At 36.2% G+C, this 288,358-nt stretch overlaps 7 protein-coding genes and 1 long non-coding RNA gene across 19 annotated transcripts; 4 read left to right on the top strand and 4 right to left on the bottom strand.

Moving 5' to 3' along the window:
* Window positions 1–32,424: 32,424 nt before the first annotated feature.
* sox1b (SRY-box transcription factor 1b) lies at window positions 32,425–34,330 on the top strand. Its single transcript, XM_051909723.1, has one exon. It carries the CDS (start codon window positions 32,705–32,707, stop codon window positions 33,719–33,721), a length of 1,017 nt encoding a protein of 338 aa, XP_051765683.1. The 5' UTR covers window positions 32,425–32,704; the 3' UTR covers window positions 33,722–34,330.
* A 24,225-nt stretch (window positions 34,331–58,555) lies between these two features.
* LOC127514796 (uncharacterized) lies at window positions 58,556–65,062 on the bottom strand. Its single transcript, XR_007930703.1, has 3 exons — window positions 62,123–65,062; window positions 60,313–60,622; window positions 58,556–59,103 (listed from the first exon to the last, which is right to left on the bottom strand). It is a non-coding gene; the product is annotated as an uncharacterized LOC127514796 (long non-coding RNA).
* Window positions 65,063–69,088: 4,026 nt separating this feature from the next.
* On the bottom strand, window positions 69,089–144,601 carry atp11a (ATPase phospholipid transporting 11A). 6 transcript variants are annotated; one of them, XM_051892266.1, is made up of 31 exons: window positions 144,129–144,601; window positions 107,952–108,074; window positions 107,180–107,269; window positions 106,995–107,075; window positions 106,793–106,900; window positions 105,068–105,196; window positions 104,448–104,551; window positions 104,176–104,226; window positions 102,819–102,883; window positions 102,205–102,286; window positions 101,581–101,731; window positions 100,423–100,620; window positions 100,158–100,331; window positions 98,056–98,222; window positions 97,700–97,771; window positions 96,793–96,866; window positions 94,611–94,714; window positions 91,725–91,906; window positions 88,691–88,942; window positions 88,424–88,604; window positions 86,284–86,386; window positions 86,004–86,149; window positions 85,651–85,710; window positions 84,714–84,841; window positions 82,344–82,479; window positions 81,740–81,763; window positions 78,543–78,608; window positions 78,338–78,441; window positions 78,092–78,257; window positions 73,187–73,308; window positions 69,089–72,490 (listed from the first exon to the last, which is right to left on the bottom strand). In XM_051892266.1, exons 1-31 carry the CDS (start codon window positions 144,165–144,167, stop codon window positions 72,439–72,441), a joined length of 3,534 nt encoding a protein of 1,177 aa, XP_051748226.1. In that variant the 5' UTR covers window positions 144,168–144,601; the 3' UTR covers window positions 69,089–72,438. The 6 variants fall into 6 exon arrangements, with proteins under 6 accessions (XP_051748226.1, XP_051748213.1, XP_051748219.1 ...); XM_051892281.1 differs by lacking the exon at window positions 69,089–72,490 and adding an exon at window positions 75,575–75,664; XM_051892273.1 differs by lacking the exon at window positions 69,089–72,490 and adding an exon at window positions 75,075–75,174.
* A 1,193-nt stretch (window positions 144,602–145,794) lies between these two features.
* tubgcp3 (tubulin, gamma complex associated protein 3) lies at window positions 145,795–172,925 on the top strand. 2 transcript variants are annotated; one of them, XR_007930713.1, is made up of 23 exons: window positions 145,795–146,073; window positions 146,784–146,891; window positions 148,706–148,773; window positions 148,888–148,971; window positions 149,079–149,290; window positions 151,963–152,135; window positions 153,190–153,302; window positions 155,053–155,178; window positions 156,823–156,891; window positions 157,584–157,716; window positions 157,884–158,050; window positions 161,602–161,712; window positions 163,276–163,384; window positions 165,851–166,040; window positions 166,170–166,305; window positions 166,412–166,480; window positions 168,491–168,626; window positions 168,733–168,821; window positions 168,912–169,043; window positions 169,143–169,283; window positions 170,367–170,483; window positions 171,507–172,623; window positions 172,707–172,925. XR_007930713.1 is itself a non-coding variant. In XM_051898056.1 (22 exons), the coding sequence occupies exons 1-22, from the start codon at window positions 145,998–146,000 to the stop codon at window positions 171,666–171,668; spliced, it is 2,721 nt and encodes a 906-aa protein (XP_051754016.1). In that variant the 5' UTR covers window positions 145,795–145,997; the 3' UTR covers window positions 171,669–172,925. The 2 variants fall into 2 exon arrangements, 1 of the variants encoding a protein (XP_051754016.1); XM_051898056.1 differs by having other exon boundaries at window positions 171,507–172,925.
* Window positions 172,926–174,927: 2,002 nt separating this feature from the next.
* mcf2la (mcf.2 cell line derived transforming sequence-like a) lies at window positions 174,928–252,569 on the top strand. 4 transcript variants are annotated; one of them, XM_051893315.1, is made up of 32 exons: window positions 174,928–175,191; window positions 208,857–208,940; window positions 215,736–215,850; window positions 219,081–219,171; window positions 230,391–230,510; window positions 230,634–230,750; window positions 233,624–233,773; window positions 234,172–234,296; window positions 234,849–234,963; window positions 235,901–236,020; window positions 237,019–237,210; window positions 237,507–237,698; window positions 237,845–238,004; window positions 239,335–239,387; window positions 239,745–239,824; window positions 239,927–239,993; window positions 240,240–240,355; window positions 240,450–240,519; window positions 240,606–240,698; window positions 241,787–241,879; window positions 241,965–242,090; window positions 242,174–242,395; window positions 242,756–242,848; window positions 242,974–243,052; window positions 243,616–243,663; window positions 243,751–243,927; window positions 244,245–244,337; window positions 245,967–246,044; window positions 249,022–249,131; window positions 249,221–249,333; window positions 250,916–251,019; window positions 251,111–252,569. In XM_051893315.1, exons 1-32 carry the CDS (start codon window positions 175,113–175,115, stop codon window positions 251,188–251,190), a joined length of 3,555 nt encoding a protein of 1,184 aa, XP_051749275.1. In that variant the 5' UTR covers window positions 174,928–175,112; the 3' UTR covers window positions 251,191–252,569. The 4 variants fall into 4 exon arrangements, with proteins under 4 accessions (XP_051749275.1, XP_051749283.1, XP_051749296.1 ...); XM_051893336.1 differs by lacking the exons at window positions 174,928–175,191; window positions 243,616–243,663 and adding exons at window positions 181,292–181,694; window positions 246,312–246,386; XM_051893323.1 differs by lacking the exon at window positions 243,616–243,663 and having other exon boundaries at window positions 174,941–175,191.
* Window positions 252,570–254,845: 2,276 nt separating this feature from the next.
* cab39l (calcium binding protein 39-like) lies at window positions 254,846–264,588 on the top strand. The gene is made up of 9 exons (XM_051891981.1): window positions 254,846–255,175; window positions 258,228–258,360; window positions 260,038–260,202; window positions 260,973–261,091; window positions 261,354–261,522; window positions 262,291–262,350; window positions 262,446–262,511; window positions 262,585–262,728; window positions 263,025–264,588. Exons 2-9 carry the CDS (start codon window positions 258,259–258,261, stop codon window positions 263,202–263,204), a joined length of 1,005 nt encoding a protein of 334 aa, XP_051747941.1. The 5' UTR covers window positions 254,846–255,175; window positions 258,228–258,258; the 3' UTR covers window positions 263,205–264,588.
* Window positions 264,589–264,683: 95 nt separating this feature from the next.
* cdadc1 (cytidine and dCMP deaminase domain containing 1) lies at window positions 264,684–274,073 on the bottom strand. Of its 2 annotated transcripts, none has more exons than XM_051891962.1 (9): window positions 273,833–274,073; window positions 272,605–272,705; window positions 272,012–272,189; window positions 270,373–270,954; window positions 267,495–267,544; window positions 267,224–267,393; window positions 266,643–266,832; window positions 266,438–266,492; window positions 264,684–265,056 (listed from the first exon to the last, which is right to left on the bottom strand). In XM_051891962.1, exons 1-9 carry the CDS (start codon window positions 273,951–273,953, stop codon window positions 264,992–264,994), a joined length of 1,512 nt encoding a protein of 503 aa, XP_051747922.1. In that variant the 5' UTR covers window positions 273,954–274,073; the 3' UTR covers window positions 264,684–264,991. The 2 variants fall into 2 exon arrangements, with proteins under 2 accessions (XP_051747922.1, XP_051747929.1); XM_051891969.1 differs by having other exon boundaries at window positions 266,677–266,832.
* A 1,369-nt stretch (window positions 274,074–275,442) lies between these two features.
* rcbtb1 (regulator of chromosome condensation (RCC1) and BTB (POZ) domain containing protein 1) lies at window positions 275,443–286,512 on the bottom strand. 2 transcript variants are annotated; one of them, XM_051901987.1, is made up of 12 exons: window positions 286,364–286,512; window positions 284,961–285,173; window positions 284,659–284,809; window positions 283,819–283,985; window positions 281,933–282,091; window positions 281,666–281,773; window positions 280,879–281,021; window positions 278,791–278,981; window positions 278,478–278,604; window positions 278,238–278,389; window positions 276,992–277,122; window positions 275,443–276,785 (listed from the first exon to the last, which is right to left on the bottom strand). In XM_051901987.1, the coding sequence occupies exons 2-12, from the start codon at window positions 285,084–285,086 to the stop codon at window positions 276,645–276,647; spliced, it is 1,596 nt and encodes a 531-aa protein (XP_051757947.1). In that variant the 5' UTR covers window positions 285,087–285,173; window positions 286,364–286,512; the 3' UTR covers window positions 275,443–276,644. The 2 variants fall into 2 exon arrangements, with proteins under 2 accessions (XP_051757947.1, XP_051757937.1); XM_051901977.1 differs by having other exon boundaries at window positions 286,314–286,481.
* Window positions 286,513–288,358: the final 1,846 nt, after the last annotated feature.

Here is a 288,358-nt window from a genome sequence, read left to right as displayed (position 1 = left end):
CAGGTCCTTATTAATAACAATACAAGAGAAATGGCCTCTCATACAAAATCACTGTGGTTCCACTCTACCAATGTGAGAGTGCAGAGGAATAGAAGAAGAGAAAAACAAGGGAAGTGTCTCATAAATGTATCTTTTTTTCTCCTCGAACACTACAAGAATACTTTTTTTAATTATCGTAAATTTGCACATCACCATATGATGATTCATTTGCTATGCTGAATTATTTTCTGGTTTGTTCCTGCCTGTTTTTCTTGATGGACATTGATCACTTGTCAAACTGTTCTCATTTTATTTTAATTATACTTACTGTACCTGTGATGTCAAATTTGACCCACATGGAAAACCAAAGAATTTCATGGTTAGGGTACAATTTTCCCTAAAGGACTTTTTAAGTGTGTTGTAAATGTTGTATTACAATAGAAAGTTATATTTTCAATTGGAATTTTATTTTATTTTAGGTAACACTTTAAGGTGACAATATACTTTTAGTAATAACTACACTACATGTACTTATAGTAATAACAGTAAATTATGCATAATTACAAGTATCTAACCCTAAGCCTAATCCTAACCACAACTAGTAAGTACATGTAGTTAGTTAATATTATGCAGTACTTATTACAATGTAACTATGTCACCTTAAAATAAAGTGTAACCTTACTTTAATATTACTTAAATTGAATGCTGGTGCACAATTTGTGTTGTGTACAAGAAATGTTAAAGAAGGTGTGCTGTTTTGTTAATTTTGGTCACTTTGGGCATTTTGTAATATCTCACATATTTTACAACAACTTTTGTATTATTCTAATATTGATAAATGAATGGTGGACATGTTAGAGCTACAATTTTAGTTCATGTGTATTTCCCCATTATGGCTGCAGCAGTCAATATTATGGACTTACTTTGCACATCACAATAAATCTTTTTCTCCATACTTATGCAAAACTATTTTAATTTAATTACAAATAGGTGTTTAGGAAAGTGCTGTAACATGCTGAAAGGTCAAAGGGGAAAGACCATTACTGGTTCTTCAAACACAGGTCAAATTTGAGACCCAAAATGGAACCTTTTTTCTTAAATGTTATTTTTATGTAACAGTTTACAATGAGATTCCATTTGTTAACATTAGTTAACTAACTAACAATTAAAAATACTTATAAAGCATTTATTAATCTTAGTAAATTTTAACATTTACTAATACATTATTAAGTTGTATCTATTAATATTATTTAATGCACCTGAGCAAACATGAACTAACAATAAACAGTTGTGTTTTTATTAACTAATTTTAACAAAGATTACAAATGTATTTCTCATTGTTAGTTAGTATATTTACTTAGATCAACTAATCAGACCTTGTAATGTGTTGCCAACTTTGTGTTTGTCACAAAGCCTGGTTTCAAACACCAAGAAAGTGGTGAAACCACACGAAACCAACCTAAAGACAATAAAGGGGTTAAATAATCTCACCATGACCCCAAATACTGGCTGTCATCTTAAAAAAGCAAACAAGGCTCTTTTAATCACCCCCCGTGTGCCCTTTTAAAGGCAATCCTTTAGCTTCTCCATCCAAATCAGCATGTGAGTTCGGCCACAGTGGTGACATTTTAATGTGGGTGTCGTCGTCTTGCCACCCTCACCACCCCCCAACAACATGAGACATGCTGTCTGATTTCGTATTCATACCGCGCATATTAATCAAGTCGCCCTGGCGCTGGCCAGTTTCGTCCCTCCATTCTGTCTGCCAATCTGCATATCCGCATATTACAGACGGAGGGCCCCGTATTTAATTTCCTACAGGAGCAGATAATGATCGGCTTGTTCATGCAGAGGGGGGCCTTTGTCAGGAGAGGTCTGATATTTCACATGGAGTAGGAAAGCTCTGATTAATGCCGTGCTGAGCGGATTCCGCCGGCCCGTCGTTTCATTACAGGCGAGGTGATGAAACGACTCTTGGTGTCGGCAGGATCGAGGGTGGCCATTCGGCAGATTTACTGATGCTGTTTTAATATGTCTGAAAACATCTGTGGAGGAGAGTGAGCAACAGGGGGAAAGTGAGGAGAGACGCATTAGAGGGCCTGCTGACCCTGTCAGACACTAATACGAGTCATTTGTAATTAGGTTTTTTACATCAAACATGAGGCGGCTGTCTCATTGATTAACCCTCAGTCTGTTAGAACTGGCAGCAAAAGAGTTTTGACTGGCCCGTCTCTTCTGAAACAAAGAAACCTGCAATAAAGATTTCAGTTTATTTGCATTGGAAGGTTAGCATGACTTACACATTAAAAAAAAAAAAAAAAGGTTCTTTATTGACATCTAGATTTCACAAAGAACCTTTAACCTTTATGGAGCTTTCCATTGCACAAAAGGTTCTTTTTATAGTGGAAAAAGGTTCTTTAGATTATTAAAATGTTCTTCACGCTTACCCTCTTAAAAATAAAAAGGGTTTTCACAGTGATAACAAAGAAGAACCATTTTTGGCTCCCCAAAGAACCAACAGTTCTTTTGCGTAAAGAACATTTAAAAAAAAAATTCCACTATAAAGAACTTTTTGTAAAATGAAAAGGTTCCATTGATGTTTAATGTTGTTAATGGAACCTTCAATGCCAATAAAGAACCTTTATTTTTATTTTTAAGAGTGTAAGAAAAATATTATTATTATTACTAGAGATGCACTGATGTATTGGCCAATAATCGGTATTGGCTGATAAAAGCAAAATTTCACACTATCGGCTATCGACCGATAGTTTATAAAAAGCTGATAGTCAGGGCCGATATATCCTGTCAATCAAAAGAGGGCAGGAAAATGCACTGCATTTGGGCTTTGTGCAAAGAAAATACCAAGAAACCAGTTTGATGTTCAATATTAAATTTAAACTTAAGGCAAAAACACAAAGACTTTCACTCACTTTTTTTCGCACATTCTGAGGCAACAAGTTCCATAAATAAGGAGCTGCATGACTAAAGGCTCGTGACCCCATAGAAGTAGTGCAAGTTTGAGGGAAAACAAGAGAGAGTGCAAAACATGACCTTAAAGGTGCAATATGTAAGATTTTTGCAGTAAAATTTCCAAAAACCACTAGGCCAGTGTTATATATTTTGTTCACTTGAGTACTTACAATATCCCAAATGTTTCCAATTATTTGTAAAGGAGTCGCCTGTCAATTGCGTCATACCCGCGTTACCCTCGGTTTCCGGTTTTATTTTGTAAAAACCATGAAAACAACAAAGACGCTTTAATATATTACATGTTTTAATAGACAAGGGAACAACTGTTTGGTTACGTTTATAGACAGAAAACTAATTGTTGTTATATAGCTCAACACAAGTCTTATTGTTTAAATCTAATTTTCTTGATTTTTTGCGAGTACCATGCTTTACCACGCCTCAGAGAAAAAGACTATTTTGTCAAGTAGCTAACATAGCATAATCAGATGCAGCTTTATTTTTAGTAACAGTAATACAGAATTTTCTCCATCATACAATACGTTTTAAAATGAATTGCATGCCATTTATCAACACAAGCCATCCAGCATTTAATGATATTCTAAAATCGATCTATCTTACTGCAGTGTCTCAAACAAGTGTCTCACAGCAGCCGCTCACAGAGCGAACGCACAGAGTAATGTTATAACATCATTTTCAACACTCTCAAATGTATCTAATATAATAAACAGAGCTGCGTTACCTCATACTCATGACTAGAAAAGCGGAAGCGGCGCCGGCGACTGTGGCATAATAAAAGTTCCGCTGCTCGTGAGGCGTGTGTTGCGCAATTGCTCCAGTGGCCTCGTTCAGCTCCCACAACACTCGGTCCTGCTCTGCTTCATACTACAGTAACGTTAATAATCACATCCATGAACATGATTTCTTCCTGAGTCCTATCCTGATTGTTTCCACCAGCCGTTGAGGTGAAGACCACATGTCCCAAGATTCCGCGCTCAAACTTGGCGTCATCAAGCTACGCCTTTGTTTTGAATATGCCTCTAGCGACCTCTAGCGGACAGAATTTTTACATATTGCACCTTTAAAGTATGAGCAGGAGTGTTAATATGAAGAAGGTTAGTTAAGTATGAAGGGGCAAGATTATTGAGTGCCTTATAAGAAGAAGAATTTTAAAATCAGTATGATATTTAAGTGGGAGCCAATGCAAGTGTTGTAGTATGGGAGTAATGTGTTCAGTTAGATGAGTTCTGCAGATATTTCGAGCAGCTGAATTTTGTACTATCTGGAGTTTGTAGAGAAGCTTTGAAGACAGGCCATAAAAAAGAGTGTTACAGTAATCAATATGGGAAGTAACTAAAGCATGAAGAAGAATCACAGTGCTCTTTACTGAGAGAGCCGGATGAAGTCAGTTAATATTATTTATGTGGAAATATGCAGAGCGAATGACACTGTTAATATGTGCTTTGAATTATAAAGTACTGTCAAAGATGACACTCAAACTTTTAACCTGTTTAGAAACAGACACTGGAAAATTATCAATATTCACAGAGGAACATTTAGATTTGGCCAGATTGGTTTTTGAACCAACAAGATTTTCTATTTTACTGCTGTTAAGTTTAAGAAGATTTGATGTAAACCACTCTTTAATCTTTGCTAAACAATCTGAGAGGATAGATGGAGGAAAAGTAGAGGTAGGTTTGGAGGACAGGTAAAGTTGGGTGTCAACAGCATAGCAATGGAATTGAATACCAAATGCGCCCCTGCCCCTTTGATTGCGAAAGTGAAAGGGCCCTTTGCGGTCGCATCGCGGTGGCCCCGCGTTCCCATTTCTCCTCCCCCGGAACGCAATTTCTACTGAGGGAGACCCACAACACAACCACCACCCCCTCCACTCGACCCACCCCCCTCCCCCACTTTCGCCCCTGCCCTCGCGGAGGTCTGTGCACGCCACTACCAAGGGGTAAATGATATAAATGAAAGAGGGCCCAAAACCGAGCCCTGCAGAACACCAGTATTGACGTACGAAACTGTTCACTAAAAGGTTCTTTGGGGAACCAAAAATGGTTCTTCTATTGCATAACTGTGAAAACACCCTTTTTGGAACTTAATTTTTGTGCAAAACCAGAGCATGTAACATGAATCCTAGTAAACTGAATGACCTGTGACTCAGACAGTTCTAGAACTTTAGAAGGGCAATATTATAAAGTTACACTCATATTTAATGCACACTGTGAGGAGAGCAATTAATTTTCTGCACTTCAAGTTCAGATGCTTTAGGATTGAATGTGATTGCATTTGTCCTTCAGAGGCCTCGCTGTTTTTTGAGTCCTGCACAGTGGTGGATCACGCAAAACCTCAGAGGAGCGGCTGCTGTGCCACTGTTTGACAAAATTAAATTGATTTAACAGCATTGTAGTCATACTAGATTTACATAACTTTCTCTTTACATCCAGAGAGCCCTTGTCTAATTAAAATGTTCTGCTAAACGAGAGAGTTGTTGACAGTTGTTTGTCAGCAGATTGCACTCTGGGGAGGCAAAGTTGTTATGTTTCACGGGCAACCAAAATATTTGTTTCCCTGTGTTTTTTTTGTATGTGTGTGTGTTTTGTTGTTGTTTTTTTTCCAGCATCTAATGTACATCAGAGTTGGAGCTTGTCTTTTAGGACTGGGTGAAAGTGAGAAACCTGGGTTAGGTGCAAGCTTATATACTGTAGCCTACAGCATATAAAAGCCAATAAAATTGGAAAGCGATATACACAACATACACATCATTTTATGTTGTAGCTAAAAACTTTTAAATATAATAACTTAATGTACGCTATGTAACTTTTTTTGTTCAAAATGAACAAAATGTAAATAGTGAGTCAATATTTCATCAATCCTTTATCAAAAAGTGTTTTGTCTTACCCTGATTAACTATGGTAAGCCTATTATAAGTGTTTATATTTTAGACCTGACAGGATGGTTTTGGCGGGAAATTGCGTACTTGTGTCACTCACCTTTGCGTGTCTCGTCTTGGTTTGGTTTTGCTTTTTGGAGATGCGAGAACTGGGAGATTTGAATGGTTGTAAAAGTGACACGGAGAAGGTGTTTTTATTACTCAACAGGTGAGTAAGGTATTTTATTGAACAGATAAATTGCCATATGTAGCTCTATAACAGAGTTCATTGTAAAGCATTATCTGTTGTAAAGGGTCATTTCATTATGGTTGTTGAATCACTGTTCATGAATTTATTTTCAAGGAAGTACCGTGTCTATTACTGAGTAAAGCTACCATCTTTAGCTAGTCAGCTTGAAATCCTTTCCATCTAAACTGGTATTATCTGTTTAACCTAGTAGTGAATGTTTTATGAGCAATAGGATAACCATATTCATCTGCACAGTCACGCAGAGCCAAAGCACAACCAAAACAATGTTCTTCCGCAAAATGCAGTTTTTTTTAACCGCTAGAGGGCCATATGATATCAATATATAATATGCAATTATATTTTTTGTAAAAAAATAAATAAATAAAAAATTGTGCTGCATAACTACATATGTACACTAGTGGTTTAGGGTTATTAAGTTTTTTTTTTTTCATTTTGTTTTTCAGAAGAAAAAACTCTCTTATGCTCACCAAGGCTGCATTTATTTAAACAAAAACACTGTAAAACTGTAATATAGTGAAATATTATTACAATTTAAAATAACTTTCTATTTGAATATATTTTGTAATTTGAATTTGAATTTTCAGCATCATTACTCCAGTCTTCAGTGTCACATGAAATTAGAAGTCATTCTAATGCTGATTTGCTGCTCAAGAAACTTTTCTTTTTCAGGATTCTTTGATATAATAGAAATAGAAAGTTCACAAGAACAGCATTTATTTGAAATAGAAATCTTTTGAAACATTATAAATGTCTTTACTGTCAATTTAATGCATCTTTGTGGATTTAAAGTATAAAGTATGCAAAACATAATAGCAATATTAATATATAGTATTAAAAGTGAAGTACAATATAAAATATTAAAAGTAGAATACAGAACAAATGTTAGTTCATTGTTGCCTTGTTTTGTCTATCATGACATAGGAACAGCTGTTATTAGAGCAGCTCAGTAGAATTTGTGTGAATGTTAATTGGTTTACGTTATTGATCGTGCTGAGAGCTCTTGGTATGAAAAGGCTTTGTGGCCACAGCAGCTGAAGAAAATATTGTTAACAGCCTTTAAACAAACTGAAACTGAAAAATCATGATTTTCTGAATTCTGAAAAGCACTGAACCAAAACTCTGGTAAAGAGACATTAAATTCTGATAAATAATAGTTTAAAAGCCAAAATAAATAATTTTAAAGTGCCTTAATCCAACCAGACAGTAATAAATTACCACAAATATGAAGCACCCAACTAATTTAATTTCAAGATAATTGTGATGTATGGGAGAAACACTAGCCTGTTGTCAGATTTGTTGATTTTGAGCTAATGTCCAGCTGACGGAGGGTTAACTGAATCACTTTCAGAAACAGAGGGACCAAGACATAACTTGGTTTGCCCATCAATCCTCCATCTGTCATAGTTTAGGTCACAACTGTCATCCAGTTTGTAATGCCATTGTCAAAGCTGGTCCCATTTAGGAGTGTGATGCGTCGTGCGGTATCTCTCCTCACAAAAGGAAGTCCAATTTTTCCTTCTGTGTTGCTTATCTGATGGTCCCAGAAATTTCATTTGATTGTAATTTTGATATGTGGAGTGCTTTTTCATGGCTTTTTCAGAATTTGGAGACTGACTGGTGGGCCTCCAGTAATGGAGGTCTACGCTGGCATACTTGGCAAGCCTGCTTGTCCAGGTTACCAAATCCCTTTTACATCGAATCTCACACAAACCAAAGCTTATTAGCTTCAAATGGCTTGAATGGATAATATGAGATAATACACTGGCTCACAGGCAGTTTGCCGCAAGGCCGGGACTTTATTAAAGGTGAATGACATTCATGCTGCGACTAGCATTAGCGTGCTAATTGTGAAGACTGTAATTAGCCTTGTATAGCAAGGTTAGTGGCCTAGAGATGTGGCGCTCATTCTCTCGCACAATGTCAAACGCACATCGTGAAGAAAATGCTAATCTGTTGTTTGGCTATTGTGCATGCAGACCTTGGAAGAGATGAGAGTGAACCTGGAGGGGCAGATGAGCTAAGAGAGAAAGAATAATGGAGAGACAAAGCGTGAACTGAGCAAGACACAGCGGAGGAGAAGGTGAGCGTGGTCGATTAAAGGGAGGATGAGAGAAGAGATGGTTGAATACAGAGAATTACATGTCAAGGAAAAATTTCCAGGAAACCTTGACTGAGTACTGTAAAGGAAGTTCCAAGGAAAATGAAAATTCTGTCAGTATTTACTCACCCGCATACTGTTATTATTATTATTGAATACAAAAGGTTTTGTTTTATCAGAAATCTTTACACAGCTCTTCTCAAACAACAAGGTTTATGCACTGTAAAACTCAAGTTCAGAATACTCAAAACATTTGAGAAAACATATTACCTCAAAACATTTAAGTAAACTATCTTAAGTTAGTAGAACAAGACAAGTGGGGCGGGGCTGAGAGCCGTGGAAGTGGAGCAAGGCCAGTGTGGTGCACAGGTGTCTCCCATTAACAATCACGTCACCGGCATCCCTTTGCTCCCACAGTTCTCAGCCTCGCCCAACTCAACATAATGTTAATTACATACAGTTCATTTACATAAACATCACATTCAGATCTTGGTTAAGTGTTAGATAGCAAATAACACATGCTATTATAACTATCAAAGATACTGTCAATATATACTTGCATGTACATAATCAAACAACATGCATTATATATGGTCTTAAAAGTTTTGCAGCCCATCCTCAACCTAACCACAGGCTCTCTTCACCACAATGGTAACCCTGCAAAACTAACACAACAGAAACCCCTGTAAATCCCAGCATAGACACAAAATTGAACACTAACTTATGTCTCCCTATGTTAATCTTGTGCAAAAACACACAAAATAACGCTTAATTTCAACATTTATTTACAAAGTCTGATGCAAAGCATGCTGGGAATTAGAAATCTGCTGCAACTATTAAGTTCAGCTTACTATAATGACATTTTGAGTTCGCGCAACTTTTTTCTATTAAGTACAATGAACTTTCATTATTATTTGAGTGAAACTAACTCATTTAATTTAATGAATTTTTCTATTTGGTTTTACAGTGTGGTGACCAAAAAAAAAAACCATTAAAAGTATCATATAAGAAGTACAAATTGTGCACTATATTTCAAGTCTTCTGAAGATGTACGACAGCTTTGTGTTGCTGAACAGATTTTTATTATTTTCTCATAATCTCACCCTTTGTTTAAACTTGCATGTAGTCTATGTTCACATCCAGAACATTTTTTTTTTTTTTTATTTGGATGATTATCATTGAATAATGACTTATATTTTGGTCTGCTCCTGTTCCATGCAGCTGTTTCAAGAAGATTGTTCGAAGTGACCATGTCTTTCAAACTCCAAAATTAAAAAAAATAAATAAATACACACACACACACACACACACACACATATATATATATATATATATATATATATATATATATATATAAAATAAATCAATTAAATTTATGTAAATAAATAAAAATAATCAAATTAAATTAAATTGTGTGTTATAGCAGTTCTTCAAAAAGTTATACTTTTATGTTCCATGGAAAAAGTAACCAATATGAAACAACACAAAGGTGAGTAAATGACAGATTTTTTATTGTTGTGTAAACTATCAAGATCCTGAATTTAAAAAAAAACATGAAAAGCACACAAAATCTGACAGAAAGCTCAATGCCTTTCCTGAGCTTCCTTTCAGAGTCCCTCTTTCTTTGTGTATCTGCGTCCCTCAGAACTTCAGTTCAGAACAGTGTACGCGATTAAGCGCTGGACTCCGACTCGGCACAATAGAATACATCTTCCAATGTCATGGACTGTGAAAGAATGCTTTGTTTCCAGTGTTCTCTCTTTCCTTCAAAAGATGATAAAGGGGTTTGTGAAATATTATATTGTGAGGGATACTATTCCTTTTCCTCCATGCTTTTCTTGACAATACTGTAGATGAAATAAAATCTGAAACTGGACCCAGGGTTGGAAGAACAACATATGATACTGTATAACAACTAAATAGTTCTGCTATTAAATAAGGTGAAAAATGTAAATTGCAAGTTAAATAAAAAGGTGGATTAGACCTATTTGTCTGTATTAACAGTAAGTTATTAATTATTTGACTTGAAATTGAAATATTCATTCCAAAAATATGGATTTGCTGACTTTGTTACTTATTTTGAATTCATGGGATACATTCAGCAGAGCTCATGTGATCCAGTCATACATACATATGGCACAGAACCGCATCTCCATGAAAGCATGTCAGACTCAATCCACTTTAAACGTCATCTGTCATTTGCCCATCAAACTGTGCTTTCCCTTCAGATGCAATGAAATCTGCTAGAAATACCAACAGACTGAAGATCGATGCAGCTGTCTTCTCAAGTCACCACTGTCTGTGTGTTTTTAGATTGTAACAATAAGTCATCTGTGCAACGGTTTCTGCTTCATCTGAGGGTGAAAAAAAATGTAATATAAATATTATATTGAATATAAATATTGAATATTTATAAATAAATTATAGAGAGTTTACAAAATTTAGATGTCTTTCCAAAAAAGGATACCAAATAACCAAATGATATGATTTTATATAATTCATACATTTATGTAGGCTATGCCAAAGCACCCATAAAAAAAATCACAGCAGAAAAAACCTTTCAGAATTCACAGTGTATAGTATGTGCAACAGCAAAGAGCTTGTTTACATTTTAGACAAGTCAAGTTGCGATACTGAACAGGACCACATGGAGATGCCAAAACAACCTAAACCAACCACGTCAATTGCGACAAATTATTTTAACGTGTTAAGGATTTTGAATTAATCGCATGCGTTAACACATTAACGTTGACAGCCCTAATATATATTTATAATCAGTTAACACTGCCATCTTTTCCAAGATGGACAAAATTTGTCCGAAAAAAAGTGTCATTCGGTTTAACCAAAATTTCGGTTTTACCAAATGACACTTTTAGTTATAGCGAATGACGATATTGACGATAATGTTTGTATTGGCCTTTGGATGGTTAAACCGAATGACCTTTTGATACTTTAAAATCTTTAAAATACCTTTATATGTAGCAAAATATAATTAAAACCTTTTGGATTCAATAAAAGAGATCTAGTTGTACTGCCTTACTGCGTACTTTAGATGTCATATCTTTGTTTTTTATTATTATTAAGGCCTTTGGACAAAAAAATGACCCATCACGTCACTGACCCATATACTAAAGGGTAATTTTGGTCATAATTTAGTTTTGGTCAGGTTGATAAATTAGAGGCCTTAAAAATGTACATATCAAATATGATACAGTAGGCTTTATAGAGTTAAATAGCATCTAGCACTATGTATGTACATACTGTATTTTTTTAGGTCATTGGCATTGGCTGTCAGAGGGATGTTATTGTGTGGCAACTCTTTTTTTTTTAAGTCTTTGTTTCTTATATCAGTTCCCCATTATCAATTTCTGCTGGTCGCTTTAAGTGAGACAACCACTATTTTGCTAAACGCCAGTCTCACAAGATTTGAACTCATGAAACGGGCACCTTTTAGTTTAAAATTGTGTGTAAAGAGTATTTCAGAATGACAAGACAGAGAGAGTGAGTGAGTGAGTGACTGTATTTAAGTGAGAGCTGAGGAGTGCTGGTCTAGGTGAGAGCGGTTGGTAATTGTAGTGATTATAGCCTTTGCTTCCTCTTCACCCTCTGATGCTGTAACAGCATAGCATTGCCTTTAAAGACTGAGAATAGAGACCCCATTATGACCCTATTCTCTCAGCATTATCTCTCTTACACACAAACAGTCTCTGTCTCACACATACTCTATAGCCCTGCTCTGCATGTCGTATAAGAAGATCCATATCGTCTAATGAAAGTACTTGCAATTTATAAGACAGAAAAATGGTGGTCCAAAGAGGTTTGGACAAGGTTGTCCAATCCAGCCCACTGCCCTGTGGATTTTAGTTTTAACCCCATTAAACACACCTGAACCAGCTAATCAAGGATTCCTAAGCTGCATCCAAAATTGCAAGTAGGTACTTGTTCTGAATAAGTAATTACTTTTTGACCATTAAAAAGTATGTGCTATATAGTATGAATGTGTGTAGTATGATTGAATGTAATCCAGATGTACTGCATTTGTCATTTGCTGTGTTTACATTGCAAGTCTTAATGCACAGATCTGACCATATCCAATTTTTTTTTTTTTTTTTTTCCCACCTGCATTCACTTTAGACACGACTGGTATCCGGTATCTGTGTTTACATTAATCAATGCCCAAAATGATTCTGTTGGTGATCGCTTTACTACGTGACATGGTTGACCCTCGGGTTTTGAATGGCTGTACTAAAATTATTTTATAATTTACGTCGGGTGGCCATGATTATTTGCCAGCATGGATAAGTTAAAACTCATGCACTGCAAAATCTAGGTGAACAGATATAGACCGGAATATAACAGTAATTTTTGTTATTTTAGTAGCTTGGTAAGATTTCATTTACTTTAATGAATTCGAAGGAATTAACGAGAGAGAGAGAGAGAGAGAGAGAGAGAGAGAGATTGTGACACGATTGGGCTAGTTTTGGTTTAGTTTTAAGTAGCGATTGGGTGGGTTTTGTTGTCAAAACCAGTCAACTCTGTTCCGCGCTGTTGTCTCCACCGGTCTCAAAACATGTCTCTGTTATATCGTTTGCTATAAAGTGCTCGTCTGGCACTTTAGCAACAACACAACAACCTTGTTTCTGCAGCAACTTTCAGCATGTTTCCTATATAATGTTTGACATTTATGTTTTACGTGGTGTGAGAAAGTCACATAAACCACGCAGAATCTGATTAGAGCGTTCAGACTGAAACAGATTTCCAGAAATGCGATTTGAATAGGATTTCAAACCATCTATGAATAGCTTGAAACGAATGTGTAAAAATCGCATTTGTTTTTTGGCCGTTCACACATGCTAAATCTGACTGGATTTCAAATGGATATGCACAAAAATCAGATTTGGACTGACAGTCTGAATGTAGCCTTAGACATAGGTCAGATGTCTGATTTAAACCACATTTGGAAGTGGCTCAAAACGGATCCAAAAAAATCAGATCTCATGCAAATTCTTGTGCAGCAAAATTCCGATCTGTGTCAGACAGAAAATTGGATATTTTGTGCCACTATAAACGTAGCAATTGTCACGTGACCTACAGCGTCAGTTGCGTCCTTCCACTGTCATTCACAACTCCTCTTCTGTGGCATTATGGGATGGTAAAGTGTCCATCGGATGTGCACTTTAGAATCTCTCCTGAAGCAGTAAGTCATCCAGGTATTTTTGCCCACTGTTTTATGAATACTGTGAATTCAAGACATACTTCACTGCTTTTTACAAAGGGGAAGTGTGCCTATTCGGATGCATACAAATTAGCTACCCAACTTGCCAAAATAGTTACGAATCGCCATATTGCCATGAGAGTGTGTTGTCTAGACAGGTGTGTTGGGGCAAGTTGGAAATGTACGCTTTTTAGGAAAAAAAGTAAGCATGAAGGTCGACTCCTAAACATAACCGTCAATGGGGCATAATTAGGTTGTATGAAAACATATGAATAAGACAAATTCATATATGGGTCAATGACGTGACGGGTCATTTTATTGTCCAAAGGCGTTAATAATAATAAAAAACGAAGATACGACATCCAAAGTATGTAAGGTAGTACAACTAGATCTCTTTTATTGAATCCAAAAGGTTTTAATTATATTTTGCTACATATAAAGGTATTTTAAAGATTTTGAAGTGTCAAAGGTCATTCAGTTAACCGTCCAAAGGTCAATACATCCATTTCATTTGTGATTAAAATATCTTAAAATGTAATAAATGTATCATTTTTTTTTTATTCTGGCATGATTTTATAATACAATATATTAACATAGTGCAAAATGGTATTAAAATTATGTGTAGAAGTCGTTGCTTTGTTATGAGAAAAATGAATTTCATTGATGTCATTTGGAGTAACCAATACAAAGGGACCATTTTGGATCAAGTTATGCGGTCAGTATCATGTGACAGGATGTGACATCATTCAGACACCTGCAAAGGACCGCATGGTCATGAAGCAAAGTAACTAACGCTCTCTTAACTATTTGAAAAATTCATGTTTTTACTTGCTCATACACATGTCCCGAAACATCGGGTCATTCGGTACAACCGATATAAAACATGGAAAATTTAATATTTTAAAAACTTGTACTAAATATAAAATGGTTGATTGTCCTTTTGTTAGCTAGCTAGATATCAGCCTGTTAGCATTGTTTGAAAATATCGTCATTCGGTATAACCAAAAGTGTCATTCGGTAAAACCGAAATTTTTGATAAACTGAATGACTTTTTTGGTGACAAATTTTGTCCATCTTGTAAAAAAATGACACAAAAGCAGTGTTAATTTATTATAAAAAAAAAAAAAAAACACATAACCTCATTGTTAACACTTAATAAAACTTCAAAATTAATTATATCTCTACTATATTTTTTTACACTTTTAAAAACCTTTTTCGTCAATGACCCACATATTGGCCACCAATTTGGCAAAATGTAAAATAGTTATGAATTGCCATGAGAGTGTGTTGTCCAGACATTTGTGCTGGGGCAAGTTGGAGCTAAAATCTGCAGGACGTTGATGATCATGCAACATTATTGTGCAGTGTATTGTCGCAAATTCTGTGTTTATCCTCTATTAGATGGGTCTGATTCTATGGGTCTGCATGCAAGACTCGTGCGCTGCTCTCGCGAGGTGTTTAATAGGAGGGACAGTGCGTGAATCACTCAGCGTCTCCAGCTAATTACTCGCGCCTTCAAGTTAATTAACTGCGAGCAAGGAGCAGCAGGGAGGGAGGACTAATTAAGCAGTGCTTAAAAATCACAGGATGAAACAGCAATATTCTGTTCCGACTTTAAAAAAAAATGAGCTGAAATTGTTTTGTCGTAGACAAGGCACGAGACACTGAGAATTGTAGAAATTCAGTGGCGACTCAGACAATATTTGTGGTAGTCACCAGATATGGGATTCTGTTGGACAACATAAATACATTTTTGACAGTTGAATGTGTTTTGTGAAAAATTTAATTGAACTTTTCGCAGCAGTTTAACAATTTTATATGTCCATAATATGTTTTTTTGGCTTAGAAGAATCTATAAAACATAAAAAAAACATCTTTGGCATGACAGTTGTCCAGTATAATCCAGTGTGTGTTTGTTTGTATGAGAGAGCTTGACACATGGACATTTTCAACTCCCAGGTAAATACCAGTATCCCACTTTTTTTTTTTCCAATGCTGACTCTCTATTCTGATGAATGACAAAGAACTTTCTCTCTGTCTGTCTGTTTGTCTGCTGTGACAGCACTCTGACACACGCTCATGTTTTGTTCTCTTTATTGGAGAGCAGGCTCTGCTTCTAATGCCTGCTGGAAACCTGTATAGAACTGCCTGCCTAATCCATTCTGTAGGAGGAAAACATCCTGGCTATTCTCTGGCTCTGTGTAGCCCTTCTTCAGCAGAACGATCAACCTATTGTGTTAAGGCAATGCATAGAAACAAGATATTTGTTAACAAGCTCTCTGTTCAGATATGTTGTTCTTATTATTTTGGTGTATTTTTCAACTTCCTTCTAAAAGTTTGTAATCTTTAAGAATCTGTTTTGGTGATTTGCTGCTGAAGAAACATTTATTATTATTTTCAATGTTAAAATCTGTTTTTGCTGCTTAATATTTTTGTAGAAACGTGATACATTTTATTTCAGGATTCTTTGGTGAATATAGGGTTTAAAAGAACAGCATTTATTTGAAATAGAAATTTTCTGTAACATTATGAAAGTCTTTACTGTCACATTTACAATTGATCAATTCAATGTGTCATTGCTGAATAAAAGCAAAACAGGTCTTTTAAATTGTAAAAATATTTCATAATACTGTATTTTTGATCAAATAAATGCAGCCTTGGTAACAGACTTCTTTGAAAAACATTAAAAACGTACTGTATATCAGATAATTTGATCATTTATAAAAGGCAAGGTTGTAAAATATCACGTGGTGCAACTCTTCCAAAGCAATTATAAAAAATAAACTATTAATAAATAATAATGATATTTGTTGGGGAAAAAAAAACTTGAAATATATATTTCAAAACTTTTATGGAGATGATGGTTAAGATGTTTACACTCACATGTTTAATGTGTAAATATTACTTTGTAAGTAATTGTTTTAAATATTACTTTTTACTTGATGGTTACACCAAATAAGTCATCATGATCAGACTTTTATGGCATTTTCAAGAACCATATTTTTTCACAACCATTGAAAGTAATTTTCTTCCTTTTAAAATATTTAAATTTTCTTTATCATGTATATCTAAAACTATATATATATATATATATATATATATGGTCTGGTACTGATGAATGTGATGAATGTTGTTAGAAATTGTGTCCTGTTTAGTTCATTAAGGGTTTTAAATCTCTGTATAATGTTAGCCTAATAAATTACTTCTTAAAAAATAATTTGAACAATTTATATATAATAATTTTATAGATGAACATTTAAAAAATGCAACTTGAAGGGTTAGTTCACCTAAAAATGAAAATTCTGTCATCATTTACTCACCCTTGTGTCGTTCCACACCCGTAAGACCTTCATTCATCTTCAAAACACAAATGAAAATATTTTAATGAAATCTGAGAGCTTTCGGTCCCTCCATTGACAGCTACGCAACTACCAATTTGACGCTCCAAAAAGTTCATAAAGAAATCGTAAAATTAATCCATATGAATTGAGCAGTTTTGTCCAAATTTTCTGAGGAGACTTAATCACTTTATATGAAATTAGGCTTTTATTCACATATAAACATTAATCAGTGAACATAAACAGAAGCTCCACTGAACCTGCGAGAACAAACCTCTTGCAGAAGCTCAAAAGTGCTGCGTAACACGAGAATGAACCTTATTGGTTCTCACACGTCAAGCAAACATGCTTTAGCTTCCGTTTACCACAACTGATTTGTGCTCTGATGAATGTCTATATGTGAATAAAAGCCTAAATGTAATCTAGTTCGGAACAACATGAGGTGAGTAAATGATGACAGATTTTTTTGGTGAACTATCCCTTTAAGGAATAGGCCCTGTCTAAATACATCAGACCAAGATTCACTTGTAATTGAATCACTATAAACATTATGGCCCGGTTTCACAGGCAGGGCTTAGCCTAAGCCAGGATTAGGCCTTAGTTCAATTAGGGCATTTAAGTAGCTTTTATAAACATTCTCTAGAAGAAAAAAAAAACATTACTGATATGCATCTTGAGACAAAACAATGGCAGTGACATATGGTAAGATATAACAGTGCAAGTTACTTTCAGTTAAAACACCTCAAATATGCATTTTAGTCTAGGACTAGCTTAAGCCCTGTCTGTGAAACTGGGGGAATGAGCTTTATTTTATGAATTATTTTATTTTTTTGCACCCAATGCGGCAAAAATGCATCAGATATCCTTGTCAGATGTTTATTCCGCATAAAATCAGCATTTGAATCTTTTTTTTTTTTAAATTTAATAAAATGATCTCTGATCTCTCTATTTTCGCAGAATGCTATAGAGTGTATGTCAACATTCAGTTCTTGTGTAAGGAGTTTTGATTGACATTCCAGACAGACAGACTTCTGATATTCAAGGCCCGGCTCTATTATGTGGCATAATGATATGTCTGCTTCTCTATGTGCATAGGGGCTGTTTGTTTAGTGCTCGCATTGGCTGCCGTGTGCGTGTGTTTGTATATGTGTTGAGCATAGGGAATATAATCTTGTGTAAACACCGAGCACATCTCTCAGGTGGAGTCGTATGAATGAGACACACAGTCTCGGTGAGGTCTCGGAGAGCCGTGTGTGTCGGCCCATGTGAATGGGAGAGGAGTCTATCTGTGGAAACAGGCTGTAATCAGGCGCTCCAGCCTTTCAGGCTTCACAAAAAAGCAACAGTCTGACTGTTACAATTATGTATCTTCCTTTGACTTCCTTTGAACTTTAGTCATCCCTCTGCATTTGATTTAGGTTTTTTGGTAACACTTTTCAATTAGGTCTTATTAGTTAATTGTAATTAATGTGCTAACTAACATTAAAGTTGGCGTGAAACAGAAGTTATAGACAGAAGTTATAAACTATAGCGATAGTTTTTGTTCCCTATTGTGACGTATATCGGAGTGAAACAGCTTCTCGAATGAGAAAAGAAAATGAGGGCGGGACTTAATTTTATCCATTGTGAATTCATTGGGTCGTTGGATGGTTGTGGTTTGCTATTGATGTGATGTCATGTGAGTGACAGGTTGCCCCGCCCTCACACTAGTAAACACGTCTTCAGAGAAGAGAAGTTGCTAACTTACAGATATCACTGATTAATCACAGTACATTACAGGCCAGATTTACTAAACAGGGAAAATTAGCGTGAGAGCGCAATTCCACAAATGCGCCGATGGGAGTAGCAAGTTTTGCGCGTGATCTACTGCTGACGCGCAAATTAAAGAACACAGACGCAGTCAAATCATTTACATAATGACCAACACAATCTACCAAGAGCAGTGCAAATTAGCATTAAATCGCAAATAAGCAGAGATGATGCTCATCAGGTGCGGGTCGACATAGGCACAATTTGTTACATGTAATATACGGATAACGTCTTCCTCTGGCATTCCAAAGAAATAAATACGAGTGGAAAATATTTTCTCCCTTCTACCACGCGCTCTCTGTTCTCTGCGGTGTCTCCTCCTAGCAGCAACAATTGCAGCCATGTTGCAAAATGGGTTAAGACAAGCTTTTTTGGGGCATTAAATAATTGCACAAATACCACTAAATTGACTAGCGCAAACATTAGTAAATCGCGTTGCGTGATTCATTTAAATACTCTCCTCCCATAAATTTTGCGTCTGAAAGGGAAACTCCTACAAATGCATATGCAATAAGGTCAGCCGCAAAAACAGCTCAGTCCACACCTTTTCAGCGCTAAATTTGCACTGTGTTTCTTTAGTAAATCCTGACAGTAGTTTTTTAATGTCAAAAGGGGATTTGCGCTGACGCAAGCTGTTAGTAAATATGGCCCAAAAACAACTGTTTTGTATTACAAGTTTTCTGAAAACTTACTATGTTTAAATATACAAATGAGGAATTATGTAATTAAATATGAACTCATTTGCGTAAATTTCCAGCACAGAAATCTAAACATTGGATTAAGCCAGGTTCGAAATTATTGTTTCATTTTGTTGTCATATTAAAAGTTAAGGTTATTACAGAGGGGATTTTGAATATCTCTTTTTAACACTCATAAATCAGAAAATACTGTCAACAAGCAGGAAAATAAAAGTACCATGTTAAATCCAGCAAATGATGAACAGATATCATCTGTAAAAACCTTAAAAATATACACTCTCAGAAAAAAAGGTATAAAAGCTGGGGTGGTACTAATGTGTACCCTTTAGGTACTAATATATATACACAAAGTATATATACAATATGTACATTTTAGGGTACTAATATGCACCTTTTAGGTGAAAATAAGGTACAAAGGTGTACCTTTTGAAAAAGTACCACACCAGAGACAGCTTTTGTACATTTATACACATTTAGTGTACATTTAGTGTAGTTATAGTGTGGTGTAAGTGCTACTTAAGTGGAGATTTCTGGTTCAGTGCATGAGAGAAAAATACTTTTTCTTAGAAAATGGCATTAAAATATATATATTGTCAATAAAATTACAAGACACAAAAATGTAATGTAATAAACACATAAATGTCTATTTTGGATGTTTTCTTTTCCACTAATCTGAAAGAAATCCATGTTATTGAACAATGGAAGCAAAATAGTCAAAATCACAAAACTGACCAGTGTATGAAAAATCAATGGTTTTGCCTTAATAAATGTGCAAAACATAGTTCATGTTTGCTCAGGTCCATTATAGTCTAAACAATATTAACAGACACAACTTTTGATTTGAGTAATGTATTAGTAAATGTTTGGTTACAATTAATACATTTAAGTACTGAGTAATATTAAGTAACTACATGTACTTACTATAGGGTTAGGATTAAGGTTTGGTTTAGGGTTAGTTGCATGTAATTATGCATAATTTATAGTTATTACTATAGTAACTAATAACAACACTGTAAAATAAAGTGTTACCAAATGTTTAAATAAACTTAACCAAGAACTAATGGAACCTGTTACCAGGTTTTTTCCTAGTTTTCCTATACAAGTTTTGCATAAACCCTTATTTCCGTTCACATTTTGCCTTAGACTGACAGGAGTTTGTAGCCCAACCAAAAACCTGAAACGTTTCCCTTCCGTAACTCGCCTCCGTTTAAATACTCTTGCAGTCTGATGCCGCTGTGACTGCAAGGGGTCGGACCAACACCAGACAAAACCAACACGCTCTAACCCCATAATAATGCAGGACCTCTGGGGAATAAAGCTGCTCTCTTTTTCCCACATCCCACCGTGCTCTGGGGCGCCTTTTTGTTTACACTGCCCTCACAATGAGCGCTATAGTGGCCGCCGAACGAGCTTGTATGGGAGTGTTCTGGGCCTGAATGTACAGCCAGCCACCGGCCCTGCTCTGAATAAGCCCCTTTGAATATTGCCAAGACCCCCGCTTGCATTGTTCTGCATTATTCCCCGTACAATAGATATCACACTTTGGAAGTAATTTTTAAAAAAAGGGACGGGTGAATCAAAATAGTGGTAGCTTTTAGCTTTTGTTTTCTCTCTCTCTCTCTTTTCTTTCACTCCTCTAGCTCTCTTTCTTTCTTTTTTTCTTTTGCTTCGCGCCCGCCCCGCATTCTCTCTTCTCTCTCGCCGTTTTTTCCCCAGCGCCTCATTCAGAGTTCTCCATTATAGCGGCAAATTAAATAAACCACTCCATTGCCTAAAGAGGCTGCGGCCCGGACTGAACCAGCCTAGTTTGCGAGGACCAGGGAAGCGGGGCAGGCGAGCACGCTGGGAGAGAACGCACCTTGCTGGGCTTACTCCACCTCGCTCGTGGTTCTTCAGGCTGAACCAACGAAACACTTTGAGACGAAGCGGAGGATGAGGAGTGGATGGAGGGGGGAGTGAAGAGAGGGTCCCCACCCACCCCTCTGTCTCCAGTGGACAAAGGAGCTCTCTCCTTCCTCCAGCCCCCCTCCTCAAAAGGGCAGCAGGTACGGGGCATGGATTTTTTTTCCCCCGAGGTGGGTCGTGGGATGCTGGGGCAGTTGTAGGGGGGACAAAAGGGGTTTATCTGAAGACCTCTTCTGGGGAAAGGTTAATTGTGAACCGACTTCTCGGAAGGAAGGAGAAATGTCAGGAGGAAAGTGCATGGCAGCCATGACAGAGGAAGAGTTACTCAGACTCAGTTTTATGTAAATGCTGCTAAATACAGGAAGTGTTTGTGTGATGAGGGTGTCTTTAGTGAGAGATGTACTGGAAATTTCTTTGCTTTTTGTTGAGATTTTAGTCTCCAGGGTGTATGTGATCTTGTTTATAGGAGTTTTAATCATACAGTGTCTTTTGGAAGCCTCTTTTTAGATTTTTCGAAGATTATTGGAGTATGTTTTACAAGAAAGTACTATTTCAGTCTTTCTACTTCAAATTTTTTAATGTCTAATTCAATTGATTACTTGCCTTTTCTTTGAAATAATTTGTGAAGTCTACTAGCCATGTCTGAAGTAAATCTTACACCGTTTTTTTTCAGTGTATGTTAATGTTTTCATTTTTTGAATACAGATGATATAGAAGCAACAGGTGCAAGTGGAGCTTAAAAGCCACCATTTAAACCTGACCTTCATTTTTAGGAATATGAATAATAATTTGATCTGTACTGAGGTTTCATGTGGTTTTAGATGTGGCTGTGTTCAGCACTCATGTTCGCTTTTAAACCGATTATTTTCAGTGATTAAATTGGATTTGTATTAACAGTTTATTCAATTTTATGTGTTCGCATGTCAGTTTTTATAAATACAATCTCTTATTATTCAAATGCACGTGGGCTATTCAAGTTGGCAGATTGTTTTTGACATCTGATTTTCTTTATTTATTATCTCAGAACCTAGTTGTGGTCGCATAGGAAATCATTTATGAGGAGAGAGAGAGGTAGGGAGATAAAAGGACTAATGGACAGCCTCTGAGAGAGACAAAACAAAGGGAAGGAAAGGCCAGGTAGTGAGAGGTTGGCTTTGAGCACCATTGGGAATCGGCCTGGATGGAGCAGAAGAGATGACCTCATTTACAATGACTAAAAGAGGAAGAGGAAGAGGAGGGGAGTTTGAAGAGGGGCCGTCCCGCTGAGAAGCTCACACTTAGCCCCGCTCGGATCTGATCAGGGCCCAAACTAGCCTCAGACGGGGGGTCTGGTCGTCTCATCCCTGCCCTTTCTGCCAAAAGAGAAAAGAAAGAGGTCCACTGAAAGTTCCACTCCAAATGGTGGGGAAGAAAAGAGAGGGAGGGAGGCCAACTAATGTGGCCCATGGGGGGGACTGTGGGTGAAGTGCTTGAGATGTAGGGAGAGGTGGCAGGTAGGGGTTAGATTTCCAGCAAGGGAGCCTTTGGCAAATGTACAAAATGCTTGAAAGATTCAGAGAATGAGCTGAAGAGAAAAAGTATAAGAGAGAGAGAGAGAGACAGACAAGAGGTCAGGGGCTCCTCTGAGGTCTGACATTTGAGGCTAAGGATTGTTTTATGAGTGTTGTTAGCGTGTCAGGTCCAATTTGCAGGTCTTACAAGGCAGGGTTAAATAAGATTAGCAGCTTTACACACGTTCACCAGATTCCGCTGCCGCCCACGTTTCACCATAGTTTAATAGTCAGCTGTTTTTTTCTTCTCAGCAGGAGGTCTCTCAAAAAAACAAGCGTAGCTTTGATTTTTGCTTTGATTGCTTTGTAATGACTTTTATATGTCTTATGTTTGTCTTTAGATAGCGTTGAATTTATATGGCAGTTTTGTTTTATTTATTTAGTGTACTTTGGATGATGCAAATCTCTCAAAACCTGTCATTTCTGGGTCAAAAAGGCCAAAATCTAAATAAATAAGAATATATAAATATAGGGTTTTTTTTTTTTTTTTGCATTGTGATGGGGTTTTTTTAACACTTAAGCACAACAAATAATCAACCTGCTAAATTCCATAATAATAATAATACTGTAAAATGAAAAAAAAATTGATTCACTATCGTTCAAATGTTTGGGGTCAGTAAGATTTTTGTAATGTTTTTAAAAGAAGTCTTATGTTCAACAAGGCTGCATTTATTTGATCGGAAATACAGTAAAACCAGTAGTATCTTGAAATATTATTGCAATTTAAAATAACTTTTTTCTATTTTAATGTATTTTAAAATGTATTTCATTCCTGTGATGGTAAAGCTTAATTTTCAGCATCATTACTGTCACATGATCCTTCAGAAATCATTCTAATATGCTGATTTTTGAAGCATTTCTCTTTATTATCAATGTTGAAAACAGTTGTGCTGCTTAATGTTTTTGTGGAAAGTGTGATTTTTTTTTTTTCAGGAATCTTTGTTGAATAGAAAGTACAAAAAACAAACATTTATTTGAAATAGAAATCTTTTGTAACATTAGTAATGTCTTTACTGTCACTTACTCGATCCATTTAATGCATTCTTGCTGAATAAAATGATTAATTTAATTTAAAACAAAAATCTTACCTCAAACTTTTAAATGGTAGTTTTTTTATTAAACTGTAAAGTAAATTTGTTAAACTGCCAATAATTTACATGTATGCATTCATTTGTACTCTTTTATAGTAATGAAAATCTAATAGGAATAAACTCACAAGTAAACTGTCCAGAGACATTATCCCTATAGTGAGATGATGTGCTTTACATATGAAAACACCTATCTATGCCTCAGCACTTAAGTACTGTAAGTATCAGATGTGGAAATCACTGCAAGTGTCCAGTCTCCAGTACAATATCTCCCTCCTCCCTGCTCGGCTACAGTACTCATTATTGCTCTGGTTCATTTCTCTCTCACTGAGCAGCGCAGTGGCAGGGCAGCATCACATTTAATTTAATTAGTCCAGCTGCACTGGCACTTGCGCCATTGGCTGGTATTGTCAGCACGTTTCGTACCGTGGCACACACAATCACTGATTGCTTTCAGATAGGGAGAAATATAATTAGGGTTTTGGAATGGCACGGAGAGAAGGAGGGGGTGTGAGGGGTATATTAGAGCCTTATTAGTTTCATTTGAAATCTGTAGATAAATAGGAAAGTTTTATTTGAGGCGTAATGAGATTGTAGCTATTTGGACAAGGATGGGTGACCCTTGTACATGGATTACAGAGGGATTATGGGTAATAACACACTATGGCTGCGAGAAGTGGGGTATTGATCTGAGACGTCTTTGATGTTTGCTACTAAAGAAACACTGCTGCTACTCACCTCCAGATACATTTCAATTCAAATGTGACTATATTCCAAATGCACTCTAAGAAAAATCAATTTGAAAACGGAAAAGGTACCAGATAATTTTCAGTCAGGTCAGTATCTGTTTATGGACATTTAAAGAGATAGTTCACCCAAAAATGAAAATTACCTCATGTTTTACTCACCCTCAAGCCATCCTATGTGTATATGACTTTCTTCTGTCAGACGAACACAATCAGAGATATATTTAAAAATATCCTGGCACTTCCAAGCTTTATAATGGCAGTGAATGGGGGGCCCGATTTTGAAGGCGCCCAAATACATGCATCTATCCATTATAAAAGCACTCCACACAGCTCCAGGGGGTTAATAAGACCTTCTGAAGCAAAGCGATGGGTTTTTGTAAGAAAAATATCCATATTTAAAACTTTATTAACTATAATAACTAGCTTCCGGCAGATGATTGTACACCTTCAGCCAAAGTCAACTTGCGCCTCAAGAGTAACTTCTGACGCGATGTATGACGCAGGATGTAGGAGTAGCGTAAGCTTAGACGCCTCTTGCCTTTTAAACAAATAGGCTGTGCAACAAACTGAAGCTTCTCTTCTCTTATAACAAAATCCTCCAACATTTCTCTTTCAAATTTCTCATTTTAGACTTCTAATTTGTGACTGGTGTTTTGTTTCTAGTTATTATAGATAATAAAGTTTTAAATATGGATATTTTTCTTACAAAACCCCATCGCTTCACTTTTACGATGGATGGATGCATTTTTGGGGGGCTTCAAAATCTGAATCAAAATCAGTTCAGTTTCAGGGTCTTGGCAATCTTCTTATAGCCTACGCCATCTTTATGTAGAGCAACAATTCTTTTTTTACAGATCCTCAGAGAGTTCTTTGCCATGAGGTGCCATGTTGAACTTCCAGTGACCAGTATGAGAGTGAGAGCGATAACACCAAATTTAACACACCTGCTCCCCATTCACACCTGAGACCTTGTAACACTAACGAGTCACATGACACCGGGGAGAGAAAATGGGTAATTGGGCCCAATTTGGATATTTTCACTTAGGGGTGTACTCACTTTTGTGGCCAGCGGTTTAGACATTAATGGCTGTGTGTTGAGTTATTTTGAGGGGACAGCAAATTTACACTGTTATACAAGCTGTACACTCACTACTTTACATTATAGCAAAGTGTCATTTCTTCAGTGTTGTCAGATGAAAAGATATAATAAAATATTTACAAAAATGTGAGGGGTGTTCTTACTTATGTGAGATACTGTAATTCAAAATACGGGTAAACCACCTGTTAAATATCAAATGCACTCTTAAAAAAGGGGGTTTTCGCAGCGATGCCATAGAAGAACCATTTTGGGCTCCTCAAAGAACCTTTCAGTGAACAGTTGTTAAAACAACCATTTTTTTTCATAATTATTTTTTAGGAGTGTACAGATAATTCCTTCATATTAACACAGTACATTGGGCCCTGTTTAACCAGGCTTTTCTTAGAGCATAGCTGTTTTCGTTTCTGGTGTCATGCGACATGTGAATAATTTAAATCCAGCTCAGACCTTTATTCACTCACCTTCAAGTCCTTATTTCATTTGTAATCCACCTTTGGAGCCCCATCCAGTGGCAACAACATACAAAAGTACATCAGCTAACAAGGCCCAGCTGCAAAGTGGTTAACCAGAGATACCTTTCTTTCTCTTTACTGGTGCATAGCAACCACTGTGTAGAGCAGAAAGCCTTTTCTTTTCTTTATTTCACTACATGAGCCAGGAAACTCCTGTTTGAAGACACTTGTGCTTTGTCAAACCCCCATCAGAATGACACCATCATAACCCTCTAATGAACAACATGAGGCTTGAGCATAATTGGGTGCAAGCTGACATTGTTGAATACAGTAAGCACAGACATTAACACAGTAACCTGAGTGAAATCTGCTGACTGCTCATTATGCTTATTGGGTATCAATAAAAGTGGTGAATGAAGAAGAGTGGGAAATTGTCCACAAGTATTTAAAGTTTTAAAGGGATTTCTTGTTGAATTGTAGAATGATTTGCTGTGCTGGATTATTGTGGATATTTGGTCACAGAAAGTAAGCATCAGTACTTTTTTTTTGGTGTTATTTTTAGATTTATCCCAGAGAACCTTAAAGCCGCCATGAAATGGAAGTTGCGACGGTATTTTTTTCTTTATTGCGATGCATATCTGAGTGAAATGATATTCATTTTTCGAACAAGAAAAAATGTAGGGCGGGACTTTGTCCATTGGGAATTGATTAGATGGTTGTGGTTTGCTATTGGTGTGATGTCATGTGAGTGACAGGTTGCCCCGCCCTCACCCCAGTAAACACAGAGAAGAGATGTTGCTGCAAGAGGGAGAGGAAGCTATTTTGATAATTTGCTATTGAAATATATTTGACGTAACAAATGATGTAAACCTAACGCTCTCTATTTCAGATATATATTCCACTTCTTGTGGGTCTACTCTTCACCCTACAAACTACAAACACAATGTTTTTTAAGGTTATTGTAAGTTTTGCAGTTAGCATAACTATTAGGAGAAGTTATTTTAAATAATGGCGATATCTGTGTAGTGTTCTTGTATTCGTGTGCTTTACCTACAAGCATTTTTGCTCTTCTTACACATTTTACATATCTTATATTTGACTGGGTTAAAATTACCAGTCAATCATCATTTTTATTACCTTTCACCAAGTGTATATTTACAAAGTTGGCTAACTTTATTTCACCCAGAAATAGATCATTTTTTCACACTCATATCTTTCAAACCCTTGTGATATTCTGTCCTTGGTATTGAGCACAAAAGGAGTTATTTAGCAGAAAGTTCAAGCTGCTCGTTTCCGTACAGTGGAAGTAAATGGTGACTTTGACTGTTAGGAAAGATTTTCAGATTTCTTTATATTAACTTATATTTCTGTTTCACATTAAATGGCTTCAGAAGACTAATACATAAGCCATGAACTTCTTGTTGTCAAAAAGTATCCTTTTGTCCATCAAATGGGTTTGGAATGACATGAGGGTGGGTAAATGATGACAGAATTTTGATTTTCATTGTTTGTTAATATTAATATATCTATTTTTATATATTAATATTCGTAATATATATATAAGTTTGCTTATTTTCAACCAGCTTTGTATTGTTATGATTGTCAGTAGTATTTGTAATTCAACAGTGTATTAGCAAAAAGTTTTGTCAGCAAAAGACGACCATTTATCATTTTTAATGCTCCATTTATCACATTGAATATACTCAAGATGAATCCTGATCACTTTTACCTGATCAGTCTAAAAACTTTACTCAAACAACATATCCATATATCTTACAAGGATCCAAAGACGTGCTGCTACTGAATATTAACCCATTCTTTCCACATGTACACATTATATTCTCACAGAGGCCACTGACTGAACATCATCTTATGTTTTTCCTTTATGGTTTTCAAAGATCCTTAAAGCCTTCATGCAGCTATACCATATCCAACACCATGCGGTGAACAATTAACTGTAGTTGAGGCGTTGGGATTTTTACCTTCCGCCCATACAGTAGCTGTGACGGGTAGCTTAAGCAAGCCATCTGCTGTAAAAGGAATGCCTTTGATACCATTAGCCCCCGTGGCGCACTAACATGTTGTTTCTAGAAGCTTCAGCTGATCCTGTGAAGCCGGCTGTGGTGGGAGATGTGCGCATGCAGGCGGAAAACCATACAGTGATGTGATCATAGCCTGTGTGTGTCTGTGTGTGTGTGTGTGTGTGTGTGTGTGTGTGTGTGTGTGTGTGTGTGCGTGTGTCTTCATCTGCACAACCTTTGATCTTCTGATGAGCTGCTAATTTGGTCTCAAGGCCAGTCAGTAAGCAACACACTGTGTGAACATGTTTCCATCATTTCCCTTGATTTGTTTATCCTGTTGGACCCCCTTGAGAGTCATGTTCTGAAACACATTTCGCACATATCGCTTATGGCAACTAATTAATTAAACTCTTGAAGGAACATCATTTACTCACCCTTATGTTGTTGCAAACCTGTATGCATTTCTTTATTTTGTAGAACACAAAATAAGATATTTTGAAAAATATCTTTCTTTATTTTTTTTTCTCCTACAGTGGAAGTTAATTCATGGGTCCAGTGTTGTTTTGGACCCAGCTGATTTTCATTTTATCAACAAAAATGGTTAAAAGATTCTTCAAAATATCATCTTTTTTGTTCCACAGAATAAAGTGTAAGAAGTCATATGACATGGATGTGAGTAAATAATGAAAGAATTAAAATAATAGTCTGAAAAATCTAATTTGAAATGGAACCTTTTATTGAACATTTAGACTTTTTTTTTTTTTTTAAATTGAAGACAAAAAAAGTTTTTGTTGAGTATCAAATTTCATATAGCTTTTATGGCTCATATAGTATGATACACTGTAAAAAAAAAAAAAAAAAAAAAAAAAAAGTAATAACTTAAAAAAGTAACTTGGTTGCCTTAAAATTTTAAGTTCATTAAAGTTAAAAATTTAGTAAATACAATAAAGACGATTTAATCAACAGAAACTCAAAATATTATGTTATCTGAACCACATTAATTATTGAAGTTGATTTGACAAAAGAAAAAATGTTGTGATAAATCATGAAAATATTTTTTTAGAGTATACAGTAGAACATGGAGTAACACCTCAATTTTAGGCCCAGAGATCTTTTAGCAGTATAGTATGAAATGCATATAAATATCAGTCGCACTCTATACCTCCCAATAATATGACTTAGTAAGGTTATATTTAAATACTTAGTTTATGATTAAAGTCAGTAGTTTGTATTGTAGCGGGCAAAACATATAAAGCAATGCAGTACAATGATAATTAAGAGATGTACAAATAATCCTCAAAAGCCTCATGTATATCATATTTGACACTTACATTCGTGATTTTAAAAAATGATGTATGGATGATCGACTGAATCTAACCTCCTGACCCTGATCCTTATACATGGCATAACATTTATTTCAATGAAAATTATCACCATTGTGTTCTTGATACCCAAAATATCTCAGACCAGAGGTTTGTGATAAGCTCAGGGCTTATTTCATTCTTTCCTACACCTTCCCCTTCTTTTACTTGTATCATTAAAAGCATCCCAGCCTAGAGGAGCATTTCACAGCATATAAAAGTACAAAACTTGTCTGTCAAGACATTGATTCGGTGCATCTGAGTTTATGCACTATTGAAAACACATAATTAGCCATTATCACTGATGCGCTCCATTCTTATTAGGTGACTGTGGAAGAATCTGATAAATATGCAGTAACCCCTACATGTTTGTATATATATGTGTGTTTTTGTCTTCTGTTACTGCTGCTTTGAAATATACAACAGATTAATACACATTTCTCTATGCTTTATTATGGACTCCAGTAGATTTGTACTAGGAGAACCCCATGCATTTAGGAGATCTTATGGACAACCTGTATAATATAGAGGTTGTATTGAGATATTGTATAAAATGGATGTCACACACTTTGTATGATTGCTGATTCGGTGAGGGTCATAGGTGTGCGAACTCCCTTCTATTCCTGAGCACAACCCTATCATCCCCATCCCTTTATAGTCCTCTCAGAGTGTCAGTGTCAACGTGTAAATCATACGGAAATAAGTCTGAAAATTGAAAATGAAGCTGAAAACGTGTGTGAGACAGCCCCTTCTCCCCCCACGCAGCCCTTGCTCGAGTTCCCCCTCCTTTCCTGTCCAATTATGTTTAAAACGCGGTGGAGAGCGAGAACTGGCGCACCTGACAGATGTTGACCATTTTTAAACCCTGCTCGCTCTCACAAGTTCAAGAGACTCTCTAATTCACTTTGCAGTCGGGACATAACGGAGCGACGCCACTTACTGAGCTTTTGGAACACAGACCAACACACAAGGATTTTAGTGCTGTGAAGCTCAGATCATGGGAGAGGCAACTTGCAGTTCACTAGCTTATAGTGTGATGTTCTTTATTCTTTTTTGCTTTTCTGTGTGATCTTCCTAAATCACTGGTTCTCATTCATGATCCTAACAGGACCTCTCAGGTGCATTATCATTAAATCTAAATAAAATATTGTAAAATAAATAATAATAATGTATTCTATTGTGTCAAATTTTACTTTTTCAAATGGTCACATTAGAACATTTTATCTTTTTTTTTTTTTTTTTTAAATAAAACATATAAGCCTACCTATTGTTCTATATTGATTCTAGCATTTATATTTTTTGCATATGGACTACTGAAAAAAAAGCTCAATGTATGTATTCATTTTGGTCATTTTATCTGGACTGGAGTTTTATTCGATGGACACACAATTACTTCTTTCATTTATTTAAATATCTGTATCTTGACACCATTGTTAAACGAGTTGTGTAATCCAACAAATAACGCATAACTGACTAATGGCAACGCCTTTTCCACTTTCACTGATGGGTATGATGATTAACACATTAACCGACGCTATATTTATTTTCCGCCTCAGTTCACAATTAATGGAGAGATTCTGAGCAAGTCTTCTGTGAAATCTGAGCGATGCGCCTGAAACTCCCTCAACGCCTCCCTTCAATATCCTGCACCTTACATTTTCACGTTTAGAAACTCACAATATATTCCAAGGTTTGCTTTAGTTTTCCATAACTATTTTACATATTTTGTCGGGAAACTCGCACATACAAATTTGTGATTAAACAGTGACTATGGAAAAAAAGGAACTTGTTGCGGTGGTTGAAGTAAATGTCGCCTATACATAAAGCAGAGCTTCAGTAGTGACAGACAGTGATCCTCGTATGTTCTCGTCCAGTAGACGGCGATCACACTCTAGTCTAAATTATATAGAGCACGAGGTGACAAATTTTGCTTTTCTATTTATTTGCACATTTTGTTGACCAAAATTATTATAATTCAGACAAAACAAGCCCAGTGAACATGTGAGTGTGTATCAGGTTTATAAAATCGGTTTCGTAAATCTGTTTGATCTTGTTGTTACATCGAATCGGGGATTATTTTACATGTTTTAGTTATTATTCTTAATTCATTGGGAAGAATATATAGCTAGGCTACTTCTTGTGATATTGCATTATTTATGTCAACGTTTCCGATACCAATGAAAAAAGCGCAATAGGAAATTGAGATACTGCAGCGTTGGGGGAAAATAACATTGCAGGTTACACTTTTTTTTTTTGCACACTAACCATTTTTGAGCTGTTCCTCACTTTGCACTCGATGACAAAAGGGCTCACATGGCACATGCACTGGGCCTGAGTCACCTGTTTCTTAGCAACAGGAAAACACCTGTGGCATCAATTTATTCAAAGTGACTTTTGAGGATTGTGATAAATACTGGAAAACTGTGATAAATAATGGAAAAGATAGCCTATACCGGGAACCTACCTGAACCTGAACTTATACACAAACAGTCTGTTTGCAGAGAAGTTTATTTAATTCTTGTTTTGGACTTTTTTTGTGAATAAAAAATGGTTTTACGTATTGTTATGGTTAAAACTGTTGAAACAGTTTATCAATATAATTTTTACATAACAGGAACTGTTCTGATAGAAAACCTGCTTGACAATAAAATAATGTTTGAAGTTCAGGCTCCGGCGTTTCAAAAAGGGCATATGTTCAGTAAACATTAGAGCCAAAAATTGACTGATTTATGGTTTATTCCAGAGAAAAATATCATTTGGGGATCATTTACTCCAAATAACATTTGTCAACAGTGGTTGTAGCCAACTGTTTACCTTCCGCGTGCCGAAAAAAAAACCTTCGATCTCTCCCTTGCTCGTCACCTGACCGTGAGCCATATGCAAATCAGCCCCGTCCTCAAACGCCATTGGCTCTCTCTCACTCATTTATTCCCTGTCAAAGCGCATCATATGGCCGCTCTTCCACTAACTTTTCTAGCCCACGGCTGAAAGTAGCTCAAAGACAATTCTGCACTGGATGTGAAAATCACCGCGAGAGAAGTTAGAATAAAACAAAGGGAGACGAGCTGCCGCAAAGTTCCCATCCATCATCTGTTTGGATTGTACCTCTGTCTGCTGTTCGAGTGGCCTCTTTTGTTATTAGGAGGTTCTACGCGTGTGCGCCTGCCAGCGAACGGGGACGTGTGAATGTTTCTGTGTGTGAGCTGAGTAAGTTAAAGCCGGGTGAATGTATAGCATGATGATGGAAACGGACTTGCATTCTCCAGGAGCCCAGACTAACACAAACACGGGCCACACGGGACCCAACAGCAAAGTTAACCAAGACCGCGTCAAGAGACCCATGAACGCGTTTATGGTGTGGTCTCGGGGTCAGCGCAGAAAAATGGCTCAGGAGAATCCAAAGATGCACAACTCGGAGATCAGCAAGCGCCTCGGAGCGGAGTGGAAAGTCATGTCCGAGGCGGAAAAGCGACCCTTCATTGACGAGGCGAAAAGACTGCGCGCCATGCACATGAAGGAGCATCCGGATTACAAGTACCGACCCCGGAGGAAGACCAAGACTCTGCTCAAGAAGGACAAGTACTCTTTGGCGGGTGGCCTGCTCGCTGGATCAGGAGGCGGAGGCGGCGTGGGGCTGGGAATGGGTGCAGCGGGGGTCGGGCAGAGGTTAGAGAGTCCGGTGGGTCACGGCGGCAGCACCGCGGCGAGCTACGCGCACATGAACGGCTGGACCAACGGCGCGTACTCAGGCCAGGTGGCGGCTGCCGCGGCTGCAGCCGCAATGATGCAGGAGGCTCAGCTCGCCTACAGTCAGCACCCAGGCAGCGGAGCGCATCACCACCACGGGCACCACCACCATCCGCACAACCCCCAGCCTATGCACCGCTACGAAATGACGGCTCTCCAGTACAGCCCCATCTCAAACTCTCAGAGCTACATGAGCGCCTCTCCGTCAGGCTATGGGGGAATATCCTACACGCAACATCAAAACTCCAGCGTGGCTTCATCTGGGGCCATCGGCTCGCTGGGCTCGCTGGTGAAATCGGAGCCGAGCGTAAGCCCTCCCGTTACCGCTCACTCTCGAGCCCCTTGTCCCGGAGACTTGCGAGAGATGATAAGCATGTATTTACCGACGGCGGAGGCAGGGGACCCGTCCGTTCAGAGCAGACTTCACGCTGTACCGCAGCACTATCAAAGTTCCACGACGAGCGTAAACGGAACCGTTCCACTGACACACATATGAAAAGATTTGCAACTACGCATTCAGACTCAAATAACCAAATATGTACCTCTTTTAGAGAATAACTACCTTTTTTTTGTACAGAATGTCTGTTCTTGTAAATTTGAAGGTGATATTATTTAAATATAATACTTAAACTGAAGGGTGTCCTGGGGATGTTGTCTGAATAATTTGTCCGAAATGACACCATATGCGTGAGCTTTACACATTTGCGAGGGATTAAAATTCTTTGTGTGTGTGTGTGTGTGTGTGTGTGTGTGTGTGTGTGTGTGTGTGTGTGTGTGTGTGTGAGTGTGTTTGTGTGCGTGTGTGTATGAGAGAGATGGTACTATGTTTGCGACATGAAAAAGAGTGGGTGCTACAGTGTATAGTCAAAAAACAATGTTTTTAAAGTTTTCTAAGATTTTTCTCTATCCCACTTTGATTTGTCAACACGTGAGTTGCTGTATTTGCTCTATTCCTTATTTGTTTGTTGTATTTTTTCCCTTGTACATTGTGAATATATTACAGAGAAGATTGATACACAAATCTGTAAATATAATTCGGATTTGCCAGGAAAAAGAGGAAACGTTTTGCGTTGATGTGAGAAGAATAAATTTGCTTTTGCTCTGATTCTGGAAAGTTAGTTTGCTGTGTTTTGCTTTTTATCTCGCGATTAAGCAGCTGGAAATAGAGTTAATATTCCAATGTGATAATGTTTATATGTCTGTATAAGCCACGAATTTTAGTCACACGGTAGAACCTTTATTGTTTGAAAATATTGGGACAAAACAATGTGTAAGAACGAAATTTTAAATTGGAAATTTATTTTAATTATATAGGTGTAAATATAAACAAGTGTTTTAGCATTCAGATATAAAATCTAAAAATGAAACAAATATATTTGTATCTTATCAACTGAGGTAAAAAAAAAAAAAAAACGAATGAAAATTGTATATGACATTTTACGCATAATACCACGTGCAATTGTGTTTAATATTATAAATCACATTTTTATTTCCATTTAATTTTCCATTGCTATTACATTTACTCAGGCAAATTATTTCAAAAAAGACATTTAACGTTTCTTGGGAAATTTCAGTATGCGTGAACCTAAAAATATGTTACTCAATGTCAATGTATATCACTTGATTGAGTGTTTAATTTTTTAAGACACTTAAAAAAGCTCCACTTAGATTTGAATCTGTATGAATGAAACCTCTTCAGATCGTTTGATAATTACTATTTATTTGATGGCACTATTTTTGTTGAGCGTGATCAGCTTCTTTAATTGCGACCAAGCTGACAAAGCTATTTTACAGTAAGGAAACCTTCTGTATTTTGTTTCTTTCAATAAGCCTTCCGTGACGTTGTTGTTGTGTCTTGATGCATATGATGGAGGGCAAAGTTCAAGACCTCTCAAAATAAAGAGTGTCCAATGAAAAACGAAGAACAGCAAATAGAGAGCGAACCACATTATTCATTGTTCAAAGGACCAACCCCTGTTTTTTTCCTGTGAGCCCCGGATTGTGCAGACATATGCTTCAAATCCGCTCCACTTCAATTAAATCCGCCTGGGTACCCGCGAGCCACTCATGACTATATTTACCGGATATGGAATAATTGCGTTCTAAACCTCCTAATGGAATTAAAAATGTTACTGTTTATTTCCACTTTTGATACGCATTTTAAGAAGAATTCTATTTTTTTTTTTTCGCCTTGTGGCTTATTTTCTATTACTAAAATTGACAACCTAATTGAATCACTGGTGGGCCGTCAAGCAAATGTTGTTCGTATCCTCCGTGGGGTGTCAGTGGGATTAAGATGAATGTAGAGTGCGTGGCAGAGAGTGTTTTGTGTCAGGGAAAGAGGAGGATTAGACAGCCCTAAAAGCTGAACCCCCGGGTCAGCGACAAGTCACATTCTTATTACAATGACAGCTACCGGAAGAGTGACGTGACGCGGGAGATTTCCCGCAACAAGTAGGATTCATGGAGGTCTTTGAACCTCATTTCTTTTCTTTCTTTCTTTTTTTGAACTCCGCAGACGACCGTGAGAATGTCGACGAAGAAGTTTCACTTGAGTGTAAAGCAAATTAGAACAAATAACGAAACTCATTTACTCATTTAAAGAAGGATACAGATGAAAACTTTTGCTTGTTTTTCATTTAGCCGTTTAAGTGACAGTTGACAGGACACTAAAAATATTAGGTTATATAGACATTTTCCTTATTTAAAGATAACTATTAGCCTATTTAAAAAAAATCTATATTTTAAAATATTAAATACTCGCATGCACAATGATAGGGCAATACACAACATTGTTGTTCTTAGCAACGCGGATTTGCATCCAGAAACAAAAAGAGTGAGCCCAGCATGGCACCAGTCCAGCAGACTGGCAAACCTCATTCTGTTCACCTCCACCGTTTCCTGGCAGAAGTAAAGGAATACAACAGCAAATATCACCAATAAATCTGTAATAGCCAGACAGACATTTATCACCTTTACACCACCATGTTCTGAAGTGAAATTGTCAAAAATAGGCTTGTATTTTGTCATTTGTAAAACCGGCGATCCTTTGCACTCGCTGTCCTAAATGTTCCTAATTAGCATCGGGTTTATCATACCCCTGCATATTTTCTTGCCTCCTCAGAAAAAAAAGCTGGTTGCCGTTCTGCTACGGAAGATTACGGAGACAGATTGCAGAGGACGAATGTGCGGCGCCAGATTAGCGGGGAATAGAAACAGCAACTGGGCCAATAAATTCCTTGCACGGGCCTTATCGTGCAATTACACGTTGACATGTTTAACAATCTCGCGGTCTTTTTTCCTAATCCACAAACCCTCCAAGAGGCACGAGACGTTATGTGCTACAGTCGTTTCAGACGTGGTTAAATGTTTACCGAGTGGGCTAAAACCTAAAAACTGTGCTGACAAAATGTTCCACAAAATATATCTTATAGGGGCAGTTTTCTTTTCAACTTTCCTTCTCTTTTGTTTACCAGAAATTAAAAAAAAAAGTATACTATTGTTTTTCCTCTATCACTTTTGTGTTTGTCTACTAGCCTATTTAGTAAATGCGACGTTGCAAATCCCGCTTTTTAAGATCCGTAGGCTACTAAATGTGTCCAAACATTTGTCTTCCAAATGCATTTCATAAATCATCCGGCTTAACTATCCTCAAAAACATACTATAGCCAATGTGACTGGAGCAGATCTAAAACCGCCACTGGGGGAAAAAAAAAGATGTAGACATTTAACACACTCTCACTCAAATGTCATTTGTTATCTAATATATCTCAATTTCATATTAGCCTATTATATAATATAAAGTCGTTCTACATAACGCCTCCGTTTGTCATATAAAAACAGGTTTGTAAATGCTGTTTTTTTACCAACACTTTTGAAATAGCATACTCGCCTACTAGCCTAAATTGGCTTTGCAGTTTGCAATGACTTAGATGAATAATTTATTAAGTGTCCCTTTGTTTCTGACAAACTGAAAGCAAGGAGAAGGATCCCTTTAAGCAGGTAATGGGTTTACGAGTGGTCCGAATATACGAACGCTTTTACGTGCTACTTAAAGTAGGAAAGTGCCGTAGAGATTAGCCTATACAAGCGACTAAAGTTCTGCTCAGCGCTTCGGTAGTTAGCGAGTTATCTCTTTCTCTCGGTCTCTTTTTCCCCGCATACACTCACTCTTACTTTCCCCTGTTAGCAGTGTCCGCCTGTGCGGGGGCCTGCGGCGAAGTGATTGTGAGAGACTCTGTTGGAATTTGGCAGCGTGGCGGCTTTGGAACGGCGCCCCACGCTGACTGTCATTCAGCGGGCCTGCGCGACTCACTGTGCCGTTGGGAAGTGTCGCTCATCCGTGCACTCATTGGCCTTACAAAGCTGATTACAAGCATCAGCGAATTCCTGAAGGCAATGAGAGGCGATGCAGGTGCACGAGAGGGTAAGTTCCTGGTTGGAACATGCGCGGATGAAGCTGAAAGTTGTGAACATCCAAAACAGCCTCACCCAATCAGACTTTATCTGAGGCGCGGAAGGGCTAACTTTAACAAAACTGGAAAATGGAAACCTTCTTTGCGAAATATATACAATTTCTGAAATGAATTATCGTTTACTGATTGAGAGACTGCACTGTAAAAAAAGAATTGTTGATTTAACTTAAAAAAAGTAAGTTATCGGTTGCCTTAAAATTTTGAGTTCATTGAAATTAAAAATTTGAGTAAATACAATGAAGGCGATTGGTTTAATCAACAGAAACTCAAAATATGTTATCTGAACCACATTTGATTTGACAAAATAAAAATGTTCTAATTACAAATCATGAAAATATTTTTTTTTCAGATCATTTAACAGTCCTTCGAGGAGCTTTATCTTAACATTAGGATGTTTGATTAATTTAGGAAAGTTTTGTTTCTCGATTTGGAAATCATTTTAATACACATATGAATTAAAAATAGTTAAAAATGAATTCGTTTTGATTACATTTTTTGTGACATGTAGCTATTTTATATAATTCGATTTTAAAATATTTATCTTTTTATTAGGCTATCTCAGACATCCAAGGAATGAGACAGCTTTTACACCATAAGCCACAAGGTCTAAGCAGCCTCACGTCTATAGTAAGCTAATTATTTTGCATCTAACCCACTTTTCGAAGGGCTGACAGCAGTCTTGTGCTGCTATCCTCAAGAATGCGACTTATGTCCAGAATGATGTGCGTGTGGGTTTAAATAACAGATTGATTTCAGAACAATTTATATAGTCACATCATGCCAAGTGTCCATTCAAACCAAGAGGAGCGCCAGAGCGATCACTATATGATTGGAATCTCTCGATGTCTCTTCTTCCTCACGTTCCTCAAAGGGAGATCCGTCACCTGAGAGTTGTCACCCCGCTGTCACTTGCTGATTAACGGACAAAAGAGGTCTCCCGGACGGTCTGTGGCAGCCAGTCAACCAGAACGGACTATGCAAATAGCCTGGAGAAGGCGAGAAGATGGCGAACAGTGCTCTCAATTGTTCTTTGGATTTCACAGCTTTCCGTGCGCAGCTGCATCGCTGTAGTTACCCAGGACACTGTTTTGCATTCGCGAGCAGAAGCCTAAAAGGTCTCAACTAAACAGGCTTCTGAAACAAGTGGAAAGATTTAGCCTAAACATCACTGTTATACATAGCCGAAATAAGAAAATGTGAAGAATGAAAGAGATGAAAACAAAAGGAAACTTTAAAGTGTCATACCGACCAACCGTCAGTAAGTGTGCGCGCGGAGCTGTCCAGGTGCTGAAATCCAACATGTTGAAAGGTGTGGCTTACAAATGTTTCAAACAAACAATTTCTTACACCAGGTAGGTTTTAATTTACAGCCAATCTAGAGCACTGGCCAGCTAGTAATATGTTTTCAGTAGGCTAGCAGAAAATACACAGTAACTAGAACAAACGTGTGTTAAATGTCAGCTCAAGTGGCGATTCTGGCTTGTCTCAAATCATTTCCACCTATTAGTATAGAGTGCTACAGTAATTACTTCTTTTTTTTTAGGCCAAAACCCAGAAACGAATTAGCATTTGAGCACTTCCGGTTCCATCGTCCTTAAGTCAATGGGTGTTTTAAATGGGTTTTTGGTTAAGTGTCTGAAAAACGTTCTGTGGTAAACAAGCTCAGGATATTTACAATTTTTTATTTTACTACATAAAATATATCGGTAATACCTCCTGTGTGTTTTTTTAAAAACTTTTACTTGTCTTGAGGCGGTTGCTAAACATGGGACTATACAGACTTTGACGGGGACATTAAACATCAGGCCAAACAGATAAAATCATCTACTCACTAGTCTGCTTTTACAGCCTCATTGTATTTATATAATAGTGTTTTTGCAAACTGTACAAACTCAAGCTTTCAGATGTTCAAAATGTTTTGAAATAATGACTGATATTATTATTAATTAGCCTGTTAAATGATTAATAACTTTAGAATAATGACACTGACATATAGCCTGACCACATCATATCTGATCGCAGATACTGAATCAGGACAACGCATTTTTCTCAGTTACTTAAACTGCGTCTGACAGAAGAGTCAACAGCTTTTTCAAAATAAAAGTCTTGCACCAGGAGAAAAAAAACAAACATTTATAATTATGTTTTTTTGTTGTTTTATGTTTGACTGCACACTCCAGGACCCACTCAAAACGTCTTGCGACCACTGATCTACATAAATGACATGTAATTTATAAAAATCCGTGCTAGCGACCCACTTTTTAGCACTTTGGTTCCATCGTCCCAAAGTCAATGGGGTTTTTTCAAATGGGTTTTTGGTTAAATCCCTGAAAAAAGCTCTGTGGTAAACACAAGCTCAAGATATTTTCAAGTTTTATTCTACTATGTAAAAATACATTAGTAATCCCCCTTTGAGGTTTTTTTTTTTTTTTTAAGCATTTACTTGTCTTGAAAAAGTCAGTATCTAATATGTGACTAGAGGTTGACCGGGACATTAAAGGTAGGGTAGGCAATTTCGGAGCGGCTAGCAATAGCAAGCTAGCTTTGAAAGCATGAGATCCCACCCTCCCTTCAGGTCGCTCTCCAAAACCATGCCTCCTTCAAAACATAACGCACACAGCAGAGTTTGCAAAGCATCGTGAGACAAGAGACGGCATTATATTACCTCTTGTCTCAAAGCACATAACATTACAATAATAATTATTATTATGAATGTAAACAACTTACAGAGCTCCTATTTGTACCACCTGACTGCTGCAGATTTATTGATAGTGTTGACATAGAAACGCATAAATCCGAGTCTGAGGACGTGAACAGCTCTGAGTAGAACGTCACGGGTTGCCATCTCATAATTATGGTTACGACATGGCATGAAGGCAGCATAAGCTCTTGTTTTGGTTCAGGAGGAACTGTAAAAGATGACTGCTGTTTGTTTACAGTGCTCGATAACTGTCTACAACGCACTGATGATGTGTAACGTCTGTGCGAGCAGGGAGCGTGGAGGTACGGAAATACATATGTTGACACAGGCAGGTAGGACATTTTATCATTACATTCGGACCAAATGCAATGATTGGATGATCATTTTTTTGGTCCTGAGACTTCCACAGAAGATATATATATATACATGTTATAATATTTAGACCACTTCTATTATTGATTTCTATCAGGAGTTTCAACCAGTATAACAAAAAGTGTTTATAAAACAAATTGCCTACCCTACCTTTAAACATCATCAAGCCAGATAAACAGATAAAATCATCTACTCCGCTTTTACAGCCTCGTTGTGTTTATATAATCATGCTTTTGTAAACTATAGTAACTGAAAGAGTTGTCGGAAACTTAATGGTGGTAAAGTTGAAGTGATGCAACCATGTATAGTTAGTTTATAGCCTATGTTTAGCTTTTTATTTCTGGCAATTGAATTTAGGCTTCAAAATTAATAAAAGCTCTGTTTATTTGTGAAGATTATCATGATGAACAAAACGTGTAATAGCCTAATCATAAACCTTTGTTGAGTCACAGGTTATTTTCTGTAACAATCCAAAAGGCAATGGAAAAATCCTATCGGTTTTTGTCGAGTGAACCAGGACAAACTTTCAGCTTGGCCTACAGAAATATGTCATCACTGCAGCACAGCATTTTTTATGGCTGCAGGAGGATAGTCTAAAAAAAGTCAACACATGCATCTAAATGTGTGAACTTATGGCACAAGATCAAGTAATTCTGTTCTATGTTACATTGAGAATTCCTTTAGCCTTCTTTCAGTGCTGATCAAAGGGCAACCTACAGTTATATTTCTAGATTTTCTATTAACCGATGACTCTCTCTCTCTCTCTCTCTCTCTCTCTCTCTCTCTCAAACTTCCACCATTTGCAATTGACTGCAATTTGCAGTTGGCTGGTGGGTAAAACCTCACCTCACCTCTGGCTCTTGGCTTTGGATGGTCAGAGCTGCCAAAAAATAAAAGGCTGTAAATTAGCCCAATTTATGATGCCTACTGTGTAATTCAGTGATGCTTCCAACGAAGTGCCAGTGGGTGAGGGTACAAAAAAACAGACGGAACATTTTGTTGCCCCATGGGGCAGTTCATTAGCACATAATAACCACTTAATCATGAGATGAAGTCAAAGTCTTCCTCTCGTGTAGCGCCATTTGGTGCTTTTTTGGTTGGGATGGAGTTTAGGGTGGCACATAACCAACTGTGGCCAATGGGCTTGAAGCCCATGAATATTTGTGTGGGTGTAGTTGTGTGCATGTTTCTTGAATCTCTCAGTATATGTAAATCCTCAGCTTGGATTTACTTAACTACATGCATGTTATTGAGATTCTCCCTAATAAGACACACAACGCACATCATACTGTGCAAAGTGAAATGAATCTAAACTGGCCTATTGGTTAAAGTTCTGAGCTGCTAATTAAAGAGGTTCAAACCCACAAGGGTTGATCCATGATCTGTTACCATTGTGCACTAATTAAAGTCACCATTATTTCAAAATGGACAATTCTCATTTTTTTTATGGAATAATGCAGTATTTATTATAAATGATTTATCCGTGCACATTTTGTATGTGCTGGAGTAGACTTTACAGAGTGTTTGACTCTTGCATTGTCAATACAAGATCTTGACCAAAAACTGATGCACCTCTTGATGGAAATAAATGTTATTTCCATCAAGAGGTGCATAAATTTTTGGTCAAGATCTTGTATTGACAATGCAAGAGGTGAGCACTCTGTAAAGTCTACTCCAGCACATCCCAAAGACTTTCAATGAATTTAAGGTCTGGACTCTTCATTCTTCATGCTCCCTCACAACCATTCTTTCACAGTTTTAACCCTGATGAATCTTGACATTGTCATCCTGGAATATGGCCATGATGTGTCTTCCTACATGGTTGTTTAAGAAATGAAAAGCTACACACTCCATCAGTTAGGGTTAAAAGAACTGTTAACAAACATATAACATGCTAATAATCACAGCAGTAATGATCAAGTCATAGACTGTTTAAGTATTTGCCTATTTAAATCCAAATTTTTGTTTGGTCGGGCAGTGTATATGTTGTTTTTGCATGAGTGCAAATTGTCAGCATTGCTAAAATGGTTTGGGAGGGGATTAAGCAGAACTGGAACAGATGAGGGAAGCTTGACAATTTTCATATGAGTTAAAAAAAAAAAAAAAAAAAAAGAGTGGAAAAAGCAGACAACAAAGGCAAAGGGAGGAAACTAAAAGGGAAGAGTGTTAGAAGAGTGTGCATGACCTAAGAACAATAAATAGCAGTTATCCCTGAGGTCCATCTTCAACATGTCCAACCTTGAGAGAGTCATCTTTTGTTTTCACAATGACAACTGCAGTGTGAATGTAAAATATGTATACTTAGTTGGTAGTACTGTAAATCCTTTCATTTATGCTCTCTTTTTAAATAAGTTTGATGAATTACAAACTGAAACTCAAAAGTAAAATGCAGTCAACTGTCATAAAAAATAACGCCAATGTCAACAATCCTAATGGCATAAATAGACTTTATTATATATATATATATATATATATATATATATATGAACAATGTAAATTACATTCTGCATGACACTGACTGACTGACCCTCATACACAAACACAGGGATTTGAAATCATGACGCTTTAAAAGGATGTTCAGGTCACACACACAGTTTATCCCTGATCATGGGGTCAAGTCTCAATCTGGAAGCTCTTTGATTCTTTAAACCCCAAACCCAGGGTCTTGTTTCAGAGTAGTGGAACCATATCTGTGCTGCTTGACACAATGAACTTGACAGACAACCAGATTTTCCTGCAGAGAGTCTGGTTAGGGTTACTCTGCTCTTATTATGCTGTCTGAAAGAGAACAGGTAATAGAGTCTGAGGCGAGGTGGAGGAACGCAGACTGTGCCCTTTATTCAGCTCTACCTTGATTACCTGAAACTCAGGTAATTGTAGCGGCTCTATTTCAGACACTGTTTACCCCTTCAGAAATAATCATCTGATCAGTCTGCCCTCACCTGGGGCAAAAAAGAGCACTGAGCTGGCACAACCTAGCTCCTCTATCATTGTCACCACTCCATTGACTTACTGTTATCTCAGAAGTTGCCACACCAAAAACTACTGCAATACCAACATACTTAAGTATTAATAGTAGGCTTATTGTTAAAGTGTCCATCTTGTTGCTACACTGTAATGGATTAGAAGATAATAAACAGGTAAGATTTTAAAACAGCTTAAATTGTTCATTGTTTTCTTCTTCGTTCGTTCATCTAGGCTCAAAGCTGCTTGCTACACTCTCAGAAGAAGGTACAAAAGCTGTCACTAGGGAAGTACCTCTTTAAAAGGTTCACATTTGTAAATTATTTACCCCTAAAGTGTACATGAGTACATATTAGTGCTTAAATGGTATACAGGCCTACTGTATTACAGTGGTTCTCTGAACTGGTTTGGCCACGGGACCCACGTTTTCCCATGGTGATTAAGCTGCAACCCACCTTTTTTTTATTTAGGAATTTTATATATATATAAAACCACTGTAATACAGTAGGCCTATACACCATTTAAGCACTAATATGTAATAGGTTGTTTGCAATCACGTGGTTCTGTTGACGCGCGAAATTAATGTGGAGGGCAAGCTGTGAAAATTAGAATGGAAGAGAAGGAGAAAAGTCCGTACTGTGCTGGTTTAGAAAGGTATAAACAGAAAATCACAACATATTTTGGACGTGAACCTTATGTTATGAAGAGGTTTTTCTACTGAATTGAAAGACTTGTTTGACAACGAGGAGGTAGATATAGAGAATGTGAAGCTGCCGTCACGAGTTGTAGTCTGGTTTGTTTATATCGCGCTGCCTTTCTGCTAGTGACGTTAAGGGCAGTATTCTGATTTTCTGTCGTGATTGTGAAAAATGTCGCCATTTTAGGTCATTTATGCTGAATCGAGAATTGCAACAGGAGCTCACATCATCTTTCAGGGAAAAAAACTAGACGGTGTAATACAATTTTCGCCTTTTCTACGTGTAAAAACACCGAGGGAAGCAGGTTGAGGTGGTGACGGGGAGACGCCGTATATCAAATCTAATAATGTCACTGATTGAACCCGCCTATCACTCAATAAAATAATCACATAGCTGAGTGTTTTTGAAAGTGTTGTATTTTGTTTGGTTTAATAATTAACATTTGCGAGTATGACCCTCACTCGGCTTGTGAATGAGCTTAACTTGCACGCAGCCACTTCAAAACTGTTCACAAGCTTCTATGGGTTTGATTTTGGTTGTCATTTGTTGAAATAAATACAAAAATAAATAAATAAAAAAGTAAAAAAATAAAAAAATACAGTGTTCTACAAAACTGAAGTGAAAACACCAAATGATCATTCAATGGGATAAAATAGCTTCTCTTCTCTGCAAACGATACCATGAAGAATGTGAATATTTAACCAAGTCAAAAACAAAAAAGGTAAGCAGGTATCCATATTCATTTCAGTATCGGCAGACGCAAAACGCTATAAAAGGTGACAACTTTTAAAGTTAAAAAACGATAAGTTACGTAAACGATAAAAGCTCATTGTGGTTTCTCGGTTTGATAGATTTGAGCAAGCATAAACGACGCAAAACATAGGAATTTTGAGTTTGTGATAGGATTCCTATATAGAAAAATCACTCCTTGCCCTCCAGCCGCATTTCGCATGCAGCAATAACGTCATGTGCAAACAACCTATTATAAAACACAGATACAGCTGTACCGCTTCTTTCCGAAAACAGTCAAGCTCCTGGAGGCGTGCCGTGGGTGGAGCTAAAGATTCACGAGCATGGTTTCAGAATAAACAAATGGACACTTATGGTGGTCAGCTAAACAAATGTAGGCTATTTAAACAAACACAATACATCATCCCATTAGCCCTGGATAACATTTGATTCACAATATGTTCATGTTGTTTACATTATATGCACTTGCGCACCGACTGCCAACAAAACAGACATTTGATGCCGTTTTACTCACCGCCTGCGGTCCTGAATCATGACTCTTTTATCGATGGGACTGCTCTATCTTTCAGTTTCAAACGATCTTCAAATCCAGCGTCGAACTGGGCCTTGTTTATAGAATATTCTTCACCGAAATGCCGGAAACAAACACACTTGCACAACTCAGTTGCTGCCCTGTGAAAACAAACTGCATCTACTGTTCCCTTAATGCTGGGTTCTTTGGGAAGCTGAAGTTATCTTTCCCTCACAACCAAAAACACACTTCTTTGATGACGTTGTTGATTTCATGGTCTAAAAACAAAATGACAAATCTTTGTTGAGCAAGTTCTGTGCAGCGCTGCCAACAACGTCCGTAACCCGAACGAAGCGTGTTGATGGGCGTGCTCTTGCTCTGGCTCATGTTGATGTGCGCTCTTCCGGGAGAAGTGCCCATACAAGGAATTCTGCACTTTATGATGTCATAGAGGGCCATACTCGAAAAAAACTTTCCAAAACTTATAGGAACCCTGTAGGAGTGTATTTGGCACAGAAATACTGTCATACGCCCAACTCATTTTTTTAAATTTTGGCCAAGTTTAGCATGAGAATCCAACTCTATAACAAATAAATGAATGAAATAGCATTAGACATCCCCTTTAATATGTAGTGAAGTGATATATGGCGCATGCACTTGAAGAGCGCGCACTACGAGCACGGTATAATGTCTGACAGGACAGGAAAGTTCATTTTTCTGAGGTGAGAATCTTTTTATTTCGTAACAAGTTGACACTGACAACATCTTATCTGACCGCAGATGAATCAGGACAACACGTTTTTCTCAGCACTCTTTACGAATGCTGCCTTCACGTTCACGAGTTTCCTAGGTTAAAAATGCACAGGTACGCCCTCCCATTTCGAAACTTGAATGCATTGAGCTTGTAATCATGACTTTAGAAGTGGGAGTTATCAAATTTCCGATAGCACGTGAAGGCAGCATTAAACTATGTCTGACAGAAGTGTCAACAGCTTTCACCCTCGTCTTTCAAAATAAAAGTCTCACATAAGAAAAACATTTGGATGATTTTGTTGTTGATGTTGTTGTTTTTTTGACTGCCCACTCCGCGACCCACTATTGAAGGAATTGTTTTCCTCCATGGAAGCTTTGTGTTTAGTTATCTAATAAAATGTTTCAACTCAAATCAATATTTTGTGTCTATTTATGTTGCAAGTAATCATCATCTGTGATCATGATCTTTGCCGTGGGGTCCTGATCAGCCTGTCGGGGTTTATTTTGCGATAACAACCTGCTGTACATTATCCCTTACACAGTATAATGGCAAGCTTTAGCCTCAATACAATGACTGACATCTCTAAAATTTGTGACAATCTGCAATTTGCCAAACACTAAGTGCTGTTACAGTATGTTTTATCTGATCAGGGGGCCAGGAGAGAGAGGGAGGGATGGGGAAAGCAAAAGAAAACCATCCTCTAGCCCATGTGGATAACAGACCTCTTGTATTCTTGATCAGTATATGCCTCTATTTGACTGTAACTATTTCCAGACCTCCTGCCTGCTTGGTTTGCCTATAGTGCAGGCCAAGGCACAATAGTGTCCCGCCGCGCTGCTCTAGCTGCCTCCATGCTTTCAGGCAGAGCAGAGCCTCGCTGCCGTGGTGATTCATTATTCCGTTGCCCCCGGTGACCGGGAGCAGGCCAAACCCCCTCCTGCCAAACAGACCACTAAGTGGTGAGAGACGAAATGAGTGACATTTCCTAAAAGTTCTGACCTTTGTTTTTCCATTGAGTCGGCTGCCATGTTGGAGGAAATGTAGTACACACTGAAAATAGTGTGTGCAATCACGTTTTAAATGTATTTTGGCACTATTTGTTTTTAGTTAAAAACAGTGTGGATAATGAAGGGGTGGATCTTATCTTAAAAAGATTATTTATTGGCATTTATGGTTCCACGAAGAACCTTTAACATCCATGGAATTTAAATTCAATTACACAAAAGATTCTTTACAGCTCAGATTATTAAAATGTTCTTCACACTAGAAACATAAATGGTTCTTTTAAGAGTTGTTCACTTACACGTTCTTTAGGGAACAAAAACGGTTCTTCATCACTGCAGAAACCTATATTTTTAAGAGTGTTTATTAGTTGTGAAACGTGACCTGGACGTGTTTCTGTAAGGTCCACCCTAGAGATTTTATTCACTTACAGAAATAACATAACTCGATGAATTTGTGAGAGATCACTAATCCACTTTAAAAGGGACTAGATGACGTGAATCAAATTTAAATGCACCTTTTGATGCGTGCTTTTGTTCTTAGAACTCACGCGGCAGTGAACCCACACCTGCGTGCGCTCGAGTCCAGATTTCCCGCCTATTGGCGTTGATCTCGCGCGCACCGCACAGGACCGCTGCGCTGCGTGCGTCTCGAATCTAAACCACGGCCGCCACTTTAAGCCGCGGACTCCAGACCTCGATAATAACATCCTGACTGCCCACCAAAGCCCCAGAAATCAGGCTTGCTACGGACGCTATAGGGCTGTAACGGCTGCTCGGCGAGACCTGTCGGTCACACAGAGCCGCGCACCCGCCGCGCTCGGACCAGCGCTAATTGATTGACTAATTGAACTCTGCGTGCGGCTGCCCTCCGTTCTCAGTAATCAACATGTGTTTCAGCCGGTGGAAGATTTCTGAAACATTAGCTATTATTTTTATATGGCTATTTTCATTCTACCCCTTCCTCTCCACGTTTAATGAAAAGCTAAAAAGCTATAACTCGCACGATATAAAAATGTCAATAAAATTGAAAGACTTTGACAGCTTGTTGTGTGTTCTTCCCTTGCTTAGTTATTTACTGGTCAGCTCTAATGGCAACCTACATCAAAACAAACCTTATCAACTACTGCAAATCTATCAGTTTTTAACCTTTACGGACCCCAGGACCCCCCATCCAGTCTTTCAGTTATCCCAGGGACCACAGTAGCCTATATAAAAAAAGATTTTCTCAGTAACAGTCTATACCAACTTTCATTATGAAAGTTAGAAATGAATAAGAGTGTGCATGTTTTATTGATAATCTTCTTCACAGACCCCCTGGAGAAACTTAAGGGACCAGACCAAAATATTAAGCATATGATTTTCTTTGTAAGAACTGATATGTCAGTTCTTTTATTGTCTGTTTTTGTCTTTCTTCCTCACACTGGTTTTGTGTTGATAATGTGGTGCAGCACAGAATGGCCATAAGACAGAAAAATCCCAAATGAGATCATTTGGTAACACTTTACTTGAAGGGGTGTGCATAAGACTGACATGACCCCTTCATAATCATGACATGACACATGTCATGAATATAAAGGAGGTTTTATGCATGTTTATGACAACTGTCAAACATGACATAGCAGATTAATTATCAAACTTAAGAAACTACTTAGCTTTATGGGTTAACATTGCATTACATTATTTTGGTAACACTTTAGGGAACACATAACTATTAACTATGACTTTTCCCTCAATAAATTCCCAATTTACTGCTTATTAATAGTTAATTGTTAAGTTTAGGTATTGGGTAGGATTAAGAAAGTAGAATAAGGTCATGCAGAATACAGCATTAATATGTGCTTAATAAGTACTAATAAATAGCCAATATTTTAGTAATATGCATGCTAATAGTAATAAGCAATTAGTTAAAAGATCCTAAAATAAAGTGTTACCATTATTTTATAACAGTGTCATCTTTTTTTTAAAGAAATTTGATATTGTCTATTATCTGACCTTCTGTTGGAGGAAACTTTAAAAAAAAAAAAAAAAAAAAAAACATTATTAAATGAAAACTATTCATGATGCTGTTATAAAATTATTTGACAGAGTATTAACACTTAATGACATTTTAATGACAAATTCATTGTAGTTGAGGTCAAGAAAAATATTCATGACACTATTACAATGGCCTCATGACAGCCAATGTCAAAACCAACCACATGACAGTTTAATGTAATGTTAACTTATAAAGCTAAATAATGTCAAGTTGTCATAACACAGACATCTCAAACAATGTCATCTTTGCATTAAAAATGACATAATTGAGCGAATGACATTTAATGACAGTTGTCATAAACATGCATAAAACCTTCATATTCGTGACATGTGTCATGTCATGATTATGAAAGGGTCATGTCAGTCTTATGCACACCCCTTCAAGTAAAGTGTTACCGATCATTTTAATATCTATATTATTTCACTTATACAGCAATTAGCCCTACAGTATAAAGCATATGTATTATATTTTATTTTCATTCATTTCTAAGGCCTCTAAATAATCAACATGATCAAAACTTTGCTCAACAACCTGTTGTACACAAGTTACTATACATGCCTTCTGTCGTCTGATTGGCAGTTTATACTTAAGTAAAAGGCCTTTTAGTGTAATTGTAAAAATGTTCACCTTCAGGTAATAGTACGTGTCTGCTTGCTGTGAAATCTTTTTTACTTTTTATAAAGTAAACGTAAGAATGACTTTTATGTTGTGAGTTAAATGAGTACGTGTTCATTTTAAAATTAACACATACTCGATTGTCCATACATAATTTTTGAGGGAAAATGTGAGTATTATATGATACATTAGGTGTTTGAGGAAGATAAAACAATAAAAACTACAGAGCTTTGATCATAAAACTAATTTAAATATCATTCTACTAAGACATTATTGGGAGATATAGAGTGATGACTTATATTTGTGAGTTTTATGTAAGTAGTCTGTTATACCAAAGTATCTTTCAGGCAAGTCATTTCAGTTGGTGGCCATCTTTGAAACGCCTCTCGGGCAGCTATTTCACCCATCCAAGTTTCTATGTCCTGGAATGGGGAAACATCAAATTCTGATGTGATATTTTAAATCACCAATGAAATCTGACATCTGTCTCAGTTTAGAAATTTTGTGCATTTTTAAGGCTAAACCAGAGTTAGCCACCTCATAAAATACGTATGAATTGGTCGTGAGATAGTGCTGGACTTGTTGCCTCGCTGCCCTATCAGGCAATGACTTTACAGGCAGCGTTTGCGCATAAAGGTATCTTATGAAAGTGATTTCGGACAGACTTCTGAGGCAGTGTAACAGTTTAATAATCTACAGCAAAGTAGCGCGAGCTTCTGTGATAACTAAGCGAATATTGAATAACTACAATAGTAATTGAAATGACATTAAAAGTGAAAAACAATGGTCAAAATTTTACATTTTACAAATTTTACAAACTGACCACCACCGCAACTTTCAGATGCCATCTTTATTTTTTTAGCTCAACTGTCACAGAATGGAATGCACAGGATGTGGGGATATCAAAGGCAGCAAAGGATACATCTGTTCTGCCTTCAAAAATCGATCAGATGAAGGTATCCCAGGAAATTAACCTAACATTGGATTCGGACATGCCTTGATGCCTTCCTATCTTGGAATGCGTCCTCTGAAGGCAGCATTTTAAGCTTTTGGACGCAGCCTATAGCAAACTATATGAGCCATAAAAGCCTGATGTATATCAAATATGATACTCAACAAAAGCATGCAAACATTAAAAAAAATGTTGCCTATAATTTTATGTCAGGCTTTACAGGGTTAGATTATACAGAGCATAATGGAGACTTGCACCATCTGTCTTTCAGCAATCCCACTTTTACTTAAGTATTGTATGTAGAATATTTAGACAAAATTCTTATCTAAAAAAAAGTATAACTGAGAACTCTATTAAGCCTCTTGAGCTTTGAAAGTGCAACCTCAGAATAATATAATGTAGAGACCTCAAACACACACAGTCTGTGTCTCTCTCTTCACTCCTCACCTGTCTCTATCGCTCTCTTTCAGCTCTCTCTCTCCCTTCTCCTTGGCTTCCCTTTATTCTCTCTTCTGTGGTTTGGCATCTCTCCACAGAAGAGGATTCAGGGAGTTTGGCTGGCTGTGAAACCATTTCACATGCCTGTTTTACAGGGGAAGCAGTAGTTGTCTTTGTGTGAGATACAGTCACCTCCATCTCCTCCGCACACATTCCTCTATCTCCAGCCGCCCCTGACCTCTCTGTCACCCGTATGATTCACCAGATGCTGTACTGCATGAGCTGGAGGAATCTAATGTAGTTAGGCAATCATCAACACTTCTATTGCTCGACTATGTTTAGAGATTTTAACAACTTCACCATGTAACTCGTCCTGTACCGTCTGTGGTATGAAAATGAATGACACCTCATGGTGTGTGGCTTGTTGAGGAGAGGTGCGCTATTACTGTTCTAAGTGACTGGACAATTTTCACCTGGCAATGCCTGAAATGAGTGTAAAACAGTCCATAGATTTGCTATGAAGGAAGGATACATGTCATTTTTATGGGACCAAAGTATAAAAGAAGTCTCTACTCCCAAACAACCACACAGAAACAAACAAAAACAATTTAGATACCACAGCAACTCCATACAAACACAAACCACTTCACAGTTCCTGTAGCTCAGATAGTACAGCGTGCACAAACTGATACACGAACACAGTGTAAGTCACTTGCGATCTACAAATTGCATAAATGTTAAAACCTACAATCTTCTCCAATAAACATAGAAGCAAAAAATAAGGCTATAATTTTTTGTTTCAGTGATGATTGCCATTATAACTGAATGTTTACAAACTTGAATTCAATTTTATTATGCATGACATACCATTCAAAAGTTTGAGGCAATTTTTTTTAACCCTTATGTGCTGTTCGGGGTCTTTTTGACCCCAAATGATGTTTGCTGAAATAAAAAAAAAACTTTTTCCCTTCATCTAATTGGCAAACTTGCTAGCTCTACAAAAATAATAATAATAATAATAAAATAAATTATTTGTTTGTATGTTAGTGTGAAAAAATAGTCCCTCTCAGGAAGTTCGGGATCTCCCAAGACCCCACATTGAAATGAATGGGGAAACAAAAAAATCAATCCTTTGCATTTTTGAAAAGTACAAACGTCAATGTTGTCAAAACGATCCCCATTCACACAGATCCGTGAAAATGACTAAAATCTCTGTATTATGCTGCCAGGCCAGTAGTTGGTGATGCCACTTTGTAAAGAAACACTACGCGCCTATTTTTGTAATTTATACGGAGGCGGTAACAGTATCGTTTTCAAAAATGCACTTTGAATCCTGAAAATGGTGTCAGAAAACACCCCCTCATTAGCCTTGAGTATATGTATATACTTAAAAACATTTTTTGGTCTTTATTATGTTAAAATGAAATTGCAATTGTTTGTTGAAAATGTTGAGAAGGATCATCCTTTAACTTTGTACCAAAAAAAAATCTGTGGGACGATCACGTCTCTTGATAGAGAAGAACTGAGCGGATCTTAATCTGCATACAAACACAAATTCATTTCATGAATTGTCAGCACAAACTCACAGGACATCAGTGCACATGCAAATCAACATTATCTCATTTCAGGATTTCTTAAATGCCCTTTTATAGAGTGAATGTCCATTAGTCTAATAAAGAAAACAGCACTTCAAATTTTCCTTTATTTTTCTCTTTCTCACACACACACACTGGTTTCCATGTTGTATGGGGACTTCCCATAGACGTAATGATTTTTATACTTTACAAACCGTATAGTCTATCCTCTAACCCTAAGCCTACCCATCGCAGAAAACTTACCCATCAAAAAACATCACTTAGTATGATTTATAAGCTGTTTTCCTCATTGGGACAAAAAAACATCCAAACAAGACAAGGATTTCAGATATTGCCATCTTTGTGGGGACATTTTGTCCCCATAACGTAGGGTATACCTGAACCACACACACAAATCCAGGTTTTAGACATTGATGGGCTTTTTTTCTTTACTTACAAGCAGTCAGTTACACTGTAGGAAGCTAATTACCTCCATAACAATAGGAAACATCTAAATGGACTCATAATGACTTACATTCAAAGTAAAGACAATGACCTGAACCTCATCATCCAGTCCAACCATATACTATACAGTGAGATGAGAGATACCTCAATTCAACAACCTGCCCAATCAGATCAGAGCAATCAGCTTCCTAAATCACCTGCTCTTTACGGCTGAGGCTCATTTCGGACCTTTTAACCTCTCCTTGCTCCCCAGGCTTGGCTTTTAGTATGACAGACAAAGTATGTAGGGAGTATCTAATGGAGTGAACCCAGCAGGGTGCAGGCAGCTTTTGGGACTGAGCCGGGGCCAAATGTCAGGTGAACAGGAATATGCAGTAAGGCAGGGAAGGTACTGATATGCAGGGTGCAGCTACCCAGGGGAAGAAACATCAGGAGACAAAAAAATGTGCTACAAAGCCGCTTTCTTGGCAGCTTTATTCTCTTTCTTATCCTGTTGTTATACATCGTCATTCATTTCTTCTTTCTGCTCTCTCTCTCTCTAAATATATATATATACACAGTATATACAATTCAAACATTTGGGGTCTGTAAGATTTTTCATTGTTTTTGAAAGAAGTCTCTAATGCTGTTTCCTATTGTAAAATATTTTTTTATGTGTGATGCAAAGCTGAATGTTCAGCATCATTACTCCAGTCTTCAGTGTCACATGATACTTCAGAAATCAATCTAATATGATGATTTGCTGCTCAAGAAGCATTTCGACATTGAAAACTGTTCTGATACATGAAAACAAGATACATGTTTTCAGGATTGTTTAATGAATAGAAAGTTACCAAAAACAGCATTTATTTGAAATAGAAATCTTCTGTAACATTATAAATGTCTTTACTGTCAATTTTGATCAATTTAATGTGTCCTTGCTGAATATAAGTAAGAATTTATTTCCAAATAGTCACAGGAATTAAAAAAATGTTTAATAAATTAAATCTGGTCCAACTCATCAATTTAAAGGGAAAAAAAAAAAAAAAATCAGTTCTCCTAAGGAAAACATGCGATTTTAAGAATTTTCAAGTAATAAAAAAAAGAAAACTCTAAGCAGTACCATATATTTTAAAGCCAACTTTCACTGTACACTTTTCATTCGTGTTTTCAGCACTATCTGATCTTCCAGGCTGAAAATGGAGCTGAACATTGAACTAAAGCATTTAAATGTTTTTTGTTTTGTTTTTTTCTTGGTCTTTTTGTACACTAGCATAGTGCACAGCCTTTACCTGAGAGGAGCTAAATGAAATATTACTCTCTTCACTTTTTAAAACTGGGAGGATTGGAGCAGCAGTCCTAATGGCTAATGTAGAATCATATTTCAATGGCTAAAGTGATTGGCCTGGTATTAAAAAAGAAATTTATTACATGAACGTGTATAGCAGTGCTGTTAATCTGTAATTCAGAACTCTCCCTGATAATACTGTGGAACCTGTAATGCAGTAACAGTGCCCCCTTTTGAGTGGAGAGGCCCTTGATCTGTAACCTAGAAATACACCATGAGTCTCTCTCTCTCTGTGTGTGTGTGCTCCTATATTTTCTGTAAGGCTTTTTATGAATATCAACAAATTCAGAAATACTTATTTTCTTGTTTATTTCTAGTAACATAATTTGTATATATATAATATTACATTTTATAAATGAATTTCCTTTTCCTTTCTCATCTGAAACATCCGCCATTTCCACTACATAAAAAAAAAAAAAATCATGCTCTGGTAAGTCATAATGACATAAAAAGTTGAAATTATGACATAGTATGTCACAATTCAACTTTTTATCCCATAATTATGACTAAGTCAAAATGATGACAAAAAGTTGAAATTATGACTTTAAATGTCAAATTATGAGTCAGAAATATGAGATAAAAAGTCAAATTGCCTTTTAATCTCATAATGGACTTGTCATAATTGACTTTTTAGCTCATAATGAGTTTTGTCATAATTTTTACTTTTGATCTCATTTTTCTGACTGCCATAATTTTGACTTTTCATTTCATAATTACATAGTATGTCATAATTTTGACTTATGTCATGACTTACCAGAGCATGATTTTGTTCTTATATGGCAGAAATGAGCTTCCATATATATGAACACATTCAAAATCATTCAAAAGTAGTATTGTATAACAGATTTATTGTCTTATTGTATAGAAAACCAAACAGGGTTTGTTGACAATATTATTTCAAGTTAATTTCATCTTCAAATTCAAATCCTATAACTCATCTGTACTGTAGTACAGTGCACATTAAAAGCTACTTTGCAAAACCAGTCAGTCTACTTCCTCTTATAATCTATTGTGTTCAGTAAAGCAGCTGAGCGGACAGCAGCTCCACAGTGACAGGTGATACTGACTGTTGGTACGAACAAATAAAAACATCACATATACCTGGGATGTGCGATAAGTCACCAGCCAAAGCATCCCAGAATTCCTCTTGGGAGCCTGCCAAAAGATGTCAATCATCTGTAAACCAATCCAACATGAGAGCAGGAGGGTTCCAGAGATCATGTTCTGGTTGGTTTAGGATCTATGGATCTGCACGGCACCAAGCGGCCTTCAGCGATTACTGAAGTCAAACATCAGCCGTCTCACGTTAACCTGCCTTCTGATGAAACTGATAAAACCTTTCAGGAGGCAATAATGAGAAAATGCAACCAAGAGAGCCACTGTTTTACAATTCACTGTGTTGATGGGTTGACAAATTTAAAACGCTGGATTATCCTTATGGAGTCTCTAAATGTGTATTTGTTTGTAAAAATGTAATGATTTCAAACATCTTACAATGCCACCGATGTCCTGCAATACTCCGTAAATCACAATCACCCATTTCAATTACGACAGCAATGGGAATGTTCTGTCTGCAGGTTACCTGATTGAAGTCTCTTGAGTCGATGTGTATCTGATGTGATACGATGTACCTCAGGGAGGGTACTTGACGAGAGAGAGTGTCTCACAGATCAGAGATATCACTGATCCCATAATAATCCCATGATAATCCTACTGTGAGACAGCACTTAATCATCCTGTTTGTAATGTGATATGGATTAGGCCATTAGCAATCAGCATGAGCCCTAGACTGACACACCATAGGCACTAATGCAACCCAAAAAGCCAGGAATTGAGCCATTGACAAAAAACTGGGCCCAGTCAAACCACCTCATCTCAGATCACTGTTAACATGCCTCTCTAAAAACAATTCTCCAAATGACAATACAAATCAAGTAAACAAAAATACTCAACACTAGTGGTGAAATCAAAAGAGGAAGCTGATTACCAATATACTGCTGTTACTGCCACCAAAGCTTCATTTATTAGAGTAAAACTATAATATTGTGAAATATTTGTACTACTGTAACTGTTTTTTATTTTAATATATTTTAAAATTATTCTTGTAATGCAAAGCTGAATTTTCAGCATCATTACTCCAGTCTTCGGTGTCACATGATCCTTCAGAAATCATTCTAATATGATGATTGCTGTTTGAGAAACATGTCGGTAACACTTTAGTTTGGGGACCAATTCTCACAATTAACTTGCTTATTAGCTTGCATTTTACTATCATATTGGCTATGTATAAAGCACATATTAATGCCTTATTCTGCTTGACCATATTCTACATTCCTTAATCCTACCTTAAACTACCTTACTAACTATTAATAAGTAGTAAATTAGGAGATTGAGGCAAAAGTGAATATGTGTCCCACAAACTAAAGAGTGACCAACATTTCTTATCATTATCAATGTTGAAAACAGTTGTGCTGCTTAATATTTTTGCAGAAGCTGTGATACATTTTTTAAGGATTCTTGGTAACACTTTATTTTAAGGTGACATAGTTACATGTTACTACTAGGGGTGTAACGATACCCTCATGTCATGATTCTATACGTATCACAATACTGAACTCACGATATGATATTATTGTGATTCTCCATGACATATGGTAAAAGAATAACAAAAAAAATGTACTGTTGATTAAAATGCTAAATTTGGTATTACATTGGGGGTAGAAATGAATAGGCTTGGACTTGGTGCTGGTAACCCAATGACATGGTGACACCAGAATAAAAATATTCATGATTCTAACGCTGAAACACAGATTTACTTTAGATGAATATGTTTTCACTCTGTCACTGACTAGATATATTTAAAATAATGTAGGCCACTTTTTACTGGTAACATACAGTAAGACATTTGGCATTATCAGGACCCACAAATATTCCCCCATTGCATTATTATACATTATATTCAACATTATATATAGTAGTTTATTGTAGTACTGACGCTAAAACTCTGTAAACTTGGATTTTTTTACTTACACAGTAATTTTCATATTGTCACTATCCACGATACAATATTGTTGCATTTTTGTATTGCGATATATTTTGACACAATATATTGTTACACCCCTAGTTACTACATGAACTTTCGTAATAACAGTAAATTCTGCATAATTACAAGTAACTAACCCTAAACCTAACCCTATGGTAAGTACATAAAACCAGTCATAAGTCACACGGGTATATTTGTAGCAATAGCCAACAATACATTGTATGGGTCAAAATTTTCTTTTATGCCAAAAATCATCAGGATATTAAGTAAAGATCATGTTCCATGAAGACATTTTGTACATTTCCTACCATAAATATATCAAAAATGTATTTTTGTGAGTGGATATGCATTGCTAAGGACTTCATTTGGACAACTTTAAAGGCGATTTTTTCAATATTTTGATTTTTTTTGCACTCCTTTAGATTTCAGATTTTCAAATAGTTGTATCTCGACCAAACCATTAATCAATTTAAAGCTTATTTATTCAGCTTTCAGAAGATGTATAAATCTTAATCTTAAAAAATTGCCCCCTATGACTGGTTTTGTGGTCCAGGGTCACAAATGTCACTTTTGATGTATTTAATGCATCCTTGCTCAATAAAAGTATTAATTTCTTTAAAAAAATCTTATTGACCCCCAAACATTTATACAGTAGTGTACATAATACAATTTAATCACAGTAAATTAATCTCAAAAAATCTTAATTATTCCTTATTTTACACATTAACTCAAAATTCAACACAAAAGGCAATCATGCATTGACAAGAATGCCAGTCAGTTACAATAATTTATCTTTAATTTAATAATTTCTACCAGATCTGTTAATCAAGTGGGCAGTAATCTCAAAATGTCTGAATAATCGGTCTTTCCAATATATCAGTCCATCATTATTGCTATATGAGGTAGAAGAAATGCATGCATGCCTTTCCCTGCATGTAAACTGATGCACTGCCCATGAATCTACACACTCCAGATATCCCTAACCAGGTTTGTGTGCGTGTGTATCAGTGACTCCATGCAGTAAAAGCCTTTAATTTGACCTGTATTGTTCAGTTAATTCACTATACCATCAGACTAGCGTGAGTGTCCCTTTCTTCCTGTCTGTCACACAGCCAAAGGGCAACTTTCATCCCGGATCAGGTGACTGAGTAAAGCTTCATCACGTATGATCGCTGCAGCAGAGGGACTCACGAGATGATCCTGCACACACAAACACACAGTTAAACTCAATGAAACATGAGCTATTCTTTACATATAGAGAAAAAAATCCTATTTAAGAAAAAAAAAGCATGGTACAATCACAATTTAATGCAAGGACACTGGTTTCCAAGAAAATCCTCCTATGTTCCTCTTAAATTCTTACACTGTATTCACTGGACTGCGATACACAAGACTCCTTTCTCAGGTCCTTCAGAACGGTTCTTATTATGTGGGACAGTGAGATCAGAGAGACCTCGGTGAGAAAAGGAGAGTTTGTGCCCTAATGCCCTATAAGTGATCTCTGGCAGCAGAGCTCAAATGCATGAGTTCTGCATATTGTGTTGATGAATTGAGTTTGTCTTTGATGAGCAAACCTGGTCGATAGTGTACCATACCTCGGTCTGAATGCTGCTCAAGGCTATGTTCCCGCTCTAAATGAGAAGTTGATAGGGTCAATACTCGCGCACACACACATATTTCTTTATGCATGTCGTATTAGATACACTTGTGTCGGTGTGAGACGGTACTTCTTTTCACTTAAAGAGGCACCTCAGCCTTGTGCACTCTTCGCTCTTTTGATTCAAAAGCAAGATATTCCTGAACAAAGAACTGTCACCCATTTTCTCCATTAGAAACTTGCTGTGAAAACAAGCCTTTTACTGAGAAGACATCCTTGTGACATTCAAACAAAAAACAAATGGCAGAATTTGCAAGGTTAACAGACCTGGAAAGAAGCGAGCCGCTTTAAAGCTAAATCCCAATTTCCTGGGATTGTGCTCATGACTGTTTCTTTTTCTGAAAAGTGTGCAAGCACCAGTTTGCTTTCAATGCGATGACACTAACAACAAGCTCTAGGACAGCAGACAAAATTTGAATGAACATAAAGGTTCATAGCCTGAAGAAATGTAACTTTACAGTCCCTATAAATGGGAATATGTTCCTTAAGTGAACACACACACACACACACACACACACACAGCAAGGGACGGTCATGTGGGATGTTCAAGGAGCTGTGAGTGCTATCCTGTTTACACTCTCTCAGATGGGACCCCGAGCACCTGGTAATTAAAATTGCTAATCATGCACAATTACCCATCCAAGCTTCCCACTCTGAAAGTGGCCTCTCACACTCTCTGGAAGTGTGGGGTAAAAGGGGGAAGAATGTTAGTCATCTTTTGATTAGCGTTCTGTGGCAGGAGCACCTCTCACCGCAGTTTTGTCTTGCGGAGCAGCCACCGCGAAGTCAGTGACAAAAGAGAGATGAACATCTGCTAGAGGTTGTCCGATGTTGCCAAGACCACCAGGCCAGGTGCGGATTTTACTGAGAGAGCTCGTTCCAGGGGAAAGGAGCACGCGGAGGCACCCTCGCAGGGCAAACATCCCTACGCCGTCACCTGTTTCTTTGTGCGGCACCAGCTGAGCGTGCAGGATCCACAGCTGCCTCTAACCCAAATCCCCCTCTTGTGTTTGTTTTCCTTTCCAAAACGAGTCACCTGTTTTAAGTTGGTCACCTCAGGGCCTGTTTGCAATGGAAACCATTGTTTGATCAGAAAACATAAGTAAACATCATATTTTAGTTGATAAAATCAGTCAATACATTTTAAATGGGAAAAAAACAGCAAATAAAATTAACTAAGTATTTGATAAGAGACAAATAATGACAGTACATAAATAATATAGGCATAGGGCCTATATATTATATATACAGTACTGTGCAGAAGTCTTAGGCACGTTAGTATTTTCACCCCAAAAAATGGATTTAAGCCAGTTATTTATATCTTTTGCTGTAGTGTGTCAGTAGGAAATATCAGTTTACATTTCCAAACATTCCTTTTGCCATTAATTGTAATAATCCAGTGAGATTTTTGTACGCACAAGGAGTCTGACAACAGATCTGATCTCACCATCATCAAGTCCATATGGGATTACATGAAGAAACAGAAAAAACTGAGACAGACTAAATCCAGAAGAACTGCGGCAATGTCTCCAATACACTTGAAGAAACCTTAATGCAAAGCTACCTGAAAAACTATGTACAAGTGTACAAAAGCTATTTTAAACGCACTTTTAACAGTACTGTAACGTTGGATGTAGGTTTCTTCAAGCGTATTGGAGACGTTTCTGCAGCTTTTCTGGATTTAGTCTGTCTCCGTTTTTTCTGTTTCTTCATGTAATCCCAGAATGACTCGATGATGGTGAGATCAGATCTCTGTGTGGCGCACCGGCTGTTGTCAGACTGCTTGTGCATACAAAAATCTCACTGTATTATTACAATTAATGGCAAAATGAATGTTTGAAAATGTAAACTGATATTTCCTACTGACACACTACAGCAAAAGATATAGTGAAAATACTGAGACTAATACTAAGACTTTTGCACAGAAGTATATATATATAGTTATAAATTACTAGTTATAAATACTATAACCTTACCCTAAAACAGAAAGCTTTTTGCATTTTACAGCTATACATATATATATATTTTTACAATTATATATAATCTATATCTCACTTCTGGGTACAAATTTGTCCCTAAAATATGGTTAAGCAGGTATACACACACACACACACACACACACACACACACACACACATTAGGTTTACATGTTTAAAGGGGACTTTCCTCAGACATGTTTTTATACTGTACAAACTGTATATTCTATCCTGTAACCCTAAACACAACCCTCACAGAAAATTTTCTGCATTTTTACATATTCAAAAACATAATTTAGTGTGATTTATAAGATGTTTTCCTCATGAGGACCAAAATAAAAGCTAAAATTAATATTTATTATTTAATAATATTATTTATTAGTATTATGTATAGTATTATGGTAGTATTATTTTTTATACTGGTATTATTTGTGGGGACATTTGGTCCCCATAACGTAGGGTTTACCACGACCACACACATACACACACACACACACACACACACACAAAAGATTTATAGCCTACATCTATGTATAGGCCTAATTGTAATGTAAAAACAAATACATATTTGTAAGACGCCACCAACCTTTCGTTTTAACTTCTTTTAGGGAGGTTCAAGTTTTAATTAGGGGGTCAGACCCCTCCTGCATCCTGGCTAGGTGCAGTCCACGGAGTAATTAGCAAGGCTAGTTGGGGAGGGCTGCGGAAAACAATCGCCCCTGCTGTTTGCTCAAGTTCGAGCCCGCTGAACTGACTTAATTGGCCGTGTAATAATGTCGACCTGAGGAGGGCTTGCGTGAAAGGGCTGTCCCGGTTCCCACAAACCCCGGGGCCAGCGCCAATCTAGCCCCTCGCTGAAAGACTGACGGGAAGAAAAGCGACACCGTACAATGCCTCGCTCCGCTCGCTCGGGCGGGTGAAGGATTTCACCGTCTAATTAGGCGCGCCCTGTTTCCATAGCCACACACGGCCCAGCAGGCCTGCTGCGCGCGGACCATGCGGAGCACTGTGGGTAGTCAAATTCAGACCGGTCGCTGATTAGGGTATTGTTCCCGTGTTTATCATCGGGGATGTTAATTACTTCGACGAATGATCGTTATTAATGAATTTCAATTGGACGTTGTTTCACTCATATTAGGCTTAAATGCGTAAAATCGAAAGTGCAACATTTCGGAAGACCTTTCCTATTATAGCCTATCAGTAATTAGAGGACTGGTTACTCACAACAAACACGACTGTTAATTTTGATGACTCGCAGGATAAAATTACAGGCATAGCTATTATGACTTTTTTTGTATTTATTTTTATCACAAGGAATATTTCCTCTATTCAAGAAAAATGTGTCCACCATCATCATCTATCATGGATAGGTCATCAACTCAAAAACACTATATTCAGACGTGATGACAGATAAAAGATTAAAGAAAAAAATTATAGGCCTAATATTAGTTTCAACAGCTGTCCCTGCGTGCTTGCATTATAAAAGTGGCAAGCAATATTGTAAGCAATCAACATTTCATTTAATTGTAAAATCATTTTAAAATCGTTTTTCTGTTCCTATCTAACACATGACATGTCTCTCACGCTGGTTGTCAGTAGCAGAGCGTCCTCCACTGGCAATGCTTGAAAAGAAATGCTTTGACTAAAAGAGAACCAGCCTGTTCAATCATTTGTAAGATCAATAATAGGTAATTATGTGTTGTATAATGCACACTGTAGCTCATAGGCATATATGTCTCTCACGGGTGCATATAGAGACTGTCAACACAGATTGTTATTGACAAAACCAGCAGCTTTAAATAATACCGTATGTCAAAAATAAATCTATTTTATTAGGACTTTGAAAGAATACAAATTCGATCATAGTCTGAAAATCTCATATAGCATCTGTGTCAATTAAAAGAGCCAGAACAATCTGTTTTAGCACAGAGACTTGTTCTTTTATTTGTAATATTCCTCTGCTGGATTTCATTTTCTGTATTGGTCTTTAAAAACACTTATGTGTTTTTGGCCTTTTAATATGATCAATATAATAAGGCATATTCTTCTTTTGATATTCAATCCTCTAAAGTCTGCTTAGGCAAATAGTGGCTTTCAAATCAAGTTTGCTTTCAACTTGATCCAGCCTTGCTTTTAAAAGTGATGTCTGTAATCCTCTGATATAATTTATTGCTAAACCTGCACGTCTCTCTTCATCAGAGGAGAACCTCACGGACACTCTTTAGACCTGGGCACTATAGAGGCCAAGACACACCAACTTAGACAAAATAAGGTCTTTGATAAAGCAGTTTAAAGGTAATAAACTGGCCTCTGGTTAAAAAAAAAAAAAAAACACTTTGCATAAATGAATATTGCATATGAATTTGTCATGTCTTTATATGACCAAGGTGCAGTTCTAACTGCTGTATTTATCAACATTAAAAAATATGTGAAAGCTTGTGATATTGTTCCAGTATATATCTTTTATAACTTTTATAAATCACCATGTTTTTACTCTCAAAACTGAGGGAATAAACAATGGCTATTTTACTGAGCACTAATACAGCACCTCATACACTTAAAACTCAAGAGCATAAATATTTATGAAATTTAGATGTAGGTCAGCAGCAGTGTTGGGGAAAGTTACAATATTGTGTTACTCCCTAAAAATGCATGTTCGCATTTAGTCTAGAACTACAATAACCATCATGTTTACGCAGCGCACACAACACCTCTGCACTTATTGGTATTTAACCATTTTTTTTGCAAAAACCTCTAAGTCCACTTCTTTGGTGGACAAGACATACACTCTAAAATTGAAAAAAACAAACAAAAAAAAAAACAAACAAATTTACACAGTAAAATACCGTTTTCCATTGAAACAGTAATATTCCATAAAAAAACAATGCATTCTGGGTAATATTTGTCATTTTAAGAAAAGAGGCCTATAGGCTACTTTCTCGAAAATGACAAATAATATTACCCAGAATGTATTTTAATGTACAGAATGCATTAGCTGCATCCTCCGGAGGTTGCATTTGAAGGCTGCATATGTCATCTGTAACCGTAATAAAATTGACTGTTGTTCCTTGTGAGGTGTAAAATACTGTCATTTCTTTCTTACTTTGCAATCTAACCATTATTTTTCTTAAATGAGACCACCTCGATGATGTATGCAACTTTCAAATGCCACCTCTGGAGGATGTAGTCTTTGAAATGAGACAGTAATTATAATATACAAAAGTAATATACTGTAAAAACAATGCATTATGGGTAATATTTGTCATTTTCGAGAAAGCAGCCTATAGGTTACTTTCTCAAAAATTACTAATAATATTACCCAGAATGCATTGTTTTACAGTATATTACCGTTTCAATGGAAAACGGTATTTTACTGTGTAAATTTTTTCTTTTTTAAGAAATGCTATAGTGAGCATTAAGTTTGAGCCGCGGTATCAAGGCCCCGCCCACACTCTCGCAGAATCGGTTAGTACAGTTTACTGCAGAACAACTCATTATGTTGGTGTGAAATAAACAAATGTAGACATTAAAGTTGAAGCTTCAATCTCCTACCAAAAATCCTGAAAAAAGTCTGCTGGTCACTCAGAGAAGCTGTCAATCTCAGCTGTCAATCATGAAGTCAAACCCCCATTTTTATAGCATCAAATAACTAAACCAAACTTTTTTTTAACTCTCAACTCTTATTTGAAGTGTAATTTAGATGTTTAGTTTGTCTCACGTCCCATTAAATTACATTTAGGTTTATGACCTATACTGGGACCACCTGGGGGTGATCGAGACGCTTTGGCTTTACTTTTCAGGAATTGTGTGGCACGTTTGGACAAAACATGATAAAAACTTGCAGCTCGGCAATTGAAAGCCAGCTCATATGCACACCGTCAGTCATCCTGAAATCATATATTTCGATTCGCCTCTTCTGATTGGTTCTTCTGTGAACTTAGAGGCTTTTGCTGACAAAGGGAAGTGGCATTTAGTAGTTTCTGCCAACCGTGGAGTATGTTTTGCTTTGGATGGATGCATTTTCTTCAGTTTCATACTCGTCGGTCCCATTCACTGCCATTATAAAGCTTAGATGCGGGATATTTATTTATTATAACTAGGATATTTATTAATATAACTCAGATTGTGTTCATCTGAAAGAAGAAAGTCATATACACCTAGGATGGCTTGAGGGTGAGTAAATCTTGGAATAATTTTCATTTTTAAGTGAACCAATCCATTAATTGCGATTAATCGCATCCAAAATAAAAGTTTGTGTGTACATAATATACGTGTATGTACTGTGTATATTTGTTATGTATATATAAATACACACACACACATATTTATTTAAGAAATATTTACATGTGTACATGCATGTTTATATTTAATTTATATTATAAATTATATATATATAAATATATTTCTGTTAAATATATACATGCATGTGTGTATATACACAGTACACAAGCTTTTATTTTGGATGCAATTCATCGCGATTAATCTTTTGACAGCACTTATATTACTTACAGCACCTTCAACATTATTATCAGTTGTGGTTCAAGCTATGATTTATCTTGTCTGCTTTAAAGGTGTATCTCAGTGAACTTGTTCAGCATCTCCATCAGCGCACTTCAGATCTAATGAGAGAAGTGTAGGAACACTATCAAATGAAATTTCAGTACAGTTTGTTCTTTTACAATAAGAGGTTAAGAGGCGACAGTTTGACGACTCACTCGCTTTTTCTCTTATTTTTTCTCTCTTTCGCTTTGCTCTCTGCTGCATTCATTGCTCAAGGTCAGTGCTGGAGGCAACCGTGAGGTTACGACTGTGACGGCAAGGTCAGAATCTTCACTGTCGTCTGACATGCGTTCTGCCATGGAGAGGTAGAGGTGAAGATGGGGCGAGTGGAATTGCCCTGTTGCATGTAACCAGACATTTTTTAATAGGCATGAAGAATGCTTTCGCAATCCTTGACTTCCTTTGCATTTAAAGCATTCTTAGTGTGTAAATTATAATAGCCTTATTCCGTACCATATATGCTACATATTTACACTATATGAGGGTGGTTTCGTCCAAAGAACAGGGATTGTAAATCAGTTGAGAAAGAGTTTTGTTTAAAATCCATTCACCAATAAAATGGATGAAAGACTGTAAACATGTACCATAATTCCCTTCCAGGAGGCATGGTGATCCCCACACAAATCAACAGAAGTGTCTGTCATCACATCATAGACATCCAACTCAAATCAAGTAAGAGGTCTTCAGCAGCACCTCTATGTGCTCTGGACCATTGAAAAGACATTTTAAATCAATAATGAACCAAACCACTGCCAGAGAGAGCGCAAAAGTTAAATGACTCATAAATAATCTTAGCAAATAACAGCAATTTCAGATCTAATAGAACGATTTCACAAGTCAGTGAGCATGGCCACACACACACATTTAAGAACACATAATCGTACACTCCATTAAACATTTTAAATGAAGACTTAGTCAGAGGATTACAACTTCAAGACACCTCCAGCAGTGCATGTGGGCCACAGTCCTTATTTATCCTGATTCATTTTAATTTAATGAAGTGGTCAATTGTGATATTTTAACACTGACCTGTTGAGTGTGTTGACTGGACACATCAACATGATATACAACAGTTAACAACAATCGTATTATCATAACCTGGTCTTCAGCAAAGCTTTCCAAAATAATTACATCCTTTGGGTTTATATTTAAACAGTATTACATGACTCTTTCGTAGGCACAAGGCTGCCTGCAGTAAGCTACTGTGATTGCAAATGTGATTTTACTTTTACACAGTTAATATGGATCTAAATAGTACCAAATTAGAGTTCTTTGGCTTGAAAGCAGAACTCTTTTTGGGTGCTAAATAGAACCCTTTTTATAAAGTTCCATGCCTTGAAAGTGCTGTATAGGACCTTAATGGTGTTATAAATAAACTTTTTAATCTTTATTAATATCAGTATCTTACAATGTGTCTCTTCTATTTGTTTATGTAAAAACAATTATGTTTATGAAGGCCAAAATTAGCAAAAATGGAGAGTATGTGAGTGAAAAAGTGATATATAAAGTCATGGGATAGCTTTAATGTTTTTTTGTGACTGGGTATGTTTATGCATAAAATAATAATTTTTAAAATCTAACAATATGGATCATAAATTCAATATCTCTGTTACTTTGTGGAAGAAGATAAGTATCAGTAACTGAATAGAGCTGCTCACACTTAGCCTACATGTTCTGTTAAACTAAAAAGAGAAAAAGACATGACAGGTAGGAAACCAGTAACAACTTGAAAGTTAAAATTTATAGACATTTTAAGAAATAAATAATTTACCTGCTGAGAGTGTGTTGATAACTGGATGGCTGCTGAGCTCCAGAAAATCAGTAATGAGGTGGCTTTGACAGTTACCGATTTCAAAAACAAAAAGGCGGGAAGAAAGAACCCTAAACCCTAACACAAATAAGTTTTTATGACGATACGGTTATAAATAGAACTGTTACTACGTGTAAAGAACCATCTTTATTTAAAGTGTACTATTATAACTTCCATAAAAGTAATTAATATAAATTTACTTACATTTATGACAAACACTGTTCATAGACTTAACGCATTACCGCTATAGTCTCATTTAGACTTAACGTTTCAATATCATTGAATTATGAAACGACAGAACTATAACCCAGTCGTTATGATCTTACAAAGTTCATAGTAAAATGGGCTTAATGCAAAATGTCTGTAGCTATTTGTTAGAGTATTACTGTTGCCAAGGTAATATTCTAACAAATCATGTGAAGACAGACCTATTTCCATATCCACAAGTTTATCGTGAATATTTGCATTCTGCACACTTAATGCATGAGAGGTTATAACCATTTTGGAATAGCTATAGCCTCTTTATGTTTACTTATATTTAAGTTATGTCTGTGACTCGGAGCGCCAAAGTCACGTGATTTCAGCAGTTTAGCCGTTTGATAGGAGATCCGAGTCACTGATTCGATTCGTAAAGCTCCGAAGCAGTGTTTTGAAATCGGCCCATCACTATATTGTTTTAAAGTCGTTATTTTGTTTTTTTTGGCGCACAAAAAGTTCTCGTCGCTTTATAATATAAAGGTAGAACTACTGAACTCGCATGAGCTGTTTTAAATATGTTTTTAGTACCTTTATGGATCTTGAGAGAGGAAATGTCATTGCTTTGAATGCAGGCCTCACTGAGCCATCGGATTTAATAAAAAATATCTTAATTCGTGTTCCGAAGATGAATGAAGGTCTTAAGGGTGTAGAACGACATGAGGGTGAGTAATAAATGACATTATTTTCATTTTTGGGTGAACTAACTCTTTAATAATAATGATCAGTAAGTTCCTGATTGTATTGAGTAGTAGAGGTGAATTGTTGAAGCAGCCTCAATATGTTACAATTTGCTGCCACCTAGGGGTCATAATATATAACTACACCTGTTGTGCCATGGGGTTTCACCAGAAGAAATTGCCTCTTAATGTGAGGTACAAAAAAAACAATCCCTTCTGTCTTAAGAAAAAATAAAAGGCACAAGGCTTTCAAACATTTAAATCTCTTTCTTTATTACAAGCAAATGTACATTTTCTTGCTGTTAATAGCTACAGAAAAAACTGGCAAAAATCCACATATCTACAGATATCAATCTTTTAAAAACTTTTATACAAAATGAGCCCAAACTGTACATGAATATTACTACATATATGCTGTAAAGTGTACAGTAGTATACATATATATAATAAATTTATGAGCAACATCACGCTTTGTGCAGATAAAACAACAAAAAAAGCAATAGATATTTAGTTATTCTGAATAGGCTGGCACAGATTAAGCCCCACTACAGGCAATAACGCCTTTAGTTATAGCAGTAGACATCTAATCAAATATTTGGTCACACCTGCTTTAAAAACAGTGAGTGTATTTCATATTCCTACTGTGAGTGTGAGCAATGACCATGCACGTCATATTAAAAACTACCTCAAACATATTTAAAATCATCTAGGAAAAAAAACAACAACAACAGACTGTTAAAGCTATTTTTTTTTTTTTCAAACTTTCATCTTTACTGAAGTTGATTCCTCCCATGATCTTACATTTGGTTTCTTTTATTTTTAACTGAACAGTAACATTCTAACTCTTAGAACATTCTAAGGAGTTCTCTTCATCCTCTAAATACAAAAGTAGCAAAAAGACATTTTTTTTCCCCACAAGATATACAAAATACCTATTCCATATAGCCTTTTTTAGACAGACAGAATACAGTGTTCGCCAGTGCCTGAACGCACCCCTGAGGCAGACAGCGTTCAGTGATCAAATTATTCTTATATTACATGAAATAGTTCTGATTCAAAACAATAGTTTGTCAGAAACAAGAAGGAAACACATTTATGAAGGGACATTTGTTCTGAAACCACCTTATTTTAGGTATGGTAGTTTGTAGTTGTCATTCGTGGCTATCCAATTAACGCTATGCAATTTTTGCTTAGTGCACAATAGTGGCTTTTTTCTTTTTTGTTACATTCAGGAAGCCAGAGATAGCGTAATAGTGAACACAATAGGAAATACAGTGAAATGCAAAACAAAAATAAAAACAACGGTAAAAAAAAACATTAAATGAATTACTTTACCCCGATCTTATTAGTCTTGGCTACTTAAAATCATAAGTTGAGAATCTGTGGATAAACACATTCTTGTTTTGTTTCAGATTTACCAGCATTGATTAGTACTTGGTATCATAGATGTGCATCACTTAGACTGGAAGTTTGAATCGAAGTTATAAAAGTGGTTTATATAAATAAGAATATGACTCATAAATGCTTGATAAAGCTCAGTGGTTGGTCCATCACTACGGCATGCAAAGTTCAGACTTCGATAATCAATAAAATAGACAGTGTTTGACTTTAGACAGATTTTACATTCATACAAATTAAATACACTTTTGGAGCAGAAGTTATTCAGTTGACATGTTAGAACATTATGTTATTTATTCATTCATTCATCCACTCAGCCTTTGTAAACCTTGACATCAATATACTCATCAATATATAGTCTATATTTAGATATAATGTGTGCATGAAAAGAGACATTCTTTTGTAACTATTCTGTGAATTTTCATCAACATTAACCCAAAGATGTTGTTCAAAAACGACCCCTACACCCTTTAACAAACTAGCTATACCCATAATCTGACATTCTCTGTTGCAGGCCAACTGACGGGCAATGAAAACACATGTATGTGCACACTGGAGTTTCCCAGATTGCAACGCTTCACTGAATTGAACGCATGAACATACATTGAGGTTAAAAAGCACCAGAAGGCACCTACTCACAAGAAGCTCGGAGTAACCATCAAAACCGTGATCTTGATGGTCTTTGACATCACTACTTTTTCTCTCTTTAATGGATGATGGTTAAAATGGTGAAATGGGCGACTGGCCTCATCATGAGAACTGAACGACAGGGTGACAGAAGGAAACTCATGCGAGGAAAGAAGTCGAGATGAAGAGATGATGCTCCGGGAAAGCAAAACTACATTCAAGAATCAATGTAAGAAAAAACAAAACAAGAAAACAAGCATGGAATGTGAAGGACAGCAGGGAAAGAGGCTTGCAGACAAACATCTGTGGTTTTGATGATCAAATACGCTGATTTTTAGTTTGCTTCAGTTCCACATCCATTTCATTTGTGTTATAATGTAACTGGAATTTAATCTGAATTGCAATTCACATTCAACTCAAATCTGAATTCACTGACTTGACGGAGATGGAACTGAACGTACTTCATAATATTTTCATGAGAATGCTATATTAAACAGGTAAGTCGTCAGGTGTGAGGCACATTTCCTGGGATTCATTTTAAACGGCTCATTTTCTGTGTCCTGGACACTAGAAAGGAGCCATTTCTCTGAACACAGTGCCCAAGATAGGCCATCTTTGATGCTGACCTTGATTGGGCTGTTAGATTAATGAGTTGTTTATGAACACTAGCACATGCTAATTACATCTGACTTATTTATATCAGACAATCATAAATCAGTAATGTGCAACAAATAAATTATAGCAACCCAGCACAGGGCTCCAACAGTTCCATTAATACAGAGGCTTTGGGAAAAATAATAAATATATGCTGACAAAAAAAAGAAGTTTGTTTGTACTTTTTGTAAATGCACAAACATGTCTATACCATAACAACAGAAATGTTACATTTCATTTGTTTCTCCTCAGGAGCCCTGGGCTGTGTTGGTGGCACTGGAAGATGTCGAATACTACTTTTATCATTCTCCATCCTCAGCTGGTGCAATGTCAACTTAAGGCAGTGTGGTGGGATTCTTGGGAATGCCATCAAACACTTTCCCTCTTTTTCTCTTTAAGCATAAGGCAACTAACACACACTTATATACTCCGTATTTCACTTGGTTTACAACCTTTGGTTCCAAACTGAGGTGTAAAAGATGGGAAACATTAGCATTAAGGCAGAACAGTTAAGCTAAGATGGCTAGCGTAGCCTTTAGCATCTTGTATCTGGTTCTACTCTAAAAATAAAAAACTAAAGGACTGATTATAGGGAACTAGAGAATTTTAAAGCAAATCGTCGAGCAGCTAGGACAGAGTAACTGGTTGTCATGATGACACAACGTCAATGGTTTTAAAAACTTTGGAACAGTAGAATGTGAGTAGATTTCTACCTTTTTGAAAGTTAAAGGGTGAAACGATGACAGTCCAGTTACAATTTGTCTTCTCATAGTTGTTCTAACAAAGGCCTACACGCACACACACACACACACACACACACACACACACACACATACCTAGTTCACACTAGTACAGTGCAGCAACACAGATGGCCAAATTTAGCCACTTACAATGCAATCGGACAAAGACAATCGCAGCCTATGGAGTGTTCCTCGTTAACAGGTTTGCACAAAGGCAACACCAGTTTGTTCTATAAAAAAAGTAGGACAAGAAAAGAGAAGGAGCACGGGATAAAAAAGGGAAGGGGAGACGACAGAGAACAAAGAAAAGAAGAAAAAAACAGGACTGTCAGTTTTAAGAGCATCCAAGGCCATTTTAACTGTCATCCACATTAATATTCAGTGGTAGAGGTTGCGTTTGAGATGGAAAGATTTGTGCTACTGCTGCCCAGTGTTGTTTTCAAGTAATTTTTCACATGAAGGATTACAAGGGTAGGTGAGCGAACACGTAAACCCACAGTGTAAAGGGAACACGCTCTCACGTACACGCACAGAAAACAAGGTAAATAGGTCCCAAGGCCACTTAGCGCAGTACGCAACACTTGCAGATGGTGCAGCCAATTCTGTCTGGCCTTCCTCCAGCTCCTAAATTAGCACACAGAATCACTACCGTATACCACAACAACCAATTTCAGTGCTTTTGTTTCAGATAAAGGGGGGACAAGTCAAAATTGGTCTCCCAATAGTGGGATTTGATTGGATAAGTAGACTATTTGTTTTAGAGAGACTATCATACAGACGTCTCAGGACCCGGTGTGCTGTAGGCGTAAGCTGCCCCAGAGAATCTTGGGTTTTCTCCTATTCGGAGAAAGGAGCTGAAGGTGCAATAGTCAGGCTTGCCGCCCCAGTAGGTACACATGAGTTTTTTGGGAGGGGAGGAGTCAGACCTGCGGTGGGTGTGGTTTTGGCTTTCGTTGCCACGTCTGTCATGTTTCCGCGCAGGTGGAGCATGGAGGGAGGACAGGGGGGTGAACTCAGACAGGTGGCCCTTATACAACTTATCAGCATCCTAGAGAAAAGAACGAGGGAACAGAGAGAAAGAGAGTGAGTTAGAGGTTTGCATCACATACAGGCGTGTAAATGCAGGCATTGGTCACATCACAAGCTGAAACAACACAAACCCAAAGCCCCAGCAAGAAGCAATGCAAAAAAACAGAACAAAATATTACATCACAAATCACATATCCAATGTTCACCACATGCAAAAGCCCAGTCCCAGAAGATGCCATACTGATCGATTGAGGGGATGTTAAAAGATAAACTGCTGAAAAAAGCAAGCTAAGGCCAGTGAAAAATAAGTTTTTTTTTCTTTCTTTAATGGAGGGTGAAAGGTTACAATTCACCCCAAAAATCAATGGAAAAAGTAAGTTATATTTTGAAATTAAATATATTTACTGTAACGTTCAAAAGTTTGGGGTCAGTAAAATGTTTTTGAAAGAAGTCTCTTTTGCTCACCAAGGCATTTATTTGATCAAAACAGTAATTTTGTGAAATACTATTACAATTTAAAATAATTGTTTTCTATATTAATATATTTTAACATACAGTTTATTCCTGTGATAGTAGAGCTGAATTTTCACCATTTTGTTTTTTCAACATTATATGTTTTTTGCATTATTTTCATAATGAAAAAGCATATTCCACCCCCAAAATTATTAACATAATGCATCATAACAGTTCACTTCTGATTTTTTTCACATTTTTGTTTACAAAGGTGATCCATTAAAATTCTTATCACTGTAATACTGTGAAAAGCGTACTGTAAAATTATTGTAATATAGATTTACTTTATTACATTATTCATTTATTTATTATTTATTTTTTTGCAAAATGACAGAATGCAAAAAATGCAAAAAAAAAAAAAACCTTAATCCTAAAACAGACTTAATTTTCTTTAAGCAAAATATTATTGTTTCTTTGTTTTGAGTTTGCGGTTCTACAAAAAAAAAAAAAAAAAAAAAAAAACACAGTAATACAGTATTACAGTAATTTTTACAGTACATTTTTCACAGTATTACAGAAATGAGAATGAATCACCTTTGTAAAAACGTGAAAAAAATAAAAAGTGAACTTTTATAATGCATTATTGTAATTAATAATTATGGTGGTAGAATATGCTTTTTCATTGAAAAACAAAAACAAAAAAACATGTAATGGTAAAAAACAAAATGGTGAAAATTCAGCTCTACCATCATAGGAATAAATTTTATGATAAAACATATTAATAAAGAAAACTATTTTAAATTCTAATAGGATTTCTGAGATTCTCTGAGATTCACCCAGTAACAGAAATGATCATAAGCATGTTCTAGGAATGGACATTTAGAAATATATCAAAATAATATTTTCACTGATGACAGAAAGATCCAAGAAAAGTAAAAATACTCATGCCAGTGTGTTAGATGTTAAACTGTATGTCAGTCTGCTGTGTGTATTTGTGTATGTGTCAGAGCCCACAGTCCCCATGTCCTGTTAGCTACATATACACAGTACTGCACACCACAAACCACAACCCAATACCTTCATTCTGAAGCTTTAAATCAAACCAAATCAAACCAGTCTGTAGGATTCACACCAAACAACAGACCCACACAGGTGCAGCAAAGGTTTTTTAATCCAGCGTGCTTTCACTGGAGGGAGCCAGTTAGCAGGATTCTAGAATTCTCAGACTGGTTCTAGAACTGCACACTTCATCTGAGAACTCTAGAGCTCCACCGGAGTCGAGTGTGGATTAGTTCTTTCTGGCTTTAGTCTTCAACTTCACATTCTCTTTACCATAGAGTTGCTAGGCCTCAGTGGTGTTCTGAACCCCATCTAGCAGTGAATCATGAATGTTTGTCTCAACCCTTTGAAAGATCCTGTCAGCCCTCATTCTCTGTGAAACATCACACACACAAACAGTCTCAAATGTGGCATAACAGACCCATGTGCAGAATATTTTCTAGAATTTGTTTTGACACTGAAGTATCTTGCCGGAACTGAAAGTACAGCAGCAGAAAATGCATTTCCATTAAACAACTTCAGATCTGCAACATAAAATACACATATGCAAACATAAACATGCACGTGTCATGCATGCAAACATGAAGATTGATGGAATATAAGGCTTAGAACATAAACAGAGACACCACAGGGTACTTCGACGGATGCTATTGGCATGTTGGGTAGTTTGTGATCCTCAGAGATGTTCAGTAAGTCCTGTGATACTTGTGACCCTGTTGTGTCTTCACTCACTGATACACACACGCACATGCAGAGAGAATGTGTAGGTTCACCTCCGTCTCAGTTCAGAAACTGACACTGCTGGAGGTCTGGGAGAGCATAAAGATGGTGGACTGCTCAGCAGTGAGACACTGCCGCTTTGTCTGCCGTTACCACAGGTCACAGGCCAAGGGTTAAACACACAGGGGAGGGGGAAGGTCAAGCATCAGAGAAAAAGAGAGATGGAAGAGGAATATAAGAAAGAAAGGGTTTAGAGAGGTTAACAACCTGACCAATCCTCAGAGATTAATAAAGGAATTTCAGCAGTGCATGTTTAACTTTGTTTTTCTTGCAGAATTATTAGTAAAACTTTACAATAAGGTTCAACTCATTAACCCGTTTTGTTATAGTTAACTAAAATTAAAACTATTAAAAATCATTTTTGTGAACTGAAATTAAAATATAAACATTAGATGAAAAACTTGCACATTTTAAAAACTTAAACAAAACTTGGCAACTAAAATAAAATAAAATATACAATAAAATAAAAGAAATTTAAGTTGAAGTTCTAAAATTACTAAAACCAAAACTCAAATTTAAAATAAAGTTAAATATAAAAACTAATAAAAATGGCAAATGCACAAAACAAAATGACTAAAACAAATTAAAATTAGAATGAAAACAAAAATAAAAGCTAATTAAAAATATTAATAAATACTATAATAATATTTAAATAATATCATTGAATTAATGCATTATGAAATAACTAATCTACTTTAATGTTCATTTTAAATTAATTTATTATTTATTCATGTTCTTTCATAATACATTCTTTTGCATTTTATCATTTATAAAACTTAAGAGTATAATTAAAGCAATAGAAAAATATTTAAAATATATACAGTACAGCATATATTTACCTTAACCAAGATTGATAAAAGTGTTCATTGTTAGTCTATGATATCTAAGACATTAACTAATGTAAACAAACTGAACCTTATGTAAAGTGTTACTGAAGTATCATATTGTACAGTTAGATCCTAAAGTCAACATGAAATCAAAACTGACCCTATTTACTTTCTTAATACACATTCTTATACATGCTTGTTTTCACTCCTCTTATTTTTCAACCCTTCCCCTCCCATCCAGGTTTGTAGCACCTACCGCTCCTGATCATTTCCCCAAAGATTAAATCTTGTCTATGTATTAGATTACATATTATTTATTTTGTTGAATATGCTGTTGAACTCAGAAATGTATCACATTATGGATGTTTCATGTTGACATTAATGTGGCAGTAAAATTAGCGCACTGGAAAATTCTAGAATTTAATAGGGAAGGTGAGTGAGAGGAAAAAACATCACATGGGTTAAACCAGTGGTAAGGTAAGTTTATCACACACACACACACACACACACACATTAAATTTCCTTCTGAAATTTCTCATCATAGTATGGTGACATACTATGTGTGCCAACACAGTAAAATACACAGTATACGTTGTCAAAATACTGTTTCACAAGTCGACAGATTGAATAAGACCACTGAATGGCTCAAAGAGTCATCCAACGAAAAGAAGCATCCACAGCTGAAGAGAATCGTGAACTGCACTCAGAATTCACTTACATCCATCACACTGGAAACCAATGCCCCGCAAGTGTAAATCTGAAGACCAGTTAGTAGCCATTATCACAAACTATAGCACTATTGAGCTGGTTCAGATCAACAGTTATTTGGTTGAAAATAACAAACATTTCTCTTAAATAGCCATATTATTTCACAATTTTTGGTAGATTTTGAAGTTGATGTGAGTTAAAACAAAGCTGTTATGGATAGTGCAATCAGTTCAATACACTTTATCTAAAAAAAAAAAATAAACTACAAACTACAAAATGCTATAACTTACGATCTTTACAGTGGAACTGAATCAACACTGAACTGACTTCAGCTGAACAATGACGCTATTTTCTTTTAGAGCTGCTGAACTGTTTGCATCATTGAATCATTTTCCTGTTATCACTGTAAAGCTGCTTTGAAACAATCTGTATTGTATAAAGCGCTATATAAATAAGGGTGACTTGACTTGACAGAAAACATGGGTTGTGAAAATTACATGACTTAGGGCTTTAATCAATAATAAAAAAATGTAGGTAACACATATATAATATATAGGGAACTCATATTCACTATTAACTACAACTTTTGCCTCAATAAACTCCTAATTTACTGCTTATTAATAGTTACTAAGATAGTTATGTTTAGGTATTGGGTAGATTAAGAACGTAGAATATGGTCATGTAGAATAAGGCATTAATATGTGCTTAATAAGTACTATAAAACAGCCAATATTCTAGTAATATGCAAGCTAATAAATAACTAGCTAAAAGATCGTAATATAAAGTGTTACCAAAATGTATTTCTATCCCTCACAACTTTGTTATAATTTGCATCAAAATAAATGTGGCATCTACCCCAACTAATAATCATGGTATATACGTAACATTATTTATTTTTTAAAATATAGACACATTTATATACGTTTGACATGTGATTCTTGCATCTCTATGCACATTTAGATACTGGCGTCGTACCTGTATTCTCTCTGTGGTGGTGGGCCATAGAGCTCGACACAACACTTTCTTCACCACATCGGGCAGCAGACTGACTATAATCAGCAGAATTATACTGAGCCATGCGGGACCGCTGGACAACATCTGCATGAACACATAGTACATCCTCTGATAGTTCAGGAAAGGCCTATAAAGAACAGAAAGACGTTATTAACATGTATTTGATTTGGTGATAGTAAGTGTACAGTATATTGGGGCAGGCCGTACCAAATGATGCCTCCCCACAGGAGGGAGAAGATGACATAGAAAAGCAGTGACCCCCATATGACAAAGTGATTGATCCACGTCCAGTAATGTGTGTCCAGGGCGAGCTAAAGCATGCAGACACAATGAAAAATGGGAAGATAGAGATGGTTGAGTTGACGCCAATTGGCAACAGTCAGCATCGTAACACATGTGTCAGATGTATCACCTTTAGCGTGACCGTGAACACGAGGATAGTGAATACAAGTGTTCCGAAGGTCCAGTTTCCAAACATCTGGAACAGAGAAATATTGAAAAAGGCAAAAAGAGATTGACACTGATGTACAAACAGCCACTTGAGAATCGGTGTTAGTGCGCAACTCACCCTCTCATCACCATAAAAACATGGTTATGCATGTCAAAAGCTTATGTGCCTTTAATTAAACAATTCAGCAAAAGAATATATAAACAATACACAACACATTAGTTTTTAGTATCAAAACTAGTATCTTTAATATGCTAATGGATGACCTAACCTATTGGTGCATCTATAGTTGTATCAGTTGCGCTCAACTAAACTTCTGCATCAACACCGCATTCACAGAAGCGTAAAATATATACATAAAAAAAAAAATACATTTAAAAAAAATCTTCTGTGAATAATTTGCAAGAAATAGTAGCATTGTATCATTATATTTTAATGGCACTGCAAATGAAAGCACTTCGGTGTCATCATATATTGTTTTACAAAGATTATTAATGATGCCTGGAGCTCGCTGATGTCAAATGAATTTTATATTTCATCTATAAAAGCATCATAAATAAATAGTGAGATTAGAAAGCCCCTTAAAATGTTATAATGGATTCAGCATTAGTGTTTGGGCTCAATAAACCTCTGCTCGGGTGCGGAAAGCTTTTCTGTGTTATTGTTTTTCCTCTTTTGGGGGGGGATTTGTTCCCTCATTGTTTACAGTCTTGGCAAATGGTTGAATTTAGACACAATGGACATCTCTTCTAGAACTTTCCCCTGTTTGCGGACCGGCCACACTGTTGATGACACTATGCAAAACAACATCGACACTATAATGAGAGCTCTTTATAAAATCACTTGATGTTTATCTTTAAAAAAATAATAATCACAATCAAAGTCAACAAGCCATAGCAAAACACAAGCAGGTCAAAGATTGTATGGCACCAAATGGTTTTAGTGAACAATACAATGTTGATGAGTAACCAGTTTAAATAAAAACAAGTACAAGGACACACAATAGATGTCAACAAGTTTGAAGAAAATGTATTAACTTACCTCGATGAGCAATCAAAATTAGTGTTAAAAAACTTGTCAAGGGCAAATGATATTTAAGGATGTTGTGAGGTTTTTCAAAATGATGAATTTGATATTTCAATTGAAAAAAAAAAAAAAGAGAAAAGTGCAAAGTTTTCTGTTTAATCTGATAACAGTTAATCTAATAATGTTAGAGTATCTGCCACTTTCCACAAACAGGGTAAAAAATAGGGCCTGAAGTTCTTTTATTTCTTTCTTATTCAACAAATTGTCAGTGAAAAGAGGTGCTTAAACAACTTTCGGAGGTTATGGAAGCTTGTTTCCACCTCTGAATAAAAAATGAAGTCAGAATTGCATGATATAAACTATTTCTCGGAATTTGGAGAAAAAAAAGTCAATCTTTTTTTTCCTCAGAACTGGAATTTATAACTCGCAATTGCGAATTTATCTCACAATTCTGAGAAAATAAACTCACAATTGCGAGAAAAAAGTCAGAAGTGCAAAAATAGTCCGAATTGTGAGATATAAACTCACAATTGCGAGAAATAACATCAGAATTGCGAGAAATAACATCAGAATTGCGAGATATAACGTCACAATTGCAAGTTATAAAGTCAGATTTGCGTGATATAAACTCGCAAATTCTGAGAAAAAAAGTCAGTTTTTTTCCCCTCAGAACTGGACTTTATAATTTGCAATTGCTAGGTTATGTCTCACAATTCTGAGAAAATAAGTCAAATTGTGAGATTTAAATGCGCAAATCCGAGAAAAAGTCAGAAGTGCGAAAAAGTCAGAATTGTGAAAAATAAACTTGCAACTGCCAGAAATAAAGCCAGAATTGTGAGATATAAACTCGTAATTCTGCTTTTTTCCCCCTCACAATTCTGAGAAAAAAAGTTAGAATTGTGAGATAAAAAGTCACATTTATCTTTTAAATTGTTTTATTCCATGGAAACAGGCTTTCATAGGAGGTAGAACTAAATGCTATAGATGAGCTATTTTATTTTCTGTTCATTTTATACAAGGTTTGCAATTTTTACAGCCCTATAACCAAAATTTGGGACAGATTTTAATTATGTGACGTTTGGTGCAATTTTGCAATTTTTCTAGCAATATTAAAACTAAATTGATTTTAAATGTATAATAATAATTTATATAAAATATAAAAAGGTTGGTTAATGCATTAACTATATTAACTAATTATGAGTAACACACTTGTTACAGTATTTATTAATCTCTGTTAACGTTAGTTAATAAAAATATAACTTCAGTGTTAGTTCATGTTAGCTCAGGTCAGTTAAATAATATTAACAGATAAAGCTTTTGATTTTAATAATGTATTAGTAAATGTAATTAACACAGACTAAGATTATTAAATGCTTCAGAAGTATTTTTTTATAATTAGTTTATGTTAATTAATATAGTTATCGAATGTTAATTGGAACCTCAAAGTATTACCATTTTTTCTTACAATAAATTACAACAAAGACATTATTAAATGTTAAATGCTTTAAATCTAATACATTATCTTATAAAGATAATGTATCTTAAAAAATATCTTTAAAAGATATTTGAACCTCCAATGGTTTAAAAAAAAAAGCTAACGAGACACCAAAGTGTAACCTACTTGTGGAAAAAGCCTCCAGAATTCCTTCTAATTAAAAGTTTCTGAATAGCTTCTCTTCCATTCAACATGTACCAAATGAAACAAAATGCTTAATCCACATTTCCTCTTGTTCATTCATTTGCCCTTGCAGTGAGGCATGAGAGGATGGACGTGTATCCTACGGGCCGATGAGGATGAGTATGACAACACCCCTCCAACCCGGGTGTTTGCAAAAAAACACAGTCGCAACGTGACACACGGGACGACACACAAACTCCTACTCGATCACAAGATGATAGACAGAGGAAGATGGACAGGGGGGCTCGCTACTCTATACCTACAGTGGCTGGTCCTCGGTACAGGGGACACTGGGATGTTGTACGGTACTGTTTGAAAGCTACGATGGCAGTGAACGATTAGTGTTAGTAGACACTATGTGAGTGAGGGTGGCTTTAGGATGAGGGGAGGGGCTGAGGAGGGAAACAGTCAAACTAAAACTAAAAATAGGATGAGAAACAGATAGGGACAGGCTTACCATCTGTGTGTTGGTGGCCATTAGCTGAGGAAAGGAAGAGAAGCAGAAAAGAAAAGAAAGGCAAAAAGGGGGTAGGTAAAAGGAGGAAAGAGAGAGGGAGAGATATAGAAAGAGAGATAAAGAAGAAAATGAAAGAAAAGAAGGAGAGGGAGGGGACAGGGAGCAAGAAAGTAAAGAAAAATTAGGATGTTATAACTTAAAGTAAATCAAACAGGTAAAAAAGCAATCCAAAAAGGTTACTATGATTTAACTTAATGGCACAGAGAAAGATGTCTGATCTGACTGATTAACCAGCATGCTTTGTGTCGCATAAATGAATGGAGAAGCACCTGTAATGACTTCAAACATACGCAAAGGAGGACAGACAAAAGTCTGCAAGCTGGATCAAGACGTCAGTTAAACCACAAATGTGTACATTATAAGCACTTTAACCACAAAATAACTCACTCAACAAGCATCGGTCACCCATTCAATCTGTATGCGACTTTTATTTGACTGAGAAAAAAATGAACTAAAGGAAAAAACAGCTGGTTAAGTTGAGTAAACAAAACACACACAGAAAAATGCTGAAACAAAATCATGGTTTAGACGGTGGCTGCATTACCTGTCCATTGCTGGTGAAGGTTGTGTTGTCAAAAAGGAAGAAAGCACCAAAGAAGAAGACCATGGCATCAAAAAGCCCCAGAAATGTCCAGTAGATGAAGGTGGGCCATCTAAGGAGGGAATTCTTGGCAATATCTCTGTAAAAAGAAATTCATTAAAAATAAAAATATTCAAAACAATATAATGTGCAAAATTAGAATATCACATAAAACATTTGCGAATAAAGCACCGTTTCCATCCCATGTGTTCAAGAGTAGAAAAAGGTCACTTCCTGGGAAATAGGCGCAAAACATCTGTAATCAAAATGGAAGTTGTTGCAATCAGGGAAACCTTTGTAGGTCTTTTTCTCCCCCATCATAAATGACTTGCATCCGCGCAGACAAACGCAATAAATGCGGTCATGTTATCTTACGTTCAGATGCCTGGCATTTGGGAACACAATCGTGTGAAACGCTTCTGGAAGGTCATTATACCAAATCATTCATTTGGCTCAGGCATTTCAGAATGATCAAACCAACATTTGAGATGCTGTGCAATGAAACTGATCCACTGGTTAGTTCAGTTATCCAATCACATCCACTTTTGAAGTCAAGCGAGTTTTTTGTTGCGCATCGAGTGATTTATTCAGTAAATGTGCTTCCATCCTAGTTTATGCGCATGTCTTCTTTAGAATTTATGCAATATCCCAAAATATGCATACAAATTGGTGGATGGAAACATAGCTAATGTCTCAAACTGTGCTCAGATTTTCCAATAAACTGAAGTCAAAGATCTGAACTCCAACTCCAAGATCAAATGATCTGAGCTATGCTATCTGTTCATTTTATACTGTATGTCCACAATTGTCTTAATAGTACATAAGAAATTTATACTAAATGAAGAGCAATTGATTCCAAAATGAAGAGCAATTGAGCAATCTAACATTTCATTACAAGATCACATGGTTATTTGTAAGCACTCTATGAAACATTAGTTTAGTCTTCAACCATACTTGAGACTGGATGGAACATTTCAAATGAAAGTGCATCATCACCTCACCACAATATTCAAAAATGAATATTAGATCAGCTTTTTCTAATGAAAATGTCCTTGAAGTGCTGCACTGTGTGTCAGTAGCAAACACTGTGTATAATGTATATACTGAATAAGCAATGCAGAGGAATAAGAGGAAAAAAATTGCAGCGTCAGGACATTTGTTGAAAAAACGTAGAGTGGTTCTAACAGTATTTCTGCCCAGTGCTGTGTGTAAATTGAGTTTAGTGCAAGAGTCTATGCAAATATGTTTGCCAAAGGCTGATTGAACTGTACAATTATTGCAGGCTTGTATTTGTTGGCAGTGTGTTCATGTGATTAAGTGAGAATACCTGGAGGCTCACAATCAGGAAAAACATTTTATTAAAGAGGAAAATACAGAGAGCGAGATTGGGCTACATCAGGCGGTGTGTTAGATACAAAAATGATGCAAGGAAAACAAAAGGTTTTTAAAAATATTGATTTTTTTTATTTAAATTGCATCAGTATGTTTAATAGTTAAAGCATCCGAATTGACTAGTGCTGTGCTGTCACTATGACTTGCATTATTTGATCATGTACATGTGTTTTTATGTCTTGCAAATAAAGTTTGCTGATTAAATATCTTACCTTGGGTAACATTAAAAAAAACTAGATGTTTATGATTCTTTATTAAATATAGTTCTAAAAATAAAATTCTGAACTACTGATCCAACTGGGTCAGCCAGAAAAGCATAATAATAATAATAAAAGTCCCATACTTCCATCATTTATTTTTGCTATTTCAAATGCTCTTTACCATGTATATTTTTCGTTCTTTTATGATTTTATTATTTTTTACACTTGTCCCAGAAGCAGGCTTTCAAATAATTTAAAAGCAATAATAATACTAATAATAATAATAAAAATCCTGTAAACATACACAATCACATAACTATTTCAAAAGTATAGGTTTGTCTCTGGGAAAAAAAGGTGTAACAACAAATGTCAGGTTATGAAACAATGCGTGTTATGAGTCTCAGCAAGCCAACAGTCATGCAAAAAGGAGGCCAAGGTTGGTATAAATAGCCTGCGTGTAGACAGGGATTTATCAGTAGGTCTCAAAGAGGGAACCAGAAATAGATGATAGTGAACATGCTGCTCCAAAATACCTCCCCTGTACACGTGATGAGATGTATCACATCACGTATCATCCATGTATCAGACTAAAAACAACTCAAAACTGACCATATAATTCTTGTTTTTGGGTGAACTATTATTTTATGATTCTTCTCATTGTTTAGGCCTGAGTTTTAAAGTTTAAATCATAATCACAGGAGTGGGTAATGCGAGTTGTTGGTGCAACCAGAACATTCCTCACCTGTATAGAGAGGGGTCCCGTTTGAGGATGTCCATGTTGATGTGCTGCTCCATCAGACTGTAGAGGAGGATGGGTAACGAGGTGAAGCTGATATTGTACAGGGTCAGATATGCCGTGTCGTACAGTGGCTGCAGAGGGAAAAAAAAATTATTCATCCATTTTGCCATTGTTAGAGTAAATCAACAGTAAATGAAAAAGAGAAATTTGTTTTACTTTTAACTACGTGGACTTTCATGTGGCAGGTGTTGATTTACTAACAGACTGATATTTTTCTCTTTTTGTTATATCAGTCATTAATTTTTTCCCATGCTTCCATCATTTATTTTTGCTACATCAAATGCTTTTTACAATGTATATATTTGTTATTTTACAATTTTATTTTTTTTACTCTTGTCCCAGAACCAATTTTAAAATATCTTAAAATGATCATCACTTAAAAAAAAACAAAAAAACACTTCTCTTCAAAAGTTTGGGGTCAGTAAGATTTTGTAATGTTTTTGAAAGTCTTTTATGTTTATATTTAGCAAGGCTGTATTTATTTTAATATATTTTAAAATGTAATTTATTCCGGTTTATTTGCAGTGTTATAAAAGTCTTTACTGTTACTTTTTATCAAATTATTGAATCCTTGCTGAATAAAAGTACTAATTAATAATATTAACAATAAAAATAGCAGTAAATATAAGTTGTAATTGTCAAATGATAAAAAAAATTTAAGAAATGATACCTATGAAATTACCCTAAGCAAAACAAAAGATTCTGAAATGTTATTTCCATAAATGTTTAAAATGTCATTCCCATCACCAACATTTCCACCAAAGAACGAAAAGTTTAATTTCTAAAGGCGCATTATTGAAGAAACTCAAAATATATAAAGACAGAATGTTCTATTTCAAATGTCGTCTAATAGTGATAGACCTTTGAGATACGTGTTTACCTGCTGAGAGAAGCCACAGAAGAACTGATAGAGAAACTGAGGGAAGATGAAGCACACATTCTGTGGAGAGAAAACAGACCCTGATGAACTAAACACTTTAGGGGGTTTATGTGTGTGTGAATTCTGTTTGCTATAAATAGTGCGGCATTACAAAATTGTTTAGTGGGTTATTCAAAACTCCTGGGAATAAAGTAGCATCCACACACATTAAGCAACTTTTTTTCTGTGTTTACAACTGCAGTCAACGTGGTTTGTGTTGTGTTGTGTCAGCTAGTGATCAGCTATTTTGCTTGGGATTATCTTACTTTTTTTTTTGTTTTGTGTGTCTACACATTTTGTTTGTTTGGGTTCACCTTGTAGAAGAAGTACTGGACCAGCTCAGCGATTCTGATGTAGTAGTAGTGCCCGTGAACCAGCAGCATCTTCTTCAGGTGTTTGAACTTGGTAATTGCATAGTCGCTGTTACGGGCTGCCTGACGCCCCTCTTTACCCATGATCCCTAGAAGCAGAGTAACCAGTCAATAGGCATGTAACATGCTGTTGACATAGCTGTTGAACAGAAGTCTATCAGAGAAGGCTGGAGAAGTAATAACATCTAAAACGACTTGATTTTGTATGCGAGCATGAAATCACCTATGCCCACGTGAGCTTCCAGAATCATGCTGACATCGTTGGCTCCGTCCCCGATGGCCAGTGTAATGGGGTGTTCTTTTGATGCTTTTATCAGTTTAACAATCTGAAAGAACAGTTTTATTTCCACAGGTTAAATCCAGAACAACTGAGAGATTAGATTATTAATCAGGGTTTTTGGCTGAGGCGATGGGATAATATTATACTCATCAGCCATCTATCTTTTCTCATATGAAGCGACTAAAATATCAGTTTGACTTTTAGTACAGATGATTTATACAGGATTTTATTGTGTATTTGAGGCCAGTAATTGTCTTGTAATACTGTGAGTTCTCTCACTTCTTGACTTTACAGTCTCTGGCTTTCCCAGCAGCTCCAGAGAGTGACTGACAGGTTTAGCGTGCAGTAAATTAGAAAGAGAAATAGACCAGAGTCTCTTTTGATTGCATCGTGTAACTCACAGACTGAGAGATTACAATAAGTGAACAAGGACAACCTTTCTCTGGCAGGTGGCTGTGTGTTTGTGTGTGTGTGTGTATGGGTCAAGTTTTATCATCATTGTGGGGACAAAATGTCCCCAAATAGATACCAAGACCTTAAATCACCCATAGTCACTGGAACCCACAAGGAGAATGGCTTAATAAACAAAATAAATAACATTTAATGAAACTGTCTTTATGACTGAGTCATTGAGTTATTCACTTAATCGATTTGTTCAAAACCAATGATTCATTCAGGATTAAATAAGTCAGGGGTTCTCAACCCTGGCCCTCGAGGTTTGCACTTTCTTGCAGATTTCAACTCCAACCCTAATCAAACACACCTTATTAAGCTAATCAAGGTCTTCAGGATTAATAGAAAGTTGTAAGTAGGCGAGTTTAATCTTGGTTGGAGGTAAACTCTGCAGGAAAGTGGATCTCAAGAGCACCTGAAATAGTCATTGAATCATTCGCTAAACCGATTCATTCAAAAACATTGATTCATTAAAGAACGACACTACGATTTCTTGTAAATGCACAATCGTTAATTCTTTGCATGGACCCGTTTCCATCTGTGGAGCAAAATAGATAAAATAACTGCCAATATGTATTGTGTCTAAAATGTAAGTTACTTAATATGAACTTTTATTGAACTGTTGTACTGTTCATTAATATACTCTTACAACAGAAAGACACATAAAAACAGTTATTATGATTACAGTAATATTACACATTTTTGAGAAAGAAAAAAATATGACAAACATTAAAAAAGTTAAGGGAAACTGCAAAATGGAAACATATAAATGACATATATGATGAGGAGTTTCCTGTGCTCCTTTACTTAAATGATACTTTGTGACAGGAAATGATGTTATAAAATGATCTGATACCTATACTACCATTTAAATGTTTAGGGTTAGTAAGATTCTGGTTTCTTTTAAAAGACATTAGTTTATTCAGCAAGAAAGCATTAAATTGATAAAAAGTGACAGTAAAGACATTTATAATGTTACAAAAGTTTTCCATTTCAAATACATGCGGAAGTTTCATTTGAACTTTCTATTCATCAAACAATACGGAAGCTTGTTTCTGCCACTAAATAAAAAATGAAAAAGGTAATTGCAACTTTATTTCACAATTCTGACTTTTTTCCTTGCAATTGTGAGTTTATATCTCACAATTCTGACTTTATAACACGCAATTGCGAATTATAAAGTCAGGATTGCGAGATAATAACTCGCAATAGTTTTTGAATTTATTCAGTGGCAGAAACAAGCTTCCATAGAATACTGTATCCCAGTTTCCACAAAAATATTAAGCAGCACAACTGTTTTCAACATTGATAATAATAAGAAATGTTTCTTGAGCAGCAAATCAGCATATTAGAATGATTTCTGAAAGATCATGTGACACCGAAGCCTGGAGTAATGATGCTGAAAATTCAGCTTTGCCATCACAGGAATGAGTTACATTTTAAAATATATTAAAATAGAAAAAAGGTATTTTAAATTGTAATATTTTTCAATATTATTGTTTTTATTGTATTTTTGATCAAATAAATGCAGCCTTGGTGAGACTTTCCTGAAACATTTTTTAAAAAATTGTACCGACCTCAAACTGTTGAACAGTATTGTACAGTCTTAGTGAGTGAAGTGCTGCATTACCTGTGCTTTCTGTAAGGGTGCCATGCGGCAGCAGAGAACAGCACTGCAGTTCCTGCAGATTTCCAGGAAAATTTCTTTGTAGTTCCCTCCGTTGCTGTTTCCATCCTGTGGTGGCTTCAGTACAGCTGACAGTGTTGCCCCATCGATTATCAGACCATAGTCTTGGAAATCACCTGAGAGCCTGTGGGGACCGACACATATGTGTGAAGGTGTCTGTGAGAGCCTGTGTATACGTAAGTACATGTACACGTATTCCATTGTACCCACCCTGAGAAAGTATCCCTGGTCATGCTGCCATGATGTCTCAGGACAGTCCTGCTCAGATCGAACAGAACGTCATGAAGACTCTGCTCTTCTGTCCGCTTGGTTGTCAGTTCCAGGATCTGTGTATTGCGATGGAACAACTTGCTAGCATAGCATGTGGCTGCTGCAGTCTCCATTTTGTCTCCTGTAAGGACCCAAACCTTCATACCAGCCTTGTGCAGGGACTCGATGGTGTCGGCTGCTTTATCCTGCAGCCTGAAACATAAAATGGCATCCAAGAACATTTTATAAGCATTTCATGTACATGACTAACACAATGCAGGTATAATGAGCAAGTAGGGGTGCCTGTTTAAACGAACCGTTGCTAGCTCTGCCTTAAACATGCTAATCCACTTCAGAATAAAATCACCAATTTAGTTAAATCAGACAAATTCTGTAAAACTTGGGGGCGGAGCTTGATAAAGGGTCAATTTCATAGAAGTTCACTCCTTACAAACAAATCTAGTGACACTGTCACACTTCGACGTAAATAGTTTCCAAAGTACTACATAAAATATCCAAAGCATTTGTTGCTTTGACAGCAGCAAGATTTGGCACAGTATGTAGCGATCCTGTGTGCTTTATTCTTTGCGCAGTGCTGGAGTGAAAGTTAATGGACAGTGCTCTGCATGGCTCGGTGGTGGGGAGGTCTTATACGGCAGTGTGATGTCTCAGCCCACTTCACTCAAGTAATTAAGCAGCCCAGCAGTCAGGATTCACAGTGCCACACTGCTGCCAGATAATTAAGACTCCACCCCCCACTGCACCTCACTCACAGCCCAGCCATGCAGGAAGTGACATTCTCACAAAGACTCCCGGGAAGAAACGACAAGACATTCTATTACACTCCTTATTAAACATTCTAATAACATGAATTGCTTTTCACTCAACAACATTCTATTGAAGTTAAACAAATTCTAACATTCTAATTAAGTCATAACATTCCTTCTTTCATTCCCAACATTCTATTTGGCTCCATAACATTCGAAGATTATAAAACCTTGGCTTAAAGGCTGCATTAAAGTCAGAGGTCACCCTTCCGATGGAACTCGACTCTCTTGTGAACGTGCATACGGCTGTTGCCCGGAAGCCAGTGATTATAGTTTATGAAGTTTTAAATATGGATATTTTTAAAACCCTCGCTTCGCTCCAGAAGGCCTCAACTTTGACCACAACTTTACAGAAGAAAAATGATTTGCATTTGCCATTTCATGTTGTGTACGAATGTTTTTGGCTTTTTTTTTCTTTTTTCAAACCTGTTACAAACAGTCAACAATGACTCTTAACAAATTAGCTCCCTGTATATTTGACAATAACACATGATCTTGAGTGACCTCTTGAAAACACAAACAGGCTGGTGCCTACAGGGCACTGATTGCATCAAATTAACATAGCCTGACAAAATAAGTTCCCGTCCAGTAATCACTATTTGTTTGCTCTGTCATATTCATTAAGGCGGTCGACATGGATTGATGTGTTTATTTATAATGTTGGGTTGGACGGCCTCCATAAGTGCATAAGCCCAAACAGTAGTTCATCAGAACCGCGTCTGCCGGCCCCCGATTGATTCAAGAAGGGGTCTAATTACGTTAGCTGCTCATTATCAGGACACTGGAGCCTAATGGATGGACTCTATTGATTGCCTGTGCAATTAACGTTAACTCACACTGGTTCTGTCAGGGCCGCGGGTGCTCACGTGTGCTTCAGTTGGACGCTGGACCTGTAACTTCCACCCAGTTGGGCCAATCCTTGGCATTCGGCCAGTTAAAAATCTAATACTGCTAATGCACATCTATGCTCAATTTCAGTTCAGGAAAATGTACAACGTATCTTGTTTACTGAGGCAAATGCATGACGCACTTTATTGAAAACATGAGGTTATTTTTAACATGCTGATGTTTTTACTTGACAACATATACACTGGAAAGCAATATCGGACTTACTCAGAAATGCATCGGACGTCATGGTTCCATATATCCCGACACTATGGATTTTTTGATGGTGTAGTGCAGGCATCCTCAAATAGTGGACCAACCAGACAGCGAGACAAAATGACAACTGTAGCACTATTTTACAGTTTACGGTTTAAAATGAGCAGCGCGTCAAAACAACAGAGCTGTTCACACCACAAGCGCTCCGGGCCGTTTATGGTATGGATCGTTCAGGGCTATATCTTCTAATATTTTTATCTAGAGCCAAACGTGCTTCATTCAATCCCACAAATTTCTTCTCTCTCCCGATAAAGATGTAGATGGCAAGGAAAAACAATTAAAACTTACAATTGAAATGACTAGTTAAAGGGTTAGTTCACACAAAAATGAAAATTATCCCATAATTTACTCACCCTCAAGCCATCCTAGGTGTATATGACCTATATGATCTTATTTCAGTCAAACACAATCAGAGTTATATTAAAAAATATTCTGGCTCTTCTAAGCTTTACAATGGGAGTGAATAGCAACCAATATTTTGAAGCCCAAAAAAAGCGCATCCATCCATCATAAAAGTAATCCATCTGCCTCCAGTTGCTAATAAAGGCCTTCTGAAGTGAAGCGATGCATTTTTGTAAGAAAAATATCCATATTTATAACTTTATAAACTAGAATCACTATTTAAATTTACTATTCACTATTTACTACCAAAAATGACATCACAATTTTTGCTTTCACTGAAGCACAAGATGCTCTTTAGATCATTCTAATAAGATAAGATTTTCTTTCAAATTTAACTCGAATTATTATGTACACATGATAATTTGTTAAAAACTTTAATCTATTAAACTACAAAAATGCAGACGTTTGAATCCCACTGTATTCTTTTCTTATTTGTATTCTGGATTTGACAAAGGAATACTGAACATGAAATAGTTTGGATTCCAGTCAGTCAGTTTCTGTTAATTTCTGAACTTTGAAATCGAAAGTTTGATTCACTTCAGTACAAGTCAATCAAACTTCGATGGTATTTGGTAAATGTTAATCAGGTTGACTGAGTGATTCACCTATCTTCCACAGCCGTGGCTCCCAGCAGGATGAAATCCTTTTCGATGACATCATAAGCTTCAGACAGTTTCTTGTCGCGCTCCTGCAGAGCTAGTTTAGCGCTGTTGAGGAGACGGCACGTTTCTTCATACTCCTCATGAGTCAGCTTCTTATAAGCCACACAAAGAGTCCGCAAACCCTCCTACAAGGGAAAGATTTGAAACAAGTTGTCAGCTTAGCCTTCCAGGATTTGAAACAAGTTGTCAGCTTAGCCTGCCAGGTCCATTCATTTACAAAATTCAACACCAGAATTCATTCTTTGTCCTAAAACTGTATTAATCTTAGATATAACTAAATATAGGTTAGCTCAGAATAAAATAATATAAAAGGAAAGAACCATACCAATGCTAAGAGAAATGAAACGATGACATTATTTATTCACTCTTGTATTGTCTTCTGTGGTACAACAAAGACGTTGTGCTCACACTGCTCTTTTCCATAGAATCAATCATGTGTTGACCACAAGCTGTCAAGATCCAAAAAGGCCAAAAAAGCAAAACAAAAATAGCCCATATGACTTATGTGCAATATTTAAAGTCAAATGTTACCTTTTGTGTCTTTTTTGAAATTTGACTTGCTTTTGTTGTATGCAAAAGAGCAGCGTGAACATTCTGAAAAATATCTAATTCTATGTAAGAAAGAAAGACATAAGGGCTTTTCACACTATGTTAACCCCGGGTTATCGTTGTTCTAAACCCCACTTTTAACCCCGGGTAAAGGAATGTTTCACGCTTGTAATTTAGAAGTGGGGTTAGCACCACTTTTTACCCAGGGTTATGAAAACAAACACCACATTGCGGTGCCAAACATGTACAGTGTGAAACAATGCGGTGTTAGAATGTTAGAATGTGCATGTTGTATAAACAGTCGTTTCAGCATTTGATGAGGAAAAATGTCAAATGGTGATGGAAAGCATGAAGATGATACCGTTTAATTCTTACCTTTATAGTCCGAAAAGTCCATTCAGGACAAACTTGATTGTACAGTCGGCAAAGTATAATGTGAGGACGTGCAATGCTAGAGCTTTTATATAAACAGGTCGCATGCTGCATTTGTCCAATCAGTGACACTGACATCGCAAAACATGCAAATAACGACGTTAACCCAGGGTTTAGGAATGTACAGTGTGAAACGGCATCTTATGAATATCCAGGATTACAGTTTTTTTACAATCGCTAAGACCCATTTCTTAATACTTGGGTCACTTTTTCAAAACTCTTCACACAGTGAGCACAACAGAAGTCTATGTGGGCTAAACTGTGGATCATTTATCATTGCTTTGGCACAAAATGCATTCAATGACTACATCTTTTAAATTACATTAATTCTTTTCTCACTTCAACAACAAACGCCAAAACTACAGGCCAATTTGCACATGCTTACATACTGTTTTCAAAACTGTTAAACTTAAGTTCAAAACAATAACATAATACAAAACTGAATAAGACAACATGCTGCATTTCCAAAGTAATATTGTAATGAAATATACTCTGAATCTAAAAAATCAAATACTATCAAAACAATTAGATGAAACAAAACACCTACACAAGCATTAGTCTTTTAATTTCATTAACATCAATTCAAAGGGGAAAACTTGGGAATAATTTTGTACTGTAATGTAAACATGGACCATGTAACATAAACTGCAGTGAATTATAAGCAGTAGACAGTGTCATTCTTGTTTTGTTAATTAATTTTACAAAAGAAAACATTGTATAATGCTAACTGATGTTAGTGTTTTTTAGGTCGATGTTTTATGACTGACAAAGTGAAAACCTTTGCTAGTGTTCTGGAAGAATGAGTTGATTTGAGACATGTTTGAAGTGTTTTGGTAGATTTAGTGCATTTTGAATGTGAAATTAACTGCTGTGCTAAGATGAAAGTTGGTTAGGAGAACTGTGTGAAGAGTTTTGAAAAATGTGCCCTAACGATTGTAAAAAACTGTAATTGTTAACCTCTGGTAAAGTATGAGCAGTGTGAAATGGTAAGATAATTCAGGATAACCCAGGATTCTGTTTACCCAGGGTTTAGAATAATCAAGGGTTGACTATTTCAAGTGTGAAAAGCCCTACACAGGTTTAAAACTACATGAAGGTAAATAAATGACAATTTTCAGTTGATGGTGAACAAGCCCTTTGAAATGCAGATTACTGAATGATAAAAAGCTTTAGTTGAATGACAACTACTGACAGAACTGTCATTTTGAGCTTCTTCACAGTGTCTTTAGAACAAAGATTCTGTTTTGTCTGCCTCTACAGAAACCTTTTCACTACAGCTACCAAAGTCATGAATCAGCACGATGCCAGTGCAACCAAACCCTTTCTAAAGTGATGTAATTCCTGACCCAGATCTGTGAGTAACACAATGAAGTAACATAGAGATGTGTCAATCTATGACATTAGATCCGTTCCTTATGCCTGGGACAATAATTATAGAATATTTCTATATACATGATTTTATATATTTGGCATGTTAAGGATAATTATATTTATTAAAGTACAAATGACTTCTGGTGCTACAGGTACATAGAGATATTAAACTAATAACAGTTGTTTATAATACTTATCCCTCTAAGGAACGCTAATGAGAACAGAGTTGGGCTGCAGTGCGAAAATACATAAATAGACGTTCTTTAAACTTTCTGTTTTCTTTCTCATTTTCAGTGATGCTTATACTGTAGGTTCTTTTCTCTTTCAGCTCTCTTTGAGGGTGACGCAAAAGTTGCAGAAGCAAACACATCTGAGAGGAGCTTTTTTACATCAAGATCTAGAAAGGTGCTTTTGTGGCCTATTAATAGCTCTGCTAAAATAAGAAAGAAGATGAAGATGTTTCCGATTTCTGCTCACCACAGCGTTGTGCTCCACTCGTGCTCTGACCTGCTCCACCTTCCCAGAAACCACCCGTGGGAAAACAGAGGAATCTGCACCTTTACAGAATAAGTAGTACTCTCCTAGAACAAACAAACAATTACCAACACAGAAAAGTGTTAAAAACTATAAAGAAGAAACTGTATAACCACCGGTATTGCATGCTTTCAATAAATTCATAATAGGTATTAAAGGGATAGTTCACCCAAAATTGAAAATTCTCTCATCATTTACTCACTCTCATGCCATCGCTGATATACAGCACTGAGCAAAAGTCTTAGGCCACCACCAGCTTTGTTGTTTTAGCAATGTTTTAATGACCATCTATATTTATTTTTTGGTCTTTATTACGATACAAACAGAAAATACAGGAACTATGTAAACAAAATGTAAAAAAAAAAAAAAAAATCAGAACAAAATGGCTTCTTTAAGCAAAAATCAGTATTTAGTGTGATCTCCTGGACTTTTTCCAGTTTCTCAAAGAAGAAAATCTGAGAAACTTCTCTTTTTTTCCTCTTTTTCCAGTCCTTTTCCCTTCCATTTAGGTTTAAGAGAGCCGGTTCCTGCTATTGCTTAAGTGTAAGGGAAGGACACTAAACACTTTCCACTTTACAAATTTCCTGTATTTTCTGGTAATATTCTAATAAAGAGACTGAGAAATAATTATATATGGTCATTATACCATTGCTAAAACAACATAATGGCTAATGGTGGCCTAAGACTTATGCACAGTACTGTACAAAGATTTTTAGGAAAATAATCCATCTCTGTGAGTCCATATAATGCCACTGAATGAGTGCCGCTCAGCTGATGCTTGAAAAACCACACAAAGCATTCGTGATGGTAATCCATCCCCAGTGGATGAATTAATATTCTCTGAAGTGAAACGATTGGTGTGTGGAAGAAAAATACTAATACTATAAATCATTGCTTCCGTTCTACTGTCATATGAGCGTTCATGAGAGGCATGTTGTGACACGTGACAAATGTGCATTGTGAAATTAGCACGAGAAGTGGCAGTCCTCTGTGCTTATGCATTACTTATTGTGTGAACTTCACAACGCGCTTACATTTGTGTCAAGTTGAACTTGTAAACGCTCCTAGGACAGTTGGCTGGAAGTGATAGTTTATAGTTAAAAGAGTGTAATAAATTAGTATTTTTCTTACACCTATCATTTTGCTTCAGCTTTGTGCGGTTTTCCAAGGGTCATTCAAATGGCATTATATGGACTCACTATTTTCCTAAAATTTTTGTTTGTGTTTATCTGAAGAAAGAAAGTCATTTACATTGGGGATGGCGTGAAGGAAAGTAAGCGATAAGAGAATTTTCAATTTTGGGTGAACCATCTCTTCAATTAATAATTGTAGCCAAAAAAAAATGTAATTCATGCTTGAAGTTAACATGAAGTAAATATTGACCCTATTTTATATCCAGTTTCAATTACACATTAGTTATACTGTCAGGTTCTTAATGTATTCAAGAATATCTTATTTGCCTTTTTAAATTAGAAGAGTAGTAATCAGGTCAATTGTATGTGACTGAATGGATTCAGGAATCATACACATGTCTAAATCTAGCTCTCGTTTGTATGCTAGTAGCACATTGACCCACTTGCATTAACTGGCCCCTCAATTTGGGCACACATGGTGACTCAGACACTTTCACTGGAATGTGTAACAGTCACTTGCAGTTCTAGTATGAGTGTGTGTGTGTTTGTGCGTGCACATGTGTGTGTGTGTGTGTGTGTGCGCGCGTGCGCATGTGTGTGTCTGTGAGTGCGCATGTGCATGTGTGCTTGTGTGTGTGTGTGTGCATGTGTTTACTCAGCTATGATTTGAGGACAAAATTATCCGTCAGCTAAATCCCTTTGGGGATGTTCTCAGATGGGAAAATCATTCATAAATAAAGTGAATAATTAGGGCTGCCAATCTCTAAAAATTGTAATCAAATCAATTACATTATTTGCAGATTAATTATTCAAATGAATCAAACTTTAGGGACAAATTTGGACCTAGAAGTGACCTTAATCAAAAATACCCTTTTGTGAACATCCTTATATGTAAAAAGCGGTATAAAAATAGTAGTAGTAAATAAAGTACATTTATGTAATGTGATCAGGTGTGTGTGTGTGTGTGTGTGTGTGTGTGTGTTTCATCATACCTGAGCTTGATCTTACGATTACACTCATTCTCCTCCTCACTGAATCAAAGTTCAACACCTCCAGCAGCTCAAATCTGTGAATGCATAAACACAAACAGACAACGTAGGAAGTCTTTAGATTTAAAATGAGAACTATGTACAGATAAATCAAAGGCATAGGTGGCTCTGACTGGGTCCTTTGGGATATATCTTTATCACAGACAGATTTTATGTGAGTGCGCTCTGTGCTGACCCTCATGTTCTCAGCTGTAGGACAGTGTGTATCTGCACTAATTATGGCTGATCCTTGTCCTTCAAGGACACGCACAAATACACACACACACACACACACACACAAACTCTCCATCTCACACACTCATAAATACTGGTCCCTTCACAACACTCCCTGAACAGGGAAACTTCACTGCCTCCCACAACATACTGTTTAACAGTGTTATTTTAATAAACACAAAACTACATTAATATGACAACCTGCTGAGTAAATACACAGATGATTACAGATTAGGCTGAGCAAACTGTTCCTTTGCTGAGGTTTCTTTCTCACACCACATGTGGGAAAAATACATAGTATGACAAGAAAATTAAAGCTGCGGTCACCACAGGGGGTCTTTGCAGCCCTGCTAGTGCTAGTGGTATGAAGCTAAACGCTTGTTTGTAAATTAATAAGTATACTTAATTTTACTATTATTTAAAAAAACACAATTCAAAACTATTAAAAACTATTATTTTACTAATTTTACTTTTATTAATTAATACAGACATGATTTTTTTGATTGTGTAGTACAGTAGGATTGGGGGTAAGACCACTTTCTCAGACTGACAGACCAGGCTAACTGTCCAAAAGACATCCAAGTGCTGCTAGTTTCCTGTCGGTCATTGCGCTCATGCTGTTGTCCAGATGGCTCACCTCTCCATTTCATCTTCTCTGTTAAGGATCTCCATGTGACTGTCCTTCAGACGGAGATAGGTGAAGCCCAGCCTGAGCAGGTGAGAGAAAGAGAAAGTAAGCTTTGTTTGTTATTGTGATGAAGGGGTTGTGTCATAATAAATCAACTTTTCTTTGAAAATCTGGTAAAGAGGACATTTACAAATATGAGCATGCACAGCAAATGTATGGGCAGGGAAAGGATACAAAATGGTCAAAATTGGCACAAAAAATGAAATATAATTGGTAACACTTTACAATAAGGTGAACAATACAATACAAGCAGGTAATGTGAGTGCATGTTTATGAGTGAGAGTGTATGAATGCATGTGTCTTGCCTTTTCATGCCCTCTACCAGCGCAACCTCATCTGGAGAGGAGGAGATGTAGAAGGAGGTGGATTTGCCCTGATGGATTCCTCTCTTAATGCCGTCCACCGTCTCCTCTTCCTTCACCTGGACTGTGTGACACAGGCACAACGCACGGAAAAACAGCTCCTCTCGCTCCTGATGAGACACACACATGCACACGCGCACCAAGAGTCAGAAATGACACCATGCTATGAAAGATTAAAAAGACAATTGCTTAAAATTCCTGATTAATTCAAGAAGACATGCTGTGCTGTGCACAAAACTGCTCGAAATGTGAATTTGCTACAATGAGTTTCTGATTCCTTAAGCAAATAGAATAATATAACAGTAATATACTGTATTGGAAAAAAAGAAGTCTCTTCTGCTCAACAAGGCTACATGTATTTGATCAAAAACACAGTAAAATTGTGAAATATTATTACAATTTAAAAAGAACTGTCTTCTATTTAAATATATTTTAAAATGTAATTTATTCCTCTGATCAAAGCTGAATTTTTAGCATCATTACTCCAATCTTCAGTGTCAATCCTTCTAATATGCTGATTTGGTAAAAACAGCTCTTTTAAACTTAAATTATAATAATATTTCACAGTATTACTGTTGTGCTTTTGATCAAATAGCCTTGGTGAACCAAGCTTTTGACCAGCAGTGTACACATACACACAGGTTATGTGACACTACCTTTACTTAAATGTGAGTCAGCTCAGTAAAACGGAATCATTCATCCGTTTCCTCACATACCAGAAGAAAGGGTAACAGAGAGACTAAAAAGAGATTAAGTGACAGAGACAGAGAGATAAAAGGAGAGAGAGAGAAATGCTATCTGTGTCTAACTCGGAACAAAATGCAGTCAATATATCCATGTATCCAGTAAATATTTGGATACATTTGATACAAGCAGGCATTAAAAATCTCAACACTGAACTCTGATATTTCACTTTACGTACACGCACACAATATCATCCTTACAGAATCTAATTTGAATGGAACAAACTGAGTTTATCCATTATTCACAAATCACATTCAAAAATACAACTGACAAGAGATCTGAGGTGAAATTCCAGTTAACAAATTCTTTAATAAATGTTTTGGTTAATCTTCTGAATTAATGTGTCACATTGCTCTAATCTCATTTATCAAAGATAAAATTAGAATCCATCTATCATTCCACCCATCCACAGCTAAAATATTCATGCAAAAACTTGCCTTGGTGATAATATGATTTATCTGTGCAATGAAACATAACACGTTCATTCTCTCATCTTGTCCAAAAGTTATTGTAGCTTCTTTAGCTTCTTTTATCAAATGTGTAATTATATATATATATATATATATATATATATATATAATAAAAAAACAAAAAAAAACACCTTAGAACCAGATGGTTAAAAGTATTTGCAAAAAGTTTGTTTGAAATGATATTTGGTTTAATATTTTAATGATTTTTTTTTTTTTTTTTTTTTCATTTTTAAGTATGTACAAAAACCAAAGTTTGGGGCCTTTTTTTTGAAAAGCCCCCAAGTTTTTTGAAAAGCCCCCAAGAGTTTTTTATGCTAAGCAAGGCTGCATTTTTATTTGATCAGAAATATACAGTACAAACAGTTATATTGGGAAATATTATTACAATTTTAAATGACTGGTTTCTATTTGAATCTATTTTAAAATGTGATTTATTTTCTGTGATGTCAAAGCTGAATTTTCAGCATCATTACTCCAGTCTTCAGTGTCACATGATCCTTCAGAAATCATTCTAATATGCTGATTTGCTGCTCAAGAAACATTATTATCATCAATTTTGAAAACAGTTGTGCTGCTTAATAATTTTGTGGAAATTATGATACATTTTACCAGTTCAAAAGAACAGCATTTACTTGAAATAGAAACCTTCTGTAAAAATATAAATGTCTTTACTGTCACTTTTGATCAATTTAATTTCCTTGCTGAATAAAATTAGATCAGAAAAATCAAGAGTATTTCATGAGAGGAAAAACATGCATCATCATGCAGTACAAGTTGAATATATGTCCAAATGCTAAACAGAGGTTATGGAAATACAAACAACAAGCTCACCTTTCCATCTACGCCCGGAGAGGAGTCGATCATATCCATTCCTGCGGCTCCAGGTAAGATCTGCCCGTTACAGATGGCATGTGGCACGTAAATATGCCCGTCCACACAACATTCCCTCAACTCCATGTTATTTTCTGTCAAAGTACCAGTCTTGTCTGTGAAAACATATTCCACCTGTGATGAAGAAAAAAAGAAAGAGAGAAAGTGAACAAATATTGACCCAGACAGATCAGCAGTTTTGGAGTGGACTGAAATGTTTTCGCACCTGTCCAAGCTCCTCATTAAGATCTGAGGTATTGACGAGCGGTCGCTCTCCGAGCTCCTCATCAAACATGTCATCGTCCCACAGGATGAAGTACGAGCCCAAGAACTTCTGCATCTCCACGGTGACATACATGGACACAGGAATGATGTAGTTGAACAGAACCATGAAGGCCAGGAAATCTGTGAATGCCCGGATTAACTGAGGAGACAAATGAAGGGAATTAAATAGTGAGTTTTGTTTTGAGCATTTGTTTTGCTGTGTGTGTGTATGGAAGCTTGTTTCCGCCACTGAATAAAAAATAAAAAGGGTAATTGTGACTTTTTATCTTACAATTCTGACTTTTTTTCTTGCATTAGTGAGTTTACATCGCGGAATTGCGATTTATAAAGTCAGAATTGAGTGATATAAAGTCAGAATTCTGTGATATAAGGTCAGAATTGAGTGATGAAGTCAGAATTGCAAGTTATAAGGTCAGAATTGAGTGATATAAAGTCAAAATTGAGTGATATAAAGTCAGAATTGCGAGTTATAAAGTCAGAATTGAGTGATATAAAGTCAGAATTGTGTGATATAAAGTCAGAATTGAGTGATATAAAGTCAGAATTGTGTGATAAAGTCAGAATTGCGAGTTATAAAGTCAGAATTGTGTGATATAAAGTCAGAATTGCAAGATACAGTATATACTCACAATTGTGAGTTATGAAGTCAGAATTACGGGATATAACTGGAGTTTATATCTTGCAGTTGTGAGAAAAAAAGTCTGAGATAAAAAGTCGCAATTACCTTTTTTATTTTTTATTCAGTGGCAGAAACAAGCTTCCATAGTGTGTGTGTATACACAGCAGAACAAAATATGTTATATTTTGTAATTTCTATATTTGAATAAAACATTAATACAATAAAATATTTAATAAAAAATATAGTTTTCACACCAATAGAATTAGTCATTCTCTGAAAAGGCTGTTTTTTTTTTGTTTTTTTTTTTATGGCGGGGGTGCTGCATTTTGAACAATTAAAAATGTGAACTTTATCTCCATTTTTCTAATTTTTAGATAAAATAAAAAAATAAACATATAATAAACAAATAATAATAAATTATAAATAAATAAAAAAGATATATTATTATAATAATAATAAGCATTATTTTACAGCACGTACTACATGCCGTTGCCTCTCAGTCTCAGTTTTCTGGTTGTACCAGGGCTCATCTCTGTTTGGGTCGGCCTGCCAGGCGTACTTCAGGAGCGTATTGATCAGAGCTTTACTGATCAGAATGCAGAGGTACACAATCAGGTAGGCGTTCATAGACCTGCAGGACAAACAGTGATGAGACGATCTCAGACCCATGCAGTATATGCATAATCATTTATGGACCTAATGGTAAAAACACATATCATACATCAGGGTGACAAAATCTATCCGCAATAACTTTTCTTGAGGGTCCTTTCCGAATGACATCTATAATATTAAATTAGGTCTAAAGAAAAAAAAAAACCAACAACATTTATTTGATTGAAAAAGTCAATGATATCCAAACTTTGAAAGAAGTCTGAAAGTACACCTGCTTATTCAATATAAACAGATTTTTATGTATTTTCTTAATGGCTGCATCTATCCGTCTGACAGAATTGTCAACGAGACACATGTGAGCGCAACTTGATACAATTCGTGACATTAAATACAGAGGCCCGCAATTTGCTTTACAAACAGGACACTAAATGCATTACACAGTACATGCTGACAGCGAGATAAACTGATCGAAAGCCTATCATCGTGTCTTACTTTTCAACAGCGGAGCGTTTCTGAGACTTGGACTGGTAGTTGAGGGCCATCTTGGTTTCCATGCCTGTGTAGATGGCCACAGCTAGAGAAACAAGAGAAGACAAAGAGCATTTTAAGATCATAATTCTCTTATGACCATATCTATGCAGCCTCTTTGATGTTATGAAAATATAAAAGCCGTTGTTACATAACTGAGCTCTTTTTGTCTTACCGTACGGTAAGTCATAATGGCTCCTCTGTAACAAAGTTACAACATTTTTAGATCTTGCCCTGCACTTAGAATCCTCACGTGTATACTGTGACATTCATCTCCCTCTCTCGCCCTCTCTCTCTCTCTCTCTCTCTCTCTCTAGCAATTAAGAAGTTCTCTCTGATCTCACAAGCCTCAGTGACTCATTTAATTACAGTGGGAATGGAGTGACAAAATGACTCAATCAGCAACTCTCTTCTCTCATTCTCCTGCCCTTCCTTTTGCCTTAAAAAAAAACAGAGTATACACAATATACACCTTGAATGCACTGCATGATATTCAGGATAAAGTGTCTGCCAAATGCATAAATATAAATGAGTATGTGTTTAAATGAGATGTAAATATATAGTGTGGATTTTATTACCATGTATGTATTCAGTGTTTTTCAGTGTGGCTCCCCGCAGCAGCAGGTTCTCAGAACCCAGGGGTCTAAAATAATCAAACAGATCAAAACTAGCATTACAAATATGAAAAGAATTATGCTCACATCTTTTGACAGTGAACACACTATAGTGCAACTTCATTAGGCGCACTGCATGGCTATGTTAAAATGAAAATTAAGGTAAAAAAAAGTGATTGAAAATTGTGAAAAGGTGAATTAAATGGTAATTGGAAATGGAAAATTAAAAGAAATGGTGACCAGTAAAAAGCAATGAAAATATACACTTTACCTTATACAATGTATGCACATACTGTAGACATTTAACCTAAAACATTCATGTCATGTGTCAACTGACATAATATTATTGAACTAAATGCACTAAATATGAAAATAAATATTTGTGAAGCTGCACTTTGTTGATATCACTACTACTCTATAATGTAATATAATATAATATAATATAATATAATATGTGACCCTGGACCACAAGACCAGTTAAAAGTCACACGGGTATATTTGTAGCAACAGCCAACAATACATTGTGGAACAAAATTATCAATTTTTCTTTTATGCCAAAAATCATTAGGGTATTAAGTAAAGATCATGTTTCATGAAGATATTTTGTAAATTTCCTACTGTAAATATAAAAAAAAAAATGTATTTTTGTGAGTGGATGTGCATTGCTAAGGACTTCATTTGGACAACTTTAAAGGTGATTTTTTGCACCCTCAGATTCCAGATTTTCAAATAGTTGTATCTTGGCCAAATATTGTCCTATCCTAACAAACCATACATCAATGGAAAGATCAAAAAATTGACCCTTATGACTGGTTTTGTGGTCCAGGGTCACAATATATAATGTAATACAATATATAATGTAATATAATATAATATAATATAATATAATATAATATAATATAATATAATATAATATAGCAGTATAAAATACAATATTATATTATATATATATATTCATATTTATTAACATATTTGCATATTTGAAGTGCACCAAGATACAAATATTTGCATTATTTCTATTATATAAAATGAAATACATAATATTATATTACATATATTATTATATAATATTAGGCATTTATTTTTAACACTGCAGTATGTTCATATTTATTTACATATTTGTACCAAAATACAAAATTGTTTATTAAAGTTAGAGTGGACTGCAAGGAAATCTGAATGAAATGATGGGAGTATTTCTTTAGTAAGAATCAGAATAGGAAGAGAGAGCTGTTCTATGAAAATGATAAATTGTCCCTACTGAATTCAATCTTTCACACACTGGCCCTTTAATTAAGAGTCAATTTCCTGAGTATAGATTTACCTCGCGATGGGCTCATCTCGATCCAAATAAATATTGATGCGTCCCACAAATCTACAGCGGGAGAGGAAGAAAAGACAGAAATTAATGTCTAGTCTGGGCTCTGTGTCAATGTGTGTGTGTGTAGTTAAGACACCATGTGAGGATATTTGTGTGGGGTATCTGGAGTGTGTGGCATGCTGTTGTGTCAGTCCAACAGTAGTCCTATGCTGTTTGTAAGAGAAAGCGAGTGCTTGTTTATGCGTTTACTGCTGATATATGTGCGTATTACTCACTTGTAAAGGTCTGGCTGGGGTTGTTCGCATTCTATCATGGCGTGCAGTGTGTCCACCTCCTCTGCTGTGTTGAATGCCTTTGTGTCCTGAACTGCATAATAGGTCTTTGTGTAGAGAGGAGAGCACAAGAGAAACAGTCAGCATTCCAAGGTCAAAAACTCTCACATATCTCCCATCTAATAGTAACCGGCAGTGTGATGTATAGTGCAACCAAAACATTTCAGTCACAGTGTAACATTTTAGTCACAATGTGTGAGAACAAAACTTGAACTGAGTTGGATGATGACACTACTGTCTTCTGCAGAGCTGCTTTATAGCTGACACAACCTCATTTCATAATTGATGAATTTTGCAACATCAACAATGAATCAATACTGAACTTGAGCTGAATAATATCACTATTGTCTTTTTTAGAGCTGTTTTACAGCAGAACTTGAATTCATCTCATATTTGATGAAGTTGATTCTATTATTTTCCAGTTGAAGCTGCTTTGAAACATTCTGTATTGCATAAAGCGCTATATGAATAAAGGTGACTTGACTTGTAACAGTTTACAATAAACTCCTAAGCTCTAGGATTAATAACCGTGATGTTTGCCTTTCTATAAAATGACCAATCACCTTATGGCTGGACTCTCCGTCCAAGCTGGCTGTTGTGACGAAACATGTTCCGTCTTCTCTACTGGTGGAGAGCAGTATGAGGTCGCACGGAAAGGTCTCATCCTCCTTCACCTGGACAATGTCACCCACCTGAAGGGTCAAAGAGCAAGAAAGGGTCCAATTCAACATTTATGTGGCACAGGTGATGTCTACATACACTTACTTTTGAATAAAGTAAGATATACTGTTACACCAATATCAACAAATCATCTATAGAAAATGAGTTGCCTCTTAGGTCACAGTGGAATGAGAAAAAAAATATTCATGAATCTACATAAAAGAAAATCCTGATTCTGCTAGGTTTTCCCGCTGGCCTGTCTGCATGTGTTGCGTAACGGATTACAGATGTTGGCCGGATTATCAAAAGCTGTAATGGTAAGTATTCAAGCACATTCTCTCTTATCGTCACAGCTTCCAGTGTTTTTCAATGTGTTTTTTCTCATTTTATTGCATGAAATCATGCAGAATGAATTCTGAATAGCAAAAATACCATGGAAAACACTGGGATGATCTGAGTGAAAATTTTGGGGGGGAAAATACATACTAAACTAATAAAAACATTTTAAGAAGAAAACTGCTCCTAACATAAAATACTGATTATTTCATATTGAAAGAGAGTGAGAGAGCAGTAGTTCCACAATTAAATAACAAAAGATTCCCAGTGCATTGTGGGTAACGTGGGCACACTGTCATCCTGCTTGTTGACATGCCAACGTTTCCAAACAGCAAGCTGGCTGTGTAAGCAGAATGCTGGTTAGCAGAGCGAAACATTTTTGATTTATTTCTCTGAGAATAAAATAAAAACGCATTTTCAGACTAGAAGTGTGTCATTTTTTCAGCATTAAAATATTTTCTCTGCTTAATGTGCATAGATAGTAAGCCATTTATAGGTTCATTTTCCTGAAAAAAATTGAAACATTGTGGGACTTTCACAACACTGCTGTTTATTTAAGGGTTTATTCACTCAAAAATGAAAATTCTGTCATTAATTACTCACCCTCATGTCGTTCCACACCCGTAAGACGTTCGTTCATCTTCAGAACACAAATTAAGATATTTTTGATGAAATCCGAGAGGTATATGACTCCTCAATAGACAGAAATTTAACCACCACTTTCAAAGTCCAGAAAGGTACTAAAGACATCGTTAAAACTGTCGACATGACTGCAGTGGTTCAACCTTAATGTTATGAAGCGACGGAGAATACTTTTTGTGCGCAAAAACAAAACAAAAAATAACGACTTTATTTAACAATATCTTCTCTTCTGTGTCATTCTCATACGTTGTTTACGTCCAGTGCTTCCAGGTTCTACGTCAGAATGCCGACTTATTATTGGCCGGCTCCTGCGTCAGCATCACACGCATGTGACGTATTGCTGCTCCCGTGAGCAGCTTTGGCCAAAACCGAACCACTGTAGTCACGTGGACTATTTTAACAATTTCTTTAGCACCTTTCTGGAACTTGAAAGTGGTGGTTAAATGGGTTTTTGAATTTCATCTTAATGTGTGTTCTGAAGATGAACAAAGGTCTTACGGTTTTGGAATGACATGAGGTTGAGTAATTAATTCATTTTTGGGTGAACTAACCCGCTCAACCAATGGGATAAGTTTGGGGCAGGTCTATCTGTTTGCTTCACCAATGGAAAAATGAAAAGGACTGTTTGGGAAACCTGTTTGCTTACGCACCCGTAGCTTTTGACTCTGTTTGCGTACGACTTTGCCATGCTGGATGATGTGGACTGGACATTGGTTTATAGCATTGTCCGCTCTGTGCCTGATCCAGTCTTCATAGCCCTGCAGAGAGGAAGTGGGGCGAGAGAGACGAGTGAAGGAGTGACATCACAATTAAAACACCTATTAGAGAGGAAAGTCAGGGGTCTTTTCTCACCTGTTTAATGGCTGTAACAGTGATGACAAAGAAAAGAGGCAGACCGCTGGTCATAGGACTGGTGGGTGTGTCAATGATCAGCTACAGAGAGAGATGGTGAGAGGGGAAATATCACACATCACGCTGTCACAGAAAGGTCAGCTCATGCTAATAGGACAATTTCCATAAGCGACAACATCACACACCTGCACTAGAAAGATGATCAGAAAATAGAAATTGGCGATTCTTCTGAACTGCTCAAAGAGATTCTTCGGTATAAAATTCCAGAAAGTATACTGTGGAGAGAAAGAGAGATGTTTGAAAACAATACAATTGAAGAAAAACTCACTACGCCCTAAAAATTGTCCAAATAAAATTGTCCAACGAAACGAAACACAAAACTAAAACAAAACAAAAAGAAAGGAAACAAAACACAAAACTAAACAACCAAACAAAACAAAACAAAACAAAAGGAAACCCAAAACAAAACAAAATCAAAAAACAAAACAAAACCAGCAAGTGAAAAGGTCGTGACCTGTAATTTTTATACAATGACCACTAAACTGCATAAACTGCGAATTTTGTTTAAATCAGTATCAAATCAGCGTTAGATAACTTTTATTTTTACCTGTCATTTTTTAAGTTTATGCTTAAAACAAGCAAAAACAGGTCAACGTAAGAAAAAATAAACTTAATTAAATATATATTTTCTAATGCAATCATTATCCTTTATATTATTACAATTATTTAGATGCAATTATTATCTTTTTTTATATATCTTGGAAGATAAAAAAAAAAAAGATGATTAAGAAAATGTGTTTTTCTTTAGCCGGTCATAGTGATACAAGACCACCTGATATGTCCTGATCATCCTTTCAGTGTTTATTTTGTGATAATGACCGGATGACTGTACAGTACATCTTCCCTAACGTATTGTTTTTGGCTCAGATAGCCGTTTGGCCGTGGAGCACATCTGACCTTTGAGGAGACGATTCTGTTGTCAGGAAATCTCTGTGGAATGTACGCTTCTGTTCCTGGTGGAGGCTCTTTTTGTCCAATATAAACCGTCCTGCTGTCCACCCAGCTCTCCTCTCCTGTACACTGAAACAAAGAGACAGAGAGAGTGGACTATTTATTTATTCATTCATATTCATGCAGCATCCATTCATGTGACTACTTCCTGTTGGAGAGAACACTCTTTAATCAGTTTTGACACAGTTGACCGGCCTGACTCGAGTTCACAGGTCAGACCCACCCACTTGAGAAAACAGGTGCATGAAATGAGGAACAAGCTTTGAGCTACAACTATAGAGTTTGCACTGATGAGAAAAAGAACAGATACAGGACTTATGGTTCCCGTCATGCTTGATTTGACTCTCAAAGGCAGAGCGAACATAGTTTCATAACAAATAGCGAGAGAGACAGAGAGAGCGAGCAGGGAGAGTAACAGACAGGAGAAAGAACAATATAATACTAGATTTTTTACACTTCCTACAGAAAATGATGCCTGGGCAAAACTCAGCCCGAAGATGCTACGGTGGTTGCTAAGGTTTTTTGAGTGGTTTTAAGTGCAAAGCTATGCATTTGCTAAGGTGTTCTGGTGGTTGCTAGGTGGTAGTCTGTATGATATTCCCTACTTCAGTTTAACTATATGAATTTTTTCAAAAATGGCAAGTCTGATTGCAAACTGCATGATTTTAGATTCATGTTGCTCCAAACCAGGGTTATTATAGGTTAACTAAAACTATTAAAACATTTTGGCTAATTGATATAAAGATTAACTAAATTAAAATGAAATATAAAAATTAGGGGAAAAAAACTAATCATAAATAGCCTTAGCAAATAACTGAAATAAGTTTATATTGGAGCACTAAAATTACTAACTGGAAATAAATAAACTAAAACAGAACCAAAACTAGAAACTAAAATAAATAAATAAAAGAAAACGAGAATTTATGCACATAACAAAATTACTAAAAAATAAACTAAAATTAAAATGAAAACTGGAGGAAAAAAAAAAAAAAAGACAACTCTATTAGGGTCGCCAGGTTTTCACAACAAAAAACACCCAATTGCTATTCAAAACTAGCCCAATCGGGGGTCCCCTGGTAAAAATCACGTTCCGGGTGGTAAAATCTGCGTTTTTGGCAGGGTTCCCCTGGTAAAATTCGCATTCCAGTGGCTAAATATCATGTTATTTGGGGTTGCTTCAACCCGCAGACATCAAAAACAACCCGCAGTAACAGTGTTGAAGTAGCCCAATTCCACGGGGAAACCACAGACTTGGCAACACTGATTATTAGTATATAATAATACCAAAATAACAATGTTCTAAACCTGTATGATATAAATGTTTTTTTTTTGTTGTTGTTTTTTTTTCAAAATTTCTTTTGTGTTTCAGTGAAACAGGTCTAGAACGACATGAAGCTGACAACAGAATGTTCATTTTTCTGTGAATTTTACTGTTAGGGGTTAACGTGATATGAGAAACAGCAAGAAAAGATGCCAACTGCTACTGTCTTCTACATTCATTTCTTGTACTGCATTTACTAAAAGCAAAAAGCAGAAAACTATGTGGTAATAAAACCAACAGCGTGAAATATTCATCCTAGCAGGTTTGCTTTGCACACATCTTAATTTCTCTCTTTTCATTTTTCATTAATCATACTTCACTCAACATGTGCTATTCTGAAGCATCTGCTCTTGCTACTGTTGCTGACTTCACATTACTTTAATAGGTTTGGATTATGCAAGGAAATGTGATCTTGGATCAGGGTGAAGGGAGTCACCCAACACCATTTGTCTTTACATTCCAGCACTATACAACCTGGCTGCAACCACAGCGAGTGTCAATGACCGTGATGGTATTGGCTGCCGTGCAGCTCCGCCTTTCCCTCTCAGTCAGGGCGGGATTAAACCCGGCAGAGCCTCTTAAGCTCTTACGTAAGATGAGAAATATGAGCTATTACCACTTCAAACACTGTCTGTATCCAGCACTGCATGCAACAGGACATGCATGCAGATATCTGTCATATTAAGGCCATTGAGAACATGTCAGATGTTCTTGTGTTTGGCTTTGCCAGGGATTTAAACACATCTGAGGTCAACTGTTGACAACATCAATTATACAAATTAAACCCTAAACCACTCAGACTGACGTCATGAACCAAAGCAATGTCAAATTCCTCGCATCACCTTGTTCATCATGGAAAATCCTAAGAGACCCACAGGAAGTCAGTCTGAAGTTACTCTTTGTGACTCATGCATCTCTATGCCTCTGTGTATTTGTGTGTGTGTATGAGTATGTCTGGGTGATTTTGACCTTGCAGAGTGAGCTTAGACACCATCCACACTACACAAATTACTCAAAATGTCTTTCAGCTCCCCTAAAATGACAACACACATTAAAAGAAAAAGCAAATGCAAGGATACATCTCATAAAACATTTTTCACAGTAAAAATCAGAAGAAAACAATATAGCATGCTCAAAGAAAATGAACCCTATTTTAGCAATTATTACAGACATTTTCATGACAAATAAAAAAAAACTCATTACTTTTTTTCTCATTACTGTATTGTGAAATATTTATTATTCATTTATTATTGATATATAATTAATATTAATATTTTAACACCATATATAATGAAAATCTAGTTGTAATGCTGCTGCTGCAGATCAAGTGTGGACTTGTTACTGCTGAAAGATACACAGACATGCTGCTGTGAGTGTGAGCATGTAAGATATGCAGCTGCTGCACAAATAGACATACAGAAATCCCACAGCAGATCTAGGCAGGTGGAGCTGGGGAGGTGGAGGGTTTCAGAGGACTCTTAAATAGTCTGGTTCATTGTTTGTTGTAGGCTAATCCAATGTTAAGCAAGCAATATCATTGGCTGAAGGATCAGCAGAAGCCAATCAGCTTGGGCCATGCGGTAATGGTGTGATTGCTTGCAATCTGCATGTAAAGGACCTATCAGCCTGTGCCCTTTAGAGTTTCATGATAGAACTATATATATTTATATATATATATATATATATATATATATATATATATATATATATATATATATATATATATATATATATATATATATATATATATATATACACACACACACACACATATATATATATATATATATATATATATATATATATATATATATATATATAAAATTATTATTATTTAAAAAATAACATCTTAAGAAAAAAAAAAAAAAGAACTAGATTTTCATTACTCACTTCCATTGGGAATGTTGGGACTTACAAAAATTCCAGATTAGTAATGTGAAAACATGCTGAATTGACATTAAAATAACGTCACAACACACACACACACACACACACAAACTTAAAGGGTTAGTTCAATCAAAAATGAAAATTCTGTCATTAACTACTCACCCTCATGTCGTTCCAAACCCGTAAGACTCGTTCATCTTTAGAACACAAATTAAGATATTTTTAATGAAATCTGAGAGCTTTCTGTCCCTCCACGACAGCCACGCAACTAAAACTTTGATGCTCCAAAAATTTCATAAAGAGATCGTAAAACTAATCCATATAAATTGAGAGGTTTAGTCCAAATTTTCTGAAGAGACTTCATCGCTTTATATGATGAACAGATTTAAATTAAGCTTTTATTCACATATAAACATTGATCAGCAAACAGAAACTCAACCGAACCTGTGAGAACAAAACTCTTGCGGCAGCTCAAACGTGCTGTGTAATACGAGAATGAACCTCATTGGTTCTCACACGTGTCAATCAAACATGCTTGAGCTTCCGTTTACCACAACTGATGTGAGTTGATGAATGTTTATATGTGAATAAAAGCCTAAATTCAATCTGTTTAACGTAAAAAGCGATCGAGTCTCTTCAGAAAATTTTGAACTAAACTGAATTTCTGCTCAATTTATATGGATTATGAATGGTTTATGATTACATTTCAGATCTCTTTATTAACTTTTTGAAGCATCAAAGTTTCGTAGCGGCGTATCAACAGAAGGACAGAAATCTTTCAGATTTCATCAAAAAGATCTTAATTTGAGTTCCGAAGATGAACGAAGGTCTTATGGACTTGGAACCACATGAGGGTAAGTAATTAATGACAGAATTTTCATTTTTGGATGAACTAACCCTTTAAATAACTCCATAAAAAGACTTTTTTTTTTTTAATCAAATAATGTATTCATTTAATTCATTCTTTTTATGAGATTCCCCCTCAAATATAAAGCTGCTTCACAGAATGTGCTAGAAAATGATTAAAATGAGTCATAATTCCAGTAATGAGACTCATTCAATGCGGCCAGAGATAAAATTCAAATACAGTAGAAACAGACTGAAATCACAAAAAGAAGTCTTCTGATTTCCTCTCACTCTCTCTGTCTTTGTGTTAGAGAGGTGGCTTTAAGCAGACGGCACTGAGCATCTGGTCAAAGGCTCAGTGAACCCTGAGCCCCCATAATCACACCTAATCCACTGCCCTAAAACACACTCACACCCACAACAGCCAGATCAACACTCACACAACCAATGTGTCTGTTCTGTGTTCTTCTAGTCACCTGATGGATCTGGAATGACCCATATAAATCTGACATCCTCAGCAGATAGCTAACAAACAGCTTAATTGTGGATGAATCATGGTATATGAACTGTTAAAGTAACAGCTTTTCTTTATTCAGTCTTTATTTACTCACCCGCATTTTGTTCTAAACTCATGTGCTGGTATTTTTTTTTTCACCCCAATGAACACAAAAGAAGAAATTTTATGATCTTCTTACACAGAAAAAATAACAGCATGGCAAGTTCAGAATGAAATGAGGGTGAGTAAATGATGACAAATTTTATTGTGGGGTGAACTATTCAGTTGAACTAAGACTGATTGTTCTGAACAATAAAAGAAACCAGGCCATAAGCTCCCATGTAAACTAACCAAGTACACAACCTCATAACCGAAAAGCAAACAATCACACATGAATGAGAGGTGGCAGTAGTCTGGTCACTAGTCAAAGGGATTATCTCATGGCCGACTCGTGCCTGAGCTCCCGAGGAATAGAGGAAGTTACCCTATCACGCACACACAAACACACCATGGCCAACTCTCTGAGTAAACAACGGGTGAAAATTCCTCCAGCCGACGCTGATCCGTGCTGATCCAGGAACAGCTATCCCTGCCTATGAAATCAAATATATATTTTGATGACATACTTCAGGATAAGGGTGACAAAAACAGATCCTAGATCACTTTCCGTGTCACCACAGGTCATACACACTGAAACATAATGCTCTCCATGACGACATTTTCCAGTAATGACCTTACAAGCTAATGACAGTTTGATATTTTGTTATCAAACCAAAAACAGCAGGGAATATAAAAGGCACATCCAAACCAGACATTATAATATTTATTTAAACAATAATTAATAATAATAATAATAATAATAATATGATATTATATGACATTATATTATATAATTATCAATATTATTATATTAAAAGAAAAAAAAAATGATATATTATTTGAATAAACATATATTTTTTTATTATTATTATTTAAATTACAAGGTATTATAATTCCTGTCATGTATGCTGACTAAAAAAACAAAATTATTTTATTATTTTTATACTATTTATATTGCTTGGCATATATGAACAAAATAATGTCTGAGTGAATTAATTAGTACAAACAAATTAAGGTAAAAATGTGTCAACTGAACACATTTCCCCTAATTCTCATTACCATAATGTGAGAAAATCTCAATCTCATTACTGTAATGGATAATAAATATTGTTTTATTAATAATGATATACATTGTTTCATTTATTTAAATGAAAATATATATATATATATATATTATTGTATATTACTTATACAAACAAAAATGTGCCAGAGTGTGTTACAGTACAATTCATTACAAGCAGATCCAGGTAAAAGTGTTTCTGTGAGTTTGTCAGTATGTATGTGTGAGTATAAGAGCAGAAGATTGGGTTTTTATGGAAAATGTGAACTACAACCACTGCTTAACACACACTTTTAAAGCGCTTCAGGGCATCACTGAAGGTGCATGGGGTAAAAATAGGTCTGCTGCATGATTTCTGTAACCTAATGCAGTGCTGCCTGACAGACTGTCCTATGTGAAACATGATATAAACAATTAAATAGACGACAGGAACTCATTTCAGATTAAAACACTGATGGTTCTCAAAAACTGACTTAGGAAATGATTTTTTGTGGCAAAATGTATCTGTAAACAACTTGAGTGGTCATAATTGAATAGAGTCATACAGTAATAACTCAAGCTGTCATCAGCTTCTAGGTCAGTGTCTAATGACTTTCGTTTAAGAGTGGGACAGTTGGACATGCTTGAGAGGAGGAAGATGTGGAAATAAGATGGAAATGCAGAAACACAGAAGGAAGAGTGTAACAATAGCGTGGTCAATGACATATTGTATCTCTTAGGCCCCGTTTACACCAGTGTGTTTTTGTTTTTTTAAAACTCATTAGTTTTGCCACGGTTACACCTGTCGTTTACACTACTCCGGCGAGACTTTCGAAAATGCTGCAGAACCCATTTTAGTTTGAAAATGCTGGGGTTGCGTTTCAGTGTAAACGGACCAAAACGGAGACTTTTGAAAGCAATGGCGTGGCTGCCCACATTCGCTCTGCGTATTCTTGACGACCGTGTAAACAATAACATGGAGACTGAAGTGCAACCCTTGCTGGCTTTGTTGTCATTTTTAGCAGCCATTGTGCAGTTAAACTCTGCATTTTTTAATACTGCAGCTGCCTACATGCGCAAGAAGCAACTGTTTACACTTCTACACACATGCCCAGTGTGCGTGAACGGTCATGTGACATTTTCAGTCATGTAGTGTAGATAGAGATCGTTTCTGAAATGCTGTGGAAACGCCAGTGTAGACGAGGATCATTTTCATTTTAAAACGCCGTTTTAAAACAAAACGCACTAGTGTAAACGGGGCCTTAGTAATGTACTACTTGTATCCGTGTTGGTATTATATGGTTTTTCGAAAAACTTTTATACCTTTAAGAAAAAATTAAAATACGGAAAATTATGTGGTGTAAAAAGTGTTTTTTTTCCCCCTCTCCTTATATCTCGAATATATCTTTATCATTTTTCCCAAATATGTTTTTTAAATATACTGTATATTCTTCAAGGTAAAATGTATTTTATAAATATCATGCATTATTAATTTATAAATAAAAAAAAATTGAGGAGGGCTAATTTTATGACATTAGTAATGTAATTAATTTGATATAAAATTTGATCAGGACAAAAAAAAGTTGACATTGGCCCTATTTTAAGAACAATGTCTTATTTTAATACAAAATTAGTCTAAATCTACATGTCTAACGGTAACTGAAAAGTGAAGTGGATCTGGATCAGTTAGTTGTCTGTTCACACTTCTCTGAACTGGATCTAGATTGTGTGTTAGAGTGTGAACTGGAACTAACTAGATTGTCCTTTTCTCGATCTCTCTCTGACCCCTGCTTAACCATGGTAATGAGTGAAACCAGTAAACCCTGGACTCTTGTCCAAGTATCTCTTTCTGTGCTATTGTTTGATCACATGGGTGTCAGCTTTCCATCCAAATGTTCTGTTGTTTCAGAACAACTCACCAGAAAAAAAACAGAAGAGACAAAAAAAAAAAAGAACAGAGGAAGGGGACTTCCTCCTCCCATGAGCGAAAATAAACTTGCTGTTTACAAGAAAGAGATGTACGATCGACAGAGAAAAAAACTTAAGTGTTTAAGGACGTTTCCTCCATTTCAGAGATAATTGGAGCCTCCAGGGTTTTAAAATGGCGCTCTAAACAATGTGGGACAACATTTGTTTGCATTTCAAATAATCTGTGGGAGGACTCTAATTTCGCCTCCTCCTCTCTCCCGCTTCTTTTCTTACTCATTCTACACGAAGGCAACCTGTTGTCTTAAGCGAATGGCAGAAATAAACACCCACACACACATACACATTGTGCCTGGTAGGCCTTTCACTCCACCCTCCACACACACTCAGCAACTTTTATAACTACACACGTACACAATCTCACACATCCGCTCCACAGGGGAAAACATGCCCTTTCAGGAAAATAACAGCATAAAGACCTTTTCATGGATGTAACTGGCCATTTGAGAAGGAGGAAATCAGGTTTAACTTTGAGTGGTAAATGACTATAATTGCATGTTTAATGCTGCGCTGACTCTGAACTCAAAACCTTTTTAATATCAACCTGGCAAGATCAAGAACAACTATATCATGCAAAATACTACTGGATTAGTCTTGCCGAGACAGACTTTTGAAAGTACTGTTCATTTTGCGCCCTGTTTTAATCACACACTGCTTACTTGGACAGGAAGGTCATGTTTAAATGGCCAATGAAGCATATAACTACAATTTGTTTAGCTTACGTGACGTTTAGGGGCGTATAAATCTGAAATCGATGCCTACTAAAACAGACTTGTGTACTATACAGTACTAGCTCATTCAAAATAGACTGAATCGTCATCCTCAGCCTGAAGGAAACACAATTTTTGTACAGTATATGCAGTATGTTTTGGTATGTGAATGATCCGTGGTCCATCTAGAGCCAAGATCATTACTGAGAAAAGAAGAAGAACTGGGATGCCACTGAGCCTGTAGTACATGTCAAAAGTGTAAAGAACATATTGTGGTAGATATCTCTTCTTAAAATGATTGTATGAATATTCATATTCAGGACGCTTTGAGGCTTTGAGATCAGGTGGTTCAGATGTTGTTCAGTCTTAAGTGTAGCAGACAGCTGGTGAATCCTCTTATCTATAACGGATTAACTATAAGGCTAAGACACATGCCGATGCTAAGGGTGAGCCAATTATAGAAACTAGTAGTACAACGACAAGCAGACAGGAAGGGAGAGACTGGGAAAATGCTTTCTCTGTGGGAAAGTGAGAGAACGGAAGAACGGCAAAAGCAAGGCTGAAATAGCAGCATGATTCAATGGTGCTTTTCTGTTTTCACAGAGAAATCGCTTTGAAAAATCAGAAATTGAAAAAATAAATCTGTGAAAGAGAAAGATTTGACCATTAGCAGAAAACTCTGAACAGTTAGGTTGTAATCCAAAGCACATGTCATTCAAGTCATCTGTTGTGTCTTGTATCAATGACGCAACCTGTCAGTTATTTTAAAACAAAACAGATGAGAGATTAATTTATGACCTTGACCTTCAGCATGGCTTAATTTCTCCTGGAACAATGTCACAAGTACAAATGTTGTGATCTGGGTCAATAGGTCTGTGCAGAATCTCAACAGCTGCATTTGTCATCAAACACCTCAAACCACTTTGAAAGAAGTCTCTTATGCTCACCAAGGCTGCATTTATTTGATCAAAATACAGTGAAAACTATAAAATATTACAATGTAAAATGACTGTTTTCTATTGTAATATAATGTAAAATGCAATTTATTCATGTGATGGAAAGCTGTATTACTCATTACTCCAGTCTTCAGTGTCACATGATTCTTCAGAAATCATTCATGCTGATTTGCTGCTCAAAAATCATTTCTAAAGGTCTTTGCACACCGAGTCTGAAATTCGCATCCAAAATTTTCGCACGTTAAAAAATAAATAAATATGACCTCACATTGTTTACACACTGCCTCCTAAACTTTCGGATCGGAAAAAATTCAGATCAGGTTCAATTTTCTGCGTTTTTCGCATCTGTAGCAAGCATTTTGAGAGGTGTTTTGACAATTCAGAGCCACCATACAAGCAAACGCCAAAATCCAGAACGGCGTCTGACAAGTTGATCCACTTCATCTCGCAGCACAAAGCACTGTATGACAAACAAAGTGCGGAATACACAGAGATGAAATATATAGTTTTTTATGACTATGTGTAACACCAGTATTTCCTACACCTACAGTGATTATTTCGGGATAATCCCGCAGCTCCTTGATAAGGAGGTGGAACTCTCCTTCCTCTCTACGCAATCTCAGGATTGGATGGACCCGATATTTCCTCTTTCAAGTCATCCTTGCTGCTTGAAGACTCCACTTTGTATTGTTTTGCGAATTTTTCGCAAAGGATTAATTAATACACATCGGACTCAGTGTGCAAGGTTTCTGTGCATGACGAATTTTTAGGATGAAAAAAAAAAACCGCATACGAAAATTTCGGACTCAGTGTGCAATGACCAGACTTAACACTTTCATTGTATGGACATTAGCAAAACATATTTTTTTGTGTGTTCAACAGAAGAAAAAAAATGAATGCATATTAAAAAGTTGATAAACACAGAATTTACCATTTTAGGTGAACTATCACTTTAAGGGCCAGATTTACTAACAGCTTGTGCCAGCGCACACCCTCTTTTGGCGGTAAAAAACTACTGACAGGATTTACAAAAGACACGCAGTGACAAATTAGTGCTGAAAAGGCGTGGACAAGGTTATTTTTGCGGCTGACCTTATTATGTATACATTTATAGCAGTTTCCCTTTCAGATGCAAAATTTATGGGAGGAGAGTATTTAAATGAATCATGCAAGGTAATTTACTAAGGTTTGCGCTAGTCGATTTACTGTTATTTGCGCCATTATTTACCACCCTAAAAAAATATGTTTTAACCAAGTCTCTAATTTGCGCTGCTCTTGGTAGATTGCATTGGTCATTATGGAAATGATCTGGCTGCGTCTGTGTTGTTTAATTTGTGCAGAACTTGCCACTCCCATCGGCGCTGTTTTGGAATTGCGCACTCTCGCTAAGTTGCCCTGTTTAGTAAATCTGACCCTAAGTAGGAAAAGGATATTATTTGTCTGTTCAGGTTATAAAAAAAAAAAAAAAATGAAAAACATAAAACATAAATGCAGATGTAAATTCAATCATATGAGCTGTTGCAGTGCAGTAATGGTTAAAAGTTAACTGCTTAAAAGAGAGCAGTTACTGTCATTTTATTTTTTAGTGGTATGGCAACAATATTTTATGGCTGGAATAAAAGCAGACAGCAGGTATCCACAGTGCAGTATGAGCGTGTGTATTTTAATAACATGATTGAACATTCCATTATATGCTACACTGACCAACGGAGCACACGGCAAGTTATATAACCTAGAAAATCTGTTAGATTACATTCCTACAAACTTCTCAATTTGTCTGAAAGCCTCTACTCTGATACAGTGTGTTTTAAAACACTAATAATATATCAGGAAAAATATGAATGCCTATATGCTTATGTCTGATTAATGTGCATTCATGGATCTTTTCTTGCTTGCATGCATTCAAGTAAATGCATGTGTATTAAAGACATTCTGCTATACAGAAAGCAAGTCAGCAAATGTGTTTCCAAGCAACAATGCTGAAAACACGATCCATACCATATAAAATTAGCAAGGCAAGCCTTAAGTGGTAACTAAAAGCGTAATATTCCTCTTGCATTTAAGGACAATAAGAACACAGTAGATCATTTCATTGCTGCTAAGTACAGCTAAAGTGGAGATCACTGAATGTGGTTCTGCTATTGATCTAGTTTTAGCTCTTAAATAAGTCTGGATTGAAGAGTGCATTACAGAGTTGTCTGCGAGTGATCACATTAAACCTGTTTCTAATCCTGATCTGTTTTATAAAATCGGTTATTGGATTGCACAACAAGAACGCAATGGGTGTGGTATAGTGGTAAAAGCTCAGGGTTTGTATCCAGGGGGTGTCTGGATCGAATCCCATAAGGACTGAACACTTAACCTCAGGTTGCTCCAGTGGGACTTTCACTTAGTACTGCTGTAACATAGTATCGCTTTGGATAAAAGTGTGTCTTCTAAATTAATACTTACTGGAAAGTATTTCTAGATAAAAAGAAAAGAAAAATCAATGGTGTGTTTGTGCTGTTTTCCCCCCACTGGGCTCATTATTAATGCGGCCTGATAAAATATAAGCATCATTTATGCCTGAATTACTCTATCACGGAAAATGATTGCATTACTGTATACGTGGAAAAAAATCACACATCCACAGTAACAATTGTGTATTATGTGCTCTTATCTGTCCAATACATATTGCATAAGAATTACGCAATACATTTTGTGACTATGTGAGTGGGGAAAAAGTCAATATATCCTCTTTTCTATTTTGTACATCATTGTCTTTCTCAACTGAGAGAAGCAGGAATATAGTGTTTGTATCTATCTGTCTATATGTGTATATTTCTCTGCATGTAAGAGTGGACATGGGGAGTCAGATAGCTTTGGCAATTATATAATAAAGAGCAAGAGATTCTTTTAGCCTGTCTAAAGTAAAGTAAAGTAACACAAAAATAGGAGGAGGATAGATGGCATAATACATTATTTAATAATTGATATGACAGTCAGTGGAAACATTGATGCTCTCCACTTCACCAGAGACAAATATGGGGTCACAGAAGATTTCTATTAATTTTATCTTAGTTATGCATGAATTTTAATTTGTGATTCTGGCTAATATTGATAAGGTGATAACTATTTCTTATAACTATTTTCTATATCTGATATTGAAATTCTGTATTATTTTGTCTAAATAAAACACTAAAAAATAAATTCCATAATTTTAAACGCTATCACAATATTATATGCATTATATGTTTGATAAAGATGACATTTAATGAAATTATTAATTATTAGTGTTTTAAACCATTAACTTCAAGTGAGCTAAAATGTAAAAATGCAAAAAAAGATAAATATTTTGTAAAAAAAAATAAAATAAGCATAATAATAAAAATATAAAAACAGCTAAATATGAAATAATAAAAAAAAATTAATAATTTTAAATGCTGCATTACAATATTATGCATCATATGTTTGATAAAGATTACATTTGATTAAATTATTCATTATTAGTATTTTAAACCATTAACTTCAAGTGAGCTAAAATGTAAAAATGCAAAAAAAAGATATTTTGTAAAAAATAAAATTATCATAAGTAATAATAAAAATGTAAAAACAGCTAAATATGAAATAAATCAAATAAAATCCATAATTTTAAATGCTGCATCACAATATTATATGCATTATATGTTTGATAAAGATTACATTTAATAAAATTATTAATTATTAGTGATTTAAACCATTAACTTCAAGTGAGCTAACATTTAAAAATGTAAAAAAGGAGGAATAATATTTAATAAAAATGTGAATAAAATAAAAATTAAGTAAAAATAACAGCATACACAATTAAATATCCAATATCATCTTATAATCATATCGTGAATCCCTACCAAACAGTAACATTTACAAGCAATCAACAACGGTAAAATCAAGTCTTTCATTAAATTCAGAGTTTCAAAATCAAATACATGAAGGCCTTTATTTGTAATTTTAACATAAATAAAAACAGTAATATTTAGACACAAAATGAAAGTGAAATGCTTTGTTGTGGCTCTGTTGATGTTACCGGTAGAAATCAAGCTGTTCTTGTGTTAGCTCTTGTCCAAACCACAAAAAAACAGACCTTCATGTGTTTTATCTCACCCACTGATAAGCTCAGCGAGAATGACTGAAATACAGCCGTTCTAACACAACCCACACACATCCTGGCCATTGATTCAGTGGTAGCTCTGGTAACGTTTGCTAAACACTTGTGTATAATTCATGGATTGTCCACAAAAGTAGCTAGTGATAAGAGCTATCATGCTTGTCCAGTCAGCTCATCTTTAAGGTTAACAACATTTTACACCACAAAAGGCATTTTAAATATAGTTTGTTGGGGGAGGCAGACAGGCCCGTACAGGACTGAGATTAATAGGGTTGTCAACAGGCCAAACAATCAGTCCTCAGCCAAGAAACAGGCCAACAGAGTGAGAGAGAATGTGTGTGGTAAACAACTCCAGGACGCTAGTAAGATGCTATCGAAAAATGCTAACCAAAGTGTTAGACCGTTTTTCAGTCTGTTGCTGACGTATAAAGTAGTATTCTGCTTTTCACTGCTTTTACATCAAGATCCACTTATAATGTTAGTCAATGTTTCTGGCACCTAAAACATTAATTTAGTTTTATATGACCATTTTCTCTCACCCTTCAAATTAAACAGTGCTGCTGTACCTTTAAGATACTGCAATTGAATTTTGACTGATTCATTAAAGAAGCTGACTGAAAAAATTTCACTCACAAATCAAATAGCACTAACACAGGCTGGCAAGCAAATGTATAAAAATCTGCAAAAACAACAATGCTGGCCATCTGTGGAGATCATGCTACGTTCACTCGCTGACCGAGGTTCATGCTGTTGCTGGTGGAGGTGTATCTATGGTAAACGCTACACTTGCTCTCAAATGCGCTCCATCTGTTAGCTACTTCCGGCCCTGGAAGAGAGCAGAGAGGTCTGGAAGCTTCTAGATTTGAATGTCATAATGTTCTTCTCTCACCAAGCTTAATCTCAACTGTCTTTACAGGAACCCATTGCCATTTACACGATAAGACTCTCTCACTGGTGTCTGCAGTCTCATGGGGAACGCTGAGCCAATGTGCTACATGTGCACATAAAATATTTAGGAGTCTGGAGTTAGTAGCCATTAGTGTAAAGTGTACCTGTCCTCGTGTATCAAAAGACATGAAAGGATAAATGATGTAAACTGCAAGTCTAAGATATTTTTATTTAAGCATAAAGAGCATAAAGAGAACATAAAGAGACACCATACATGAAACGTAATAATATACCATATAATATGGCACCATAATAATAATAATAATTTTAGGTGGAAACTTCTGGGAATTGTAGCAATTTCTTACAACATGAACGCAGTATTATTCAGATACAAAATTGAAAATAAATAATTAAATATTTTATGATTATTAATAATAGTAATAATAATAATAATAATAATAAGAGTTGTTGTACCCATAAAGGTACAATTTTTGCAGATCAAACAGATGCTTAGAGCCCCTTACAGTGACCGGCAGATCAGTCCAGATGTACAACACTCTTGAGGAGTCAGAAATATAAAAATTTGTGAAAGAATAAACGGCTAGTGCTTTTAAGGATGATATAAGAAAATACCATATCCCTCCCCCCCCACACACACAATAATCAATCTGCGCTAGCATGTGACCAGCCTCAGGACTTGAGCCACATGGACTCAAACTCATTCCAATCTGTCACGTTTGGAAAATGTGACCACAATGTGGCTGAAACACACACACACACACACACACAAACAATATATATATACTGTATATATACACACACTATATATTAAGGGTGTAACAATACATCGATATAGATCGATACATCGATCTAATGTCTAACGATACGATGCATCGATGCCATGCGTAAAAAAATTGATACCTGTGGGCTATTCATAGAGGCACCTTTGTTTTAACACTCTCCACATTTAACACAATATCAGTCTGCATTATTGCCAATGCGTGCATTCTGGTTTAAACTACCTTTCGGAACTTGTGAAAGACGCTCGGGACAGTAGATGGAACTGTCACCGTCCCGATCGGGCCAGTGCTGAATCTTCACGAAAGTTTATAATTTGCTCGTGTTTAAAGCCTTGCAAAAACCAGCGTGCACACATCTCAAACAGTGTCTGTTAGAGCACAACACTGGAGAACAGAGCGCTATGAATCGTTCTTCACACACACAGTAACTGAAATTTAAAGCTGTCATTATATTACTGTGTGAATTTTTTTTTTTTTGTGAATGTCCCAATCAGGGTTCAGGTGAAATTTTGAAATAAATGTTTGTTATATATTTTGGTTGCAGTTGTGAGTTAATAAAAATATAACTGGTTTTGTAAAATAGGCTCGTAATATCGAAATATTGAACAAATCGAATCGTATCGTAATCGTATCGCAGAACTTTTTGAGGTATCGGAAAATATCGTATCGCTGGCTATGAGAATCCATATTGTATCGAATCGTGATGAACCGTCCGATTTACACCCCTAATATATATATATTATATATATATATATATATAGGGGGTGTAACGGTACACAAACATGACGGTTCAGTACGTACCTCGGTATTGAGCAGGGGGAGAAAATTAAACATAAATTGCTTCTTTTTTCTTATTTATTAAACAGTGGTTTATTGAACAAATTGTCTCTCTCTAAAAATAAATTCAACTATAATTAACATTTTCTTAAGGATAAAAAATATCTCAGCTAATGCTGTAAACTATATACAGGGAGCCCTTTCTAGCACATTACTATAATATTAAAGGTTACAATTAACAACAGAGCCCAAACTATTAAATTCAGTTGCTGTTTATTTTTTAGATATAATAATCAAGACTTTCTCATTAACTTCTAAATCTAATAATAAAATTATTTTTCAATTATTTTTTCTAGTCCAATTCATTTTTTAAATATGACAATTTACAGTTACTGTCCTAACTTTTTTTCATGACAAATTTATTTAAACATATATTAAATAATTAAGACATTACTAACAAGTAAATTTAATAAGTATATAAGCTAATATAGCTAAATTTATTTAGTGAAATGCTCCCATCTAGAATTCATTTCTCTAGTGAACTAACATGCTGTGGACACTAAATGACTTGCCTGAGGTAAATGTAATGTTGCATGAGATATTATTTCCACGGTTGAAACACTGGTTGAGACTTGAGAGATTTCACGTAAACATATCTGTGCATAGATCATTTGTTCTTCTTCTTCTGCACTTTTTCCTGTTGTGACCGTTAGCAAACAGCGTTGCATTGGATCGGATTGCCTGTGACTGACTGTATTTGTCGTCTGACTGTATGCAACGAACCTTGACGGTTCAGGAAGAATACACGTTACCCCCCCCCCACCCAATATATATTTCTGTTTGATCATTCCATTTAAAATTCTATGAAGCACAGAACCATATCCTTGAAATTTCTAACTGAAAACTGACAAGCATATGTCAAGAGCAATAAAACAGAAGGAATATCACTTCTTATGCACTCCTGCATTTCTGCAAGTCAGTATTTTTTGTCTTTATCAGCAAAATATATATATTTTTGTATTTCCACTTCTCAACTTCTTGTTGAGCTTGACATTAAAATAGATATTTGTATATTTACCTATATACTGTACATGTTGTACAGTTTTGATTACCAGAAATACTCAACAGTATATGATTATTCAGACAGGAGGGATCCTTTCTTGATCTGACTTGACATTTAATGTATAGGATACAGTCTCTTAGCGTATTCACCAGCTCTCAGTGGTCCCGACCTGCAGCAAGAACTTTTATCATTAACCTCACATTAAAACACATGTTTGCTCCTCTGTAGTGGGTCACTCTAATTAACCCACTTACCAAATGAGTCATATAGAAGCTCTGTTAGGCTTCGCTTCTCTGTAGTGCAATGTCTTGACATGAACAAATTCACACTAGGGGTGTGTGATATTGACAAAATAAAATTCGATAACGATAATTAGAAAATATTTTACTGAGTTTGTTTCTGTGCTGGTAACTTGGCTGGTCTATGCCTGTCATGGATAAATAAAAATGAAACTAAGGGGCTGTTTACATGACACCATTTTCAACTAAAAACAGAAAACTTTTTATGCGTTTTGGCCATTCACTTACACGACAATGGCATTTTGAGGGCCTGTTTTTGAAAACGATATCATTAACGTACAAAAAAAAGAAATTTTTGAAACTATTATGCGTTCAGTCTATAGGCGCGTAGGGTTTCTTTACAAAGTGACATCGCCAACTACTGGTCTGACATGAATAATACAGCGATTTTAATTGTTTCCGTGGATCCGTGTGAACGGGGATCGTTTTGACAACATTGTTGTCTGCATTTGAAAAACGCAAAGGAAAAACTTCCATTTTTAGTACATCATTGTTTTGTGAACGTACCCTAAAACCGCCAGTAGGTGACTGCATGAGTGATTCAGCGAATCATTCATTCAAATGATTTGTTCAAAACATGATTCATTTAGAAAAGAAGCAAGTGACTGTCTTTATGAATGGGTCATTGAATCATTGATTCAAATAACTCAAAAAACACAGGAACAAAGCACTGCAGTGTTGCACACAAATGTGCTGTTCCGGCTTTGTTTGGAACTATTTTCATTGGCTAAACAAAGCAAAAACAGACAATATTGTGTCTAAAATGTAACTCACTCAATATTAACTGTTGTATAAAATCAATATTAAATTCGTGATCACGCTCACGTGATATTACTTAACTATATCAATATGTTATAATAAATATAAAAAATACTCATACAGGGATGTTTTTTGCCCTCATAACTTGAACTATAGGGGCATTCTAACTGCATTCAAATAGGCTTTATGATGCAGTTGAACTCTCAAGATGTGTTTTTGTTTGTTTTTTGCAAAGTTAGTGACATACTTGATAATCTCACATATTGTTAAAAAAAAAAAAAAAAAACTATTACGATATTATTGTAGTAAAGTATTGTGTGTAAATTACACACACCCATAGCGAAAATGCGAATTTTCAAGCAGTTTGTAAAAAGTAACTAAATAACTTGGGGTGTGCTTGGGGTGTGAGTGTGTGCAGTGTATGTTGTAGAACAAAACGTCAAAGTATCGTCAAGATAGAAAGAGATAGATAGATAGATAGATAGATAGATAGATAGATAGATAGATTCAGACAAGGATCTATAGATACAGTAGATAGATAAAAAGCAAACGTGATTCAGACAAGGATCAAAGTTCAGCTTATCTCAGCCATGGATCCTGCATTCCAGCTAATTGAAAAATGGAGCCATAGGTTTGTAATTGACAGCACACTGCAGTGGAATAATTCACTCTTGCCCCCACTGTGAACCCAGAGGAAGAACAGATGAAACTGAACATGAGAGAGTAAACCTGATTTGTTGATTTACTAGTGGAGAAATCTCTTCACCAGTGCATTGGATACTGAAAACTTTCTACACATTTAAATCTGTAAAAAATATATTCTTCAACAATTAAGACATATCTATCTAATATATATATCTATATATCTAATCTATCTGTCATCAAAAAATAAATAAATGCATCTATCATCTATCATCCATCCATCCATCAATCCATCTATCTGTCTATCTCTCTATGAATATATGATAGTTGAGACAACGTATTATTAAAATGACTTGTTAAAATTACTTTTAAAGTAATCATAAATAAACAAAAACAAAGTCATAAAGACATCATCATCATCATCATCATTCCTTTAAGAAGTAAAGTTTTAAAGGATAAATCAAATCTTCACTTTTTATTACTTTATCTTATGTGTTGTTACAAATAATAATTGAAAGGTGCATAACTGTAAAAAAGGATTTAATATCGGCATTAAATCCTCATTCTAAGAAGCACATTTTCACAACCTTGGGCTCAAAGCCTGTAATATTATTACTGTAAAATTGTCAAAACTTGTCACTTGTTTTCAAGGCATAATTATATTCTAACGTACTAAAATGTATTAACTTAGACTGAAATGGAAAAAAATGCAGTTTGTTAACACTACATAAACAAATTATTTTAAAAGATTTTAAAATCTTACAAATACTTTACTTTAAACATCTCCTTATAAAACTGGAAAAGGCATAAGTCAAATAATGACCCTTACATTAATCAGAACAGAACAGTATAAGATCTATCCATCAGGTTGGCTACAGCCTCAACACAAATCTGCTTGTCCTTTCTTCCTTTCTGCACTTTAAGTGTGTTTCAAAAACTTTTAATAAAGGTGCTCCCTAATGCCTCAGAAACACTTCCTAAACATAAAATTGAGCTGTGGCATAAAGTTTCATCTTCACATCACTAGCTGTAAATTCTAAAAGTCAGGTAACGTCACAAATGGTGATAAACCTTACTGAATTGATTCAAGCGTGCTCAGCACCCATCCCATTCAATTCCCATGCAATCAGTGATATAGCTTCAGCTTTTATCTTCCTGCAAAAAAATGGGTGTTACATAATCTGTCTGCTTCTTCCACCTGCCAGTGACTTTCAGTAAGCCCAGGGTATGGCAGAAATCTACCATTAGCGATGTTTAACATGGACTGCCGCAGAACGTTCTCATGTGTTCATACACTGAAATAACACACATCCAACTAACAGAATGTGAGAATGATCAATGCACCGGCACCAGACCGCTAAATAAAACATAAGATGTCCAGTTTAAGACCCTGGAAAAATAAAACATTTCTGAAAGTCATAGGCAATCATTACATAAGCAGAGCATACACCTTCAAGAGAAGCAAGAAAAGGAAATCTGAGAGGACTTTCAGTTATCGGTCATACAGCCTCAAGCCATCCGACTGACTCCAAAAGTCAAAACTCCATTAGATTCCCACATTGAGTGCCAAACGTCTCCACACAAGTAAGAACATTTCAAAAAGAGAATATTTCTGCTCTAAAGGTGGGTGGTATGACCGAAGTCTTATATTGATATAGTAATTTGTGGTGGAAGATGAATGAATGAATTAAACAGCTTGTTAAAAAATGATAGTAAATTATGACTCTCATGACTTGATCATTTTTATTGAACTTTACAGACTAAAAGTTATAATTACTCATAAATTAATTTGTCACGCTTTAGAAAAAGAAAGAGCTGCGTACAATGTAAGACTCAAGCAAAAAAAGGCTCCAAACAGTAAAATTAATATTATAAAACAGACTGAATTTATTTTATGTGGCAAGTTACTAGCATTGGACTGTAAACTCGACAATGTAAACTGCAGGTTACATTGTTACGCCAGTAGCTGGTGGCAGGTGACTGTCTTTATGAGTGCGCTAATGAACCATTCATTGAACTAAGTCTATCAAAAATGCTGATTCAGTCATGAACGTGACTGTTCTTATGAACAAATCACTGAATCATTCACTCAACTAAATCAATTCAGTCAAAAACACTGATTCATTCAGGAAAAAAACGTCACTGCTTTGTCCGCTGACAGAGCAAAAATGCACAAAGTAACTGGCAATTGTGTATAAAATATAAGTTAATTCATTTTTATACAACAGTTCCATAAACAAGATCACACTCGCAATCGTGCTGATGATCAGCAGTCTTGCTCATGAGATATTGATTAATTATACGGTTTTCATTGTGGATAAGTGTTCCAATTGTTATTAATGAATATTAATATGTTAATGTGGCAAGTTATAATGTTGGAAGTGTAAACAACTAAATATCTTGGTTTGTTTAGGAACACATCCTGCCACATTTTCTATTTTTTATTCTATTTTCGCATCACTTTAGGCTTCTTTGTCACTCGCATATGAATTATGTAAAGCAGTTCTTCCCAATGAAAGCTGCACAAATACAGTAGGGGTATCGCAGAATCTCTACCGTTATTATGTGGACTTTTATACTGTTATAGCATCCCATTATTCTCATTATACTATTGAGTCCCCAGAATGCACCCTCTTACTGTGTAACACAATGAAGGTCAATTTCGACTCTCAGACTAACATTACTAAAGTGGCTTAATCCTCCACTTCACAATGAAACCACTATGAACTCTCTCAACCTGTTCATTCAAATGCTTTATTATCCAGAGACTCATAGGATTGTGGGGTCTTATGAGGTCCCTGGCTCTATGTTGTACCCATTAACAGCTTTTCCCTGTGTGATTTTAATGTTACACAACACTTGATCCGACTATCGCTTCCACCAACCTCTTTGCTCGTTTTCAGCTCACACAGTTAAGTAAGTTTATCTTAAGTTGAGAATGAGATACAGAGTGAAAGTGGAGACATTCCTGTGTGAGATACAAGAATGCTTGATTATCCACAAGAAGATACGCAAGCAAATATCCAGGAGTGTTAACAACTCTATCTATCTTTGGGCCCTCATATTCCCCAAGGGAAGATAAAATAGGTCAATAGAACAAGATTCTGCAGGATACCTGTTCAAACAAATATTTTCAAAATAAAGGTGCAAAAAAGTTTTTTTTTTTTTTTTTTTTTCAGCAATAACACAGAACCTTTATTTTTAAGAGTATAGAATGATCTGGGATCAGTTTAGAAACAGTACTACAGTGCATACTACAGTGATTAGGAGAAGTAATATGGATCTGGATCCAGAATCTTCACTCAAACAAGCAAAAAATTAGCAAAATATGAATGTTGACAGTCAGGAATTAGCTTATTCAAGTAACTACAGTAAAAACTTAAGATGTTTCTTTAGGTCTTTAGTGTCTCCCAAGTCTAAAGTGGGTCAGATTGGTCCAGGATATTAAATGTGATGATCATGACCCAGACACACATGTCCGCCCAGTATTCAGCAACGGAAGAAAGCAGCTTCCTATTTAAACTGACCACAGGCACTTTCTGGTAATGACAGCTCCTTAATTTTCTCATCCATTATAACTTATCATTGTCAAAACAATAAATGGCCATTCAAAAGAATGGATTGTGTTCTTAAGGAACTGCGTCATGGGGGGAAAAAGTTAATTTTCAAATACCCCATGGAGGAAGATGACAAATGCCATCATCACACACGTAATACCACCAGTTAATCATGAGTAATTCCAAAGTCTAAAACAGCATATTCTCTTGGCGTCAAAGAGAGTCACAGACGGCGGCGACTATTATCCCTCTATTCATTAATGTACCATGCTGGCAAATGGATCTGCCGAAAAAACCCAGGTGCTCTCATGAGGTTTGGTTTAATTTGCCAACTCTTAATAAATCAATGCTCTTGCTTCCTGTACTTCTGTGAGCTCCTAGGCAGAAATGGCCCAAGGTCACTGCATGTACTCAGATGAGGAAAGTTCAAAGTAAATGTTAGGAAAAGACGTCAGCTTTTTCTTTCTTCACACCTGCTTATCCAGCCAGCTTTATAGTTTTCCAAGCAGTGCTCCTACAAGTGTAATGACGGTCAATTGTATTGGCCATATGCCTTAACAAGACTTGATTCATAAGGGAGATCTGGCAACAGCGAATGCCTCCAATAGTAAATTATTCCTTTCCTTCTGCTTGGGTAAAAATTGCCAAAACTTACATCTTACTTTCTATTTTTATTATTGTTATTACCGGGGTTAGCTTTCTTATTCTGTCCTCAGTCTTTGACAACCAACTTTATTATTCTATAATCTGATGCACAATGCAAATTGCAACAAGTCAGGCTCTGCGATCACTAAATCAACTTTTCTTGGCTGTAGAGATCTCTAATAGGCAGTGTGGCGCCTGGCTAATTAGTCTATGCTCATTAAGTAGCCTCCTCACCGGGAGTACTAATCTTGTAATCATCATGAGTCCTGGGCATGTTAATAACATGACTTCATCCGTGACTTTGATCTCATACATAATTAAGCAAACCAGCAGGAAGGCAGACAAACATGTTAGTCTTCATAATCCACCCTGATGGGTACAGAAATTTGGAATCAGGCAGTAATTGCCATGTTTACATTTAACAGTGCTTCTAAAACAACAAATTTGGTGGAATGGGACTGGATGGATGGATGGATGGATGGATAGATGGATTTTACTATATAAAACACTCATAGATGCTGTCCATTCTTAAATTACAAGACTTGAAATGTCACTATGACCTGAAAAGAGATCATTTTATTATTATAGATTTATACAGATCCAGTATGTGTGTGTGTTGATATGTAATAGTGCTGTGGCTATATCTGCATGAATGAGCACAGTTAGACTGTTTTTGACTGTGGTGTTACTGTTATCTACAATACTTTCCTATTTTTCTTGCACCTGCATAAAGAAGTTCATCATCAGAACATGTGGAGAGTCTCTTAGGAATACTGTGTTACAAAGTGTGACGTTTTGTTTCCTTTCTCATTATCAGAAGATATAGCACAGGTCTATGGGGAACTGGAAGTCACTGGGTCACACTGTTAATGGCCATCCATTTTGTGCTGTCAGTTTCCATCCCCTATGTTTAGTTGTGCAGATCCCCAACATAGTACGTCACATGCTCTGTTTGTGAGTCACTCAGACAAGGACTGCTTGTGTTGGACTGACACGTACACACACACACACACACACACACACACACACACACACACACACACACACACACACACACACACACACACACTCACACAATGCCTGAAGGGCAATGAGATGATAACAGCTTTCTTGATTGCCAGTCTTATAAGTCTGTTGCCTATTTCACCCCTCTATTCAAATAGCTCCACTGCTGGACAGACAAAAACTTTTAGCTACAGTACAAACAGACCTCAACGTAACAACTAAATTAAGACCTAACACACTTTATATAAACTGTTTTTTTATGTTTTTGAATCTCATATGCTCACCAAAGCTGCATTTATTTGTCAAAAATACAGTAAAACAGTAATATTGTGAAATATTATTATTATAATTTAAAAGAACTATCTTCTATTTGAATATATCTTAAAATGTATTTTTCTCCTCTGATGACAAAGCTGAATTTTCAGTATCATTACTCCAGTCTTCAGTGTCACATGATCCTTCAGAACTCATTAATATGCTGATTTGCTGCTCAAAAACATTTCTTATTATCATCAATGTTGAAAACAGTTACTGTTTAATATTTTTGTGGAAACCATGATACACTTTTTCAGGATTCTTTGATGAATAAAAGAACAGTATTTATTTGAAATTACATTACAAAATTACAAAAACATTACATTACAAAATGTATTTACTCTTATTTTTGATCAATTTAATGAATCCTTGCTGAATAAAAGCATTAATTTGTTAAATTGTTTTTCATACCGACCCCAAACATTTGAACAGTAGTGTATGAATATTCACAATATTAATTTACCCAATTAGTCTATAAAAAGTGTCTTATTGTTCCAGTTCCACTGCGACAAATGCAGTATATCCAATATTTAATATAAATATATCAAAATATATTTTCCAATAAATCTCTCTATGCCTTCCTGGCCTGGTTTTTACCACCAGGGGCTTTATGGGATCAGACAGGGGTGAGGTCACATGACCAGAACTTTTGGCAGCTTGGTCTGCTGAACTCTCCTGTCAGGTTAATCTCTTTTAGTGCATTCAGTATTTCCAGTGATAGTGGGATGGGATGAAAAGAAAAAGCGAAAGAGGACAAGTGAAGGTTAGATGGTAGTTTTTGATAAATTAAGGGATATATTAAAACACTCTTTTACGTTTTACATTTATGAAACTTCCATCTGGACACCTGCGAAAAGCCAAATGACCATTACATGCTAAATATAGCCCTTTCAATCTAACCATTCATTTCAGCAAAATCTTTTTAATTAATTCCAGGTTATTTATTTAAAAATGGGACTTTCAAGATTAGAAATACAAGTCAATTCTAAAAATAAATAATTACTTACATGTTTATAAAAAAATAAAAAAAATTTAAAAAAAAAAAAGTGCCCCAGAAATGGTGTAATCAGGTCTATATGAAGAGTTTGGTTCCAAAACGCTATAAATCCATTTTGATTAATTTGAGTAAAAATGTGTTTTCTTTACCAAGAAAGCGGCAAGATGAAAACCACTCTTTTCTGTTTCAAACTTTCACATAGCATCTTTTGGTTATAAAAACATTAAAAATTCAAATCTAGATTTTGATTTTCAAAGGTTTATTATAAAAACCAAAATGCAATAAATCCATGACACGTTTTTTTTCAAAATGCAAGTAATCCATCAATATAAAAGTTATTTTTCATACTGAAAATACGCAACAAAGTAAGTTGATTCACATATATGACAGCCTCTGAACTTTGTCAATACTAAACTTATATACAGGCATTTGAATAAAAATACATTCAGCCGTCGCTCCCAAATTGAATTCAACGAGTCATCTTGTTAATGTTATAAACGAATTATGTCTCCATTTGTTATTACCGATTAAAGAGTATCTGGCACCACCGCATGGTTAAAATAAACACATTTGCCGAGTACACTGGTATTAAAAACGGCTTTTAAAAACACATTAGACTTGATTGCTTGGTGTAAATGCTCATGTGGTCGAATGTTTTCGAACAGCTACAAAAGACTGCCTACTTTCTGCCTACTGACCTAAAGCATAAACATTATGGGAAGTGTGCTAGCCAGACGGGATTTAAACTTTGTCGGCTGAAGACCCAAGTTTGGTTTGAAGACGAAAAAATGTACCAAGCAAAATGTTCTCTCAACATTCCTGATTTCTAACACATACTCACAGCGTTCGGAGAGCTTATAGACCCTACCCTCAAAGAAATCTGGACAGAAGTGGTTAAAAGCAGACAAAAGAGAGGGATTGAAAAACCAGGTGTAAAACGGGAATGTGTCTGCCTCGTGTACTTGTGATCCGATCGACCAAAAGGCATCTTAATACCAGGAGTAAACAGGCCTTAAAATGTTCATCAGATAGAGTGTTAAACTGATCTCAGGTCAGCAAAGAAACAAGTGCAGCGTGAATTTCCATTCAGGGAGACCTGGATCTAAGCAGTTGAGCCCTTGTAAATGCTTCCATCGATCTGTGGGTTCACTGCATAAACTCAACAACAGGTTCATATAAAGACACTCTGACTCAGCAAAGAATGTCTGTTGAATAACTCAAACCAAACATCATTTTATTACTACACATCTTCTGCTTGAGCATGCAGGGATCTCTTGAGAAGGGCTGGCAGTTCTTTTATGTCATGATGACAGATTCATTTTTAATTTACATTTAGTATATACAAAAATGTAATATACAGGATAACATTCCCAAAGTTTAAGGGAAATAAAGTGAAAAAAAAAAAAAGTCACTGTGTATTCCACTGAAGATCATGTTCTGTTTCGAATGAATCCCTCCACTCCTACTCCACTCTCCCTATCTTAAAGCTTAATGTAATGCCCAAAATCCTCTCAGATAAATACCTGCCCATTCAATGGCATTCAGACTTCTCTATTGCTATCGAGTGGAGGGTCATGTGTTCTTTTAACAAGCACAATTCAATTTCACAGCCATCAATAGGCCATTATTCCAGTGGCTTTTTCCTCTGACTGTTGCATTAAGAGTGCAGTAAGCCCTCAAGAGCTACAGTACTTTATATGGGAGCAGAAGGTCTACAACAACTGAGTTTTTATCAGAGCATTTGCAGTGGCTTTGACCAGTCTAAAGTATGATTTAGTCCTTCCTTATCCTGATTTAGTGGTAGAAATCTTTCACTTTTACATGCTGTTTGAACATAAATGTCTGTGGCAGTGTGTGTATACAACCACCCTATAATCATAAAAATCCACCTACTCCTTTGTTTTTAATCCCCATAAAACCTCAACAGTCTCATAGAACAAGCCGTTCCCAGGTGGAAAAAAAAGTACATTTCTATAATGTACTTAAAGTGCTCTATTTTCGTGCACTAATTTTGTACTTAATATACTAAAAATTCTTCTTTAGTACTTCTTAAGATAATCTTAAGAACATCTAAGGGTACTCAACTGTGCTATTTTAAGACACCATGAAATATGAACTAAAATGTGCTTTTAATATACTATCTCTGTATTTAAAAAATGTATTTAGATACTACTTATAGTACATTTGAACCCATAGTGTACTAAATATATTTTTTAAATACATTTAAATGTATACATTTTAAATACATTTAAACATTTTAAATACATTTAAATATATTTTTTAAATATATTTTTTAAATACAGAGATAGTATATTAAAAGCACATTTTAGTTCATATTTCATGGTGTCTCAAAATAGCACATTTGAGTACACTTAGATGTTCTTAAGATTATCTTAAGAAGTACTAAAGAAGAATTTTTAGTATATTAAGTATAAAATTAGTGCACAAAAATAGAGCACTTTAAGTACATTACTGAAATGTACTTTTTTTTTCACCTGGGTTTTCATCTTCTGGGCAGTGTGATGTCACATTCCGCAGGCTCCGCCCACAACTGTTGACGGACTCTGCCATATTAGCATAGTTTTCGCCCTGAGCGAGTTTTTGCATGCACTCAAAAATGGGTATTTACAACATGGTATAATAAATGATCTGTGAAGTATTTTGAGCTTAAATTTCACAGACACATTCTGGGGACACCTGAAACCTAAATTACTTCTTGAAAAAAGGGGGCATAATAGGTCCCCTTTAAAAGAACTTCTAAGTCTTTGAAAATTCTAAATCATCATTTTAACACAAATCTAATAACACTTCATTTAAACCCACCCTAGAAAAAATAAAGACAAATCCCCATCTTAAAGAATGAACAACACTCTCTGCTTGTTACAGCATGTTGTTTTTTTCTAAGGACAGGTGAAATAGTCTAAACAGGGTTACACCCAAGATCTCCAAACTCCAGGTCTTTTGCTTATTTTTATCTTAAGCTTCCCTTTCAAATGTAATTGTCTGTACACTCTTTCTTTGGCTGTAAAGTTTGATTAAGTCTGAAAGGTTTGGTTTTTCTGTAGACCACTGTCCTACAACTTAGTTCCAAGAGTTCAGATTTAATTGCTCTCTGAAAGTACAGAAAACCCAATACAAATACCTCAGACTTTCACAGTCACTGCCATATGATTGTCAAATGACTATTTAATATTATCTTAAAGAATAGAGAGAGAGAGAGAGAGAGAGAGAGAGTCACACTATTTTCTGCTTGAGAGAAGAGAGTCTGATATTTTTATGGAAGGTGACAATTCTGTCAAAACATAAGCATGTCTTTCTGACCTTTATTAAGTTTTCTTCAAGAGCGAGTAAAAAAAAACAAATCAAGCATTTTTCTCTCACTCTCACACTGCCATGTTTCCACCCCAAAGCTACAGCAAAGTGAGCAAACAATTACCCCCCCCCCCCCTCAGTTTTTGAATGCGCTTTTCTTTACTGAACTCAAATCAAGTGATACATACACTCAGGAACAAACATCAGCATTATTACATCATGTCTGACCACAGCAACAGTCATTAGATCATTCTACTTGGAAAAGCATCACATGATGCTGCTGTTTGACAGACCCTGAGGGACCAGGGTTCGGCTGACAGTTTGCTGTCACTTATCAGATGCTCAGAATGGAATGCAGCTGAACTCTCAAATGGGAAGAGTTTAAATAAGAGTTTGAGAGAACACATTTAGCCATTTTATTGCAAGAATCTTATAGTCGTTTTCTCACAGAGCTCCCAACTCTGTAAATAATGGCGCAGACCGTGAACTTTAGTTGAACTATGATGGACACGTCAAGCTTGAAGATAATGTTTATCATTTCATCACCCATATTGATTACCAACAAATCATTTATCATCCCAGGATACGGTTCACGGGTCAGCATCCGTTGTCAGCGGGATAAATGGTGAACAAGCGTGAGCGCCTGCATGTGTGCACGTGTGCACATGCACACCTCCTTCAGCAGTCTAAAACGGCAGTGTCAAAAATGTAAATTCAGTATAATATGAGGAGAAGTAAATGATGACAGAATTTTCATTTGTGTGAACTGGTCCTTTAACACAGTGTTTCCCAACCACTGTGCCTAGTGTGCCGTGACAGGTTGTCAAGTGTGCCGTGGAAAATTACCAAATGGCAAAAAATACATAAAAAAAATAAATAAATGCGATACAGTTAAGAATATATAGTTACTGTCAGGTGGAAACCTCATATCTCTATATTTCTTCATTTTTATTTTATTTTATTTTTAAAAATCAATGCTATTGGTCACCCTTTACACCTGTATGTGGGTTTTACAAATATTTAACCAATGAAAAGGATTTTAAAGAGCTTCTGACAAAACCTTGTAACTCCATTGGATCCTCAATCTGTCAGTCAAACCTCATAACTCTGCCCCGCCTCTATCGTGAATGAAGTGCCGCACACAGTTTGGAGATAGATCTCTGCTTGTTTGCAATGCAAAATATGTCATTCGCTGGTCAAAAACCTCACAATTCCATGTGAGCTTGATTTTCATAAAATGTTAATATTATAATAACACATACATATGTTTGATATAAAGCCACAATACCAACATGACATGGTGTTTAATTACTCAAAAATACGAGGCTTCCGCCCAACAGTGACGATATGTAATTTTGTTTTTATCATCACCAACAATATCATATACTTATATGACCTCATTGTATTCCTACCTGACTTAGGCTCAAGTTTCACATTAAGTGTGAGTACTACTTTTAATATAATATCCAGTTTTAATATGCCTTTTGAAGCATGTTTGTGCAATTTTGTTGTTTTAGTGCATAGTGGTGTGCCGTGGGATTTTTTCCTCATCAAAACTGTGCCGTGGCAAGAAAAAAGTTGGAAAACACTGCTTTAACAACAGCATAACCCAGATCTACTGCTGTTAGCTTTATTAAACCAACCTGATCCATCATAAGAGACTCAATTACAGTAAATACCCACATCTGGTTTGTTCAAATTTTTTGGGTGCTACTATTCAGACAAAGGTTTAAAAGATGACACACAGTTAGCTAAGATAAAGTAACACCAGTGGTTGTCTTAATGATGTATATTTATTTCTCTTTGCTTGGTCAGCTAGTTTCTGGCATGCACTGTATTGGATGATGTGCTCTAAAGTGTTGCATTAGGTTGGTTTTATTGATAAAACGTGTGTTGCTTCACTTGCTTGCGCTATTAAATTCCATTAATGCTATATAAATATGTTTTGAAACAATGCAATATGTTATTATGTTTGGCATAACTGGCAAGCTTACTGCATACTGTGCATTATACGCTGTATAGTGCATATAATTGTTTTATAATAGTATGTGAAATGAAACATAATGCAACAATAAATATTTAAAAAACAATAGAGTGGTACAGGATGTTGTCAAAACCTGGAAGACTAATTCGCCAATTGCCACTGGTTCCCTTAAGATTTCCCTATGGGGTTTTATAATGGGGTTTTTCAATTTATGAGTAAAATAATTTTAAAAAAATGGCGGCATAATCCAAATAATACCACTCTAGACAACTACAGTTAGTCTAATGTCATACTAAATGGATTTTATGAAATACAGTAAAATCATCATGTTTAAAGCTGTAAAGAGAAACATTGAAGTATGAACTTGCTTGTAATGACTTTCCATGTTATTTCACTGTCTGACCAGCAGAAACATATTCCTGATCATGTAGGATGATTTCCAATAAGTCTTTCCTGATGCTGACCACAGATGGTGAGATTACCTCTGTACAAAGAGCTCAAATTACCTTGAAGCCTCCTGAGACAGGATACAGGCAATCATGCTACTTCCTGTCCAAGGATGGAAATTATTCAGAAGCCGGTGATGGCTGGAAGTTGCTTTTTGTGCAGTAATATAGCACTGGAATCCAGTTCTGTCAAATTAACCCCTTAGCATTCCTGTAAAATTTGCCTAAAAATGCATACCCCAAAATAAATGCATGCTGGTTTTGAACCATTTGGAGTATATGCATGGTTTTGGTCTCTTTTAAAAGGTATGTGTACCGTGGGTGGTACAGAGGAAAGCTAACAGGTTAATAATTACGCGTATTGTTGAAGACAATTATTCTGAATTATCAAATCAAAGTGATGATTTGCTATGTTCGGAATAGGACACTATGCATTTGCAGCAATAATATGATTTTTTTTTTATACACAGACTACATTCTGTCAAAAATAGCAGTATACAAGAGAGTCACGATTTTTAACATTTCTTTCTTAATAACTGCCAAAAGTTAAGGCATTTTTACACAAAATTCTATTAAAAACATATGTCATGTGGTGACATAGCATACTAAGATTTAAAATGTTTATCGTGAAATAATAATGAGTATCGTTTCACTTGTATACTGCATAATATCAAAGTCCCTTTAATACAAGTGATTTCACTCGGTGGCCATCTTTGAAACGCCTCTCGGGCATTCAAGTGTAGCTCCTATCTCTTTGAATGGGAAAACATCAAATTCTCCAAAGCTGTTTGCCAAGCTTTTGATTAAATTTCATACTTGAAATCACCAATGAAATCTGACAACAACTGTCTCATAAATTTTGTTTCTAAACGCTCGAATCATGACGAAAAAAAAAAAAAACTGTATTTTTCAGGCTGGACCAAGCTAAAGTCCTAACTGTGCATCTCTTGTGTCTCATTTCGAAGGCGCACATCTGACTGTTTCTATAGGAACCGGAGCTTCTAACGGCCGCTGCAGTGACGCAATGGCTCTTATTTAGAAGGCGGGACTTATTCCGCCATATTGCCTGTTGCACTTTCTCCCATTCAAAACAATACGAGTGACGCATCTTGTGTTATTCTATAGTCTTTGATAATATTCAGTAAGTAGCAAGACATTACTCAATTCAATGACTGATTTTAAACCGGTCCCCAAAAAACTGCCTCCATCTGCCATTGGTCGATCAAAAAGATTGCCCCGCCCCCAAACTCACACCATTGGTTGAAAATATTGCTATGTTAGGCTGATCAAAAAGCTCAATTTTTCAAAAGCACCACAGACTTACACTTTGTGCTAAGGAGAATCAACCTACTTTTATTATGTGAAAGTATTTTAAAGGGTTAGTTCACCGAAAAATTAAAATAATGTCATTTATTACTCACCCTGTAAGACCTTCGTTCTTCTTCGGAATACAAATTAAGATCTTTTTGATGAAATCCGATTGCTCAGTGAGGCCAATATTGAGAGCAAAGCCACCAAACCTCTCAAGATCCATAAAGGTACTAAAAACATATTTAAATCAGTTCATGTGAGTACAGTGGTTCAATCTTAATATTATAAAGTGACAAGAATATTTTTTGTGTGCCAAAAAAACAAAATAATGACTTTTTAACAATATCTAGTGATGGCCGATTTCAAAACACTGCTTCATGAAGCTTCGGAGCGTTACGAATCGAATCAGTGGTTCGGAGTGCCAAAGTCATGTGATTTCAGCAGTTTGGCGGTTTGACACGCGATCCGAATCACTAAATCGACACAAAAGATTCGTAATGCTCCGAAGCAGTGTTTTGAAATCGGCCATCACTAGATATTGTTAAAAAGTTATTTTGTTTTTTTAGCACACAAAAAATATTCTCGTCGCTTCATAATATTAAGATTGAACCACTGTACTCACATGAACTGATTTAAATATGTTTTTAGTACCTTTATGGATCTTGAGAGAGGAAGTACCATTGCTGGCAATGCAGGCCTCACTGAGCCATCGGATTTCATCAAAAATATCTTAATTTGTGTTCCGAAGATGAATGAAGGTCTTACAGGTGTGGAACGACATGAGGGTGAGTAATAAATGACAGAATTTTCATTTTTGGGTGAACTAACCCTTTAAATATTTGAATGCCGAAAAAAATTGCACCCTTCACTTCAGAATAAGCATATTTGAAATGCAACTGATCATTTTGACATGCTTGAATTCTAATCTAATTCAGAAACACTCTGGTGGACTTCAAAGAAGACAATAATTTCCATTTCTCTAACCTACTATTCTAGCTGAACGAAAAATGGTGAGCTTTGCATATTAAAACAGGTTTCACATTTCCATTTCATATTTATCTTTCTACATTGAAAATGCCCATTCAGCAGACAGACTCTACTACAGGTGGAAGCAAATCATTCCACTGTCACTTCCTTTGTTGTCTGAGCCAGTCAAATCCACACAGGGACTTACTTCTCATCTCCTCTGACCCATCTCAATCTCCATCCTTCTCTCGCTCCATCTCTCGTCTGCCCGGTACTCTCATTTGCCTTTCTCCTCTCACTCTGCCAACCTGCATTACCTCGCATTAGATCAAAGAGCAGTGGTGTGGACTGTGCTTTTCACAGGCTATCACACACACACACATTCATGTGACTAACACACTTAATCCGATCTCCGATCTCATGACACAGCTCTCTCTAAATGATTGGTTAGGGTGGGATAAGGGAACTGCTTGTTTTCCAGAAAAACTGACTTGTATTTACCCTTCATAAATGTTTAAACTTTTCCTCGGGATGAATTATTTCAAAGCTTAGAAAGAGAGACTTGCATTTTATTGCTTTGCATTTCAAATAAAGCATTTTTCTCAAAGCTCACTGAGGCAAATATGATTTTGTATGTTTGAGATACAAACATTTTTTAACTGGTTAAATGATCTTTGCAAGGCATAAAAACCCAATATGATTAACAAATGTAATATTTAGTGACACAAGCAACCCAGTAAACTAAAACTAAGACTGAAATAAAATAAAATATAAAAGAAATAACTTGCTAGTTGGCAAGGCAACATTTCTCATTTTCATTTAGTTTTAACTAAAACTGAAATGAATTACTACCTATAACGATAAGTATATAGATATTTAAGGGTGAATTCAAGTTGATTGGGACACTTTTTGCCATTGGGAAAAGTGTCCCAATCAACCTGAATTCAACCCAGTAATAATGACAAATTTCAATCACACTAAAATAACACTAAAGTGATCATTCTTTCCCAAAACTCTCTCACACTGGCCTTATTGTTGAGCCCTATGTGTTATATGGTTTACCGTAAAAACCCAAGCAAACAAAACACAAACATACAAACAGACAGGTGAGAGGTGTTTGTGACATGACACGACCATTATTGCTCATGTCATGTTTATCGCACTCTCTTCATCTTTTCATCTGTTTTTTTTTTTACAGACTGTCTAGACAGCGCAAGAGATTTTGCTCATCTGTTCGCATGTCAGCTTGATTACAGTGACAGACTACAGAATAACAGTTTCATATGGCCTTCAGTGATGGAGAACTAAGTACTTATGCAATTAATTTTGTAGGCTTTTTCACCATTTTAGCCACTATAAACCACTTAAGTGTTGTTCCACATCACATCTAACATAATTGATACAACATTCAAGATCAGAAACTGTCCTAACATTAGGCTCTCAGCAGCGCATTTGCATAATATCCTCAAGTTATTGTATTTACATATAGCACAATAGTTTTTAAACCACAAAACCTGGCTCATATGCACTACTAAATACTTTAAAAATAGTATCTTGTCTTATGAAGTTAGACACTCTTTTCAAAGTGTCACTCTACTCAAAGTGAATGTTGTCTATAGTAAAATGTCCTTACATGCTCGCACATATCTAAATCAATTTCAGTTACTGAGCAAATCTCTTTCTCTAACCCCCAACAGCTTGGACAGTTGGTTTAGCATGTACTCTTGCCTATACTGAGTGCTAAGTGGCTTAAAAGCAGGTCTAATCTCTGTAGGAATGACATACAGTAACCTATCGATTGAACCCGTCTATGAAAATGGTTTGATTATATAATAAAACAATAGAGCAACAATGTTAGTTTTTCTGATGTAATTTAATGTATTTTTTTTTACTGACGCACAAAATAACATATAATTCAGCCTTTATAGCACTTTCCATTAATAGGGTATTTTTTAATTATTTTTTTTTTTCTAATAAAAGAGGTTAATCTAAATGCAATATCTATCAGAAAAAAATATGAAATAAACCAGGATTAAACAAACAAAATTAGCAAATTCTATGAAAATTAAGCTGTCGCTAGATTTTGTTTGGAGCAAACGTTGGTTTGTAGTTATTGCTACACTTTTATTTTCATTAAATTAAAGAAAAATGGGTATTTTATTACTGTTCTTACAGTAATTAGCAAAGTTATATGGTTGAGCTTGACTAAAACACTATTTCTGTTTGGCCAAAACTTCCATTTTAAGGGAAGAAAAATTGATACATTTGATGTGTTAAAACTAAATTTTAATTTTTAAAAGATTTTTTTAGATTGTCTATCAGATTTTAGTAAACATGTTCTTCCAACCAAAACATAATAGGGTGCTTAATAATGGTTAAAAATAACGAACTCTCTTGGTACACGAACGTCTTCAAACAATACTGGCAAATACTACAAGACTCGCATTCCTTTTCAATGACCAACACCTGTCCCTCCGCGCCTGTTTCAATTCATTGAAAGTAATTTCCATTTTTGATATTTCATAACACACCCTGTGGTTCTCAGTCATGAGCTCAGCCGGTGTCATCATGAGACATTAAAATATTACATTAGTGACTTCGCTCGAGAATTCAGGTCACAGTCAATCGGAATCGGAATTGAACCGCAGTGATAACTTCATTACAAACGCCTGAGATTAGTAACTGTAAATACCGGTTGCGTCCATTGCTAGCTGTATATATTCACAGAGAGGCTCAGAAGTGATGTACACACGGACAAATGAAGATACAACGTGTCATTTGCTGCTTTAAAGTACAAAAAATGTGTAGCCTATCACAAGCACCGCAGCCCTTCGGAATGGAGCAAACCAAACCAACAAGTTGGCGAGAGTGATAACGTCTCTAACGTAACTCACGTATCTAGTGATGAGGTTCCGAATGGTGCTGAAATCCATTCTGCTCGAGCCGCTCCAGGTGTGCTGTCTTCGGTTTCTCCTCTAATCTTGTAGATTGGGTACATAAGACGCTAGCTGATCATTGTACCAAGTCTCTGTTCCATGACTGTCTTCTGCGATCTTCTTCTAGGATTGACAACTGACAGTCCTACACGACTCTTACGATTATTATATCTATTGAGCAGCTACTGAGATGAAGAAGGATACTGTGTAAAGTCCAAACGTTGTCATAGTGACATGCTCCGGCGTCATCTACATATGCACTGACCGAGGAAAAGAAAAACAGCACCAAGCTCTCGTTTTCCAAGGTTTTATCTTAATATTTTAAGGGACTGGCCACTTCTTCCCTGTCTAGCGTCCCTTCGGGCTGTTCTCTGATGTACTGACGTACTCGCTCTCCTTCTCGGTGTAGTAGAGCCCTCCCGACAAGTCTGGCTCATCATGAGCGCATGCGCACTCCACAGCTACACCCTCCCGCCCACGGGGATTTTTTCAGCCTTCCCTTCGGTTACTCCCACATCCAGTTACTGCCAATCAATTTTAAGCAACAAACCGGTATAGGGTGATGACACGGTCAACCTCTTGACAAAGAAACTCAAATATTTTAGGTGTATCTGCATTATGTGTGCTGACTTGATGTCTGACTGGAAATTTTATACAAAAATAAGAAAAAGAAATGTTGAAAAGTAGTAGAAAAAGATAAATAAATCACTAACAACTACAATAATAACAGCAACAACAATCATAGATAAGTAATAATCTTGCTAATTCGTATCATACTAAATATTATCTTAACTATAAATTAAGCCATTTGTCCATTTATAAATTATAAGATCATTATAATGTAATTATTATAATATCATCAATCTAAAACTGTATGTTGTTTTAATACAATAAATGTATAGTATTTTTTATAAATAATAAAACAAGCACAATAAATAATTATATTATTTCATAATTATTGGGTTGTTGTTATGAAAATCAATGCAAATATTGATACATTTTCAATTTATTTAAATCAATTAAATTATTCTAAAGTGTTATAATAATAAATAATATTTCATTTTTATTCATATAAATTATTGTGAGTTACTTATTTGATTTTTTTTTTTTTTTCATTTGTGGACCTGTTTATAGTCCTGTGAACCATTCATACACTTATCAAAGCTAGTAATTTATCCCTTTACATCTTTTAGTAAAAAAAAAAAAATCTTTTTTGTTATTATTGGAGTCAAGTATAGGATATTAATTAAATCAATTCAGCTAAACTTTCTTTTTACTCTATACATTTCTTCAACATGTTCTTCTTCATTAAATGTATCAAGCATTATAATAATAATAAATAATATTACATAATTCATAATTATTCATATAATTTATGTGTGAGTGCAGAGTTTTGTATTCAGAGTTGCTTATTTGTTGTTGTTGTTTTTTTATGGACATGTTCATAGTCCTCTGCGCCATAATTCATACACCTGTCAAAACTAGTCATTTACCCCATTTCAGCATTTAGTAAAAGACAACTAAATAATATTATTAATAACAACAACAACAATAATAATTTTCAAATGTTTTATTATATTTTGCTTTTAGGTAACGTTTGTAGAGAGGAACGCTTTTCGGAGTCTCACTTTACAGCCGGCTGTTTTTCCGCTGCGCACCGCTGCTGTGTTTTCCGTTCACTGTCCGATGTGGGCGCTTTTCGGCGGGTTCCGTTAAAATGGCGCTGTTGTTGCCAGCAGCTGAAACCCACCGGACTAAAAGCGACAGCGGTTAAAAGCACACCGCGGACCGCTTCTGCTCGCACGGGAGGGGATATATAAGTGCACAATGGCGACGCTTGATCAGAAATCACCCAACGTGCTTCTGCAGAGTCTGTGCTGTAAGATCACGGGCAAGAGTGAAGGTAAAGAAACAGATCTCAACCGGTTACATCACTGTCACACAGCTGCTTAAACATCATTAGTATGTGTAGCGATGAGTACATGTGGTGTTTCTTTGAAGACAGACAATGTGATGTAATAATGTATGCGATGGAGGGGTAGATCTCCACCGATGAGATACTGTAACCGGACAGGATAGGAAAGGGAAAACATCAGGGAGATGCTGGTTAATACAGGGCCCCTGTTGCAAATGGTCCTTCATGTCAATAAAGACCCTGATGATTCAAACCTATTCAGACCCGACGCCATTATTTCTGTGTTGTCAGCTCACTGATGCTGCTGTCACATTTCAGTGGCATGTATGAATTAAACCCTGATCTGCAGGAACACATCTCACAACAGACAGCAACAGATCAGAAACAGGACACGAGCAGCTCATTAGTGGACCTTTTAGAGTTAGAGACATACAGGAATATGATCCCTACTTTCAGTTTCAAAAAAAGGAGATAATGCCTTTATGTTTAACCAGATACCCATTTCATGCTTGATCTAGATTTTGACATACAGTAGATTTTCATTTAGATCCTGTTATGAAACTGAAATGTGTCTTGTGAATATGTATGAAAATGTTTTTGTGTTAGATCATTTTTAATTCTTCAGTTCTTTAGATTCTTTGTAAAATGGTTATGATTATGAATGCATCTGTTTGTGTTTTTCCTGTCATTGTTCTCAGCTGATGTAGCCCATCAGTTCCAGTATGCCGTGCGCGTCATCGGAAGTAATTATGCTCCCACAATTGAACGGGATGAGTTTCTGGTGTCTGAGAAAATTAAAAAAGAATGTGAGTAATCTGAAACCCTGTTCTTACCTTATTCAAGAGCAATTGTCATTTCAGGAGGCGTTCATAGATCATTCTGTGCAGGGCTTAACAATAAGGATTTTTAAAAAAAATAATAGTAATCTGTTAGATTGATCTGGGTAGTAGTTCAAATTTATACTTGCCCTGCCAATACAAATATTTTTGAAAACATATGTTTATGTCAGAAAGAAATGTGTTTAACATTAAACATTATTGTTTAATTATTCATTTTCTATAACTAACACCTGGAAATTAAACCGATATTATAATAACTCACAATGGCGAGTATAAAATCATAAGCACTTTTTGACAGGAAAATTATGGTATATGGTGATTTGTTTATAATTTTCAACCCGTTATAATTGATTTTCTCAATTTCAACAAAATCCCATCTTAGTCTGCCTGATAACTTTCCTAACGCTGTAAAATGATTCCAGTCAACTAGTTGTCTTTACGCCCTATAAACAATGCCTAAACATTAATTTTAAACTGCAGTTTAAACAAATCATTACATTTATGCAAAATTGATAGACTCCTTTGTCATTTATGTTCCCTATTTGAAAACATTTTATTTTATTTTGCCTGTTAATAATTTATTGTTATTTAATATATATATATATATATATATATATATATACATATATACATACATATATATATACATGACGAGTCATGGCTCAATGCTAAGGATTTTTTCTACTGGCTAGTGGTTCAAATTTTTTACTTGCCCTGCCAAAATTTTCACTGGCCCCACTACAAAAAAGTAATAAATAAATAAAATAGGCCTAGTTATTGTCTTTGTTTTTGACCCATAACCTTAATAAATAAGGTTGTGACACCAAAAACTACTAGCCTAACTCATATAAATTTAAAATATAGTTAAAGACAAGTAAACTGTCAGTAATAAAATAAGAACAAATAATCAAATTACGAGCAATAGCACAAACACAATAGAACAAATAAAATAAACGCTGCTCTTCATGTTAAGGTAAGTCTAACAGTAATTTTCAGTTAGAGAAAATAATCAAATGAAAAATAACACTGCATAGTCTTTACTGTATAAATTAAATATAGATTAACCCTTATTAAAGTTTACAAAAGTTATTCAGTCAAAAGCAGTGAGTGATTTTCTTTTTTCCTTGTTCTTTGTTGTTTGATTAACATTAAAACAAAGACAGCAGCAGGTTTATTAGGCTGCTGTCACTTTAAGAGCTGCACGGATCCAATATGCTGTTGCACATGCTTTTTATTTCTCAACTATTTACATTCAGTTAAGATATAACAGACTGTTTACTAGGATACTTGCCGAGGCTGGCATTTTTTTTACACAATTTTGTGTGAATATGTCTGTTCAAGTGCAAGAAGATGTGAAAAAGAGAGCTCAATTCAGCATTCGCACGCTGTCTGAGAAGCGGCTTTCTGGGCGTGTGCTTTGGATGTGTGCGCACACAAAGCTTCTCATACTATTGAACTGAGTTCTCTTTCGTGTCTTCTTGCACTTGAATATTTAAATTGGCAAGGCTTAAAAACACATGCAAATGATAAACTTTCATGATGCAGCGCTGGCCTGATCAGGCAAGTGACAGGTGCGTCAGCTGTCCCAAGCGACGTTTACACTGACCCCGGGCCATCGGGCAGTCTTTATTGTCGCGCCCTGCACGCACACACAAATAATCTATATCGGCTCCTTCAACAGGTCTTAAACTTATCAGACCTTCCTTTAATATTTCAGGCTTATGTGATTCAGATGCAAAATAAAAAATTTTGTGTGTGCTTTTTTTGCTTATTTATTATAGTGTTGAAACAAAGACGGGAAGCAGATGCTGCCCTGTTCTCTGAGTTGCACAGAAAGCTTCAGACCCAGGTCAGTATCCAACCTATCACCAATGTATTGAGCTCTTAATGATGCATAGATTAGATATAATGGACTGCATACTGTTTATTTATATATGTTGATTTTGTTGTTTCTGGTGAACAGGGTATATTGAAACATAGATGGTCCATCTTATACCTCCTGCTCAGCCTCTGTGAAGACCCAAGGAAGCCATCCAACCGAGTTCCTGTATGAAATATTTCTCTAGTTATTCAGCAGATACTGCACAATAATATAATGAAAGTCATTTTACATTTATGTATAAGGACAGAGGTAATCTTCTTGCCTGTCTACAGGTGTGTAGTTACGGAGCTCTGCTTGCCCAGGCTTTGCCCCGTGATGTCCACTCCACCCCGTTCTACTACGCCCGTCCCCAGAGCCTACCGCTCAGCTACCCAGAACGCTCTGCCACCGCCCATAACTCCAGCATGGCCACCAGTGGCATCAGCAGTATGGGAGTGTTCTCGATCAACGGGCCTGGACCGACCCCTCCGTCTCTGCTTACTGGGTGAGTGACGGTGATGGACTTCATTCAGTGAATGCAATTCACATTGCTGTTTCCCGTATAGTTCAATGCAGAAATACAGTGACAATGGGCTGTCAAGCTCCAAAAAGGACAAAAATCAGCATAAAATCTGCATATGCCACATGTTGCATCTGCTTTGAAGCCAGTAATTCCAAATGGCAAGTAGTTGCAGTAACACAATTTAAATCCATTGTGAAGTACACTAACACACAAGCTAATGTTCAAAAGTTTGGGGTCAGTAAGCTTTTTTTGTTATTGTTGTTGTTGGTTGTTTTGTTTTTTCAGAAATCTCTTATGCTTACCAAGGCTGCATTTGTTTACATCAAAATAAAACAGTAATATTGTAAAGTATTATTACAATTTAAAATTAAAACTGTTTTCAATTTGAATATATTTTAAAGTGGTCCTATGTTTTTTTTTTTTTTTTTTTTTTTTTTTTTACATTTTCTTTTCTTTTTTTACATTTTCAACTTTCTTTAGTGTGAAAAAGGTCTGCAAAGTTACAAAGCACAAAGTCACTCCAAAGGGAGTTATTCTCTATATCAGTGCGTACTGTTTCTGAATCCCTCAAACGCCTTGATTGTAGTCTTGAGTTTTTTTCCAGGAACGTACGTCACAATATCCCTCATTTAAATAATTCCTATCCAAGACATATGCCAAAAAAGGGTGTGGGGTGGCTAATCATGGTTGAGTTGCATTAGTAGCGTGTTGTCGCCAAGAGAGATTGTTTTTTCCACCCCTGCACAAGTCTTGCATGCATAAGTGTTTTGGGGTGATCAGCTTGTTCTTCTGTCTTTATCGGACTGTGCCTCGAACTGATACTGACGGCATATTACAGTAGTGTTTACAGTGCCTCTGGAGCTGATACTCTAAGACTGGGGCCGACTGACCAATCAGAGCAGACTGTTTTCAGACGGCGGGTTTTAAAGTTGACATGAAACGGAAGTTGCAATAGTCCTTTCTTCCCTGTGATTTATTTCCGAGTGAAACTGCTTCTGGAATGGAAAAAAAAAAAGTAGGGCGGGACTTTATTTCGTCCTCGTTAATTGATTGGATTGTAGGAAGTTGGGCGTTGCTAACTAAGTGGAGGCAGATCTGAATGTCAGTTTGCAGTCAGTTGTGGAGGATATATAGCTCCACCCTCTGCCGAGACACGTCATGAAGAGAACAGACATTGTTTGGAGGGGATGGGAAGGTTAACGTTTTTGAAAGATTATGAATGCACATGAATTTTAAAAAAATAATGATTTATAATAAACATTGCAACATTCTAAAAAATAAGTATGGTCCATTTTGACAGGCAGAGGGTGAAAACAGGGGCTGCAACAATGTATATTTTAAGAAAAAATTAGTTTTTTGAACATTAAATGATGTAAATGTATTCTAGTAGACCCCATAAACAAAATTATGAACATGTCAATGAGCATAATAGGACCCATTTAAAATGTAATTTATTCCTGTGATGCAAAGCTGACTTTTCAGCATCATTACTCCAGTCTTCAGTGTCATATGATCCTTCAGAAATCATACTAATATGATTATTTGCTGCTCAAGAAACATTTATTTTTATTATCAATTATGAAAACACTTGTGCTGATTAATATTTTTGTGGAAAACCTTTTTTTTTTTTTTCAGAACTTATGTGATGTATAAGACGGAGATCTTTTGCAGATGTAGCATTTAGAGATCATTGTCTGTTTATGGGTAAAATTTTATTACAATCCATTAAGAAATGTTCCGTTTCTTTGTTTCTGATTTGTTTTAACACCAAGATTTATTCTTTTTTTTTCCCAGTAATTGTGTTTATCTACAGGGAAAATAATCATGCTCATGTGTTTTTAAGTGGTTATTGCTTAATGTGTTTACTATACATATGCAAAAATGCTCTCTAAAAAGAGCTTTTCTAAGAAAAGATGTAGCAAAATTTCTTTGCAGGTGCTACTTGGTTTGATATTTTGTTTTAACACTGTGTCTGTCTACACATTAGACATGAGCAACACTAATATTGCTTCCATTATATTCACTGAAACTGTTTACACTGTAAGTGGCTGCTGCGTCACGTCGTAATGTGCCTTCAGCTGATGCATGCCATGTTTCATAATATTATTTTGAAGTGCTTTATTTTGCTTCATATTGTGCTTTAGCCCAGTCACAGTCTGACAAAGCATATGGGTTTTTTCTCTCTCTCATTTTCATAGTAATTTGTTTTCAATAATACAGCTATTGTGTTTTGTGCTGTAGCATGTTTAATTGAACTGCCACGCACTTATCTATTATTAACACAGCTGTCTAGCACCTACAGCACTCAAGATATTTTAAATATGACCATGTACTGCAAGCCCTGAATTAATTGATTACTGGATCCATTTCACAGTAAGTCTGTCGAGCCAACAGCATCATTAAAGTGTCTGAACCTCAGTGTCATTTATTTGTTTAAAGCTCACCATTACGAGGTAATTAGTGAATTCCCACAGGTATTGCTAATGGGTGACAATAAGGTTTGAGGTAAAAATTTATGTAGCTAAACGCCCAAAAAAAACTGACCACTTTCCTAGAGTTTGACCATCTAGGTGTTAAATGAAGGTTTTCAGATAAACATGAGCATGTTTATAGGAGACTTTTGCCACGGGTGTCATTTTTGGTTTATTTTTCAGACCTGGACCCCAGGCCGTCGGTGAGTCTATGAGAGGGTCTCGTCTAGCCTGGACTCTCCCGGTCTCCAGTTCACCCTCTGGGGCAGCTGCTGCCCCTCGTCCCCCCAGCGGACCCTCTTCCAGCCCGGCACCCAGACCCCCACAAAGACAGAGACGGGATGGAGATGGCAGCGGTGAGTGTCTGCAGCAACAATCACTGTTTTGTTGCAGGAAATGGTCCGTTCAGGAAAGAATTGGGTGACTATATACTGAAATAAATGAGGATAGTATTTTAAAGTCAGCATGAAACAGAACTTGCGATTAGTCTTTTTTTTCCTATTGTGACATATATCCGAGTGAAAATGTTTCTCGAACAAGAAAAATTGTAGGGCGGGACTTGATTTTGTCCATCGTGAATTGATTGGATGGATGAGTTTTGCTATTGGTGTGATGTCATGTGAGTGACAGATTGTCCCGCCCTTACACTAGTTAAAGCATCATCAGAGGGAGGGGTAATTTTGTTTATTTGTGAGGGAACACAACATTTAAAAAAAATAATCATGTGCACAGATAAATAATTTATAATGAATATTGCAATAATGCATAGGGATGCACTGAAATGAAAATTCTGGGCCAAAAACGAAAATTCAGGATGCACTTGGCCGAAAACCAAAACCGAAAATAAATAATAGATTAATAATCAAATACTTAATCAAACTTATTTAATAATCAACACTCAAATGGCTAAAACTGAGTTGTACAAACAATTAAATTGCACATAAGGCAGTTTTTATATCAACTAATAACAGAATTGTTTCTACTCCGGTTTGTTGGTGATATATAAACTGTAATAACTTGTTTTCATGACCAATTTATTTAAACATAAATTAAATAATTAAGATATCACTAAAAGGTTAAATAAAAATACACAATGAATATGTAATACAGTTAATATATTTAGCAATTTAGCAAATAAAAATATTTAAGTTATTATAGTTAATAAAGTTATAAATATGCATATTTTTCTTACAAAAACCCATCGCTTCGCTTCAGAAGGCCTTTATTAACCCACTGGAGCCATATGGATTATATTTATGATGGATGGATGTTTTTTGAACTATCCCTTTAGGATGCAGTCTGCCACATTGCACCTTTTCCTGTGACAGATATACGAGTATGACATTTACAGCACTTAATTTAAATTCTCTTTTTTTTTCACAAATCTTTCTATCTCTTCTTCTTGCCCAGCTGAGATAGGGGAGGCTGCTCTCGTCCGAGACATTCTTTATGTTTTCCAGGGAATAGATGGAAAGTTCATCAAGATGTGCAGCCCAGAAAACTGCTACAAAATTGATTCAAAGGTGAGGCTTTATTAGCTGTATCTTTTTTTTTTTTTAATTATGGTTCTGTCTTTATTTTCTCTTTCTTTCTTAAATTTTTGTTGCTCACTCGCTCACTCGCTCACATGCAGACATGTCAACCTTAAACTAATTCAATTAAATTTTGTGAATGGTACTTGGCACATTGAAAGCTACTGACAAATTTACAGCTTCAAGTGCTGCATCCAGTTTAAAAAAATAAAGGAATAGCATACATTAGCACAAAATGATAAATGAAGAAATACTGTGGCAAGGTCATTGACATTGTAAAATTGTTATGAATACACCATTGCCATTTTATGAGAACATGTTCATAATATTATCTTGCTATGTTCTTATAAAGCAATTGCTTAATTACCACACATTTAAATGCCATCACAAATAAAAAGCTTATGAAGTTTTATTTAATCATAATGAAAAGCAAATCAAATCACTCAGTCATTCATAATGACTTTGTGTTGTGAATAAAGTTAACCAAGCAAGTGTACGTTTCAGATTTATTGGCAAGTACCTTTTTTCTTGCATTTTATGTTCTTCATTTTTTCACTTCCCCACTTCAGCTACAGTACCAACACTTTACATGTCAGACTGAGATGCTGGGAAGTAATTATGAGCAGAATATTCTAGCATAGCGCTTATTATAAAAAGTACTTGTAATGTGGGTTTAAGTGAGTTCTTATTAAACAAACTTAAGTAGGGGCACCTGTAGTCACTCTTGTAAGTGCATAATGGGAAATGTAGAAGCATTGATCTCATTATCAGCTGTTTCTGTCTGGCTACAACTCATGTGGTCTGTCTATTTGAGCCAGACTCCCCAGGCTTTTTTTTTTACATTCCTGGCAGACGTTGACCGTGAAACATCGATCAGTTGTCCTTTTTAAGTGACACTTTTAAAATGCTGCATCCATTTGTTTGGAAAAGAACAATGTGCTTTTTATGTCCAGTGAGGTGTGCTGGATAAATAAGCACTCTGATGGGCCTGACCTGTTTGTTTTGGTGTTGGACGTGACATATGTTCAAAACATTAGACCGCAGATGGAGATAAACTGCGTTTATTTCATAAAATTCCATATCAATGTTACTTTTTACGTATTAGCCCTACATGATTATATGAAGCATAGAATCAGTTTTAATATGAGGACATTTCTTGACATTTACCCAGACACCAAGAGTTGAATCTATGAATCATTGTTTTGTGGAACTCTTATTTTCCGTATTCCCTTGGAATATTGAATAAAAGAAATCAATCCTTCCTAATTCCCTAGCTTCTTTGTCTTCATCTGTCTTTGAGGAAGAAATGTAAAAGAACTGGTTGTCTGTTTAGAAACCGTTTGCTTTGAAGAAGTTTTGGTGACCTTTCCAATTGAACACTTGATCAGAGGCTGAAATACGCCTTTTATTAAATGCTATTAAAGAGTTTTTGTGTTGAATGGAACAGATGTAGCCCACAAAGGGCCAAAATAAGTAACAGTCGAGATTAGCTAAAGCCATTTCTTCAAAATGATAGAAATGTCTTTGCCACAATGTCACAAGGGCAGATTACATACTGGCCAGTTCACAGACAGAACACATTAAAACAGACTTTGATTTCACACACATTTCTACAGCAGATGTTTAACTTAAAAAATAAAAAATAGATTCAGTAGTTTTTCTTGCAGTCCATTGTTAAGTGATCATAAACTGTTCTGCATATTGTGAAACAGCAAGTAACGGTATTTTTTTTTCTTTGTAGGTTCCACTGTGTAAGTCTCTGAGAGACACTAGCAGCAGGCTGGCAGAGCTCGGCTGGCTCCACAATAAAATTAGAAAATACACCGATTCCCACAGCTTGGATCGAGCCTTTGGCCTAGTCGGACAGGTAGGAAATGTGACATGACTGGCAGTGAACACATTATATACAACCTTAACCCCTACACAGATCTTATAATGCTAGATTATACATTTAATTTATTTATTTATTCTGAAAGAAGTTAATACTTTTGTTTCACAAGGATGCATTAAATGCACAATTTGTAAGATTTTTGGATTAAAATATCTAAAAACCACTAGAACACTGTTATATATTTTGTTGACTTGTGTGCTTACATTGTCCCAGATGTTTCCAAGAATGTTTAAAGGGAAATAAGCAAATTTAACCAGGACACGGACTGTGTCCGTGCGTTACCTGTCAGTGACGTCATACCTGCGTTATCCTCGATTTCAGGTTTTATTTTGTTGAAACAATGGAAACACCAAAGATACTTTAATATTTTATAAATTTTATAAGACAAGGGAACAACTGTTCGGTTACATTTTAGACAGAAAACTACTCATTGTTATATAGCTTAACACTGTTAGTCTTATTGTTTGAATCTTATTTTCATGATTTTCCGTGAATACCATGCTTTTACCATGCCTCAGAGAAAAACACTATTTTGGCAAGGAGCTAACATAGCATAATCAGACGCAGCTTTATTTTTAGTAACAGCAATACAGCATTTTCTCCGTCATACCATATGTTTTAAAATTAATTGCATGCCATTTAACACCACAAGCCATCCATTTATTAATATGATATTCTAATATGGATCTAGCTTACTGCAGTGTAACAAGTCAAAGTCCCTTTAAGACGTTAAGTGTTATTCTATAATCTTTGAACAAGTGTCTCACAGCAGCCGCCGAGGGAACGCACAGAGTAACGTTATAACATCATTTTCACCACACTCAAATGTATCTAATATGATAAACAGCCCTGTGTTACCTCATACGCTTGACCGGAAGACTGCGGCATAATAAAAGTTCTGCTGCTCTAGAGCCGTGTCGTGTGTCGCGCTCGTCTCTCATTAGCAATCGCTCCAGCGGCCTCGTTCAGCTCCCACAGCACTCGGCCCTGCAGTGCTTCATACTACAGTAACGTTAATAATCTCACCCATGAACATGATTTCTGCTCGAGTCCCGTCCCGACGCTTTTCCACTGGCTGTGAGGTCTCCCATCTCCTATGATTCTGCGCTCAAACTCAGCGTCATCTAGCAGCGAAAAAATAAATATTGTGCCTTTAAAATGATCAAAAGTAAAGACTATTACATTTTTACAAAATATTTCTATCTCAGAGTCCTGAAAAAAATGTCCAAATGTTTTTAACATTGCTAATAATAAATGATTCTTGAGCAGCAAATCAGCATATTAGAGTTATTTCTGAAGGATCATGTGACATTGAAGACTGGAGTAATGCTGCTGAAAATTCAGTTTTGCATCACTGAAATAACTTGCATTTTAAAATGTATTAAAATAGAAAACAGTTATTTTAAATTTATTTCATAATAGTACTGTTTTTACTGTATTTTTAATCACATAAATGTAGCCTTGGTGAGATAAGAGACTTCTTTCAAAAACGTTTTAAAAATAGTACCGACCCCAAACTTTTGAACGGTAGTTTATGTTCAGGAATAATTCAGGAAGTTTGCACACTATAATTTCAGTAACACTTTTATTTTGTTCTCTCCTCTCACTGTTAATTCTCAGAGTTTTTGTGCTGCGTTGCATCAAGAGCTGAAGGAGTACTACAGATTGCTGTCTGTACTTCATGCACAGGTGAGTACGGGGCAGCGCTTAATGCGTAGAGGAGAATGTGTGTGTTTGACCATGAAACATTCATTTGATCAAGCCCCTTTTCCACTGCTGCTTCATCGCTGGAAAAATCTGCTGGATAATATAGAAAAGTCTTCAGGACAAAAGCTTTGTTAAAGTCCGCATGAAACAGAAGTTGCGATAGTCTTTTCCTCCCGATTGTGAAGTATATCCGAGTGAAACGGCTTCTCGAACAAGAAAAAATACAGATTTTGTCCATTGGGAATTGATTGAATCGTTGGATGTTGTGGTTTGCTATTGCAGTGATGTCATGTGAGTAACAGGTTGCCCTGCCCTCGCACCAGTAAATACGTCATCAGAGAAGAGAAGAGATGTCGCAGCAAGAGGGAGGGGAAGTTATTTTGATTAAAGATTACGAGAGCACATGAATTTTTAAAAAAAATAATGATTTGCACGATAAATCATTTACAATAAATACTGCAATATTCAATTAAAAAATAAGTATTGTCAATTTTGATTTCATGGTGAGCTCCAGCCGATATATACACCCCATCTGAAATAAAATGAATTGTACTTGTTACGCTTTCTGACTTGCATCAAAAGCAGCTTGTGATAAAGACGCTGAAACAACCAAGTTTGAGAACCAGCTCCATTTCTTTGAAAAAGGGGTAACAGTCATCTGTGTGTGTGTTTAGCTCCAGGTGGAAGACGATCAGGGTGTAAACATGAATGTAGACAGCAGTTTGACTTTGAGGAGACTGCTGGTGTGGACCTACGACCCCAAAGTTCGGCTGAAAACACTGGCCGCCCTGGTGGATTACTGCCAAGGTTAGTAATGATACAACTCATTTAAAAGATACAATCTGCAACACAATACACTTAAAATGTTTTCAGCATTAACGTCAGACTCCTTATCATATTTCACAGTAAAAAGGTGCATTTAGCACAAAGATTTTTGATTTTAGATATCTGCCTTATCCTGGTTTCTCTCACAGGGCGTAAAGGAGGAGAGCTGGCCTCAGCTGTACATGCATATGGAAAGACGGGTGATCCTCACATGAGAGCGTTGATCCAGCACATCCTTGGTCTGGTGTCCCACCCTATTCTCAACTTCCTGTATCGCTGGATCTATGATGGGGAACTGGAGGATACATACCATGAGGTCAGGACATACACACACACTGCTTTTCTTTTGCAGAGTCACTCCCAGATATCCTTGTTAGAACTTACTGTATGTGTTCAGACTGTAATGAATTACTTGAGTAGTTACTTTAGAGTCAAAACTGCAAACATTTGTAGTCTAACCTTTACTCTGTGCCTTTCATGTAGGCCTGGGCTGAATATTCAACATTTATTTGCTATGATTTTGCTGGCAGTATAGAATTAAATGACTATTGCAATGATTTTAATTAATATTTAATTTAGTCGTTGAGTGTCCTTGAGAGTGTCACTAGCTTCACAATCCTCGTGTCTCAATTAGGAGAGTGTTAATGAATAACTTCATTAGCCATGTAAGAGTTTGATTCACTTGCTTTTTTATATTTTCAGTTTTCATTTCAATTTTAGCAATTTTGTTGTGCTTTTGTCATTTTTTTTATTAGTTTTTTATATTTCTATTTTTATTTCAGTTTTAGTATATTTAGAACTTCAACTTATTTTATTTCAGTTAGTTGCCAAGGCAACATTTCTCATTTTCGTTTAAGTTCTTAATGTTTGTTTTTCTTTTTCCAGCGTTATTTCAATTACCAATTTTTTATATATAGTTTTAGTAAGCAATAACAACACTGGTTCTCTCATTGAATGATTAGTTGCTCAAAGTTTTCATAGAAGTCTCTTTCGATTATTCTGGTAATCAAGTAATAGGTCGATTATTTTGACGATTAATCGAGTAATTGGGTTTTTTATGGTAATAAAAATAGATCTAAGCAAAGAGTAGCTTAAATGACTTAAAATACATATATAATAACGATTTGGCAATCATTTTTGGATCAAATAAAGTATCAAAAGCAAGTATTCATATGGTTTTATAGAACAACACCGTTCAAATACATAATATAAATAATCAACTTATGTACGTTACGTATTATAACAAATGCCTGCAGAGGGAGGCAATGGCCTAGTGTTGTTACACTTTACAGCAGATCAAATCCTTGTTTAATATTGGCCAAATGACATTTAATTCAAATGTTAAATTGATAGTTCACCCAAAATTGAAAATTCTGTCATCATTTACTCACCCTCAAGTAGTGTATGAGTTTCTTTGTTCTGCTGAACACAAAAGAAGATATTTGGAAGAATGTCGGTAACCAAACAGATCTCGCCCCCCCATTTACTACCATAGTAGGAAAAATAAATACTATAGAGCTCCGGAGGTTGACGTCACGCATTTTGGCAGGCCATCAGGAGAGGGTATCGATATTGTTCGACCACTACTTTAAAAATAGACTGTTTAAACCTTACTATTTCAACATGATGGATAAGCTGCTGTGAGCCAGGATGCCAGAACAGGCACGGGAAAGCAAAGGAGAAATCATTTTATCGTATTCCTAAGGAACCCGATAGACGACTGAAATGGTTCACTGCAATAAAACGTGCTAACCAACACAACAAAACAGATGGTTGTATTTGTATTTTTTTATTTTTTTTGTCTTTTGTCTCAGTATTTATATGTGTTGTATAAGGGTTTTTATGTTTAATAGTAACCCTAAAATTATATGAAAGAGTTTAAAATGTGTTAAATAACTGGGCTGATACTGAAAATTCTTATATAGCCTATCGTAACGTTACACGTTATTCCACCGATCACAGTTGTGGCCGAACATAAAACTCAATTTTTCACACACATTTCCAAAAAAAATTCAAATAATAATTATTCATTATTTCAAGGGGCAACTAATGACACCTCATTTGGATATTTTCTTGTCTGGGAAAAATTTGGGATTAAACAGGTTAAGATTTCATGACACTTATGATGTCTACTGTACTCACAGTGATACAGCTATGCTGGCTACCTACAAACAAGGACAGATAGGGCCGATTACATTACCTAACAACACAGTTGACTTACCCTTCCAATGACGACGAAGCAGGTTTTAGCCGGCAGACTCCAAAGTTGAATATCCATCACAAAATTAGATTGTGTCCATTTGTACCCCTCCAGGTTTTTGTAGGCTTTTAAAGAGTCTCCGGAGTAGGACGAGGGAAAGTTGATGAGGTAGTTGTACATATCAGGATACTGCAGGTCAGAAAAGCTATCCATTCCTTTATTGATACGCGTTAAAAGTACCCCCGGGGGCATTATAGGGATCTGTTGTGTTTAATCTATTATGTTTTGCTATGCACATGTCTATATTTCTTTAATTAAAGTGTGCAGTGAATTCTGTTGCCTTGAAACTGATGCTGGCGCCATTCATTTCATATTCGCTCCCGGCTGTCACCGCCTGCCAGCATGGTGGTGTAAACAGAATGGGTCACGTGACTACCGGAGCTCTATGGTAGTCAATGAGGGGGCGAGATCTGTTTGGTTACTGACATTCTTCCAAATATCTAGAAAGAAATTTATACAGGTTTGGAGCTACTTGAGGGTGAGTAAATGATGACAGATTTTTTTATTTTTGTGTGAACTATCCCTTTAACTTAATCTGCAATATTTGGCCACTTTACGTTAGAAATGCTACAGCGACTGTAATTTCTTGAACAAGAATATGTGGCCATGCAAACTCAGAGTGAGGGTTTGAACTTTTATTTCGAAAACATATCCCTTATTGTTATTACATTAGATATTTTGTGTCTACTTGGTGGTGGTATTAAAAATAACACTTAATTGATGCGAAGTTAAAAAAATAAAAAAATAACTATATCGTTATTTGTTCTGCCATCTAATGGAAGCTGATCTCAGGCCAGTGTCCTCAAATTGACTCTGTTGACTTGTGCACTGTTGTACGTCTGAGAAAACGGCTGCACTTGAGTGTGATTTAGTTTTCCAGACACAGTGAACCACAGTCTCCTACACACAGACACCCAGATGAGGACAGATGAGGCTGCGCTAATGGGCCCTTCTCTTTCCACTTCCTCTGTGGCCTTCTGCCTCTCTCTTTCTCCCACTATCACTCTCACATCTACTTCTCCTTGTCCTCCACCATTACCAAATAGTGTCAATGAATCTTTCTTTACTTAGTCTATGCCCACTCGACTAAGTCTGAAGTCGTAGGGCAGAGAAGAGTTATCGCCCAATCAACTCCCAGCTTCCTCTCCGCACGGGCACCAATCAGACGCTCTTGCCTGTAATCACAGGATTTAATCTCACCCTCACTGAAGTGTAACAGGCTTTTTCACAGTGTAAGCAGAGTTGAGGGTGGAGGTGATGGAGAGGGTTATATCACTCTCTTCCTGGGCCAAGGGTTTACGAGCTCCTCGTTTCGCTCAGCATCGTTATTCTCGGCAATAGTCATTTTAATAGTTGCCGTGTTGAAAGTACTGATGTACTCTTCTACTTTCATTCTGTGCAATTACCACAGAAAGGTCACTGCATTACAGCAATCAGTTGACCAGTTGATGGAGGTCATTTATTTGTCTTAGAGCTGCAGTGATGTTTCATCAGTGTAAACATTATGAGATTGTATGTGTGTGTTACAGGCCGTAGCATAAGAACTTTCTTAAACCAAACAAAATAAAAGTTAAGAAATCCTTCTGACAATCAAAATGTGTGTTCAGTTCTTTGTAGCATCTGACCCAACAGTGAAGACGGACAGACTCTGGCATGACAAGTACTCTCTGAGGAAGAGTATGATCCCATCCTTCTTCACCATGGACCAAGCAAGGAAGGTACAGCAATTATATCATAGTAGTACATCATGTACTTTACATTGACTTAGGGCTGGGCGATATTACGATAACGATAATTATCGCAATATAATTTTTCTCGATATCAAAACGATATCAAGTGTTCGATAAAAAAAATGTTCGATATAATGTTTATGCGTCAAAAGCGGAACGAAACAGCGCTACTCATTTGAACGGCGCGCCACACGGACCATTTATCCGCTCGGTTCAAAGTTCTAACGGCAGCGCGAGTTCACTAAAGTAGATGCTTTTACTCTCTGATTTGTCTCAGTCACGCAAGCACTAAACAGATTCAGCGAGAAACACTTGAATTCATCGAAGAACACGAATGTCTCGGCGAGTTAAGCTAGTTTAAAGCCAGATGAAACGGCGCTGACAAACGGGAGAAACACTGCGCAACAATATTACAGTCAGAAGGCTTTTCAATTTCAAATCGCCATCATTTACCATGTGTCGTTATTTACTGTAGTAACACTGACTACTGCACCGTGACATTGTGGCAGAAATGTGGGATATACATACCGAATTTTATTATATGTTTAATGTAGACATGTATTAAGAGTAATAGAATATAATAACAGTATATTTTATGTAAGCTATAGAATTTGTGCATTTATACTAAAGAGTAAGCTAAAGTTTTTCATACAAATACCATAGAAACCATTTTACCATGTTTGTGTGTGGGTTTAACTGGTTGTCATGATCTAAATGTATGTTAATATGGATAATGGTTCATTTTAATAAAACTCAATCAGTCAGAATATTTAAATTTTACCATATAAAAATGAGGTTCTTACAATTTTTACAAATGTTACTGTTTTTGTTAATGAACAAATTTATTCCCAACTCAAGCTACTGTCAAATGTGCATTTCTTAGAGACAAAACATGTAATATTTGAAACAATAAATGCACATGCAGAAACTAAGAAATAATTTTTTCTACTAAGATATTTATTTTGTATGGAAAAAAATGACTGGAAAAGTGTAAAGAATTCAAAAATGTGAAGTGTTTTAAAGGCAAAAATCTGCCTTTAAACTTGACAGAAATAAAGATTTGACATTGTGATAATTATCAGTATCGACTGATGTGAATTTTTACCGTGATAAATATCATTGTTAAAATATTTATAAAATAAAATATTAAAAAATACATTGTTATATAATGATGTAATTGTTTTTAATGCATCTATTATTATTTTTGTGGTCATTTTATAATATACATATTATTATTATTATTATTATTATTATTATGCTCATTTTATCACTCACCAGATTTGTAAGTTTGTAAATTTGATTTCTTAAAGTATATTATGGCACACCTCTCCTCATGTTTGACCTAACCTATACCAACCATCCAGTACACACTAGGACGGAAGTGGCTGTGACTATCACAGCCAGGCAGCACTCACATTTTCTTCATAAATAGCAAAAACCCACTTTGATTATTTAATGCAAGACATTACCTAACAGTGATTCATCTTCAGATTGAAATGAGCATATAATGATGCCATCTGATGTGTTTTCTTCCTTTCTGCCCTTCTCCAGGTGCTACTCATTGGCAAATCCATCAACTTCCTGCATCAGGTTTGCCACGACAGGACGCCGCCGGGAAAGATCATGCCCGCCTCCAAATCCACTGACTCTCCCAAAGATGGTGAGCTAGCGCTAATGTAGTTGCTTAAAATAGCTGCATTTATGCTTGCTAATGCGATATTTGTGGCCATAATGGCAGCTAATAGTAAAATAACCTGCTGAAAGTGAAGGATGGAGAAAGAGGAGAGAGAAGGATTGATCTGTTGTGGAGGAAAGTGCTGTTTTTGACTGCCCTGTCTGTGGTGTAGTTGTCCATATCGACGCTGGCTGTATTTAACTTCTTTGCTAGCATGGCTAATCAATGCTCTTAGCCTCCAACGTGTATTTCTGTCCTTCAGTGTGATTCTAGAAGGTTCTTTATTTTCTGGTGTTCTGTCCTTCTCTTTCTTACTCTGCATTGACTTTGTTTATTTTTTCCTGCCTCAAAGCTGTTTGCTCTTTACATGTATATCCTTTGTATAACCTTGCCAAAAAAAAAAAAAAATTGGCATGATTCTGCAGTCGCAATGCAGTCACGTTCACCATAATTTTATAAACCTTTTATATACAGTCACATCCAAGGTTATTATAGTTTGAATTTTCCAGGTATTTTCAAACTTTTTTTTATTGTAATACCATTATGAAATGTACTTTTAATCTAAGCTTTGTTATAGTTAGTTTCAATATTTGTTTTAATAGTTTTTCTTTTTTTTTTTTTTTTATCCCCCCCGGGTTTTATCCTTTTATAGTTAAAGAATCACTTAACTGACAAATATTTAAATATAAAATTAGTAAAAAATCTTACATTTAAAGGGGTGGTATAATGCCACTTTTACAAGATGTAAAATAAGTCTCTGATGTCCCCAGAGTGTGTATGTGAAGTTTTAGCTTCTACAGATCATTTTTATAGCATGTTAAATCTGTCGCTTTTTGAGGGTGAGCAAAAACGCTCCGTTTTTGTGTGTGTCCCTTTAAATGCAAATGAGCTGCTGCTCTCAAAATGGGGCGGAGTTCCAGGAGCTCGTGTTAGCACTTAGCAGCGCCTCACGTTACCTCATGCAGACTCACTGAAAATGCCAGAAACTGTTCAGCCTTTTATGTTCAAAATGGAGTCAGACAATGATGGGGAGATTCAAGAAGAATTGACAACATTTTGAATGCAACAGGACATTTCTGAACGGTTAGTTGATGAATTTGTAGCTGATGTGGAGTTAACTATCTTAAAGTCATTGATTAGCATATTCTGTCATGATAATCTATAAATCACTGGTGTGGGAACTGTTGTAAGATCCTACAGAGCCAGAGAATACATGCTGCATGAAGATAAAACAGGTATAGTTTAGATTAATTATTTTTATAACTTGTCATTTTGTCATCTTGCTTTTATGACATGCTATTGCGTTTGTGTTATGTACTGTAATCCAGTAACATGGCCTCACCTACTTTGTTGCGTGTTCTCGGGAGCGGGGTTTATGTAAATTTTAGGGTTAGTGATGTCACCAACCCGGGAAGAAGCTCATTGTAGTCCCTACCAGCGATTTGTTGTAGTCCTTAAACAGAGAAATCTTTTAAAGAAAATATCTCCATTTGCATTGAACTTTAAGTGCTGTAACTTTGCAAATACTGTTTATGCTCAAGCAGCAACATTACACACTAACTAAAGTTAAAAAAGTGAAATCACAATGAGCCACACCTTTAAAACCTTCACATTATAATAAAGGCACAGTAGCTGCATCTGGCATATAAAGGACAAATAAAACAACAAAAAAAAATCACAACTACAGGAAACAATTTATAAGGTCAGTGTATCTGCCACAAGATGCTGCCTACTTGTTGCGCGGGATTGCGGGTGTGTGTATAATTTTAGTCATTCCCACAGGTTTCTCGCTTACACCTAAAGCAAGCATGCATGCACGCACACATAAGGCTGTCTCTCAAACAGCTCGCAAGTACCAAATTGAGTTCTTTTTTTCGTGGCTTATTGCGCTTAAACGGCCAAATACACACACAATAATGTCAAAATGGCCGTCTTGGTCCGTTATGTCTTGAATGAATGTAAACACAAATAAAGCACGTGTGTATCAGTATATTGGATCCATTCATTCGGTCTTAAAGTGACGGCAGCCTAATAAATAAAATAAAATAAATATTACCTTGACTTTCAGTGGATGGACAAAAAATTATGTATATGACAGTTTTTCCCCATGGTATCGAATATGGTATTGAATATTGATTTTATTTTTTTTATTTTTTTTTTTTTTTTTTTTCCAAGTTATTTATTACTATCTAAATTTAGTTTTGTCTTTGTTCTACTATGTTCTACAGTTGTGTTTCACATGTGAAAATATAAGCTTGTAATAAATATCTGCCAATGTTTGTCAATGTTTTGCCAGAATACTATATTTTCATAAGGGTATTTTCAGTCTTTCTTTCTTGCTCTGCCTCATTTTTTGCTTTATTTACCACTTTTCTTTCTCTTTTTTTTTTTTTTTTTTCTTTTCTCTCTCATGCTCTTGCTTTCATTTAACACCCTGTGTATCTTTCTCAGCGGCAGAATTGTTCACTGATCTGGAAGGGGCCTTTCAGAGTAAGATTGATGCTGCATATTTTGAGACCAGTAAGTATCTGTTGGATGTGTTGAATAAGAACTACCAACTGCTGGAGCATCTTCAGGCCATGAGGAGATACCTGCTGCTGGGCCAGGGAGACTTCATCCGACACCTCATGGACCTTCTCAAGTAAGTTTGTTTTTGTAGCTTGACATGAATGTGCTTGATTTCATCAATGATTTATATCCGATCTTTCTCCTTCAGTAAGAACATTCATTCTTGGAGTCATCCATCTCTTTATCTCTCACTTTCTCTCAGGCCAGAGTTGGTGAGGGCTGCCACCACTCTTTACCAACACAATCTAACCGGTATCCTGGAGACCGCTGTCAGGGCAACCAATGCCCAGTTTGACAGTCCTGAGATACTAAAGAGGCTTGATGTCCGGCTACTGGAGGTACTGAGAAGAAACTGAGCCAAACAAACAAATAGCTGTCTGATGGTAAATTTCAGTATATAATTGTGTATCACAATATATGGGTCTGGTGTCCTGTTTTGTCCAGGTTTCTCCTGGGGACACTGGTTGGGACGTCTTCAGTTTGGATTATCATGTAGAGGGGCCCATTGCCACGGTAAATTTGTGGTGTCATTTTCGTCATCAACACAGGCAGCTGAAGTCTGTGCACACCTTCTGCACCCAGCAAGATTGTTCTAGCCATTTTTTTTTAAAATAATTTTCTCATAAACTACTGCTTACAAAAGTTAAACTTTACAAACACTAATAATTTAATTACTGTTAACCTATAACACATTCTGGTCATTTTTGACCTGGAAGAGATTTTGCATAGTTTTTAGCAGAGGTGTAGTCAAGACCCTGACCTAGGCCCATCCAAGAATCAGGCAATAGATGATAACCAAGATGATAAATTTACTGCAGGATTGATTTATAATATTCAGCATCCATTAATGAGAAGTTATTCATCTGATACAATATGGGTTTTGTTGGAAAATATTAAGTTATGACTATTTTATAACCTTACCTTCTACCTGGAATGCAGAAATAGTTTGTGTTAAAAGGTGTTAAAAGGTTAGTTGACCCAAAAATGAGAATTGTCATCATTTACTCACCCTCTTGTCATTCCAAACCCATGAGACTTTCGTTTCTCTTCAGAAAAGAAATGAAATCTGAGAGATTTCTGTCCCTCCATTGAAAGTCTATTCGCCTAAAACCAACCCTAAACTTTCATAAAGAGATTGCCATATTGGTTTGAGTGGTTTAATCTAAGTCTTCTGAAGAGACACAATCCACTTTATGTGATGAACAGATTTAATTTAGGCTAAACTGTACTTGCTTGACGTGCGAGAACAAACCTCATTGGTTCTTGTGCGTCAAGCAAACATGCTTGATCTTCCAATTACCAAATTTGAGTGCTCTATGTATTGCCGCCTTTGGGTAATATATTACCCTTTTTAATTAAAAGGAATTTAAAAAAAAATTAAAAGGGATTTGAGGGAATTAACAAAAATGAATCAAGAACAGTAAAAGTTTCAGGTCTATTGTAGTTAAGTAATCAATTTAAACTATTTGCAAATAATATATATTTTTTTAAAAATATATTCACTTATTTGTATGTCTATGTCAAAAACTCTAAATGTTTCTTGTCTTGTCACATTCATTTATGAATTACATTAATCATGTCATATTAATCAAATAATAGCATGTTTTCAATACAAAACGGTGAAATTTCATAAAAATGTTGAGTAATTTGCATCACTGGATATTACTGTCGGTCGCTGAATATTTCAGTCATAAAACAGTCGTCAAATATTAAATGTTTAGCTACTTACTCGCCACGTACTCTTTCACTGCTAAAACGAAAGCGTCACACTCGTCTTCAGTGAACAGTAACCCCCCGCCTTCTTTGATTGACCATCTCGGTCATTCCTTCTGACAGTGATGAGCGCTGTTAGACCACTGAGGCAGACCTGTCTAAAAATGTAACTTTTAAAACTTTTTTGTCATCCTAACAACAAACAGAGCTGTGCATAATGGAGTACAGCAGAGCAGCATCAATAATATCAAATATTAGGGGGATAATTTGGCCAGCTCTAATTATTGGGGGGGACTTGCCCTGGCTCTTGCTGACTATTTATATCTAGCGGGTTGGTGTCTTGTGTCGCAAATTCAGTGATGGTAGTGACGATTCTCTCTGACCAATCAGTGATCTGCAGTGTTTTCATGTCACATTTGAGAATAAATCTCTTTTTTTAACATTTTGAAGCATCAGAATTTCGTGTGAGACTTTCAATTTAGGGACAGAAATCTCTCATATTTCATTAAAAATATCTTCATTTGTTTTCTGAAGATGAACGAAAGTCTTTGAAATGACATGAGGGCGAGTAAATGATGACGGAATTTTAATTTTTGGGTGAACTAACCCTTTGAATGTAAACTATACATTTTGATACTGTCCATTATAATGTTTTAATGCCTAAATTCATTTGTAGCATTTTGATTTTAGTTTTATTTTTAATTTATTTAGACAAAATAGTACAGAATTTTAATATCAGCCTTTCATTTGTTATATCAGAATGGGCAAGAATTTTTATAACAGTGCTTCCCTTTGTCATACCTGCATCAGGTGTTCACCCGTGAGTGTATGAGCCACTACCTGCGTGTGTTCAACTTCCTGTGGAGGGCTAAAAGAATGGAGTACATCCTCACAGACATCTGGAAGGGTCAAATGTGTAATGCCAAACTGCTGAAGAGCATGCCGGGTGAGTGCACTTTTCATTCTGTTAGATGTTTTAGAACTAGCCCTAACCGTTTGTGAGATCTACCTTTCTCAGCAGACAGATAAGATGTCTGTTGTGTATTTGCCAGAGCTCTCAGGCGTACTGCACCAATGTCATGTTCTCGCTTCCGAGATGGTTCACTTCATCCATCAGATGCAGTATTATATCACATTTGAGGTACGTTCCTCTTTATGTTTGTCGTCTGCTTGTTTCTCATTCAAAGAGTTGATCTGTATTGTTAATTGTATTGTGCGTGTGTCACTGTAGGTGTTGGAGTGCTCTTGGGATGAGTTGTGGAATAAGGTCCAGCAGGCTCAGGATCTGGATCACATTATAGCAGCTCATGAGGTTTTTCTGGACACCATCATTTCTCGTTGCCTGCTGGATGTGAACAACAGGGTACAATGCACTTACACAGGGTGATTGTGTACCAGTGGTGATCCCTCGTACTTGTCCTCATTTCCGTAACTCTATTGTTCTCTGTCTGTGTGTGCGCAGTCTCTGCTGAATCAGTTGCGCGCGGTGTTTGATCAGATCATTGAGTTCCAGAATGCTCAGGACACACTGTACCGCTCCGCTCTGGAAGAGCTGCAGCTACGCATCCAATTCGAGGACAAGAAGAGACAGCGAGAAGAGATGGTAAGTACAGAGAGAAAGAAAAAAGTGCTTTTCCACTCATTAAATGCAAGTTAAAAAGCTGATGAAATTCCAATCATTGTGCTTTCTTCATTAAGTTTGACTAGTGCTGTCAAATCAATTAATCACGATTAATTGCATCTAACATAAAAGTTTTTTATAATATGTCTGTGTATATATATTAATATATATAAATATATACACACATATATTATGTAAACACACTTTTATGTTAGATGGGATTCATCGATTTGACAGCACTAATTTTGCTACATTCTGTAAGGTGAAATGAGTACATTTACCAGCCAGTATTTCTTACTGGCCTTAAAGCTCAAATAATGCACGTTTGTGAATTATTTATCTATGATCTATTATCATTATCTATGAAAGAACTAAAGTAAAAATATGAACTTCACATTTCCACTTTTAAAACCTCCAGACCTTGCACTATACATTTCTATTGTAAGTGCAATACTGTAAACCAATATTGCTTATAACTAATTTTTTATGCATATAGCATATGCATATTTTTGTTTTTAAGAAACTAGTGCTTTTTTCCCTGCATGAACACATTTAATCTGTTTTTTTTAAAAAAAAGTCTGTCAAATAAGTATTTTTCGTTTGAACTTTCTATTCATCAAAGAATCCGGAAAAAAAATGTATCACAGTTTCCACAAAAAATATTAAGCACACAACTGTTTTCAACCTTTTATAATAATAATAAATGTTTCTTGAGCAGCAAATTGTCATATTAGAATGTTATCTGAAGGATCATGTGACACTGAAGACTGGAGTAATGGTGCTGAAAATTCAGCTATGATCACAGGAATAAATTACATTTTAAAATCCATTCCAATAGAAAACAATTAAATTCTAGTAAAATTATTTTTTGTTCAAATATATGAAGCCTTGGTAAGCATAAAAGACTTCTTTTAAAAACATTGTTAAACATTTTACTGACCCCAAATGCTCAAAAACATGATATGTTTAACTATGTTCAAAGAAAGCAAGGCGTCTTATAGGCCAGAAAGAGTGCCAGAGTGTGTCTCTTTTGTGTTTGTTTATAGCTCTGTTTGTGTATTTCAGGGCGAGTGGGGTGTAACAGCAGAGCAGGAGGCAGAGGAGAACAGACGTGTGCAGGAGTTTAAAGACACCATACCAAAAATGTGCTCTCAGCTCAGATTACTCACACACTTCTATCAGGTACCCTAAACAGCCTTTCACACACTTTAATATGCTCGCCCAATAAACCAATATCATTTCATGCACGTGTGAAAAAGTGCCGAGCCAGCAGGTATGAGCGCGAGAGAACACACTTAATGGTTTTTAGTAGAGCATTTTATGCTGATCCACACATTACATATGCAATGGTCAAACACTTAATGTGCGTCTCACACGGTTACAGCAAAACGTGTCTGTACTCGCCACATATCATGCTGGATAATAATGTAATGGGAACATTGATCACTTTTATATGAACATAATTTTCTAATTGAAGCCCATATTCTAGTTAACTCTTAATTCTGGGAAATACATTTATATGCTTTAGAGCTATTGGATTATTCATGTAATATAACTGTAATCAGTATACATCAGTAAGACATGCACATTCTTTTCTCACTGTAATCTTGTGGAAATACTGGAGATATGAAACATACGTCATTGGAATATGTCCAAATTTCATTATTAATCAGAATTTTCATGCAAACGTGTGGATGTCTCTTTGCAGTATAACAATATGTCTTGACAATTACTGATAATTATTTTGTTTATCCATTTGCATGCTTGGAGTTTAAAAAAAATGTAATGTATATTTTACAATATAATGCATGTTTAAGAAATTACATGTATTACAGTTGAGTTTATAGGAGTTATAAGGTAAATAAGCCCTGATATATCTGCTTTCAATACGAACCAATACCAATAATTTCAAAATGGCTAATGTTGATCAGTAACAACCATTATATCATACACCTCCGAATTATTTAAATTATTTTATTTTATTTTATTTATTTTATTTGTTCAGGGACAATTCACAGTACATTTACTGTAACATTTTTAGCTTATGGATACATTTTACTGTTTTCCTTGGATGGCAGGCACAATAACAAGAGATAGAAATGGTCCATTGTCCCTTTATCACATGACACAACATTTTACAAGTGCCTGAAGCTCCAGCCCTGGATATAACCCATAGATGCCTTCTTTCTTTCTCTTGTCCTTTAGGGCATAGTGCAGGAGTTTCTGCGGCTGCTAATGACCTGCTCTGATGAGAGTCTTCAGTTCCTCAGTTTCCGTCTGGACTTCAACGAGCATTATAAGGCCCGTGATCCACGCCTGCGGCCTTCGCTAGGAGCCACTAGAGGGAGACGAAGCTCCAACATCTGACCGTGCAGACTTTGGGAAAGTTAATGTTATTTGGTTGCCTGTCAAGAGACTGTTTATTAATAGGGCTACTCAGAACTCTTCTGGCGCTCTGTAAGAAATTCATATAACAGGGAAATTGTTTATAAAATATACTAATTCAATGTCATGGCCAAATGATTTCAGTCACACACAATGGACTATCTAGTGGTTTTACAGTGCAACTGTCAGTAGCACAAGGTCGCAGGTCTGTTGTGGTTTCTTTTCAGTTGTGTAGCTAATGTGTGAATACTAGTTTTTGTTTTGTTTTTGATGTGCAAAAAATGTGTTTACAGTTTTGGTAATATTTAAGTCCTTTTGTTATTGAGGTTTTTGTCTTGCTTTTCTTCTAGTGCCCTTTCTTTTTCACTTTGAAGTGAGTTTGTTTGTCTTAAAGTCTCCAGATGTCAAGAAAATACAGACAAATCTGATTGGCTGTAATGTCCGTTTAATTTCTCCTCTGGTTCTGGATCAGTGTTGAAAGAACCTTTTTCCTCTCAAGTCCATTTCCATTATTATATATATATATTTTTTGTTGTTGTTGTTTAGTTTGTAATTATACAGGCTGCGACCTTTGTGTAAAAAAGAGGAACCTTAAACGTCGACCAGTTCTTTAATTTATATGAATGGACCTGTTAAATTACATGCACTTAAATGAACTACATGACCTCTGTAAGATCCTGTAAACTCACCTCATTTCATACATGTAAAAACAATTACCCACAATGCTGTGTGATCTTATCGAGCCTCAGGTTGATTCTGTGAGGACAAAGTTAATATTCTGAAGTATTGGATCATTATGGGGAAGATTATAGATTACTGTTGTGGTATTTTTTCCCTTGTCTCTCCCATGTTCATGAAATGTATTGAAGGAAGTGGCTTGGTAAAGCTGGTGAAAATCTCTCGGCCTAGCTCCTCCCCCGTAGTGGGCACTTACATGGTGAAGATGAATATGGACCGATGAATTCATTTTGTCCTTGGATTCAGTAGAAAAGATTTAGTATCTTTTCTACTGAATCCAAGGACAAAATGAATTCATCGGTGTCGCTGGAACTGTTTTTATCTGTATTTTAATGCGTCACAGGGAAGCGAGGGTGAAGCAGAGTAAAATGATTGTCCGTTAAAGGGTTTCAAACTCTTTCTGCATTGTATAGCACATGTGTACAAAGCAGAATTCAAAATGAACAAACATCTGTCATTCTTTTCTTGAACAAATAAACCTTTTTTATAGTAAAAAAAAAATTGGGTTGCTTTCCATTTCCTTTCCTATTCAAAGTGCCAGTATCAATAAAGAGCTGGTTCATAATGAAACCATGTAAGCAAGATATGTTATGACTTTAATAACTTTTAAGGCTTAAATTTAATATTTAGATATATAACTATTGAAAAAAGAACTGTGACAACCTTATTTAACTGAATGCCTTTGTGAATTTGGTATATTTGAGTTCACTTCAGGCTTTCTGTTTTGTTTTTTGCCTAATATTACACCTACAATAAAACAAACTATACAGCCGAAAAATAACTAACGAAAAGCTTGGTTAGACATAATTGATTGCAATTGTAAATTATAGTATATATATATATATATATATATATATATAGTATATATATTAAAATGTTTATGATACAAGCTCATGCTTATGTTACATTTTAGTTTTGGGAGTTGTGAGTGGTTACTCTAGTAGGCACTTGTTTTGTGACTTTTTTAAAGCAAAAGAAGCAAAAATCAATCTTTTTTTTTTTTAATTTTTTTTTTTTTTTTTTTTTTTACGAGACCTACTGGACATGTTTGATAAGTATTATCTATCATTGTAGCTATAATAAGATATTAACCCTTGCAACCCTACCTCATAATAGCCTATTTAATTCGTGGGAAATGTAAGTTTTAGAAGTAAATACAAACCAACTTTTGGTCCAACCAACCATTCTGCCACAGATTTTTATAAATATATATATATATTTGTTTATTTATTCTTATTGCAAACTTCAAAATCACAGAAATCAGGGGTTTAAACTGTACTTAGGCGTGTCCCTATCATGTTCCCGTATTCATGGGACTTGTCGGTAGCGAGGTAAACAGTACTTAGTAGTTTATATGAATCGATGAAATATTATTTTTTAGTTTAATCGCTCAGTCAAATATTTTGTATAATAACTGTATTAACCGTTGTCCATAGCAACATACGAGCACTACTGTATTTTCACATCTATCCTATCAACAAAACGCCAGTTAAAATCCAATTGGCGCCATTTTGTTAGTGGAGGCTGTTGGCCTATAGATATTAGACACATTGTAGCTAAATATACTAACTAGTCCATGGATATGAAGTAACTTGGATTGCAGATTAATAATAGTATATTAATATATATTAGTATTGTTGCAGTTGTTAGTCTTGTTGCTAGGCCGATTGTTAGCCTAAGTTGTAACTGTATGTTTCTTGTCGAAAGCTCAAAGCTAATCTACAAGTAAGATTAAATAATTTCAATCAAATATCAAACAAGTTAATATTTTATATTCATATATTTATTTGGTAAGTGGTCGCATCATATCGTGATTTATTTTGCAATAATGATGACCCTCGGAAACGCCAACGTCGTGGGAGCTTGTAATTCTGCTTCTCGACCACAAGGTGTCGCCATGTTCCAAAACTACAGATAATATCTGGGCTCCTCTCGAGGAAGAGCTATGATACAAGTAATGCAGCACTAAACTCATCCATAGTTCTGTGTGCTACATTGGTGCATTTATTTGCTTTAACAGTAGGAAAGAAAGTGATTTAATATGCATGAAAACACACTCACAACATACCAGAATCGAAAATAACTGATTTAATTAACCCAGAAGAAACCCAAATGACCTTTCTTGATGATTTATAAAGCACCACTGATGATCTGCCCTCAGATATCTGCAGTCTATCAGTCTATTTGAGTGCAGTTATTTTCTCAGTCTCTGTTCTAGCTGTTAGAGAGGACAATTAATGAATATGACATATCACACACACACAGTTATGCATGATTGCTTATGAGCACATGCATGTTTGTAGGTCACAGTCTGTTTACGTGCTATTTGCATGCATTGCTGTCATAGTATCGTGTAGTGACCCTAATATCACTCATATTTGCATACCTGTGTGTGTGTGTGTGTGTGTGTGTGTGTGCGCGCGCACACTGTGCATGATGACTCTGCATGGCTGCTGCAGAGTGTGTGTATGTGTGTCAGTGTGTTGCTGTCTCATCCTTGCCGCTGTGCTGAGGCACCTCTCTCTCTCTTTTTCTCTTTCCAGCATCTCTTGCAGTGGCGACAGCGGCAGCAGCAGCGCTGGTTTGAGCAGCGAGACGGCTTCCTCTCTCCCCCCATCAGAATCCTTCTCTCCCGAGCAGCAGAGCTGCGTGTCTCCGCTGCTCCTGATTCTCTGCGTCCTGTTCATCATGATCCTGTGGGTGAAGATGGGAGAGGACTCTCTGGAGGAGCTCGTCAGACGACTCACTGTTATCGTACATAAAATCGGTAGGAGGAGCTGTGAGTGTGTGTGTGAATCAGTGGTATTACGAGAAAGGTATGGGAACTGTAGCTCAAGGTTGTTTGCAGCTTCTGTTTGTCTTTGCTCTGGTAAATATTTGCTGAGAACGTGAATTCTACCTCTGAATAAATGAATCCTTCCAACCTGTGAAACAACAACAGCTGTTGTAATTAGATCTTTATTATGCTTAGTTGCTCAAAATCGTTGCTGTTGATTGGCATCACTTATATGCCTTTTTGAATTTTGAATTTGAATTTTGAAGTCTGAATGAAATCTTTTTCAACATTCCTAATTAGATTTTAGAAATTTCAATTAGAATTTGAAAAATTGGTATTTGTGATTTTTAAAAAGTGATTGTTTTAAAATGAGAAATTCTGAATTAGAATTTTTGACATTTGAACTAGACATTTTGTACATTGCATTCAGTTGTTTTTGATTTACTGTAAAATTGAATGCAGAAGAATGAGAAAATGGGGCCTTTTTCGTTTTTTGTTTTTTTTTGTTTTTTTTAAACAAGAATTCGGCTTGATTTTTAATTTTTACTTTCAGGAATAGAAAATGGATAAATGCCCCTTTCCACTGATTGCTCAACCAACGATTGAATCGTGTCTTCGCCAGGGGCACGTTCAAGCTCAAACCGGTGCGTGTGCAACGTTTGCTACGGTGTCCGGGTTGAACGACATGTTTCCTGGAAACGGTGTGCAACGGGTTTGAGATACGTTTTCTCTTGTTTGGTGGGTGTGTCAAAAATGTCAGCCCAATCAGCATCAACATGCATATAAACCACGCGGGAACAAAGAAACAGCTCGTAAATGTAATTAACATCAAAATAAATTCACAAGAGCAAGTATATTGTTTGCACGTTTATTTACATTAATGGCAAAATAACTTAAATAATAAGAGCACAAGTATAGATCTGGAACTTCTTTAAGTCTGTCTAAATATCATTTAGTAATTGCAGTGTCTTCTGGTCCATATCCTTTCCTTAGTAAGGTGATTAATGTAACATAAAAATATTATACTTATATATTTTGCTATTGTATTGTGGAGTGATACTTTCATAAACTTTCATAAACATAAAGGCAAATGTTGGATCACAGTAATTAGGAACCACAGTTTCCACAAATCCCTTCACTCGATTGGGATGTCCTCTTTTATTCTGGATGGCAAGGGCAGTGACTGTAACATCGAGCATATTTTGCAGTATTAAACGTATTTATACCAACTTCATCGGGCTCTGAAAATTCTTCAAAAAGAACACAAAGAATGGCCTTCTCAGATGCCATAGTTGCATCTCTTGCGTCATCAGAACGGGGTGTTCAACGCACCACCATTTCCGTTTAAAAAACGTTTTGTCAGGGCTGCTGAACGCAGCCCAGTTCTTCCTCAGTTCCATGTAACAGAATAATAATCATCCGCTGCGATAGTTGCACAGATTGTTAAAATGTAAAAACACAAAATTAACCTAAATTCTTGTTGTTTTTTGAAAAACAAAAAGGCATGGTATTCTCATTTTTCTGCTTTCAAAAATAAATTAAAAAAACTAATGCAACACACCAAACCCAAACTGACCCGGAGTGTAATACACACTCTGAATATGAATTTTGAATTTAAATTTGACTTATGTTGTTTTTTTGAATTGCAATTAGAATTTTGAACTGTAGATTCTCTTGCTCTTTCTCGTTTATGTGGTGGGTAAGCCTATCTGTGTTTTTATGATGTCTTCTTCTTCTCATTCTCTGAGGAGTTCTGTTTGTCCTATTTCCCTACATCTGAGCCGTCTGCCACTGGCAATGAGTGGCTAAAAACACACACCGGCACAATGAAGCAGCAAACACACAAAGCGTACTAACACCCTTTCTCACATTCATGGTCTTTCAAAAATATTATATGTCTATAAATGGGTCATCCTTTAGTCAAGAGGTTTTGGCCTTTAGCGTTCTGGTGTATAAAGATACATGTTACTGTTTACACTATGGTGAACTCAACCTGCCCATATTCCCACACTCATTTATTTGCTGAAGCTCTACTGAATGACTTATCATTAGTAACAAGGTAGCATTCATTTATGTTTATTTATTAGACTTTTATTTTGTTTTAAAAGCATTGGAGTGAGCATAATATTCCAGCAGTGGTCACAATATTTTTAAAAGGAAACCCTAAAGAACTAGATTCCAAATATTGTGCAGACCAACCAGCTGAAAACATTTTTATGCTACATTTTTGTGTCTTTATGGAAATTTAAAAATGTAGAAAGATTTATGTGAAGTCATAGGTTTAGCGCTAGGGGATAGAATATATCATTAGTTTAGTATAAAAACAGTAGAATTAAATGGAAAAACCCCCACCATGATAGAAAAACAACCCAGCGTTGCGATATCAACATTTTGCAAAACCGAATCAAAATTCATCTATGATTTATCCATTTACCCATGAATAAATGTTGAAATGCCGACTGGGAATATGCTTGTGTTTGTGTGACTGGCCGCGCTAGCAATTTTGTCCACTATGTTGACCTATGGTTCTCACATGCGCCATTTTGTGACTTAAAAACTTCAAGAGGAACCGGTTAGTGTTTATTAGGTGTTTAAAACTCAGTCTAGCCAAAGATCTAATGCTGGCCCACAGCTGTCTGCTCATATTCACAATTTCTCTCTCACGAACTCACACATGACATAACGTCTGCACTCTACATGTCACCCGTTGTGCAAATCTAGCTTATCACGTCTCCCAGCACAGTGACAATTAGATTTTAGGGTGATCACAGATCTAAATTGAAATAATAAAGTATATTGACTAAATGTATTTTCATTTTTGAGCCATCGCTACACATAGTTACACATAGTTCAGTGACACGACTGAAGCAAATGGATCTTTCTCTGTTGAAAGCACCATATATACTGCTAATAATTATGCTGGCTCGACAAAGCTGATCTATTTAGGCGTATTAAATTTCTAACAGTAATTCGTCCTAGAGCTTTCAAGTTATGACCACCAAACTCGGCACAGACCTTCGGGATGTTCTGACTTGGTATGCTAGAAACATGCTAGCAACATGCTAAATCTTGCTAGCACATGATAAAACATCCAAGCAATGTGCTAAATTATGCTAGCGACATATTAAAACATGCTAGCAACATGCAATAGCTGGGTTTCATCTTGAAGGCTGCGCCCTTCTGAGTTTGCATTTGCTGACGACATACGTCATCAAGGATGTCTCATTTCAGAAAAGCAACCATTATAAATTCACTGTTATTCCTGAGGGAAAAATTACTGTAATTTCTTTCCTACTTTGGAATGTAACGGTTCTGAAATAAGGCAGCCTCGATGTGGCCTCCAGACGGCGCAGCCTTTGAAATGAGATACAGCAAATGTGTTAAAACATGCTAGTATTGTACCAGGGATGGGTTTAAGCATGCTAGCAGAGTACTAACAACATGCAAGAAACATGTTAGCAACATTAAAACATATTCGCTACATCAGGCAATGCCTAAACACGTGGTCTAATATGGTTTCTTAGTGATCTTATGAGGTCTAATTGGGTCTGAAAAGGTTTATTAGGGACAGAACTGGTTTGATATGGTTTCTTGAGGGTCTGTTTGAGATTTTATTTTGTCTTACTTTCTGTCTATCTGACAGTAAAACCTTCAAATCTCAAGCTTTTAAAACTATACTTTCAGAACAGGCTTCGTCAAGCCAACATCAAACCATCTATCTAGTTTTTGTTTTATAGTTCTGTAGATGTTTTACCAGTGACATTATTTTTAGATGGCTCTATAAAGCTTTGACGTTCCAGCTGAGGTTAGCCACTAGTGGTTAACAATACTAATAGCCTTTAAATAGCAAAATTTGTAATGTGTTTTATGACATTGTATCATCATATAAATACTATTACCTCTATTGAGCACAGATTATCTCTGTGTTTATTGGCTCTAAATACTGTACAGTGTCTCTGGGTTGCTGCGGTAACGCGTTCTGTTGTCTTTCAAGAGGAGGCTGTTTTCTTCTGTAGGGTTACTTCCACCGTGGTAATAGGATGAGAACTAGAGGGCTAAATTACATGCTGGGGAGGCCTTTGCCCAAACCTTGGCAGGCGGTTTCTCCCTCTCTCCTCTTTTCTCTGTTCTCTGAAGACAGTGCCAAGGGTGAAACGGGGAGAGAATCAGAGCAAAGAGAGAAACAGAGAGTAACTGTGTGAGAGAGAGAGAGAGAGAAAACCTTTCTCGGGTAACAAATAACCGTGACGTCACGTATGGTAGATATGAACTGTATATGTGTGTTAACTGTATGTGTAAACTAGATTTTTATATTTTCATTTGAAAATATAAGCACTGCTTGACCTTGCATAATGATGATCTGCGGTTGCTAGGGCATTACAAGGTCTAGCCAGGACAATCCATATGCATATTCATGGTATTATGCATAATAATCGAGTTAGATGATGAGATGATGTATTTATTTTGAACTCTTATTTAATTGCATATAGGAAATATAAAAACCCACATAAAGAAGCATGCTACAGTAGTTGTAGTCTCATGCATAATTTAGTGTGTGTATTCCTGCATTCTGTGCTCTGCTCCATTTGGGGGAATGTGTGTGACTGTAAGTGGTGTGCAGGTGGTCCACACACTAACCCTAAAATGGCTTATCCTGCTCTTCATCTCTCTGCATCTGACTCCTCATCACACAAACACACATATGTGTGTTTTTCTGTCATGGTGCAGACATTAACTTCTGTTTGATATTGTTTATTCCCTAACGCTATGATTTTATGTATTTTTATACAGCATTTTCATTATAAAGTTATTTAATAGGCTTATCAATGTTTTCCTCTAAATGTGGACATACCATAGGCTTATATTGTTTTATTATAAAGCTTATTATAACCCTAACCCTATCAACTAACCCTATCAACGCCTTAAAAGGTTAGTTCACACAAAAAATAAACATTCTGTCATTTATTACTCACCCTCATGTCGTTCCAAACCCGTAAGGCTTTCGTTCATCTTCAAAACACAAATGAAGATCTTTTTGATGAAATCTGAGAGCTTTCTGTCTCTCCATTGACAGCTATGCAACTGAAACTTTGACGCTTCAAAAAGTTCATAAAGAGACTAATCCATATGAATCAAGCGGTTTAGTCCAAATTTGCTGAAGAGACTTGATCGCTTTATATGATGAACAGATTAAATTTAGGCTTTTCACATTTAAACATTGATCGGCGAACATAAACAGAAGCTCAACCGAACCTGCTTGACGCGCGAGAACAAACCTCTTGCGAGAATGAACCTCATTGGTTCTCACACGCGTCAATCAAACATGCTTGAGCTTCAGTTTACCACAACTGATGTTTGAGTTGATGAATGTTTATATGTGAATAAAAGCCTAAATTAAATATCATTCATTATACAAAGCGATCAAGTCTCTTCAGAAAATTCGAACTAAACGGCTCAATTCATAAGGATTAGTTTTACAATGTCTTTATGAAACTTTATGAAGCATCAAAGTGTCATTTGTGTAGCTGTAATGGAGGGACAAAAAGCTCTCAGATTTCATCTATCTCTATCTATCTATCTATCTAGGTAATAAACACACTCACCTATACATCTTACTATCACAAACTGTTAGGTCAACTACTCTCTCATTCCTTGTACCACATAACTCTCAGATTTGGTATTTAAGAATGTTTTTTTACTGAATGTTTGCTGAAGGACATTCAGTGACATTCCACTCATGATAATGTAAAATACATGTCTTATTGAGTGATTCCTAAAAGGTTCAATTTAATTTTGAGGTTTTGTTTCTGTTTAGAAAAAGTTAGTCAGTTTGGCCCCTAAGTGGCGCACAAGAATGCTGGAGATTAGAGTCTACTTATGATTGTGTGTTTGTGTGTGTGTGTGTGTGTGTGTGTGTGTGTGTGTGTGTGTGTGTGTAATTAGCAGAGCAGAAGGGGATTTGTGCTAAAACTCTCCCTCCCCTCTCTTCCACTCTTCTTCTCTCCTCTGCAAGAATAAGTACGTGTGTTTATTGCGACAGCGTGCATGAATGCCGGGGTTGTTTCCTTACAAACAGGAGGTCCAAAATGCGTCTGCATGCAGCGTCTCTCTGTGGGTCCCATCTGACAGAGGAAGCCTTCTGAGACCAGGACTGGTCTGCTGTAGTCTTCCCAGCATTCTCTTGGATCAGTTCGTCTTGGCTTGGGATTTAATTGGTGTTGCTTAGTTCAGACTGTTTTAGCATTCGTCTGGGCCGAATGTGGATTTGGGCTGGTTCCGAGAGGTCAGGCCGAGTCGAGACTGGTTGAGACTGGTTTAGGTACCAGTTTAAATGTCTCTGCACGAGTTTCTTCGGGAGGGCCAGGACGCCCCACAGCGGATGCTGTCCCGTCTGACCCAGCTCCTCTACAACCTATCGGCTACAGTCTTACAGGGAGTCCCCTTCTCTCCTTTCACAACCTTCAGCCGCAAGAGCTCCTGGAGGGACTGGAACGGTGAGAGAACTGAATATCAGCGTGTGTATGTGTGGCGTAGCTGCTTTCAGATGGTTTTGCTAAGGAAACAGGATGGAAATTGCTGACTGACTCTGTTAGTTTGTGAGTCATTCAGTTTTAGGACACATCTTTGTGAAAGTTAAAGGAGTAGTTCAGCCAGAAATGAAACTTCTGCTATCATTTACTCACCCTCATGTCAATCAGAACTCATATGACTTTCTTTCTTCTGTGGAACTGCAGAATTTTGAAGAATGGACCAGTTGAACTTGTGCAGTTTCTGTGAATGAGAACTGAAGCATTGAAGCCTGATTTTCCAGTCTCCAGTCTCAATTGATTATAATTGCATGGAAAAGAACCACAAACATATTCTTTAAAATATCTCCTTTTGAAAGAAAGAAAGTATGGAACGGCATGAGGATGAGTAAATGATGAACAGAATGGATTAACTATTTCTTGAACATACTGTGACCCCAAAAAGAAATGTATGCATTTTAATTGTCCGTATTCTTTTCAGGGTCAATTTAAGTGAATATTTGTTCATTTATTTGTGTGTGTGCGTGTGGGGGAGGTTGAAAGGTGGTTTCCTCGTGGGATTTCTCTCTCATCATTGAGATGCATGTGGATGGCCCATTGCCCAGATCACATTGACACACATCCTCTCTCTCTCTCTCTTGCTCAGACACTTTGTGCTAAAAGTTTTGTTTTCGCAGTAAACCAATGCGTCTCAGCACAGAGCTGAACTGGTATTTTTAGGGAACACGCATGGCAAAAGAGACACATAAATATTGGCAAATAGCATATCATCTCAACTTCTCAAAAAGATAATCACACCCATACCAACTCACTGAACAAGTGCATACAGTACACAGTGGACAGACTAGGGAATACACACACTCAAAAACAAGGCACTGACAAGGACAATTTATCTGTACTGGAGAGCAGATGTCTGACATCCTGAAATGTGAGTAAATCTCTGATCTTAAGCTTCTCTGTGTCTGCTTCTCGCTCTTAACAAGATGCCGCTTAAGTCTGAGTGCGTTTGTGTGTGTATTTGCTCTTTGATGTTTGACTTTCTGTGTGTTTAATATGAAATGACTCCTTGCATCCTTGTGATGTTGTCACACTCTTTTGTTCCGTATCAGCGCAATGCAGAGTCTATTTTGAACTTCATTATCTGTCATATTCAGACTCCTTATCTTTTTAGACTAATCTCAGACCAGCTTTAGCATAAAGTCTTCAAAGTCTTTTATTATTAGACTATGAAGATTATACACACCATCTAGCACCATATTTCAAATTGTCCAGTGATTGTCAGTGTTTTGTTCTTTTAAGGCAAGCATCACTATTACTATTGCTTATCAGTGTTATTTTATTACTATTTGAATTTGAATTATTTTTTATTTTTATATGTCCCAGTTTCATTTTATTTAAATGTTTTAGCAATTTAATTGTTTTTTAATCATTTTTCTGTCTATCGTTTTTATTCATTTTTATTTCAGCTTTAGTTTTAATTATTTTAGTACATCAAGTTAAACTAAATAAAATGGGAAATGTTGCCTTGCAACTAGCTGAAATAAAATACGTTTTATATATATATATATATATATTTTTTTTTTTTTTTTTTTTTTTTTGGTTTTTGTTAACTATATAACCCTGTTGCTCATACTTAGAGTTTGAGACATATTTGATATTTGCTCTACGTTTCTTTTTATAAATCATAGCCACATGGGGTTCTCCAGCCTGCCGTATGTTGTAATGGTGTCTGGTAATGGTTAACCTCAGCTGCAGGTTTGAACGGTTTGCGTGAGGTCAAAGTATAACGGTTAGCGGTTAGAGTCGTGAAGTGGTGCTGGTTCCATTTACACGTGTGTTTGTGTTTGCTGTGAGAAATAAATCCAGATAGCCAGAAATGGAAACCGTGTGCTGTTTCCTCCACAGACCTGAGAGGACAAAAACTAGGTACATACAGACCCCACGATCAGGTAAATGTGTTTGGTTAACCTCTGAGACCTCAAAATGACCTCTAAAGCTATGAGTATTTCTTGACATGCTGAAATTTGAATGTATAATCCTAAATACAAAAAATGTAATAACTTTTATATAAAATAACTCTAAAATACAAAATGAACATGAATAAATATGAAAATTGATCATATATTGTAAAGACAAAAAAAACAAATGGCAGCTGTGGTTGCCAGAACTTTACTGTAAAAAATATAGCAGCAACACTTCCGGTTTTACAGATTTAAATTAAATTTACGGTAAATTATAAAATGATTTGTTCTTTTTCACTTTCACAAACTGTACATTTAACATTATTTATTTTACTTTAAAATGACATGAAATGTTTAGACCTGTTCCAGTTTCTCACTGTATAGAGTAAGGGGACTTACCAACTTTTACTGTATTTTTTTTAACAGATTTTTACTGTATGATTTTTAGAGAAGTCTTGTCAGATACTGTATTTTTAATGAGAAAAAAACTCTATTCTCAAGGATCTCCTCTAGATTTTTGGAAGAGATCTTAAACTATCAAATTTATCCACATATTAATTGTATTATTTTTAAATATTTGTTTACAGTTCATGTTCATTTGTCCATTTAAAGTTTTACATTTTCTCAGTTTATTTGTTCCCTGGAACTCAAATCTACGACCAAACACCAAGCTTAACCAACTGAGCTACAAAAACTTTGTAAATTATCCAATTTGTTCAAATGTTTTCAAATGATACATTACGAAGAACTCCATTAAGTTTATTGAAAGAGCAACCAAAACTATTCTTTTGTGCGTTTATTTGAAAATCTGATTATAATGCAAATGGATGTGATATTGCCTTTCAAATCACAGATGAGATAAGAGACAGATGGTGTGTTTGTGAACGAGTGAGTAGCTGCATGTGTGTGTTGAGTGGCTTTGTTGTGGAGCATTACCTGCGTTTGGCATGGGCGTGACTGAAAAACAGCGTCACGTTCCTGACTGCTGCACTCACACCTGAGAGAGAAAGATACAGCGTCTCAGATAGGGAGAGACAGACCGTGATATTTCAGGGAGTGAATATTTGCAATGCGAGGGCAGACAGGATGTGACAGTAAAGAAGGAAGGTAAGAACAGCAGGGCGGATTGAGACCAAGTGAAAGAGGTGAAATGATACTGATGGAGGAGACTGTGACGCACCTCCGGCCCCCGAAGAACTGCAGGAGCTTGGTGAAGATCCCTTTAGAGGAAATGGAAAGTTTCTACAGGTTCATTGTTTCCTGCGATGGGCTGATCTGTAAGTTCCTCTTTTGTCATGAGCTGAGAATATGAGAAGTGTTTGTGTTGCACTTTGTTGTTTTTCCCAGCACTTGCGTTATGATGCGTGATGTTGTTGGCAGTGATGTATCATCATAGGAAGTTTTCAGGCTGATAATGCATCTGCCATTTGAATATGTGTTAGTATCTGATTGTGTGATGCAGTGCTGTGAGGTTTAACAAGCTGAATGTATTTTAAATTCCCTGCAGGGATCAAGCAGCCAACATTTCACCTACAGCAATATTTACCTAAAAATTAAAATTAATCATTTATTTACTCATACTTATGTTGTTCTGTTCCCTATTGCTGCTACAATATGCTACAGATTTTTAACAAATTATTTTATAGCTTTTGACATGATGCTCCATATTAACCAACAGTGTTTTTATCTAATTATTTTATTTCAATTAACACATTTTTTTATATAGTTTTAGATTTTATAGTTTTAGGGGCTGTCAAGCTCCAAAAAGGACAAAATGAACACAAAATGGCATCATAGAAGTAGTTAATACAGCTTATTCCAAGTCCTCTGATATAGTCACTGCCCCATTTGACCCTCCCCTAAAGCTCTCATTTGTTTCCAGAATTTCAAAATGAAATGTCACATGGTTACCACACATGTGACAACCAATGTCTTTTTGTTTGCAATGATGTTAACGCACCATTTTTCAATGTTTGATAGTCGTTTTATGACATTCTTTGGAGCTTGACAGCCCCTGGTGACTATAAACTGTTGTTGAAAGGCAACCGTTCTTCCGATGTCCAAAGATTTTTCAGTGTTCCACAAAAAAAGTGGGATTGAAACAACATGAAGGGGAGTAGCCTAAATTACAATTTTTTGGGTTAACTGTTCCTTTAAAACTTAGATCAACCAGATAACATGAGCTGTTTAGTATAGTTTACTAGCTAAGTTGTCCTTATCCATGGAAACATCTGACTTTACATTTGTCATAAGATTCCAAACATTTGTAGACAGGATATTGTAATTAGATGCACCTGCTGGCATGTTCCTCTGTGGGTGTGGTTCTTCCAGCATGGGCTTCTCTTTGACTGTCTGTCTCTGTGCTGCTTGAGTGTTTTGCATAACCTATGCTTTGGGATAACGCCACGAACTTCAAACAAGGAAAGGCTGAGCTCTCTAACACACATGTTGCACTGAAGCGGTAAGAGGATACAAGAGCATGTCTTTATTTGCCTATGGGGTTGGTGAGGTTTGCTTATAGTGTTATGAGGACACAGTTCAGAAGGCAGGGTTGATCTTAAACTACTCAAGGTTTGGTCTACACTGTTTATTTTGGATCAGCTTGCAAGGTTTATGAAGCCTCTGTCAATCAACCTAGGTGAAACAGAGTCAGCCATTTTGGCTCTGAGCATCTGATATGTGGCTGGAGATTTTTGCTGTTTAAGCCTCTTAGGGTTGGATGAGCTGTATGCAAGTGCATTCATTTGTACTGCTGATCACCAGAGACTGAAGCTATGGTGTCATCTCTCATGGGAGCACAGGCAGTGCAGTAACAAACTGCAGATTAACACATTTTGTAGAGAGCTGCAGCTGTGCATATACTGTACAAGACCATAAATCTCTGAGTGAATCATGTTAGAGCTGGTTTTGTAACATTTTTAGACATGATCTGTGATACATTAGGTGATCATTGCTAGTCCACTATACATTGTAGTGAATTTAATCAATGCATTGTAGCCTTGTGACCTTGTCTCTTTGATTTTGCTGTCAGGGTTTGAGCCATCAGCCTTTTCCTCATATTTGTTTGCTTGGAGTAAACCAAGCCCTCGCTGAGTTCATATATACTCAGCAATACTTTTCTTTGTCGAAACAGCCCGTGTTGTAGTGTATGTGTACTCAAGCAAATCTCGTATTGCGTGGGCTTTACTATTTTCAGAGACCAGAACTGACAGATGAAAAGCTGACTCAACAATGAGCATTAGAGCTTTGAGCTATTTAGAGAATTAAGAGATTGGAGCATTCACTATATAGCGGTTGATTTTGATTTTATTTATACCATCAACCCACCCATCTATCCAGCCACCCATCAACCCACCCATCAACCCACCCATCCACCCACCCATCTACCCATCTATCCAGCCACCCATCAACCCACTCATCAACCCACCCATCAACCCACCCATCCACCCATCTATCCAGCCACCCATCAACCCACTCATCAACCCACCCATCCATCCAGCCACCCATCAACCCACCCGTCCACCCACCCATCCACCCATCCATCCAGCCACCCATCAACCCATCCATCCACCCACCCATCCACCCATCCATCAACCCACCCATCTACCCATCCATCCAGCCACCCATCCATCCAGCCACCCATCAACCCATCAACCCACCCACCCATCCATCCACCCACCCATTCATCCACCCATCCATCCAGCCACCCATCAACCCACCCATCCATCCACCCATCCAAAAGCTGACTCAACAATGAGCATTAAAGCTTTGAACTATTTAGAGAATTAAGAGATTGGAGCATTCACTATATAGCGGTTTTCTGATTTTGATTTTATTTATACCATCCATCCACCCATCTATCCAGCCACCCATCAACCCACTCATCAACCCACCCATCCATCCACCCACCCATCCACCCACCCATCCACCCTCCCATCCACCCATCCATCCACCCATCCATCCAGCCACCCATCAACCCACCCATCCAAAAGCTGGCTCAACAATGAGCATTAAAGCTTTGAACTATTTAGAGAATTAAGAGATTAGAGCATTCACTATATAGCAGTTTTCTGATTTTGATTTTATTTATACCATCCATCCACCCACCCATCCATCTATCCATCCATCCATCCATCCACCCACCCATCCATCCACCCACCCATCCAACCACCCATCCATCCATCCATCCATCCATCCATCCATCCACCCATTCAACCACCCACCCATTCATCCATCCACCCACCCATCCATCCATCCACCCATCCAACCACCCATCCATCCATCCATCCACCCATTCAACCACCCACCCATTCATCCACCCACCCATCCATCCATCAACCCACCCACCCATCCATCCATCAACCCATCCATCCATCAACCCAACCATCCACCCATCCATCCATCCATCCATCCATCCGCTGACTCAACAATGAGCATTAAAGCTTTGAACTATTTAAAGAATTAAGAGATTGAGCATTCACTATATAGTGTTTTTCTGATTTTGATTTTATTTATACCATCCACCCATCCATCCATCCTTGAGAATTCTGCAGAAATCTTCATGTACAGATGTTGTGTGGGACTACCGCCCCCATTATCTCCTCACGTCATCATTTTTCATTGACTTTATGACCGTCTCCCCTTTTGGCTTTACTGTCAGTTTGCATTAGAGCCACTGGCCTCCATTTCCTCCTCATGGTTGCTACTCTTGCTGAGTTCGTACTTGTTTGGAAGCCCATGCAATATTGTTTGTGTGTGTACTCAGGATTTTATGATTTTCAGACAAAGACATTCACAGATTGCTTGAATGTATTTAGAGGCATAAATGTTATTCAGTCATTTTAGAGGAAATAATTTAAAGATTTTTCCTATCGTTATTGTTGTGTTGCATGATGTTTGTGTGCAGAGTTGCATGTGGTTGATGAACCAACATTTTGCCACGATCAGCTGCTAGAATTATTTCTGCATTTGCTCTGGGATCTTCCTCTTGAGTGCGAGGTGTTAAAATTAGCCTGTTATTTAAATGCCTATTATCAGTTTGATTTGGTTTGGAAAAGAGAAGTTGGTCTTAAATTATAACTATAACTCTTTCACTTTTGTTTACACAAAAACATGGCTTTTTTTTTTTTTTTTTTTTTTAAATAAAAAAAAAAATAACTTGGTTTTATTGTAATGCTGACCGATTTATATCTCTATTTCTTTTAACCACCCAGTCTTTTTACGTACTTAAACACCCTATAAATATTAATAATTGTGGTGAAATTTTTACCCGTTTCTTACTTGTCTTGTTTTATGTGGAGATCTCTATGTGTGGACTTCTGTATTGTTATTCTTAAAGTAATTTAATATGCACATTTTTACATGTGAAATAAGACATTTATTTATTATTAAAGGGATTGTTCACCCAAGCAAATCGTCATCATTTACTGACTTTCGTCTGCAGAACACAAAAGAAGATATTTTGGACCCCATTGACTTTCATTGGAGACTAAAACACTAAGATTCTCTTTATAATATATTCTTTTGCGTTCCGCAGAAGAAAGCAAGTGGTAAAGGTTTGGAATGACATGAAAGTAAATAATGACAATTTAAATTTTTCCTTTAAGAAGCCATTTTCCTCATGGATTCCTAAAGTTTCCCAGGTTTAGAAAAAGACATATATGACCGGTTTCACAGACAAGGCTTGCAACTTGCACTGACATATCTTAAAATATATCAGTGCCATTGTTTTGTCTCAAGATACAAACCAGTAATGTTTTTTTTAAGGCAAGTTTATAAAAGCTACTTAAATGTCCTGATTGAACTAAGGCCTACTCCTGGCTTAATCTAAACCCTGTCTGTGAAACCATAAACACATAAACACACACAGTAATTGCTAAAGTCTTCCTGTTTGGTAAAACTGTATACATTTTAAAAAGCATATGCAGCCAACAGTAAGCATGGATAATTCAGACAGGGAATGGAGGATGAAGCAGAGGCCTAAACAGACTGTGATTCTGTTACCGTGTCTGTGCTGATTAAATCTGGATGATAAGGGGGTGTGGTGACATGAATATCCCCCGAGTATAGCTAACCGCTACTGCTAACGGCTGACTAGACGTTCGTCTATCCCCCCACAGGCTAGAGAACGTGACCACTGTCGACAATGATGTAGGTTAATGATGGAAGATTGTCCCACTGGCATGAGAGAATGTCCGGAGATAGAAAGTATCAAGGAAAACGAGTGTAAAATGTAGACAAAAAAAGCGAAAACACAATCTCATTTGTAAACTATTTAGTATGTTATTCAAAGGAAATGCCTGATCTTATGACAGAGTATTTCATTGCTTTCTCCTCATCTTTGGGATTTTATTTTAATTATGAAAAGGAAATTCCCCCCTCTCTTTGTAGCTTCAGAGCCTGCAGAGGAAGTTCTTGCATCCTTTTTGTTGTTTGTTGTTGTTGTTGTTTGTTGTTTTGTAATAAACCAGACATGTTGTCATAGTAATATCCTGTGGAGCTGTGGACGGTGTTGTATTCATGTCTCTGTGTGTTCCTGGGACTTACACACATGGTTGTTTTCTATGCAGGTGTTTGTAAGAAAACTACCTTTTGTCTTTTGGGCTAATTCAAGCTTGTTTCCTGTTTCATTATAGGCTTGGTGATCAAAAGAGCAAGCACAAAATACAACTGGTTTATCATTTTTGCAATAAAAAGTACGGTAACACTTTACAATAAGGTTTCATTTGTTAAAGGGGACCTATTATGCCCATTTTCAAAGTCTTGATTTTGTTTTTGGGGTCTACTAGAATAGTTTATGCTTGAACACATTATTTTTCACATATTTTACACTGTTGCAGCACCTTTCTTCCCAGTCCATCAGTAAAGTTCTGTTTAGTTCCTGTCTCTATGAAGCCCGTCCTTCTGAAAAGCACAATGTGCTCTGATTGGTCGGCTGCACCAGTGTGTTGTGACTGGTCAACTGCTTCAAGTGTGTTTTGGAAATGTCACACCTCTTAAAGGGATATTTCAACCAAAATTGAAAATTATCCCATGATTTACTCACCCTCAAGCCATCCTATGTGCATATAAGACTATCATCTTTCGGGCGAACACAATCGGACATATATTTAAATATATCCTTGTTCCTTGAAGCTTTGAATAGGGGGCCACATTTTGAAGCAAAAATAAAAAGCATCCATCCATAATAAAAGTAATCCATACGGCTCCAGTGGGTTAATAAAGGCCTTTTGAAGCGAAGCGATGCGTTTTTGTAAGAAAAATATCTATATATCCATATATACTCTGCATGTTTTATTTACTTACAAAATCCCTAAACCAACATGGTAAGGTCATGTATGTGTGCCAACAGGCACGTGAATCCAGTGGTGGTTTGTGATTTGAAACTCATTTATCTCATGAATCTGATCTTTGTTGTATTCTCGGTGAACTGAGGATTGGATTGGTTGCTGTTTGATCTTTAGATGTGCTGCTGTGACCAAACCCATGCAAATAGTCACCACAGACTGCATGAGACTGATCACATGACCAGCCGTGTGTGCGTGTATATCTGACATTTGCCACCGGCATCATCTGAAAGGATGTTTTGATGCGTCGGATGATCATTGTGCTGAGCTGTCATGAGTTGCACTTTCATTCTCAAGTGATCTGAAAATTCCCGCTTTCTGGTAAATTTGCAGTCATATGCTCACACCAGCATTTGGTTCCCTCAGGTCTGCTGATTGACTGTAATCAGGGATTGTTCCCTTTTTTTTTTTAAAGCCTTCTGCCTTGTACTGCTTTAGGTTCAGGTGGAGTTGAGAAATCTGGCTGTGGATTTATGGGGGTCTTTGTATTTCTACAGTAATACAAGAATTACAGGAAAACAACTATTATGAAAGACGGTTTCCTCCTAAGATACAAAGAATCATGTGCTTTCTTAAAAGTGGTTCTCAGTAAAAATTCATCCCTCCCTTGTGACTCAAACAAACACAAGTTCGTTTGAAAGAAGTTTTTAAACCCACATGCACCTGGAATTCCACAATTATATAAAAACTAATGAACTAAGAGTCCAGAATCAGGTTACATGTAGAAAATTTAATAATAATAACAATAGTAATAGTAATATATTTATTATAAACAATAATACCAATACCAATAATAATAATAGCTAATGATAATAAATAATAATAATAATAATACGTTTAAAGGGTTAGTTCGCCCAAAAATGAAAATAATGTCATTTATTACTCACCCTCATGCTGTTCCACACCCGTAAGACCTTCGTTAATCTTCAGAACACAAATTAAGATATTTTTGTTGAAATCCGATGGCTCAGTGAGGCCTCCATAGCCAGCAATGACATTTTCCTCTCTCAAGATCCATTAATGTACTAAAAACATTTTTAAATCAGTTCATGTGAGTACAGTGGTTCAATATTAATATTACAAAGTGGCGAGAATATTTTTGGTGCGCCAAAAAAACGAAATAAAACTTACATAGTGATGGCCGATTTCAAAACACTGCTTCAGGAAGCTTCGGAGCGTTATGAATCAGCGTGTCGAATCATGATTCACGTGATTTTGGCGCTCCGAACCGCTGATTCGACACGCTGATTCATTACGCTCAAAGCTTCCTGAAGCAGTGTTTTGAAATCAGCCATCACTATATAAGTCGTTATTTTGGGGTTTTTTTGGCGCACCAAAAATATTCTCGTCGCTTTATAATAATATTGAAGCACTGTACTCACATATACATTAATGGATCTTGAGAGAGGATATGTCATTGCTGGCTATGGAGGCTTCACTGAGCCATCGGATTTCAACAAAAATATCTTAATTTGCGTTCCAAAGATGAATGAAGGTCTTACGGGTGTGAAACGGCATGAGGGGGAGTAATCAATGACATTATTTTAATTTTTGGGTGAACTAACCCTTTAAAACTAACACATTAAATTAGGGATGAACTGATAGTATTTTTGGGGGTCGATACCGATTTTAACAAACAAATAATTGGCCATTCCGATATCGATATTTGTCACTTGCTCTCTTATTTTTGCTATTAACATTTGTCATTAAAATAGATAGTGTTTTGATCATGTTTTAAATCAGCAAAGTTAAAAAAAAAAAAACATGCATTAAGTTATACTAGCTAGTTTATTGCTGCATCATCAAATAATTTGTAATGAACATGGATTGGATCCATTTAACATTCAGCAGGCCAACAAAAACATTTTATGAAATAAACAGTGCTTTTAGGTAGGTTTAACAGTTTTAAGGTACAGAAAGTAAACAAATTTAAAATAACTGCATATTCTTCATCGTATAAATTAAATCAATATATTATTATTACATTGAGATGTAGTTAAATTCTACTGTGCAATAGAACATAATATATTTGTCACAATTACTTCAAGTTAAACTGAACTTTTTTGACGGATTGCCGTGAAGACCTTCGAGTTTCTGTGTGTTTAGGATATGACGATAGATTTTCTCAAATGAAACGCTAAAATGTTCACGAAGTGACTCTGGAGATAAAGTTCATGCATTCATGTCCTCGAATAATAATTATTTAATTAAAAAATACTGAAAATGTCATGAATGTGGATGGAATACAGTATTTTACTTTACAGTATTATAATTTATTTTTTTAGTGTTACAGTAAAATAAAAATCAGTGTACTGTATGTTTTAAGGTACTGTATGTTAAAGGTTGAGCTTTTTTTAACATACTTTATCCATTTAAAATGAATTTTGCAATTATGTTGAATTATGTTCTTCATGTTTGCTATAAAAGAAACTGCTGGTTTTATAGAGGCTTGTAATTGTTTTCCAGTAATGTAATGTAGGATTATTGTTTATTAAAGGGGCTGGTCACCTTTACAAGGGCAAATATAACGTCAGTTAATCCATCATCAGACGCTTCCCTCCCTGTTCTGATCACTGGATTTGTTGGATACACATTACGTTACGTAATTTACACATCTATCTAATCTTAGCATATGAACCATCAGTTTCATTTTCTGCTGAATGGCTCAGAGAGACCAGAGTCTGCCAGAAACAGGATGTCTGACCGAAGACTCCTGTTTTTCTCATTATAACTGCTGCAGTGCTGTAAATTATGAAGGACGGCCATATGTATCCTGTCCTGCTAGACTCTACATTTATCTGAATCAATAGGCCTTGAGTCTATTTTTACTCCCGTCCGGCTGTATGTTCAGCAGACTGTAGATACGAGATCAGATTTGCAGTTTTGCTCATCACAATTCAATTTCAGTTTAGTTGCAGATTATGTTATCAGTTTTCATTTCAACTTGTTTAATTTTTAGTAATGTTGTTATGCGCTTTTGTCATTTTCATTTTCATTTTTTTTTTTTTTTTTTTTTTTTTTTTTTTTAATATTCAGGTTTAATTGATTTTTATTTCAGTTTTGAAAAAAAAAAAAAACAACAACAACAATGCCTTTTTATTTCCAGCCTAAATCATTATAATTGTTTTATTCTTAGTTATTTAACTTCGCTGTTTCTAAGTAGATTTACTGTTATTTGCACTGGAGCCCAGAGGATCTAGCTCACTGGCATAGTGTTACTGATAAGGCACAGAAAGGGACATTGTCTTTCTAAAAGTGAAGGCCAGCCTTTCTTAAATAATCTGTAGTGTGTGAGTGTCTCAGACAAGCGTGGAGTGGGTATATATAGACGGACACAAGATCTAAGAGGAGAGAGCCAGGGGATTTCCAGCGAGAGTGTCTAGAACTTGACCTGCATTTTAAAGTCCTCCTGTTGTATGCGGCCTATGACCTTCAGGCAATGAGAGAGCCTTGAGATAAAGATTGCCTATCACAAAAGTCACAGTGAAAGTATACTTTACCAGACAGCAACGACCCAGATACACCTTTCTGTAAACTTATCTGTGATATTGTCTGAAAATGACGTGTAGCGCATTAAAATGCATGACACAGTGTCACTCTAAGAATAGAGTACAAAAAACTCACAATGGAGAATATATTTAGTGAAGCTTTACTTTTCTAACATTGGCAGTCTTTGCTATTGTTCTGCTATTTTATAAGCATAAAAAGCTTGTTTTGATGTGTCTAAATCTATTTTGTTTCCATTGAACGCTTGCGTTCTCTCTCTCTCTCTCTCTCTCTCTCTCTCTCTCTCTCTCTCTCTCTCTCTCTCTCGCTAAAGGTTTTTTTTTTTTTTTAGTTCAATCAAAGGCTTTGCAGAACTATAGAGCTCTTTAATTCACAGCAGCAGACTCAGCCACAAACAGGTGGTCGTGTGTGTGTGTGTGTCTCTCTTTCCCAGGCTATTTGTGAATACAGACTTACAGGGCCATTCACTGTGCTCTTATGGATTGCTTGCCGATTTCCCTGACACTATAAGGTTTCTCATATAAAAGATATTGAACTGTGTGTGTGTGGCACCCCTGCAGATCCGTATGTGAGAACACAGTGCAAAGTAAAATAAAAAACAAAACAAACAACAACAAAAAAACAAATTTAACAAATATTTGAGTGGTAACACTTTACAATAAGGTTCCATTTGTTAACATGAGTTAACATAAAGTAATAAACATAAATTATTAAAATCGATTGTATCTGTTAAAAATATTTAATGGACCTGAGCTAACATGAACTAGCAATGAACAGTTGTATCACATGGTCCCATGATTTACTCACCCTCAAGCCATCCTAGGTGTATATGACTTTCTTTTTCAGACAAACACAATAGGAGTTATATTATAAAATGTCCTGGCTCTTCCAAGCTTTATAATAGGAGTGAAGGGGGTGTGAGATTTTGAAGTACAAAAAAAGTGCATCCATCCATCATTAAAGTAATCCATACGACTCCAGGGGGTTAATAAAGGCCTTCTGAAGCGAAGCACTGGGTTTTTGTAAGAAAAATATTCATATTTAAAATGTTATTTACTATAATAACAGGCTTCCCGCAGATGCCCGTACGCATCTATTTGTGGCGGAAGAGTAACCTCTGACCCGACGCATGACGTATGGACTAACACGGAAGCTGAGGATAGAGCAAAACAAATCACCGGTCACAAATTAGAAGTCTAAAATGAGAAATTTTAAAGAGAAATGTCGGACAATTTCGAAATAAGAGAAGAGGAGCTTGAGTTTGTTGCACAGTCAGAGGTCAGTCTTTTGCCATAAATCAATGCGTACGGCCTTCTGCTGGTAGCTTGTTGTTATAGTTTATAAAGTTTTAAATATGGATATTTTTTCTTACAAAAACCCATCACTTTGCTTCAGAAGGCCTTTATTAACCACCTGGAGCCGTGTGGAGTACATTTTAATGATGGATGGATGCACTGTTTTGGACTTAAAAATTGTGAGCGCCATTAACTACCATTATAAAGCCTGGAAGAGTCAGGATATTTTATAATATAACTCAGATTTTGTTCGTCTGAAAGAAGATAGTCATATACACCTGGGATGGCTTGAGGGTGAGTAAATCATGGGATAATTTTCATTTTTGGGTGAACTATCCCTTTAACTGATCTTAACAAATATTAATAAATACTATATGAAATGCATTGCTCGTATAGTTAACAAATGTTAACTAATGCGACCATATTGTAAAATGTTACCAATATATTATGGTAACATTTTTGATGAATAACATGATAACATTAATTAACCAAGAGTTTTTTAAAAGGGTTCATGTTGAATTGTAAAATGAACTAAAAGTTTACTATCTAAAAACTATTAAAGGGGTAAATTGACTAACTACTGCAATAATTCTAACAATGAACTTTCATGTTGTAATTTTCTATTTCAATTTTATTATTATAATACTGTCCTTCCTTCTTTATGTGCCTTGTTGCCATGGATGGCAAACACAGTATTTAAAATGGAGTAAAAATAACAGGTAACACTTTACAATAAGGTTCATTTGTTAATATTTGTTGATGTATTAACTAACGTGAACTAACCATGATGAATACATTTATTGCAGTATTTGTTAATCTTTGTCAATGTTAGTTAATAAAAAGTCGTTCATTGTTTGTTCGTGTTACTTCACAGTGCATTAACTAATGTTAACAAATACAACTCTTGATTTTAATAATGTATTCGTAAATGTTGAAATTAACATTAACAAAGATTAATAAATGCTGTTGAAGTGCAGTTCATTATTAGTTCTTTAACTAAAGTAGTTAACTAATGTTAACTAATGGACCTTATTGTAAAGTGTTACCAAATAACAATAGTGCAAATTAAGTAAACAAGCAAAATACAACAAATAAAATAATTATATTACATAAAAAAACAATAATAAAACGAGTACAATACAACATTAAAAGGGATAAAGTAAAGCTGACTAAGCATAATGTATGTATAGTAGCATTCTCTCTCATTCACTTTAATAGAGTAGAGTATCATCATAGATGTTCATGGAGTAATGTAGACATCTGTGATTTGTGTGCTCCGCCCCTCAGTCCAGCCCTAGTATTTTGATTGGCTGTCTATTATTAATCCACAGAGTAACAAACAGTGAAAACTGCTCTCATACCCCCAACCCTCTTTCTCCCTCTCTCCCTCAAACCTGTTAGCGGCAGGACGATTAGAGAGTGTGTGCGTATGTAAGAGCTTATCCTCTCCCCACACACACATACACAGATCACTACAGAATTGCATTCTGGTTTGTTTAAGCGGTTGCCTTGGGGCTTTTCCTCCCTTTAACTCCACCGTCTGTTGCTTCCACCTGCACATTGTGTGTGTGTGTGTGTGGCAGAGCAGCGAGGGGTGTAACCTGATGCCGGTGGAGTTCGTGTGTCTGCCTGTCCGTGTGTTGGGAGATGAGGATATGTGAAGTGCGTTGACGGACAGTTTAGCCTCGGTAATGCCCGGCTGCTTACGTGAGTCCTGCAGGAGGATGAAGCCCCAGAGATAGAGGCACCTGAGACAGAAGGGTGACCAGGAAAGGTGCACTCTGAGCAGGATGGAACTCAACCGAGTGTCCCTGCTCTGCAAGGACATTACCAGACTATGGCTGCAACTGAAAGTGATGACAGGTAGGGGACTGAACTAGTGTTTTTATCTGTAGAAAAGGATTAAATATATTGAAGCAGGTCAGACGTGTCCTGTGTGAAGTGCTCTTTTGTTTTCGTGCTCTTTTTATGTTTGTGTTGAATTTATTTAGCTGTTTAGACTTCAGTATGGTCAAGAAATTAACTTTAAGAGGGAGTTTAGTAACCTTTTGTGTTAAAACATCCCTGCAAGGCTGCCTTTATTTGATCAAAAATACAGAAAACAGTAACATGAACCATTACAATTTTTAGTTTAAAACAACTGTCAAACATCTAACTATCATACTGTTCTTGTTCTCTTTTTATACAGTGCCTTGATCTGAAAGTTATATGTTAAAACTTTCCCACAATTCATTGACTTCCTAGTTAAATTGCCACCCTGAATTTGAACGTAAACTCCCCCTCCCTCCTTTTTTTTGCTCTCAGATCGTGAGAAGCGTATTGTTTGTTGGTCAACGGTTTGTAACAGTTTCACCCGTGCATATTGGCTCTGGCCATATGAGTGACTTTTAGCAACAGTCTGGGTTTATGCCAGCTTTCAAAACCCACTTGGACTGGCACCAGAAGTGTCAATTCACATTCAAAGCTTTGCTTCAAGCCTGTCAATATGCACAGTGGTGATCATGGTTTCGTCTTAGCTATGAATGCTCATCATGGACAAAATTTCACTGTGTATGCAAGTAATGGCACATCAGAAGATATTTGCTTATTGAATCTAGACTGGCGTGCTGTCAGTTTAACTATGACCTCAGGTTATATAAGACACTGCCAATTGAGTTTAGTTTAGCGTGAATGGAAATGTTGTGACACATCAAGTCTTGTTAGATGCTGAATCAAATGCTGAAATATGTGTATTTCTCTTGTGATGCTGAAGAAACTGAGTGCAGCTTTAATGAGGGAAATGTCAAACCCGAACACAGATACCTGAGTGCTGCAGGGTGTATTTTTTTTTACCGTTTATAAGGTGGCGTCCAAGAACACACTGTCTGTTTGCCATTAAGAGTATGCGGGGTGTGACTGTCTCTATTTGAGTAACTAGCATATTTCTGTTCTTTTGAGAGAGTGTGTGTTTGACCCAGTGTATGTTATGTGTTCTTTCATGATTTTAACTAGTTTTACATTTTCTGGATGAAATTTGAATGGTGTTTGTCAATGCAAAAGTCGTCTCACAATGCCAGGGTGTTGTGGATAGATGCCAGGGCATTCCTATGCAGTTGCTAAGGTGAAAGTGTTTAGCATGTTTCTGTGCAGTTGTTAGGTGTTCTGGGTGGTTGACTACTTCCCAAATCAAAAGAGCCCACCCTGGTACCTAAATATGGCAAAGATCTCTCCTTCAATGTATATATATTTTTATAATCCACCAGGAGATAAATTGCTTTCTACGTAATAGCATAAAAGTCACACAATTTGAGAAATCCATATCTCAAATGGATGAGATAAGTTGCACAGCAAAGTTTAATACACTATCATTTTTTGTTTGTTTGTTTTTTTAAATATATGAAGTCCCTTATGCTCATCAAGACTGCATTTATTTGATCAAAAATACAATAAAACAGTAATATTGTGAAATATTGTTACAAATTAAAATAACTGTTTTCAATTTTAATATGTTTTAAAGTGTAATTTATTCCTGTGATGGCAAAGCTGAATTTTCAGCATCATTACTCAGTCGTCAGTGTCACATGTTTCTTCCGAAATCATTCTAATAGCACGTCCTGATTTTGCCAAGATAGACACGTTCCTGGGTCAACATATTTTGTTGATCCTGGAACAACATTCCTGTCCAAAAATTTAATTATAATATCCCTACCCCTAAACCTAACCCTACCCATAACTGATGCCTAAAATCAGAGGGAAATTACACTGATGTAGAAGCACCTAACCCTGGTTGTAAGCCTAAACTTGACATAAAGTGTAAACTCGTCCCTCAAATCTGATTGGTTGATTGGAATGTTGTTCCAGGATTAACAAAGATGTTGATCCAGGAACATGTTGTACTTGGTGAAATCACAGTCTGCATTCTAATATGCTGATTTGCTGCTCAAGAAAATTTCTTATTATTATCATCAATGTTGAAAACAGTTGTGCTGCTTAATAATTTTGTGGCAGCTGTCTGAGATACTTTTGTTGTTGTTGTTCAGGATTTTGATGGATACAAAGTTCAAAAGTCTCTACTGTCACTTTTGATCAATATTAATTATTAAACAACTTTTGAATGGTAGTGTGCTTACAGTGGTGTACTTACAGTAGGGTTAATAGTATAAGCAACCATACATACTTGCAAACCTGTCTGAAATCTCATTTTTACATGTTTGCAGTCTGTTATATTTTCTCACATTTGTGGTTGACTGCACAGGGTTTGTCATGACAATTTTACTCACTATGATTATTTAGTAACCATCTGTCTATATACGTCTAGTGTGGTTGTTGTAAGTGTGGCCAGCTACAGTGGTTTTGCTGGGTCCAAGTCCAGAAACCTTTTACTCTCGTCTACAATATCATCACTGAGAGAGAAAATAGAAAATTGTAAAGTCATACCCCATAATCAGTAACACACTACAGTTCACTCTGATCAGCGTGTGCATATAAATGCTGAGAGTTTTTAAAAGACTCTTTTACAGACAGAATCTTTTGTGACCGCATTTTATTTTTGTTCATTTTGAATTACAACGATCTGATACACATTCAATTACACTGTTAAAGGAATGGGCACTGGAATGTAGAAAATTTGACCCACTTGTTGCCCATTTGTTGTTGGTGTAGGGGGTTGCCTGCGTGCGTGTGTGTGTGTGTGTGTGTGTGTGTGTGTGTGTGTGTGTGTGTGTGTGTGTGTTTTCTGATTCTTATCCTTCCAGCCTGGCAGACTCTGTAAAGTGCAGCTATAATGCCAAATGTTAATACATGAATTCTTCTGTCTGCTGTCTTGAACACACACATATCACATATCTATTCTGACAGCACACACACAGCTGCCCTTTTTGTCAGCAGTTGGTGTGATTGTATAATTGATATGGCACTGTTCACATTTGTCCATGCAGCTGGAGTCAGACCACATGTCTGCGTACTGTACATCTTTACACACACACACACACACACACACACACACACACACACACACACACACACACCGTTACAGCACCCCCATGACACTCAACCATGTGCACTGCTAATGAGCTATTTGGGACATCAAGTTGTTTGTGTGTGTTGTGAAATAAATAATGAGCTGGTTTGTAGTTTTGGATGGTAAAGATCAGAGATGCAATCCGTGTATGTGTGTAATGCCACTTCTGTGGCTTAATGACACTGTTGTCCTCTGCTTTATAGCTGAATTGTAAATTGAATTTGTTTTATAATAGAAAAACTTTGTAACATTGACACTGTTATTCAACTAATTGAATCAACTTTGAACTAAATTGAGCTGAATAATACGACAATTGTCTTCTGTAGAGCAGCTGAAATTGAAGTCATTTCATAGTGTAATTAATTAATTTTGCAACAAAATTATTTTCCTGTTTATTTCTGTAAAGCTGTTTTGAAACTGTTTGTATATGGTTAAGAATCTGAACTGTGCAAATTAAATTGATGTTTGATCCCAGAGTCTGATTTAATTATATCAAAGGGATAGTTCACCCAAAAATAAACATTAACCGTCATGTCATTCTAAATGACTTACTTTATTCTGTGGAGCACAACAGGAGATATTTTGAAGAGTGTTTCAAATGTTTTTGTTCACATAATGAAAGTGCATGGGGTCAAAAACAGCATTGGATCATGTTGACCGTATTTGGACAAAGGAAACTGATTTCTTCTTTTCAAAATGTGTTTTTTGTGTTCCACAGAATAAAGAAAGTTCTATTTAAAGGTTTGGAATAACACGAGGGACTAAATGATGTCAGAATTTTCCTTTTCATAACTATCCCTTTATCATATGACTTACAAGAAGACTTACCCAAAGATGATACAGACCATGGATGAACTACTCCTTTAAGTGAATAATATCATGTAATGTGATTCAGTATGTTAACTGTTGTTCTGGAACATTCATTGTATATTAGCCAGTAGCCACCGTAATGTATTCAATGAGCTTTGCTTTGTTTAGAGCACATAAAACATATAGTTATTATGGAAATCACAATGAGATATGGGTGTGATTCTCATGTGAAAGATGTCATGCTTTGTGTGTGTGTGTGTGTGTGTGTGTGTGTGTGCGCAACCCTCTCTTTGCTGTATTACCTTGCCTTCACTGTCTAGTGTAGCTAGCAGTAATGGTTTCTGCATTGCACGCCGGTGTGTTTTAACCTGAGCTGGTTTCTTTATAGTTCAGACAGGCTCGGACATGACACAGCCAAAGAGGTCTTTAACAAAAACTGCAATATGTGTTTAACCTCAGCTGCTTGCACAGACATGAAGAACAAAGAGGATGTTTTCCTTGCATGTTAACATTAAGTGCGTATGTGTCAGTATGTGTCTTGTTTTTCCATCTGAGCTGTTAGTGTTATACTGAGGTTTTTAAGTCACTGTACCCAACACTCTCCTGTAAATAATGCAGAGAGTGGAAACAACCGCAGACACACGGAAAACATGCTGTCCTTGTTCTCCTGCACCAGGAAACCGAGTTCTAAGAGAGGTGAGATCTTGAAGCTCACAGTTGTAAGTTTTTAAAGCTGAATTTTTACGCAATAGTGAAGAATTAGGATGGCTATAATATTAGAGCATCATGACTTTAGTCAGATAAGAAGACCAGCGCCTCGTCGTTTAACATTACGCTTTTTTCAAATAAATAAATGGATTACCTTTTAAATTTACACCATCATATCAAATAAAAATTAAATCAATTAAAAAAAAATTTTTTTTTTTATTATTACAGGGTTCGTACAGTCATGAAAAGTCATGGAATTTTAACCCTTAAAGACCTAGAGCATTTTTGGGGCTCCTGACTCGCCTGCACTTTTCTCTGGTTTTCTAACCCATTCTAGCAGTCAGCATCAAGTGCCATATATCATTTTAAAAAGGACAACTTGAAGTTTCAGTTTAGCTCATTTAAAGTGCCAATTTTACATTTATTTTGTCTGAGAATGGATAAAATTCCCAGAATTTCAAAAAAAACTCACTTTTCACTGTAAACTCACACAAAACCTCTTGAAGTTTGGATTTTTTCTTTTAAAAACTTATATTTGGATGTTTTAAACGTTCAGATGAAATTTTGTATAAATTCAACAATCTCTAAGCAAGTTATAGCCATTTGTTACAATATTACTCTGGATAAAACTACAATATTACTCTTTAGGGATAAACAGGTGTACTTTATTTATTGATAATGTGTGTCCAAAAAGACCAGGGAGTAAAATTTATACAAAAAAATGTTATACAACAGAACACTAAAGCAAAAGTGACTTATTAGAGAAATATATTTTCAATCTGAACATGAATAAAAACAAATAGTTTGCAAGTAATGAAAACAATTATGAAAATTGTCTTGTGCAATGAAAATAAAAACAGTGCAAAGGTTTTTTTTCACAAAATACACACAAAATGAGAGAGAAAAATAAGTAGTTCAAATGAACTACTAATGTTAATGATCTTCACAAACTATAAAATAAGTATTCAGTTAATATAACAACCAAACAGAGCAGTCCTGTGGCTGTACTCCTCACGTTCGCGTCGCATTTGATTGCACCGGTTCACTGCGTAGAGACACGTTTGAAAGTTACTGTCAATGTTACTGGACACTTTTATTTACTTATTTAACATTGTCTCCCATTGATGTATGTTAATCTGTTGACAATGGAGTTTTGAGGGTCAGACAGTGTTTTATCTAACTGTCTTTCTGGTGTTCAAATAAATGTTTATTTTGTATTAAAAAACAAAGCTTGTCATTAATTAGGCATTCTGTGGTTCTACTTTTATCAGCTAACAAAACAGTTTAACAAGAGTTAAAACTATCAGTTTCTTGAGATGAATATGAGTCTTTTATAACTGGGATCTTTTAGGTTACAGTCCAAACCCAGATCTTCAATCACATTTAGGTAGCGGTCACGGATCAACCCATCCGAGTGGCATTAAATATGTAAGGCTTTGTAAAGAATACTCCTCTATCCCTTGAATGGCATTAAAATGAGAGCGTCTGCCCTTCCCCCGGTTCTTGTGAATCCCAGCGCCCCGCGCTCCGGCATTGAAACGCTTTGTCAATGTGCGATTGCCGTTCTTGGTGACCACGCAGGGCCCCGGGCCGTTTCTATAGCCCTGTTATTGCTGCTTTGGTTCTGCGGATGTGTGAGAGGATGTTTTGTATTGAGCAGAGGCTCTGTGCCATAGCTTTGTTGATTAAACACCAAGAGACGACATGCTGAATGAAACGTTGGACTTTGCTCAAGCTTCTTTCTCATGAGCCTATCTGAGACGACAGTGACAAGACTGAACGCGTCCCCCTCTATCTCAACGGCCTGCTATTGTTTAACAGGAGCGATGGGATAAATGTAAATGAGAGACCACATCCGGTGATTGGACTGAGGATAAAATCACAAACTGACTTCTTTATTAGAAGTTCTTTTTGTCGTGTAGATTGTTTTGACATTATAATTCAGAAATTGACACAAATATTTAGTATTTCTTCTTCAAAATCTGTAATTCTCAAAAGAGTATTGTATCATTTATAATTCTGTCTTGTGTTCTGATTGGTCCTTTAGTATTGTTATAGACTTCCTTGGTATTAACCAAGGAAATTAAATATATATATACTGTATTCTTTATATTATTTACTGTTTTAAAACTGTTTAAAAAATGTATTGTGTAACGTATTATGTATTGCTGTATTGTGCAGATGAAGGAGTTGCTGGCGTTCCTCTGTGTCTATGTCATGTGCCCTGTAGCCGTGACTACATTCACAATGTAACAGCCTCTCATGCCTAATTGCTTAAATGTATAATAGTGTTTGGAATACAATCCAATTTGGAACACAGAGGAACTTGTCATGGAGTACTTGGCCATAAAATCCCTTGGCCTGTTTTTTTTTTAAGCAAGTTTTATAAGTTCTCTTCCATCAGATTTTGTCTTTGTGATGTTACACAACATGTAGAATGAACCCTTATAGCCTGAAGCAACAAGTGATGAATATATGAGATGTACTTCATGAGTATGGATGTCCTTTACCTGAATATCTCCTAAGGCTACCGAATTACAACCAGGTCAAAGAAAAGCAAAACATTAGGGGCTTTCACAAGGGAGGAACGTTTTCATAGTTGCTATAACTATTGGTGTGTTTGCTCCGCAGGATCTGGAAATGATTTTAGTTATATGAACGCCTTTTTTGGGGGGCGGTCTTCAGAGTAGGGTCTAACCCAGCACAATAAGAACTACCACTGACGCAAGTCTACGGTGATTGGCCGAATGCATGCCATACGAAACACCGACACCCGCCGTTTTTAAAAAGCCGTGTAAACACAGTTTACATATACTTACTCAAGGAACTAACTCCATGAGCATGGAAAACGGCGATGGATGGGCTGATGCCGAAGTCCAGGCACTTCTTAACCGATCACAGCGTCCTCCACCCTCCATTTGTTGATATTGTTGAGTGCCACGCTTAAATGACGTCGCTGTTGGTCGTGACTTCATTATTTCCTACTGGTGGTGTGAATGCAACCTTTTGCCAATTTACTCATGGAACCGCATTGAGATCTCCATATCTCTGGGGTTGGACCATCGAGAGCCTTTAAAATCAAGATACCAAAAGGAAAGTTTGTTAAGAACCAGAATCTAAAGTGATATTAAGATATCTTTAATATTTCTTGAGTTACAGACATGCAAACTTGAGGCACAAAATACAAGAAGTGCTTTTTACCATTTTTTTTAACTGTCACTGTTGGCATAAAATGAAACAAAGTGCGAAAGTCAACAGATTTTACTAATAGACCTAACAACCTCTGTGTAAAAAATAAAATAATGATGCTGCCATCTTTCTAAAGTCATTTTTGCACCCCTGTAAATTGGCTCCAAATCTCAGATAAAAATTGTCATTTTGACCCCCCTCTACAAAATAGTGGATTACTCAGTAAATATACATCTGTGACATTTAATATTTTGGCTTTCATCACTATTTATGTTTGTCTTTCAACAAAAAAAAATATTGACAAATTAAAAAATTTGAGCCGGGGACCTCTGGTTGATTTGACACGGAATGACCCACCAGGAAAATGGCCCTAGGGGAACATTTAGTTCTCGGGGGACTGAGAATTACAATAAACCTGGTGGCTAGTTCCTTTAACTGTGTTCCCATAACTACCCGGTGCTAAAACCCCTATTTTTATCTTTGTTGGTCATGACTTGTGCCAATCTTTCAGTGCCAGAATCTTCTCTTAACCTCTCTAGCTCAGATTTAACCTGGGCTGTGGCAGCTGTCTCTAAAGTCACGCGACCGTGGCAGATCTGAGACCAGCAATCCCTGTAAACATCTTAATTTGAATCTGTGCAACAAGCCAGACTTTCGCCAACTACAGTTACTGTTCTTAAGCCTGAGCCCCGTCTGTGTTACCAGGGTAGATCCAATTAAGGATTGACAGCTCTCTCTTTATCCTCAAGCATCTGTCCATTGCTCACCATGGCTGTAGTGACTGAGGTGTTGGAAATGGTGAGAACAGGTGCTCACCTGTGATCAGTGACATCTGGGAGTGGAGCGGTGGGAAAGGAAGGGAGATGTCTGGTTCAGTTTGAGTAGAGCATGTTATTGACACTGAGGGGGCTGAACTTTGAAGTTCAAGGGACTGTACTTATATGGTCCAACAAATGACGACTTTGAGAAATGCTGAACCTTCATTTAAAGAACAGGCACAATGTCATTGAACTTTACAGAAAGTTAATAACAGGGTGAATAGCTGGAGTGTTTTTCTGTAATGTTGTAATGTGTTTTACGTCAACGTCCTTCAGGCTTCAAAGAGGCGCTATCTTCTCCTGGTGGCTTCTCTAATGTACTCCACAGCTTCCAAACAAGGGCATTTCCTGTGTGAGGAGATTAGATTAACATGCCACTTTATCAGATGATGTGAAGGCTGTACTGTTTTTTGCAGACAATGTGTTATAATATCTCACAGCACAATCAAAAGTAACATGTAATATAAATCACAGTAAAGATGAGATTGATTGAAAACTTGTTTGTTGATGGGTAGAGCCAAATTTGAGTAAAAATGGGATTGAGGTAGTAAATAAAACTGTTGACTGTTAAATTTGACATGAATTTAAGATTAATTGTAGGAACAATAGCCTGAAGAAGTGAATCATTTTGTTGTCTTGATTTTTTTTTTTTTTTTTTTTTTTTAATGATATTATAATATTAAAAATAATTAATGTGTGAAATATTAATAAAATTTAAAGTAAGATTTTTTTTTCTATATTAAATTGTGATTTATTTCTGTAGAAATAGGCTTTACTTCACTGGTTTTGTTTTATTTTATTTTATTTCATTTTATTTTATTTTGGACTCTAATATGATCTAATATGATCAACTGCACAGACACATACAACTGTTAATATTGCACTTGTTGCTAATTTAAAGCAGCAAAAGCCATCCTATCTGTTTCTTACAACCTGCGTTGTAATGTATTGACGACTCAGATGGTCTTTTGCACAGATGGATTTGGTCTGCTGTTGGTGGCTGGACACAAGGATGTTATTCATGTTTGTCTTGAGTGAACATTCTAACATTTGTACAGCATAAACTATTCAATGAGTTGCCGTAAAGCCTCTGCTACAAGACTAATGGAAAGAGAATTAATGATGAAATCAGTAAGCCCACTTACAGTGCTGTTTATCTGTGGCCTACTTCCATACCCATATGCTGAGTTCAAGATCCTTAACAGAGATTCCTTAAGGTCCCAAGCACCTCTAACAGCAGGAAAGACAGATGAAAATGTGTGTGGGTGTGTTTCCGACTTGTGTCCAGTGACTTTTTCCTTGCTGATAGGCTCTGTGCCAGTGGTTTGTCAGGATGGATCATGTTGTCTTGGTTTGTTTTGGATTCATCCGTTCACAGTGGCCTGAATTCACCTTTATTCATACCAACGTGTGTGTTCATACTCTAACCTGAAGCATGAGAACATATCCAATCTAAACTCTTAGAGTCTGAGCCTGAGAGAGATGTGCCGCAGCACGGCAGTGACTCACACACACACACACACACCCCGCAGTGGCTCAAGGCTCTCAAAAGCTGCTTACAATAATCCATCATCTCCTGATTCACATGAAAATACCCTCCTTTTCCTCTGTTTTCACCTTCTTTTCTCCATCAAACTGTTCATCTAACCGCTCTTCCATCCAAACATACAGCTACTCTTCTCAAACTCGTATCAAGTGCATGCCATCTTCACTATAACACACGTGCGCATTAAGAATGTGAAGTCAGCTTCCTGTGTCTATGATATTGTGGTGTTTTTAGAGTCTTTAAAAAAAAAAAAAAAGTAATTTTTACATTTTAAAGTGCCCCTATTTTGCCATTTTAAAGACTCCTAATTTTGTTTTGGAGGTCTCCTACAATAGGTTTGCATCCAAGGTCAAAAACACATAATTCATCATAATAAACATTGCAGCATCACCTTTTTTCTCACAGTATTTAAATGGTTTGATCAAGGATTCAGTCTCTCTAAATCCCTCCTCTCTGAGAGCCTACTCTGCTCTGATTGGTCAGATAATCCAGTCTGTTGTGATTGGTCTACCGCTTACAGTGTGTGATGAATACGAAACGGCCATTACCATGGCTGTGTCTGAAATCGCCCCCTATACCTTTAAATATGGCTGTCCCCTCAAATAGTGCCCTTTGTAGAGGTGTCTGAAACCATAGTGAATGTTGTCTAGTGCACTCATTCAATCCCACAATGCACTGCAATAATTTCAGGCAGTTTAGAATCGGTTCTTTCTTTTTGAGACAATAACTCAATTTATCATGCACTTTGATCTTTGAAACTTTGCAGACCTTTTACATTTACAAACAACTAAATTACACACTACATGAAAGGTAATATCTGAAAAAAAAAGCATAATAGGGGCACTTTAAAGGTGAAGTAACAACAATTTTTCATTGTCTATTGTGTTTTTTTTTTTTTTTTTTTTTTTTAAATGCTGTGGACTAACTAAATCTCTTTATTTCTCATGCAGATGAGATTATGCAGCAGGAGAGCAGTCCTCTGTGTGCCGCGGACATCAGCCCAGACCTCAGGAAACAGTTTGCCTTCCTGTCAGGTGAGTCTCCTGTTCAGTCCCAGAATGCATTGCCAATAAAGACCATCGTGTGCTCACTGCTCACTGTCAGAGATTCTGAAAGCTTTATCAAAATGATCATCATTAAATGAGTTTACCTGTACAACAAAACATTGGTAACTTTAAAAATTAGCTATTTATTTTGAGAAGAAATCGCTTGTTTTAAAAGCCTTTCAAAACAAAAAAAAAATCTAGTTTTAACATCAAGTGGCGCAAACAGATGTGTACGTTGATTAAGCCAGCAAAGGTGCTTACATTTAGAGCAATCGGAGAGCTGTTGCATGAAGCTAGTTGAACAAACTCTGAGTTTCAGGGTAGGTTTAGAGTTTACAAAACCAGGTTCAGCAGGCTCAAAATGCTCTGTATAAACATTCTCTGTCAACTCAGGGTTTGATCTATTATTTTTACATATTTATACATAATCATAATTCATATCATATAAATATAATAAATAATTAAGACAGGAAATTTTGTCTCTAAAATTGTAGCAATATAAACTGCTTTAATTTGGAGCGAGATTTACTGGCTAAATAATGGCTTTATTGCTTCAGATATAGGTTACTTTGCTCACAGCTGATTGGTCCAGTTTTGGTTTGAGATCTCTAACCCAGAATAAAGCCTGCTCCGGAGCAGGTTAGCCGTGTACCGTACGTTACAATGGTAATGAACACCACTAGTTTGCTCAAACCAATCTCAAACTCACCTGGTTAGGAACTGAAACCAACTTCATGCAACAGACCCTAGGTCAGTGGTCGGTAATAGGCGGCCCACGGGCCAAAAGTGGCCCGCCAGCAATAATATCTGGCCCGCGCCCGCAGCCAGATTATTTTAATAGTGGCCAGTTCTTAAATAGATCTTCGTCTCATGGTGACGTCTAATATTATCAACGTGTCTACACCAGACGCGCCACGCCGCAACAGCTTCTACACTGAACGCGACAAACCGACCGTTGCAAAGCACTTGGACTACGTCAGAAATATAACGGGGAATCCGTTTACTGTCGGGAATGTGTTGTGTCGCGCCGTGCCACATCCAGTGTAGACAATATCATTATAATGGGTTCTATTATCTTTTGTAGCGTCGCGTCGCTCGCGTCCGGTGTTATATTCTTTGAAAACAGCACAACTTCATTGCAGTTTAAGACACCACCGGCTTTGCATTCACAAAACTAGGTAGGATAAACGCATTGTTGTCTTTCCATTCCTCTTTGTATGCCCTATTTTCGCTGACAACTTTCCTCTTTAGACTCTTTGATAGTGCCATTTACTCTCACCAGTTAGCTTCAATGTTAATATGCACACAACGTAATTGCGTACCTCCAGCACGCAAACAATTTAAAAAATGCAGTTTAGTACGTGAGGATGCCAAGAAATAATTCTGAGTGTAAAAGTAGGCTACGTCAAATAATTATTACAATAAGTTAGGATCCATTGTGTAACAAGCAAATTAAAATGTTACACATTTATTATTCACAATATGGAAAGAGGAAATAAAACATAGGCTAGTTCGTTAAGAGCATGACTCAAACATGCCATTAATGGGCTTATTCAAGTTATTTTTATCCATTTCGCATCTCCTACATATGTGTGCTTTAGCAAGGAGGTCTGTGTTGCAAGATGGGGAATGAAGATACTTGCCAGGTTACGTGTCACTACTCCGCTTTATTAATTTATCCAGTGTAAAACCCGGACACCGCCACACAAATGTGGCTTTTTGTTAATGACTGTCCTACTACAGGATTTACCACAGAGTAAACAGCTCAATACCAGTTAAAAGACACTGTAACAGTTTTTCACAGGCAATTCTAGTTGCATTTTTCAATGAATTTCTGCCATCTAATGGCGAAAATTTTTTTTGGCCCAATGCCAAACTTAATTGCCGATCCCTGCCCTAGGTAATAGGCACAAATCTGTGTGCTGATTGGTTTTTGCTTAAATATTGACCTTTAACCTGAAGAAAGAACACAATTTTAGCTGTTTTAGATCACCTTATACTATCATTCAGAAGTTTGGGGGCGGTACGATTTTTTTTTAATGTTTCTTAAGCACACAAAGGCTGCATTTATTTAGTTTAAAACACAGTAAAAACTCCTTTTTTTTCATATATTTTAAAATCTAATTTATTCCTATGATTTAGCATCATTACTCTACTCTTCTGTGTCACATGATCCTTCATAAATCCATGCTGGTGTTCTCATTCACTCAAACGTTTATAGCATAGAGGTTTCTGCAGTGTCTGCTGCAGCACTGATCTAATGAGAGAATGAAGCACTGATCTAATGAGCTATATTTAGTGTTTTGACAGTATCCTGAGTATGTGTCCGGTTTCACATGTGAATACGCAACAGAGATTATTTATAAATGCCTGCTTTCACGGTGTCAACGGCAGATTCATTCAGAACATGCACAGATTCCACACATACACACAGTCACTTAATAACACTCCAGAAACTCTCTCTAGTCTCCGTAAATAACCCAGTTAGGGCCCGGCTCGGGTTGCCCAGGATAACGCCTGACTGGAGGAAACCCCTTAATTATTCAGTGTTGCCATGACGATGCGCTTGACAACACCGTTCCGAGCTGATGTGCTTTGCGAGGATATTTGAATGACAGTTAGGCTGTGTGTGAGGCCTATAGAAGAGTTTTATAGTGAATAAGAGGATTAGATTGGGATTCAGGTTTTCTATAAAAACCCCTCATGCCTTTATTGCATCAAATCTATGAGAGAGTCTCTGAATATTTACGAACCCTGACTCTCAACTCATGCATTATACATGCCATTAAACATTTACAGCAATAGTGCCGGAAGAGTGAACAACAACCAAGTTGCATCATTAAAGAAACAAGGATATTCCAAAAGATATTCCATGCAAAATTATTTACAGAAACAAATAGGATGTTCATAACACTAAGCTTATTTTTGTAACCTTTTAAATGAAGCCATGACAGACAGAGAGAGAGGTTCAGTGAGCTCTGGCTGCTGCGTAATGGTGCAATTGTAGTTCAGATTTTAAGGCTCTGTTTCATTTTTAATGCGTTGTAAATTACAGTACTGTATTTAAAGAATCAGTGTTCATTGCACCTCTGGTTTCTGTTAACTGGTGGCCTTTTGACTTAAGAAATCACTCCCAATTGTGTAGTGCACTATAAGGGGTGTCATCCATTTTAAGCTGTTGCCTGAATTCTAAGTGGTAAGTTTGTTTGTCTCTGTAGTGCACAACTGATGTACACTAGCCAACACTACCAACAGTATATTGCCCATCTTACAATCTGGAGACTAAGACTGCTGAGAAATGCTGTCCATATACTTTTTTGTTTCTAGATTGCTCACTCACTTAACAACTTCCCCTTATAGTGCACTATATGGAGCATTCATCACATAGTGACTTGTGAATGCGGGAACAAGTGAGCGATGTCATGTACAGTCTGTGTGTGTCCATGCAGCATATGCACTGTGTGTGTTTATGTTCCTATGGTCTCTGCTGGTCTTAGGCCTCAGTTCTCCACCTAGATTTAATGACAGACCTCCACTGCTAGATGCTTCCTCTGTTTATTTCCTGTTTTCATTTCCTTTTTGCCCTTTTCATCTTTTTTTTTTTCTTTTTCTGTCCAACCTTTTTCCTCCAGACGGTTGCAGAGGCCCGTGTCTGATATTATCATTATCATACAGGGTGTGTGTGTGTGTGTGTGTGTGTGTGTGTGTGTGTGTGTCTGATGGAATCACAGGAAACTAAAGTCACCCAGTATGTGAAGTTTTTGATGAAAGCTCTTTATGGAGTGTTTTTATCTTTTTTTTTTTTTTTCCTGTTAATGTTGTCTGTGTTCCTTATTTCTTGGGTCTGTGTACTGTCTGATGTACTGTATTCTACTTCATTCTACTCTGCTTGTTCCTGTATACTAATCTAATCTACACCAGTCTGCTATTATTCTACTGTATTTTACATTGCTCTGCTTCATTCTACTACATTCTACTTTTTTTACTATTATACTCCATTATACTATATTCTAGTCCATTCTACTGTTCTACCCATATATATTCCATTCTATTCAATTCAGCTCTAATATACTGTTTTTCTACATTAAACCTTATTATACTCCATTCTACTAAATTCTACTGTTTTACACTCCACTCTACTCTGTTATACTCCATTCTACTATATTTTAGTTTTACTCTACATTCTACTCTGATATACTCCATTCTACTATATTCTACTGTTTTACGCTTCACTCTACTCTGATATACTCCATTCTACTGATTTATACTCCATTCTACTCCGTTCTACTCTGATATACTCCATTCTACTATATTCTACTGTTTTACACTCCGCTCTATTCTAATATACTCCATTCTACTATATTCTACTGTTTTACACTCCACTCTACTCTGATATACTCCATTCTACTATATTCTACTGTTTTACACTCCACTCTACTCTGATATACTCCATTCTACTGTTTTATACTCCATTCTACTATATTCTAGTTTTAAACTCCATTTTGCTCTAATATACTCCATTCTACTATATTCTACTGTTTTACACTCCACTCTACTCTAATATACTCCATTCTACTATATTCTACTGTTTTACACTCCACTCTACTCTAATATACTCCTTTCTACTATATTCTACTGTTTTTCTATTATACGCCATTATACTATATTCTACTCCATTCTCCCGTGTATATATATTCCATTCTACTCTATTCAACTGTAATATACTGTTTTTCTACATTCTACTCCATTCTACTATATTCTGCTGTTTTACACTCCACTCTACTCTAATATACTCCATTCTACTATATTCTAGTTTTATACTCCATTATTCTCAACTTTATACTATATTCTACTCTTTTCTATCTTATTATTCTCCATTCTACTCTAATATACTCCATTCTACTATGTATTCTACTGTTTTATACTCCATTCCTCTCTAATATACTCCATTCTATGTTCTACTGTTTTAAACTCCATTTTGCTGGACTATATACTATATTCTACCCTTTCCATACATAATTCTACTCTATTCTTCTCAGTTCTTCTCTTTTATACTCCATTCATTCTACTCTATTCTACTGTCTTGTACATAATTCTACTCTGTTCTACTTTTATGCTCAATTCTAATATAAGCTAATCAATTTTACTATATTCTATTCTGCCCTCTATTACGTTCTACTCTATTTTACGTTGTTATACTCCATTGTACTCTATTCAACTTTAACATACTCCGTTGTGCTTTTATGCTCAGTTCTGCTCTAATATACTATACTATATTGTACTCTATTCTACCATTTTATTCACCATTCTACTCTAATATGTTATTCTACTCTTTTCTACTCTATAATATACTCCACTCTACTCTGTTCAATTCTGTTATTTTCTTACTCTATTATATCGTTCAGTACTGTGTGAGTGTGTTTTTATTTTTATTTTCCTATGGTATGTGTTGAACATGATGAAAGCCTCTTTGTCTTTTTGGCTAGCATGTTTTTAATATTATGGAATGACCCTCTTTCTCTCTCTCTCTCTCACCTGGTCCAGATTGACTGGAGCACTTTGGTTTTGCTCTACTGATGATTACAAATGCGACAGCAGTGTCCTTTTCACCTCGTGTGTGTGTGTGTGCACCTGTGTGCCTGTGTGTAACTGTCATAGATGTGTTAGTATGTGTGAGCTTTGCAGTGGATCCATCCTGCTCTATTAATCACAGAGTGTAGCAGCCAAACACACACATACACCATTACATGACCTCTGTCACTGCACACAGTGCACCAAACATGTCGTTCTTCCTCTTTCCCTTTCTGTCTCTCTCTCTCTCTCTCTCTCTCTCTCTCTCTCTCTCTCTCACTCACTCACTCACTCACTCACTCACTCACTCACTCACTCACACACACACACACACACACACACACACACACACACACACACACACACACACTCTGACAATATGAAAGCCCCAGTAATGATGTGTGTGATGTTTATCTCTCAATGTCTTCAAATGGTATCATCTGTATTTGCAAGGCAAAGCTCAGTGACAGGAAAAGAGGAGATTTGAAGGTTTTGTTCTCATAGCGTTGCATTGTGTCCTTGACATTGCCTCATGTCCTTGATGCGTCTATGCAGTTTGTAATAGATGAAATTAGTCTTCTGTGAATGTACGCAGTCTCCGTCTTTCTCTGTGTGAGCTGTAAATGGGAAGATGTGGAAGTGCCCCCTTGTGGGTAGAAGACTTTTTAAATGCTTAAAGTCCCATTCACACCAAGAACGATAACTATAAAGATAACTATATCAGCGACCACACAAGCAGACAATATCGTTCTGTTCAGTATGTCACTTTAAATGCTCTAGCTCGTTACAGCAGGATGGATTCTGATTGGCTTTCAATGTTTTTATCGTTCATCAGCTGGTTAAAATCTTTCTAAAAAATAATTCCAATGATATCGTTATCGTTATAGCTGTGGCGTGAACTCTGCTATTCTTTAATATTGAGAACGGTTTTTAGAACTATATCTTTATCATTATCTTTATAGTTATCATCCTTGGTGTGAACGGGCCTTAAGTGTTGATATTTCAAATATATTAGATCTAAGGTCAGACTGTAAATGAGTTCAGATGAGTGCAGGAGACAATGTCCACTCTTAATCTGCAGGGTTTCATATATTATAACAGTGCAAATGTGTATCACAACAAGGCATAATGGAATAAAAAGATGTTTAATTTTCATGCTACGTCTCAAACAGAATTGCTAACAGCTGCATTCTTCCAAATCTGCATTTCCAGGTGGCCGAGGACAGAATGGCAGCCCCATCATTATTTTCCCAGAGTACCCGGCATTTGGTGAGCTGGAGGAGCAGGAGTTTCACAATGTGCTGACATACCTGACCAGCATTCCCAGGTGAGAAAACAGGAGGTGGAAGGATCAGTCATTACCATAACCAAGGGTTCCTAGATTAATGGAAATCTCTGAAGTTTCAGGGAATGTGATTTTTTTTTTTTTTTTTTTTTTTTTTTTTTTTTTCTTCTTCTTCTTCATACCTATAAAAGTCATTATTTATTGGGTAGACTTGCATCCTAACCAGTGTGATAACATCAGTCTGTCCGTTGGAGGTCTTATTGGAGACATGTGTACTTTAATGTATTCTAATACTACTCTAATCTAATTCCAAACATTTCTAAGATAATTTCCCCAATCTCTAGAACATGGTTTAAAATCCAGTGATGATGAACGAGTGGAAAGGTCATGGAAGTTCGTTGGTGAAAAAGTGTGGGAACACTAAATTACCCAGCTAATCCTATTAGCATTAGCATTATCATTTTATTCATATCACTGTACTGTAGATGAGAGACTATAAGAAATATGTTGGTGGTTTGTTTTAGTTCTTGAATTGGACAGAAGGGGGCAAACTAGTGCTTTCCCATTGTAACATCATGCTGTTTGCAATTCGATGAAAATGTGACATGACTGCCTGCTTGTGTGTGTGTGACTGCTGCTTCATTAATATTCATCATGCATATTAAATTAGAGTGTGTGATTATGTACATGGTTAACAAGGTGATCTTAATGCCCCTTGTTTTACATATGCATTCTTAGTTTGTGAATAATTTGAATACATGAGATTCTCTGGGAAATACATTAATATTATTATTATTATTATTATTGACTTCATATCATTAAGTAACCTAGAGATGTTGAATTAATTCGCATGTATATAATTTTATTTATTGAATATTAATCCTTGTGAAAGTTCAGTAGTGCATTGGTCTATTTGCTGATCCCGTGAAATCCTCTTTAATTTAACACACCTTGTTAATATTCTAATGAAAGAGTGATTCTGGTCCTTTGCTTTCCATCACTCTCTCTACATCTCTTGTTTCCCCATTATTCCCATGAGAAACAGAGAGAGAGGGGGTGATTGAGTAATTAGATGGATTTTTTCATGCTGAAAATGGCTGATGGGGTTTTAATTTGGTTCTAATTTGGTGAATGAGAGGAGTTCAGGAGCAAAATACAGCAGCTGAAAGGTCATGAAAACCCTCAAAAATGTGCCCTAGTCATATTCAACACAAAAGAATTTAATAGGAAATTATGTTTTACTTGACATTATTTTCAGTTAAGTACATTTAGCCCCAAAGTTCTAAGTATTATAATGTAATAATAATAATAATAATTCTCATTACTGTTATGTGAAGAAAAAATGAAGTCATAAAAGTGTGTATATATCATGGAAATATTGTTTATTGCCTTAAATTAATGCTAATTTAAAAAAAAAAAAAAAAAAAAAAATCATTATGCTACTGTCTGGACACATTATCGAATCAAGGAAATGTGCTTGAAAATAATGCCACAATGCCAGAGGTCCTTATTTTATTTTATTTTATTTTATTTTATTGTAACTTTTTATTATTATTTTATTAATTTGAATTTTAAATTAAGTTTAATTTTTATTTTAATTAATTTTTAATTTTATTTTTTTTTAAATATAACCTCAGTATTTTTGTGTAAAATTCATCCAAAGATTTGTAAGACATTGCCCTGAATTTGCTCTGTGGTTTCTGACAAAACTTCTACAATATTAAATGTAATATTATATTAAGTTATATTAACAATTTACAGTCAAACCCAAATATCTTGCGGTTATATTTTTTTTGTGCTAACAATGAAAATGCAAATGTTCTCTATTGAATATCTTCATCCCATTGTTCACTCAAAGCATACAGCTATCTAAAATTTTAAAAAAATAATAATATATATTGCTTGTCACTCAATACAATGCACTAACAACACAGAACAATAATTAAAAACAGTATTGGACTAAGCACCAATATGACCATAAATCATGTGCAACGAAGCGCCCGATGGCTTTAGAACCCCCTAGAAGCCTTTGAATGGAAGGTTATAATTACAATGATGATTGTAATCAGATTTCTGATCTTTATTACTGGCGGACACTCAAGGTCATCAGTCAATGTCAGTGCAGATCTGCACCGGGGGCTTTTTCAGCTGATAAGACCCCTACATCCCTCTCCTTTCTCTTACCCTCTGCTATGAAAGGAGTGGAGAACAAACGTTCCCGAGAAAAACAGCCGAAGGTTGAGAGGGGGGATAGGGGAGGTGGGAATGAGTGGAGAGAAAAGGGATGGGAGTGTGAAATTTGGTGGAGAAGGCGGGAGCAGTAATGCGAGCCAGAAAAAGAGACACACAATCTGTATGTCACTGTAATGGCGGCAGATTTGATACACGAGCATCTGCAGTGCCAGTTTCTATTGGGAGGAGCTTTCATTATCAATCAGCACCTATCTCACACCCACCTTCTGTATAAGCAATTCAAGCTAGACTCCAAGTCTCTGTCTGTCAGTGCTCTCCTGAGCTCTGATTGGCTGAGAGGGAGCACCTGATGCTGCACGATTGGTTGCTGTAGAGGGGGAGGCAAAATGTAGCAGCTCTCCCGGTCTTTGCCTACGGTGGCACTCATTCAAATGGAACCATAAACAGAGGCGATGAAAGCAAAGGTGCACTGAAGGAAAGAAAGAAACCGAGGGAAAACCATCTGTGTACATCGAAATCTGCTGAAGGACACTTGGAATATCAGCATTGGGGGTAGATTCTGCACATTCAAGCTGTGTTTTTTTTAATATCAGGAGTGTGTAATTGGATTTTTCAGCTGCCTCGGTCACTAAAAAGCAGCTTGATACTGCTGGCACGGAGAGCTGCCGTTTTCCATGGTGATGGACGTAGCAACCAGCTCAGCATCTCTGTGCTACATTGCCACGTTTGCATTCTGGGCTAGTGCATTTCAACGTACGTCTATGTGTATTAATACGCCTTTGGATATATTTTGCATTCATCGTGGGTGTTAGGGGGCAAATGCTGTCCTTATGAATAATAAGAAATAACGGTTTGCAGTATACAGAGTGCTGGCTAATTTGTCAGTCTGATGTGTAAGGATGACTGCAGTGTGTTTGCTAGTTAGTAGAGAACTGTTTAATGATGCCCTTTAAGGTGTGTGACATCTTCAGTATGTCATTGTTTATGATTTTTGGAAGTGTGCGTGTGTGTGTGTGTGTGTGTGTGTGTGTGTGTGTGTGCCCTTGCTGCCATAGTGATGGTGTCTCTCTGATTTTCAGTCTCAGCTCGACGGGGGTCGGCTTCATCCTGGTCATTGACCGCCGGCAAGACAGATGGGCATCAGTGAAGGGGACACTGCTGCGGATCGCGGTGAGCACTCTGTGTGTGTGTTTGTGTGTGTGAGAGAGTATGAAAATAGGATGTGTATGTGTTTAAATGTGTATATTGTGATACACTCAAAAATATGATCTTTCACTGTTGTTAGTTTCACTCAAACCATCCTTGTTCTCATTACTTAAACTTTAGTTGTTTCTACTAAAAATGAGTATTGTCAGCTTTACTTAAGTGTTTGTTCAGTCAACTTAACATTGCTGAGTGAAACGCACAAATTATTGTTGACATAAGTTATTTTTTGTTTACCTTTATGTAATAAAGTGCTATAAATTTAACATTATTAAGTAAATTGCACATATAAATATTGTGTAACAGTGACAAATTCAAATGATTCATATTTACTCAGAAATTTTGTCAGCTTTACTTGAATTTCTTTTGTTCATACAACTAAATTGTTATTTGTACAAATTACTCAATATAGTTGTGTGGAACCACTTGACGCTGCTTTAAGTAAATCCAACAATTCATTTTTTTGAGTGTAGAAAACATCATACTTTTATTTTTTAAAGGGATAGTTCACCCAAAAATGAATATTCTGTCATCATTTACTGTTGTTCCAGACTTGTATACATTTCTTTGTTCTGTTGAAAACAAAGGAAGATATTTTGAAGAAAGTTTGTAACCAGGCTGCTTTGGGGCACCATTGACTTCCATAGTAGAAAAAAAAAATACTATGGAAGTCAATGGTGCCCCAAAACTGTTCAGTTTAACACATTCTTCAAAATATCTTTCTTTGTGTTCAAAAGAACAAAGAAATTTATACAGGTTTGGAAGAACTTGAGGGTGAGTAAATGATGACAGAATTGTCATTTTTGGGTGAACTATCCCTTTAACGGATAGTTTACCAAACAAAAATACCATTCTGTCAGTATTTACTCACCCAAACCTGTGACTTACTGTCTGTGGAACACAAAAACTTAAAATGTCTCAATGTTTTGTTTTTTCTTTACAATGAAAGTCATTGGGGTCCAATATTGTTTTGGTCCTGACTGACTTTAATTCATGGACAAAAACTGTTCTTCAGAATGTATTATTTTGTGTTCCACAGAAGATAGATATAAGTCATACGTTTTGGAAATTACATAAGGATGATTAAATAAAAACAGAATTTTCATTTTGGGGTGAACTTTCCCTTTAAGAGAATTCTACGCCGCAATTAGTTGCAGTAGTTTTGCCTTGTTTTTTAGTACAAATATCATCAGCAAAGTTACTTAACGCATAAAGTCTTGTTTTCTGGAAAATTGATAAATAAGTGACTTATGTAAGTACATTTTATTTATATACCACATTTAAATTCAGCTTACACTGACCAAAGTGCTGTACAAAACAATCATAAAATACAATAAATATTAAATAAAATAGAATAAAAAATAACAAAGATAACAATTACTAATCCATAATTTAATAATCATAAAATGATAAATGACTTAATGCTTAAAACAAGAAAAAAATATCTGCCAGTTTTCTTGTTTTATGTGTAAAGTCACTTAAGTTAGATAATTATTTATTTATTTATTTTTTTCAGAAAATAAGACTTGTTAACTTGTCATTTTGCTAATTGTCTTAAATTAAGAATGTTTAGCTATTTGTACTTGTAGGAAAAAATGCAGTTCATGTGTTTTCAACACTCCAAGATGAAATGTCTTTGTGTGTCCATGTGAATGAGGAAACATATGCATGTGTGTGTTGTTTTTTCCATGCTGTATGAAGAATAGGAGCTGACAGGCAGGTGCCTTAGGCTGTATGTGTGAATTAGTCAGAATTTCAGCGTTATTCCAAATCGGTGGGCATCTAAACAAGGCCCTCAGTTCTTTTCATTTAATCCACCACAGAGATGTCTAGCGCACCACAGCACTGCATGCTGCAGACATCCACAAGTATAAAGAGTATAAACACAGCACACAGAAAGCACAAATGATCTCAAGTTATGTTCAATCAACAATAGCAGCTGTTCTTTATTAGCTGGTTTTGAGTGTGGATTGTAGTGATCATCAGTGCTATTATGCTCCTGGTAAACTCTTCAGTCTGTCAACAAGTGTTGTGGCTGCAGGCAGTGAGCGTGTGTATGATGGTCAGTAGGGGAGAGGTCACTATGCTAATCAGATTAACTGTGTTTAATTGGGTCAGCGCTCAAAAACACTACTGGAGTTAAATAGGTGATCAATTTCACTGCTTTACCAAACAAAAGCAAAATGTGGTAAATATGCCAGCACTGAAATTGAGAACAATTTTGTCTTGACTCTTTATTTGTCTTTTGAATTGCAGTGCAAACAAGGCAGAAATTGTGCAAACATGCTTTGGTTGTTGTTTTATTGCTGTTAGTGTTATTATTAGCATTATTAATGAACTTCATTGCTGTAGGGCAGGTATAATACAGTGGTGAAACAAGTGCTAGTGTTTTGTGAGGATTGCAGGACTTAGAGGTGAATATCAGATTATGTTTAGTGGCTCAGTAGCATAAATGTTCTGAAGTTTCAGTAGCATAAATGTTCTGAATAGGAAAAAAAAATACATTCATATACACACAGTAGTGTTCAAAAGTTTGAGGTCGGTAAGGTTTTTTTTTGTTTGTTTTTTTGTTTGTTTTTTTTGCAAATATATTCACCAAGGCTGCATTTATTTGATCAAAAATACAGTAAAAACAGTAATATTGTAAAATGTTATTACAATTTAAAAGAAGTGTTTTCTATTTTAATATATTTTGAAATGTAATTTATTCCTGTGATGCAAAGCTGAATTTTCAGCATCTCCAATCTTCAGTCTCACATGATCCTTCAGAAATCATTCTAATATGCTAATTTGCTGTTTAAGAGACGTTTCTTATTATGCTCAACGTAGAAAGTAGTTGTGCATTTTTTCATACATTTTTTCAGGATTCTCTGATGAATTAAAGAACCAATGAAGTTTAAAAGAATAGCATTTATTTGAAATAAAAGTCTTTTGTAACATTATAAATGTCTTTACTGTCATTTTTGATCAATTTAATGCATCCTTTGCCTAATAAAAGTATTAATTTCTTTAAAAAAAATTACTTTTAAACAACAATGAAACTTGGTTTGGTAAATAAGGCCCAGTTTAACTGGTAACTTGGGTTGCAATAGTTGGACAGATTGTTTATTATAACATGTAATGCATGACTGATTTTAAAGATGAAAGCTGGTCTAAAGCGACTAAATGAATTATTCACTTATTTCACGTCACTCTTACACTAGTGTCCATTTAATAGTGTAAATGGATAATGTTACTAAGTGATAGTAATGAGCAACATGCACTTAATATTTAATTGTGTCGTTGAAAAGTCTGTAGATGCTCATTGTGACATGGTCACTGTACACTCTTAGGGGAAAAAGGTTCAGTGGGGTTCTATAGATCCAAAGGGTTCTTGACTGAGTTTTAAAGAACCCTTTATACCCAAAATGTTCTATAAAAGGAGAAATGATTGCATAATACTTTCATGTTTGCCAAGTTATTTAATTTTTTCTCATGATAAAGTATGTTTACAAGCTGCTAAATTCATGAAATTTAATCAAAATAATAACTTAATTAAAACTGTTCTCATGACGGGAACCCCTAAAAGGTTCTCTATATGAAGCGCTGAAGTGCCTGACAGAACCCTGTAAGGTTCTATATAGAATCTTTTCTTCTAAGAGTGTATGTTTAAAGTACTGTAACATATGTCAGACAGTTATTGTGAGAGTCAAACTTTTTGTCTTTTACCAGGCTTTAATGTATTCGTGACATCAGATCTATATTCGAGTATGTGAATCTCATGTTCAGATTGTTATTACTGTGCTGTTTGTGTGTTGAAGATAGAGAAGCTTATTCTACATTCCCCACAAACCCACTTTAGTTAAGAAAAAAGATGACATGCTCCAGGATTATCTTGCACCATGAAGAGAGAGAAATTCATAGCCATAATGCTGCAGTGGTTGATGTCAGAGGTTTGACAGTAATGAAATAACAGGATTATCATTCTTCCTTTGTCTCATGTCCCTCTCTCTTTCTCTTCATTTTACTTTCAACCTTTCTGCACTTTAGATATTCCTATTGGTTAAAGGTTAACAGTTAGGGTACCACATGGCAGTGTATTTACTTAATCAAAATAAACTCCTTTATAGCTTTAGGTTGCTTCATCAATAGTCAATAAAAATATACATATATTTATCCAGTTGCCATACATTGACACACATATTTTGTTACCACAAAAAGCTTTTTCCTTAAATGGAGCTTTTACCTTGCTGTTCCTTAATGTTTTCTACACTTACAGTAGTTTCTCTCTCCCTCCCATTTTTCCTTTCTTCTCATTCACCCTCTCTCTCTCAGTGTCTCCTCACACACACTGGCACACACAAGCACTTAATCTACTCCTTTCTTTCTCTAACCCCCGTCACAGCACATATGGCTGATTGGTAATGGTTATCAGCAGTGCAGCTGGTGTGGAACGGCCAGAGGAGATTTTCCTACACGTGTCTGGAATCAATACAAAATATACAAAGTCCTAGTAACATGACTACATAATAATTAATTCGAAATGAAGCCCATTGTGTGCTGTAGTCCTTATAGGTAATATTCACACAAATACAAATGAGGTTGCTTCACAAATGAGCAGATTAAGAACAATAAGACATTATATATCATGGAGGAAGTGCTGGCGTTTGGTTTGCTTGTGCTATGTGTTAGATTGGTTAATGATGTGCTTAATGTGTTTCTTTTATGGCATAATTGCAAGTGTGTTCATCACTTTCTTCATTTCTTTTAACATGGAACAAAATCCCTTGTGCACGTTATGAAAATTGGTACTATTAATCGATTTGCATTTAGATTTGTGCAATTTTGTGCGTTCTACAGCATGCACCAGTGAACAAAGAAGTCTGATGGAACTAGTCCCCCGTATGGCCCAATCTAATTCACTTAAGGAAATTTTAATGTGTGCTAATGCATGCTAATGTATGATAATTGGGCACAGATAAACATCTTCCCCAATGTAGCTAAATTGAAATATTGTACTATCCTTGTAATATTTGCAATGGATGACCAATGATCCTCCTCCCCACACATTCAAATAAACTTTGTACGTTTTTATATATATATATATGAAGTCCATATTAACATCTCATGATCATTATTTGTCATACACTTCCTATGTTTCACTTTTATTTCATGTTATTAGGGGGTATATGTGCCACATGAACTGTTGTTTCCACAATGACTCATAAATAAATTGAGACGCTAAACAGCTGACGAGTGAAAAAAAACAAGATTTAATATGCTCCTCCCTCTCATTTCATCCAGCGGTGGAGTGCTTCAGCCTCCAGACCAACCAGCTGTGTTTGGAGGTCTTTTATTTTGGTGCTGCTGGTCCTGTTTTAACTGCCGCTAAACATTTCCTTTCTTTGACCTGAAAGCGTGGATGGCCACCTCCCTTCAGTGCTCTCTCTGGCGTCTCAAGGGAGCTTGTTAAGAGGCTTGTGTGTTGAAAGACAGGAGAACGTCTACCCAATGACATCCACAGTAAAAGGAAAAAAAAAAAACATCCACATTCATTTTTACCCTACGGGTAGAGTCTTTGAAGTGGCCTATTCCCAGACTTTATTATATATTTATATATGGATCAGGCAATGTTTTTTGTAATGGATAGTCAGATGTTAAAGCTGTACAAAATGCATTTCATTCCAATCTGACATACACTCTTAAAAATAAAGCTTCAAAAACAGTGATGTCATAGAAGAACCATTTTTGGTTTCCCAAAGAACCTTTCAATGGACGGGTCCTAAAAGAACCATATAATAACATTTAATAATCTTTTTTGTGTGATGAAAAGGTTCTGTGAATGTTACAGGTTCTTCATGGAACCATCAATGCTAATACATAACATATTTTTAGAGGTGTATAGCAACTATTTACATTAAAAAAATGTCTGTTCATCTAATCCTATACTTTTTTATAATAATAATCTGTGCTTTTATCCATGAAGATCTCAAAAAGTGGTTTTCACAGCGATTCCATAGTAGAACCATTGTCCTAAAGAACCTTTCAGTGAACAGTTCTTAAAAGAACCATTTTTTTCTTATTTTGAAGAACATTTTAATGATCTAAAGAACTTTTCCACTATAAAGAACCTTTTGTGGAATGGAAAGGTTCTGTGGATGTTAATGAAATCATCGATGCCAATAAAGAAGCTTTATTTTTAAGAGTGTATATCAGATAAACCTGCCCCTACATGAGACTAGCTTGTAAGTTAAATCATTTATAACTGCTTTTCAGTCATGAGAACTGCTTTATGCCATGTGTATTTTCTCACTCACTTCATCAGTGTCTTGTACCCTGTAAGTGTGACTGCAGCCTCATGGTATCAGGACACACCTCATTGGGTTCCTCACGTCCATCCATGGTTATTAAGAGTGAAACGCGCTGATGAGGAGGCATTTCGCTTGTGACATTGAGCTGTACATAACAGTGATTTTCGCACAGGGCATGAGGTTAGTGCTGGGGTGAGAGATGAAAGGTGAAAGGTCACGGAGGTGAGCATTAGGGTCAATGGGATTAAATTCTTAGCTATTTATTGGAATGTTTTTGGTTTTGTTGGAAATAATAGGCCTTAATGAGTATTTCACTGCACTGCATGGCTCATTTTACTATCCAATTTAACCAAAAAAGTAATTGAATTAGAATTGTGTGTTTTGAATTAGGAAATACAGTGAGTGTGTGGACTAGAGTTGTGCGTGTGTGTGTGTGCGTTAATTGAATTCCACGTGCCACGTGTCTGATTAGTCTGTGGTATATCAGTGTCGTGGCAGCTGCTCCCTGGAGACATGGTCTCTCCAGCTCCTTATACACACACACACACACACACACACACACACACACACACACACACACACACATACTCATACTCACATATGGCTTTCCCAGGAGAATGTTGAGTTACACCCCCATAAATGCACATAGTAATTCCTCTCTCTGTCTCACACTTGTTCTCACTCTCAGTATCCTGTTATATTCCTGTTTCATTTCTGGAAAGTGTGTAATGTGTGTGTTAGTCATGTTTGTCCATCCATCTATCCGTCTATCTATCTATACAATTATCCATCTATCGTAATTTGTATATATGTGTATTTGTGTGTGTATTAGGGATGCAACGATATGAAAAATTTGACTGATAACCGATAATTCTTTATATTTGAAAGCCGATAACTGATATATTGGCCGATAAATCTAAATCCAAATTTTTATATAATTTTTGAGAGCCTGGTTACAAAGACAAAAGTTTTACCATTAAAAGCCATGTCCCAAGCACACAATTAAAATATATACATACAAATAATTTTATAAATAGATTTATATGACCCATCAGCATCCTTGTACTTTAGATATCATTATCAGCATCGACAATGTTTTGCAATCTGACTGTGTGCAGACAAACACTACTGCAGTCCTCACACATGCGCACACACACACACACCCCCATAATAATAATGGCTTGAGTAAGTGATTATGGGGGAAGGGAGGGTGACCACATTTTCACTGCAACATGGAGAAACACCATTATATTAATGAGGAAGACTCAGATTCCTGCATAAATGTTGTTTTTAATGACTGCATCGAATTTGGGAAAACATGGGGTGTGTGTATATAACCACATTCACTTAATTTTCTGAACGAAACGAGACCGATGGTGTGTTATCTTGTAATTGCAGTCTTTATGAGAGGCCCAAGGCAGTCGTGTAATACAATCACAGACACACAGCGGTTTACTAAAGCTTCCTAAAAGAGGAGCTGTGTTGGTCACATCTGCTTGAATGAGCTTTAATGGAGGACTCAATAATGGGGCGTGTTTCTCCGACTTCCTGTTGTGCTCACAGCCGACCCCTGTGACTCTTCGGTTATTGCCGGCTTGTTGGGGACAAGCATGGCCAATCTGCCTCAGAGGAACAGGATATTGTCATGGTAATATGAAGGCGGGGTTCAATTTGAGGAGACTCCTTTGTCAGCAATCAAACATGAGGTTTTTAATGGAACTGAGTGAGTCTTTATGAGCGTTATGAATGGGAAATCTTTTGCTCATTTGGATTTGACAATTGCTTTGGACATTGTATACAAAGAGTACAATGGAACTATGTTTATAAATTATATTTTTTCAGTTGTTAGTGTGATGCTAGGGTGTTTTGGCAGTTCCTAGGTAGTTGCTTTCTGGCTCAACAAGACGGGTGCTTTGATATCCGTGATGAGTTATGTGCTGAACATGTTAAATTTTAGGTGTGAGGTTAGCTAATCAGCATATCTCATTGTGTTGAGGTCCACTCTGCAAACAAACGTTCAATTGCCACTCTAATTATTCTCGTTAGCCCTTGAATCTCACTCTTTCCTAATTGTTAAACAAGCATACAAACAAACAACAGCACTGTCCAAGAAAAAAGGGGGGCAGGGTAAACAAATTTTCCTCGAAACCCAGAGCTGGAGGCATTTCAGCGTGGCAGACTGTGAGATCAGCCCGCTGTAGGATTATCTCATGTTTGGCAGATTCCCGCAGAGCTGTATGGACGTGACTGTGATTCTTGGGACGGCTCAAGTGTTTATAACAAATCCCGATTGTGCATCTCGCCACCCCCTTTAAATCTGTGGTCAGAGTGACTGGGCAGTTTGGTGCATTTGAATGCAGTGACAATGCAGCAGGAAGATGAATAATGAAATTTGGCTTAAATTTTAATGTTACTATATTATATGCTTGGGGTTTTGGTTTAAACCAGCACTATTTGTGCTGCAAACATGAGTTTGAGCAAAATTGCCCCTGTATGAGTTTTTGTCTCATATTTATATCGTATGATATAGCAATATCACACGAGTAACGAGCGCAATATCACTCAAGTGCTGTTTTTGTCCCGAATATCATGAGTGCAAATGTAATCTTGCTTTTATACAACAGTTCCATAAATAAGAAGTTAATATTGTTATATTTTAGACACAATATTGTCTGTTTTGCTCAGTTTTGCCAACCAAAATATTACCTATAAAGCCAGAGCAGATGTTGCGTCTCCAAGCAACACACAGCTGTGTTTTTTTAAATGAATCTGCATTTTGAGCGAATAATTCGGGTGAACCAATGATTCATTGGCCCATTCATAAAGAGAGTCATTTACTACATTTACATAGAAAGAAAGATAGACAGACAGACAGACAGAATGGAAGCTTAAATGAGTCTATGGCCCCATTTACACTAGTGCGTTTTTGTTTCAAGACGGCGTTTTAAAATGAAAACGATCCTCATCTACACTGGCATTTCCGAGTGTTTCAGAAACGATCTCAGTCTAGTCTACACGGCTGAAAAACGCATGTCACATGACCGTTCATGCACACTGGGCATGAGCATACAAGTGTAAACAGTTGCTTCTTGCGCATGTCGATGGCTGCAGTATTAAAAAAAAAAATTGAGTTTAACTGCACAATGGCTGCTAAAAATGACAACAAGGCCAGCAAATATTGCAGTTCAGTCTCCATGTTATTGTTTACACACGGTCGTCAAGGATACACAGAGCGAATGTGGGCAGCCACGCCATCGTTTTCAAAGTCTCCGCTTTGGTCCATTTATGCTGAAACGCAACCCCGGTGTTTTCAAACTAAAACGAATGGGATCTGCAGCGTTTTCAAAAGTCTCAGTTTTCGAGGTTCGAAAACGCCGCCGTAGTGTAAACGACGGCATAATTGTAGCAAAACTAATGCGTTTTAAAACGAAAACGCACTAGTGTTAAAGGGGCCTATATGGGCATCTGGGTGTTTAAATTTTAATTTTGACAGTTGGAGTTTGAACAGTCTTGGCTCATTGGTCCTCTTGTGTGCATTCAAAGCGCTGATTGGCTCACAGACAGAACTCAAATTTTGACAAAAATGTCAGATAGAACCTTATAATTCCAAGGTGACGAACTGTTTCGTCTCCAAAACAACACAGTGTTGTGCGGTGTTTTGTTTCTAAATGAATCCGTGTTTTGAGTGAATCGGTCGGGTGAACCAATGATTCAATGGCCCATGCATAAAGAGAGCCATTTACTTCATTCCTAAATGAATCAGTCATTTGAACGAATTGAATGAATGAATGACTCAATGACTTACACATTTACCGCCACCTACTGCCAGTTTTAGTTTCTTATTTAGAGTATCACTTTATTTATAAAAAAAAAAAAAAAAAAAGTCATATTTTGGGGATAGTTTGCCCAAAAATGAAAATTCTGTTTATTTACATTTACTCACCCTTGTGTCGTTTCAAACCTGTATTACTTTCTTTATTTTGCGGAACATAAAAGAAGATATTTTGAAGAATGTTGGTTACCAAACTCTTTTGGTCTGTAAATGCAGCTTCTGAAAAAAAAGAAAAAAAATTAATGCTTTTCTCATTTAACACAATAATGACTTTAAATTATCTTTTGGGGGTAAATATTTTTAAATTAGTTTGGGGGTAATTGGAGTTCTTGTTTTATATAATTAGTTAATAGACTGAATTAACTAAATTATTATTTGATTCCATTCTTATCAAGGAAATTATTTATAATGACTGAATAAACTTAAATAAATTGTGTAAATGTATATAATTTTTTTTGTCAGATATATTCATATTAACACAAAACCAACCGTTTTTAAATCAGTTCTCAGTGTCACATTGTAAAGCCTTTTCTTTCTGCTTCACTGCTTACTGACCAACACACTGTCAGTTACGCTGAGACATGGGGGCTGCTGGGTCTTCTGCCGCCAGGAGACAAACCACGCCACAGTCCAAGCAAACATCACAGCTCGGTATTGATCTGCGGACATATTTTTGATTTGACGTGGTGCCCAGTAGGGAGGCATTTTAATGAAGAGACTGTAAACATTGAACTCCACAAGGGGTGTGTGTGTATTCATGCATTCACTGAGAAAGAGAGGGTGCGAGAGGGAGAGTGCGCTCTGGGAGGGAAGCATATGTGAGACCATTGTTAGCCTTTCTAGACTCTCAAGAAACTGAGTTGTCATGGCAACAGAATATAGAGGGTGTGTGTGTGTGTGTGTGTGTGTGTGTGTGTGTGTGTGTGTGTGTGTTTGTGTCAATGCAGACAGTGGGAGGGAGGCTGTACCAGTCAAAAAATGGCTCACTAACATAAGCTTTAGTATTAATATTGCCTGTTTAATGTTTTTCTTAGTTTTCTGTGTGTTTGTGTGTTTTTGTGCAGGGCTCTTTCCCAGGCAACCTGCAGCTGGTGCTGGTACTGAGACCCACAACACTCTTCCAGCGGGCAATCTCAGACATCTTTTTTAAGTTCAACAAGGATGAGTTTAAAATGAAGGTGCCGGTAAGTACACACACAGCCTCAGGCACACTGAATGTGTGCGATGTGTGGTTAATGAAGAGCATAATGAAATGGATTATACGCTGACATGAGAGAAGTGCCCTTCATTATGAACTGTGTGTGTAGGTGATCATGCTCAGCTCTGTGACTGAGCTCCACAGTTACATCGACCGCACACAGCTCACACAGGAACTGGGCGGCACGCAGGAGTACTGCCACGAGAAATGGATTTCACACCGCACCGTGAGTACAGATCCATTTTCACTTAAGGACTGATGGGTGGAACAAGGAAATGAAGAGTGAGGACAGGATTGGTTAGATGTATAAGCCACACAATTAATGAATGACTGCGAAAACCAATTTAATGAGAAAACAACATGAGCCTCCAAAAAAACAGAAAATGCTATAGTATACTGTGCTGTGTATGGTATACTATGTGCTATAGTAGACAGTGTGCTACCAAAAAAACATTTTAAACCGTAGTATGCTATTTGTCACATGACTTCTTATGTTGTATGGGTATGTCAGGTGTCTATTGATCATTTTGGAAATACACTACCGTTCTAAAGTTTGTTGATTGTAAGATTTTTAATGTTTTTGAAAGAAGTCTCTTGCACTCACCCAAGGCTGTATATATGTGTTATATTTTAAAATGTAATTTATTCCTGTGACGCAAAACTGAATTTTCAGCATCATTACTCCAGTCTTCAGTGTCACATGATCCTTCAGAAATCATTCTAATATGCTGATTAGCTGTTCAAGAAACATTTCTTATTATTATCAGTGTTGAAATCTTTATGGAAGCCATGATACATTTTTTTCCCAGGATTCTTTGATGAATAGAAAGTTCAAAAGAACAGCATTTATTTGAAATAGGAACCTTTTATAACATTATAAATTGTCTTACTGTCACATTTAATCAGTTCAATGCATTTGTGCTGAATAAAAGTATTAATTTCCTTCTAACTTTACTGACCCCAAACTTTGAATAGTAGTGTAAATATGGTAATATATCATTGATTTACAAATGAACTTTTTAATGGATATTAAAAATCATGGTTGTAATTGTCCTAGTGTATTTATTACTCATAAAATTAAAGGCCAAGTTGCATTATTGGATACAGTTGTCCGCAGTGTGCTATCAGGGAATTCTGCACATTTTAAAAATGTAGTGAAAGTGGAAATTTTCATGCTATCTTCATACTATGCATTAGGGGTGTAACGGTACACAAAGTCACAGTTTGGTACGTGCCTCGGTTTTGGGGTCACGGTTCGGTACGATTTCAGTACAATAGGAAAAAGTACAACACTTTAGTTTAGAATCCAGTTTTCACTATTAACTACGACTTTTACCTCAATAAACCCCTTAATTAATGCTTATTAATAGTTAGTAAGGTAGTTGTAGCGTTTAAGTATTGGGTAGGATTATGGGATGTAGAATATAGTCATGCAGAATAAGGCATTAATATGTGCTTTATAAGTACTAATAAAAAGCCAAAATCCTAGTAATATGCATGCTAATAAACAACTAGCTAATAGTGAGAATTGGACCCTACCAGACAAAGTAACAAATTCAGAATGCTAGGTTTCTTTTCTTTTATTTTATTTTGAACAGACAGTAGTGCAAGTTACAGTTCTGGCGCTTTTTCACTGCATGGGACGGCTCGGTACGGAACAGTACGGCTCGCTTATATAGTACCACCTCGGTTGAGGTTCCAAGTGAGCTGTACTGATACTAAATGTGATGTGTAAACACTGCAGATCACTGATTGGTCAGAGAGAATCGTCACTACCAGCATCATTGGATTTGAAAGACGAGACACCAAACCCGCTAGATTTAAATAGTCAGTAACAGCCACAGCAGTATCATTTGTTCACGAAACGACTTGCTTTAAACGACCTTCCCACGCAACTAGAAAAAAGATGGCTGTATCGTGGTCAGTAGATGAGGTGCAGACTCATTGGTAGACGAGGAGCGGAGAATCCACGGCAGTAGAGGCGGCGCAACTATAATGATCAGTCTATAATCCCACCCACTTTAAAGCGGTACTAAACTGCAGTGGAAAAGCAAACCGAAAGTAAAGCGAACCGAGCCGTGCCATGCCATGCCGAGCCGAGTAGTACCACGCATTGGAAAAGTGCCATTTGTTCCACCTAGCGGCATTTAGTCCTCTACTTGGTACAGTACTTTAGTGTATTATGCACTAAGCAGTAAACAGAATGCACTCTTGCATAGGTCATATTATTTTTGCAGGGCCGATAAAAAAACAAAAGGTTTTTGGTCACAATCAGTTACAAAACTGAAAAGCATCTCGTGTTATAAAAGTACAAAATAAATAGAATAATGAAAAATAAAACTTGTGCATTAGGAGTGTTACAATTTGCTCCACTTAAACTATATTTAAACATTCAAAACTTAAGCCCAACCCTCCTATACTTAATTTTCCACCTTCCGCTCCATTTCACGCACAGTTGAGTGCATGAGCCTTTCAAAGTATTCTCTTTTGTTTGTTTCTCCAAGCGCTCAAGTCATTTACGTATGCGCTGTTCTTCTTCTGCTCTTTTTCTTGTTGTAGCGGTTAGCAAACAGCGTTGTATTACTGTGTGCGCCCTCTTCTGGATTGGAGCATGGATTGCCCATGACTGACTGTATTTGTCATCTGATTGCATGCACCAAACCGTGACGTCCGTACCATACAGTTCGGGGCGAATACATGTACCATTACACACCCCTACTATGCATATTTATTAGTAGTATGATAGAATGCTATAGTATGCCAAACATACCTTAAGTCATGGTTCTTCATCATTATAATGAGGTATTATTAAAACGAGTCCTCCAGGAGGATGTTGGTCTTCACCTCGAGCTAATGAATTGCCTTTCCTCTCATTCCATTTGTGGACTTGCTTTTAAGTAATCAGTAATTGATTTTCAGCACATTCCTATTGATCTGTGGCTGCTGTGTTTAAGTACTGTGCACTTGTTTGTAGTGAATGTGGATGTTTTTTTATTTGTTGCACACTCGGCCATTAGTGTGATATCTTGCTGTTGTGTGATTGGTGTTGTATTGCACTGATGTAACATGATCCAGCATTGGTCTGTGTTGTGCCTGTAGGCCATTGAAGGTTTTGCTCTGATGGTGAAGAAAACAGCACAGACTCTCCAGTCTTTCGGGACAGAGCTGGCAGAGACAGAACTGCCTAATGATGTTGAGGCCACGTCCAACCTTCTAACCATCCACACAGAGAAAAAGGACAAAATGAAGGTCAGGAAGCAAAGTAAAACTTTACATCAGGGTTTATTTATAATGACCAGCTGATTGTACATTATCCTGCTTCAACACAGCTTCTTAGCAAATATGTAAATAAATGGACAATATATTTATTATTTATTATGTAAAATGAAAGAGAAAGCAAAATGATACTTGAAGGAGATTGATTGTTTTTTGCCAGTCATTATACTTCAGAATGGAGCAGATATAATAAAGATTAGATCAGTATTGGGCATAGTCCTTGACAAGGGGTCCAGTAAGATCATAAATAATTTAACGTGGATTATTCACATGGCCATAAGCTATAAACAAACCTTAAGTTTACATAAATAATTCATGTGCATCATTCGGACCGAATAGCATGCTTATTTCATATGTGTGTGTGTGTGCAGGAGGACTTGAGGATCGCTCTCTGTCAGGGAGGACGTTTGCTGGACAGCATCAATGAGCCGCTGGTGAAAGATCCAGAATACACCATGAACCATGATGAACTGGAGAACCTGGCTACTGTTCAGAGGTGCGTGTGTGTGTGTGTGTGTGTGTGTGTGTGTGTGTGTGTGTCCGTGTGATACCATCTACCATGCTGGAATGCAAAAAGGAGAGACCAGACGGTTACAATATAGCAGCAGGCTGTTGTGTGTCCTTGGTCAGTTTTTGTCCTTATTAAGCTGTTGGTCAGATGTGCTTTTGCATACACAACAAGACAAGCCACCTGGTGAAGATTATACAGCAAATCTACAAACATGCATGCAAAACAGAGCATTAACTTACAGGAACGTATTGAAATCCAGCTATACTCACATGACCTTTGGGTGAAGTAGCATGCTGGGATCTGTGTGTGTGTGTGTGTGTGTGTGTGTGTGTAATATCCACAGGCATCTGCTGTCAGCCTTTATTATCTTGATGTGGCTATATTTGTTTGAGGTTTTTATTTATGGATGCAGTCAAAAATACAGCTTGAGTTTTCAGCGCTATGACGAGCAGCTTGGACATTGTTCAAAACATCTCTTTTTGTGTTCTACAGATGAAAGTAAATGTTGACAGAGTATTCTTCTCTCTCTTTCTATAGGTTGCTTGGTCAGTTAGATGAGACGGAAACAGCATTTGATGATTTTTGGGATAAACATCAGACCAAGCTAGAGCAATGTTTGCAACTGCGGCATTTTGAGCAGGACTTCAGGGAGGTGAGCTGCACAGACTGGTCCATCTGTAGTATCTCTTAAACACTTTTTCAGTGGGGATGCATAGATAATCCATTGATAAACCATTTACGATTTATACTCTTTATTAATATTTTGAATTAACTTTTTATTATTATATTTTCCATTTTAATTTTAGTTAGTTTCAGTCATTTTTATGTGCTTTTGTCATTTTATATTAGTTTTTCTATTTAGCTTTAATTTATTTTTATTTCAGTTTTAGCTCTTCAACTTTCAACAAACTTTTTCCAAGATATTTCAGATTTTTAAGTTTTTAATCTAATATTTAAATTTTATTTTATTTCCCACTTTATTTCGATTAACAAAAAAACTTTTTTTAACTTTTTTTTTTTTTTTTTTTTTTTAATAGTTAATTATAAATAATTTGTAATTTATAATAGTTTTAGTTGTAGTTAATATCAACAGCGCTAGATAAACTGATAATTATTTTCACATTATGGCTGTAAGATAAATGAACACTATTAAAATTCTATTCTATTCTATACTATATAATATACTATACTATTTTGACTAGGAAAAATAAAACACTAAAAGCCAAAATCGGTTGATTTAAATACCAAAAGTGAGTTTAAGCATCTCAACATTATAATGTGCAGTATGAAAAAATGTGCAGTATTACGTTTTTAAAAATTAACTGTGTGTGTGCGCGTGTGTGCGTGTGTGTGTGTGTGTGTGTGTGCGTGTGTGTGTGTGTGTGTGTGCGTGTGTGCGTGTGTGTGTGCGCGTGTGTGCGTGTGTGCGTGTGCGTGTGTGCGTGTTTGTGTGCGTGTGCGTGTGTGTGCGTGTGCGTGTGTGTGCGTGTGTGTGCGTGTGCGTGTGTGTGCGTGTGTGTGTGTGTGTGTGTGTGCGTGAGGGTCTGAATGAGCAGTAGTTGTGACGGCTGTGTTTCTCTGTGTTGTAGGTTAGAGCTCATTTAGATCTGGTGTATGACAGACTATCAGGCTTCTCAGATGTAGGAATAAGCCCTGCCCACGCTGAACATATCCTGAAAGAGCTGACCAATCATGAAGAGAGAGCTTGTGTAAGTATTAACCTGCTGTCAAATGATTTTTTTTTTTGATGACGTTATGACATGATTATTCAGAGACAAAATGAAATGACATAGTACTGCAAAAAATCTATTACAGACCCAATAAATTGTTCCCTCCATTTCTATCCAGACCCAACAAACATTCATTTGTCCTTATAATGTTCTAGTGTGTGTAGATACGGGCATATGGTCTTATAAAGCATGTAAATCTCACCTTCCTTAATGAAATTGCTGAGCACGGCAGTTTGAAGCCCTTTCAGAAATCATCCACATGTCCTTATCCTGCGGAGTGAAAAGGGGGGTGTTCTACCCAATGTGATAAATCACCCATCACTACACTGGAATTATTCTGCTAACACAGGGGGATTGTGGGAGTTCTGGGTGGCTAGAAACTAGATTTTTTTTGTTTTGTTTTTTCCAAGTTCTTTTTTTGTTTTTTTTTTTTTTTGTTTTTTTCACCCAAAGATTAACCAATTAAATTTTAGAAAGATGTCTTTTATGCTCACACAGGCCACATTTTGTTTAATCACAAATACAGTAAAACAGTAATAGTGCAAAATTTGAATAGAATTTAAAATAACTGTTTTTTTCTATTTGAATATTTCAGAAATCATTCTAATATGATGATTTGCTGCTCAAGAAACATTTCTTATTATCAGTGTTAAAAACTATTTACTTGTTTATGCCTAATATTTTTGTGGAAGCCATGATAGTTTTTTTTTTTCAGGGTTCTTTATTGAATAGAAAGATCAAAAGAACAGCATTTGTTTGAAATTTAAATCATTATAATCTTTTGTAACATTATAACTATACTGTCATTAGAAATTGGTACTATTAGTACTATTTACTGTTATATTTGACCAATTTAATGTGTTCTTGCCAAATAAAAGTATTAATTTCTTTCTAAAAAGAAAACTTTTCAATGAAATGTATCATTATAAAAAATAAAAAATAATAATAAAATAAACTATTTCTCTCTCCATCTGAAGGAGGTGTTGGACCGGGCTCTGTCTCTAGCATGTGATGCAGATCAGCTGATTGAAGCGTCTCATTACGCTGTGGACTCCATCCTGCCCAAATGCTCTGAGCTGCGGGCTGTGTGTGAGGAGATCAGCTCTGTCCTGAAGGCCAAGAAAGCTCATCTTCTCAAAGCCATGGAGCTACACCAGTGTCTAGAGAAGGTAGGCCCACCCCATTGATTCCTTCATCAAAGCAGACCCTTCTAAATTAGTCAACGAGATAGTCCACTTTCCATTTGAAACTGGAAGTTGAAGCTGGACATATCAAATGGATCACCTATTATAAATTGCTAATAGCCTTTAGTTTAAGTCACAGCCTGTATTTATAAGTTGGCTTTGTCAACTTTCAGGAATAGAACTAGATTACAAGGTCTTAAAGCTAACAGACATGAATTAAAAGCCACAAAAACCTCTTTAATGATGACGACCGACTCTTTTTCTTTCTCCGTCAATCTCAGGCCACTAAATGGTATGATGATGGGATCTACCTGCTGGCGTCTCAGCCTGTGGATAAGTGTCAATCACAGGATGGGGCGGAGTCAGCACTGCAGGAGATTGAGCGTTACCTGGATACAGCCAGTCAGCACAAGCTGACAGATTTGAGTGCAATTTGGAGGGACTATGAGTCAGTTCTCACTCAAGAATTCAGGGTAAAAGACACAAAACCATTAAAAAACAGAATTGAGTCATAGTATGTGTGTATAGATCTTTATTTATACTACATAGGTATTGGTATTTGTTATTGATTTCTTGTGTCTAGTTTGTTAGAGCTGAATGAATATTTGTGCTCAAACAGGATCAGGTGGACAAAGTGTTTCAGAAGCAGCTGTCCATGCAGGAAATGTTTGAGAAGAGGAGGGTCAGTCTTAAGAAGTTAGCAGCCAAACAGACACGACCCGTGCAGCCCGTCGCCCCACGTCCTGAGGCCATCATCAAAACACCCGTCTCGTCTCCAGGTTAACCCCCTAAACATGACTTTTTTTGTGTGTGGTGGGTTGGATTTCTAGCTTAATTTTGGTCCTATCTGCTTGTTAGGATCAAACCTCACGTGTCACTGTTTCTGGGTCCAAACGCTCCATCAGATGCCCAAAGAAAACAACACACACTGCTAATATACATTCACGGTGTGCTCTACCAGAAAAAAAAAAAACAGGATTCTAATATTTATTTCCATAAACTTTTAAAAATAAAGGTTCTTTATTGGCATTAATGTTCCATGAAGAACCTTTAACATCCACAGAACTATTCCATTCCACAAAAGGTTCTTCTTAGTGGAAAAAGGTTCTTCAGATTATTAAAATGTTACACTAAGAAAAAAAATGGTTCTTTTAAGAACTGTTCACGGAAATGGTTCTTCTATGACATCACTGTGAAAACCCACTTTATTTTTTATTGTTCCGAAATCTCAGATGAATCGTTATTGGTGTGCGGGACACCGTGAGCCAGGAGACTGTAGTGTACACTTAAATGTGTGCAATAAGTAAACAGTGCTCAAACTGCTGTTGAGATGATAGTATTCTCAGTTGAAAACAGCATTCCTTACATCACAAATTAATAAGCAGATCGAATCATATAAACACTTGGGCTAAGTTTATTCATCTCCGGTGTTCACATTTACTTTTGTTCCCCGATTTCAGGATTATTGGGTTCTCAGTTTCTGGACAGCTTAGATATCTAAAGAATGAAATATCTAAATTATTTAGCTACCTGTATTCAATCTGAATTTGAGTAGTGCATTTTATGCAGAGAGGTAAATGTTAACACAGCAGAATTCAACTGTGCAATGTAGCAGTGACTTCTTTCCTCCGCAGTGTGGAAGTCTTTGTGTCCTCTCAATGTCGTCCCATAAACCCCTCCACACAGTCACACACACACACACACACACACACACACACGCACACTCTTGAATATGTGGTTTACGGGGACTTTCCATAGGCGTAATGTTTTTTTTTAAGCCATTTTGTTTAAGATGACACAGGAAGTGTCCTTATAAACCATATTTATGTTGTAATACCCGTCATTATACATTATACCGTGTCCTCATAAACCATATGTACAAGAACACACACACAAACACACACACACACACACATATATATATATATATATATATACACACAAACACACTGTCCATTAGCTACTTATGGTCACTCATACACAATAGAGATGGCAGACCCTGTTACTTTACTCTTCTGCCATCTAGTGTTCATAATAGAAAACTGCAGGGATCATTGCCACAAAAAAACAATATATATTATATTTTATGCGTGTGTGTTTTTACCCCAGCTCATAGGGAGAAGACTATAGAGGGTGATATCATCAATGGAAACTGCAGAAAAGTAGGTATCACATCTCTAGAAAAGTGCTTTATTTCATTTGATTTGTAAGCAGTATTTATAATACTGCTTTGATATTGATAAATGAAGCAACAGTGGCTACCATTATTATGTACCATTACTGTTTATTCTGTAAGTTTTTACAGATGATTTTTTGTATTCACAACCTTAGTAGTTATCCTTTAAAAATGAACAAATGTTGAGTTAGTTTGAGTGGATTTTAAGCTAAAAATATGCCACAGAACTTCTCGTTATTATTTGTGGTTTAATAAAATGGCAGAATTGGTTTAAACACATTTTCAAGACACTGTATATGTGTTATATAGTTAGAAACTGATGCATGGTTGTTTACATTTGCAGGGTGAGATGCACTTACAGAACGACGGCAGCAGACACCCGTCTGTCTCTGATGAAGAGGAGAACTTTGCAGTGCTTAGACGGTCAGTCAGGGGCATTTTGCAAATCGACTTAAAAGGAAAGTATGCTATAATTGTGTCATTTTCTATTTGACTGATTATCTATTGAATGTCCGTCCACTACAGGCATGTGATGAACGAGCTGTTGGAGACGGAGAGAGCGTATGTGGAGGAGCTGCTGTGTGTGCTGGAGGTGAGTTACACTGACACCTTTCACTACTTTTTTTGTGACGCATGTCTGAGTAAAACAGCTTCTCGGACAAGAAAAAAATGTTTGTTTAAAGATTACGAGAGCACATGAATTTAAAAAAAAGAAAGAAAAAGAAGTGCATGGATAAATCATTTATAATAAACACTGCAATATTCCATGAAAAAATAAGAATTGTCAATTTTTATTTCATGGTGACTTTAATAACTTTACAAATGAATTTGTGTTTAGGGTTATGCAGCAGAAATGGACAATCCTGCCATGTCTAATCTCATCCCCAATACGCTGCTTCACAAGAAGGACATCCTCTTTGGCAACATGCCTGAGATATACCAGTTCCACAAGAAGTGAGTGAACCCTCTCTGTCTCAGTTTAGGCTTCTGCTTGTGTGGTGTTACAAAGCTAAAGTGCCTCTATATATTCCCTCTTAATATATCTTAGGACTTTTCTTCGTGAACTGGAGACGTACACAGACTATCCTGAGCTCGTGGGCCGGTGTTTCTTGGAGAGAGTGAGTCTGATGTTACTAATCTAGCGGTGTTCTGATTTATTACATGATTAAATAGATTATTCAAACATGTTTTTCTTGTTTCTTAGATGACGGATCTGCAGATATATGAGAAGTACTGTCAGAACAAGCCTCGCTCCGAGTCTCTGTGGAGACAGTGCTCTGACTGCACTTTCTTCCAGGTCATTTTACATTACAAGACACTGTTAGGCTACATATTTCTTTCTATAATATATTATAGATATCTTATTATAGAGCTTGATAGGTAATATATTAGGAATACAATATATAGGACTTGATATACACTACTGTTCAAAGCTTTGGAGGTTTATTCAGTGTTTTGAAAGCAGTTACTTCTTGCTCAGCAAGGCTGCATTTATTTGATCAAAAATACAGTAAAAATGGTAATATTGTGAAATATTATTAGAATTTTAAACAACTGTTTTCTATTTGAATACATTTTAAAATGTAATTTGTTCATATGATATCAAAGTTGAATTTTCAGCATCATTACTCCAGTCTTCAGTGTCACATGATCCTTCAGAAATCAATATAATATGCTTTTTTGCTGCTCAAAAAACATTTCTTATTATTATAAATGTTGAAAACAGTTGTGCTGCCTAATAATTTTGTGGAAACTGATACATTTTTTTCAGGATTTTTTTTTTTTTTTTTTTTTTTTTTTTTTGAGCATTTATTTGCAATATAATTTTTTTTGTAACAATGTCTTTTCTGTCACTTTTTATCAATTTAATGCATCCTTGCTGAATAAACGTTTTAATTTCTTTTAAAAAATATTTACTGCCACCAAATGTTTAAACTTAATAATAATAATAATTATTATTATTTCATAAATATTAATGTACTACAATTCTTTAATATAAATATTTTAGTGCTGTCAAACGATTAATCACGATTAATTGCATCCAAAATAAAAGTTGTGTAAAAAGTGTTTACATAATATATTTGTGTACTGTGTATATTTATTATGTATATATAAATACACACGTATATATTTAAGAAATATTTGTGTGTGTATATATATATATATATATATATATATAAATAAATAAATATATTTTGTTAAATGTATGCATGCGTGTGTGAGTATTTATATACATAATAAATATACACAGTACACACATATATATTTTGCTTTTATTTTGGATGTGATTAATTGTTTGACAGCACTATTTATATAATACTATTCATCATCATAAACCATGTTCATAGTAATGAAAAATAAAGAATTTGTGTATGCTGTTTTCAGGAGTGTCAGAAGAAACTGGAGCATAAGCTTGGTTTGGACTCATACCTGCTCAAGCCTGTGCAGAGAATAACCAAATACCAGCTTTTACTAAAGGTAAACTAGACCCAGAGTACATGCACATATATATATAATTCATATATTTGCACCTCTCTCTGATGTTCATGTGTGTTTACATCAGGAAATGTTGAAGTACAGTAAAGGCTGTGATGGTGAAGATGACCTGCAGGAGGCGCTCTCATCTATTCTAGGCATCCTGAAAGCTGTGAATGACTCCATGCACCTTATCGCCATCACTGGATATGAGGTAAGGATTCATTTTATTTAATGTTCAGATTGAATGAAAGTCACCTTTTGGAGTCGTTGTTGACCCTTGACCTGTGTTTCCAGGGCAACCTCAGTGATCTGGGCCGCTTGATGATGCAAGGGTCGTTCAGCGTGTGGACGGAGCATAAGAAGGGTCACGCGAAGGTGAAAGACCTGGCGCGCTTCAAGCCCATGCAGAGACACCTGTTCCTGCACGAGAAAGCTCTGCTCTTCTGTAAGAAACGAGAGGAGAATGGAGAAGGTTATGAGAAAGCCCCGTCATACAGCTTCAAACACTCACTCAACGTAAGTCCTGAATGTCAAAGTAGTGAATATTAAAGCAGTTCATTTTCATTTATTATTTCTCTGACATGGAAATCAGTCGGATGATGGCGACTGTTAAAGATGTGGGCTGGTAAATGAAAGGGTCAAAACCCGCAAATCACTTTACAATCCTAAATCAGCTTCTTTGTTATCATAAGCAGGGAAGATTTATCATTTTTTTGTGTAATCTAACCCAGAAAAAGAAGAAATGCTCATAATGTTTAATTTTGTCTTGTGTAAATAAAGGTGATTGAAGATAAACACATTTGCATGTAAATAAAGGACAGGGAATGTCAGGTTTCTTTATGAGACTGATTGTGTTTATGTTTTGTCCTCTGATAGATGAGTGCTGTTGGGATTACTGAAAATGCAAAAGGAGACAACAAAAAGTTTGAGATCTGGTGTAATTCTCGAGAGGAGGTGTATATTGTACAGGTAAAAACTTATACATTTTGTCCATACAAACATATCCTATGTCTGTTGAAATATCTTTGAATGTATATAATTCCATCTGTGATCCTGACACTCACCTTTCTGGACATTTTATTGTTTATTTTCAGGCGCCGACACCAGAAATCAAAACGGCGTGGGTGAACGAGATCCGGAAGGTTCTAACTGGGCAACTAAAGGCCTGCAGAGGTGAGAGACCCTTACTTTTTCTTTTTATTATTTAGCAAGGACACATTAAAGGGATAGTTCACCCAAAAATGAAAATTATCCCATGATTTACTCAGCCTCAAGCCATCCTGAAAGAAGATAGTCATATACACCTAGGATGGCTTGAGGGTGAGTAAATCATGGGATAATTTTCATTTTTGGGTGAACTATCCCTTTAAATTGATCAAAAGTAACAGTACAGACATTTATAAAGTTACAAAAATTTCTATTTCAAATAAATTCTGTTCTTTTGAACTTTCTATTCATCAACGAAACGAAAAAATATTAAGCGGTTTCCTCAAAAATATTAAGCATAATACTGTTTTCAACATTGATGATAATAATAAATATTTCTGCATATCAGAATGATTTCTGAAGGATCATGTGACACTGAATACTGGAGTAATGATGCTGAAAATTCAGCTTTGCATCACAGGAATAAATTACATTTTAAAATATATGCAAATAGAAAACAGTTATTTAAAATTGAAATAATATTTCATAATTTTACTGTTTTTACTGTATTTTTGATCAAATAAATGCAGCTTTGGTGAGCATAAGAGAACATCTTACCGACCCCAACAATTTGAACGGTAGAGTATATAGAAAAAATGAAAAACTTCACGTTATCAGCTTCATAGTTTGTAGTAATCTAATGATGTTGTGATGTTGTATTACAGAGGCGAGGCAACAGAAAGGCTCAGATCAGATCTCTCCGATAACTCCCAGCAGCAGTCTAACCCTGAGCCCCTTCAAGACCAACCCAAAGACCCTCAAGAAGGGAGAAGAGAAGAAAACTGAACCAGCAGCAGATCCCAGCACAGCTGCCTTACTCAAAAATAATGACAAGGTCAAAGGTCAGTCAGCCCTTCTCAACATGCACCACATAAACACTCTGTGTGTACACATTTTCAGAGGTTGTCTTTCTGATATTACACAGGACATATTTGAAATCAGTCAGTGAATCAGTGAATCTATCCCACAATTCAGAATGCTGCTGTCTTTCCTCTTGCTGCTTAGACTGTGAATTTCTGTGATGAATTTCTTTGTGACCCCTGGTGTTTCTTTTCTTCCCTTTTTTTTTTTTTTTTTTTTTTTTTTTACTGTCTAAACCTGTAATGACCTTCATTATTTCCCCTTCCTCTTTCTTTCTCTCGGTCTCTGTGGAGAATAGACGAGACTGTCACCAGTCCCAACACTGAGAGAGCTGCAGTGGCTAAAAAACGTTTTACACTGCAGGGCTTCAGTAACCTCAAGAGTCAAAAAGGTACAGCAGGAGGGCTCACAACTTTACACGGTCACTGGCAATACATTTGACTGCATATTGATAAAACATTTCTAAAAATCATTAGGATTTCTAATTTCTTAGTTAAAATGTTTAGTAAATATATATTATTTTAACTACGATGCATTTTAAAACAAATAGTTTAGTGACATTGCATAATTGGAAAATATGTAGCCTGTAATTAGTACTAAGATTTGGCTTGAACCTCACTGCAGAGCTGATAGCAGCCTCTGGTGGCAAAAGCCTCACACTACCAATGGTCACTCTCTGCCCTCCAGGTACAGTGCAGTCTCAGCATACATTAGACCTACTGTAGAGCAGAAGGTCTAGATTAGCAGCAGTTTAACATCATAGTTCGAGCTTGGCTACGTTAGAGTTTAGAAACATCATTACTTAAATGCTATTTACTGTGCCTTAACCAGGTGTGACACAACCTATTTCCAGGGAAAAGAATTTGTCCACACCAAAACTGAATTTTATTTTATTTTATTATTTTATTTTATTTTGTTTAATTTTTTCATTTTGATTTTAATTTTAATTTTAATTTTAATTTTTGACCAGTCACATTTCCCTGGGTTCACTGGCAGGGCCTTAACCACGTGTGACAACTTTTTTCCAGGGAAAAGAATTTGTCCACACCAAAACTGAATTTTATTTTATTTTATTTTATTTTGTTTTATTTTGTTTTATTTTTGTAAATTTTTATTTATTTATTTATTTTTTCAATTTTGGACCAGCACACCAAAACTCTATTTTATTTTACTTTATTTTATTTTATTTTTTTTATCATTTTATTTTGTTTTGTTTTGTTTTATTTTGTTTTATATTGTTTTATTTTATTTTTTAATTTTAATTTTAATTTTAATTTTTGGTTCACGTGTGACAACTTTTTTCCAAGGAAAAGAATTTGTCCACACCAAAACTGAATTTTATTTTATTATTTTATTTTATTTTATTAATTTTTTTTTTATTTATTTATTTCAATTTTCGACCAGCACACCAAAACTTTGTTTTGGTTTTGTTTGGTTTATTTTATTTCAATTTTAGACCAGCACACCAAAACTCTATTTATTTTATTTTATTTTATTTTATTTTATTTATTTTATTTTATTTTATTTTATTTTATTTTATTTTATTTTATTTTATTTTATTTTTTTATTTTATTTTATTTTATTTTATTTTATTATTTTATTTTTGTACTAGTTACATTTCACTGGCAGGGCCTAAACCAGGTGTGACACAACTTTATTTCCAGGAACAAGAATTTGTCCACACCAAAAAAACATATTTATTTATTTATTTTTTATTATTTTATTTTATTTTATTTATTTATTTTTTGTGGACCAGTTGGTAACCAGAACAAAACTGGGAAAAAGCATCTTTTATCAGAAATCATTCTTTTTATCACATCACAAATGGTTAGGGCACAGTGTAAGACATTAGTGCACGTTACTTCAGAGGCTTTCACCCTGTAGAACAGCCAAGTTTTTCGTTATGATATTTAAGCATCTTTCCTTTAACCCTGTTATAGACTTTCTCTTTCTTCTTTCCTGATTATTTGTCCTCTTATCCTTTTCTTTCTCCTTTCTCGCTTCTTGCTATGGCTGCCAGGATCTTTCCCCCCTAGTCCTGATCACAAAACTAAAAGACATGAGATTAAGAGTGATCCTACACCGTTTGGCTTCAGAGGTACACTCTCCCATAAAAAAATCCCAGCATTCCCTCCTCCAACATCAGCCATAACCAGTGTTCTGTGCTCCCAAACATTTATTTTATCATATTACGTGGTTTTCACCTTCATATATTTGGTTTCACCATCTTTCATACATCAGCCTAAAGTAATAAAAAATCCAAACAGACTGACTTTAGTGCTGTATAGCCCACCAACAAAAGCGATCTGTGGCGGTTGGTAAATCGATGGAGTCTGTGAAATCTTATCGGCTCCCTCTCCCTTAGACGCAGGTCCCCACATCACTCTTACCCGAGTGAGATGGATGAGCACTTCTAGTCTGTTGCAGACTAAAAGGAGAGGTAACTAGATGCCTGGTGTGGGAATGAACTTTATCGTCTTTATTGCTCTCTTAAACAGACTGGCAAACACTAACCACAGGGTATGGTGATATTGCACTGTAATTGGTGGTTTGCAGGATAAATCACAGTGCTAAATGGCATCTCTCTGACATGACTGCTCAATAAATTACTATTGTAAGTCTAAAATGCTCTTTACTGTGGGAGAATGTGAATCCGGCCCGGATCATATCGTATAACAGGAGAGAGAAAAATGATCTGATAATCTCTTCCTATTTATCTACTCTCTTTTAAAAGAGTTAATCCTCTGAAATTTAATCATCATCATTATTTACTTGCACCTACCTGTCTTTCTTGCTTCTGTGGAACACAAAAGGAGAATTGTTTCACAATTTACTGGTTGCTGTTTTCCATGCATTTACATTGAATGAGGACTAAAGGGTTCAAGCTTCAAAAACAAAGCATAAGCACCATAAAAGTATCATAGAAGTGGTTGTTATTCACTGACAGTCTTTCCCTCCGGTGAGATTTTAACTTGAGAATCATTACAATCAGATCTTTGATTCAGCAAATAAGACTGATAACTACAGTATTTGATTTCAGAAGATTTTACATATTTTATACTTTTGCCCACCTTTTGAAGTTTGAAACTCCAGTTTTCATTTGTTGTAATTGCATGGAAAAGATCTTTTGTATCCCACAAAACAAAAAGCCAAGCAAGTTAAAAAAAAAAAGACATGAGGGTGAGTAAATGATGACATGATGAACTATTCCTTTAAATACTGTGTTTTTACTGTCAATTTACGATAATCCTCTAATATTGTACATTTTATAAACCAAAAGATGTCAGTTTGTGCAAGAAAATCAACTTGCACTTCCCTTCATGTGGAAACGCTCGAGTTTAACACTGCATGAGTGTCTGGTTTGGGTTCCTGTCTGCTGGTTTGCGGTGCTAGTTCTGGATTCACTTTTACGATTCTGAAACCACAGATCCGTTTCTACCAAACACTCTTCGGGCTCCATAATTATCCGCTGATTCAGATCTAAAAATGTTTATGTATCTCTCCATAAACATGTTTTGAATGATTTGTGAATGTGTCATATGTCTTCTTCACAGTCATAATCTGAACATAAAACACAAACAGCTGTTAGCTCAGTGCCTGATGCTGTTCCTCTTTTAAAATGGATTATGAGATAAAGAGGCTGTGGCTCCATTTCAAAACCTAGTGTGCTGCCTACATAGGCATCATATGCTAAATCTGTTCTGAAACTAAGGAAGTGTGATTACTTCATACATCTTTCACAACAATTGGCAATTCCATAATGCATTACGACAAGCTCAGTGAAAACATCCATCCAAGATGGCGAAAAATGACAACTAAATGAATAAGCAAATTTATGGGGCTGTTCACACAGTATGCGTTTTTCTATTCCAATGCGCTACTTTTCTATTGTTTTTGTCTATTTAAACACATGCTAGATGGACGTGTATGACCGTTATGCTCGCGTCTCGCGTCTTTTGCAGTGCTTCGCACATGAGTGCCGCGTTTTTAAGAGAAATTTAACTTTTACACGCATCGATGCTCATCAATGCAAGTTTCGGAGGCGGGGCAAGCGTTGCGAGCTTCTGTTTACAGTAGCAAGTTGGCGTGGCAACTGTTTTATTTGTTCTTTATTGCCGTTATTGCATCACGTCCCAAAAGCTTGTCTCAAGACCCTCGCGTTCTGGCTGCGCTTCTTTTTTTTTTAAACGATTCCTGAGCGCTGCGTCGCATTCTTAGACGCAAAGACGCGTTCTGTGTGAATGAGCTCTATTAGGGGCCGTTCACACAAAATGCGTTTTTTTTCCATTCCAATGTGCTACTTTTTCATTGTTTTTCTATGTAAACATGCGCTAGACGGACATGTTTGACCATTGCGCTTGCATCTTTTGCAGCTTCTTGCACATGACACGCTGTTCTAAAAATGCGGCGCTCAAGTTAACGTCAGTTCGACTTTTAATAAACGCCTCATTTTTTTCCCCATTCCACTGCCCGCGTCTCGTGTTTTTCAAAGCAAAAACACGTTCTGTGTGAACAACCCCTTAGTGTTGTGCATTACTGTTTATGTAGGGTGTTTCAAATCAGTCCTAGAAAAAAAGTTTCAATTGGGTTCAATATAAAATCCTATAGTTCTTGACTCAGTTTTAAAGAATGCTTTATGCCAAAAGGCTACAGTATATAAGGAAAAAATTCTTAAATGATTGCATAATACTTGTTGATGTTCATGTTTAATGGGGTATTTAAATTTTTTAACACTGCTAATGTATGTTTACAAGCTGTTTAGGTCATAAAATTTAAGTAAAACTCAATCCATAAAATGATCTTATGATGGGAGCCCCTAAAAGGTTTTATATGAAGCGTCCGACAGGAACTTTACGGTTCCATATAGGTTCTTTTCTTCTTAGAGTGAGGTTCCATGACAGTTAGGATGCCTCCTACGGAGTTGACAGCAAAAGAGTTAACTATGTTTTGAAACAGAGCCAGTCTCTTCTTCACCTTCCACACACCATCTAAATGGAGCATCATTTATCCCTCTCTTTCGTTGTCTTACCATCATCCAAATGTCACATTCATTCACCTGTCCTCTCTTTCACAAGGCTTCACCAAGGCATCGCTGTCTATGGATGCGTCTGAGGAGAACGACGGTTACTCGAGCGCCGAGGACCCCATGAACTCTGATCCTGAGGATGAGGGAGGGAAGAAGCTGGTGAGTTTAAGAGCTCTTTGCTGCACAATTCATTGTCTCCTATGTTTGTTTGAGCGCTGATGGTCTCATTTTTGTTTTTTTGCGTGTAGTCTCCAGGCAAGTATGTGGTAGTCGCTGACCATGATAAAAGCGGACCACAGGAACTGACGGTTAAGAGTGGAGACACGGTGGAGCTGGTGAGAGAGGGAGACGATGGACGCTGGTAAGATTCACACATTCAGGATTATGTTATCATTTACTCATGTTCCTCATTCCAAACCGTTATGACCCATAAATTAATCGTTCTTTTGTGGTTTTTAAATAAATCAACAATTTCAGTAATTACGACAAAGCTGCTTGTTTTCAAACATATTAATATATTAACCAATATTCATGTTGTGATTCCAGATGTTATGTTCTGTATTCCAGAACTGTATTCTTTAATAAAAACAATCATTATTGAGGGAAAATAAAAATATGATTTTACATGAGTTCACATTTTGTGTGTTTTTAGCATTGGATTTAGATTATACTTAAATTATTTTAATATATTAATAATAATATATTAATTTAAATACTTTTAAGTCATCCTGTGGCCGCCTTGAAAGTTTGCCGAGGCCCTCTTGTGGGCTCCGGTTGAGAAGCACTGCTATAAATGCATAAAACTTAAAATACAAAAGTAAAGCAGTAAATAATACACATCTTAACCTGCTCCTAATTTCATAGGCTTAATAGAATATTGTAAAATATATAAAATGTTAAATAACAGGAAATTACATAGAGAAATTAACCTCAGAGCTGTTTTTTGCCCAAATATTTAAAATATCTAGTTCCATTTTAGCATTTTGAGTGTTGGATCTTATGGATGACAAGTAAATTTCACACATTTTCTATAAGCAGAGGCTGGTATGATATCAGTATGGTGTAATATTGACAGCGTTGGGGAAAGTTACTTTTAAAAGTAATGCATTGCAATATTAATATTGTGTTACTCCCTAAAAAAGTAACTAATTGTGTTACTTAGTTACTTTTTATGAAAAGTAATGCATTACATTACTTTTGTGTTACTTTTTCTCACCTGGAAAATTTTAACATTTTGGCAAATGTTAAGGCCCTTTCACACCAATAGTGAAATGAATAAGCCTCAGGCTGAAGGAAATTTATTTATGCCTGTACAGTAGAGGGCGCAGCTCGAACAAACTTTTCAGCTGTGCTGCCATTCTGGATTAAAGAAGAATAGGATACAGTAGAAGGAAGTTCAACACTCTTATTTCTAAAACTAATCTGAAGTATTTTTGCTCATTAGTATGGTTGAATTGGATCATTGAAGGTCAGCAGCAAAGACATTGGTTAATAAAGTGAGATTAAATACATAAACTATATTTGTGTAATTTAATATAGTTAATTATTACAGGTTTGCATAAAATTCTGAGATTGCATTTCACAGTTTTTATTCATTTTGAGGAATATTGAATGTTTTCGTGCAAGTGAGATGAGTAAATGCATGTTCACATTTAGTCTAGAACTACAATAACCATCATGTTCACACATGCAGCGCACACAACACCTCTGAACTTTATTTCTCTGAACATGAGGACAGGAGAGCTGTCACTCAATATATTTGAAAAAGTAACTTGCGTTACTTGTTTGAAAAAGTAACTTGGATATTTTGTTGTAAATTGAAAACGTAATGCGTTACTTTACTAGTTACTTGAAAAAGTAATCTGATTACGTATCTCTTGCGTTACTTGTAATGCGTTTACACCAACACTGGATATTGATGTTTTTTTTGTTGTTTTTTTCAGGTTTGTACGTAACCTGCGGAGCAATAAGGAGGGCTGGGTCCCTGCTGCAAACCTGCTCACTCTCATCAGAGAATCCAAATCTTCTCAATCTCTCTCCAGCTCAGGTAACACAACTTCCTGCTTTTCATCCACCACACAATAAATCATTATTTTATGAATTTAGCTAATGTAAGTACATGCATGTTTTTCCCACAGAAGGCAGTGGGTCTGGAAACCTCAGCACATCGTCCAGCTGCAGTGAAACCTACACAAGCTTCTCAGACATCAAAGCCTGAAGCCGCTGCTCCAGCTCCTTGTGGCAGCTCCTACACAGTGCACTTTCTACTGAAGCTCCTCGAGCCTTTGTACTGTATTTAACCTCCTCAGCCGAGAAAGGAATCGACCTCTGCGGTCAATATGCGCTATTCAGGATATTTTATATAGAGCGTCACCCTTTCTCAACCATCTCTCCTTCATAAGAGAGAGAAAATGTCTGCTTTTCCCATTCAAATTCTCCATTACTTTGAAAGTATGGTGTGATGCTGTTCGTTTCGAATCTGCATGCATTTCCTCAAACATTAAAAGAGAAAAAGGGTTCTTGGTCGAGTCAGCATTAACATCAGAGTAGCCTGCGGTTTAAAAAGTCTTTAAATAATACATAACAAGGACTCTCATTGGACTTTAATGTACGACCACATGAGCTTCCACTGGTTTTATTGATCTTGCGTTGAGAATATCAGTGTCTTTTTTGGAATGTCTGCCTTGGTTGGCATCTAAAGCTCCTGTCTGATTTGCTGTAGCAGCAAGACAATGAAATGTTGTTTTATACGATAAAGATTTTTGAGGTTATGCCTGGTGAAAAGTCCTGTTATTCACTGTATGTATTCATCTAAAACAGCTGTATAGTTTAAATTATTTCCTGTAAAAGATTTGTACAGATATTAACTTTTATCTCATGTTTTTCATTAAAACAGTATATATATATAAAAATCTATACATATTGTATATTATGACCACTATTGTTGTGTGTCAATGAATTGTATTTTGTTGTATTTGTCACTTTACTGTTCTGCACCATTCATGTACAATTATTACAAATTTTCCAGTAACAACATACCAATTGTGTTCACATTTTATGCAATCTATTTTCCTGTACGTCAGCACAGATTGTTTAATTTGGTTTGTTCAAAATGTAAAGTCTGGAAAGTGATAAATGGCATGTTGTAACCAGCACTCAACTTTTGTAAGACTTTAATTTAAAGGTCAGAACCTTTTGTCAAACAAGTATTTCTTAAAACTTGTCAAAGTTCATCTATAATCCTAGAAACAGACAGCTGATTCAATCAAGGAATGAAACACCATGATGTTTGACCGTTTGAACACCACGGCGTTTCTGTGCTTAAGTGTTCATGTCCACATAACTGTACACTGTCTTTTGTTTTAACGTGTTCAGCAATACAAAAATCATTGTTCATATCTATTTAAATTTTATGTGGCACATTGCTGCATGTAAGTTTTATCTCTTGTTAGTTTTATCGTATTCTCATTTGACATTAAAATATTTTCCTGTATTAGACTGGCATCTGTGTATATGTGTAAATATGTATCTAAGAGGTTGTATGAAATCAATGAATTTAAAGTGCTTAGGCTGAATAAACTTCACTGAAACATTCTATCCTCTTCTGTCGGCTTCGATGTGTCAAGGAAATATCTAGTGTTCTTCCCACATTGCTTTCATTTCTGCTTTGAAAATGACCTTTTAATTAATTTGGTAAATGCAATCTTAAATACAACAGATTTGCATTGTGCACCACAAACAACTTTTTCAAATAAATTTTACTTAATGAGTTACCATATTATTAGACCTTTTTGATTCATTTAAATCTGTTTCATGATAATTAATGTGGAATTTCATTTTGAAACTTTTTTTGATTTATAAATATATAGACTAAAAAACAATTTTGTGTTATCAGACACATAAAATTGTGTTAACGTGTTATCAGAATTTATTTATTAAAATCGTTTATAATAAAAGATTGAGGAAACTTTTGTAATGGAATTAATTTTTTGAAACTTTTTTTAATATTAATAATATTTTTAATATTAATAACTAATATTAAGACTGTAAAGTAAAACAATTTTCCTTAAAGGGTTAGTTCACCCAAAAATGAAAATTCTGTCATTAATTACTCACCCTCATGTCGTTCCACACCCGTAAGACCTTCATTCATCTTCAGAACACAAATTAAGATATTTTTGAGAAGATCCGATAGCTCAGTGAGGCCTGCATTGACAGCAAGATAAGTAACACTTTCAGTGCCCAGAAAGCTACTAAACATATTTAAAACAGTTTAAAACAGTTCATGTGACTACAGCGGTTCAACCTTAATGTTCTGAAGCGACGAGAATACTTTTTGTGAGCCAAAAAAACAAAATAATGGCTTTATTCAACAATATCTAGTGATAAGCGATTTCAAAACACTGCTTCATGAAGCTTCGAAGCTTTACGAATGTTTTGTTTTGAATCAGTGGTTCGGAGCGTGTATCAAACTGCCAAAGTCAAGTGAACCATTGAAATTTCGAAACACTTATGACGTAACGAAGCCTCGTTTACTGAAATCACGTGACTTTGGCAGTTTGATACACGATCCGAACCACTGATTCAAAACAAAAGATTCGTAAAGCTTTGAAGCTTCACGAAGCAGTGTTTTGAAATCGCCAATCTCTAGATATTGTTGAATAAAGTCGTTATTTTGTTGTTTTTTTGGCAAACAAAAAGTATTCTCATCGCTTCATAACATTATGATTGAACCACTGTAGTCACATGAACTGTTTTAAATTCTTTAGTAAAAATTTTAATTCTTTAGTTAAATTTCTTTAGTAGCTTTCTGGGCACTGAAAGTGTTGATTATCTTGCTGTCAATGCAGGCCTCACTGAGCCATCGGATTTTATCAAAAATATCTTAATTTGTGTTCTGAAGATGAACGAAGGTCTTAGAGGTGTGGAACGACATGAGGGTGAGTAATTAATGACAATTTTCACTTTTGCGTGAACTAACCCTTTAATTTATCGTATCAGATTTTTTAAAATGATTTTAAATCTGTTTCATGATAATTAAAGATGAATGGGTAAGCTTTTGTGATAGAATATAATTTTTAAAACTTGATTCATAAATATTCACAGCTAATATTAAGCTTAATATTAATAAAATAATTTCCTTTAATTATAATAACAATTTACCATATATTTTTTATAAACTTGAATCTGTTTTCTGATAACAAAAGATAATGGTGGAAACCTTTATAGTAGAATTTCATTTTCAATCAAACTTAATTGATAAATATTAAGTAAAACATGTAATAGTGCAAAAACTTGCCATTTAACAGCCTATTATAGGCTTTTCGGCTAAATCTAAGATAAACTAAAGTGAAAAAAATCAAGAAAAAGTGTAAAGTAGAACATGAAGTGTACAAAATAAAGACATTTTAACCATCAAACATTGCAATTAGAAAATATGATTTTAAAAAATCTTATCCAAGAGGGTTTTTGAACTAAGTATTAAACATGATATTGTCCAACATGAAAGAAAGAAAAAACACACCATATTGTAAATTGTTAGTAGGCTATAACACTTTTTTCCATCATTATAGATTTTGTTTCAATTTAACCTTTAGAAATTGCACAGATTTTATGAAAGAGCCACAGCTCGTTTGGAGCTTGTGTGTGACTCAGAGCCTGTGCTTCATTAACAAACTGCGCACTCGCAGACTTCGGCTGTGACAGTGTCGTTCAATCGTTCAGGTAGGTATATGACGCGATACTAGCATAAAACGTCGTGATTCAAAATCATGAGTCATGCACTTATTTTAGCCAGTATCTCTTCATAATACAGTCTGAACACATCCACATCCGGGTAACCCGACGCCTCGCCTCAGTGAGGGAGGAAGCGCCAATCGCCGCACGGCATCTGACCTGAGATCAGCTCGCGCACCACAGACAAAGCTGCCACGGACGGCTACAGAACCGATCCCAGATCATTCTTCAACCGCGAAAAGGCACCAGACAGGGAGTTTGTGTTACAAACCCATCATGTCTTTTGCAGATATACGCGTTTGAGTCAGTCAGTGTTTAATTCGCTCATACACACTTTCCTCTGACGTTTAGCCCAGCGCGCGTGCGCGCACTCACATACACACACAGTCTGCTGGCGTGATCAGGACGGCTGCCGCGAACACACACAGAAACACAGCAGCCGCAGAAGACAATTACATCGCAGCACTGTAAGTATTCAACATTTCCGACATTACAAACGCGATATCGAAATAATAGCTAGATATCATATAAAACGTCGAACACCAGCATAGGCTCACAGGCTACAGCTGTGTGTCTTTTATTTTGGTGTCGCAAGAGAATAAGCTAAACGTACGCCCAATTTTCCGCATGTCGGGCTTGTTTTTGGTAACAGGGTTGACAAATTGAGAGTGTGTGTGAGTGTTCGAGCCGCCAGCGTCTGATCTGTTCCATTGTTACAGTCTGTCGTTCTGTTCGATTGTGACGTTCTGTTCGCGTGTTACATTGTAACCAGCTCGCTCAGTGTCACGCTGTAATTCTGCTGCTGCTTGTGTTGAATTGAGTGAACAGGCCTGAAACAGATCACACCACTGCAAGGCCTTCTCACTCAGTTCAACACAAACACAAGCAGATCATGCACTGGAGGGCCTGCTCACTCAATTCAACATACATTTCAGCACGATTCTGCATAATACCACTATCAACTCTTGTCAGATGCTTAATAGAAGTTCTGTCACACAAATCTGACGCCTGACGTTCAAATGACTCCCATTTAGCCTTATTGCTTGTAATGTAATCTGCAGTCCAATGACAATATATTTTTTAAAAGCTTTTGGGTGCAAATGTTTTTATTTGGAGAACTGTTACAACAATGTCAAAATTAATGACACAATTTATTGATGAAGTTAATTTAAAAATACTATAATTAGCTATATAATCTATTAAATATGTTTAGCTGTGTCCCACATTTTTTTAGCAACCCTGTTACTCCATGTTTACTATATATATATATATATATATATATATATATATATATATATATCTCAATTATTTTGTTATTATTATTATTATTATTATTAATTTTATATTACTAAAATGGAACATTCCCTAACTTGTCACACCCAAGGAGTGACATCATTTGAATATTTTCTACATCATAGTGGGAACTTTTTTTTTTTTTTTTTTTTTTTTAGTCTTTAGGTCAACCGTTGAACCCTGTTACCAAACATTTTTCTTTAACTTATGGAAATATAAGTTAATCAGTAACCACAATTTTAAATTTTTGGTCACAAACTAGCTCACTGTTGCCGACTGACAGCTTAATTTACACTAAATTTGTAACCCTGTTACCCATTCTGTCACATTTATTATGTATTTTTTAGGAATTCAGGCCTGGTTTTGTACTCTATTCATTGGTAGTGATTCAAACTGGTTTCTCATCACCATCTATCTCTCATTTATCGAGGCTATGTCCAGTGCTAAGTCCTTCCATTTCGTTATTTTATTTTCTAATTTTGCTGCACTGGGGTGTTGAAGGTGGTATTTACAGATAGTAAACAAAGGTGGAGCTTCATTTTTTCTTTGCCGAGGACTATATAAGATTCCTAAAACTGTCACACAGCAAACAGAGCAGAGGACCTGTTTACTGACTGCTAAATAAATGTGGTCATGTGACATTCCTCAGCGATGGGTCTTTTGATGGTTTAGGTGATATTGTGATAATAAACATGGGTGAGGTGAGCGTGGCGTGTGTTTCTGGAGATCAGTTATGACTTCATGACTGAGGTGGGTCAGGTCTTGCTTTTATTGCTGTAAGTGTTTACATAGTGAATTATGGTAAGTTATTCCCAGTCTTTAAACACACCTTGATTGCAGAGAGGACAGACTATTATGATCAGTAAATTCAAAATGCTTCTGAATATTATCTTTAAAGAATCCTCTACAGGAGGTGCTATCAAACTATGTATACTTTATATAATTTAATACATTAATCTGTGACATAAGGTGGTGGTAATATTGTAAGATGTATTAAATGAACGCAGCACTTACATAAAGGTAATCTGTTCAAAGATCAGCTGCTGACAGGTGGAGGAACAGGAAATGTCCAACTCTTGGACTCTCTCTCTCTCTCTTACACACACGCACACACTCCTTAGGTTCTTAGATCACAGGATTACCAGTCACAAGTTTCACTAGGTTCTCTCGGAAAAACAGTGAATATTCCTCTCATTATAATTGTGTGGTTTAGGTCGCTGCTGTAAAGTTCCTCTCACATCACATTCTTCTGTCAACATTGTCAAAATGGCTTTGTTTCTACTGTGAACAGATTCATTGAATCAAATTGAGAAGAATCATTTCATTTAAAGTACATGTTAATTTGAGGCTGGAACAAGGTGAAGGTAAAACAAAAAGTTTTGTCGTTAATTTACATAATAATTAAAGCCACTTACAGACTGATCATTACTGTTGTTAATTATTTAGATATTTGGTGAAGTGTAAGTAGTTTTAATCGGTGTTAAGTAAATCTTAAACCATCAAAAATCTTTTTTTTATTGATTGAAATAAAGCTTGAATAAAATAAAATATTAGATGAAAAACTTACAGCTTAAACGAAAATTAGAAATGTTGTCTTGGCAATTTACTGAAAATAAGTTTGAGTATTAAATTGAAATATAATAAATAAAAACTAAATAGAAGTATTTAAGATCTCTTCTTCAGACTAAAGTGTATGTTTTACAGGTATCTTACTGTAAAACCAAATAAATATAATGTAAAAAAAAAAAAGAAGTATTTAAAGAACAAAAACTGATAAAAATGACAAAAACGAGAACTAAATAATATAAATATAAAAGATACTATATACTATAATAGTATATAAATAATACTAAAATAACACTGGGTTTAATGGACCGTTTGCGTAACTGCTTAGGACGTACCTACTCGTTCTTTATTATGATCACATTTCAAAATAATATTAAAGTCATCAAAAGTTTGACATGTATAATGGAAAAAATGTTTAGTTTTAAAAGAAATTCATAAGAAGGCACTATTTGTACTTGTGTAGTTTCAAGCATTTAGACAAAAGTTAGATCATAAGATTTTTGAAGACAAGTACAGTATGTATGTGTGCTGCTTTTGATTAATGTAGTATTCTCCTTTTAAACTTTGGTAGACTTCATCTTCAGTCTCAGTGTTGTCAGAATTTTAGAGGGCCGTCAAAACCATTGACTTTGTCCATTTCTTTTATTTTTTTTATTCCAGGTTGAAAAGCTAGAAGTCTACGGCCGCTACCATGCCACTATTTGGTAAATCTCACAAGAACCCCACAGAAATTGTGAAGACCCTGAAGGACAACCTCTCCATCCTGGTCAAACAGGACAAGAAGACAGAGAAGGTATGAGTTTGAAGTTGTCATATTATGGCATTTAGCAGTTCCTGGGGGATTTTAGTCAGTGAATTACTCCTGCTGATAAAACCCGATTCACTATAGGAATAAATCAGGTGGCAGTCCAAACATGGAGAAAAAAAAAAGAAAAAGGTGCACTGAGCACTGTTGGTACGGAGCATCGTGCAAGCTGGTTCTGATTGCTAGCTTTTTAAAGAAATCAGCAGATCGCTGCAATATGGCATGCTTTCCTGGGACTGTACAGCGTCACTCCATCGCTTTAATAAGCCTGATTTGCATCAAATGAGGCGTGTTTAAACTGAAAGAATGTTCCAGTGCATTTAGTGGCTATTTAAGATGGCACAAAAGTGACAGTCAGGTTTAATAAATTTGCCACTCTGTGTTTACCTTGGTCCACTGGTCAAATTTTTTTTCTTCCTTATTTTTCCACTCTTTCCCAAGATTTTATTCCATTTCATTATCTATCCCGGTTGTTCCAGAAGCTCTCTCAAATGATTGCATAATGAATTTGATTATTGAGTGATGATGCTCAAGTTTTCCAAGGTCTCTACAGCTTTGCCCTGAGACACATTACAGCTATTTTCAACCAGAATATCAGTGGTTATATCCTCTAAATCAGGCTTCTTTCCACTGCTGATTTTTTTCCATTGTGTTTTTGCATTTTTCATTTGCTTTTTCGGAGAGACAGGCCTGGCCTCAGGCAAATAAGAGTTTTAAACCAGTGCACTAGATCAGCAGTGGACATGAATAATCTGATCCTATAGTAGGATGTGCTCAGAATATGGATATGCATTTTGATAAGTATCACTGTCATTGTGTTTAGCCTTACTGTTGACTATTAGCATAAAGTCTGCTCAACTTTTTTTTTCTTTCTATTTTTTCATCTGTTGAGGGAAGTGTGACATGGAAATGTCTATGAATGGCCAATTTTGTGAGCAATATGTACCAGACTAATGTAGACATGAAGTCTGAAACTGGATTTGCATTTGAAAAACCACTTGATTTCATCAGAATTCCTCTTTAGATGACTTTTGCAAAAATTATCACTCAGTCATATCTTTTTTTTTTTTTTTCTTCCAAAGAGATTTTTATTTGAATGACAGTTGTTTGTTTAATTGGGGTAGTTCAGGTAAATTAGCCCACTCATCTCAGTGTCAATAAGTGGCCCAATTTACTCAATCTGAACCCCATTTTCAGAGCGTCCAAATGTGCGAGAGGCTGGGTTTCTTCCTGGAAGTTCTTATATTTGTGCTGTGAGTAGAAAGATGTCGCAGAGGTGGGAATATCGCTCCACTGCCCGACCTCTTGCTCATTTTCACATGCCTGCTAAGGCCCTTTTCAGCAGCCTCACGCTAAAGTCAAGCGTTTGAAGTGCTGGGAACCTGCTGATTGTTATTCCGAGGGCCTGGGGCACTTCCAGCTGGAGGAAAATCCATATGCTTCACGATGCCTCCACAATTTCAGACCGAGCTGTTTCAGCAGCTGATAAATAGCTAATGATGTTCTTTGTATAATGAGCTTACATGTGAAATTACCCAGAATCCTTTTAGGTGTTCAGAGCGATATGTGGCATTGATACCATATGCTCTGTATACACATGATTAGAAACACCTGAATTATAAGCATATTTTGTAGCGATACTGAAGTGATTTGTGTGTTCGTCAGGCTTCAGAGGAGGTGTCCAAATGTCTGGTGGCGATGAAGGAGATCCTGTACGGCACTAACGATAAGGAGCCGCACACAGAAACGGTGGCTCAACTGGCCCAAGAGCTCTACAACAGCGGCCTGCTCATCTCACTGGTGGAAAACCTGCAGGTCATCGACTTTGAGGTGAGGATGCTTTAAGACAATAAATGACATTATAATTCAAAGCACTACTGAAGACATTTATAATTGCATTATAATTTATTACACACTGCAGTTCAAACATTTGGGGTAAGTAGTCTGTCTATCATCTGTCTATCTCTCTCTATCTTTCTATCTGTTAGGACTAGGAAAATAAATTGATGCATCGCAAATCGAGGATTGATTCTGATATTTTCTATATGTATCGCGATTCTCTCTCTAATCGATTCTGAGCTTAGTTTTCAACAGCAGATGTCACTGCGTGCTTTAGAAACAGTCGTACTCTGCTTGCTTCCAGTTCCTTACACACACCACTTGAACCTTCTATAAAATAATCATTCATAAAGTTCGGAAAGGTTGAAGGGTATTACAAGTGTGTTTGCAGTGGGCTGTTTACATTAATCTCGCGTCATAAAAACATTCTGAGGTGCAAGTACATTCTCAGACACAGCCGAACGCACAAGCCCTCTTCTTCGTGAGCATTTGAGTGTGCGGTTAAAAACTAGCCTAGAGCGCCATCTGCTGTTGAAAACTAAGATCAGAATCGATTTGAGAGAGAATCACGATGCATTCTGAAAATATCAGAATTGAGAAGCATTGATTTATTGTCGCAGCCCTACTATCTATCTATCTATCTTTCTGTCTGTCTGTCCATCTATCTTGCTGTAGATGTTCGGACAAACTTTTTTGCTCTTTGTTATTTTCATGGTTCTAATAATAATCGTTATAATGACAGTGTCTATGTGTGTGCACAGGGTAAAAAAGACGTTTGTCAGATCTTCAACAACATCCTGCGCAGGCAGATCGGAACCCGCAGCCCAACGGTGGAATATTTCTGCTCTCATCAGGAAGTTCTTTTCATCTTACTCAAAGGGTGAGAGATGATAGGTATTTTTGAAATGCAGCACGTGAGCATGTTACTTATCAACTGCTTGAATGGAAAAGTTTCAAATGTTGTTTTCCTTCCATCATTCCATTCATTTTAGCAATAAATGGATGCCTACAGCATCAAGATCAGAAGAGAAAACATGGAATAGATCTAAAATCATCAAGCTTCATTTACCCGTGAATGGCCCTTGTTAAGCATTGATGTGTGTGTGTGTGAACGTGACATTTCTCCTGTGATGTCGTGGCAGGTATGAGACCCCTCAGGTGGCACTGAATTGTGGGATTATGCTGCGTGAGTGCATCCGGCACGAACCTCTCGCCAAAATCGTCCTCCACTCTGAACACTTTAAAGATTTCTTCAGCTATGTGGAGATGTCCACATTTGACATCGCTTCTGATGCATTTGCCACCTTTAAGGTGAGCGCTATATTTTATTAAATAACACATTATTTATTGATACTAGAGCTGCATGATTCTGGGTAAATTGAGAATCATGATTTTTTTGGTTTCAAACAAGAGATCACAATTCTGAATGGACAACTAAACAAAACGTCATTTAATAGAGATTCTGACAAGTGTTAATTGCTGCAGTCTGTTTTTAATAAATCTGAATGAATTATTTAAAAAAAAATGGTTTGGATGAATGATTCAGTGACTCACTCATAAAGTCTTCACTTGTTTCATTACTGATGAATCAGTGTTTTTCGACTGAATGATTCAATGACAAATACATTTTTTAACATTCACTTGTCACCACCTGGTGGCGTAACGATGTAATGATACAATCGTATTTAAAGCGCCAAGTTACTTTCAAGGTGATTTACTTTATTTTGATGTCTTCCATAGACATCAGTGTTTATATTTGAACTATAAACTTTACTTCTGTGATAATATTTATAATACCGAAATAACAACACTGTGTGGTTGAAAAGCCTGTTTGTGACAACTGCTCTCTTTGGATCAGCGGCAGCGCCAACGCAGATTTCAATGTTCCGGTGTGATTTTGTAAAGGTTTAATAGACACTGGTGAATGGTTGTCATTTAGGAATGAGATTGTGTGGGTGTTTGAAATGAGATCGCGATTTTTAACGATTAATCATGCAGCTCTAATTGATATATAAATTATTTGATAAATGGGAAATTACATTAAATATATTGTTTGTTTTTTGTTTTGTTTGTTTACAGGACCTGCTCACGAGACACAAGGTTCTGGTGTCAGAATTTTTAGAACAGAACTATGATGCGGTAAAAATTGTTTTTTTGTTTTGTTTTATTGTTATTTTTTTTCCATAGAATTCTGAAAAGCTAAGATTTTTAAATGACTCTCACTGATCTTCCAGGTTTTCGATAACTACGAGAAACTGCTTCACTCTGAGAACTACGTAACCAAGAGACAGTCATTGAAGGTGTGTGTTCTGACATCTGATTTCTGTCGTCTGGAGCCTGTCCCGTCATTAACACCATGTGTTTATGTGACAGCTGCTGGGTGAACTGCTCCTGGACAGACACAATTTCACAGTCATGACACGGTACATCAGTAAACCAGAGAACCTGAAGCTCATGATGAACCTCCTGAGAGACAAGAGCCCCAACATTCAGTTTGAGGCTTTCCATGTCTTTAAGGTACAAAAAATGAGACACTATTTTATTTTTTAAATGTTTTTTTTTTTTTGTATGGAAAAAAACTAATTTGATTTATATTACCTTGTAGTTAAAAACACCTAAGATGGGATTCTTATATTCATTAAAAGTGGTTCATATGCAATATATTCCAAATCTTCTGAATCCATATTATAGCTTTGTGTGAGGGACAGACTAAAATATAAGAGAAAAAAAAACATACTGAAAAGTAAATATTGTGTTTCCTTGAAATAGTTGTGTATAATTATAACAATCTTTTTCTTTTTTTATTTCCTCAGGTGTTTGTGGCCAATCCAAATAAAACGCAGCCCATCGTAGACATTCTTTTGAAGAACCAAACGAAACTCATCGACTTCCTTAGCAACTTTCAGAAGGATCGCACGGACGACGAGCAGTTTAACGACGAAAAGACGTACCTCGTCAAACAAATACGAGACCTAAAGAAACCAGCCTCCTAAACTTTAGCTATTACAGTATTAGGGAAAAAAAACCAACAAAAAACCCACAAAAAAAATATATTAACAATAATAATTCTATTTAAAATCTTGAAAAATTTGTCTCTTCTTAGTTCTGAGGCTTACAAAAGAAGGTTCCTGATCATTGATGTTCTGTGTTCTTATTTGCTTTTCTTATCTTATCGCAAACTCTCGTGCCATGATAGGATGTTTCAGAAGTAGGAATCAGTTTGAGTTACAGGACGAACACATCAAGACAGTGCGGATGAGGAAGTACAGGTAAACTTTAATTTTCACGAGTCTGGACACTCCACGCTCTCCCTGGCATCAACAGCGCCACAATCAGAAGAGATTGTGTTATTTGGATGTTGCTGGAAAGGAGCTGAAATTCCCAAACGATCAATTATGAGCTGTTGATTTTCTCTTGATATCTTGTAACTGCACTAATCTTCATTCTTGCATTCCTCCTTTCCGTCTTCTTTTCTCGGGCATCAGTATGACTTGCATTCGCTTTTGTTATTTGATTAGCCTGTGCTTTATTCAGAACACTACAAACCTGATCATTTCCTCCCTGTTCTCTTTATTCTGTTTGTGTTTTTATAAGAATTATTTAGAAGGAAGAATTCATTTATCAGTATTTTAATTATTGTTCATCTGAGCTGAAAAAGGAAGAGCATGTGTGGGTCTTCGTGTACATTTTGAGTTGCTGCCAGGCCGTTTTTCTGATCAGACAGCATCGCTATTTTGTTTTATATATTTTTATTTGATGTTTACCTAAAGCTGATTTTACTCTTAAGGTGGTTGCCATTTTAGAAGAATTTTGAAAAATCAACTTTGGCACTAAGTGAACCGGTGTATATTCCAACTCGTAGATTTCATGTAGATCAGTGAGGTAAATCTATAGTGCTTTGGCATTGCTATTGTATGCTCTATACTATAGTGCCCTTAGTGCTATAGGATTTGTTAACTTTAGTACATCATACTAAAGTACTTCTTATACTGTCGTGCAGCTGTAGTATTCATTTCTATACTATAGTATTCCTTTTACTGTAGTATGTATTTTGTGCTATAACCCATAATTCACATGTCTATGATGATTTTGACAGAAGTAGATTGTTGCATAGCTGAAAAACAAGATGAAATGAGGATTTAAACATACAAAACAGGTGCCTTTTGTTCTTGAGTTATTAATTTACTCTTTTTTTTTTTTTTTATTATTATTATTATTTGAGAAGAAATTTTGGAAGGGGGAGCTTAATTTCTTTTTGTTTTTAATATGTTCTCATTGAGCATATTTAGCTTGATTAAGCAATGAACCTCTTTAACTCACTATATTTGAGTTATGCTGTTGAAGAAAATTCATTAAATTTCATTATTTTTTCCTCTACAGTTGATTGATTCAGTTTTTTTTCCTTTAGTTTTATGTGATAAGATACTCACTCAAAGCGTGAAGCAAATTCATTTGTACTCTAAGGCAACTAGTTTCAAGTTTAAAATATCCATCTGAGCCAAATTTATTGAATATATTTGTCAGCAATTACATTGAAAATGCCAAACCATGAGTTCAAAATTTGAATGACATTTTTTCCTACTACACATACATTTGCAGTTTCCATCTGAAGTGCTAACAGTACCATATCAATAAAGAACAAGTGAAGCATTGGCAGTATCACTGACTCCTTTTTAAAAGAAAACAAAAGCACATTGGGTATTGTATATAGTGTAAATCCGTACACTATAAATTAAGAACAACTCTAAATTTTAATTTCATTTTATGTATTCAGTTATTTCTATGATCTCAGTCTCTTATTGCACTGAAAATGGGTTTCCTCATCTCTTCGTTTCATGCAGCCATCTGCAAAACAAACAAAAAAAACATCCATGCTATATTCCATCTAATTATTATGCATACAGCTTTTAGGAACTTAATCGAGAGACTACATTGAATATTTGAAAAGAAATGGTGAAAACGTGGTGACCAGTCACAGGATCAAAAAGACACACTTTTACTTCTGCACATTTTAACCTAAAATGTTGATCTTGGCTCAAAGTACACAGACATGTGACAGTTACCAATGATACTGAACTGCATCACACTGCTGAAAGGGAACTTTTTTTTTGTATTAATGAACTACAGTTTTGGTAAAGTAGCTGCCAAATCACTTGCCTATCCATTTAATGAGACCATTTTTAAAAATATGTCATAGAATTGAAGGTACGTTTACATGACAACGATGTAGTAATAACGGAAAACTTTCGCATACAGACGTCAACGTTGTCAAAACGATCCCTGTTCACATGGATCCGGGAAAATGACTAAATGCTGTATTATGCTGCCAGGCCAGTAGTTGGCAATGTCACTTTGTGAAGTAACACTACCCTTCAGACACGTAATGGGGCATGCACGACATCACGTTTTTGCATTTACATGGAGACGATAACTGTATAGTTTTCAAAACTTGCACTTTAAAACCCCGTTTTCAAAAATGTGCGTTTTCAGGCCTCAAAAGCACCGTTGTTGTGTAATGGCGCTTTTCCACTGCATGGTACGGCTCAAATGAACGGACAAAACGTATAAACCTAGGTGAAAAATACTATAGTAATTTATAGTAAATACTATACTGTTTTTGAACCATACTATAGTAAAGTACTTGAATTAATTTGTTGTGGTAGTTCTGTAGTTGCTGTGGTAACATAACTACAGCAACTTTCAGCACTGCGCTCGTTGTCTTTTGACTTCCGGTTTGTATTTCGACAGCTATCTTACTTATGATTGAACTGCTCATTTTAAAATCTTCCCGGTCTACTGACATTTGTTAAGACATCTGCTTTAAACATTACAATGCTCATGATAACTTTTGTTAACTCTACATTCAGTAAATCCACTTCACCAGCTAATTATTCTTTGACAGCGATGCCATAGAAACATACAAAGCTACCGCAAAAACGGAAGTTCAAAGACAATATTATAAAGATGGTTGCGCGCACGTTTCTCTGGCGCATAAGGTCTGTAATGTATATTAATAAACAATATACACTGCAGTTTACTGTAGTAAAAACTAAGTATACTATAATATAATACTATAATGTATACAGTATACTACAATATACTATAGTATGGTTCAAAAACACTACAGTATTTGCTATAAATTACTATAGTATTTTTTTCACCTGGGAAAAGTTTTTAGTTGAAAACGGTGTTGTGTAAACAGCCCCTAAGACACAAAAACACTCACTTGCTGTAGGTAGAGCAGCTTGCTCTGAAGTATGTCTAGCAGATTTCTGTTGCCACTGAAAAAAAAAAAAAAAAAAAAAAGGCCAAGTTTTGAATACATTTTCAAGTATAATAGTTATTATTAGTCATAAAAGAAAGAAAGAAAAACACCATAGCGCTGTATTTATGTATTTTCATTAAGTTTATAATTTATCATCAGCACTTACAATGAACTTCTGGACGCCATTGAGTTTGTCGAACCTGAGGTAGGAGATGTCGTGTTTGACTTTGTTGCTGTCCAGGTCTGTAGTGTAGATCTGCTTTATCCCAGCGCAGCCAATCAGAGGGACACACTCATCACACGGGCATTTGGTCACAAACATCATTGTGTTCTCCTCTTCTTTTATCTCTGCACTCCTGCAGATTGGAGGGAAATAAAAGGGGAAGGTTTGAGGCTGATGAAATGAATGAATTCATGAATGAGTTTGAACATTTGAATGGCTTGATATTCAGTGCATTCAAAATAATAAAAGCACCATGAGTTTTCATGTGCAAAAAAGGTCTGTCATTAGTGCAGAAGCACAGAAGTCAATTAAATCAAGCAGCTTTATGTTGATCAGCGCAGCAAATTTGCTTGACCAACTTGAAAATGAATGAAATCTGCGTGGGGAACTTTTCCGCCCTCAAGCAGAACTCCCAAATTCCTATTGGAATGACTGGATTTTGCCAAGAAATGGTAAATATGATTGCACCTCTTTTTTTTTTGTTGCCAACATTTCTTCTGACAGCTTCTTCCCATGAGCCTCACCTGAATGTGAGTGCGTTCTGCTCCGCGTGGAGTATGTATCGGTACTTTCTGTTCTGTCTCTCTTTCTGCCTGTGATCCATCTGAGGGTACTCTGCGTACTGTGAGCCCACTGGATAGGCGTTGTATCCACAGCCCACAAGGTAAAGCCGACCTGTGCCATCACATTGGGACTGCAAGAGGTAATTCGGGGGGGGAAAGAGGTGTTCATTTTTTAAAATACATAAAATCATAAAGTCAAGTTTTCAGTTTTTTTTTTTTTTTCCCCGCTCACCTGTTTTCCCTCTGCCCAAATAACTGCACCAACTCCCACTTTAGGATCCTCTACACAAAGAGACAACACACACAAAAAGGAAAGTTAAAGCATTTTAACTGTGTCCTCGATTCAACTTTGCATCCTGACATCCTCCTCCAGGAAATGGCATCATTTTGGCAGGAAATCAACAGCATTAGTAATGGCCTATGAATCCTGTTATGTTTTTCGATATTCGTTGGTCTGTATCACTAAAACATTCCATTCTGTTTGATAAAGAGCTTGGAATTATTTTAATCAACATTTCAAAATATGTTTAAAAACATTAATATTAGCTGTCACCCTCAATCCTTCGATCAACTTCAGCACTTTATTTCCAACCTGTTGGTAACTCTCTTGCAATTTTCAAATTCCCAAATTATAATTAAGTGTATAATTAAGTGTAAGTTCAGACAAAGTCATCCTACACTCTTGTTCAGTTTAATTAAAATGAGCTAAAGTAACTTAATTAAAGTAAAAGCTAAAGTAATTTTTTAACATTTTGTCACAACAATTTAATTGTGTTCAATTAACCTCATTTAAAATGTACTTAATTTACTTTAAATTAAGGAAATGTTTACTTAATTTTGTGTTAAAACTACATGAATCAATTTTGTTTACTAACTGGGCAGTGGATCTGTAGTTCCCAGCATGCTTTGCAAGGGACTGCATTAGGAGAGTAAATTTAGGGATTAAAGTGTTATTTTATGTGTTTTTCAGGAAAGGGAAAGATGTTGTTAATGTTTAATGTTCAGTTAAGTTGGACATTTAGAGGCAGTTTCTGTAATGTTTTTGAATTTTGTGGTTACCATTATGTAGAAGAGTGGTGCTTGTGTTTAGGCTGTGAGCTCTCAATAATCAAAACTAGCGTTAGTATTGACAAGTCTTTTTTAATTTGTTCATTATATACATTGTGTTTAATAATGAACAAATTAGCTTGTTTGAACATAGAAAGCTTAAGTTGATTAACATAAATGTTTACTTTGATTAATGTACTAAAGTTGAGTTAAACATACTAAAATAAATTAATTTGATCTAAACTGATTTATTTTGAGTAAACCAAATTTAAACTTTCTTCAATTAAGTATAGGTAATGAATTCACTTGAGTGTACAACTGGCATTTTGCAGCTTGAAATGGAAATACATGCTATGTATTTTGTTATACATCTGATGCATCTTATCCAGTGGCCTAGCATCTGGGCATGCAAGGTACGCACGTGCATATGGGCCCGGGAGGTTTGGGGGCTGCTATTAAGGGCTTAACCCCAAAGTATACTTTGGGCGTCCGCGAAACTTTTGCATGCAGTAATGTAAGTAGTACAGAATTTTAAATTTTAAATGAGTAATATTGGTTTTCTGAAAAAACGACTACATCTGCACATTTTAAGATACTACACAAGATGTGAATATAACTCCGGGGGTCTCATTTATAAAATGTTGCTCAGAAACCATCCTAAATTTGATCTTACGATCATTTCTCAGATGTGCTTAGGCCTACGTGTGATTCATAGAATGAACGTACACACAGAAAACGAGCGTACGCCTCTCTTTCAGATGTGACATCTATAAATCGCAAATGATCTTAAACTTGCACGCAGCTGAATGCTTTCAGTTCTCTGCATTGTAAACGACACATAATTAATGTCATTTACATATAAAAGATCACCAGTCACTGTCCAAATCCTTTAATTTAGAATGGCAAGCTGCAAAAATAGCTTGGATTTCCAAAAACCTGCAGTAATCTGACAGGAAAAGTGCGCAAGTCTGCTCAGATTCTGACGTGGCGCTAAGCACTGTTCCACGTCAAGGGCCGTTTTTATAAATATGAGCGTTGGTGTGGATTTATAAATGAGGCCCCTACACTCGCTGGGGTGGATACTCTTTATTCAACGAAATAAAATGCACATAAAACATGATGGACGTGAAGAAACTTACTTATTAGGAATAAAACGTGCATTAAAAAAGTCTGTGAAAGAATAATTAATTCATAACTGGAATAATCTTCGGACTCATCGCATCTGAAATGATGCTATATCATTCTGAAATTCCAAAGCCAGAGTCGAATCGGTCGAATTCAAATGTAGGCTGTGTTGAAACGCCGTTTTTTGACATTTTTGAAATAGATGTAAAGTCAAAATGATGGAGGAGTGCATATAGTACTGTAGTGCTGTTGTTGTCATTATAGAAATGTTTTTTTTTTACCATTTTTGTCTGCATGTTAGTGATAATATCTTATTCATATTTCATGGCAGCCACTGCACTAGCCATTATTTTTAATAGAAGGAGACGTAGGTGTGTTATCCAAGCATTAATGGCAAGGAAACCCCCTTATACTTGGGAGCAGCCACGCATGAGGTGTTTCTCCCTCCTATCTGCTACGTGGTCTTGATAAATTGTGGCATTTCTTTGTTGTTTAGAATCCAATATTCCCGTAATTCTTTTTCTCATGTCTTTAAAATTAGGTATTGGTAACAACTAGGAAAGGATGGTGATACTCATCATTTCAAGGTAATGTTATCTCTAAACTGGAATAAAGGCAGTTTTAGGCTTTGTGTCTAAAAAATAGCCTACATTAAGTGTGTAATAATGATGGCAATCTTGTATTCTTATTGCTGACCCTGTTTTGAAATGGAGCAAATAGAGTCGATTCCGGGAGTCGATCCCATTGAAAAATCGGGAAAAAGTCGGGAATCGGAGTCGACTCCAAAAAATCTGGAATCGAACACCACTAATTTTTAGTGACACTAGATTCATGTTGGCACTTTGAAGTCTTAATTTGTGTATTTTTGATAACAGCTGAACATTTTAATAGCCAGTTAATAATAAATAAAAAAGTAAATGTAATCAAACAGAATTCACCTGTTCTACACGCCAATAACCGTGCCTGTATGATACAGTGCCGTATCACATCCTGAGATAAAGCTGGAGAACCCGTCCCGAAAGGCTCTCTCATGAAGAAACCATATTCGTCTTGTAGAACCGGAACACTAGCGGCCACAGACGTGAGAATCCTAATGAGATTCTTCATATGCTGCCTTAAGTTACTAAAATTTGGTTCCACACAAAAGTTCTCCAGTCCCATCTTGTTCAGCACATACATATGTTGTTCTTCATCATTTATAAAGAACTTTTCCAAGAAATCATTTAAGTTGTTCCACCGTTCCTTTCTAAAGATATCCGCAACATCCAGAGTTGGATTGTCCGCCGCAATCTTCCCAAGGAAGTCACAGTTTTGGGAGGTTTCGTCCATGAACTGCAGCATGGTGCTGTCCAGAGGCTGCAGGAGCACACAGATGTGGGGTCTGCTGTTGGACTTCAGTCGCTCTGCAGCTGTGGCATCTAGAATGGCTTCCTGGTGACTGGAGTCCGCATGATCGTGTCTACCTGACAGCAGGCCGATCTCAGCATCACCGGGCCAGTAAGATATCCTGTTCACACCAGCTGAACAAAGGAGAGGAAAGGCAAGAGAAGATAACAACAAGGGCTGAGATAGGCAATCAAATATAAAATATGAAATAAATAAAATATAATATTATACACTGGCAGTGAAAAGTTTGTAATAATTAAGATTTTTTTTATGTTTTTGTACGAAAGTCTCATGCTCAGAAAGGCTACATGTATTTGATGAAAAATACAGTAAAAACAGTAATATTGTGAAATATTATTACAATTTATAATAACAATTTGCTGTATAATAATATATATTTGAAAACATTTTAAAATGTAATTAATTCCTGTGATTAAAGCTGAATTTTCAGCATCATTTCTCAGTCTTCAGTGTCACATGATCCTTCAGAAATCATTCTAATATAATGATTTGATGCTCAAGAAACTTTTATTATTATTATCAATGTTGAAAACAGTTGTGCTGCTTAATATTTTTGTGGAAACCGTGATACCTCAAACTTTTAAATGGTAGTGTAAGAAATCTTTTTTAGATAAATTAAGAAGATAATTAAATAATTTGATTCAAAAAAGGATACATTAAATTAATTCAAGTGACCGAAAAGACATTTATGTTACAGAAGACTTTTATTTCCAATAAATGTTGTTCTTTTGAACCTTCTATTAATCAAAGAAACCTGAAAAAAATGGTTTCCACAAAAATATGAAGCAGCAAAACTGTTTTCAACATTGATAATGATATATGTTTCTTGAGCAGCAAATCATCATATTAGAATGATTTCTGAAGGATCATGTGACACTGAAGACTGAGAAATGATGCTAAAAATTCAGCTTTGATATCACAGGAATAAATTACATTTTAAAATACATTAAAATTGAAAACAGTTATTTTAAATTGTAATAATATTTCGCAATATTACAGCTTTTACTGTATTTTTGATTTAAAAATATGCAGCCTTGGTGAGCAAAAGAGACTTCTTTCAAAAACATAAAAAAATCTAAATTAATCCAAACGTTTGACTATCAGTGTGTGTGTACATATATATATATATATATATAGAGAGAGAGAGAGAGAGAGCAGTTATAATCTTACCATTGATGAGCATCTTGAGGCAGGTTGAACAGGGTTTTCTGGAGAAGTAGAGGTCACATCCCTTCAGTCGGGGTCCATGTTTGACCACAGCCACCTGTCCTGCATGTAACTGCACACTGGAGCAATGCAGACCCAGAACCCTGCGCTCGTGGACCACCACAAGACCACTGTCTCCAGCCTGGACACAAATATACTACCTCTCACTTCTTCTTTGCTTTTTAATTAAATAAATAAATAAAACAAGTAGATACTGAGGCAGTTTGTAAGTGTTTTCCTCTTATGTGGCTCCTCATATCAAATGAATCAGAGGATGTAGCAGCCTTTCTACTTCACACACACTACAAGTTCATTAGCATCTCCTTTAGAGCATGAGCCATTATATGCACAACAGGGACTCGGTCATGTGGGAAACAGCTTCCCAGTAATAAGTGCTGTATAGAATTATATTTCCCAGAATTAAATACAAATCAGACATTTTACATCGGTGGATAACACAACACATTCTTCTGAATAATTTCTTCTTAAATGCATTTTAAATGGCTATATCTTTGAAACATGCTGGATCACTTTAGAGGAAATGAAAATACACCTACAGGATCATTTTCCCGCTGACATGGTTCTTTCTTGGGGAAGAGTTCCATCCATAGACTCAACAATGTGAAAAGGTTGGCTTTGGACAGCCGAGGTCCCTGACCTGAAACAAAGAATGGAAATCATGTGAACAGACTAGTGACAAAACTAAAAACATTTGCTTAACTACTAAAATAACATTTTCAGGGACGTGTAAATAGAGATAGACTGATAAGTGGTTAGACAACAGTGTACATTTTAAACTAATAAAGCATAAATGTGACCCTGGACCACAAAACCAGTTATATATAAATAGCCAACAATACATTGTATGGGTCAAAATTATAAATTTTTCTTTTATGCCAAAAATCATTAGCATATTAAGTAAAGATCATGTTCCATGAAGATATTTTGTAAATTTCCTACTGTAAATATATAAAAAATTTGTTTTTGTGAGTGGATATGCATTGCTAAGGACAACTTTAAAGGCAATTTTCTCAATATTTTGATTTTTTTTTTGCACCCTCAGATTACATGATTTTCAAATAGTTGTATCTCAGCCAAATCCTAACAAACCATACATCAATGGAAAGCTTATTTATTCACCTTTCAGGTGATGTATAAATCTCAATTTCAAAAAATTGACCCTTAAGACTGTTTTCTTTTTGGTCCAGGGTCACAAATAATATGAGATCAGACAATATTGTTTTATACAATATTTTTTTTATTATTTTTATGTTTAAGTGTAATAAGCACATAATCAGACTAAAGCGATAAAATCATATGTATTTTTTTAATATTTAAATATTATTGTTTTTATCATAATTATTAATAGTAGTATTAGTAGTAATGCCATTATATTTATACGATAACTGATTCTTAGGATTTAGGTTAGGATTTAGTGGAAAAGTACAGTCAAATAAATAAATCATTTTATCTCAAATAAGTAATAATAATATTTTATTGTATATTATTATTATTATTAAAATATTCTTAATGCATATTTTTGTTGATGTAGTCTAATGAGACTTTTTGGTTATTGTGTCAAAAAGCGGAAAAGAATATAGATTGTGCACTGGAACACAATCTGTAATGTATCGTAAAAAACAATATTAGTCTTTATAAAGAAATGGTTATACATAGCTTATTAAAAGAAGAAATGACAAGGGATTAGTAAAACACTGCAATTTAAAGTTCAGATTTCCACTGGGATCTGGTTACCACCAGTAGACACTGACAGGCTAATCTAACCTTGTACTTTGGCATCCGTCTGTACGCCGGTATCCCTCACATTTCGCATTTCCTCGCCGTTTGGAATAGAGCTGCTCCCCTCGAAACCCCCATAAGACCGCCGACTGTCCGATGCTGCCATTCAATCGCGATCAACATTGACATGTCATTGACTAAACTGTCCCAAACAACAACAGTCCATCCGCCTTCATGCTGTCCTCTTCCTATTTGCACTGACGTCACTAGTGGGCGGGGCATCTATCTTTAAAGGCTCGCCTGTTTCAATTCCCCAGAAATCTAATTTACACCATGATCAACAGTGTATGTGGAGACTCAAACACCACACCCAATGTGCCGATGGACATATCATTTTTACGACCATTGCTTAATAGTGAGTTGGTCTTGAGTTGCACTCTTCTGCAAGACGCTGGAACATGGATGCACTGAATTTCTCCAGTTTAGTCACAAGAGCAGCAGTGATGTTGGGTGATGTGATGGAGCCTTGCTCCTCCCAAAAGTCTTCAGTGAGGTTCAGATTTGGGCAGGCCAGTCAAATTCTTCCACACCAGACTCATTAATCTGTTTGACTGATGACATCCCGTAACAGTGGCACACTGAGTCACTCTATCTTTCTATTAAAAATATTTGTCTAAGAAGATTGCATGACTGCATATTGATTGTACACACCCGCTAATTGTGTCGCTGAACTAGCCAAACCTGTTAATTAAGTGTGCATCTACATTTCTGAACATGTAATCATTTCATAGAATGAGTATTAGTTACAGCTTTCTCTTAACACAGACTTAAAATTTAAAGGTGCAGTGTAAATTTTAGGAGGGTCTATTGGCAGAAATGAAATATAACATACATAACTATATTTAATGAACCGTTATGTTTTTATTACCTTAGAATGAGCCATTTCTATCTCATACACCGCAGGTCCCCTTACATGTTGTCACCTTTTTGCGCCGGCGTTGTGCCGAATTTCGACTCCCTGCCAAATTATTACCCCCCTCTTTGAAGTCGCTGTCTGACTGCCCAATCCTAACCCCACCCCTAATCCTAACCCCTCCCCTACACCTAACCTAAACCTACTAATACTAGGGGGGTGATAATTTGGCGGGGGTAGGAATTCGGCACAACAGCGGCATGTTTCTACAGTAACCCTAAATGGACAAACTGCTCTACAGAGCGCGTTTGCTTGACTAGCTACTCTCTGCTGAATCAGACGACATGTTTGTCCTGTGTTGGCCATCGTAGCTTCTCTATATTGCAATTCGCAACCTCACCGCTAGATGCCGCTAAAATTTACACACTGCACCTTTATCTATTCTGGAAATTAACATTTTGTTTCAGTTAATGAGAAATGCAATTACAGGATGCCTTTCAGGAACTATAATTAGCAGCATTTAGATCGAATTTTTTAAAATAATAATTATAAAATTAAAATATATAAAACATATATATTAATCACTAATTAAAAATTAATGAAATTTTATTTTTGGTTTAGTGAGTAAAACATCCTGTTTTCATATTACAAGTTTTACAGTCTTAGATACATCTACAATTAAAAAAAAAATTATGCTGGTATATTGGCATACATTTACAACATCCAATTAAAACACCAAATGCAACTTATAAGAAAAGCTTTATTTATCTTTAAAGGTTCAGTTTTTATAACTTACAAGAGAAACTGGATATTTTCTCAAAAACAGATTATACAGATTAATTTACAAAACTAATGCAAAAACTGTACAGTATGTACAAGTGAAAAACAAAAATACAGTTGGTTAATATGTAAAAAAAAAAAAAAAAAAAAAAATCTTACCACAGGCATTAGTATTATGTCATATAAGTGTTTCACACCTATAAAAAAAAAAAATGGATACAAATCCTCTAGTATGAGCAGCTGTAAAGGAAACTACTAGTGCAACTATGAATAATACTCTTTATATTTGAGCAAATCTTAAACATCAGACTGATTAAGTGCAACAGTCATTGTTGTACATGCTGCTTCTGTAATTCACAGCACCAACACCTTCTAAACTACTCAAGAGCAAACAGTGGTCTGAAGTCTCTGATAGGTTAGACCAAACTACACCCAGGTTTTAAGACTCAAATCAAGCAAAACTTCTTTTGGTCAATAACATTTATATAAAAATGAGTGAGTGTGCAATATAAGGGGCCACATTAATAAGGTCTGCTGACTGTAAGCCAATATAATGCACGTTTACAGATCCCAGCCAATACAATACAATTAAAAAAAAAAAAAAAAAGAGCAATCTGTAATGCCCTGCATCACAGCAAGAAAACAAAGTAATTAGTGACCTCTATTCAATAATACCTGCAGAAAAGTACAAGGTCTGTTTTTCAGTGGTGCATGTTTAAGTAATACAGTTGAATTATGCATCTTTTTGTCCCAAACTTTCTCTGACTTTATTATGCAAACACTATTCTCATCTCATCTGCAGCACTAGACTTTGTTACTAGTACCAGGCGACATGTCTTTTCCAAAAAGTTGTGTAAAACCTAAAATGAAAATGGTTGTACATGAGAATGAGGTAACACAGACATTGACCCTTCATCATGACATTGACCATTATGAAAAGAGTTTCTCTCACGTTCAACAGGCGGCGCTGTGTACATGACCGCCTGCTGTAACAGCGCCCGCTAGCTGTGAAGAGGACTGACTGCAGTAACAGATGGCTTCCTTGAATAATACAGAGAGTGTGAGTGTGTGTGTGTGTGTGTGTGTGTGTGTGTGTGTGTGTGTGTGTGTGTGTGTGTGTGTGTGTGTGTGTGTGTGTGTGTGTGTGTCTGGTGGCCGTCAGATTCAGTTTTTGAAGGCTCCACAGTGGCTGGCTCTGCAGATAAACTCCTTCAGCATGTTGCCGTCGATCTGCCAGAACGCAGCGGTCTGCGTGACCTCAGTCAAGTGGTTCACACAGAATTTAAAACAGAACTCCTCTAGATCCTTCACATGAAAGAAAGCATGTGTAATTATGAGTGACTGAACATGCGAGCAAAAACAATATTACCATCTACGATTATTTTGATTAATTGCAAAAAAAAACAAAAAAAACAAAAAAAAACAAGCAAACAAAATGAGAGCGAGAAGAGCTAATAGTCTGGTAAACCAGGTGTTTGCTAAGCCAGGCCTCCAGGACGGTTTTGTGTTACCTCAGCATCATATCTGATGGCAGCAGACAGCAGAGAGAAGGCGTTCTCCACCGTGATGCCTCTCTTTATGATATGCTGGCACAACTTCTTCAGCCTGTTTTCACAGTATGAGGTTGCCAGATCCAGTAGCCCTGTGACAGACAGCCAAATCCATTCATTTTTTTTAATGGGTCCAACAAATGCTTTGACTTTTCTGAATTCTGCATTGTTTTATAACATGCATTGTGAATGCAAGGTTGACTTACAATTGTGAAATTAGTTACAAGTTACAGTGCACACAAAATATCCAGAAGCATACAGTACTAGATTACTAATACATGAAATGGCAAAGTTGACATATAGCAATGTGAAATGGTTCAGGAATGAGACAAATGTAGGGCGGGACTGAGAACAGATGTCGTTGAGGAAGAGGAGATGTTAACGTTTTTGATTAAAGATTATGAGGATATATGAGTTAAAAAAAACAATATGCACAGATAAATCATAATAAACACTGCAACATTCTGTCAAAAAAAAAAGGTCAATTTTGATTTCATGGTGACTTTAATATATTATTATGTTATATTATTGTTAATAATAACAAATTATTAATATGTATTGTTATTGTTACTGTAAATAATTATTGTAAATTATAATACATAATTTATTATTATTTACAATAATATAACAAGTATTTGCAAAACAATTTATTAATAATAAACTAATTATATAATAAATAATACATAATTGGTTATGATTATCATCATTTACAATATCATAATTTGCAAAAACAATAATAATTAGTTAATAATAGTACATAATTAGTAGCTATTATTATTATTAAATTATTTATTATTGTTATTATTATTAAATAATAATTTTACTACTACTACTACTACTACTACTAATAATAATAATAATAACTAATTAATTATGTATTATTATTATTATTACCACCATTACTATTACTACTATAAGAATCATTAATATTTTAATTTATATAATATTTTAGTGATCTGTATTCCCAAAAAACAACAGTGTGAATGGAAAGTGGACTGCAACTTGGCAACAAAAATGGACCAAAATGAGATGAGTCCACTGTAAGGCCAAGTAAGAGTACTGGGTTCGTTCTCCCTGGTTTAGTTTTGGTCCATTTAAAGGGGTGTTAAAACCCCCCAAAAGAGATGTTGTTGGTTTCTTTTACTCATCTATGAGTTTGCTGGAGCATTTTTCTGAAAACCCGGTCTGAAAATAGAGCAGAACCCACCGATGGCATCCTCAGGAGGAAGATCTACACTGTCAGTGTAGAGGAACTCCAGGAAAGAGCGGTACACTGGATACGAGAACTGGTCGATCTCAATCACCTCCTTCATATCCTCATTCCAGTGTGACTGAAACATTGATCTGAAGTGCTCACACCTGAAATGAGGAGTCAGAAATTAAAGGATTAAAGAAGAGAAAGTGATTGTACCAATTATTAGTCATGAAACTGAAGTGAGGTCCTCACCTGATTTTGAGAACAGCTTTATGGACGTGGATGTACTTCCCGTCGATGCTGAATTTGAGGTCAGAGGTCTCTGGATTGTCAAACTCTTTTTTAAGAGACTGGGCCACAGTCAGGAAATCATCATGCTCTGATAACAAACACAGCATAGTTATGTAACAGCAGTGACTGTAATGATTGTTTTCTGCAGAATCTATCTGTTAACGCACATTCATAACATCAGTATGACATGATGTAAATGCATTAAGATTCAAACAACAACGCCGCCAAAGTGAACGAAACATCAGTAAAATGATGGATTGCAACACAAACTCACCCATGGTAAGCAGCCGCCACATGACAGAGGGCGTGGCGAAGCAGGCGAAGACGTCGTCCGTGCTGGTGAAGTGCGTGAGGTGTGGCAGCACGATGGGCTGTCCGCGGCACTGCCCCCACATGTACACCTGACCGCTCTGGGTCTTTGCCGCAGAGGTGTGTGTGGAGTGACAGGCGGCGATCTCCACGATCCTGGTGGAGGGAGGAGGCGGAGTCAAAATAACAGGAAGCAATGGAGGAGGCCAAGGTGGAGGAGAGCAGGGACATGAGGAAGGATACATGCAGGAGGAGAGGGCACAAAAGGGAAAGAACCAAGGGAAGAGGAGGGAGACATCAGTCAGATTCTCATACAAGTCTTATTCTCCCAACATTAAAGATTACTGGGTTGTTAGTTTGATTATTATGCATATTCTGCAAACTGATATTAGCAGAGATAACTGCAGTGACCCCACGGGGAGGGTATGAGAGAGCTACTCCTCATACTACACTCAAAACAGGATGACCTACAGGAAGCTCCCGCCAGATTAACAGGAAATCTCCCTGGGATGCAACAATTCAGACCAACAATGGCACTGACTAAATGCAAACGTCAACATAATGCAGCTTTCACCAACATGAGCTCTTTACTGTGATGTCAATTAACTACGCTCCTTATCATCAGCCGCAAACCTAGACAGAATTAAGGCATCATTTTAAGGCGTGCTTTTGGCACAATGGCTGCTCCAAGCAATGGGTATTTATGCTGGTCACCAGCAATGACAGATTTTTTGCTAAAAAAGAAAATTCTGAAAAAAGTTCTCAAGATAATGGCAGATAGAATCAAGAGAAATGTCGATTATAAATATATTTCAGTCAATGCTAAAGCACAAAGTGTGGATAAGTACAAAAAGTACTGATAAAAATGGACTATTTCACCCAATATTTAGAGTGACGTATATTACTGTGCTTAAGACTAGAGTATCAAATTGTTAGCAGCATGCTAATGCCAAACTCTTCAGAAATCAAATATGAGCATGTGTGTGATGTGTAGGAGAAAAAATTAAGAGAGTTGCTGTTCCAAAATCATTCAGAGGATCTATATAGGTGAGGATTTTACACTACATAATACAGGCAGTTCATTGGGTTTTAAGCCCGGAACACACCAAGCCGACGGTCGGCCGTCGGGCAGTTTTTGTTCGTCAGCCGACTAAGTTTTCTCAGTGTGTTCTGCACCGTTGGCCGAAGTTGGTCCTCGTCGGCTTTGTTTTCGGCCGATTCGACATGTTGAATCGGCGTCTGAGCTCGTCGGTCAGTGAACAACTGTTCAGCTACTGCCACCTGCTGGTACGGAAAGGCATTTCTTTTCTTACGCAGGTGCAGAACGGACGTGCTACTTGGTCGTTGGGTGTCGAGCAGCGGTTTGGTGTGTCAGGGCAACTTTGGACCCAGACGCTGCCGACGTGAGCCAACCCCGCAGTCTGCTTTCGTCACCACTAGTTCATTGGCGTCGGCTTGGTGTGTTCCGGGCTTTAGAACATGCTTTAGAAATGCTATTATAGTATTTAATAATAATTTTAATTAGCTTTTATTTTTATAGTTATTTAGTTTATTTTAGTTTTAGTTGTAGCAATTTTGTTGTGCTTTTGTCATTTTTATTAGTTAGATTTTTCAATTTAAATGTTTCAATTTTGGTCATTTTAGGACTTTAAAGTAATTTTATTTCAGTTAGCTGCCAAGGCAAAATTTCTTAATTTTTGTTTAATGTTTTTTTCTTCATCTAAAAACAATTTAATAGTTTTTTTTAATGGTTTTAGTTAAAGGGATAGTTTACCCAAAAATTTAAATTCTGTCATCATTTACTCATTTTTTTCCCCATAGTACGGAAGTCAATAGGGCCCATGAAATGTTTGGTTACCCATATTCTTCAAAATATCTTCTTTTGTGTTCAGCAGAAGAAAGAAATTCATACTGTTTTGGAACAACTTGAGGGTGAGTAAATGATGACAGAACTTTAATCTTTGGGTGAACTATCCCTTTAACAATAACAATACTGTTTTGGAAGACAGTGAGTGATTGAGTAGGTAAGTAATTTATTCCCAAACCCCATTACCTTTCTTTCTCAGTCATGACCTGTACAGGACTGAGCTGGTTGCTTTTGTTGCCGGTGCCCAGCTGGCCGTAAGTGTTGGCCCCCCATGCAAACAGCAGGCCCTCGTCAGTCAGCGCTAGAGAATGAGCGTAACCTGATGCAATCTGTCAAAGACACACAATCACATATTTTCCACCCACTTACATTTTTTACATTTTTAAAAATCTGTAGTCACATGGGTTTAATGTGAAAAAACAAAAATGCTTGCTTTGATGTTGCCAATTCTTAGAAAAATCCAGACAGAATGTTTTTGAACTTATGCTCACCAAGGCTGCATTTATTTGATCAAAAATACAGTTTAAAAAAAAAAAAAAAAACTGTAATACTGTGAAATAATATTACAAATTAAAATATATGAAAATATTTTAAAATGTAATTTATTCCTGTGATGTCAAAGCTGAATTTTCAGCATCATTACTCCAGTCTTCAGTGTCACATGATCCTTCAGAAATCATTCTAATATACTGTTGTGGTGTTCAAGAAATTTTTTAATGAATACCAAGTTTGAAGAAAAGTATTATTTGAAAGAAAAATCTTTTGTAACATCATAAATGTCTTCACTGTCACTTTTGATCAAATTAATCCATCATTGCTCAATAAAAGTATTAATTTTGTTAAAAAATAAATAAATAAATAATAATAATATCTTAATAAACCCAAACCTTAACCTCAACAGTAGTTTATATTAGTATGTTACATGTACAGCTAACAATCTGTCTAAGAACATAGCAGATCTTCTGGTCCATACCTGCAGCACACAGAGGCCTTGTAGTGCAATCAGACGACATGGAGTCAGCTGGTTCCCATTGTTTCCCAACCCCAGCTGGCCATTACCATTGTAACCCCAGCCATAAACCTAAAACAAACACACATTTCACTACTAACAAGTCAGCGACACAGCTACATTGAGACGACACACATGCATACTAAATAGTCAATGTTTGAATGTTTTAAGCATCAGGCTGGGTCCTTACAAAAACAATAAAAGATATGAGTGGTTAATTTCATCCCTTACCTCACCATTATCCGCCACAGCCATGGACGAAGTCTGTCCACAGGCTATACTGACCATCACTTTGTTCTGCAGGCAGTTGGACACCTTACGGGGTGTTGGCTGGTTGGCAGTGGACCCTGAACCCACCTGACCACAGTTGTTGTAGCCCCACGCAAACACCTATGACGACTTATAATTAGCCAACCATGGTTAAGTTAGTTAACAGGGACATTAAGCTACAAATATTTATTTATAAAAAAGCCTGACTGGCCGTCTGAACATGGCTGCCAATGTTTTTGAGTGAGCTATACTAAATACTCTTTCGCTATACATAAGCTGAATATGAATTATTACTACAGACAAACACACAGTGTTACACGAAAGCTGATCTTGGTAGTTCCATTGAGAACAAAAGCCCTCACAGCTTAGGGAAAAAGGTCACATGCTCCTTATTACAGGGAGCACAATGAGGCTAAGCGGCTAACTATACTTGCTAAACAGATGGGGAGAGAGAAGAGGGTTTTGTCAAACCTAAATCCACCTAATGCCCTTTAATATGTAACCTACATATTTAACCCACTGCTGGAGTGAGAGACTGATAAAAAAGGAAATTGTTCTATGAAGACTAAACAGGAAGGATTTTGCTTGGATTATGGGATTAGCACGTGACAGAGAGCAAAGTTAAGATATTACTATATTCTGAAACTGTTTGACTAGTCAATGCTACTAGATTAGCAGCAAGTCACTAGTTTAACCCTAATTAATCGACATGGCTGTGCATCAATAGGTTGATCTGGGCATTTCATCTGTATAGTGTTTATAATGTTTGTAAACGTTACATTTTATTTACTGGTATTTTACGTTATTCTAAATGACCCAGTGAAACTTACAGTCAGGTGCAACTTATTTTCCAGAAAGTATGGTAGATAAACTTGTCAACCTCATTAATCAACCATCATACACTCATCTTGTGCTATGGATGGGTCACGTTGGCTGACTAACTGATATTAGGTTAAATCTGCAATCTCTTATGTATGGAAGTCCATTTCCAACACATATAAAAAATGGATGATTTACCGAAGCATTATTTGACATAAAAAGTACTAATTATGACATAATTTTAAATTATGAAATACTATTTCATAATTATGAGATAAAAAGTTGCAATTAAGATCATCTTATGAGATAAGTCATAATTATGGCATGTTGAAATTACAATGTAAAACCGAACAGTGAAATTAATTAAATGAAATGAGTTGGTTTCACTCATAATAATGAAAGTTCATTGTACTTAGAAAAAAGTTGTGTGAACTCAAAATGAGATTGCAGTAAGCTGAACTTAATATGACTGAGATGCAGCAGATTTCTAATTCCCAGCATGTTTTGCGTCAGACTGTATAAGGTAAATAAATGTTGTAATTAAGTGTTATCTGCACAAGATTAACATAGGGAGACATAAGTTAGTGTTTAAAGTTGTGTTATTTTAGGATTTACACGGGGTTCTGTTATGTTGGTATTGTAGGTTTTCCATTTTGTTTGATCATATACATGCATGTATATAATGACAGTCACTTTGATAGTTATAATAGCATGTGTTATTGCAATGACTTGTCTCATTATTTTATACTTTTGACATTTTATCTAATAATTTTGACTTTTCATCTCAGCATTATGACTTATCTCATAATTTATTCCATATCTCATATGAGATCTCATTATTTAATTATCTAATTATGACTTATGTGAAATCATGCTTTGGTAAATCATCTTTCATGTCATAATTGTCACTTAGTATCGCAATTTCGACTTTTGATGTCATTGTGACTTACCAAAGCACTTTTTTTCTTATGTGGCAGAAATGGGCTTCCATACTTATGCAGTTCCCAAAAACAATTCCCATGCCTCACCTCACCCTCATGGGTCAGAGCCAAAGAGTGGTGAGAACCGCAGGCCACCTCAGTCACCCTCTTGTTCTGCAGGTTAGCAGACACCAGAACGGGAGACACACCTTGATTGGTCGTCCCATTGCCCAGCTGACTGTATCCATTATGCCCCCATGCATACAACTCCCCCTCTGTAAGGAGAAGAAAGGACTTTGAATAAGACAACAGTACAAAATACATCCGCATTACAGTGGTTAATTATTTAGATAGAACTATAATGCAACCATGTTACTTGACAACTTTATTTGGAGTAGGGTTGTCAAAAGTACAGACTTCAGGACCAAGTCGGTACTGAAATTTTAAAAATGTGACAATACCAGCATTTCCCCCTAGCATTTTAAGCGCTGTTGAGCCGATTGTTAAACACCTCTGATTGGCCATTGTGTTCACGCGCTCAACAGACATGTCTGTGATTGGCTACAATGATCATTGTGCATCTTTGACGCTCTTCACTGAGCACTTACACAGATACACACGGGAGCATTTGAAAGCAGGTGTCTATCAGCGGATATATTAGGGATGCGCTGATAGACACCTTCTTTCAAACACTCCTGTGTGTCTGTGCAAGCGCTTGGTGAAGAGTGTTAAAGATGTCTATTTACAACATGTTTTTGAAGAGTTGATCATTGTAGTCAATCACAGACATATCTGATGAGTGCATGAACACAATGGCCAATCTGAGGTGTTTAACATTCCACTCAACAGTACCGACTTGGTCCCAAAGTAGGTAATTTTGATAACCCTAATTTGGAGACAGGCAAGTGATTTAATCAGATTTAGACATTGATTTGAACTTGTACTCACCTTCTGTGGCCAGCAGAACATGAGGACCACTGCCATAGCTCAAACTGACCAGCTTCTTCCCACTCAGACAGTCCAGCTTTTTAGGAACAATGGTGCTCTGACTGTCTCCAGTGCCCAGACAGTTACTGCAGTTTACACCTAACACATATACCTGTGTGAGGACAATCAGATTAGTTTTCATATAAAAGGTACAGAAGCTATTAGTGAACCTTTATTCCATTTCTACAAACTACTGAAACAGGTCATGCAAGCTTACACCATCAAGAGCCACACAGATACTATCAATTTCTTCATCAGCTTACTTCGTCACTGTGGGTGATGTAGATGGCCTCATTAGCAGATGCTCCAAAGATGCATGCCTGTCGTATGGAGGCGAGCTCCTGTGCACTCAAGAGGGTGAAGAGAGGCCACTTACTCACATCCACCATGGCAACACTCCTTTTTAAGTGCAGGGGACAGGCTTTGGAGATGAGAAGACACCTGAAGATACACCGCTGCAGTGCGTGCCTTTGAAACTGAACACATATGTTAAATGTCAGGGATATATAACTGCAATGGCACTATAGCATCAGAACAAAACTTGAACTGAATCGAGCTGAATGATGACACTACTGTATTCAGCAGAGCTACTTTATATTTGAATTGACTGTTTCATAACTGCTGAATTTTGCAACGTCAGCACTGTTACTGAATCAACATTGCACTGGCTCAAGCTGAATAATGACACTATTGTCTTCTGTAAAGCTGATTATAGCTGAATTAAGCTAATTTCATAATTAACTTAACAGTTATTGAACTTAACTAAATCAACAATGACAATAACTGCTTTGGAACAATCTGTGTTGTATAAGGCGCTATATAATAAAAGTGTGTTGACTTGATATAAAGGGAAGTGTTTATTAAAATTCACAATTAATTCAACTTTTAGTTTTTTAGTTGCACAAACAGTTCTGTGGCATAACGTGGATTTTTAACAGTAATAATATTACATGTAATATCTTAATGAATACTACAAGTATACAGTTTAAAGTAGTTTCAGATGAGGTATAGCATGTTACACTCCAGGATTCTTTTTTGTTAAATATACTGCAATTAAATATTTTCTCCAGACACTTTTTGCAAGTCATCAACCCGAGATGAATTGCCTTCACAAGGATGACAGATGACCACTGCAGTAGTCCAGGTCTTATACCACTATAACACCACAGTTCACTCACTTACACAATTTGAGGAAGTACAAAAAAGCTTTTGTGTGAAACAGTACAGAACTGATGGGTGATACAGCCTATTTTCCTGTTGCTTTGTCACTGACACACTTCGGTACAGTTGTTTATAACGAAACAGCTGCAAAACTCACTAACGTTAGCTATAGCTTTCATTGTAGGTCACTTTAACTGCTGATGAACCCGTTTTGCAAAATGCATTACAACAAAACAATCAGCGGACAGCACTATCTGCCTGTGTGTAATGTTCATGTGAAAGAAATCGCTAAATCAGCAGGGTTGGTTTAAACGTATCTTCTTGCAGGATCGCGTTACTGTATGTACGAGCAAAGCTCGGTTAGCCTGACAGCTACAGCATCGTTCCGTCAGGACATGAGGTGGATTCAGACTACAGAAAAACGGTTTTTATCAAGTCAACGCAGCAAAACCTACCTAATTACGACTTTGAGACCATGTAATTAGCGAGTTATCCAGTCCAGTACCTCTAGAAGTGCTCTCAGGCTGCAGCGCCAGGAAAATGCCCACGGAAGCGCGTTCACGTCAGCGAGGAAACAAACGTACTTGTTTCCTGATCACTGTTGCTACGGTTGCGTGAACAACTGCTCAACTGTCCAATCACAGGCTTCTTGAAAGTCAATCCTACTTCACGGATTGGCTACTAAGAGTAGGCGGGAGATAAAGTGGGCTGACTTGATGGAGTAAGGATTAAAAAAATGAACGCGAGGAAACTGGGGCTGTAAAATAAGACACATACATGTTAATACTACTAATAATAATAATGATAACAAGTAAGAGGAGGGAGGAGCAGGGGGCGGGACTTGGGTTGTAAAGATTTAACAGAGATCTTAAATCGTAATGTGAAAATTCAAAATATATGTATATATAGTTATTTACGTTTTTCAGGTACTGTAGGTTTATTTAACTTTAATGACAGAGACATGTATTTGCTAGGATCTAATATAATGACACATGATCCGGTTTTCACCGAGCTTTTACGTTCACTTTAGCCATAACCGACTGTATTTACGTGAGATATACCACGTGATGGGCAGACCAGTCAGGCGCAAAAAGAACTGAATTCGGGATCGCGCGCTGTCTGAGAGCGCGCTTTGGTGTGTGTCAGCCATAGCAACGACTACAGAATAACACTTAAAGGGACTTTGGTCATAGTCAGCGAAATACCACATTTGAGTTCTTTTTTGTCAAAACTTAATGCGCATAATAACTTGAAAAACTCTTTTTGAAGATCCTTGATAGGCCTAAATGTACACACAGGCTTTGACATGATCTCCTCCACGCTCTCTAATATCCCGCCTTCACTAACGGCAAATTAATCGATAATGAATTGTGATTAGATGGTAATTTTGTTCAAAACATACTATACTCGCAATGGACTTACTTGCACAACTACTTCCGCGTTCTACTTATTACGGCTCGAGCGTTTCCGGTCAACTTATATACAGAGAGCTTCTTATGAAAACGCAGATTATTACTATGTTTTAGGGCTGCCAAATGTTTTTTTAAACAATTAATCATATTCTCTGCATTAACATTAATTATCTTCAACCTGCTGAAATGTTTATTAATATATTTCGCTTCCAAATGCGCATTCTGAATAATAAATAAATATAAAACAGAAAAAAAAAAGTTATAGAAGTTCAAGTTTATGAAAATGTAAAATGTAAAAATATAATATTTTATATAAAATATATATTTTACAAAACAAATTTTACTTTAAAACTGCAAGAAAATCAAAGCCAAAAATCTGAAGAAGTTTTGTTCCAAATTTCAGGTTGTTATTGAAAAAATGAGCTATCAGTAAGATTTTTTTTGGGCGCAGTACTAAACTTTTTCACTAGATGTCAACCAAGCTCCATTACTGACCATATAAGGGTTTGAGTGATCTGAACCATATATTTTCATACAATTTATGAAGTAGACATCCTATATAGAAGTAGTATGGGAAGTTTGTTAGAATTAGATATGAATTCAGCCTCTAATAAACATAAAAAAACATGTATGTGGGTTATAGATCGCCGCCACAATCATAAATGTATTTTTTTTTTTCTATTAAAAACATTTTCAGACCTTTTTTTCTCAAAAAAATTGAATGGATGTTATCTTTTATACTCTTGGCATGAAAACAAACATGTTTCAACCAATCTTTAATGATTTTTCATGTTCATCGCTATTTCAAAATAAAGGTCTGAACATTCTTTATGAGTATGAAAATATTCTTGTCGCAAATTGATAAATTACTGCTCCTTTGTAATTTATTTTGAAAATCAGTCACCAAATATGAAAACTAGAGTTTGCTTTCAAATGATATATAGTTTGTCAAGATTAGTTTAGGTTTAGTATAGGATATCCCTGCTGAAAAAACAAGCATATGCTGGTTAAGGTAGGTTTTGGAGCTGGTATGCTGGTTTGAGCTGGTCTATGCTGGTCCTATGCTGGTCCTAAACTGGTTCATGCTG

Source organism: Ctenopharyngodon idella, chromosome 1 (genome assembly GCF_019924925.1).
Source record: "Ctenopharyngodon idella isolate HZGC_01 chromosome 1, HZGC01, whole genome shotgun sequence".
NCBI classification, from domain to species: domain Eukaryota; kingdom Metazoa; phylum Chordata; class Actinopteri; order Cypriniformes; family Xenocyprididae; genus Ctenopharyngodon; species Ctenopharyngodon idella.
Note: the sequence above shows the minus strand (reverse complement) of the source record. Positions and strands in the feature narration are given on the sequence as shown.

What these genes read in the sequence shown, in the direction of transcription:
- sox1b (XM_051909723.1), top strand. Translation starts at nt 32,705, where the DNA reads ATGTATAGCATGATGATGGAAACGGACTTGCATTCTCCAGGAGCCCAG.
- atp11a (XM_051892253.1), bottom strand. Translation starts at nt 144,167, where the DNA reads ATGGATTTCAGCACCATTCGGAACCTCATCACTAGATAC. An exon ending in AATCGTAAGATCAAGCTCAG is followed by an intron (nt 94,715 to 96,792) that starts GTATGATGAAAC and finishes TGTTTGTTCTAG; the next exon opens with GAGAGTACTACTTATTCTGT. An exon ending in CACCCTTACAGAAAGCACAG is followed by an intron (nt 86,387 to 88,423) that starts GTAATGCAGCAC and finishes CTGTTCTTTCAG; the next exon opens with ATTGTTAAACTGATAAAAGC.
- tubgcp3 (XM_051898056.1), top strand. Translation starts at nt 145,998, where the DNA reads ATGGCGACGCTTGATCAGAAATCACCCAACGTGCTTCTGCAGAGTCTG. An exon ending in CACCTCATGGACCTTCTCAA is followed by an intron (nt 166,041 to 166,169) that starts GTAAGTTTGTTT and finishes ACTTTCTCTCAG; the next exon opens with GCCAGAGTTGGTGAGGGCTG. An exon ending in ACTGCTGAAGAGCATGCCGG is followed by an intron (nt 168,627 to 168,732) that starts GTGAGTGCACTT and finishes TGTATTTGCCAG; the next exon opens with AGCTCTCAGGCGTACTGCAC.
- mcf2la (XM_051893336.1), top strand. Translation starts at nt 181,532, where the DNA reads ATGTCTCTGCACGAGTTTCTTCGGGAGGGCCAGGACGCCCCACAGCGG. An exon ending in ACAGTTTGCCTTCCTGTCAG is followed by an intron (nt 208,941 to 215,735) that starts GTGAGTCTCCTG and finishes CTGCATTTCCAG; the next exon opens with GTGGCCGAGGACAGAATGGC. An exon ending in AATACCAGCTTTTACTAAAG is followed by an intron (nt 241,880 to 241,964) that starts GTAAACTAGACC and finishes TGTTTACATCAG; the next exon opens with GAAATGTTGAAGTACAGTAA.
- cab39l (XM_051891981.1), top strand. Translation starts at nt 258,259, where the DNA reads ATGCCACTATTTGGTAAATCTCACAAGAACCCCACAGAAATTGTGAAG. An exon ending in AGGACAAGAAGACAGAGAAG is followed by an intron (nt 258,361 to 260,037) that starts GTATGAGTTTGA and finishes TGTGTTCGTCAG; the next exon opens with GCTTCAGAGGAGGTGTCCAA. An exon ending in ATGCATTTGCCACCTTTAAG is followed by an intron (nt 261,523 to 262,290) that starts GTGAGCGCTATA and finishes GTTTGTTTACAG; the next exon opens with GACCTGCTCACGAGACACAA.
- cdadc1 (XM_051891962.1), bottom strand. Translation starts at nt 273,953, where the DNA reads ATGGCAGCATCGGACAGTCGGCGGTCTTATGGGGGTTTCGAGGGGAGC. An exon ending in CCTCAAGATGCTCATCAATG is followed by an intron (nt 270,955 to 272,011) that starts GTAAGATTATAA and finishes TCCTTTGTTCAG; the next exon opens with CTGGTGTGAACAGGATATCT. An exon ending in CAGAACGCACTCACATTCAG is followed by an intron (nt 266,833 to 267,223) that starts GTGAGGCTCATG and finishes TCCAATCTGCAG; the next exon opens with GAGTGCAGAGATAAAAGAAG.
- rcbtb1 (XM_051901987.1), bottom strand. Translation starts at nt 285,086, where the DNA reads ATGGTGGATGTGAGTAAGTGGCCTCTCTTCACCCTCTTGAGTGCACAG. An exon ending in CTGTGGCGGATAATGGTGAG is followed by an intron (nt 281,774 to 281,932) that starts GTAAGGGATGAA and finishes TGTTTGTTTTAG; the next exon opens with GTTTATGGCTGGGGTTACAA. An exon ending in GTCATGACTGAGAAAGAAAG is followed by an intron (nt 278,982 to 280,878) that starts GTAATGGGGTTT and finishes TCCCTCCACCAG; the next exon opens with GATCGTGGAGATCGCCGCCT.